This window comes from Felis catus, chromosome X (genome assembly GCF_018350175.1).
Source record: "Felis catus isolate Fca126 chromosome X, F.catus_Fca126_mat1.0, whole genome shotgun sequence".
Lineage (NCBI taxonomy): Eukaryota > Metazoa > Chordata > Mammalia > Carnivora > Felidae > Felis > Felis catus.
This window is the reverse complement of record NC_058386.1, coordinates 80848232-81080487: the sequence shown is the minus strand read 5'-3', so window position 1 is coordinate 81080487 and position 232256 is coordinate 80848232. Positions and strand designations below refer to the sequence as shown.

The 232256-nt window shown below is 39.5% G+C and overlaps 4 protein-coding genes across 13 annotated transcripts; 1 reads left to right on the top strand and 3 right to left on the bottom strand.

The window, feature by feature from the left end:
* The first annotated feature begins 24214 nt into the window (after positions 1–24214).
* On the top strand, positions 24215–42858 carry TAF7L (TATA-box binding protein associated factor 7 like). 4 transcript variants are annotated; one of them, XR_006593124.1, is made up of 14 exons: positions 24215–24498; positions 28179–28246; positions 29054–29132; positions 30635–30768; positions 31458–31584; positions 31819–31874; positions 34941–34982; positions 35780–35927; positions 36272–36385; positions 36810–37037; positions 37234–37346; positions 38511–38570; positions 41391–41483; positions 42002–42858. XR_006593124.1 is itself a non-coding variant. In XM_023249144.2 (13 exons), exons 1-13 carry the CDS (start codon positions 24243–24245, stop codon positions 42044–42046), a joined length of 1470 nt encoding a protein of 489 aa, XP_023104912.1. In that variant the 5' UTR covers positions 24215–24242; the 3' UTR covers positions 42047–42858. The 4 variants fall into 4 exon arrangements, 3 of the variants coding, with proteins under 3 accessions (XP_023104912.1, XP_044906918.1, XP_019679633.1); XM_023249144.2 differs by lacking the exon at positions 41391–41483; XM_019824074.3 differs by lacking the exons at positions 24215–24498; positions 41391–41483 and adding an exon at positions 25087–25233.
* A 3263-nt stretch (positions 42859–46121) lies between these two features.
* On the bottom strand, positions 46122–146313 carry DRP2 (dystrophin related protein 2). 6 transcript variants are annotated; one of them, XM_019824066.3, is made up of 23 exons: positions 146209–146313; positions 76534–76710; positions 72226–72389; positions 70222–70378; positions 68674–68794; positions 66820–67088; positions 66287–66433; positions 65767–65845; positions 64039–64099; positions 63670–63731; positions 62569–62643; positions 61433–61634; positions 61117–61202; positions 59311–59468; positions 58821–58987; positions 57062–57173; positions 55624–55760; positions 55250–55315; positions 54933–54998; positions 53966–54109; positions 52085–52322; positions 50556–50676; positions 46122–50240 (listed from the first exon to the last, which is right to left on the bottom strand). In XM_019824066.3, exons 2-23 carry the CDS (start codon positions 76648–76650, stop codon positions 50116–50118), a joined length of 2874 nt encoding a protein of 957 aa, XP_019679625.1. In that variant the 5' UTR covers positions 76651–76710; positions 146209–146313; the 3' UTR covers positions 46122–50115. The 6 variants fall into 6 exon arrangements, with proteins under 6 accessions (XP_019679625.1, XP_006943926.1, XP_019679626.1 ...); XM_006943864.5 differs by lacking the exon at positions 146209–146313 and adding an exon at positions 87631–88010; XM_019824067.3 differs by lacking the exons at positions 55250–55315; positions 146209–146313 and adding an exon at positions 87631–88010.
* On the bottom strand, positions 130410–209875 carry CENPI (centromere protein I). 2 transcript variants are annotated; one of them, XM_045050563.1, is made up of 21 exons: positions 209688–209875; positions 207947–208179; positions 206927–207064; positions 202790–202908; positions 202395–202502; positions 186115–186163; positions 180953–180999; positions 175981–176070; positions 175304–175432; positions 174904–175071; positions 174631–174751; positions 166586–166677; positions 164971–165088; positions 164819–164883; positions 159836–159930; positions 149436–149571; positions 148453–148577; positions 146559–146607; positions 146209–146427; positions 132154–132195; positions 130410–131451 (listed from the first exon to the last, which is right to left on the bottom strand). In XM_045050563.1, exons 2-21 carry the CDS (start codon positions 208164–208166, stop codon positions 131317–131319), a joined length of 2265 nt encoding a protein of 754 aa, XP_044906498.1. In that variant the 5' UTR covers positions 208167–208179; positions 209688–209875; the 3' UTR covers positions 130410–131316. The 2 variants fall into 2 exon arrangements, with proteins under 2 accessions (XP_044906498.1, XP_019679629.1); XM_019824070.2 differs by lacking the exon at positions 209688–209875 and adding an exon at positions 209518–209571.
* A 2362-nt stretch (positions 209876–212237) lies between these two features.
* TMEM35A (transmembrane protein 35A) lies at positions 212238–224238 on the bottom strand. Its single transcript, XM_004000705.6, has 2 exons — positions 223458–224238; positions 212238–213350 (listed from the first exon to the last, which is right to left on the bottom strand). Exons 1-2 carry the CDS (start codon positions 223575–223577, stop codon positions 212943–212945), a joined length of 528 nt encoding a protein of 175 aa, XP_004000754.1. The 5' UTR covers positions 223578–224238; the 3' UTR covers positions 212238–212942.
* Positions 224239–232256: the final 8018 nt, after the last annotated feature.

The following is a 232256-nucleotide window of genomic DNA, read 5'->3' as shown; positions in this document are numbered from 1 at the left end:
CTCTAGGGTTTTACTAAGCATACTGTGAAAACTGGACCAAGACTATCCCTAAGGCCCCTGTCCATGAACCCATGAATGAACATTAGGGATGACACATGCAAGGAAATCAAGCAAGAACTTCATATTTATTTATGGTAACAAATCTCTATTAGGAGTTTAGATTTAAAAATATAACAAGTCAATAAACCCCATGTAGAATAACATTTACATGGAAAGCAATCGGGGCTTTTTTTAAACCAATTTTCATTCGTATGAGTACCTTAAAAAATCTTGGCCTCTTTTGAATCCAGAAGATGAGACAGGAGTGCATCTTTTGAGACTCTTCATACTCCCATCCTGTCTCATCTTCTGGATTCAAAAGAGGCTGATGCAGAAGAGTCTGGTAACGTGCATTTTTATTCCATGTAAGAGAAATGGTATTGTTTAGATTTTTTATGAAGTATTTTTTTTACATTTATTTATTTTTGATAGAGCACAAGTGAGGGAGGGGCAGAGAGAGGAGACACAGAATCTGAAGCAGGCTCCAGTCTCCGAGCTGTCAGCACAGAGCCCCATGCGGGGCTCGAACTCACAAACTGTGAGATCATGACCTGAGCTGAAGTCGGAAACTTAACCGACTGAGCCACCCAGGCGCCCTTTGGGTATTGTTTAGATTAATTGATCCCCAGTCAATGGGCAGCAGATACCACAAGGGACCTCTCAAAAGGCATGGAAGAAAAAAGCCCAAGAACTAGGGTGAGAAACCACAGGTGGTACCACCAAAGTTGCTGAGAGACTTTGCTGCCATTCCTTGAAAAGAATGGCAGAGAGGTGATGACAGCAGTAGGGAAAAGCAAATACTATACGAAAAGGACTGCATAGGTACTGGCAATAGCCAAAGCCTTGGTCAGATAGTTCATTTGAATGCCACACCCATCACAGACAAGTCAAGAGTATCCAGTTGAGGGCTGGTTATGTGATTGGTTTCCTGAAAACAGCTGCTTCAAGGCAATGCCCAAACTTGATACCCGACACAGAAAGTGAGCCAACAGAAGATCATATCTGAATATACATAAGGAGGCCATCATGAGGTCCCACTATGAAGACAAGCAAGTGGAACTGATCACTACACACAAATCCTGCGATAAAAGAAAATAATTACTACTTTTAGTACTTATATAAGAAATGCTAAATCAATTTGATGATTAAATCATTACATCCATTAACATTTTAATAAGAGGAACATTTCAGCCATTAACCATTAATGTATGAACTAATAAAATTTGTGTTGTGTATCTAAGGCTATATCTTAAAAAATCACTCAAAAAGGCAAAGCCTATACAATATGATTAGGGTACTTTCTGCTACACAGAAATACATAAAAGGGATGGTTAGGATATAGCAAGCCAGGATTCAAATGTACTGATCAGGAACTCTAGATGAACAAAAGGGTCAACAGAATTTTGAGCTGTATCTATAATATAATAATAGCTATACTTTGCTGAGGAAATATATACTATTTGCCACATGTTGTACTAAGTATTTTACATGGGTCATCTAAAAATTACAACTCAGAGGAACTATTATTACATCGATTTACAGATGGAGGAGCTGAGGCCCAGAGAAGTGATCTTATTCAAGGTTACACAGCTAATAAATTACAGGGATTGTTTTTGAATCCAAGCAGTTTGACCCCAGAACTAATGGTCTGAACTACTACACTAAACTACCTCCTAATGCATTTAAAGATAGGAAGATATGTTTCTTTAAAAGGCAAGGCCAGAGGCGCCTGGGTGGCGCAGTCGGTTAAGCGTCTGACTTCAGCCAGGTCACGATCTCGCGGTCTGGGAGTTTGAGCCCCGCGTCGGGCTCTGTGCTGATGATGGCTCAGAGCCTGGAGCCTGTTTCCGATTCTGTGTCTCCCTCTCTCTCTGTCCCTCCCCCGTTCATGCTCTGTCTCTCTCTGTCCCAAAAATAAATAAACGTTGAAAAAAAAAATTAAAAAAAATAAAATAAAATAAAAGGCAAGGCCAGAGTGGAACATTTCATTCTGGAGATACCATGGTATAATAGAAAGAGAATAGGTTTCAGAGTTAGGCAGAACGAGTTCAAATCCTGACTTTGCCAACACCTGTGTAACCTTAGGGAAGTCATTTAACCTTTGATCTTCAGTTCCTTTTTAAAAAATTTTTTAAAGTTTATTTATTTATTTTGAGAGAGGGAGAGAGAGAATCCCAAGCAGGCTCCGCACCATCAGCTCAGACCCCGATGCAGAGCTTGAACTCACAACTGCAAGACCATGACCTGAGCTGAAACCAAAAATCGGATGATTAACCGACTGAGCCACCCAGGCTCCCCTGATTTTCAGTTTCTTTATAAAACTGAGATGGTAATGCCCACCTTAAAGGGTTGAAAGATGAGATCACATGTAAAGTACTTGGTACACTATAGATGCTTTAGCAGTAGCAATTGATTACCATTATTCAGAACTGAGCATCTTTGATAACCCTGGCAGAGTCATTATATGGGAGAACAAGAGAAAAGCAAAAAGTCACTTAATGAAGCTGACTCATTGATGAAGTGGCAGGGCTAATGGAGCATATAATATTAAGAATCTTGAGTTTTATCTTGCAATCAATGGGAAGTTATCGAAGGATTTTAAACAGTGGAGTAATATAATGATATTTGCACTTTTTTAAGTGACCAAAGTATTACATGCATGTTTTAAAACTTTCAAACAATATAGAATTGTTTAAAATAAATGAAAGTTCTCCCCTTACCCTCATGTATGTATTTAGAAAGATCACTTTAGCAGCTAGATGGTAGTTGGATTAAGACAAAGAGAACAGTAGTAAGAGTATTTTCACTAATTGAGGCAACAGACTGTGAGGGATTGGATTAAAATAATTTCAGAAATTTCAGGAATTTCAGAAATTTCTAACTGATTCACATTCCCTTTGTTACTGATATAGTGATTAATAAGATCCCTCTCAGTCTATTCCTGAGTGAGCTTTCATCAAGCTTCCCTACTTCACACAAAACTCAGGAGCTGTAAAATAAAAGGTTGTTAATTTTGTCTATATAAAAAATTCTGAACAGCAAAAACTTCATTAAGCAAAGTTAAAAGAAAAATAACAAACAGGGAGTGAATCTTTGAACCTTTTCTACAAAGGACTAATTTCCTTATATAAAGGACCCCTACAAATCAATCATAAAAGACCATTCAATAGAAAAATGGACAAAGGATATAAAAAGACAATTCAAAGAAATGGAAACACAGATGGCTCTTGAATATGTGAAAAGATGTTTATATTTAAGAGAAATTTTAAAAACCTACACTGAGCTATAACATCTCTCACCTGTTAGACTGGCAAAACAAAATTCTGGTAACATACTGTTGTGTGGGTGGTGAAAGGAAACGGTTACCCTTACACTACTAGTGGGGGTGTAAATTGGTATCATCTCCATGGAGAACAGTTTAACAATATCTACCAAGTTATATATGTACACACCTATTCCAGAAATCTGACTTCTAGGAATTCATCCTATGGATATACACACATGTTCCAGCTGACAAATAAGATTATTCACTGCAGCATTGTAACAGAAAGGGACTGGAAACAACCCAAGTGTCTCTCAATAAGATATTGATTAAAAAATGTTCCTACAATGAGATACTTAACTATGTAGCTATGAGGCTACATACATACATACAAAAATGTATGAGGGATCTCTATCTATACCAATATTGAGCTCCAATACATAGTTAAATTAAAACAGCAAGATTGAAGACACAATATGCTACCACTTGTGTAAAAGGGGGGGAGATTAAAACATATGTGCACATTTGCTTGAATAAGCATAAAATATCTCTTGAAGGATATTGTTAACGTTGGTTGCATCCGGGAAGAGGAACCATGTCGTTGGGGAGTAAGGATGGGAGGAAGCTTTACCATACATCTTTTCTGTATGCCTTTTGAATTTTGAATCATGTGAATGTATTACATATTCAAAAAATAAATATTATTTTAAAAATAAAATTTCTCCCCACTTCAGAACTCTGAGCTCTGTACTAAAAAGTGGAGAGGTGTGATGGAAACCACTTCCAGGAATAAAAGCTCTATATTTGAATTGCAACACTTTCAAGTAGTTTTAGTTTTGTCGTTGTTGTTGTTTGTTTAAGAAGGCTCAACTCCCAACCTGGAGCTTAAACTCACGACCCTGAGATCAATAGTTGCATGCTCTACCAGCTGAGTCAACCAGGTGCCCCTCTTCCTTCCTATTCTTTTCATTTTTTTAAGATTTTATTTTTAAATAGGCGGATGTTCAACGTCGCTCCTCATCAGGGAAATACAAATCAAAACCACACTGAGATACCACCCGACGCCAGTCAGAGTGGCTAAAAAGAACAAATCAGGAGACTATAGATGCTGGCGAGGATGTGGAAAAACGGGAACCCTCTTGCACTGTTGGTGGGAATGCAAATTGGTGCAGCCACTCTGGAAAACAGTGTGGAGGTTCCTCAAACAATTAACAATAGATCTACCCTATGAGTCAGCAATAGCACTGCTAGGAATTTACCCAAGGGATACAGGAGTACTGATGCATAGGGGCACTTGTACCCCAATGTTTATAGCAGCACTCTCAACAATAGCCAAATTATGGAAAGAGCCTAAATGTCCATCAACTCATGAATGGATCAAGAAATTGTGGTTTATATACACAATGGATTACTACGTGGCAATGAGAAAGAATGAAATATGGTCTTTTGTAGAAACGTGGATGGAACTGGAGAGTGTTATGCTAAGTGAAATAAGTCATAGAGAGAAAGACAGATACCATATGTTTTCACTCTTATGTGGATCCTGAGAAACTTAATAGAAGACCATGGGGTTGGGGAAGAAAAAAAAAGAGGTTAGAGAGGGAGGGAGCCAAATCATAAGAGACTCTTAAAAACTGAGAACAAACTGAGGGTTGATGGGGGGTGGGAGGGAGGGGAGGGTGGGTGATGGGTATTGAGGAGGGCACCTGTTGGGATGAGCACTGGGTGTTGTATGGAAACCAATTTGACAATAAATTTCATATTTAAAAAAAAATAAAAATAAATAATCTCTACACCCAACGTGGGGCTCAAACTCACAACCCTGAGATCAAGAGTTGCAGGCTCCACTGACTGACCCAGCCAGGCGCCCCCTGAACTGCAATTCTTTCAGATGTCCACTAGTCTCAGATTATTTATATACCTAAGGACCTCAAGCAAATGTGGGATAAGGGTGAGATGAATAAAGCACTCACCTTGTGTGCAGAATTTAAGGGGATACCAGAAAAACCTCAATAATCTAGATAATTTAGTATTTGCCAATTGAAATTAATGCAAAAATCCATGATGAACAGAATATCAAAATTTTAAATAAGGACAGGATCAACAAAAGTGCCATACTGAGCCATACAGGAGCTTGAGGCAAAAGGAAAAATATGGACCCCATATACATGTTTTTATGTATTCTTGAATGGTTAATGTTTTCCAGAACATTAAAGCAGTTACAAAATTGAAAAGTAGATACATTAAAACTCACAGCATTAAGTTTAAATATTTTATTTATGCCAAGACCATAATTTATTAAAGTTTTATTTTCCTGGCTTTAATGGCAGCAAACTCATGAATACATTTTCATCAAAACCAATAATATTTTCATTACATGTTTAATTAGGCCGAAAAGAATATGTAGAATTTGTGGGGGTAGGGGGAGAAGAGAAGTGCTAGTAATCTGGTGCAACTGAAATGCATGGTAGACATTGGAGAATCTCTGGTGATAAGAATCACAAGGTAGGCCTGGAATATTTCATTATGCCATGCTCAGGAGCTTGGATTTTATTTTGAAGGCACTGAGGAACATATAAAGTCTTTCATTTTATTTTATTTTTTAATTTTTTAAACGTTTATTTATTTTTGAGACAGACAGAAACAGAGCATGAACAGGGGAGGGTCAGAGAGAGAGGGAAACCCAGAATCTGAAGCAGGCTCCAGGCTCTGAGCTGTCAGCACAGAGCCTGACGTGGGGCTCGAACTCACAGACCAAGAGATCGTGACCTGAGCTGAAGTCCGACGCCCGACCGACTGAGCCACCCAGGCGCCCCACATATGAAGTATTTTAAAGCACAGGTTTTAGGAAAATTAGAATTATACCAGTGCGACTGAAGGACAAGACTAGAAGTAGAGACCTGATAGATTTTTAAGCTAGAAAGGTAATTCCAAGGTAAATAGGCTGGGTTTTGATGGCTGAGAGAAGAGGAAAAAATGAGGATGGCCAACCATTCAAGATTCACCCATTTACAACCTGTTCGGTATCCATATTATTTATATTACACATTCCTGAAATGTGTGAAAGGAGATACATTACTTTCTCCTTTCTAAAAAGTATGCCAAACAGCTTTTATTTTTCTAATGTAGCTCACCAAAAAGCTTGAGAATCATGCATATGATCGATTTTCTCATATTAATAGTGACCCATCCATATCCACATCTCACATATGTGAGATATATCCTCCTCACCTTCACTATAGTCCTTTGCAAGAAACTGACAAGAAATCTGGTATTCTGCCAAATGTACCAAGACTTGGATAGAAAAAATAAAAGTGGCAGCAGACCTCAGGTAACTGGTAGGTTGACAGTTTTGTTTTCTTTTTAGGCAAGAAAAATATTTTTAGTGAAGTAGGGCAGGAAAAATCCATTTACATTCTTCTATGAAAGGATGGCCTTCTCAATAAAGAATTAACATCAAAGCCAATGCTGCCTGCCATTCTAAGATTATTATAAATATAATCTTTCATGTCCATTTACAGTAATGTGGTGAAAATAGCCTGAAAGTCTTCCCTCACTCTAAAACACTTCAAAATATGGAATAAATTATAGTAGCCTTTTAAATGTATAGCTGAGTTTCCAAGTAAGTAAAAGAAATCACTAGGGGTCCAAACATAAAGTGGAAAGCCATAAACCAGAGCTATCCCTTGAACTACCTGGCAGAAGCAACATAAAACAGCTCTACAGGGACAAATCTTCCACAAGATTGTCACAGGTAAAGCCATGCTGAATATGATTTATAATAAAAAAATTACATAACACATGAAGCAATACCACACCATAAGCCAATGCCTGAGCACATAACAGCAGGATTAGACCCCAAATCTTCAGATAAATTTTCAGTGTCATAACCATTTAACACTATAACTCTGTATAAAATGACTACAGACATAATTGAAAACATGAGAAAGTGACACTATTTTTTTAAAAGACAATTTTTTTTTCATCAGTAGAAAGGATGTCATTTTAATCTGCCTGCTGTTAAATCAACATTTGTTGATTTCTGCTTTTTTCACTATCCTTTTATCCCCAGCAGAAGATGAACATGTGGTGAGAGAACCAGAGCAGTGTGTCCGAGTTCCTTCTCCTGGGGCTCCCCATCTGGCTAGAGTCACAAGGTATGTTGTTTGCCCCTATCCTGGGCATGTACCTGACCATGGTGCTGGGGAACCTACTCATCATCAGGCTGAACTCTGGCCTCCACACCCCTATGTACTTCTTCCTCAGCCACTTGGCCCTCATTGACAAAGAAAAAAAAGAAAAAAAAATAATTCTACTAGGTATTTATCCAAAGGATACAAAATTGCTGATTCGAGGGGCACCTGGGTGGCTCAGCTGGTTAAGTGTCCAACTCTTGACTTTGGTTCAGGTAATGGTCACATGGTTTGTAAGTTCAAGCCCCACATTGGGCTCCACGCTGATAGTGCAGAGCTTGCTTGGGATTCTCTCTCTCTCTCTCTCTCTCTCTCTCTCTCTCTCTCTCCTACCCCACTTGTGCTTTGTCTCTCAAAATAAATACACTTAAAAATAAACTTTAAGAAATGTTGATTCAAAGGGGCACATGCACCCCAAGGTTTATAGCAGCACTATCAACAATAGCCAAATTATGGAAAGAGCCCAAATATCCATTGACTGTTGAATGGATAAAGAAGATGTGGTATACATACATATATATACTAGAATACTACCCAGCGATCAAAAATAATGAAATCTTGCCATTTGCAACAATGTGGATGGAACTAGTGTGTATTATGGTAAGTGAAATAAATCAGTCAGAGAAAGACAAATATCATATGATTCCCTATGTGGAATTTAAGAAACACAACAGATGAACAAAAGGGAAGGGGAGGAAAACTAAGAAAAACAGAGAGGGAGGAAAAACATAAGAGACTTTTAAATACAGAGAACAAGGTGAGGGTTGCTGGAGGGGAAGTGGGTGGGGGATGGACTAAATCGGTGATGGGCATTAAGGAGGGCACTTGTTGGGATGAGCACTGGGTATGTAAGTGATGGATCACTAAATTATGAAACCAATACTACACTGTATGTTAACTAACTTGAATCTAAATACATAAATATGGGACACCTGGGTGGCTCAGTCAGTTAAACATCTGACTTCAGCTCATGTCATGATCTCATGGCTTGTGGATTCAAGCCTTGCGTCAGGCTCTGTGCTGACAGCTTGGAGCCTGGAGCCTGCTTTGAATTCTGTGTCTCCCTCTCTCTCTCCATGCCCCTACCCAGCTCACCCTCTGTCTCTCTCTCAAAATAAACATAATGAAAAATTTTTAATACATAAATGAAAAATTATTCTAGAAATGAAAAAATAATTTTAAAACTAAAAACCCAATGGAGAGATTAAACCACAGATGGAGCACTGCTAAAGACAAAAAGTGGTACACTGGAATAGAGATATACAGAAAACAGTACAGAGAGATAAAGAAATAAAAATATGAAAAAGAGGTGAAGAGACAAATGTGAAAAGAAGTAATATTCAAAGAAGTAATGACTGAGGGTGTTCCAGAACAGATGAGTTAAAGATGTGAATTCTCAGATTCAGGAAGTCTAAATCCTGAGCAAGATAAATACTATCAAATTCACATTTAGTCCATTTTAGCAAATCTTCAGAACATCACAATAAATTATCATAATGATAATACTTACCACTTTTTATGTGCCAGGATTGTTCTAAACACTTTACTCAAAATATAATCATTTTAATATATTGACATATTTTCTTCCAGCCTTTTATCCATGCATATTTATGTATATATATGCATATATATCAAAGAAAAAATAGAATAATACTACAATCTTGTATTCTACTTTTTTTACTCAATATTTTTTCCATAAGCATTTTCCCATGTCATGAAGCAGCTGCTGCAAGAACATAAATAACAGCTAACATTTCAGTGTTTTCGTTATGAACTTGGGTTTTGAAGTCAAAATTCTGTGTTTGAATTCCAGCTCACCAATTACTAGCTATATGAACTTGGGTAAGTAACTCATCCTCTCCCTGATCCCACTTTCTCTTCTCTAAAAACATACATCCTAGAGTTATTCTGAGTTACTGTTTACTAAGCTATCTGCCAAGGCTGGGCTAAACACATGAATAAAGTCACTGACTCTTCACAAAACCCGCATGGGTTGAAAACTCTTATTGCCCCTATTTTACAGGTAAGTGGGCTTATAAAGACTATGAAGTGATTTGCCCAAAAATACTCAGCCAGTGAGGGTACTTCAATTTGAATCCACATCTGTCTTCAAAACCTATGCTCTTGATTGTTATGGTACACTCTTCTTTGATACATTTGACTGGCTTCATAGTAGGTACAGATCATAAAGCTCACCACAATATTCCCCAAATGTTGCACATTTAGATCTTTTCCACTTATTTCCTATTACAAATAACCCAGTGAAGAATATACTTGCCCACAAAACATTGTGTGCAAGTCAGATAAACCCTTTAAGTTAGTTACTCTGAAGTGGACTTACTAAGTCAAAAAGTATTAATATCTTAAAGCTCTTAATATGTGTAATATATATATATATGTATACATATATCTATATCTATATATAAATATATATAGATATATAATCACAAATGAGAGAGGAGAAATAACAACCAACACTACAGAAACACAAACAATTATAAGGAAATGTTATGAAAAACTACATGCCAATAAATTGGACAGCCTGGAAGAAATGGATACATTTCTAGAAATATATAAACTACCAAAATTGAGACAAGAAGAACTAGAAAACTTGAACAGACTCACAACTAGCAAATAAATAGAATCAGTAATCAAAAAAACTCACAGCAAACAAAAGTCCAGGGCCAAGTGGCTGCACAGGTGAATTCTACCAAACATTTAAAGAGGAGTTAAGGGCGCCTGAGTGGCTCAGTCGGTTGAGCGTCTGAATTTGGCTCAGGTCATAATCTCACAGCTCATGAGTTCAAGCCCTGCGTCGGGCTCTGTGCTGACAGCTCAGAGCCTGGAGCCTGCTTCAGATTCTGTGTCTCCCTTTCTCTCTCCCCCTCCCCTGCTCATGCTCTGTCTCTCTCTGTCTCAAAAACAAATAAAAACATTAAAAAAAAGAGAGAGAAGTTAATACCTATTTTTCTCAAGCTATTCCAAAAAATAGAAAAGGAAGGAAAACTTCCAAATTCATTCTATGAGGCCAGCATTACCCTGATTCCAAAACCAGAAAAGGTCTCCACTAAAAAAAGGCCAATATCCCTGATGAACATGGATGCAAAAATTCTCAGTAAAATATTAGCAAACTGAGTCCAACAATACATTAAAAAATGATTCACTATGATCAAGAGGGATTTATTCTCAGATTGCAAGCGTGCTTCAATATTCACAAATCAATGAATGTGATATATCACATTAATAAAAGAAAAAATAAAAACCATAGATCCTTTCAATAGATGCAGAAAAAGCATCTGAGGGGCACCTGGGTGGCTCAGTCGGTTAAATGTCTGACTTTGGCTCAGGTCATGATCTCACAGTTCGTGGGTTCAGGCCCTGTGTTGGGCTCTATGATGACAGCTCAGAGCCTGAAGATGCTTCTGATTCTGTGTCTCCCTCTCTCTCTGTCCCTCCCTGGTTGTGTGCTCTCTCTCTCTCTCTCAAAAATAAATAAACATTAAAAAATTTAAAAAAAAGGAAAAGAAAAAGCATTTGACATACTATAACATCCATTCATGATAACCATCAACAAAGTAGGTTTAGAGGGAACATACCTCAGCATAATAAAGGCCACATGTGAAAAACCCACAGCTAATATCATCCTCAATGTTTGGAAAAAAAGAGAGCTTTTCACCTAAGGTCAGAAAAAAGACAAGGATGTCCACTCTCACTACATTTATTCAACATAGTACTGGAAATCCTAGTCACAGCAATCAGACAACAAAAAAGGAAAAAATAGCATCCAAATTGGCAAGAAGTAATACTTTCACACTATTTGCAGATTACATGATACCATATACAGAAAATCTTAAAGACTTCACCAAAAAACTGCTAGAATTGATAAATGAATACAGTAAAGTCACAGGATATAAAAGCAATGTACAGAAATCAGTTGAATTTCTATACACCAATAATGAAGCAGAAGAAAGAGAAATTAAGGAATCAATCCTACTTAATAATTGCCCCCAAAACAACAAAATACCTAGACATAAACTTAACCAAAGAGGTGAAAGTCCTATACTCTGAAAACTGTAACACACTGATGAAAGAATTTGAATATGACATGAAGAAATGGAACGACATTTCATGTTTATGGATCAGAAAACAAATATTTTTAAAATGTCTATACTACCCAAAGCAATCTATACATTTAATGCAATCCCTATCAAAGTACCACCAGCATTTTTCACAGAGCTAGAATAAACAATCCTAAAATTTGTATGGAACCACAAAAGACCCTGAATAGCCAAAGCAACCTTGAACAAGAAAAGCAAAGCTGGACTTCAAGTTATATTACAAAGCTGTAATGATGAAAACAGTGTGGTACTGGCACAAAAAGAGACAAATAGATCAATGGAAAAGAAGAGAACACCCCCAAACGAACCCACAACTATAAGGCCAACTAATCTTCAACAAAGCAGGAAAGAATATCCAATGGGAAAAAGTCAGTCTCTCCAACAAATGGTGTTGGGAAAACTGGACAGCAATATGCAAAAGGATGAGACTGGACCACTTTCTTATACCATGCACAAAAATAAATTCAAAATGGTTTAAGACCTAAATGTGGGACCTGAAACCATAAAAATCCTGGAGGAGATCACAGGCAGTGATGTCTTTGACATCTGCCATAGCAACTTCTTTCTAGATATGTCTCTTGAGCCAAGGGAAACAAAAGCAAAAATAAACTATTAGGATACCATCACAATAGAAAGCTTCTGCACAGTGAAGGAAACAATCAAGGAAACTAAATGGTAATCTACGGAATGGGAGAAGACATTTGCAAATGACATATCTGATAAAGGGCTAGTATCCAAAATATATAAAGAACAAATAATCCAATTAAAATGATCAGAAGACACGAATAGATATTTCTCCAAAGAAGACCTATAGATGGCCAACAGACACATAAAAAGATTCTCAACATCACTTATCATCAGGGAAGTACAAATCAAAACTATGAGATATTATTGTATGATCAATGAGATATCATACACTGCATGGTAACTAACTGGAATTTAAATAAAAACTTTTAGAAATCTTTTAGTAAATTTCAAAAATATAATACAGTATTACCAACTATAGTCTCCATTCTGGATATTAGATTTCCAGAACATATTCTTCCTATATTAATGAACTTTTGTACATTTTGAGCATCTCTCCATTTCCCCCGTGCCCTCTCCCTGAACTCTGGAAGCCACCATTCTACTCTCTGTTTTTATGAGTGACTTTTTCAGATTCCACATGTAAGTGAAATCATGCAGTATTTCTATTTCTTTTTTTGTTTATGAGTTCTTTTGTCCTGCTATCATAAGTGTAATTTTTTTCTTATTTCCATTTTTTAGGCATGTATAGCTATGGTACAGAAAAATTTATCTTGAATCCAAATTCTCTGATTAATTCTAGACTTTTTGTTACTAAAGTCTTGGGTTTGCTATGTATATAAGCATACATTAGCCAAAGAAAGGTCATTTAATCTCTTCTTTCACAGTATATACACAGATTTTTCTTATCTTACTTCATTCTCTATAACAGTACTGTCTAGTGGAATTTTCTGTGAAGGTGGAAATGTTCTATAGCTGTACTGTCTAATGTAGCAACTAGGCACATGTGGCTATAGAGCACTTTAAATACGCCTAGTGAGAAAGAAGAACTACATTTTAAATTTTATTTAATTTTAATTAATTTAAATGTGGTTAGTTATATATGACTAGTAGGTATCATATTGAACAGATTGAACAACACATGTATAGAATATCTAAAATAATATTGAATAATAATAATAATAATAATAGGCATATCTGTACAGTTTCTGCTTTTACACAAAATGGTTTGAGTCTTTTGCTACTACTTAGGATACTCTTTGTTGTTGGTCTTTGGTAAATAGACTAGTATTATTTAGGGTTTTTTTCTATTCCTATTTTACTTAAGAGTTTTTCTTAGGAATTTCTGTTGAATTTTAAGAAATTCCTTTTCACTATTAATGTGATCATAGAACTTTCTCTTTTAATTTGGTGATATAATGGATTATGATGATAGATTTTCTTATAACTAACCACCCTCATTACTGGAATAAACCATGTTTGGTCACAGTGTAACTTGTTACTAAGTAATTTTAAAATAAAAATTCTAAGTGATTTTTAACTAGAAATAATGTTTTCATTTCATCAATCAGTACCTAGATCTTTCAGTTTCTCCACCATCTGTGATAAGGGAGAATTTTGCTCCCCCTGTTAGGCATAGATCAATATTACATTAGAGCTCGGAACACTTAGGATGCAGCCCATCTTTCTATGCATATTCAGTTACTCATTCAAAAAGTGGAAGAGTAGGTGGCTCAGTAGGTTAAAGCATTCAACTTCAGCTCAGGTCATGATCTCATGGCTCGAGAGTTCTATCCCATATCAGGCTCTTTGCTGACAGCTCAGAGCCTGGAGCCTGCTTTGGATTCTGTGTCTCTGTCTCTCTCTTCCCCTCCCCTATTCACACACTGTCTCTCTCAAAAATAAACAATAAAAAATTAATTTTTAAAAAAAAATTGGAAGATAAAATTGATTAGGGGAAAACAGATAAAGGTAAATAAACCAAAGTTAGGCTAGGCAATTCTTGGAAAAATTCTTGGTAAAAACGACAAAGATCATTACAATTTCCTGATACCACATAGATTTTTTTCTAGTGTTTGGATAGGAATAAAAATGGCTGATAGTAATAAAAATGGTCCTAGGAACAAAGTAAGAAGCAGCAAATGGTATTTAGACAGATAAATTAACTTTAGAAAAGTTACTGTAGAAGTAATGATTTAAGCAATGTTAAAATTGGAAGGTTTTATATAAGGGCAAATATTCACTGAAATATATAGTATCTTCTAAACACTAAAATTTAAAATTTATTATAAATAAAGAGATGAGGATAATAAAAGACCATCTTTGGCAGAAGTAAAATACTATCAGTTAGAATTAATTTGGGAATATAGAAATTAAAAATAAGAATGAGAAAGATAGAATAAAAATTATGATGATGCTAACAGAAGTCTCAGATAAAGCATATTTTTTAAAAAATGTTTACTTATTTTGAGAGATGGGGGTGTAGAGTAAGAGGAGAGACAGAGAATCCCAAGCAGGCTCCACTCTGTCAGCACAGAGCCTGATGCGGGGCTCAAACACACAAACCATGAGACCATGACCTGAGCCAAAATCAAGAGTCAGATGCTGAACTGACTCAGCCATTCAGGCACCCTTCAGATAAAGCATCTTAATTCTTCTTACCTGACTAATATATTCAGTCCATCCAGCGGGCACAGGCTACAAAATTGGTAGCTTTTCCAATTCCCACTGCAAAGGTTACACAAAGTTCATGACTAAGTGAGGGAACATGAACATAAACAAAATATGGTATATACTTTTACATACACTAGACTTCTTAAAGTCAAGTCCAGCCCTTGTAAAGAATCAACAGCTCTTACATATAATATACACTTGTGCTATGTAAACTCTGAGCATCTACCAAATCCCAGTTAGTGCTATGTTTTTTTCCCAATTAAATAAATCCCACAGCAGCTATCAAATAGGACAGTTCTTACTGATGCCCTAGTAGTTATCACTATTGCAGTGAGCCAAGATTGATAGTTTATTTTTTAGGCTGATAGTTTCTAATGTGTTATGACCCACCAATCAAAGTATCAGCAAATGTGTGCAAATGACTGGTAAATAAGAAGAAAACATATCACGTTGTCCAGAGAAATTAGTAGTAGATAAGCATTTAATTTCTACTTCATTATGATTAAGAAAGCACTACTTCTACCAGAAGAGAAGAACAAAAAGGCAGGATTTTATTGAAAGGTTCATAGGCAGTTCCAATTTCTAGAGTCTGACATCAACTTTATCCTTATCTCTTTCTGCTATTTGTTCCAAGGATATCCCCTAATTTGGAGAATTTTTCTGGGAAATTTGTTTACCCATAGTGCAGGCCTTGAACAGTAAGACTCAACCATAATTCTAGGCCAAGTCAATGAGAGCTGAAGTTAAGTTGCTTTTGACTTAGCTACACAGAAACAGATCTGAATGTAGGGCAGAGAGAGATATATATACTCGAGATAATTTTTTATTTTGGAAAAGTAAGTAATGCTTATATGACTATTTCTGTGTGGGTATGCAGGTGATTATGGGAGGAAATGAGATTTTAATGAAAATATATGAGAAAAGGAGAAATCCTAAATCTGTCAGCTTCTTCTAAATTTTTTAATGTTTAATTTTTTTATTTTGAGGGGGAGAGAAAGAGAACATGAGTGGGGGAGGGGCAGAGAGAGAGGGAAACACAGAATCTGAAGCAGGCTCCAGGCACTGAGCTATCAGCACAGAGCCTGACATGGGGCTCAAACTCATGGACTGTGAGACCATGACCTGAGCCAAAGTTGGACACTTAACTGACTGACCCACCTAGGTGTCCCTTTATTGGCTTATTCTAAATCTGACTGTGATCTCTGAAAAAAAAAACTTGTTTTTTATATGAGCATGGGGTTAAATAGAATTCCAGTAGGTTATAAACTGAAGAGTGGTTACTGAATATTAGTTCAACCTACAAGAACCATTCCTTCAAGTATGTATGACTACCATGACCTAAGGGAAGGCAGAAAAATTATTAATTGTCAATTCTAGAACACTAATATAATAAAGTAATAATGCAACTGTTTATCTTTTTCTTTGGGTGAAAAAAACAATTAAAAAATCTAACTGTTCTTTATGAGCTTTAGTAAGGAGCTTGGACTTTTTTCCTATGACATTCATGAAACTTCTTTTATTCTATTTATGAAACAGGATATTTACCTGTTTTTGAAAAAGCTTGATTTTTTTCTGATTATAAAATTACCCTGCATGTTAACTGAAAAATAAGATAAAATACAGACAAGTAAAAAGAAGAAAATGTGTTAATGGAAAGAAAAGCAAGAGGGAGAGAAGAAAAACTAGCCTTTTTAATTTTTTAAATTAGTTTTTTTAAGTTTATTTATCTATTTTTAGTAATCTCTACACCCAATGTGGGGCTCAAACTCATGACCACAAGTTCACGAGTTGCATGTTCTCCCAACTGAGCCAGCCAGATGCCCCTAAATAATCTTAAAAAAATTTTTAATGTTTATTTATTTTTGAGAGAGAGAGACCGAGAGTGCAAGTGGGGAAGAGGAAAACAGAGAGGGAGAGACAGAATCTTTAATAATAATAATAATCTTTTAATAATCTTTTTTTTAAATGCTCTTTTTTACAAAAATTAGATTGCTCTAATAGAAGTGTTGTTGGTCATTTTAATATGTCCTATCTTCTTTAAGATAAATCTTACTCCAATGAAAATGCTGGAGCTGAGAGCCAACACTAGGCCAATGTAGAAGTCAGAATGGTCAGACACTGTCTCCTTCCAGCAATGATTCTCTGGTGGGATAAAATACCGGGATGGGCAATTTGTCCAGATACAAAAAATTTCTGTGTTTGAGTGACATCAGCAAAAATTATGGAGTAGGAAACTGCAAAAGTTCTTCCTTTCATAAAAGCAGGAAATAAATTGTCACTGTCAAAATCAACTTTATAAAAACTCTGGAAGATAATAAACAGTTTATAGCAACTATTCTTGCCAAGTGACATTACCAAAAGTTGCAGACTAAGGAACTCCTGGGTTCTATCTCTCCATGAAAACAACTAACTAGATGGTAAAAACTGTCACCTTTTGCAGAACTCTGGAATGTAGTACAAAAAAACACAAATCTTACAACAAGTAGGGGAAAGTTTAATGAAAAAGAAGTGGCTATGTTGCAGTAAAAGAGTGCAGTAGTGTTTCTGATGACCTGCCTACCAACTTCTCACTCCCCAGGTCAGCGGCAGCCATGAAGACAACATCCTGCACTCCTGGCACAGGTTGATACCACCAGAGGGAGCAATATGGACCTTATTCTCAAAGATTGTGGTTGTGTGTTTCAACCTGACTAGTGACTCCCTCAAGGACTGGCATAAGGACCTGCCTTTATTTCACCTGACTCTGAGCATTCCCAGGGCTTCTGGGTAGCTTTTGCCAAAAGCATTTAAAGGCAAAATATTGTCTGGAGCAGCCTGGGAAAGGGATAATAATCAGGACAACCAATAGATAGCCTGAAAATCCTGGGAAAGAAGAGGCTATGAAAGAAAATATGTGAGAGAATAAGAGCTTTTAACAGCTCTCATGTATACTGGGAAATTTAGAAAGCCACATGCATGCCCAGAGCTGCACATATGCTCAGAAAAGACCTGAGAAGACCTAAGCTTTCACTTCTAGCTGACCTTCAGGATTTGTGCAAGCAAGAATTGAAGGCTAAAGCAGAGTTATAGATGGGTTTGGCTAATCTTTGAAGGGGTCCCCCAACACAAAGTCAGTCTGCAAAAATTGGGAGAGTACTTTTTTTCTTTCTCTTTTTTCTCTTCTGGTTTTCTTTCCCTGGCTCCAGGCATTTGAGGACATCTGTCAAAATACTAGTTGACCACTAAGCTAATGGGATACAAATGTCACTGGCCATATTACAGAATAGACACTTTACAAAAATAGTTTAGAAAAGTCATTAAACAAATAAACAACAACCTACACTAGGAAGCAAAAAACAAACCCTGGGGTGTGGAGAGAATAATATTTCAAGGGTTGCCATATTATAATATTCAGAACAACCAGTTTTCAACAAAAATTACAAGGCATGCAAAAAAAGTAGAAAGTATGGCCCATACGGCCCATGGGGCACCTGGGTGACTCAGTCGGTTGAGTGTCTGATTTTGGCTCAGGTCATGATCTAGCAGTTCATGAGTTCAAGCCCCACATCGGGATCACTACTGTCAGAGCAGAGCCCACTTCGGATCCTCTGTTCTGCTCTCTCTGCCCTCCCCTGCTCACGCTCTCTCTCAAAAATAAATAAAACATTAAAAATAAATAAATAAGATAGTATGGTCATTCACAGGTAAAAAGAAATTAATGGAAACTTCCTGAAGAACTTCCTGAAGAGACATTGGATTTACTAGGAAAGACTTTAAATCAACTGTCTTAAATATGTCCAAAGAGCTAAAGGAAGCCAAGAGCAAAGAACTATAGGAAACCAGTAGAACAATATCATACCAAATAGAGAATATCAATAGAGATAGAATTTATAAAAAGGAACCAAAAAAGAAATTCTGGAGTTGAAAAGTACAATAACTGAAATAAAAAATTTCCCTTGAGGAGAGAGTTTTGAGGAAGATTTGGGCAAGCAGAAGAAAGAGTCAATGAAATTGGAGATAGATCAATCCAGATTATCTGAGGAGCAGGAAGAAAAAAGAATGAAGAAAAATTAATAGAGACTCAGAAACTGGTGGGACACTATCAATCATATTAACATATACATAATGGGATTTCCAGAGGGAGAGATGAGAGAGAAAGAGGGAATAAAGAATATTTGAAGAAATAATGGCTGGGGTGCCTGGGTGGCCCAGTCGGTTAAGCATTTAACTTCGGCTCACGGTTCATGAGTTCAAGCCCTGCATCAGGCTCTGCGCTGTCAGAGCAGCTTCAGATCCTCTGTCTTCTTCTTTCTCTGCCCCTCCCCTGTGTGCACATGTGCGCACTCTCTCTCAAAAATAAATATTTTTTAAAAAAGAAAAAAAAGATAATGGCCAATAACTTCCCATATTTGATGAAATACATGAATCCACACACCAAGAAGTTGACAAACTCCAAGCAGGATAAACTAAAGAGACCCTCACTGAGATCTATTATAGTCAAATGGTCAAAAGCAAAAGAGAGAATTTCGAAGGCATAAAGGAAGAAGTGACTCATAATGTACATGAAAGCCTCAGTATGATTAATAGCCTATTTGTCTTCAGAAGTCATGGAGGCCAGAAAGCAATGGGCTCACATATTCAAAGTGATGAAAGAAAAAATCTTGTCAAGCAAGAATTCTGTATCTGTCAAACTACCCTTCAAAAATTAAGTAGAAATTAAGACATTGCCAGATAAAAAACTGGTTTGTTACTAGTAGACCTACAAGAAATGCTACAGAGTCCTTCAGGCTGCAATGAAGGGACACCAGACAGTAACGCAAAGGCATAGGATGAAATAAGAACAATGCAAAGGGATATACAGGGGCAAATTTAAAAGCCAGAATTATCATATTTTTGGGTTGTAACTCCTCTTTTCATCTTCTACAATATTTAAAAAAGAAACACATAATAATTATTATAAATCTATGTTATTGAACACACAATGTATAAAGGTGTAATATGTAACATTAATAACATTAAAGGGGAGAACAGAGTTATAAATAAAGTAGCATTTTTTACACAGTTAAAGTCAAGTTGGTATCAATTAAAATGAGATTTTTTATAATTTTAGGATGTTATATGTAACATCCATACTAACATGTTACCTGTGGTAACCACTGAGAAAATATCTATAGAATATAAGCAAAAAGAAATGAGAAGGGAACCAAAACCTGTCACCACAAAAATCAACTAAACACAAAGGGAAATCAGGGACAACGAAACTGTAAGACATGTAGAAAATAAATAGCAAAATGTCAGAGGCCTTCCTTAATAGAAATTATTTTAAATGCAAATGGTTGAATTCTTCAATCAAAAAGGCAGAAAGATTGGCAGAATAAATAACTATTGGGCCAAAGAAGAAATCATAAGGAAAGTTAGAAAATTACTTGAGAACAATGAAAGTGAAAACACAACATAAGAAAACTTCTAGGATGGAGCAGAAGCAGTGCTAACAGGGAAAGTTGTAGCTATAAACACTTACATTTAAAAATAAGAGAATGGGGCACCTGGGTGTCTCAGTCAGTTAAGCATCTGACTTTGCTTAGGTCATGATCTCACAGTTCGTGAGTTCAAGCCCCACGTCAGGCTCCAGGCTGACAGCTTGGAGCCTGGAGCCTGCTCTGGTGTTTGTGTCTCCCCTTCTCTCTGCCCCTTGCCCGCTCACTCTCTCTCAAAAATAAATAAACGTTAAAAAATTAAAAAAAAAGAGGCATCTTAAATCAACAACCTTACTTTTTGCTATAAGAAACAAGAAAAATAAAACAAACTAAACCTAAAGCCAACAGAAGGAAGGAAATAATAGAGATTAGAGCAGAAATCAATAAAATAGAGAATAAAAATAGAGAAAATCAATAAAACCAAGAGTAGATTCTTTGAAAATATCAACGAAATTGAGAAACCTTTAGCTAGACTAAAACAAAAAGAGAGAAGACTTAAATTAATAACACCAGAAAAGAGATCAGGGACATCACTGTCAATTTTACAGAAATAAAAAGGATTATAAGAGAATACTATTAACAATTGTACATCAGCAATTTGGACAACCTAGATGAAATGGGAAAATTCCTAGAAACACACAAATACTGAAAATGAATTATAAAGAAATAGAAAATCTCAACAGATCTATTACCAATAAGGAGATTAAGTCAGCATCAAAAACTTCCCAACAAAGAAAAACTTAGTGAGATGGCTTTACTGATTAATGCTATCAAACATTAAACATATTACTGCCTACATTTCTCAAACTATTCTAAAACATATGAGCAGAAAATACTTCCCAACTCACAGTATGAGCAAAGTGAATGAAGCCAGATACAAAAGGATGAATGCTATATGATTCTACTTATATGATGTACCTAGAATAGGCAAATTCATAGAAACAGAAAATGGAATAGAAGTTACCAGGAGCTAGGAGGAACAGAAAATGGGGAATTACTGTACATCTAATTGTGTAGGGGAAGTCTATGTAAACAAAGACACAGTTAGAGTGAAGGGACCTGGGCTTAAATTATGTATTGGCTTTGCCATTTACTACATGTGTGACATGGGTCAAGTTAATTAACTTTTTCAAATCTCAGTTTACTTATCTGGAAAAAACCCAGGATCACAGTCACACCAAACTCACAGAGCAATTGTGAGGGTTAAATAATACATACAAAGCACTTAACAAAGAGCTTAGCATCTAAATAAGTGCTCAATGAATGTTAGCTATAATTAACCTTAGGATGGTTTCTGGCACATAACTCCATACATTTCTGTTGAAGGAATACATGCAACTGCATATTTGCTATAATAATGAAATTGATCGGAGCCACAGTTAGGGGAGGGGATGGGGTCCAGAAGAACTTTTTGGAAAGACAGCAACATGGCAGAACAGAGCCCAGAAATATAGTCTGTATGTATTTGACAATATGATAGTATGCATATGACAGGTTATCTGTACATCAGTGCTACTTGTTGGATCACCCTTTTCCCAGGAAGAGAAACCACAATTTTCATGTCCTTTTCCTTCTTGCACATTTCATCCGATTCTTCCTTAAGAAGGGGCTGGAAATCTGGCAATAAAGGAAAAAATTACATATATGTATGCTTGTATCTTAGGGGTAATTTTTGCCTCCTTCCACAAAACTCTTACCATATTTTCAACATGTAATAAATATTTAAAATCAAGTCTGGCACATGAGATTCTCAAGTAACATTTGTTGGAAGATCAAATTTATACCTGAACAGTTACTATATTCCCTTACTCTACCTACAGGGATGCTCGCTGTGACACTTCTGTCAGAGTACTATTTTTATTTATTATTTATATCTCACTCTTTTAATATTTTTAAAGTAATTTCTACACTCAAATGTGGGGCTCAAACAACCCCCAAGATCAAGAGGTGTATTATCTACTGACTGAGCCAGTCAGGTGCCCTTCTGATTCTCTTTTTAAGAAAAAGAGGGGTGCCTTGGCTGGCTGAGTCTGTAGGACGTGTGACTCTTGATCCCCAGGTTGTGAGTTCAAGCCCCATGTTAGGTGTAGAGATTAGTTTAAAAAAGAAATAAATAAAAAATAAAGAATGTTTTTAAGCAGGTTTCAGTGTTACAAGATAAAAATAGGGAATTGGGAGAGAATATCGTTATTTAATATAACAGAAAGAACAGCATATGCCAATAAAGTTCACAGTTGGTAGCAGGAAAGAACATCCAATGGAAAAAAGACAGCCTCTTTAACAAATGGTGCTGGGAGAACTGGGCAGCAACATGCAGAAGGTTGAAACTAGACCACTTTCTCACACCATTCACAAAAATAAACTCAAAATGGATAAAGGACCTAAATGTGAGACAGGAAACCATCAAAACCTTAGAGGAGAAAGCAGGAAAAGACCTCTCTGACCTCAGCCGTAGCAATCTCTTACTCGACACATCCCCAAAGGCAAGGGAATTAAAAGCAAAAGTGAATTACTGGGACCTTATGAAGATAAAAAGCTTCTGCACAGCAAAGGAAACAACCACCAAAACTAAAAGGCAACCAACGGAATGGGAAAAGATATTTGCAAATGACATATCGGACAAAGGGCTAGTATCCAAAATCTATAAAGAGCTCACCAAACTCCACACCCGAAAAACAAATAACCCAGTGAAGAAATGGGCAGAAAACATGAATAGACACTTCTCTAAAGAAGACATCCGGATGGCCAACAGGCACATGAAAAGATGTTCAGCATCGCTCCTTATCAGGGAAATACAAATCAAAACCACACTCAGGTATCACCTCACGCCAGTCAGAGTGGCCAAAATGAACAAATCAGGAGACTATAGATGCTGGAGAGGATGTGGAGAAACGGGAACCCTCTTGCACCGTTGGTGGGAATGCAAATTGGTGCAGCCGCTCTGGAAAGCAGTGTGGAGGTTCCTCAGAAAATTAAAAATAGACCTACCCTATGACCCAGCAATAGCACTGCTAGGAATTTATCCAAGGGATACAGGAGTACTGATGCATACGGCCACTTGTACCCCAATGTTCATAGCAGCACTCTCAACAATAGCCAAATTATGGAAAGAGCCTAAATGTCCATCAACTGATGAATGGATAAAGAAATTGTGGTTTATATACACAATGGAATATTACGTGGCAATGAGAAAAAATGAAATATGGCCTTTTGTAGCAACGTGGATGGAACTGGAGAGTGTGATGCTAAGTGAAATAAGCCATACAGAGAAAGACAGATACCATATGGTTTCACTCTTATGTGGATCCTGAGAAACTTAACAGGAACCCATGGGGGAGGGGAAGAAAAATAAATAAATAAATAAATAAATAAAGTTCACAGTTGGTAGATTTGGGTTGCAAAATAGGTTCTGAGCTTCCTAGCAGCCATCACAAGGAAAGTTAATTAAATAATTCACATGGTCTGTATGATTCAAAAAATAATTACTCAGCTATTTCAGTTACTGAAAATGGAAGTTTTCCTTTGAGTTATTAAAGAATTATTTTTTAATATAAATGCCTTTAAGAACATACTACACTACATGAAAAAATGAGTTTCATTGGTCAATTTTGTATTTCAACCCTTAATGTAAAGATCAGCAGATGGATTCCAAAAGGGATCAAAACAGTTTTGTCTAGGTCTGAAACTCCGATAATTCAGCTTCACGGATATGATTTTTTTAAAAAAAATCTTGTATCCAGAAGAAATTATTGTACAATAGTCTTCCAAACATATTTGTCTCTTACAATTCGGTTTAGATCCATATTAGGAAGTAGAGATTTCACAGCTACCATCTCTAACCGGGACCCGTAATGTCTCTAATATTATCCCTATGTCTTTAAGGAGGATACCTTTGACATCATTTTATGAAAGTTCTGGAACCTCCAAGGTCACATGACTGAACGGGAAGCCATTTTACAATCTCCACGGGTCGACCATGGAGTACAGTGAGGAGGAGCCTCCCAATTCTTTGGAAAGTGATTCAACACCAACAGCTTCCACATCAGAAGTAACGGGCTCACAAGATCCCCAAATTCCTGAAGACAGCGGAGCTGAATACTTTGGCGACCTGGGGGCCGAAACTGCCACCAATGAAGGCACCCAAACTTCTGCCGATGGCACCCAAGCCGATGTCGATGGCGGCACCGACATTGCTGCCAAAACTCCTGAGGAAAACTTACTGGAAGGGACAGGTAAGTGGGGTTAAATTTTTTTTTTCCCTCACAAGTTAAGAGAATTCTTTGGGGGAAGTGAACTACTAGAAGTCTCTTTGGACTGAGACTCCCTTCAGGAGAAATAATCGGTGTTACATGTGTCCCTGTCCAAAAGATGTACTCTAGTGACTCTCTTGAGGAACAGGGAAAGGCTAATTATGTAAGAGTAGTTTGGGCGCGGATTGTAGTTATTTAATGGTTTTGCGTGGCGGCCTCTTTGTCACCAGGCGAGGTCGCCTCGCTAAGGGACAAATCTAGCCAACTTAACGGATTCGAAGAGCAACTGAATGTGCCACCCTTTTTACAAATATCACTGCGCACCAGTAACACTCCCGCGGCCTCCCTGAAGGTCGCCCCCCTGTAAAAGGAATTGGTTTTGAAACTATGCTCGGCAAGGTTCCCCCACCCCCACCCCCACACTGCGCTGCGCTCAGCGCCTTTCAAACCTTCCAGCTCCGCACGCGGTAAACTGGCCGCTGCTTCGAGGCCAAACGCCGGTCGGGTCGGGGGCCAGGTCGCGGAGGCGTGGCTAGGCGGGGAGGGGCGGCGCGCGCGGCTCCTACCTGTCGCCACGCCGTCGGCCCGCAGCCCGCCTCCACGCCCGCCGCCCGGGAGCCCACTCACGCCCCCTCCGGAACCCGTCCCCCACCCCCACTCCGGGGAACAGTGTCTGCGCAGCCTTTCCGGTCCTGGCGTAAATCAACGGAGGAGCGGGTGAGTCAGGAGGTCAGAGGGCTCCCGGGCGGGTCAGCGCCCAGCTCCCGCGCACCGGACTTCCTTATCCAGCCCGCCTGGACGGCGAGGCGCGAAGGCTTGGGGCCCCTTGGTCCCACGGGAGGTTTTCCAGGGAAATTGGATCAAAGCCTAGGAGCTGGACTCTTCCTTGGAAGCTTAGCGCTCCTGGGATAAGGATGAAGTGGTCATTGCCTCATATTGCAGCCAGTGGCTATGAACTTGAGAAAATACCAATTTAGGCTTGTGCTGACTTGTGCTGCCTGGAGCATGCTGTTAGGCACCCTCCAGCTAGCTATAATTCTAATTCCAATCCTGATTCCGCTGAAACAAGATGGAGCTGGGGGTGGAGAGTGGTCCTGTTTAGTTTAATTACTTATTAAAGAGTGCTTGTCTGAAAAAAAAAATGGATGCCTTTTAAAAAAAATAAATACAATACAACCGGTTCATTGGGTAGATGAAAGTAACAAATTTTAAAAATAACTAAGACTCATTTCAACTGGGGTTGTCCACCTTCTCTGAAATAGTTTCAATTCTTACATTCTTTCCTTTATATTGAGAGGAGTTGCCAGTAAGGCATTGAAATGAACAAAATACCCTAGTCTTAGTTCTGAAAAATCTAAAAGTTATTTCTGATCTGATAAAATCTTGCTTAGCAGCTAGTTCTTCAAATAATCTGCATTTCTGCTCCCAACCTTGTGTTTGCAACTGTCCGTTCTGTTAGGCAATGTGCCCAGCCCCAAGGTTTTTATTTAATTTACTTTATTTTAATTAAATTTTTGCTATGTTCACATTTAGATTTTGTATCTGTGTGTGTATGTGTGTGTGTATCTGTGTGTGTGTGTGTGTGTGTGTGTGTGTATCTGTATGAAGCAGGAAGAAAATAAATGACTATCACAAATAATCAATCTCTCTCCTCTCATCCTGGGTGTCTCCTTTTCTGCTGCTGACCTCTCTTGCTTTCTATGCCTTTCTGGTGGTTTCTGAAGTCATACTAAAGGACTGGTGAATGATTTCACCATAATAGGGTCTCAGACTCACTTTTATGTGTTTTTAAAAAGGGTTGCAATTCTTTTAAGTGAGATTCAAATGGTTTACAGAGTATTAGGGAGCTGTGGTTAACTGGAGATTTTAATCTAATTAAAAATACAAGATTTTATAACTTGGTATGTAGCATAATGTCCTTAGAACATAGGAAGATCTTGTCTATTTTCATATATGTATATTGCTTTCTTTCTACCTTTTGAGAAAAAAAATTTCCTCAGAAGTGTGAGCCCTAAAACGCAACGTGCAAGCCACTACAGATATTTCCCAAATAGCTGGAAAATAAGATTAAAAATAAAAATCAACTTGGATGGGATTATTCACTTTACAGAAGGTTTTTTTTTTAATTTTTTAAATTAAAAAAAATTTTAACGTTTTATTTATTTTTGAGACAGGGAGAGACAGAGCATGAACAGGGGAGGGTCAGAGAGAGGGAGACACAGAATCCAAAACAGGCTCCAGGCTCTGAGCTGTCAGCACAGAGCCTGACGCGGGGCTCGAACTCACGGACCGCGAGATCAGGACCTGAGCCAAAGTTGGCTGCTTAACCGACTGAGCCACCCAGGCGCCTCCAGGTTTTTTTTTTAAATAAAGGGATCCATCTTAGAATTCCTTTAAATAACTTCTTAGGGGTATTTCAAGTAAGTGGTAGTTGTGCGGATTAAATAAAATAATAGACCTAATGCACTCTATGAAGTGCCTGCCATATAGAATGTACACAGTGAATGTTAATAATGAATAAATTAAATTGGATTTTATGATCTATCGTATCACCCCTTCAAGAAAGTGCCCATTCCATGAACCTAAGTGTACTCATATAGATAGCCTCGCCGTAAGAACTGGACTCCTAACTTTTAAACAAAATAGTTCAGAATTGTTGATGCTGACTTTAGAGTCATAGAACCTGCCTGCTCTCTCATGGGCTTAATTCATACCAATCCATTAAGGTGAATGAAATATTAAAAATTAAGCTCTTTTTTCCTTCAAATCATTATAGAACACTTGTGCCAGTGGTTTTGGTTGATTCTGGACTTTGGCACTCTTCCCTGCAGAGGCATGTAGTTTGCTTCGGTAGCCATCATAGCGCTGATGAATTGTAGTCCTTTTCCTTAGAGTCTAGCAATATCATTAAGAAGACTAGGGGTGCCTGGGTGGCTCAGTCTGTTAAACGTCCAACTTCAGCTCGGGTCATGATCTCATGGCCTGTGAGTTTGAGCCCTACATCGGGCTCTGTGCTGATAGCTTGGAACCTGGAGCTTGCTTCGGATTCTGTGTCTCCCTCTCTCTCTGCCCCTCACCTGCTCATGCTCTGTCTCTCTCTGTCTCTCAAAAATAAATAAATGTTTGGGGCGCCTGGGTGGCGCAGTCGGTTAAGTGTCCGACTTCAGCCAGGTCACGATCTCGCGGTCCCTGAGTTCGAGCCCCGCGTCGGACTCTGGGCTGATGGCTCAGAGCCTGGAGCCTGTTTCTGATTCTGTGTCTCCCTCTCTCTCTGCCCCTCCCCCATTCATGCTCTGTCTCTCTCTGTCCCAAAAATAAATAAACGCTGAAAAAAAATGTAAAAAATAAATAAATGTTAAAAAATTAAAAAAAAAAAAAGACTACATCATGTTCCATAACAACTTTACTTCTTTTGTTATCATGTAATTTGGGCTATCCTTGGAAAGTCTACATATATTGGAAGGGAGATCAAGTGACTTTTAGAAATAATCAAGTTATGTCAAGTAAGGTACTTCAGAGCTGTACACACATCGTTTCAGTGAGGGTTGTGGGCAAGATCTTGTGTAATGTAACTAGTACTACCAGAAGTGGTTAGCAGAGGGGCAAGATGAGTTTTTGGTCACTTGCTATTTTGTGTTTGCTTTCATGAACTCAAAAACAAGAGATGAGTAAAAGCCAGGATGAACCTCCTCAGGAACTTGAGAACCAGTTTATATTGCGTCTCCCACTGGTAAGAAACCCTTGTATCTCAGACCACATATCTTCAGTGCATATGTATTAGCTCTGCTTGGATTCTGTAGCATTTCTATTTAAGGTAGGCTATAAAAATTAAGAACATTTGTTTCCCAGGAATCACGTTTTATTAAACAGTCCTATTCTAGTGTGTACTCTTTTAGCAGAATTCTTTCATCCTGTACATGCCAACTATCATGTGGGTTGATTTCCTAGCAAAGGGCTGTGACAGTGAGGGATCCAGTGACTTACCGGAGGTGCTAACAGCCTGTTCACTGAACAGCCATGATAAGACTCCTTTTAAATCCTTTCTGTCACCTCAAAAGGGGCAGTGAAAGGGACCATCACTATTTCCTCAAATTCATCACCATGCAAGGCTGTTGAAGCTCATCTGAACATTGTGTTAGGGTCTCTTCCCCCATTGATACCTGCATTCAAGTAGTATTTAGTCTAAGAATGTTGTATTAAGGACGGCCTTCAGAAAGATATTTCCCCAATTAGGGCTAATTGTATACCCAGTAAACTGCAGCTAAGCCTTTACTTAGCAACTACAACTGAAGGGCAGCAGTAAGAGGCAGGAATGTAGGGCTTGAAGAAGGCATTAACTGTAGCTACTAAAAACCAACAATGAGATTAGAGTCAGCCTCATCCTAACTTGACTTAGCACACCATATGTCATGGTACATGACACTGTTCCTAACATTTGGGAGATTTAAGGTTTTATTTAAGGGAGGACTGTAACACATCTATTAGCAGCCAAGTAGACAATTCATCCTTCTGATTTTTCAATCTACCTCCTTTTTAGGAACATGCATTTACTGTCAGGAAGATGGTACATTCTGGAAGTGTTGCCATGAAGGATAAACTAAAAATTGACTTATCTTGTAAGTAGTAAATACCCGTCTACCATACATTGAACAGTTAATTTATTAAGGGATTGCTATGTGCCAGACACTATACTATATACTAAGGATGAGACAAAGAGCAGAATATGGTCTCTGCCTTGAAGACCCTAAGAGAGGCTTAAGTCACTCTCATATCTTCTTTTTGAGGAAAGGAAGTAGAAATTATGTAATTTGAGGTAATTATTGTACTGTGTATAAGGAAGAATTGGCGGGAGGTCAACGGTGAGATTTGTATACTTCTGTTTGTCTCTTACATACAAACTTTGTGATTTCTGACTGTCCGGGGTAATGATAAATGAATGTCCTGTACTTTTTTTTTTATAAGAGTGACATATATTTCTCTCTTTTGAATAATATTTATTAGGATTTTTTAAATACAGAGAAGTATATAAAGAAGAAAATTTAAAATGGCTTATAATCCCATCACTCAGGTAGCCCTTATTGACATTTTAAAAAAGGTAATACAAGTTCATGGTTAGAAAATTTAAATATAACCAGAAGAAGACAGGAAATAATAAAGATTAGAGCAGAAATTAATGCTATCGAAACCAAAACAAACAAACAAACAAACAAACAAACAAACCCAGAACAGATATATGAAACCAGAAGCTGGTTCTTTGAAAGAATCAACAAAATTGATAAACCACTAACCAGTTTGATCAAAAAGGAAAAACAAAATTTAAATATAAAAGTTCAAAAAGAGGAGTGAAACTCTCCTTGCAGTGCCCCAACATTAATGCCAAAGATAACTAATAATAATTGTTTCTCCTTGTTTCCTTACAGACAGAATTTTTATTCATGATACCAACATTTAAATCCCCTACATCTTTCAAGTTAATTGAAAGAATTAAAGCACCATGTCCATCATATTTCTGCATTTTTATTTTTTCACTTAATATTAGAAGATTGTACTTGAATCCTCTTGTGTTAAGGGACGAGCAAAAGCTAGAGACACCTGGGCAGGATTCAGAGTTGTCAGCATATGAATATATATATTCCTACAGTGTATGGATATTGTGTAGAATCTTATCTTGGTGAAGCTAACTAGAGATTATAACTTCAGATATACTAGCACCTTTCTGGGATCACCCCTTCCTTCACTTGACCCTTTGAAAATACCCATGTACAGTGACATAATTGAGTGCTTCTAATGGGGTCAAAATGAATGGGGTTGAAAGAATGGAGTTTGCCTTTCAGGATGAGAATGAAACATTCGCCACTTCATCCACATTTAGTTCACAATGATTACAAAGAGACTTAGCTACTTTTGATCCAGTAAACTGAGAAAAAAGAGCTCCATATACCCTGCCTTCTTTTCACTGGGAAGTTACCAATTACATACACAATTCTAGCATTATGAGAAATAGTAGGTTTTGCTGAAAGACTGGCCTGTCCCACTTAAGTCTTCGTCACTTAAACCCCAGAATGCTTAAGAGTACATTGGGAAGATGTTGGATTTAATTTTTCCTGCCTCTCTTCAGCTGATGGACGTCATGCAGTTGTTGATGTAGAAGATGTCTCACTAACTGCTAAGCTGGTTGATTTGCCTTGCATTATCGGAAGCCTGAAAACTCTTGATAAAAAAACTTTTTATAAGACAGCAGATATTTCTCAGGTATGGATGAGTTTTCTTAATCTACTAGTTCTTACATCCTTTGAGGAATCCCTTTCTCCCTACTTTTCTCTTTCTTTCAGTAGTCCTTTCCACTTGGTGAATGGCTGCTTATCATTTCTAATTCGCAGCTCAATTGCACAGGAAAACAGTGTCATGTTCTGGTTTGGTATTTGATCCATAACTTTTGACTTTTATCCAGATAGCTTTTATATAAAAAAAGGTTCAGGTTTGCCATTTATGATGATTGTCATCTGAAAAAAAAAATGAGGATCTGGGATCTTCTTCTGAACTTTCTGCTAAAGCAAGATGCTGTTAATTCTGGAGATTTATATTTGTTTTTTTCATCATCTCAACTGTTGATTTCTTGTTTGCCTTCTAAATCAAAATACTAAGATATATTTGTTATTAACATATTCCCTCTGAAGTGGTAAGTACTTGAGCTAAAAACAAACAAATAAAAACAAAATCTAGAATCCATATACAGTGTTGCAGAGACCGACAGAGAAAGAGAGACAGAATTAATATGCATGTATATGTAATACTTGGCTTTCTGGAAATGCCAAGTACTATTCTCCTTACTGCTTACTATGCTCCAGGATTTCTGGTAGTAAAAATGATCATGATTCATGATCCATCCATAATCCAGGATTCGTGACCATAGTCAACTTCTTCATCTTTGTTAAATGTAGATGCTTGTGTGCACTGCTGATGATGATCTCCACTCTTCTCCAGAAGAATCAGTTACCTCTACTGACCTTAACGCAGTCATGAAAAATGAAAAAGAGAGAGAGCAAAAATATGTCTGGAAGCATGGCAGTAAGTCACCAGCCCCTTGCTCACTTTGGCTGACTACATTTAATCTACTGAATCCTAATTACTTGTGAGCCAGGGACCTGTTACCACACTTAGGTGTTTGGTTCATTAGACATCCAGACACTCTTAAAGGAACAGGTCATGTCGTTAGCCAGTGGCTTTCTCTTTGTCAAATTCAGATAGATATGTGACTACCAACAGTCATATATACATTTCACCATGTTGAATTTATTTTAGTTACTCCACCACTTAAGAATGTCAGAAAGAAAAGGTTCCGCAAAACAACAAAAAAGGTTAGTTGCATGCTATTTCTGTGTCTACTGGGTGGATTGGAAGAGGAGTTAGTTGGGGATTAATTTGTTCACTCATTTATATGTTCAGTAAACATTGATTATGAGCTAAATGCCAGGCACTGTGCGGTAGCAGTTGGGAGTATATAGTGAACAGAAACAGACCTGATCATTTAGGGATCTGGATGTGTCATGATTTTGAACCTTCTGCTAATGCTTTGCTTTCAATTGCAAAATCTAGTTTTAAAGTTTATTTATTTATTTTGAGAGAGACAGAGACGGTATGAATCGGGTAGGGACAGAGAGAAAGGGAGAGAGAGAGAATCCCAACCAGGCTCCACATTGCCAGCACAGAGCCCAGTGTGGGGCTCGAATCCACGAAACCATGAGATCATTACCTGAGCCGAAACCAAGAGTTGGAGGCTTCCACCCAGGTGCCCTGCAAAATCTAGTTTTAAAGTGAACCCATCTAGAACCTGAGACTTGGAAATTGTGGTTCTATTCCTAGCCTTACCTCCAATTTGTAGAATCTTGGGCAAGCTACAGGAATATTGTAGCTTGTCTGCTTTTTTTAATTAACTTTTTAAAAAAATGTTTTCGTATTTTGAGAGAGAGAGAGAGGGAGCACATGTGTGTATGCTGGGGAGGGGTTGGGCAGAGAGAGAGAGAGAGAGAGAGAGAGAGAGAGAGAATCCCAAGCAGGCTCCACACTGTCAGCACAGAGCCCTACTCGGGACCCAATTTCACAAACCCCATGAGATCGTGACCTGAGCTGATACCAAGAATCAGATGCTTAACCAACTGAGCCACCCAGGCGCCCCTATAATTAACTTTTTATTTTGAAATAATTGTAGGTTCACATGCAGTTGTAAGAAATAAAAGAGAGATGCTATGTACCCTTTATCCAGTTTTCCCCATTGTAATTTTTTGCAAAACTATAGTACAATATCACAAACAGGAAATTGACATTATCACAATTCGCCAATCTTACTCAAATTTCTCCAGTTTTACTTATACTTGTGTGTGTGTATGTGTGCATGTAGTTCTATGCAGTTTTTTCCCATGTGTATGTTCATGTATCCATCTACACAGTCAAAATACTGTGCAGTTTTGTTACCACAAGGATCCCTCATCTTGACCTTTTATGGTCACATTTACCTCCCTCCTACCCCACCCCTCGGTCTCTAACCCCTGGCCAACACTAATATGTTCTCCATCTCTGTAGTGTTGTCAGTTTGAGAATGTCATATAAATGGACTCATACAATGTGTAACATTTAATGCTGGCTTTTTCCCCCCACTAACCATAATTCCCTTAAGATCCATGCAAGTTGTTGCATGTATCAGTACTTCATTCCTGTGATTGCTGAGTAGTATTCCAGGGTATGCACATACCCCAGCTTGTTTAACTGTTCACCCACTGAAGGACGTCTGGGTTGTTTTCAGTTTTTTACCATTATAAATAAAGCTACATGCAGGTTTTTGTGTCAACATAAGTATTCATTTCTTTGGGATAAATGTGCAGGGGTGCTATTTCTGGGTCATATGGTACTTGAATGTTCAATTTTATGAGAAACTACCGTTCTGTTTGCAAAGTGGCTATAACATGATATCTTCCCAGTAGACTGTACCTGTGATCCACTTACTCTAAGTCCCCACCAGAATTAGGTGTTTGTCACTCTTTTTTATTTTAGCCATCTGATAGATGTGTAGTAACCTTGTTGTGGTATTAATTTGCATTTCCCTGATAGCTAATGATGTTGAACATCTCATGTGTTTTTTTTTTTATTTTGCCATCCATATATCCACTTCAGTGAAGTGTCTGTTCATGCCCTTTGCCTGTTTCCTAAGTGGATTTATTTATTGTTCAGTTTTAAGAGTTCTTTTAATATTCCAAATATTAGTCTTTTGTCAGATATGTAGAAATTTGCAAATATTTTCTCCTAGTCTGTAGCTTGTCTTTTCCTCTTCTCCACAGGATCTTTCAAAGAGCAAAGGTTTTTTGTTTGATTAAGTCCAACTTACAGATTTTTCCTTTTTTTAATTTTTAGGAGAGAGAGATAGAAAGTTAGTGGGGGAGGGGCAGAGAGCGAGGGAGACAGAGAATCCCAAGCTCTGCACCGTCAGCGCAGAGCCCAATGTAGGACTCAAACCCACGAACCATGAGGTCATGACCTCAGCTGAAATCAAGAGCCAGTCACTTAACTGGCTGACCCACCCAGCTACCCCTACCATATCTTCTCTATCCATTCATTCATCGATTAACACTTGGGCTCCTTCCATATTTGGCCACCTAGGTGCCCCTATAGATACTTCCTTTTAAGGATCTTTCCTTTGTGTCAAGTTTAAGAACTCTTTGCCTAGCCCAGATCCTGAAGATTTTCTCTTATTTTTTTCTAAAAGTTTTACATTTTACATATAGACCTGAAATCCATTTTTGAGCTAATTTTTGTAAAAAATGTGGTGTTTAGTTCAAGGGTTTTTTTTTTTTTTTTGCCTTTGCATATCCAGTTGCCCCAGCACCATTTATTAAAAAGACTCTCCTTCCTCCATTGTATTGTTTTTTGCACCTTGTCAAAATCAGCTGGGCATTTTTGTGTGTGTCTGTTTCAGGGTTCCCTATTCTGTTCCATTAATCTGTGTGTTGATCCTTCTACTGATATCACAGTGTAGCTATATAATAAATGTTGAAATGAGGAAGACTGTTCTCATTTTATTTTTGTCAAGATTTTTTTAGTCATTCTAGAGCCTGTACCTTTCCATATAATTTTTTTTTGTAAGTTTGAAGTTTAGAACAAATTTTCTATGTCTATAAAAACCTTGTTGGAATTTTGGTAGGAATTGCATTGAACCTATATATCAATTTGGGGATAATTGACAGCTTTACTATGTTGAATCTTTCACTCCATGAACACAGTTGCCTTGGCTTTTATACTGTCAGTCAACAGTACTTATTGAGTGCCTACTAAATGTAAAACTAAATTAAGAATAATTTTAGAATTCTTTAAGCTTTAGTGAAGTAGAACAGTTGTAATAATAACTTCATTGTTTATTGTGTTTTATTTCATAGCTCACTGATTTCAAACAGATTGAAGAAATCAGCTTTCCTGAGGTAGAGCTATCATTATATAACTTTATTGTTTACCCTTAGTGTGTTTTATTTCATAGCTCATTACTTTAAGGCAAATCAAAGAAATCAAAAAGGTTACTTTTTGGCCTTCCTTCTCCTCTCTAACTGCCACTGCCATACAGGTACACTAAATTGGTTCACTTAAAAATGGATTCATTGTTTAATGCCTGATAACTCCTAGAGGAAAAGATATAATTTGGCCAGTGACTTTGAATTCTAATCTGCTTTTTTCTCTGATACTTATTTTAAGAGACATTTTTTGAAAGCCAGTATTCACTTTTACCAGCAGTTGTTTGCAATTGCTTATTCCCCCTCAAAGTTCTAATTTCTATTTGTAGCATGACGAATTGGTTGCTGTGGAGATAATTGTCTAAAATTGGATTTAAGGGAGAACATGTAGCTAAGACCCAGTTTTTATAGGAAAATCTTTAATAATAAAGATGTGGAAAAGTGAACTTTGGGAATTTGGATCTTTAAGCCAAATTACTTTTAAATAACAAGTAAGGAATTGTAGTTGTTTGCCAGTATGGGTCAGGGCCAATAATTAATAACTGAGACCTAAGGGTTGTGCTTCTGAGAGAAGTCTTTAACACGGAGTTGCAGATCGAAAAGATTAAATGTCTCAAGTTAATTTGTTTGAATGGGAAAAAAAAATAAGCTTACCATACAGAAACCTAGAGCCTGGTCAAAGATTTCTTCATAAATAGCATTACTTAAAGTAGAAATTGATTTGGATGGATATTAAAGAGACCTAATTATTTGAATTCATTTGTATGTAGGAGCAGGGCATTCCTGCAAAACACAGGGTGTTAAATGACATTACTGATATCCCCCCTTCCCCTGCTTTGGTTCAATACATTGAATCTCCTGATGTGGAAAAGGAAGTGAAAAGACTACTGTGTTCAGATGCTGAAGCTCTCAGTGCTCGTATCCTTTTATACTAAATATTTTCCTTGTAGCCTGTTCCGCCCCATATGTACTTGCTGACAAGCCCTCACTTCTGGTATTTGTGTACTAATTTTGGTGTGTAGAACTTCAGATTTTTGTTACAGAAATGTTACTTCCTAGCTAGGAATAGTAAATTCACACAATAGAAATGTATTTACTTGTGTAATCCAATAGGAGGTACTTCTTCATACTAGGAATCCAGATACAGATGGCCTGAAGTTGGACCAAATTAAATAGCACTTTCACTCAGAGAACCTGTTCCCTTTCAATTGTGTCTTCTCCTTTCTTTCTGCTTGTTCCTTGACCACCACCCCTCCTTTCAGGATGGGAAGTCATTGCTGAAGATGAAACCAAAGAAATAGAAAGTCAAGGCTCTATCCCAGGCTTTGCAATGTCCCCAGGAATAAGTGGCTATAAGCAGGGTCATTTCTCATCAGGTATGTTAATAAAGACAAAACAAGAGCTTCAGAGAAGGCAAGTGTTGACTGTGCAAAAGACCATTCTCCAGAGACTCACGGGCCAATCACAGAAAAAGGATGCCTTGGCCTTTCTTTCCTCTTCCTTCAGTGCTTCAGGGGTTTTAGACTGGTGTTCTAATCTCCCATCAGTCCCTGGTATCCTAAATTCCTATGGGCCCTTAAATACTCTAAATGTCTTGATCACTGAATACATGAATGAATGTTAGTGTTTTGCATTTCCTGCCATTGCCTTAGGAAGGGAAGGATCTTCCTGTGAGAAAATTATTTATAAAATTCATTGGTTGACCAGTGAATTTGAGGGAAGGAAGATAACTGCAGCTTGAGTGAGAGTCATTTGAAAAGATTCAGATAGATTCACCTTCCTCTTGCTTGAAACCAATAGAATATGGTATGTTTCGGGAGATGTTCAGTGATTCTAGTAGCAACAGTGATGATGAGGATGAGGAAGAGGATGAGGATGATGAAGAGGATGAAGAAGATGATGAAGAAGATGACTACGATGAGGATGAAGTTGAGAAAGATTATTATGAAGAGGATCTGGAAAGGGAGCTACAGGCCAAGTTCTTTGCATCTGGCCAGTATGAGGCAAAGGAAGGAGCCAGTTCAGCAGGTAAGTTATGGAGGAAAAACCAAAGAGGTGGGACAGAGTGGGTGGCATCGCTGAAGATTGACTTTAAACATGTGTTAGATGCAAGGCTAAGTTTGAGAAGTTACGGTTGAGATGTGGAGTGGAGTTTTGGTTGACTTTGATTTTGGTCCACTAGTTTGGGCCATGTTTACTTAAAATTTCTGTCTGTCTCTGTTAGTCATGGATATTCAGAAGCAGATTCATTACATGGAGAAAAAGCTCCAAGAGATTCAATGCAAAGCACAAAGACAGAGGGATCTCTTAAAGAAAGTGGAAAACCTGACACTCAAGGTAAATTCTTGTTGGCTGGGATAAAGATACCTTGATATCCTGCTTTCAAAATCCCATCTTTGTGTTTCTAACTTATATCATCCCTGTGCAGCATTCTTACTCATTTTTTGACCTAAAACAACCTCTTAGAAACCCCTAAGAAGATATAGCCCTATTTCCTTTTATCTGAGTAATTTTGATCATCTCATACAAGAATTTTTGAGAAGAGACAAGGAGACTTGAGATAATGATTACCAATACTGAGCATCTGTTATGTGAAAGGCACAAAAAGAGCTAAGTATTTTACATGTATCATCTCATTTCATCCTCATTTCATCCTTCCTGAAATACAGGTACTGTCGCTAATCTTATAGATAAGGAATTGAAATTCAAAGAGGTTAAGTAACTAGTGGTAAGACATAGATTGAATCATGTCTTGATTCAATCAAATAGTTGTTTGTACCAAAATGTATTCATTGAAGTGAAAGAAAATTAACGAAGTTCATTTTTAAATGTTATGATGCATGCCTGAACAAGAATAAATATCTTGCTTGATTTTTATTAACATATATTTCAACAAAAGGAAAGTGTATGTTTAGGCCATGTTTGCATCCTTTTTTATAGTGAGGGAAATTCTGAAGCATCTGGAAAATTCCTTGCCAGATTTTATTTTCTGGAGAGCCATAGTCATCAAAATGTAGTAACTCAACACAGAACTGTACCTATTTAGAATATTGTCCTTTACATTAACCAAGTGAGATAATAGATGTGGACATACTTTGAAAGATACAGTTGTATTGATGTTGCATGGAGGACTAGTTAGGAATAATAATATTCTGCCCTAGTGCAGGGAAATGAATGAGTCAGCACCAAATTCCAAGTCAGCTTTTTTAATAGTTCACCACAGTCAAAGGATTTGTGCTAAACTAGAAAAAGGTAACATGAAGGCATTCCAACCATTTATTTTAAGGCAAGAAAAAAATATCGTGTGTAGGTTTATAAAATCAAATCAGATGGCTCTGTACTTAGGGGATGCAGTTTTTATACTCTGAATCCTTTAAAAAGAGTGCTCTTTTGTTATGACTGACAGTTTGCTTATCAAATTATTTGCCAAACTCTTTGTCTCACTTGGTTCTCTTTTCCTTTGAGACTCAGCATTCATCATTTATACAATTTGTTTTCCAGAGTCATTTACAGTCTGTGCTGGAGCAGCTTAAGTTACAGGAAAAAGAAAAAAATGAGCAGGTGAGAAGTGTTTTCAAATCAACCAGAAAACATTTGATACAAAGAATCCCCAACCCCACCCCCAAAGTCATTTCTAGCTGTCCTTTCACAGGATCAGTAGTGACCAAATCTTCTAAATGAGGATAGCAGGTTGGAACAAGGTTTTTGTGAAAATTCACTCATTCAGCAGATACTGAATGCCTATTAAGTGAAAAGTACAAGATGTACATACCGTGGTGAATAAGACAGAGTACTTGTCCTCATGGAGATGTCTAGATGGAAGATTGACAGTGAACAAATTAACATACAAATGGAGAAGTGCAAATGGCAAAAAAAAAAGTGCTTTGAAGGAGGAAAAAACATCAGTGGTGCTATTTGACTAAAAGGAGTCCTGAATTAAATGGAATTAAATTAAAACGATGGGCCTTTCTGAGGAGGTGATACTTAAGCTTAGACCTAAAGAGTCAATCTGAGCGAAGAGGGAATGGAGAGCCTCTTGGGTGGAGCATATGACAGGTCCCCCATGGGGGAAAGAACCTGGCCTTTTTGAGGACCTCTGGGCTATATAAAGCAAGGAAGAGCATGACTTAACATAAGGTTGTAGAAGTAGGCAGAGGCCATAGTGTATGGTCCCTTGCAGGCCATGATAAGGAGGATGGGTTTTAGTCTTAAGTGCAGTGGGAAACCCTTGAAGAGTTTTAAGCTGGAGAGAGTCACATTTAATTTAAACTTTTTAAAGACCACTCTGATTCTTATCTGGAGAATGGATTATAGGGGGGGCAAGACTAGAATCAGGGAGGCCAGTTAGGAGGCTGTGTGGTAGTCTAATAAGAGAAAATGACAACCTGAACTAAGGTGGTGGCAGTGGCTATGGAAAGAATATATATATATTAACTGCAATAAAAATGTTTTTATAACCACTTTGTTGAGATATAATTCACGTACCATACATTTAAATTGTATGGTTTTAGTATTTTCACAGAATTGCACCACCATCACCACAATCAGTTTTAGAACATTTTCATCACCCAAAAAGAAACCTGTATTCAATACCAGTCATTCCCCATTTCTTCTGAATTTCTACCACTTGCCGGACCAAGGCAACCACTAATGTACCTTCTCATCTACTTTGCCTATTCTGCTTATTTTATCTAAAAGGACATATATAATGTGTGGTCTTTTGTATCTGGCTTCTTTCACTTAGTATAATGTTTTCAGAGTTAATCCATGTTGTGGCATGTATCAGTAGTTTATTCCATTTTGTGGGTGAATAATATTCTAATATTCCATGTGTGTAAGCATACACACACACCACGTTTTGTTTATCCATTCATCCATTGATGGACATTTGGATTGTTCCCACCTTTTAGCCATCATGAATAATGCTGCTACAAACACTCATATATGAGAGAATATATTTTAAAGGTAGAATGGATGGGGGTTGGGCCAGTTACTGGGTGTTGAAGGAAGTGTTAAGGATGCATGCCAGATTTCTGACTTGAACAGCTGTATTATTTCAAGCCACAAGAGAGTGAGAAGACTGAAAAGAAGGTACTGTAGGATAAGTGAGGGTCAGGTAGCTGTACAGAAGATGTATGCTGGCTTCAGTCCTATAAAATTGAGGGTAATAATCGTAAAGGAATTGGGGGCCATATGATGATGAGCTTAGCATGGGGGCTCTTGAGATAGAGACACCAACCCCCATCCCTGTTACACATACAAGCAAAGCCAGGGGAATTCTATATATTCTCTTCCACTCAGCAAATCACTTAACCAAGTACTGCTCATAAACAACCATGTGAACAATTAACACCAAATTGCTTTAGCACACACCAAACATCTTTGTTTTCATCCATGTAAATAGTATTGGGGAGTGCTATTTTCAACATGGAAATGTAGCTGTGAACTTTATTCACTCACATTCCTTTACGTTATTAGTTCATTTATAGCCTACTTGAAGCTAGGTTCTGTAGTAGGGAGCTACAAAATGCTTACAACCCAGTCTCTGCCTCCAGGTGGGAAGAGATCCATGAGAGGGACAGGAATTTAAAGGAATGAAGTCTCACTTTTGTCCATAGAGACTAGGGATGACTTCATAGAGAAATGATGTTTGGCTGGAGCCTCAAAAGGTAGAGTGGGGTTTTAATAAGGAGATAGGGAAAAGAGGGCATTCTGTATAGAAAGTAGCATGCATAGTGGCTCAGAGATGGTGATGACAGCCTAGAGTTGAGATTTTTTGTTTAGGGCATAATGAGCCACCAAAACTTTTTCACCTGGGGAGTGACTCAGGAAGATGTCTCTGCCAGCAGTATGTAGGAGAAATTGTTGAGTGGAGAGATACTAGAGGAAGATGCAAGTGATGGAATCAGAGCTTAACAATTGATTGGATTCATGGGCTCAAAAGGAGAACAAAGAGGAGTCCAAAGCCTGAGTAACTGGAAAATGGTGTGCCACTAACAGAAGACAACAGGAAGGGAATTGTTGGGGGCACAGATGGAGAAGATGATGAGATAACTTGGAAGCACGTTGAGTTAGAAGCACTTTAGAAAATGGGAGATTGGAGAGTGGCTCATGCAGAGAAATGATCATTGAAGCTGTGGGGATAGATGAGTTAGCCAGGTTGACTGTTTAGCAAGAAGTCCAAACCTGGGGAAAAACCTTCCTTTAGGGGGTGGTGAGAAAGAGAGCCCACAAAAGGGAAAGAACTGGAGCAGTCAGTGGTTGTAATCATGTCAGCACCAGAGTGTAGCCTCTAAATTACTGTAGAAGCAATTCTCATAATTTGGTAGGTGATGTGCAGCATAGGATCACTTTCTAATAATCCATTCCTTTCTTTCACAGAATGAAAATCTACACTGGTATGGAGTGACCTAAATTGAATAATACTCAAAACCAATCTCTGTCCCAAAGACAGTATACCTCTCAATGTTTTTGGTAACTTTGCCATTCCAAGTAAAATAAATAAAGAGAGAGATAGATAAATAGCTAAATAGGTAAATAAATAAATATTGGTCAGGTCTTTGGTTCAGTTTCCAAGTGTATCATAACATGGTAAGAAGCAGCAGCTAAGACTTGGTTTAAGATGCAGTGTGTTCAGTGGGACAAAAGCCTATCCCAATTGCTTTATTTTCTCACTCTTCAAATGTGGCTACAGTGATCCCTCTGTACACTCTTCACAGAAATGCAAAGTCTTATCAGAAGCATATTTAATTTTGAAGCATATTCAATTTGAAGGCTTCTTTTTAGAAGTTTGGCACAGTAAAAGCGTCATGCAGTGTTGTGCATGCATTCTTGACTGTGGCACTGTTCTTTGGAACATTGCAAGACTCAGATAACCATATAAAATACAAATTACAGTGGTTCTTTTTGGTTCATACAAGTAAATCCTAGATCAAGTAACAGAACCTAAGATTTCAGAGCAATTTTTCATATTTTTCTGCCTCTCCCTACAGCTCATTTTCCTCCGGGAACAATTGAAATCTATTTTGGAGAAGTAAGAGAGCCTTCAGCCTGGCACATGAACCTTGGATTTACTATCCAGATTGAAGACTGGATGAAATTGTACGTGTTTCTGTCCCTTTCATTGCCGTATGCGAAGTCATTTGTTATTTGTTGATCTGAAACTTTTTATGCTAGTCACATTTGAAGTTTATAGCTGTGTAGAAAGGGACAGAATATAAAAAAGTAGTAGCTACCTAAAATCCCAACTCAATATAGAACTTCCCTTCTCTTTATCAACTTGATAATTGCTTACATTGCCTCTGCTCTGTTGGTGCCATCAAATGATTCAGCCATGCTTCCCAAAGACAGTCTAGCCTGAAGGCCATACAGCTAGCTGGTTTGTGTATGTTTTCAGTTCCCTTCTTCTATTAATTTTAAATATTTCCTAAAACATGGAACAAATCATTTCTACCAAAGGCTAGGACCTCTCACAGTGAATTAAGTGCCTATCTCCCAGCAGTTAACACCAGCTTGTGTCCTGTCTTTGTTAAGGTAATAGGGGCTGCTTTCCTGCTCAGGGATGATTTCTTGCTGCTGCTATCTTTGTTCTGTTGTGTTTTTAGGGATTGTGTCTGGTTATTATTTGACAGCTAAGAGAATAGTTAGGACAGAGATGAAATTCTGAGTTGTTATCCTTATTCTGAGCCTCTTTATCCTAACCCCCATCAGAAAAGGTTAGGAAAAATCAGATGCCTGTGATGCCTGTGAAGACTCCCTTAAAAACCCTGAGTGGGTTTGTTTTTTCAGCTGTATTGTTAAAGTTTTCTGGCCTGTGTTCTTTAAGCAATAAATAAATTCTTCATTTTAATTGGATTGCTGTCACTTTATTAAACCGTTCCCATAATGAATACACTCATATCCAAAAGGAAACTGGAGAGACAAGCAATAAACTCTACCATTAGGAAATGACAGAAGATGCTGTCAATACTGGGGCATCCTTCTAAAGAGCTCTTGGGATAACTCCTAATGAACTAAGCAAATCATCTCACATTAACCATATAGCACTGGGAATTTGAGAAATCATCTAGAGAAGTGATCAAAATGGCAGTATTTGCATTGATTTATGTTGTAGTGGAAAGAACACAAGGTTGGAATCCTGGCTTTTCCATTCACCTTGAGCAAGTCCCTACACCCCTTGGAGCCTCTGTTATTTTTTCATCTAGAAATCAAGGATGATAATGCTTATGACCAAGAGGTATCTGAGGGTTTTCTGGAAGTAGTCCAGCTAGACCCAGGTCTGGTCCCAATTGATGGAGTCAGTGCTGCTCTAGGAAATGAACTCCACAAGTTTTCTGTGCCTCTTATAGTGCTCCCATTTCAAGTTCAAGTTAATAAGCCAGGGGCAGTGAAGTTCAGGTCAGTATGTATGGGCAGGCCCTGTGGAGGAGGATGGAAGATGGAAGGGATGCTGGGGGCAAATGCAGGGAAGAAGCGGGACTAAGGAAGATATGTTAAGGGCAAACAAAATGAAGTTAATATTAGGAAAAAAGCTAGAAGACAGCTTGAAAACCAAGATGATATATAAAAAAAGATTTTTTTCGGAAATTCAGGCTTTAAAAGATGAGAAGAAAGGGAAGTGGGAGAAAGGGACTGTTAGAGGCAGAAGGTGTGGGGGAAGAGGCAAGGTTTGAAAAGAAGATAGCCCTTTACAGATGAAGGAAGGCAGAGGGGGCCACCTGGGTGGCTCAGTCGGTTAAGCACCCAACTCTTGGTTTTGGCTCAGGTTGTGATCTCACGGTTCGTGAGTTCAAGTCCTACATCAGGCTCTTTGCTGATGGCACAGAGCCTGCTTGGGATTCTCTCTCACTCTCTCTTTGCCCCTCCCCTGCTCGTGCTTTCTCTCTCTCTCAAAATAAAATAAAAAAAAGGAAGGCAGGGGGCTGGAGCAGAAACAGATAACAAAGCATCCTGGGGACATGGCTGGAGAGACTGAGGCTAGTGAGGATGGCATATATGCCACAGGTGGCATCTAGAGGTGATAGAGGTAGAAGAGCCCTAGTTCAGCCTCTATCCAATACTACAGCCCAAGAGCAGCCAGAACTCTGCTGAGAGACAGGATGGAAGGGAAGACAACAGGAAGGGGCAAGGGTGAGTCCATGTGTCTGCAGTGGCCTTGCATTCCCTCTGCTGCCACATCTCATTGTAACCCAGGGTAACTGCTTCCCCACTGCCCTCCAGTCACCCAAGGCTTACTGCCACCCTGACTCCCCACCTCACCCTAACAAACACACACACACACACACACACAGTGATACCTCATGAAGTTTTCTTTTTCTACAGCCCAGTGATTTTAAATTTTATATATTACAGACCTGTGCTGTCCAATATGGTATCAACTAGCCACATGTGGGTTTTGAGCACTTGACATTTGGCTAGCTCGAGCTGAGATGTGCAGTAAGTGTAAAATACACACTGGGTTTCTGTAGGGTAACTGGTGCCCTGCTGACCTTGTACTATTAGCGTAGGCCATGTAGGCAGGCTCAACTGCAGGCTGACCCAGGCCTTGGCAGAATGCCCTGTGATCCTCCAGAAACATGGGAAGATAGTCTCATGAGAAGTCACTACAAGACCATTTCTCACCTCCCTGTCTCGAGGGAGGCTTCTGGGAGGCAGTTCCTCATCTGCCTCCCTCATTTAGGTTAAGCATAGGACTTTCTGCCTGCCGTACCACCCCCAAAGTGTACAGCTGGAGGCCATAAAAATAGGATGTCCCACTATCCATGTTGCATGTCCTTGGGCCCCTTTTGTTTCAGTGGCAACCTGTGGAACAAGGGATGCGAGGAGGTGATACCATTGCTGATCTTGCTTTGGCTTCTATGAGTAGTAAATTGTCTGGATCTGTGTGGGTCTCTTGTTTCTTTCCAGCTGAATCTGTCAGCCTGTTTGACAATTTCTAAGACTTAGTTTAAAAAAAGGAATATAAAATATCTCATTGTATACTGATTTCATGTTGAAATGATGTTTTGGATATACTGGGTTAAATGTTAAAGTTAATATCACTTGTTTATTTTTATTTGATATATTTTTTAAGTTTATGTTTTGAGAGAGAGTGGGGGAGGGGCAGAAAGGGGGAGGACAGGATCGGAAGCAGGTTCCATGCTGACAGCAGAGAGCCCGATGTGGGGCTCGAACTCATGAACCACAAGATCATGACCTGAGAAGTCAGATGCTAAACTGACTGGGCCACCCATGTGCTCCTCACCTGTTTATTTTTCATTTTTATGTATTTAAAAAAAATTTTAATGTTTATTTTTGAGAGAGAGAGAGAGAGAGAGAGAGAGAATGCAAGTGGGGGAGGGGCAGAGAGAGAGGGAGACACAGTATCCGAAGCAGGCTCCAGGCTCTGAGCTGTCAAGCCCATTGTGGGGCTTGAACCCATGAGCAGCGAGATCATGACCTGAGCCAAAGTGAGATGCCCAACCGACTGAGCCATCCAAGCTCCCCATTCACCTGTTTATTTTTTAAATATGGCTGCTAGAAAATTGTGTATGTGGCTCTCATTATATAATGAGACAGTGTCTATATATAATAGACACTGTCTATTGGACAGTGGTGTTATAGATTGGTGAGAAAAGAAAAATTGGTGTTGGGGAAGAGGGACTCCCAGGGTCTTATTTTGCTAGAAAAATGGCATTAAAAAAAAACTGCCATAGTTTCTTTGCCCCAGTTACAGGGACGTTTTCACACTACAAAAAATTATATGCCGATAATAAAATATAGACCTTTAAATTGAGTAAATGTATCTTTATGGAAAGTCACTGCATTGTCCTGATTTTTCTCACATTGCTTCAGGCTGGTGAAAACTCCCTCAGATTGATGAGGATGGTTACTTAAGAACCATTGGTATAGAAAGCTCGTCCCATGAGGGGATAACTGGCTAATTTGTATAGGATCTTGAGAGGTAACCAATCCAGGTAACAGTAGTGGATGGAGCTAGTGCAGGTGGGTTGGTTTTTGTTTTGTCCAGCAGGTGTTGAACTCATCTGGTAGCCCATGTTTTGCAGTATCCCTGTGGCTTCTTGGCCCACCCTCTCTTCCCACACCCAAGAGTCAGAGTATAACCAGAAGAACCAAAGTAAACAAATACAAATTTATTCTTTTCAAAGCAGAATTCAAGGGAAAGGGGAAAAGCACCACAGTGAGTGGCAAAGTTAACCAATTTGTTCCCAGCCCCACCCACTTTGTCCCATTTCTAGACCTGTGTGCCACACTGGCCACCTCCTCCCTGCCCTGAATCCCTTCCCCAACTTCCATTCCTGAGACCAGTTGTTGCAGCCAGCAAACAGCATAGCAAGCTCCACTCTGGGACCCAATACTGCCCTGGAGACAGCAAGGACATTCAGCAGCCACCCACCCCCCCATGCCCGCAAATGCAGCCGCTGTGGAATGAGATGGAGGCTGGGAGCTGATTCCTGGCCTTGAGCCTTTCCCTCTCCCACAGCCGTTGGTGTTAAAAGAGTAAGAAAGAGCTGAAGTATTCCTTTGTTCCCAGGGCCAGATTTTGGCAGGGAGGCCCAGAGATTGAGCTGCCCAGCTGAGCAGCTCAGTCTCCACAGCCCGGGGGTAGCCCCCCCCCCCCCCCCAGTTTCTCTCCCAGGACTGTTCGCCTTAAGATAGCTTACTTTCTTTGCTAGCTGTCACCTATGCAAGCGGAACTTTAATGAGATTCTTGGCCTGAAACGGTCTCAGAGGCCTCAAGTTGGCCATTGAGAATGTGTGTTCCAGGAATGTTCTAGCATGAAGCTGGACATGGAGCCCAGATTCCAAACACACACCTCAGGCAGCATGGGTATTCCTCAAAATTAACCTGGAGGGAAAACGTCTATCTCCCAGCATTGGCCTCTGCCTGACGTCAGAGTTTCTCATTACTGTGGCCTGCCAGCCCAGTTCCTGGAGTATGAGAAACTCAAACAGGTTTCTTTACAGAGAAATATTTTTAAAGTTTGGGCCTTGATAGAAATGGGCACTTGAGAGCCTTGATTTCAGCCTTGCCATTCTGGAGGGGAGGGCATGTATCCTCCTGGGTAGGGCCCTCTTTAGGGAACCATCCAACAAACAGCTTGATGTTCTGCAGCCAGTCAGCCTTTTTTAACAAGTTCCCAGTCAACATGACCCTGCTCTGCTCTCAATTTGAGCAGAGGAACCTTCATAACAGCTTTTTGGCCTCTGCCAAATCCTGTCGAGAATAAATCGCCTATCAGTCCTAACTGTTCCCTGATACTACTTGACAACAACCCCAGCAAACACTCATGTTCCTTCTCACAAGTCAGAGGCTTTCCTTAGGCTGCCTACCCAGAAAACTCCCCCTTTACCATTCCTCCAGTACAGGGCCATAAATTATGCAGCATCACACAAAAAAGATACCTCTAGGAGACATGATACATGATAGATGCTTAACAACATACAACACATCTCAGTAAATCTCACCCTAATTTGGATTCACCGTGCCCAAGGATCCATTTACCTCACTGAGGGCAAACTGCCCACACATGCTGCAGTGACTGTCACTGGACCCTTGAGTGATACACTCACCTCAGGCATTAAGGTACACACAGGACCACACACACAGTGTCAGTGACCCCATTAGTGAGAATTCAACCTGCTGCGTCGGTCCACCTACAGCACAAATCCTACATAGCAAGATCTACATCTTCTCTACTATGCCTAGCCCACCACGGTTGCCACAGGCCCTTGGCAGCCCAAGATCTCTTGGGTGAGGTGGGGGTTATGGGAAGGATTTTCTAAGACTTTCCCGGTCAAAGATTGTTTCATAACATCTGCCCTCTTTAGCCTTAGGCAGGATATGCCTCAAAGACCCTGTGCTCCCTGACCTATAGCAAATGTCTTCTCCCCCATTCCTGCCTACAAACTATGCCCCTACAAATACAGCCTCCTTCCCATGGACAGATGCCCATGCCCTGTGTTTTTTGCCCACCCACAACCTGTTCACCATACATCCAGATACCCAGGCCTCCCATTCAGAGACTTCATGGGCACTAAGGCAGATGCGGTTAGCCCTGGACCTGTGGCTTAGTGCTCCCTGGAAATTCTAGAAGGAGGTAATCCTAGGCTTCTGGATCAAAGCTGCTGCCCTCCTTCCCCTGCAGCAGATAAATCTAACCTCCCAGAAGCTCTACCCACTGGCCTACTGCTTTATTATAACAGAGCACCCCAACTATCTCACACCCTCCTGACCTTGGTGGCAACTGCTGCTTTCTTTGAGTCCCTGAGCCAGACTTATGACCTGGAAGGGGCTGGAGGGTATTCTCTGTGTCAAAGCCTGGCAAAGGTCAATAAAGGCCCATCTGTTCCTTCTTGTTTGCATGCGATGAGTAGGACTCACATTTCCTCTATTTTGGCACCTGAACCATTGTTTAGGGGAGCCCAGGAAAATTCATCCAAGGCCCAGGTGTCAAGGGAACGAAATTTTGAATGAGTGAAGAGAACAGTGACTCTTCCCGCTAGATTCCACTGTGGCCACAGGCTTCTGTTGGCTTTGGTCTTAAGGATAGCTTACCCCAGACATGAATGGAGAGACATCCTAGGAGGGGCAGCCAGGATGCATCTATCAGTCCAACCAGAGGCTGGGGCTAACAAAGAGCAAGGCAGAACATTAATACTTTGAGAGGTATTAGAATTTAATGTGTGAGCAAGGCCAGGGGAGTACTGATGTACAGTAGGTATGCAGGATAGATATATATGTATATAAACTTAGGCAAATTAAGTCAATTGCGGGGCTCTAGGTTATAAAGCTTCTTTTGATAGAAACTGCCTAAGTGGGCTTTGACTGTTCAAATTTTCCAAGCCCATTACCCCCCTCCCCCCAACCCCGCTATCTACTTCGAACAGTTTCTGGATAAAAGGATTATGGTATATGTAGCCTAGGAAGAGTTAGTTTCCTTTGAGGATTGGATTCACCTTCCAGAGTTAGAAAGAACAGTTTTATGCAAAGGAAGGCCTTGCTGTTGTCTGGGTGGAACGTGGCCAGCTTCCTGATGTGTGGCCAGTAGCTCCTAGGAAGAGGCCACTATTTAAGGTTGCCACTCGCATCTGCCTTATGATTAGCTAGGGACAGTGAGCCACTTCATCTGATTTAGCCTAAAAGAAAGAAGGGTCACAGCCTGCAAGAGTGTTGGGCAGTCACACTCCTCCAGGCTGGTGAGTGGCTTCCCTTTCCTCACCCAAGTAGAGCAAGACTTGCTTGCTGAGCAAGCTGCTGCCTCTACCCCAGGGCTCTGAGGGCAGACCCAGAAGAGCCAAGGGTGGCTTCAGCTGGTTCCTAGAGCAACTCAGCTGGTGTCTCAGGATGCTGAAGCCTTCAGGAAAGAGGATGATTGGGGAAAAAACCAAAGCCCTAAGTATTTCTTTAATGCTTCCAAATGTAAAGTGTAAGTAGGAATCAGAACGAATTGCTCCCCCTCATTGAGGAAAGCCTGCCAGGGCCTGAGGCAGAAGGAACTGCAGATATTCTAGGGGGAAACAACATCTAGGTAGCATCAGGATGACTAGAGATATGCCATCAAACTATAGTATGCCACATGCTGCCCAGACATTTTCATGGGCACTTTTTTGGGGGTAGGGGGAAGTCTCAGAGATACTCTTTTGCCTCCCTGAGCTGGGCCAGAGCGTAGGACTAACTCCTGTGGGTTCATAATGCTGGAACCCTGGAGTCATTGGGTTTCCTTATCTCCATAATTCCATGGAGAAGGGAAAGGGGCTGATGGGCACTGCTTAGCTCTGTAAGGCAGGTTCTCTGTCCCCATCTGAATGGCTTCCAAGTGTCATCTGCCTGGATCGCAACAGAGACATACTTAAGGGACTAATCTCAAACTTGTGGATTAAAGGGCACATTTCTATAATTGGAGGAATCATGCGTCTTCCTCCCCCAGTCCTCACACATCCACTTCACATACTAGTGGATCCCTGCTGCTGCCCAGAGCCCAAATAACTCTGGCTGAGGAATGTGGGCCTGGTAGGGACTGGAAATGTTGGGTGAAGGCTGAAGGAAGACTTTGACCAGAAAGAACCAGATGACTGTGGATTATAGGATGGGGAACTGGCTCCATCAAGAGGCCAGTAGGGTGTTGGCAGTCACATCAGAGCTTCGCACACTGGGGAAGGCATGGCGGAGCTTCTCCATGATGTCTTCTAAGCACAGGCTGACATCTTGGCTCTTTGACCCCACATCATCTATGTTGGAAAAGAAAGATTTGGGAAGAGAACTAGAGATTCCTTGATGAGGACAAGGGGCTGAGGTGGGATGCGGCCAGCTGAAGGACAAACCTACAGCATTTGTGTTGTTCCAGCACAATGCCTAGTACATAGAAGGTGCTCAATATACATGTGTAGAATAAGCAAACAAATGAATCCATCAATAAGCCCATCATCCCCGAAGCTAAGCTCAAAGCCATGAGGAGAAACCAGTCCCAGCCCTAGCAGAGCCTTGGGAAGATCTGGGCCAGGATGAAGCCATAGAAGGGGCTGGGAAGAGCCGGAGGAACTTACCTGCTGCCTCAGTATCTGGAGTAGTATGTCCCTTCTCCTGGGGGTGACTGCCTTCTGACTGCTGTGGAGAGGAAGCTAGGGACGAGCCTGCAGAGCCATTGCCATCTGGTTCGGTGGGTGGCTAGCAAGAGGTAAGGCATGACTTAAATGGCTTTGTTTTCCTGACCTTACTTTAACAGACTCCTGAGCTTAGAAGGGAGACGTCATGCCCATCTCTTTGCCCTTGGACTTGAAGAATTTTTGGTAGTGCCCCAAACAGTGGCTCTTCCTTTTAAGAAACTTCTTAGAATATTTAGTTACCAGTTACCTTCTTTCTTTGACAACATGTGTCAAAGGTTCCCAGTTTGTATAAGGATGGCATTGCACCTAAAGGTCTCTTGCTGTCATCTTGGCTATAACTAAGCTATTTAAAATCCAGTTCTCTCTGAAAATATAGAGTTGTACACCCAATCCTCTGTTTGTGATATAATATCATACGTTAAGACCTCCAGGAATTCATCTAGAGGCTATCCCTTGGAGGATCTGGGGAAGAAGCATGGGGTGGTATTGGTACATAGAGTGACAATACAGTTTACCCTTGAACAATGTAGGGGTTACAGGCACCAACCCCCCCCCCCCCGTGTGCAGTTAAAAATCCATATATAACTTTGGATTCTCTCCAAAACCTAACTCCTAATAGCCTACTGCTAACCAGAAGACTTACTGATAACATAGTGAACTGTTATATATATGTATTATATATTATATTCTCACAATAAAGTCAGCTAAAGAAAATAAAAATGTTATTAAAGTCATAAGAAAAAAAAGAAAGTCATAAGGAAGGGAGCATACACTTACTGTACTGTAAAAAAAATCCACGTATAAGTGGACCCACATAGCTCAAACCTGTGTTGTTTAAAGGTCAGCTGTGATAAGTAACATTTACAAAGTATTTACTATTTCTGGCATCGTGCTAAATTCTTTAAATTCACTGTCTCATTACATGCTCACAATTCCATGAAGTTGATATATTATTATCCCTGTTTTACAGATGAGGGAACTGGGGATAAGTGAGGGTAAGTCACTCTTAACACCTGACAGGCAATGATTGGCAGAGTCACATTCAAACCCTGGGCTGTCTGACTCCATAGCTTCACTATATCACATATACTACTTCTCAAAGAGGAAAGGGACAAACATTAACAAAGAGCTCCCTTCCCAGAAAAACTTTTTCTTGGCCGTTCAAACCTGCTTCTTTCTAGAAAACATCATAGTAGCAAAATCAAGGTTTCAGATGATTCTTTGAACTTTGTTCTTTCAATACCAGATTCAAATGTGTCATTGGAGAAGTGAGCACCCAGAATTGGCCAAGCAATGAGACATACCAGCCCCTTCCTTCCTCCACCTTTCCTAACTGTCAGCCCAGTTCTCTTTAGAAAGTCATCCAACAGCCACTGCCAAGGAGCTCTTTCTTTCCACCCCTTTGCTGTGCTCTCCACCTCTCCTCCCCTCGGGGGCTGCTCTGGTCCTTTCCCAGGCTTCAGCCTCACCTGCAGGAGCAGATCCCTTAAGCGCTGCAGCTGAGACTCTAGTTGCTTGTTGTGGTCCTCAAGGATCTGCATGCGTGTCTCCAGGCGGCTCTTGTGCTGCCGAAGGATCCGGGCCTCAGCCAGAAGCTCCTCATTGTGGTGGTCCTGTGCTACCTCGGCAGAGCCCTCAGCCAGGGTGGGGGCCTCGGCAGCCTCCTCATGCTGCCACTTCAGGCGCCTCAGCTCTCCCTGGAGAATCCTGCCAAGGATAGAGGAGTTAAGACCTATGGCCCTAACAAAGTACTGACTGTCCAGGTCCCAGATGTCTGCTCATACCTCAGTGTGAGCAACCCCTTTGCTCTCTCACCCCCACCCCCACCATAGCTGTGTTCTTGGTTGAACAGCCATATCCATTTCTTCTCCAGCACATATGTCATTTACTCTGCCATCCTTGGACTTGGAGCAGAGGGAGCTGACATTTCATATAACAAATGTCTTAGGGCTTTGATGTGCTGTTTCAGGGATTAATTCTGACCTTAAAATCAGACAGAAACACAGTCTGCAAATAAATGAGGCATTAGGGCCACTGACTCACCTACTCCATTTGTAGATTTTTAGATTCCAGTGGAAGATGTAAACAAAAGACCACCCATCTTGCCTCTTCTCTCCACTACCCGCCTTTTTGGCCCACTTTGAACACCCTTGTTGAGTCATCAAGAAACAGGTTCCAAAGAGATGGTCTAATTTAGGGGACATTACTTTTGCAACAGAACCATTCCCTCACCAATGTTTTCCAGGGCCAGGCCACTGCTGATCTAATACAGTGCTTCTCAAACTATCTGTAACAAAATCCTGGGGCGGGGATGGGGGGTGGTTTTCAAATCACTGTGAACCAATGAGTGGTCCAAATGCGTATGGCTAGTACATAGCTCATGCCACGCATGACACGCCACATAAGTTCAACAACACTCAAATGGGTCTATACCTTATTCAATGAAAAGTCCACTAATTATGTGCTTGGATGACATGGCAGTGTCAAATTTCTATACAAGTTTCTAAAAGCTTATTCTCTACTTATCTTGTCTTGAACCAATAATGAAGATTTGGCAGACCAGTCCTGTTCTGAGGACTTGCCACTCCAAGTAGTCTGTGAGCCAGCAGCATGGGCATTCGCCCCTCCCTGGGAACTGGTTAAAAATGTAGAACTCTGGCCCCACCCCAGACCTGTGAATTAAAATCTGCGTTTTACCCAATTCCCCAAGTGACTTGTATGCACACTAATGTTTGAGAAACACTGTTCTGAGGAATTCTTTGGGTTATACTGAATTCCCCCAAAGTGGCTTGGACCCTCCTCAGACCCCTACTGCCACCCGTACTTTATGGACATCAGTGTCATCCTTGTAATCTTCACCTTCCCTCTGCCAGTCTTCAAACACTACATGCAGTGCCACTCTCCTCTTGTTTTATTACTTTCAGTAAGTGATAAGTACCTCTTTCCATTTCTAACACTGAAGATTCCTTGAGGGCAGAGACATGAATACTGTCTTCTGTAATTCTCTGTGTTTGCATTCTCTCTGCTTGCATCTACTGGGTACTTGAAAATATTTGGGTTGAGTTCAAAGGATTCAATTAATTATTATAATAGCTAGCGTTTACTGAACCTTATGATAATCCAGGTACTGGCTAACACATTTATTTGCCTGATTTCCTTTGAAATTCTACAAGTGACCCTAGGAGGTAGATACTATTATCATCATCCCTATTTTATAGATGAAGAAATGGAGGATCACAATATAAGTAACTCGTTTAAGGCCACATAGCTAGGATGTGGAAGCATCAAGACTCAAATTCAAGCTGTTTGACTCTCAAACCCACACAGATCTGTGCCATCACCATACCCACCGGTTCTCATCCTCTAAGTGTGCCAGGATCTTCTCTAGCTCCCCCTTGCTTTCTGTGGCCATGCTGCATGGAGCCTGCTGTCCAAAGGCTGTCTCCCGGTCTGTAATGGGGCTGGAGTGCCGCAGCAGGTACTGGTCCTCATCTCTGCATGGGTGTGGGGAGAGGAAAAGGAGGTGGCCAGGCATTGAACCAAGAAACATCACAGGGCATGAGTTCTCAGCTTCCAGCTCAGGCCTCAGGATACATATGCTGGAAGATTCACTTCTAAGTCACATAGAAAGGGAAAGGCTATATATTCAGGTTTAAGAGGGATGAAAAAATAAGATGGCAGAGGTCATGGTTGAGGGTATAAGAGAGAGGGTTTTCAGGATGCTGGGGATTCTGGGTTCTACCTAAAGCTCCCTGGGAAACAATGAGCAAATCATTTCCCATTCTGTGCTGTTCCCTGACCGTATCCTCCTTTGCTTCCTCACCCACCCAGGGGCTCACTGCCTAAGTCCCAATCAGGGCCAGCAGCTTCTAAACCTCCTGAACATGCCAGGAATCTCCCTAGGAATAAAGGGCCCCTTCTCTGACCTATAGCACCAGGAATCTCTCAAGTCACACTTCAGTTAAGTCCCTGATGTCTCCCCAGGATGTGGCACTAGATGGGGCTTTGGCATCTTGAGCATAGGATAATGATTCATTTCTGCAACTTTAAATGAGGGCATATTCTTCTTCCTTCAAAACTAGGCATAGAAAGATGGGAGCTTACAAGAGGAAGGGACCTGGGCAGATGGCAAATCCATCAATAGAGAGCTTCTATTACCAAATACTGTGCCCAGAAAGCAGCTTTCCTTCCTTGGGGCTTCTAGGACCCTAGCCACCATACTCCCCCCACCATCTTGAGGATATATCCTTCCCAAATTGTGGCAGGGGGATCCCAAAGAAAATTATTCCTGGAAAATAAGCAGCTGTGAAAACTTACATGCTGTCATCCGGGGACAGGCTGTCATTAAAGAAGGAACAATTTTGACTTTCCATCTCAGCAAGCCTGGGAAGAAAGAGCAGGAACAGAAGGGAAAGCAGGATGTGGGGCCTGTTTTCATCTCAAGACTCTAATCCCACAGTGGGATCATTAGCTTTGATGGCTGCCCCAACTGCCCTTAAGTGTTGGGCATCATTGGCTGCCACATACCCCACTATGCACATCCCTCTGGTCTTGACTCCATTCTCTTTGCCCTGACTGAAAACCCCATCCCCCTTAGACTCTTGAAAATCTCCCTCCTCCAAACCCAGTGGTACCTGCTGGCAAAATGCTCAATGCGGGAGTGTGTGTCAGCGTGTGGCAACATCGGGGAAGAAGCCAGCCTAGAAGAAAGCAGCAGACTCAGGCAGCCAAAGAATGGGTAGCTGAGCAGTCTGTTACCTTACAACAACCCTCCCCACCCCCTACCACCAAATTAGGGAGATGGGAAAGAGTTGATGGGAACAGGATACAGAGACTGGATTCTAATCTATTTCTCAGGCCAGATTCCTGTCAGGCACAAGCTGAACTTCCTTGTTACTAGTCAGGTTTGCCTTGGAACATTCCTCTAGCCCATGTGGGACTCAGCCCCTACACAGCACATCCCCAGCTCAGCAAGGCCTGCAGCCTGTGCCCACCCACTGGTACTCACGTCTCACTGTAGTCAGCCTCCAGCACTGATTGCACAGGCAGATAACCTCGCTGAGGGTGTTTGCTGAAATAATGCTTTGAGCGGAATTTGTTCTTTAAAGTTGTGGCAAAGTCCCTCATGTTCTCACTGGATGTGGTCTAGGGGGAGACAGGGCAGAGGGACTCACCCTAATGGCTTCGAAGGTGCTCCCCTAGAGCAGGGAACATGACTGGTAATCTAATCTTAGCCCCACTCCCAGAAAAATGTCGAGAAGGGTACAATGCGAAACTGTGAACACTGGTTGCCTCTGGGAAGTTGGACTGGAGAAGTGGGAGCAAGGCTGAGGAGAGAGGGGGACTTTTATATTTTATACACCTCTATATTATTGGACTCTTTTACAGTAAGTATATATTTGTTAATGCAGGAGGTACAGCATTCTCAGTCTCTCATCTCCAGCCAGTTTTCCATGCATGATTTTTATAATGTTTATTTTCTCTTTTTTTGAGGGTATTTTTATTTTTTTAATGTTTATTTATTTTTGAAAGAGCATAAGCGGAGAAGGGGCAGAGAGAGACAGAGACACAGAATTCAAAGCAGGCTCCAGGCTCTGAGCTGTCAGCACAGAGCCTGACTTAGGGTGCAAACCTATAATGTTTATTTTCAAGTGATAATAAAATAAAAATAAAGGGCAAGCTCCCCGCTTCCACTGAGTCACACATGTTTCTGTGCCAACAGAATATGGAGAAAAGATGGTGATTTACAGGGATGGATTCTGGGGAAACAGGTTGAAAACTGGGGTGGTAGGGTGGGAGAAAGCAGTGGGGGGAGATGGCAATATACTTAGGACTTCAGGAGTATCCATGGGGCAGAAAGGGATAAAGGAGTTTGGGGAGTAGAGTTAGCTCAGGGAGCTAAGCACGGAGCTGTGCGTCCTGAATACAGCACAGGAGAAATTCTATGAGTGGAGTTCAGGAATGCTGACCCACCTGGACTCAGGTGGCAATGAAGGGCACAGTTTCCAATGAAAACCAAGTGGAATCTGGGGACCCAGGTAAAGAACATACCCTTTCTAACCTCCAAGAGACTGAGTAATTTGAGCACAAACCTTGGTATTGACTAGAAGGTATGGAAGAAATGACAAAGTAGCAGGTAAAGACTAGGTGACAGAGCAATTCAGGAAATTACGTAGGAAAAATTAAAGTAAGCAATGGAAGTCTAGTTGCTGGGAACTTCCTTTCTCTCTATTTTTTCCTGAAACTTTTCCCTGAAGGAAAATAGTGAACGCCTTTTTTTTTTTTTTTTTTTTGAGAAAGAGAGAGACAGAGACAGAGACAGAGAAACAGAGAGAGTGCAACTGGGTGAGGGGCAGAATATAGTTAGTCCATGCTTGGCAAAGTGGATCAAGGGCCTAGAACTTGAGAACTGCTTCCCCCTCCTGCCCGGCCCGGAGGCTCCATACCGGGGTGTAATACTCCATGATGGGGTAGTGCAGCTTGTTGCCTTTGCTGGCCCTGCCTGTCAAGAAGCAGGTCTGGCAGATGTCCACGTTAAATTCTTTCAGACTCCGGTACCTTGGGGAGATGAGAGGTGATAGGACAGAGGATCCAATGTACCATAGTGACCTCCCCATTTCCCTAACATCCAAATATATACACACACATTAGAAGGGGGCGGGACATGGAGTCATAATGCACTCAACCTCCTATACATAACAGTGGCTTCATCCTCACTAGATAACTAGCCTTAGTCTAAAGACCACAAACCTCCATGAAATTACATGCTCAGACTCCTAGGATGTGTGGGGAATAGCATTGCCTCACCATCCTTTTTAAAAGGGTTCAAGTGGGAAGGGGTAAAGAGCTCATGATGTCAAATAGCTTTCTTTTTTTTTAATATAATTTATTGTCAAATTGGTTTCCATACAACACTCAGTGCTCATCCCAACAAGTGCCCTCCTCTATGCCCATTTCCCCTCTCCCCCACCCCCTATCAACCCTCAAACAGCTTTCTAAACAAAAATAGCCCCAAAGGGTTCAGTCTAACAGGTATCACTGCCTACGTTGGAGAACTTACACTTCCAATACAAAGGCCATTTATTCTACCAGCCCTGGGCAAGTCGGCTAAGTTATTTCCAAAACTTGTTTATAAAAATAACTCTATTATTACTAAATATTGACTAGCCCATAAGATCCAGGTCCAAAACCTGGCTGAACTCCCCAGACCAGACCTAGTAGTGCACAATGGTGAAATGCTTGGACTTAGAGAAGTCAAGAGGATCCAACGTCTATTCCTGGATCTATACTAACCAATGGTGAAACTGGGCAAGTCACATTCCACGTCTGTGCCTCATTTGCTTATAGAAAGCAGGGCAGTTGTAAAAAGAGTGCCTTAAGGCTTTAAAAAGTTTTAAAATTGAGCATTTTATGATGAAAGCCTGGAGAATGTAACCAGGGAAACTTCAAATGTATTGCAATAAGGCCTTCTTTCTTAAGCTTGGTGGTGGATGTTAAAAATTTCAGGGATTTTCCAAGCCAGTTGTTAAATACAACCATTATAAAAAATTACTAAACTCACAATTAAGTAAATGATATTAAAAACAAAGGTAACACATACCCAGAACCCATCACCTCCTAATTATTTTCCTATTATCTATGCACTTGATGTTGTTTAAATCTATCATCTCTGCTATAAATAGTGTACAACCATGCATCTCTTCTCAACCTCTTGTGGGTACCTGGACATCAGCCACAGTGGGAGTATTTACATCATGGAAATTAGCAAATACTACACATTAGGTTTTGTTTTTTGTTTGTTTGCTTTGCTTTCTGGGGAGTCAGTTGTGAACCATTTGCCAGCATATCATTTGGTACACAGGTGATCTTATATGTCTACTTAATATTCCCTGGGAGACAATGAACAAACTACTTCCCTTTCTGTGCTGTTTCGCCATCCCACCCCCTACTTTTCTATACATTTTTTTGTCAGTCTGGAATACTTCATAATATAAACTAAAAGAAAAGAAAATATTTCATCATTTCTGATTTTCTAAAAAGTTAAACATTCAGTAGTAGAAAGGATTGCAACAACATATAACAGCATACCATAGATTAGCTGTAATTATATAATTATGGAATATGTACATTGTTTCATAATATATGATTTTATATGTAACATGGCCTATTTAACATTATCATTCTAGCAGGTATTGCTTTCCTTACCTGAAGCCCTTGATGGGGCACTGCCTACAGATAGAGCACTTGGTCTGATGCTTCACTTGCTCAGCAATGGTGACCCGATGCAGGACAGCCAACCACACCATGGATTGGGGCTCCAAGTTGACCCACTCAAGGAACTGTGAAGCTTCAATGACTGGCTTCCCAGTGCTCTAGAGAAACAAGAAGCCCAATGGAAATGAGTGGGGCCCAAAGTGTTCCTAGAATGGTACCCCTCACAGGGACAGGAGAACCAGCAAGGCCTGGGGTGGCCTATGGCCTATTCTACAGAGGTGTCCACCTACTGCCTTGTCCTAGTTGAGCTGGCACTCTCCCCAGTAGGACTCTGGACTTAAAATCCCAGAGAACCCTCTATTTTGTTGTTCTGAAGAAACTCCTTTACATCTGAGTAGTTCAGATTGAAAGCCTCACTCGTAGTTCTCCCTCCCTTCCTCCCACCTTCCCTCTCATCATCCCTACCCAGTCCCATACTCACAAAACGGAAGCAACTACGGACACTGGGCTCCACGTTGCTGCCCCCAAAGGCTGCCACTTCCCCCAGCTGACGGGGCACCTGAATAGCCTCATGAAGCAGGACACCGAGGTGGCGCTGGTCACACTGGCTGCCTGAATTGGCTACTTGGCTGAAGAGGTCTGCTGGCCCCACCATAAGTCATGGCCAACCCCGATGCAGGAATGCCAGAGAATGGTGTGAGGAAAAGGAGAAGAAAAGGAAGACAAGGAAAGAGTACATAGACTTAGCTAATGACTTTTGAAACTGGAATACCTAAAGATCTATCCCTGATCTTCTAGAAGCCCATGATTTATAAAAAGAGCAATCTCTGTGTTCAGAGAGAAAAAGCAAGACAGACACAAAGAGAGAGAGAGCATCAGAGAGAGAGAGAGAGAGAGAGAGAGAGATGAAGACAGAGAGCGGGCTGCATGTCAGACCAGTGCCAGACACAGATATGGCACTGCTGGGAAAACAGATTCTCAAGAAGCAAGATGAAGGGGTGTGGAGTTTAGGTGTGCCTGATCATGAGTCCCCTCCTGTTCACATAGCTCATGTCATTTGACACTACAGTAAACTCTCAACTCTCCACACAAATGGAAACAAACACTGACATGGATCATCCACAAATAGGAGATGATCACCTAATTGACTATGGTCTAATAGAACATAGTCTAATGTGTGCAATAGACTATGGTACTTATATTCGAACATGGGCTATATCTGCCCTGTGAGAACTACCCCCATGCTACCGCAATCTTAGCAAAGCTCCTTCAACGGTTCTTGTCTGTCTCATACATCACCAATGGCTTAGAAAATACTCAGAAGTGGAAGGCATATGGCCTGGATTTTAGTTCTGGGTCCATTACTGGCTAGCTTGTAAGACCTTGGATAAGTAATGAACCTCTCTATGCTGCAGTTTCCTCACTTGAAAATTGAGAAGAAATAATTAGTATCCATTCCTTCTCAAAGGAATATTGGGAGAAATAAATAATTTCTCATGCTTTGCTATGTCTCCTTCCCTTTAAAGTTTTCCCAGGCCACTGTCATCCATCTTCTGTGATCTGATATAGCACATATCCTTTGCCATTCAGATTATTCTAATTAACACTTTCAAAAATGCTTTCTGTGTACTTCTATCTCTTCCTCTGGACTGTCAACAACCTAAGGCAGGGACCATGTCTGATTGGACCTTGTACTCACCACATTTAGCACAACGGTCAACACACATTAAGCACTTGACAACTAACACTGCTGCTGCAGAAAAGTACAAAAAGCCATACAGAAGATGGAGGATGGAGGGGAAAGCAAAGGTAGTATAAACCAGAGAGGTTAAAAACTACAGAAATGCATACTATTCACCTACCAGATACTGGGGATTTTTGTGCCCTGCCCATGTAATCACATGGGATGTCTTTAGTAGAATGTGTGACATGGCTTGAGATTCAGACTAGGGGAGGGCTGAGCCTGATAGGCCACAGGAAAATAGCACTAGGAAGTCAGGCCCTTGGATACCCCAGGAAGCCAACTCAGAGCTTAGTCAACTAATTATATTAGGTCAGAAGAAGTCAAAATCCTTGGAGTAACACTGGAAATAATAACAGGTCTTAGACCCATCTTAGCCTTTGACTGTTGTGGGTTTTTGTATTAGCCTGGACCACCGTTAGAATGTAGCCTGAGTAGTGCTCTGCTGAGTCATAAGACCTACCTTCTGCTTATTTTCACCCTTCCTCCTCCTATCATGCCTCTCCCTCCACCCAACTCCACTTCAGACTTTGGAGTTGTACTCACATTGCAATTTTTCCTTTACTTCAGTGCCACACAGGCATGCAATGCCGGTCTTAAAGGACAACGCCCGCATCTTTCCACTGCGACCACTAGGTTTAAGAGAAGAGACTGAGAACATGAATATATGTAAAGGGTTAACATCTTGGCATTAATTTCTCTGACAGACTTTATCCCAGCAGGGCTCTGTGCCAACCATGCCCCAAGTTGAGCTAAGTCCAAGTCCACTGTGGGAGTGACCCCTTCTCACAATGCCCACTTCAGATATCCCATTGGATTTCATCCTGGAGGCTTCTGGGGGGGGGGGGGTACAGGCCCTTACCTATCAAAAACATTGAGGAGCCAGTTGAGGCTCATGTCCACACAGAGTGGCACATTGACCAGGATGCCTCTTTCCTCCTCCAGCCGTTCATATAAGGCCGTCAGGCAGTGAATGACCTCTACCACATCCATCACTTGCTCACTGGCCTGCAGATCATGCTCATTGAAGATCTCCAGGGCTGTGGTTAAAGTTACCAGGTCCACTGGGAAGGAAAAGAGAGGGAGAGTAGCCAAAAGTAGAACTCCTAGGACTACATGAGAAGATAACACCACTGGCATCACCAAATTTGACTGAATCTCCAGACCATCCATTTATAAGTATGATACAAGATTGCCCTTCACCAAGATCCTCATCCTGAAGAGGGGGATGGCAGTGAAAGGCCCTGGAAATTAACCCCAAACATGTATATACCCATATGTTCTTTGGCATCAGTTTCAAGAAGATGGTAGGATGTGAATAAATTCACCTCCTTTGTTGTATTAACTCCCAAGGAGTCAAATCTCATTTTACGTTTCTCTGTCTTTACACACATTTCAACAGCAAACAGGTTTGTTCATGAACCTTGTTCTGAGACCCTAGATACCAGTTATGAAGGCTCAGGTATGTCTGGGTAAATGTGACATGCCTCAAGAGGACTTTCTATTATCTGGAATGATGGAACCAGCCTAGTCAGACATGCCTGGGCCAGGAAGACTGAATGGATAGTCTTCCTAAGAAAGGCCAGAAAGCACATTTTATCTATAGCCACATTGTCCCCTAACCACTGGCACTTGCTTCAATAGTTCTGCTACATTCAATAACCAACTCCAAGATGGCAAAAGAACACAAGCCCCTGATGGCTCCAAACCTTGGGCTGGACTACTTCCTGCCACAAAACAGTTGCTTGATTATCCATGTAGGGCAGGGAAGGGACAAGGAGGAGGATAGTTATGGGTTAATTTAGAAACAAGTCTGGGGCTTGGAAACAATGGAAAGCCCCTGGAAAGAGCAGGTGCCCACAACCAGCATACTCCAGCTTTTGGAGACAAGCCAATCAACAACCCTGGCCAAGGTGGAATCAAAGTGGAAAACAGCTAGCAGATGAGGAAGAGTGGGAGTAGGGTGAAGGCTGCGGGGAAGTGAGATGGGAAACTTACAACGCAGCGCCTTCTGGACTCTGCGTAGCTTCATGGCAGTGCGGTAAGCTGAGAACTTAATGTTGTTCAGATCAGCTACAAAGAATGGAAAGAGGCACACTCAGATCAGGGAAATGCAAATTAAAACCACAAGATACCATATTACACCCACTTGATTGGCAAAAAAAAAAAAAAAAAAAAAAAAGAAACAGAAAGTGTTAGAAAAGATGTGGATAAATAAGGACCTGCTGGTGGAAGTATAAATTGATACAACCACCTCAGAAAACAACTTGTCAGTACCTAGTAAAATTGAACATTCACATATCCCACAACACATCTGGCTACATATCCTAGAGCAGTGATTTTCAAGCATTTATTGACCAAGATGCACAGTAAGACATTCATTTGATATCACCGTCCAATATGTGCACCCTATGTGTGCATGTATAAATAACTGAATCACAATATTTCAGGAGATAATACCTTACTAGATTTTTGATAAGGTAAAAACATAAAAAAATTAATATTGAATATGATTCTTGCAAAGGATCTGTTGCACTTTCAAATTTCCTAGTCTGTTCACAACACACTGAAATGATGTTATACCTTTAGACGAAAAACGTGCACATATGCACCAGAAGACATGTACAAGAGGTTAGCAGCACTGTCCTTACTAGTTCCAAACTATAGACAATCCAAAAGTCCATCAACAGTAGACTGGATGAAGAAGCTGTTGTATATAAAATGGAACACTCTACAGCAAAGAAAGTGAATGAGCTATATTCACATGCATCAGCATGGATAAAATTTGCAACCTTAATGGTGAATCTCTTAGTAGCCAAAACTAAGGCACACGGAAGTCATATTCATCATTGCCTGGACAGTGTCTTTCAAAGCAGGTCTGTAAGAATAATTCCCTAATGTGATGGTAAATGGTCTAGGAGGAATGTAGAGCCTCCAGTTGAGGGAGGTGCAGAGGGGAAAGGAAGAAAGGCCACTGGGTAAATGACAAGGTGCTCCCTTCTACCCCCATCTGTTTGTTGAATGGAATTCCCTTCTGTTCTTACAGGAAAAAGGCAGCTATATAGATCTCCATCCTATACAGGAACTCTGAATTCTTACCCAGGGTTTGGTATAACTCAGTCATCTTGGGATGGTCCCAGCAAGTGGTCTGAGCCTGGTGGCTACAAACAAAAGCATCAATAATACCGGGGTCCACACCACCCCCCACCCTCCCCACACACATATGCGCTTCACTCAGTGATAGTTTGGATGCAAGGAACTTCAGGATCCGAGGGTGGACCATTAATATCCCAAAGCACCCTTCCCCAGGCAGAATCTTGAGCTCTTGAGATGAGTAGGAGGAAAAACTGGACTGGATGGAGGAATCCCAACAGATAAGGAGTAACAGTGACAGGGAGAAAAAAAGGATAGGCAAGGGAGGAGGGTGGGCAGGTGAATGACCCACTTCTAATTCAGATGGTCACTCACTTGATGTAGTAGGGAACTTTATTGGGTGAAATTGCTCTTTCCCAGGGAACCTGCACAGAGGCTGGTAAAGAAGAGAAAGAGAAAGAAGTTGGCCACTAATACTTTTTAGGCTCCTGTTGACTCCCCTGCTCTATCCTCCCAAATAGGTGGTTAAGTCCAAAACAGGGATGTCTGACTTGCATTACCAGCTCTTAATAGCCCCTGAAGGTGGGGCAAGACTAATAAACGTACTTCTCTCACCGATATTAGGGCAAGGGAAGAAGAAATTGTCACCGATACCCTCATGTGTCAATGATGTGGCAAGGGCATGAAGAGGAATATCTGGCCTCAGCCACCTTGATGATCTCTTCCCTGGTCAGCCTGCCATTTCTATCCATTCAGCTGCAGTGCTGCTAGAGATATGAAGTGGACTACTTTCCTCATGGGACTCAAAAACTTTCCCCCAGAAGGGCAAGCTTCTCAGTCCTATGGGACAATGGGGAATGGTATTGCCCATTTCTCTCTGGTGAGGAATTCTGGAAAAGGATGCCCTTCTCTGCTCCATGTCTTTATCTTCCAGATGTTTGAGAGGCTAAGTCACCTGGCAAACCTCCTCACTTCAGTTTCCCTGGATACAAGAGCCCTCTATAGGTATAGCTGCATGCCAGTGATTATTTAATAGCAATAGTTCTAACTGCCATTAACATTTATTGAGTTCCTACTATGAGCCAGATACTTTGCCAAATGCTTTGTGTACATATCTAATTTTCACATCTGTATATCCTCACCATCCCCACTGCTACCACCCTGACCTGGGTCACCATAATCCCTTACCTGGATTATTACAATGTCGCCCTTCTGCTCAAACCCCTCCAAAGGTTCTCAATTCCATTCAGAGTAAAATCCCAAGTTCCTACCATAGCCTACAAGGCCTTCGGTGCTCTGGCTTCCTGCTACCCTTTTTGATCTCCCGCTTTCTCCTCTCCATATTACTTCTACACCTGCCTCCTTCCTGTTCCTCAGGCATGCCCCTGCCTTGAGGTCCTTGAAGTTGCTGTTCCCTGTGCCTGGTGTGCTCTTCCCTCAATTATCCCCATGGCTCATTCCCTTGTCTCCTTGAGGTTTCTGTTCCGAGAGCTCTCAGTGAAGCCTTTCCTGACTACCTTATTCAAAATTGCAATGCCTCCCTCATTAAGTCCAGCACTGCCTTTTCATGCCTTCCCTGCTTTATTTTTTTTTCCCACAGCACTTGTCACCAATTTACCTTATATAGATTTTACTTATTTGTTTATGTTCTGGCTTCCCTTACTAGTGTAGAAGCTCTATAAGTCTAAAGACTTGTCTGTTTTGTTCTCACTGATGTAGCTCCAGTGCCTGGAACACTACCTGGCCCACATTAGGTCCTCAATAAATATTGTTGAAAATTTCAAGTTATTTAATATTCCCATAACCCTATGGGTTAGGTAATATTTTCTCTTCTTTTTTCATATGGGAAAATTGATGTTCAGAAAGGTTAAGCTATTTTCTTCAGGCTTGCACAGCTATTAAGTCAAGGAGCAGTGGCTCAGATCCAGGTCTCTCTGATTTGAGACCCTGTCCTTTCTTCCACTATACTGCACTGCTTTATCCTTACTGCTTCTTGGATTCCAAGATATATTGGGCTCCTACCAGACCCCCAAGGGACATGAGTAGACTCTCTTGTAAAGTATCTGTGGTTCTGCTAAGTGAAGTCTAGTTTGTCTCACGTACAGGAGAGGAAATGCTGTGACCCAGGCCCAAAGTCCCGGTGGGCATCCTGGAGCTGCTTAAGCCTCTCACCAACTGACACCTATGGAAAGAGGCAGAGTGAATTCATTCCAGATATTTAGTGTGAGATTTCCAGGCACCTCCAGAAATCTTTGTGAAGTCCTTCACAGGCTAACTCGTCTCTGGCTCTAGATCCTTCCATGATCACCTAACTCCTAGTGCTTCCACATCACTCCCAAGGGTCAGAGAAGAGCATTCTTAATTACAGGCCACAGTCACTTATTATCTGACCCTAAATGTCCACATTTACACAGCCCCCTCTCAAATCTTCATTTCAATTATGTCCTGCAGCTTAGAGGTTGAGAAGACTGTTCCCTGGCCCCAAATGCTCTACTATTCTTTCCCCATGGAGGTCCCATCCCACTTTAATGCCCCTTCACTTTCTTTTGGCCAGAAGAAGATTCTCCCAAGCCTAGTTATATCAAAGCTCTTTCCATTGGCTCACTCCAGGCTTCTCTTCTACCTGTAGCTGTTTCCACCGAACATTGATCTGCTCCAGGGCGCGGGAATTCTCCATTGACAAGTGTACATCAGAAATGGCAAGTTGATGGGCCAGATCATTCACCAATTTCACTCCATCTTTCATAGGGGAGAATTCTTCTTTGAATAGCTATAGAACCAGGACCCAAGTCCCACAGCAAAGAGAAAGTAGGTAAGAGGAAACATTAGTCATTCATCTCAACTCCTCCTTCTTCACCCAGACTTTTGTTTCAATAGCACGATCCAGGTGCTTGCTATTAGGCCATTTGGATGAAGGTGAGGGGGGCCACTGTCCTTATCCTCTTCATTTTTTACTCTCAGAAAACACCAGGGAAAGAGAAGACAGTAAAAGGACAGAGGAGACTCCAGCTAAACCAGCCCCAAAATCCAGCACATAAACTGGAAAAGGCTCAGTTACAACCTGGGACAACAATGAAGCTTCAGTAGCAGGGACATGGTCTGGGAGGAGTGTCAGGTTTCAGGGTGGACTTTAGCCAGGTTAGGGGGCCTGTATACCTTAAGAGCCTGGATGTGCTCAGGGAGTGAATCAATGAAGAGATCCCCAATGGGCTCCCAAGTGGCTCGGACTCCCTCAGCCTGGGTCAGAGTATTGCTTAATTCCTCCATTGCCCCTTGGATCTCCAACAGCTGCTCCAGAGTGTGCTCAATGTGGCGGTGCTGGTCGACACAGCGGGCTGTCAGCTTCTCCCATAGTTCACTGGCCACCGTTGCCTGCTTCCACACAAAGCGGCTAAGGTTCTGGATCCGCTGTCTGGGAGAAGTATCTGTAAGAGCAAGCAGGAAGCCAGGTCAGGCCAACCTGGCAGGGGCAGCCATGGAAAAGACAGAGGCAAAGATATACCTCTGTAAAATGTTCATGTGCCCCTATGTGTATATTTAGTTCTATGCGATTTATCACACATGTAGGTTCATGGATCCAACACCACAGTCAAGAGACCATGTTGCTACTTTCCACCTGCTAAGACGATTTCTTCATATTCTTAAAAAAATGGGCAAGGTAAACAGTGAGTAAAATATTTTATTTTTTTAATTTTTTAAAAATGTTTTTATTTATTTTTGAGACAGAGACAGAGCATGAGCCGGGGAGGGGAAGAGAGAGAGGTAGACACAGAATCTGAAGCGGGCTCCAGGCTCTGAGCTGTCAGCACAGAGCCCGACGCAGGGCTCAAACTCACGGAGTGTGAGATCATGACCTGAGCTGAAGTTGGACGCTCAACCGACTGAGCCATCCAGGCACCCCAGTGAGTAAAATATTTTAAGAGGCACGGTGAGGTAAATCATCCAGAGTCCTATGCACATGACCCTGGAATGCCATTTTGCATTAGTGTCTGCTGCCCACTTCCATCCAAAGAAAGGAAGTATTTTATGCCTAGGAGAGGTTAGCAGAACTTTCCCAGCTTTTCTATCTAGGCTCCTAAATTGTAGGTTTCTTCATCCTCCCCTGGAACTCCCTTCAGAAGTAGATTCAGACCCCCAAAACTCCAGGTTAATTGGAACTATCCTGCTCTCTTTTGAACTTGTCCTATCTGAGGCCCATTGGATAGTAAATTGACTAATAGCCTCCTACTGAGGGGCTGGAAGTAAACGGAGAGAGTCAACAGCTTTAACAAAGAGTTCAGTTAACAACGGATCCTTCCAGGCTATTCATAGCCGGTCTTGAAAGGTTGAGAACTCCTTCTGAAGAGGGCTTGCTGGGCTACCCCAAGAATCCCACCCTGCTCCCTTATTTGAACCTAGACCTAGAGTGGCCTACTCTACTGAGGAAAGGGGCCAGAAGTCACCACAATAAAGACCCACAATAAATTTTCTCCTGAAATGTCATCACCTTTTAGATTTAAAAAAGATTTTTTATTGTCTCATTGATTAGAACATCACTGCATGTCTCTCTATGTCGGAATAAAGGAGTACACTTTTTATTTTATTTTATTTTATTTTATTTTATTTTATTTTATTTTATTTTATTTTTCTTTAAAGGAGTACGTTTTTAAAGGACATACTACTACTTTTATTCAGAGTCAGCTCAATGCATTTGAGTCTTTTGTTTTTTCTTTTTTATGTCTCATTAGAACGCCACACATGATGCTCCACATAGTCACATACAGCTTTGGGCCACCCATTGGTCTTCCCTGCTCCATGTTCTGTTCTCTTTGTTTTTTCTTTTTTCTTTTTCTTTCTTTTTTTCTTTTGTTCTCTTTGCTTTTTCTTGCAGTATGAACCTTGCTCCTTCCCAACTTTGGACTCTTAAGAGAAAATTATTCTCCTAGATAATAGCTGAGAAACTGAGTTTGGGGAAGGAAGGAAGGTGTTTAGCAGTTCAAGAAGAAGGTAAAAGAGAGGAAGACTACCCACCTTTGCTCTCAGAATGAGGCTCCTCTAATTCCTCAAATGGGTGCTGGGACAGGAAGGCCTGAGCTGACTCCAGAACAGAGTAGATATAAGGGCCCCGAGACTTGACATCTTCCATAAAGGCCTATGAAGTTTAGCAACATGGTCAACAGGGAAGTAAAGTCTTTCAACTGCTTCAAATTCTATTCTGCAATTGACAACCTTTCTTCTCCTTAGTGCAACTTGATCCTTTAGCATTATCATGCATCTTTGGGCTACCCAGACATAAAGAGCTGCAGTCCTCTCTATAAGCAGAAGAGTGACTCTGACATAGGGAGATCTATTTAGTATGAAATGGGTCTGTATATGCCACAAGGTAGAGAGAAATGTAAGGATTTGGTGTTGAAAATCTTGGTTCTCTGGAAGACCCAGAAATTCCCCAGTAAGGGGCTTTAGAGAAATCAAAACCAGACAGGCAGGATTTATATCATAATTTTAATTAAAATTTTTGTCAAAATATAGAGAAGCGTACACAAATCAAAAGTGTACAGCTCGGTGAATTTCCATAAAGTAATTCCATGTCTGTAACCAGCACTGAGATCAAGAAACAGAACTCCACCAGCATCCCAGCAGGTATACTCAAGGGCCCCTTCTGGTCACTATATCACCCCTTCCCCTTAGGTAACCAGTATCCTGACTTGTAATACCACTGATTAGTCTTGCCCATTTTTGAACACTTTGCATAAATGGTATTATGCAGTATGTACTCTTTTTTTACCTGGCTTTTTTTCACTAAACATACTGTTTTTAAGAGTAATCCATGCTGTGGCATTCAGTTATAGTTTATTTTTTTGCTGTACTGTATTCCATTCTGTTTCCACTTTTTAAATTGGTATATAATTGACACAGAAGATTGTGTAAGTTTAAGATATACAACATATTGATTTGGTACATTTATATCGCAATGTGATTGCCATTGTAGTCTTAGCTAACACCTCTACCATGTCACATAATTATTTCTCCTACTGCATTCTGTATTCATTTTTAAGAAATATCTGTTGTTAATTTCTGATTATAAGAGGTAATATATGTCACAGAAATCTTAGAAACTTCAGAAAAGCATGAAGAAGAAAAATTAAAAAGAACTTTAATTTCATCACCTAGAGTTGACCATTGGGGGCTTTGTGATATAGTTCATTCTTATGTTTTCGTATGTGTGTATACATGTACACACGTCTATATTTGTTTTTGTACAACTGAGATCCACCTGTATATAGTTTTTGTATCCTATGTTTTTTTTCACTTAACATTATATTATGTTCATTTTTCCATGTCCCCACTGAAAATCAGGGCAGGATTTTAAGAGAGGTCAGTATTTGATGAAAGGGCCAGGGAGAAAAGGTTTGACTTACTCTGGTAGCGGGCTATCCAAAACCCAGTAAAACTGTATCCAGCCTCCTGTTACTTCAGATGTCTAAGCAGAGGTTAGGTGCTCATCTGTCAGAACACTGCAGAAAAACTCCCTTCCCAGCTGAGAGGTGACACGCCACAGCCTCCATAGTTCAAACCTACCGCATGTGTCTCCTTCTCCTGTTGCACCAGAGCCACATCCCCTTGCAGGGGCAGCTGAGCTGACAATTCCTCATCTTTCTGGCTGAGCCAGTCAATAATCTCTTGGAGAGGGAGCTGAAGCTTCCCACTGTGGTCTGAGAAGGCCTCTAGGCGAGCACTGCACACAATGCAAAAGACTAGTGATTTTCAACCTTCTTTTTAAGTGGCAAAACACTTTTTCCCCAAACACTTACGTAGAACTTTAATATATATAAAACAGATTAAAGAGGAGCTGCTCTGGTTGAAGTAGGAGGAGGCCCAGAGCCCTCCATCTTACCCATCCACAGATGTTCCCAATGTACCTTTGCATGGAGTACAGTACTAAAACCAATGGGTAGGTCCATGAGTGGGGAGGTGTGATAGTGTGGATATCAGCTAATTCAGTTGCTTGCCCAGCATCAAGCTGGGAAGGGGAGGAAACTGAACAAGGGCATTAGGGGTGACAGCTGTCTGGTTACCCTCTTGCCCTTGAGGAACTCAAACCATGCCAAACTACTCATCAACAGAGGCTTCTCAGAGCCTGACCTCTGAGTAGGAAGAGGATACAGTAAGTGAAAGGGCAAATGAGGTGACTGAACATGGGTGCTCCCTTGTGTGAGGACACATACAAATATACGTAGCCCAAGGGTCCCAAAGGATGACAGCACCAGAGGCTAGAGATTTGACATATGGAAGGAGAAAGATGCATACACTATAATCATCTCTGTAAGCCATCCCCCACAAATGAACCATGAACTGAGGACCAAGTGGTAGGAAGCTAGAGGCCAGCCTAGGTACAGCTATCAAGCCCATTCCCCCTAGCTGACAATAATAACTATTCATTACTTCCCTACTACCTGGACCAAACCCTGACCTAAGTCACTACTTCCACTAATTCTCAGAGCAGTGACCTTATGAGGTAGGTACTACTATTGCCTAAGAAGGTTAAGTAATTTGCCCAAGGTCACACAGTTAAATCACTGGTAGAGCTATGATTTGAACTCAGGTTCATTTGACCCCAGAGCCTGCATTCTTTCAACTTCTCTACACTGTCTCATTCCAGCCAAAGCCTACCAAAAGCCAGGGGTTTGGGTTTTGGTAATAGGGAGTGGAGAGGAAAAGTGTGGGGGTACGTTATACAGAAGGGTAGGGAGAAGAGGGACAACTGATATAGGAATTGCCTTCATGCTCGTACAGATTTGCCTTCAGTTTGGGGAGGAATAAGTGGGCTGATAACCAATGGATGGGAGTAGAAGGCATAAAAGGATGGGAAAGAGAGCAGATAATATCTACTGAGATGGAGGAAGGACAGTTATGAGAAGAAGAGGAGGAAGGAGCACACATATCCTTCATTTATACATGAGTGCTTTTAAGTTCAGAAAGCATTTTCATATCTTATAAGAATCCTTACAACACTGTGAAGTAGTTAGGAAAGTTCATTCACTCATTTTTGTTTTTGTTTTAAAAAAAAAAGAGAGTAAAATTCAGATAACTTAAACCACGTATCCAAGGTGACACAACTACTTTAAAATGAAGCTCAGGGGGGCCTTGGGTGGCTAAGTCGGTTAAGCATGGGACTCTTGATATGGGCTCAGGTCATAATCTCAAGCTTCATGAGATCGAGCCTCTTGTGAAGCTCTGTGCTGACAGCGTGTAGCCTGCTTGAGATTCTCTCTCTCTCTCTCTCTCTCTCTCTCTCTCTCTCAAAATAAATAAATAAATAAATAAATAAATATTAAAAAAAAAAAAACAACTTAGGCTCAAATCAAAGCCTCTTGACTTCTGACCCAGGGTCCTTTCCAGGGTCTCTTCCCAGGGTCCAGAGAAGGAAGTGGAGAAGTAGATGATGAAGCTGATGAGATGATGAGAAGTGGATGATAAGGCTGACACAGGCTGAGAGGAGAATGACAAGTTGAAGCACCAAAGGAGCCCAACACAGCCCCAGCCATTTGCCTAAGGCTCCTGTTTCTAGGGGCCAGGCCTTACCGGAGGTTGTGAGACTTTTTTTTAATTTCATTCCAACACAGATTCATGGCTCGTGGTTCGAGGGGTCCAGCGGCACCAACAGACCCGTTGAATAGGTTTGGGCTTAGGCAGGAAAGTCCAGCACCATCCTGAGGAGGCGCAGGGGCAGTAGCAGCAACTCTAACCTGGACAGAAACATAGACATTCTGCAATCCCCAGAGTATGCCACACCCTGGTCTGCACCAAGCCAAGGATGGGACAAATGTGAACAAGGAGAGAGAAGCGCATGTCCCAGGGTATGTTTGGGGGTGGATTATTACTGTAAATTCTGCCAAGACTATTGCCCAGATGGGATTCTGGAAGTATTTTCCTTAGATAAGAGCAGCTCAGAATTGCCCAAACACTGGCAAACACAGCATTCAAGGTAAGCTGTAGGCTCAACCTCAGTGTCCCACACTGAAAAAGAAAAGAAAGCTGAGGGGCTGCCTCAAAAGATTCAGGGAGAGAGAGTAGACCAGCCAGGGAAAGATATCAGTAATAGATGTCCTACTTCTCAAATGAATCCAGGCCTTGGTGCCCCCTCTCCCTCTTCCCCACATGCATTTTCCACCAGTCGGAAAGCCTGGAAATAGTCCTAAAGAGTACTGTTCATCTTCCATGTGTTGAGAGAGAACTAAAGCCATATTTTTGACCCTGATCTCCAAAGGACGCTGACCAGAGTCAGCAGCCAAGAGGACCAGTCATAGATCCTACCAAAGGCTTCCCTTGAGCCCTAAAGCTCAGAGCCCATCACTTCTTCACCCTGCAGGGAATTACAAGGTTTGGGGGAATGAGGGTTGTGCTAAATAAGTTAGCCACCTCTAGCATACTGCCAGGACTGCCCAGCCAAAGGCAGAAGGGAATTGAGGGAAGGGGAGTATGGACGAGGAAATCTCAGCCCGTGCTGCTCAATCCCAGACTTGGGAAACCCACCTGTCTGCCCACATGTATACCAGCTTGCCTTTTGTAGAAAGAACATAGTTCTGTTGGTGGATGACACTCTTCTAGTCTCCCTTTCCCCCCAAACCATACTTCCTTCCCACACAAGACTCTTCCAACAATTTAAGAAAACAATCATCCCATTAAAACCACAGCTCACAGCCACACACTGAAAGGAAGTGAGGGAGCAACCAGGCTCAAGGGCAAAGTTCTGAAGTCAGTCACCCTATGTTCCCATGAGCTGACCCTACCTGTGCTGCCTGGGAACTCCACTGCAGCATTAGGCAGCTCCATGATTATCCTTCAGCTTGCTTCCAGAATCAGTGTCTGATGAGCCACAGGCAGAATCCTGACAGGCTCTAAGCAGGCTCCCTCAGGGAAGGCTGGCAGAGCTGAACCAGGTCAGGAGGTGGGAGCTGTCACCCTGTTTGTTTACTGACCCCCCAGGAATCCAGAGGGGGCGGCTATGTCAGGGCTCAGCTGGTGAATCAGAGCTTTGTCCCTGGGGAATTCCAGCTCACTCCCATCTGAGCCCACCACACCGGGGCCAGGAAAGCCCTCCCAGGCTGGCAAGGATTGCGGGAGTGGAACTGGACATTCCATGGTGTTGAGGAAGGGTATGCAGAGGATAGTTTCTCTTGATTTATTTTCATTTTCTATGGAAGACACAAAGGACTCACTGCGTCCAGGCCCACCCCTCCCCTGAGGTGGAGTAAAGGATCAGACCACTTTGGTGACAAACCTCTGGTAAGCTATTTTCCCCAAGGCCTGGCAGAAGGATGGGCTTGGAAATAAGCCTTGTCTTTAACTAAGTAAGTGTCCTCAGAAGCAGTGAGGAATGTGTGTGGCACACCTGGGGACAGAGCCACAGGATGGCAGGATCAGGAAGTTGAACAGCAGAAGATTCATCTGAGCCCACTATGAAAACAAGGGGGTGCTCTACCTTACCTTTGAGAGGCAGAGAGGAGTGAAGGGAGAGTCATTATCCACCTCCTCAGACCTCTCACTGCACTCTACGGTTAGGGGGAAATAGATTTTTCTATGGGCATCCCCTTGAACCTCTGCAGGGGAGGGAGAAGGCAAAATGGAACTCAGAAGCTCTGTACAGGGATCCAGTGCCAGGGAGGCTCCTGTGCCGTACTTGTGCTGTCCTGGGCCACTGGTCTGTGGGGTAGGGTCCCTTCTGGAAGTGGTCACTCTTCTCTCTTTCCAGCAGACTTGCCTGGGGGAAAGGTTAACATTCCCAAGCTAGGCCCCCACTCTTCAGCACTGAGGGAAAACACTTCATTTTTACCAAAAAGTGTTCTGTTCCTATCCTCATTAATCTCCCACAGAGTCTTCTGGGCTTTCCACAGTTCCACATTGTTTCCATGCTGAGGCCCACCTACAGGAATAGTTGGAGCAGCTGCCTGACCCTTTCTGGGGGTCTGGGGTGGAGCCATTCTGGGTGGATGGGGGATGGCAGGGGATGGCAGGCCAAGAGCAGGCTCTAGTTCTGAGTCACAGCTTTGCTTATGCTGGGATAATTGGGCTCAAGCCAGTTTCACAGAATCCCCTAGATTGAGAGTTAGAAATGGCTCCTTGTAACTCAGCTACAACCAAGTTGTCCTGGTTCTGAGGGAAGTGCCCATGATGAACTTGGCTCCACCCATATTAGGTTTCATTCTCTTCAGACTTCTTCTTAGTTTCCTAAATCCTCACTTGGCCCCCTTACTATACTCCCTCACCCTGTTCTCCCCTCCGAGTCCCCCCTTATACTCACAAGTACCCCTAGCACAGCCAGGTACACAATAGGCAAATAATGAATAACAACATTTTTTGCTACCAATGGCCTTCTACTTCTGGCTTTTGTAGCCAAGATGTTTGTTTCTCACTCCACTCCCCAGAGGGCTCTCTCCTTATCTCTTGAAACTTTAAGACAAAGTCAGGGCCATAGGAAAGGGAGAGAAGAAAGTGGACAGTGGCAGAGGAGAGGGGTGGCTCTCACCATTCTCAATCACAAAATGAAGCCCTAGGTCCCTCTGTCTAGGTGGTGAAATTTGGAGGGGGTGGACAAATGTGCAGGGCAAGCCTTTTGGAAGGGTCCAGACTTCTCAATCCCTTGACCCTATGGCAGTCCCAGTCTGGGAAAGGGGTAGGTACACTGGGGAACTCTAAGTTGGCACTTGCCTGAGAATATGTTAGAGGCAGCAATTTCTCTCTGGTTAGATGTGGGAAGACAGCTCAGGAAGACCTGGATGTTATGCCTCTCTGGACTTTTCCTCATTATTCTCTTCAAAATGGACTCCCCAGCACCCACATTTTCCATCCCTGCTGCCGTTCTCCCTCCTTCCTTCCTCCCTTCCTCCCTGTATATTTAGCTGCTGTCTGCACCCCCAGCAGTGACTCAGCACCACAGCCCATCTGTGAGATACTAGGAGACATAGTACTTTTTCACACCCTTATGGCCTCTGGACCTCAAAGCATTGTAGGACAAGCCAAAATATGTTTATGCTTCCCCCTTGTCCAGTCAACTTTCCCATGGACCTCCCTCATTGTCAGTGAAGGGGGCTATCCTCTTGGGATTACTACCTCTCATACATCCTCTGCCCATCTACCAACATATATAGGCAGGAACACACAGTACCACCATTCCACTCCTAGGGGAGGAGAGAGAAAGGAGAGACAGCTATGAAGCTACAGGGATTCTGCCAGGAGCTGTAAGACTAAAGGCTTGAGAGGAAGAGCCCATGGAAGGAGAGAGAATATTCTTCAGGTGCAGAACATGAAGTATGACATAAAGAAGTTAAAGCAAAGGAAGATCATGCCTTGTCCTAGGTGATACCCTGAAGGGTTACACTCTTCTGGGACTTCCCTTGGGAGGTTAACATGAAACTAGTCTCCCTCAGCCATTCTTGGCACTTTCACTTACCCAGACCAACACATTTCTTTGCACCATGCCCCCTATAAAAGGCTTCAAGGGAGCTCCTCAGTGACTCACTTGATTGAGCATCTGACTCTTGATTTTGGCTCAGGTCATGATCTCACACTTTGTGGGTTCAAGCTTCACATTGAGCTCAGCACTGACACTGAGGAGTCTGCTTGGGATTCTCTCTCATTACTCTCTCTCTGCCCCTCCCCTGCCCCCACGTGGTGTCTCTCTCTCTTTCTCAAAATAAATAAACTTTATTTTTAAAAAAGCTTCATGACTGATAAGGGATGAGTCAGAAGGAGGTCCCATGCCCTCCAAACAGATTCATGTATATAGAGAGTGTCCCATAGCCTTAGGAAGCATGGACACCCACAAGAACACACACAGATCCTGTGTCTACCCTTTCTCCACAGGACTTTCTTTTGCTATCAGCCTCTTACCTGAGGCTGGAGGCAGGTGCTACGGAGGCTGCTGCTGTTATGGAACTGGTCAGCTGCCCGCCATTCATGACATCGAGGAAGGGTGTAAGGGCATCCCTGCATGACCATAGGTTGCATCAGAACCAAGGCTCATGGGGGGAGAGAATGGGCAGTGCACCAACTGTTGACCATAAGCACCTGGAAAAGTAACAAGGACAGATTTAGAGTCAAGACTTAGAAAAGGCTTATGAACCCAACACTTACCCAAGGGTACCTTGACCAGTTATGTAAATAAGTATTAAAGCTTACCGGTCTACCCAATAGTTTTTCCCAGGCCACCATGTACCATAAGAAGCTTTATTTAATTATTGACCAAAGAAGTATTTATTGTTCATCTATTATGCTTTATGCTAGAGACACTAAGATGATTAGCTATCTGAGATCTCAGAGCCTGGGGAAGAGGGTCGGGGAGGTTGCAGAGTGGGAGGAGGCAGTCATATAAGCTCATAAAATGCTTATGTGGCAAGTGTTATAATCGAGATTTGACCAGAAGGCTTGGTGAGCACAGACTTGGGGACAAATAACTCTAAGAATGTGCAAAGATTTCAGAGAAATTGCATTTGAGATGACTCTCAAAGGACAAGTAGATGTTTGTGTATGCAGAGAAGGGGAGTAAGAGAGAAGGGTCTCCCCAGTGGAGGAATGTACCTCTGTAAAGGTGGATATCACAAAAAAGCATAGAATGTTCAGAGAACAGTAAGTTCCATTTGGCTAAAGTTTAGGAGGCTCAGAGATGAAAAAGACATGGTGCCTATCCCTGAGGAGTTCACACACAGAAAGAACAGACCTAGAAAAAAATCAAGTCATAAAGTGTTACTTGCATTAATGGTGAAGTATTTATAGGATGGAGTGAAGGGATAGGTAAGGTGAGTTCTACCTGGTCAGGTCAGGAAAAGTCTCCCTAGAGGAAATACACGTGAGTTGAGCCATGAGAGAGAAATCAGATCGTCATTAGGCAGGAGAGATAAAAAAAATAATAATAATAATTCCAAAAAGCACAAAATGAAATGTATGGTGTGACCAGAGTACAAGGTAGGTGCCTTGTGGGGAGCAGTAGACGAGTCTGAAAAATGAGGCTGTGGCCAGATTGGGTCATGCCTTGAATGACAAGCAGAGAATTCTAGGCTTTATCTTGTAGATAATAGGGAGGAACAGAAGATTTTAAGCAGGGGAGTGACTGGACCAGATTTGCATTTTAGAAAGAGCCCTCTGGCTGCCTTTTGGAGTGATTCTCCTAGGGGAAGAATCCATTAAAGAGCTGTTATAATAGGCAAGCAGTTGCAGGGAAGATGGAGTAGAGAGCATGGATTAAGAGATACACTGAAGAGGTAAAATACATTGGGTTCGGTGATCAATTGGATGTAAAGGGTGAAGGAAGTGAAGGAGTGAAAAGTTTCTAATTTGGGAGCTAGGTAGATAACGTTACCAACAGCAAGAGAGGGAAGACTGGAGGAGGAGCAAATTTGGTAGGGTGGGGGATGAAGGCAGTGCTCCATAATAAGCTATGCTTGGGCAGTGTTCCATAATAAGCCATGCTTCAGACATATTCAGCTTTAGATGTCAGGAGCTAAGCTGAGAACAGGAAGATATGAGTGAAAAAGTTAGATGTACACAAGGAATGTACACAAGTGTGATGAGAATGGGTAACAAAGACAATGCTTGGAACTGCTAAAAGTCCTATCTTTTAGTGTTGGGCAAAGACATGAAAACCCTGATCAAAAGGGCAGGACATAAGCATCTTTGATTCCTGAGGTTGATGATTAAATAGCCACCATTTTTAGTCTCTATTTCAGTGGTTCCCAACATTTTATGTTTAAGGGCCCCTTCTTAAGAAAGATTAAAAAAAGAATCTCACTTCACCCACTCATACCTACAATAGTAGCTATACTTTTAGCACTCACAGAGTAAGAAAAAGCACTTATACATTTAAATATCTGTGGACTCTTGCATTGAGTGCCCTTCCCTCCTCCTCAGGGGCCCATGGTCCAAGATTGGGGACTGTTACAGATCACAAAGATGCAAGAATTTAAGGTCAAAAGGACACTTAATTGTAGTCAAAGTCTCTAGAGATTACACAGCTATATAGCTCCTCATCCCCAAAGAGATTCTCCAAAGAATGGTTGAAAATATGGCTCCCCTCTCATCTGACACCGACAGAAAACAGATAAAACAACAGATAAAAAATAATTACTATAGATGTGTCACAAGCATGAAGGCTACAAAATGCTTGCTTTCAGACCTCTTTTTATATCAACATTTTTATTTTTGCTGATTACACAAATAATGCATATTCTTTACAGAAAAACTGGAAAATACAAAAAACATCATAAGGATGAAAATTAAAATAACCTATAACACTACCACCCAGAAATAACTAATAGGTATGAAGCCTCATAGTAGTTTTTCTATGAAAAAATATATCCATACATATCCAATTGCCATCATATGATATATATCATTTTGAATTGTGCTTTTTTCATTTATCATTTATATCATGATCATTTAAAAATTTTTTATGTTTATTTATTCTTTTTTTAATGTTTATTTATTTTTGAGACACAGAGAGACAGAACATGAACAGGGGAGGGTCAGAGAGAGAGGGAGACACAGAATCTGTAGCAGGCTCCAGGCTCTGAGCTGTCAGCACATAGCCCAACAGGGGGCTCGAACTCACAGACCATGAGATCATGACCTGAGCCAAAGTCGGAAACTCAACTGACTGAGCCACCCAGGCGCTCCAATGTTTATTTATTCTTGAGAGAGAGAGAGAGACAGACAGAGTGTAAGCGGGGGAGGGGCAGAGAGAGAGGGAGACACAGAATCGGAAGCAGGCTCCAGGCTCTAAGCTCTCAGCACAGAGCCCGATGCGGGTCTTGAACCCATGAATGGTGAGTTCATGACCTGAGCCGAAGTTGGATGCTTAACAGACTGAGCCACCCAGATGCCCTTATATCATGATCATTTTAGAATGTCACTATTCCTCTAAAACATGATTTCTAATGACTGCAAAGGTGATAGAGCACTATGGTTGAGGCCATGGGCTTTGGCATCATACAGACCTAAATTCAGATCCACACTATTCAACTTAATAGCAGTGTGGCCTGGGATGAGTTAACCTCTCTCTGAGCTTCGGTATTCCCAACTGCAAGCTGGAGATGACAATGACATTGCCGTCGTAGTTATTCTAATTATTAAAATTAATAATGTATTTAAATAACTTAGTAGAGTCCCTGGCAATAGTACACTGCTCAATAAATGTTAGCTGTAATCATTGTATCTTATTCAATTGAATGGATATACCATAATTTTAATAATTAGACATAAGTCACACTGCAATGAACAGCCTTGTGCTTATTTGTGATTCTTTCCTTAGGATATTTTCCTAGAAGGAAAACTTCCTGGACCAAAGGGTATGAACCAATTTCAGGTTTGTGATGCATACTTCTAAATTGCCCTAGAAAAAAATAGATCACTTTATACTAATACCAGCAATGGATGAGAGTGCCAGTTTCCCAGCATACTTGCCAACAGTGAGTATTCTTATTTTTAAAACATCTTTGCCAATTTTTTAAGAGAAGATGGCATCTTAAGGAGTACTCCATATTTCATTAATTACTAAAGATGCTTAACTTTTTTCCTATACTTTTAGTGGCCAGTTCTATTTCTTCTTTCATGAACTATCTTTGTCTCTTTTGAGGTTCACCTCTCTGCAGATTAACTTCCTTCCTTCTTATTCCTCTTCTGACCTGATATCAGGTTGATGCTTCACAAAACAAAAATAAAACAAACACAGGAGTCAGAGAATTCAGATAGTCTAATCCCAGTATAGGCAGAGAAGGAATAAACTCCTTCTAGTCCTACCTTGACTATCCTCTGCTGTTTCCAGACTTTGCCACTTGTGACCTCAAGTCATTTCACCTCTCTAGATCTTGGTTTGCTAACCTGTAAAACGTTAATGTTTAAGAGTTGTCAAACATTGGGGTGCCTGGGTGGCTCAGTCAGTTGAGCATCTGACTCTTGGTTTCAGCTCAGGTCATAATCTCATGGTTTTTGGATTTGAGTACTGCATCATCAGGCTTTGCACTGGTGGTATGGAGCCTGCTTGGGATTCTCTCTGCCCTCTCCCCTGCTTGTGCTCTCCGTCTCTCTCTCTCTCTCTCTCTCTCTCAAAATAAATAAATTTTTAAAAATAAAAAAAGTTGTCACACATCAAAATGCTAGCATTCCCTTAAAAAAAAAAAAGAAAATGCTAGCACCCCCTGTACTTGTATAACATGCTTTTGTAGCCTTCTATTGTCTTTCTTGATCCTTAATGCAACCTGGTAAGGATGGCCCAGGAAGGATTATGATCCTATCTGAGAGATTAAGATGCTGAGACACAAGTGAACCAGGGCACCTGACTCCTGACCAGTGCTCTTTGTTCTGCACAAAGATTCTTATTTCTGCCTATTTGTCTTCATGATGTCCCACATTACCACCTGTACTTACTGATTCTCTTCCTATTTTTCTTTTTAATTTGCAGAGGCTGTGAGGAATTGGAGAGGAATCTTAGTCCCCAGATGGTCAAGTGTAGGAAATAAGACACATTTTTTAAAAGTATAACTTAAGGGAAAAAATGATTCATACCTTATGTGGGACACAGAAATCATGTCTTGAGAGGTCACAGAGGAAGAAGTGTTCGCCTTAAGTTGGAGGGATTTAGGATGTATTTATGGAAGAGATGGTTTTGAGCTAAGGTGATTTGTACACATGGAGTAGTGTGAAGGATGCTTTGGGGGTGGAACTGACTCTTCTGTGCTCTCCCCTAGGGATCCTGCTAGATACCAAATTGTGGCTTTTTGCTACTAGGAATGCCCTTCTTGGTTTTCAAAACCACACATACACCCTTTCAGGAAGATTAAGATGGGAGAAATTATTTCTCTTGGGCAGAGATAAAAGCTTTAAAAACATATGGGAAATACAAGGATTCCAACACGAAAGTAAAATTATTGGCTCATGGAAGATAAGATCCATGCCTGATATTTATTTATATCCCACATATTTTTTAAGGCAGTGCCGGGTACAGAGCATTCACTCAGTGAATGTTTCCTGACTTGATTTATGGAATTAAACTCCAATTAGGTAAGCATACAGTTTCTCAACTTTGTAGGTAAAAATCCCAGGAGGCATGAAGAAAAATGCTTTGGATACACATATTTATTTGTATTTTGTGTAAAATGATGTATACAGAATGCTAGCATTTGAAGCAAGCCTTGAAATAGCCAAAAAAAAAAAAAATGCAAACAACCTAAATGTCCATTACTAGGGGACTAGTTAAATAAATAATGGCATATCCATATAATGGAATTCTATACAGCTGTTAAAAACATAATTAAGAACTCTTTATGTGCCAAAATGGAATAATCTCTTGGGACATAATTTTAAGTAAAAAGAAAAGTAGAAAAAAATAAGGTAATTAGTTTACATTTGTGTAAAACCAAAAGAAAAATATGTGCTTATGTATGCAAAAAATTATATGCAATAAAAGTATACAAAAGAATCTGTTAATATTGATTACTTTTGGAGAAGGGAGACAGATGGCTACTAGACAGGGGTGGGAGAATTCCCTCCGTTCCTGTGGGATTTTCTCTCAGTTTTAAAAACATACCTGCAGAAAATACATAAAGCATATGTATAAAATATATAGAATTATTATAAAGTAAATTCCCATATATTCACTGCTTGGGTTGAAAAATAGAATAATTACCCACACCCACAAAAGCCCACCAACAAGAGATGTAGTTTTTACTGAATATCCTTTTGTACCATGTCAATATATTAGCTATTTAACAGCTACTTCCTCCCTCCCTTCCCCACTCCTCACCAAAATGTCATGGACTTCTTCAACTGTTTTATGTAATCATTAGTGTCACAGTTTTTTCATAGCCCAAATAAATAATAACAGTTAAAACTTATTGTATTCCATGTTTTACATAATTAATCAGTCTACATACACCAAGTTCTTTAATCTTCACAATAACCCTATTAAGTGGTTTCTATTGTTTCCATTGTGCAGCTAAGAACACAGAGGAACAGAGGCAGTAAGTAAGTGCTTCAGAGTGATATTGTGAATATGCGGTGAGAAGCTGGGATTTGTATCCAGGCAGGTGTGTCCAAGAATACAAATTTGTCACTGTTACACTATTCTGCCTCTGTATTCTAGAACACGGGCCCTGAGGCATTGTAGTCACTAACCTTAGCAAGCAGAGATTTTTTTGGCTATGGGCCACCAGATGGGAGCCCAAGAACTGACTCACTCATGCCTTACTCAGGCAAAGATACAAGCAGCTTAGAGAAGGCAGTGAGTCTGAGGTCTGGGGTACCACCCAGCTGGCAAACCCTACGGAATATTTACATGACTTTCCTAGGACATCTGAGAAGTAAAATTCTGGTCAACTGTCCTAGCTTCTGAGCTTCTCCAGTGCCTTAGAACTCAGTAAATTTTTTTTAATGAATCAATAAGTTCTTTCTGCCTATAAAACTAGAGAAGTCGAGGAACCTATCCTAGAGAAATACTTGCAGAAATGGATGAGGGTAGCTGCTGCAGCATTGTTTGCAATAGCAAAACTCTGTAATCGACTCAAATGTCTATTAACAGGGGACTGGTTAAGTGGACTGTGTCAGAGAGGTGGCACAGCATGACAGGTAATGGTGTGGGCTCTGAGCCAGGACATTCAGGTTTGCATCCTGGCTCCACTATTTATCAGCACAGATTTGGATAAGCTCCCTGACCTTATTGTGCTTCAATTCCTGCACCTGTAGAATAGGGATAACAAAGAGGCCTACCTTGTAGCCTTGTTACAAGGAGTTAATTCATAGTTTCTGATACCTAGCAAGTACTCAAATCTTACCTATTATTGGAGCCACTCACAAAATGAAATATTATACAGCTGTTAAAAATAAATAGGTGGATCTATATACAATGATTTGAACAGACATTGAAGATATATATTTTAGATAAAAGAAAATAAGTTAGGAATAATATGTCTAATAGAACAACAATTATGCAAAAAGCTTTTGTAAAAAATCTACATGTGTATATGCATAGAAAGAAAGCCTGCAAGGATACACAAAACTGTTCAGTAACACTACTCTGGAGAGTTGTGTGAGGGAGAGTCTCCCTTTGATTTATATACTTTGTGTATGTATATATATGTACACACACAACTATGTATGTATATATATATATATATATATAAACATACATGTACATAAATGTATGTATTTTATAACAAGCATTTATTATTCTTGGAAGAAAAATAAATAGGGAAGACTTCTAAATCATGAGAGGCTTGGAAAAAAACAGAGCAGGGGGAAGAAGACCCCCTTCCCATGGGCTATAGATTCCTCTGTCCAACCCAAACTAACATGAAATGATGGGCCCCCCTCTCTCACAGCACTGACTTTCTACCTGACAGCATGGCACTAAGAGAGAAGACACACATTTCATTGGTACTGAACCTTGTTATCTGTTCCTAAAATAATTATTGCAATGTAGCCAAAAACTGAGGTTTTGCTTCAGATGCTCTCACTTAATGAATAAATCATGGAGCCTCAGATTGTCAAACTGGAAGGAATCTTAGAGATTATCTAGACCAACCCCCTCATTTACACACAGAAACAAGGACATGTGTTCCTGAGAAGTTAGCTGTCAAGAAATTTCGAGAAATGGAGTTTATTTTCCAGTGAAAAGAATCAGAGATGCATCCCCATGGGGAGCATTTTATTCCAAGGCCAATTAATGCAATACATCTGAAACCTTGATACACTGCTGGTGGGAGTATAAGTTAGTAAACCATTTTGCAGAGCAATTTGACGATATCTCCCAAAGGTGAAGATTCTCACACCCTGTGATGGAATGATTCTCTTCTAGATATATACACAATAGCAATAGTCACATAAGAATATCTACAAATGAATGATCATAATAGCCCTGTGAGCCAAAACCTGGAAATAGCCTAAATGTCCATAAACAGCAGAATGGATAAATAAATCAAGGCATATTTATTAAATGGCATGTTATACGATAGTGAAAAAAATAAGTGACCTAGAGTCACATGTCACAACATGGATGATTTGTAACTATAACACTGAATTTTTAAAAATTGGACAAGAATACGTACCATTGATATAAAATTTTAAAACATGAAAAGAAGTGGTGTGTGCTGTTTAAAGACACATACATATGTAGCAAAAGTATAAATAAATGCATAAGAATCATAAACACCAAATCTAGGAGAGTGGTTACTCTGGAGGGAGCTTTAATCATAGAAGGATAGACAAAGGGTTTCAACTCTACTGGTGATGCTTTTTCTTAAGCTGGGTGATGCGTATTCTGATTTTCATTATATTATTTTTTATATCTTTTTGAGTGTATAAAGATTTTCACAATACATTGTTTGAAACAACGCAACAAATCTCATGCTGAAAAACATTCACTTTTCAGATATAACAAAATACTAAAAAAATGTATAAGATACAAATGCTGTACTCCAAATGACAGGATTATTCCTTAAAGCTGTTTGATTTTCCTGGGACTAGTGTCACAGGAGGGAACCTGCTAGAAAAGGAGCAATGGACTGATAATCAGGAGATAAGGGTCCCACTCTTTCAGATACTTATCAGCTATGGAAAGGGGAACAATTTGATTAACCTCTCAATTTTTTTCACATTTAAAAATGCTGTGTTAGACTAGATTATCTTACACATTTTTTCCATGTGACAATTTCTTCCAGCTTTTTGTTTGTTTGTTTGTTTGTTTGTTTGTTTTGAGAGCAGTTCCCAAAACTGTGTCTGTAGGATGCTAAAGTGTTTTCCATGTAGAAAACTGTTCCCTGGTCAAATCAGTTTGGGATATACCAGGTTAAACAAAATTAAAGAGATTTATTTATGGCACTATATCTCAGAGCTTTGAATATGCGTCCATACATTGTGACTCTAAGCAGAGAACTCTGTTATGAAGCATTTTCAACAAATTATAACAAGCATTTATTTTTCTTGGAAGAAAAATAAATAGGGAAGACTTCTAAATCATGAGAGGCTTGGAAAAAAACAGAGCAGGGGGAAGAAGACCCCCCACAGAATGCACCCCCCCCCCCACTACTACCACCACCGCTCCTTACTTTAAAACACAATCTATTAACATTCTCTCAGAACAGTGTTCTATGAGACATCAGTTTGGTAAATGCTGTCCTAGAAGGATTTGTCTCACTTGCTATCTCTGTTGCCAGTGTGTGTTCAGAATCCTTTATAAGGGAGGAATGTGGTTTGATGGTATAGCTTTCCATACAGTGGGTTTCTTTTGGGTGAGTGTCCCTGGCAAGTTTAGAAGGATATCTTCTTGGGCTTCATTAGTGAGAGCCTAATCCTATCTGGCACTCTGGCAGATTTAACATCAGAAACTTCTGGGTATCTATATTGAGAAGTGCTGCATCACTGACACACTCTGTACATCTGGCTCTTGGGCCTTTGTTAAGTTTTCTGCTTCTGGCCATGCTCTCCTCCTTTGGGTGATTTTGGAACTGAAGGATGCTCTGGGCCGGAGCTGAGAGATACTTGGCAAGAGCAGAATGCCTGGGGGAACAACTGTCATAGGAAGAGGGACCTTTTCCATATGTCTTCTTCCCCCAGCAAGAGTTTGCAGGAAGCAGGACTGCAGGGCAGAGGCTAACTCACCCAGCAAAAGAGGGGCTTGGTCTTCTCTCAGGGACAGGATACTTATCAATTTCACCTGCAGTATTTCCATTTCCTGGAGGGTTTCCTTGAGGCTCCAAAGTTCTCTGGAACCATCCCCCCACCCAAATCCCACAGAACAAATCTTCTGAGATTTGTGGTTCCCACAGGGCCTTTTAAAAGGTGTTTTACCTGAGGGCCTTTAATCTAGAAACAAGGATGCCTTTGGAAAAGCCAGGAACTAAGGTGAACTAGAAATAGAGGTGTTTTTTTTAAGGCTTTAGTTCTTTTGAACAATCACAAAGAAAACATAAGACGAAAGTATGTTCTTTTCCATTCAGCATGCACCATGCTCTCAGTGGAAACAGGCAGCTACCACTGCCATCCCTCCTCTATTCCACTCCACCCAAGCCCAGCCCAGCTACCTGCTTGGACCCAACACCCATGAGGCCTAGCTCCACCTGCCTACCAAAGGCAGGACAAACTTTAACTACCCACACAGTCTCAAGCCCACTTACCAGGCTTGGACACTGGACCTCGTGCCAGGAAAGGTGAGGAGACCAGAAGGAACAAGGTGTTTGACTCCAAGAGATGTAAACCCCATTTCAAAGCACACCAAGCTACGCTCTCAGAAGTGGAGAGGTGCCCTCCTGATTGCAGGAGTTAGAAAGGCAACCAAGGGAAGAAGCAAAGGGCAAAATCCAACAGGGAAGATAAATTTAACCACGAAGTAAGGGCAGATATCAGGACGTGCCTTCAGCACTAGGCTCCTAAATCAGAGCCCAGTTTACTCCAGGGAAGCACTCCTGTGTCCTGTCTGCTGACCAGACATTCATTTACTCAGGGAACCCGCTCTGAGGTCCCACATTTCCTCTCTCCTCCCTTTTCAATCAATGCTCTCCACACCCCTTCCCTTCCCTCCCACCAGGAAATCTACCCTTGGACAAAAGGCATGTCATTGAGAACAAACATAAATGAACAAACAAAGAAACAAACAAATAAATAATACCCTTCTCCCTCTCTAAGAAGCAAACCGTGGACCTTCCTCTTATTCATTACTTGCACACATTGGCTTGTGTTTCTGTGCCAGGGCACCTTTTCTCTCCCCTCTGAATCCAAGCAGTAGCTACTTCATTGTGGGCATTTTTAAAAGCAAGTTTTCCCCCAAAGGCACACGCAGGAAGCAGGCAGGCACGCACACACACACATACACACAAACACACACACACTCACACACACACTTACACACACGCACACAGAGTCCTCTGGAGCTTCCCTTCCCTCAATCATTTCCTCTCAGCCAGCCTGAAAAGGGCGAGGCTGGGGAATCATTTCTCTGTGGCCTACCTTCTGATTCCTTCGGGTCTGAGGAGCAGGCTGCAACTGGGAGCTGGGAGGCTGGCGCTGGGCTGCCTCTGTGAATCAGCAAAGAAGTCCCTGAGACAGGGATGCCGACAGCTGCTGTATGCACACTCTCCCTCTGTCTCTCCCACCTTCCTGCCCTCTTCTCTTTCTCCTCCTCCTCCTCCCCTCTCAGAGCCGCTCTGTGTTGCTATGCAATCACATCAGGACTAACAGCATCATTCCGACCTCCGGCAAAGATACCCTTGACTGGGCAGAATGCAGAAAGAGCAAGGACAGTTTTGTAAAACTACCAGAGCCTTAGCGGCTCTCGGAGATTTCAATTCATTAGAAGCAGAAGAGGAAAGCGGAAGAGGCTGAGGCAGAGGGGGAGAGGGGGAGAGGCTTCCACTGGGGAGGAGGAGACAAAAGAGGCCTGGAGATCAATACAAGCTGCTGAGTTAGGAGCCTGGGCCCCAACTTCCACAGATCTAGCCCAGATCCAAAGCCAACTTCAGAGCCAGCAGCTGGCAGGGTCCCTCAGTAGCCAGTCCAGGATTCAACTTCTGTGTTGGAGGTTGAAACACTCTGCTCTAGAATCGTCACTGGTACTCAAGGCTCAGTCTTAGGCTAGGGCAACCTTCCAGTCACCCATAAGTTCTATGCTTACCCCTGATAGATCTACATGTAGAAAAAAACCTCCACAATAAGGGAAACAAAAGGGACCTTGAATGATTTGAGAAAATATATTTCCTCCATGCCTCTCCTCAGCAAATACCCCAGTTGCTCTCCCTCCTTCTGTCCATACCAGCCCTTACTCCTTTATTACCTCTGTTAAGGAGAAGACAGTATAAGTTCCAAACACCCTGAGAGAACTCAGAAAAGCCACTAAATGGATAGAGGGGATTATATCCCTTTACAGAGTGCCCAGCACACAGTAGGTTACTTAATAAATATTTGTTGAATGAGTAAATTGAATGGATGGATGGATGGATTGAATAGCAGCCAGAAAGTCACCATGTCCATCCTCCTACACAAATATACTCATACTTAAAGCTCTAGCAGCTCCAGGAGAGGGCAAAGGATAAGAGAAGCATTCTTCTTTCCTCCTTCCACTTCTGAGAACAGGGTGTATATGAGAGAAACAGTGGTTTGGGGAAGGGGGGGTTGTTGCATAACTTCAAGAATTTGCATCTGGGGCACATGGGTGGCTCAGTTGGTTAACCATCCGACTTCGGCTCAGGTCATGATCTCGCAGTTGACGAGTTCAAGCCCCGTGTCAGGCTTTGTGCTGACAGCTCAGAGCCTGGAGCTTGCTTCAGATTCCGTGTCTCCATCTCTCTGCGCCACTCCCCAGCTTACACTATCTTTCTGGTCTCTCAAAAATGAATGAACATTAAAACAATTTTTTTAATATATGAAAATTATTGTCAAATTGGTTTCCATACAACACCCAGTGCTCATTCCAAAAGATGCCCTCTTCAATACCCATCACCCACCCCCCATCAACCCTCAGTTTGTTCTCAGTTTTTTAAGAGTGTCTTATACTTAAAAATTTTTTTTAAAAAGAATTTGCATCTAAAAATTTTATAAGCTCTGATGGCACTGGAATTTAGAACAGAACATATTTCCTGGCCCAAAGGACCTGGGTCTAGTGCTTACAAACTGTCTATAGGGACTGAGCATAATAATAATTATTATCATTATTATTATTGAAAACCCTCAGCTAAGAAATAGTGTGTATGTGTTTTTCTTTTGAGATAAATTTTTTAAAAACTTAGGCTGCTGGTTTCAGTAAAAGTTTAGCGTCAAGGCGTAATCTCCTCTTTAAAACAAGCGAAGAGGGGCACCTGAGTGGCTCAGTTGGTTAAGCATCTGACTTTGGCTCACATCATGATCTCAGCCCCGCATTGGGCTGTCTGCTGTCAGCACAGAGCCCGCTTCAGATCCTCTGACTCCCTCTATCTCTGTCCCTCCCCCACTAGCACGCACTCTCTCAAAAATAAATAAACATTAAAAAAAATAAAACAAACAAACAAAATGGGAACAAACTGCCCCCTCCCCCAAGCTAGGCTTTTAGAGCTATGTTGAGTGACCCCTCCTGTTTGGCCAAAGCAGCAGCAGCCAAGCCTCTGTGCAGGCCCAGAAAAGGTCTTTGATTTCTGAAGGTGCTTTTGGAAGAACATCCAGCATCTCCATCGACACACCCTCAACAGAGCATTTCATTTCTTAGCTACCCAGCCTAGCCCAGGCCGGACCCTGAGTCCCAGCCCCAGTCTTAGCCCTGGCAGCTTGCAGGGTTTCTCAATACCATGCCGCCCCAGGAGTCCTTTACAACTGACTTGGAAGGACTTGGAGGGGAGAGTTGGCTAGAAGAAAGACCAGAGGGAACACTCTGAGAAATTGTTTGGGCTAGCACAGATGCAGAACAATGGCAAGAGACATACACCAAACACATGGCAACCTGACTCACTATTCACCCCGGCACCAGCTCACCAGTAGGCCAAACAAAACCAGAGTCTTAGGTCTGGAAGGAGGAAGGAGAGTGAGCTAGATGGGGCACCCACTTTGACTATAGTTGGACTTATCCAGATCACAAGGAACACTTGGAATAATCCTTTTTCTACCTCTAGAGAAAGCATTCAGGCTGCAGATACAAAAGTACAGTACCAGCCTCCATGAAAATAAACCCACAGAGTTTGTTTTGAGGGACATAACAAAAGGTTTCCCCAAATCTCTTTCCCACTGACCCCATCATGATGGAAAAACCACCCCTCCTTATTTCTCTGTTTAAGGCACCAAGGACTCCTGTGAAAATGGGAATGTTACCTACCAGACAAAAAAAACCCCACAAAACATTAGGTCATTATCAGCTAGCAATACCTAAGTTTAATTATTAGATTATACTAATAACAATTATAATGGTTAACATTATTGAGCATATATTTGAAGTGCTTTGCACACGTTATTTCATTTTATCCTCACAACACACTTAAAATAGCTTCTCTTGGAGCGCCTGGGTGGCTCAGTTGGTTGAGCATCTGACTTCGGCTCAGACCAAGATCTCGCAGTCCATGAGTTCAAGCCCCACGTTGGGCTCTGTGCTGACAGCTCAGAGCCTGGAGCCTGCTTCAGATTCTGTGTCTCCTTCTGTCTCTGCCCCTCCCCCTGCTTGCACTATGTCTCTCTGTCTCTCTCTCTCAAACATAAATAGCCATCAAAAAATTAAAAAAAAATAGCCTCTCTTATTGCCCCCATTTTACAGATAAAGCAGTGTAACAGGGAGGTTAAATGACTTGTCCAAGGTCACACAGCTAATGTGCTATGGAGCTAAGGCTTATCCTAGACCTCTGTGGGCAATGTCCACATGGTGAACCACTGCTATTCTGCCTCCATTCATCTAGCAGTGGCCTGAGGAGATGTCAGGCCTACGTAGGTCACTGAGACAAATGTGACTAGGGCAGAAGAATTTCCTCAGATAATTTTTCCATCCTTTGTACTTTTTCTCAAGCTATTTACTCTACTCAAATTGCCTCCCTTCCTTTAGAGGTTAGAGACACAGGGACCTTAGAGGTCAGACTTTTCTCTCTGAAGAGTCCCAAGTGAGCAGATCCCACCAAAAAAAAAAAAAAAAAAAAAAAAGGTTAAGGCCATGAATGGAGTATGAAAAGGAAAAGAGAAATGACCTTGAGATGAGGTAGAGTTCTCCAGTTTGCTATGGTCCCCACATAGCCTGCTGTACTTCTCTACTTTACTGTATTTGGTCTACTGGCTTAGCTCCTATGGGCTTTTCACCATGTGCCATCTCACAGGACACTGAAGGCACATTCTTTACTGTTGTTGGTCTTTTGAGGTATTTGGAGAAAAGTTGTTTGGTTTTTTTCCTGGAGGGTATTGGGATAGACAGAGTCTCTAGTTGTATTGCAGGAGAGGTAACATCTTTCCTTACTAACTAGATAGATAAGCCCACTCTGACATTTAAGCCCCAGTGAGACTCTTTCTCACCCAGGGAACATCTGGACAAACCAGAGCAAGCACATAAGCTAGCTTTAACTATTTCTCTGAGGAGGGCAAAGAAAAATCTAAGTAGTTTGGGCTACAAGCTTTGACTGCAGCTCTATCCTGATAACTTGTAGAAGGATGCTTGAGACCCATCCTGTATCATTGAACAGGAATTTGCTAGGTGAACACGGATAAGTAAAGCATTTCCAGGTAGGTAGAGAGAAAGCATGTGCAAAGGCACAAAGCTTAGAGAATTCAGCTTGCTGAGGGACTGCAAGTACTAGTTAAGATAGGGATACGGGTAGGAAATGGGAGGTGGCAGGAGATGGCTATAGAAGCACACAAGAAGGTGTGCTAAGGATCATTTAAGAGTTTTTTAAAGGCAGGCAGCATGGTCAGATTTATGCTTTAGAAATATTATTCTAACGCCTTTCATCTAAAGAACAATTACTGAGCTCCTACTACATGCTAGGCCTGTGGTAGATCCCAGGGGCACAGAGAAGACTCAGAGACTCAGAAACTGCCTTGAAGTTGCTCATAGCCCAATGGGTTAGACAATTAAACACGAATGCAATAGAATGATAAGTGCAATGTAGGGTGACTTGGAGGGGAGAAAGGCCAGAAGCTTGGATGCCGGGTAGGAGGCAGTTGTAGGTACTTATCAGCTGGGGGTCTGAAGCAGAGGAGTTGGTAGTGAGGGTGAACAGCACCCTCCCCCAGTGATTCCTCCTCATATTATCCTTTCCTTTTATCATTTCTTCCCAGCCTTACTACTTGCTAAGTTGCTAAAGGAGAAATAAACAGTGAATAGCTTTTTTGTCCCTCGGGGGTGGGAGAGGTAGTATAGGGTCATTCCCATTGCCATTGGGTCCCTGACCATGTTTACCAAAACTACTTCAAATTGTTTCTACTCTTCTCAAATGCCCAACCCAAGCCCAACTACTTCAGCAAATAATCTCCATTCTTGCTTTACTGAGAAGGTGGGAGTTATCCCTGCAAAATTATTTTCTACCTCAGAATTTCTTCCAGTTTTCTTTCCCATCTATTATCCCCAGAGAAAGAAAACTCCTTTTTCTCCCCCTTCTTAAGGTCAATAGCTTTGCTCATCATCTCACAACATTCTCTTCCTATCTCCTCTAGAACTTTTTCCATAAATTTTCTTTCTCTTGCTTCCATCTTCAACCTTTTTCTTGCCTCTAACACTTTCTCTGCTGTCTAAAAACATGTGAGGAACAGGAATTTTGCTGACTTCTGTGAGCTGAGAAGTGGGAAGAATGTTTCCCTACTAGAGAAAGTCCCCTTCACACCCACCCCCCTGCCAAAACCCACCACACACACACACAACCACGTCAAGACTGTTTTTACAGACAAGTTGGAGAAAGTTTAGAGGAAAGTAAAAGTATCAGAGCAAGGAATTCCCAGGTTTTAGGTCAGGCTAGGAAGTAAAAAGCAGCACTAATAAAATGCAGAGGACAAGAATAACCCTCTGTCAGTTATTTACAGAGTGGTTTTTGCCACTTTATTTGTCTAGCAGAAGTCGCTTCCAATGAATTGGGGTTTCATGCAACAAAACCAAAAGGGTTAAGTACAGAGATAGACAAAGGTGAAATGCCTCAGGAGAAGTTGGGATGTGAGAATGAGTCAGACAGTAGGAGGAGGGGAGTGTGTATGACATAGACAAGGAAGCAGGAAATTAGGAGATAAGTTGGAGAAACATGTTAGGAATATAGGGCCACACTGCTGAAAAAGCTGAATTTTGTCATTGGAGTTGATAAGCAATAAGGCAAAGCTATGATAGACCAAGAATTGAAGTCTCAGTGTTGTCCCAGTCAATGTTCTGAACATCCTCTGCAGCTTTTGTCAAACATCTCAAATGCAGAACTCATCTTACACACTTGGTTACCTTCCACCCTCTTTTACTGTTCTTAAAGCTTCTGCTAAACCAGAGCCAGCAGCTGGGATGTTATATAACCAAATATTACGTTCTGTTTGTTTTCAAATTCATTCCATTTAGGCCAAAACCACTTCAGTTACACTTAAAGTGGAAAAAACACCAAATTAGGAGTTAGAAGACAAAGGTTCTAATCCCAAGTTTGCTATTACATTGCTGTTAACCTTTTGAGACATGTTGTTGTTTTTTTTCTTCTTATGGAGAGGATAATACCTGCCTTGTTCAGTTGATTAGATTGTGAATCAAACAGGATAATGAATGTGAACATATATTGAATATACTGTATTTATAAAGTGCTATTCAAATGTAAGAGATTATTATTTTTATTGCTTCAAGGTCCTAGTGGCTTACCTATCTGCAGAAGACATAAAGACCCAGAGTAGATTATAGCAAAGGAAGCAGTGCCAGGAATGTAATTAGCTCCTGTTTCCATGATAGATCGGGTATTTTTCAAGTTTGCTTGTTTTTTTGTTTATTTAGAGAATGCACAGGGGAGGGAGGGAGGGAGAGAGAGAGAGAGAGAGAGAGAGAGAGAGAGAGAATCCCAAGCAGGTTCCGTACTGTGCAGAGCCCAATACAGGGCTCAAACTCACAAACTGTTGAGATCATGACCTGAGCTGAAATGGAGAGTTGGATGCTTAACTGACTGAGCTACCTAGGTGCCCCATAATAGGTCAGATATTATAGCACTTTAAGTAGACATACCAACAAGGCAGTCAGACTCTTATTAACCATCTTTATGTTATCAATCTTCCCATCCTCCTAGCCAACCCAGAATACTAGACACATGCACACATACTAACAATCTTTACATATGGGATTGCAGGATAGGATATACAATGCAATGAGAACTACTGGATCTCTAGGCTAAAGAGAACAGCTAATGATTTCTACTTTGATTGTGTTTAGGTTGCTGGGGCAAGGTGGGCATTTCTTGCTTGTAGCTTGTATTGAGAGGAGAAGGGTATTAATATTTTCTGAGCTCATACCCTGTGCCAAACACAGTGTAAGGCACTTGCCATCTGTTACCTCCTGTAACTTTCACAACAATTTGTGAAGTAAGGATTATTGTTCCCAACTTTGCAAATAAGGAAACTACAGCTCAGAGATATTAAGTAGCTTGTTCAAATTTATTAAGCTAATAAGAAATGAAAGCTGGGATTCTACCCCAAATCCGTCTGACTCCAATGTTAATGCTCTTCCAACTTCTCTCCTCCCAGACAGTGCCTCAATATTAAAAGTAGGGCACATCCTAGAAATCACCACTCCTTGGTGCATTCAAAAGCACATAGTGGCATAATATCTGGCAAGTACCTTGGTCACCAACAGGTAGAGGCCTCTTTCAGGGATACTTTTAAATCCTGAACTTGTTTTGAAACCTAAAACGAGCCTGAGCCTAAAAGACAAGCGCCATCAGTCTTTTACATCTGGTAGTGATCTCCATACAGTTACGCTAAAGAAAGGCAAGATACTTGCCTAGCAGATGCAAAATTATAATTTCAAGGTGAGAATCTGTCAGTGATAAAAGGATGCCTCACACAGTGTTGTTCGGCCAATAACCAATCAAACTCAGAGTTACCACACTAGCCCCTCCTTCGGTTCAACTTTAAAATCAATGTTATAGGAGTGGATAGAGTCAGTAGGTACCAACTTGGTATGGTTTAAGTAGGATTAAAATGCCATTACTAATCAAAATGACTTCCTCCACCGGCCCTGCCATGAGACCTACAGTTTCCTATTAATCACTTCTCTCAGGTTAAGGCACTGTCAAAATATAAGTGCTATCTTCAGTCATTATACATTATACTCATTAGTTTATCACTTTCATTCTAATCACCAGACAGGTATGAGACACAAGGCAAATGACTATGAAGGGGAAGGCAAAGGGAAAGATTCAGTGTGACGTGTGATGGGCAGCTAGAATCCAGCAGGGGCAGATTAAGATACTTAGAAGCACCAAAGAGATAATGTTATAAACCCCACACACCCATATATAATTCAAGATATAAATAATACTAACCTGTAAAATAAGCATAAGATGGCTCAACAAAAATCTGATCTTTCCCATAATTACTACTATAATTCTTTCTTATTGCCATATAATTCACTCCTTAAAAGTGTACAACTTTAGTGACTTTTAATATATTCGGAGTTGTGCAAACATCACCACAATCAACTTTAGAACATTTTTATCACTTACCCCCGCAAAACCCTTATCAGTCACTCCCACCCCCACTTCCACTCCCAGCCCTAGACAACCACTAATCTACTTTCTGTCTCTATAGATTTTCCTATTCTGTATATTTTATATGAGTGGAATCATAGAGTATGTGGTCTTTTGTGTCTGGTTTCTTTTACTTAGCATGTTATCAAGGTTCTTCCATGTTGTAGCGTGGATCAGTACTTCATTCCATTCTGTGGCTGAATGATATTCCACTGCATGGATATGCTACAATTTACTTATCCATTCATCAGTTGGTAGACATGTGGGTTGTTTCCTCTTTTTGGTAATTATGACTATTGCTGCTATGAACATTTGTGTACAAGTTTTACATGGACATATGTTCTTGATTCTTATAAGTATACACCTAGGAATGGAATTGCTGGGTAATGTGGTAAACTCTATGTATAACTTTTTGAGAAACTGCCAAACTGCTTATCAAAGTGGCTGTACCATTTTATATTCCTACCACACCAATACTTGCTGTCTTTTTTATTATAGCCATCCTAGAGGCGTGAAGTTGTATCTCATTGTGTCAATCCTTGTTTGAAATGTCAAATATCCAATTCTTTCTTTAAAATATTTATTTATTTATTTATTTATTTATTTATTTATTTATTTATTTATTTATGAGAGAGGGAGAATCTTAAGCAGGCTCCATGCCCAGTGTCCCAATGCAGGGCTCAGTCTCACAACCATGAGATCACAATGTGAGCCAAAATCAAGAGTCAGACGCTTACCCAACTGAGCCACCCAGGAACCCCTAAAAAAATCTTTAATTCCTCTATTTAGCTGATTTACTAAGCATATGCTTGATCTGCCAATTATTAGGCCATCCAGGACTGAGATCAGGTTGAATTGATTTAGATCCTGGAGTTGGAGGGCACATAAGGGAGGGTCTGTTATTTAAAATATTTCCAACATCAAACCAAGACACAAAGATGACTAAGCCATACTCCTTCTTGAATAGAGGGAGGCAGACATCTTCTCAAACAACTGTGAAAAGAAGTAGAATGAGAGAAGTGCTCTAAGGCAATGGAAGAAGAGGGGGGTGTTAGGACAATCCAGATGCAGTCCTCCCAAAGTATAGTGCTAAGCATCCCCAAATGTCACCAAAGTGGCCCAGCTCTCCATTCCTATGCAGCCACAGCATGAAGTCAGTCTTCTTGGAAACAGCTATTAGAGCAGGGAACAAGGCTCTTAGAGATATACTGCACTGAGCCTGAGAGGTATGTTTGTCACTTTCTCATTTCAATCACTATTCATACTTAACTACCCACTGGCTGACTCTTTCAGACTTGGCCTCATTACTTTCAGTCTTACGTCAATTTGTAGGACTGTACTGAAGAATGGCTATAAAGTGCTGTGTAATTCTGAAGTGCATTATGAATAATAATCTCCCATTGCCACCACCATCTTACCAACAATAAGCAAATCCTACTCCAGCAGTTCCTCATTGGCCTCTTTTCAATCTACTATTTTACCTGAATTGTTCCCATTACACCTCTTTGCAGTATACCCCAACTTCTGGAGATAATGCTTACAAGCAGCTATGCCTTCAGAGAGCTTTTGCAGTCTTACAAGCACTTTGATTCAGGATTTTGCTTTGGAAATAGAAAGCAAGCCAGAGAGATTGCTCCTATTTCATAATGGAGGTGCTGAGGCACAAAAAGATGAAATGACCCACTATTTTTTTTTTTAAATCATGTTTTCGGACTGATGTTCCAGTTGTTCTCCCTGTCTTACCATCACCTCTACCCATAAGAAAACTTCAGCTTATTAAGGTTGTGAGTTTGGGGTACCTATTCCCCAAGTCCTAAGATTTCCTCCTGAGAGTAGCTAACAGTTAGCAGGCTGCCCAAGCAGAGCTAACTTATATTCAACAGACCAGAGAAGGTAATTTCACTTTTGAACTGCTCTCTACTTTTCTGAAGTGGGACTCAATTGTGCTTGAAAAATTTCAAGCACAACCTAATTGCTCTTAGCCATCTGTCTAAACCCTGCTCACAGCAATGGGCCAGGGAGTTGTAAAAACACGTGATTCTGCCTGAGGGAGGCCTTGGGGAAGCCCTTCAGAAAATAGAGACCTCTAATCTCTTATTCCTTTATTCAAATGTTTATTGAGCACTCACAAATTTTAAAACTTCAGAGTAGTAATAGCATAGGGGTTACTAGCACAGGTTCTGAAGGTCAGCTGCCTGGGGTCAAATCCTGGCTCTAATGACTGCTTATTGACTTTAGAGTCCCTCTTGGTAAAACAAAAATAATAAAATTACTCATGACTTAGGGTAGATACGAGGATGAAATGAGAGCTACATGTGAAGTGCTTAGCACATTGGCTGGTGCACTGAAAATATTCAATAAATGTTAGCTATTGTTGCTATTTGTGTAGAATCATAACAAACCTGTCAAGGATCAATGGATAGGAGTAAAATTTTACAGCTCTTCAGCCAGTTTCATGGGCCCATTGCTGGAACTGCTCTGGGGAAGAATCATGCCCCGAGAAGAGTGGTTGTAAAGGTACCATGGTTGGAGGAGGTAAGTAGAAATGATACTTAGATGCCAGAGAACTGCTTGCTGCACCACTGAAGTTTCAGAAGATTATCAACACTGAAGAGGATATTATTGGGGTGCCTGGGTGGCTCAGTCGGCTGAGTGTCTGACTTTGGCTCAGGCCATGATCCCACAGTTCGTGAGTTCAAGCCTCGCGTTGGGCTCTGTACTGACAGCTCAGAGCCTGGAGCCTGCCTCAGACTCTGTGCCTCCCTCTCTCTCTGCCCCTCCCCTGCCTGTACTCTGTCTCTCTCTCAAAAAATAAATGTTAAAAGAATTTTAAAAAGAGGAAACTATTGCATGCCAATACATCGTATTCTAAGGTAAATGATTCCTCTAATGTAGCCAGGCCTCGACCAGTCCTGTTTTCCATCACATGACAAGGAGCACAATGCAGACGTAGGGCAGTGATTCTTAGGTGCAAATCCCAGAACCTGACAAATCATTCCAACTTCTCCCAGTAGCATTTTACCTGGGATTAGTCCTGCAAGTTGGGGTACTCTAACTGACCCCAGGAAAAGGCAAAATTGTGGCCAAGAGAAGATCTAATCGATGAGCCAAATGAAGAGAGGACTTATTTAGGACTACCTTGAGCAGGTAGAGGGTCTTTTGCTGGGGCATGGTTTGAAAAGAACTAGGGAGGGTGGAGAGTGGAGGTGATAACTGTTTTGACCAGGCTAATGGCTGTCAGGCAGGAATCTTTAACCCCATTCCTGGCTTTCATGTTTATCAATCATCTACTCTGTGCACAGTAGTGTTAAGTTTCACGAGAGGCACAAACGTAGCAATAAATGAGCTTCCTGCTTCCAACCTGTGATTAAACTGAAGTGGAAAAAATATTCTGTATTTTCTACCTATAGCTTAATTCCAGATTGGGGAGTACAATGATAACAGCTGCACTAACTGCTTTTATTTCACATGCAGCACTTAGAGTTAGGGCTTCTTGAACTCAATTCACAGAGTGACATTAAACCGTGCATAGGCACTTCTGTTTGTTTATAGGATTGTAGCCAGAACTGTACAAAATTCTACATTTATGTTCTCTCACTGGATGGGCATTCTATAGTTTTTAAACAACAACCAACCCAGTGAAGTATCTCGAGTCCTCCCAGTAAGGGCTGGAGGGCCCAAGGACATACGCACAGTGGATTAACATCATCAGGCATTCCTGTGCTAGATGTGCTGTTTTCCCTTAAGTCCTTTTGCTGGTCGAAGGTCCTGTTTTTGTTTTCCACTCCTGATGGGCTGAACCTCAGAAACAGTGGGCTAGTGAACAACCATTTGTGAACAATCTAATTGTGAGGGAATCAGGGCAATGGCAGACTGAGCATAATGAACCCTAAGCACCAACCAGCTACCAACCCACGCACTGATACACTCTCCAGATTCCTGTGCCCAAGTTCCTCGTACCTCCCACTTAGGGTAAGAAGGCTAACACTGAGGGGAGGTACCAGGCGAGGCAAGTACTTTTCTATGATTATTTTTCTCTTCTACAAGACATTCTCAAAAAGTTCTCCTTTGCTAGTCTAGGGTGGGTTAGGTGTAGTTCTGCTGAAAGCAAAGAGACCCTTTCTTCCAGCTACGTGAATCTCTGGTTCTGTTTCCTGACTCGCACATAGATGAGCCAGGTTTAGCACCCATGCTCTCTATCTAGTCTTTTCTTCTGTTCAAAGCCACCAAGGCCAAACTATCCAAAAGGTTTCTGCTTATTAAAGGTCGCTGCTACTGGTAGTACTACTATTTCTGTTTATCACTCTTTCTCCTCTTAGAGAGAAGCTCAGCCTGATAGCACAGACTGAGAAATTATTTTTTTAAAATAAAAATATATGTATATATTTTTCAGGAATAGAATTTAGTGATTCATCACTTACATATAACACCCAGTGCTCATCCCAACGAGTATTCTCCTTAGTGCCCATCACCCATTTAGCCCATCCCCCCACCCAAAACCCCTCTAGTAACCCTCAGTTTGTTCTCTGTATTTTAGAGTCTCTTATGGTTTGTCTCCCTTCCTGTTTTTATATTATTTTTGCTTCTCTTATGTTCATCTGTTTTGTATCTTAAATTCCACATATGAAGAAACTCATATGATATTTGTCTTTCTCTGACTAATTTCCTTTAGCATAATACACTCTAGTTCCATCCACGTTGTTGCAAATGGCAAGATTTCATTCTTTTTGATCACCTAGTAATATTTCATTGGATATATATACCACATCTTGTTTTTCCATTTGTCAGTCAATGGACATTGGGCTCTTCCCATACTTTGGCTACTGTTGATAGTGCGGCTATAAATATTGGGGTGCAAGTGCTCCTTCAAATCAGAATTTTTGTATCCTTTGGATAAATACCTAGTAGTACAATTGCTGTGTCATAGGGTAGTTCTATTTTTAGCTTTTTCAGTCATACTGTTTTCCAGAGTGGCTGCAGCAGTTGGCATTCCCTTTAAGACTGAGAAATTAATTCTGACCTCAAGGAGTCACTGTGGGACTTCTAAGAGGGGCTGATATTTAAACTGATCACCAGACAGAGAAGGGCATTCCAGGCTAAGGGAGCAGCATGAACAAGGGTACAGAGGCATGTAAGTGCGTGGCATGTTCAAGAAAACAAATAGCTGAGTTGGGGTGACAATGGAGGGTATTAGAGCAAGGAGAGTGATGTCCAAGAGACTGGATCAAGGTAGGGTGGGGGCAGATTGTAAAGAGCATTAAATGCCATGTTAAGGGGGAGGTAGACTTACTCCTCTAGGCAATGGGGTGTTCTAAGCAGATGAAACACAATCCAATTCACATTTATAAAATGAGCTCTGGTGGCAGAATGGAGGCTTAACAGGCAAAGGCAAGGAGGCCATTTAGGAGGCTCTACCATAGGGCTAGATAAGAAATAAGAGCCATATCTAGAATAGTAATAGTGGGAACTGAAAAGTGGCAGATTTGAACAACACTAAGAAGTACTGGTATGCACGGGGCCCCCCAGGTGGCTCAGTCGGTTGAGCGTCTGACTTCAGCTCAGGTCATGATCTCACAGTTCGTGGGTTCGAGCCCGCCTCAGGCTCTGTGCTGACAGCTCAGAGCTTGGAGCCTGCTTCGGGTTCTGTGTCTCCCTCTCTCTCTCTGCCCCTCTACTGCTCATGCTCTGTCTCTCTCTGTCTCAAAAATAAATATAAGCATTAAAAAAAAGGCTTAAAAAAAGAAGCAGTGGTATGCTGGTAAACAACCGGCTCAGCAGAGAAGGAAAAACCCTTAATTTATAGTGTTTGCTGATTTCCACAGTGTAAATACTTCCCCGTAGCTGATTTCGAGCTATCAACTGGATGTCACTGGATGTGGAATTGAGAAGATCTCAATCAGCTCTTTCGAGCCAGCCAGTGTGCCACTATGAAGTGACCAATTAGATGTGGGGGGAGGGTAGCAACGTGGATGGAACTGGAGAGTGTGATGCTAAGTGAAATAAGCCATACAGAGAAAGACAGATACCATATGTTTTCACTCTTATGTGGATCCTGAGAAACTTAACAGAAACCCATGGGGGAGGGGAAGGGGAAAAAAAAGAGGTTAGAGTGGGAGACAGCCAAAGCATAAGAGACTCTTAAAAACTGAGAACAAACTGAGGGTTGATGGGGGGTGGGAGGGAGGGGTGGGTGGGTGATGGGTATTGAGGAGGGCACCTTTTGGGATGAGCACTGGGTGTTGTATGGAAACCAGTTTGACAATAAATTTCAAAAAAAAAAAGATGTGGGGGGAGGGGAGGGAGAGAAATATCAAAGATTATGGATGTGTCTAATTTGAATGACTCCTTAGGCGTCAAATTAATGGAGAGAGGGAACTCAGAAGGAAAAACAGATTTTGTTTGTTTGCTTGTCTGGGATGGGGGAAGATAAGAGGTAAGAGGCATACCAGGAGGGAATTAATGACTTTGGTTTTCAACAATGTTGAGTTGGAACTGTTAGCCATGAAATCCAATTTTCAGTGAGGCTCTGCCTGGTAACAATAACTCATACTAATGGAATACTAACACTATACTAAGAACATTATGTATTTTTATGTTCTTTCCCCTTCATAATAACCATATGGGTCTGGCAAAATAGCTGGAATATAGTAGTTGTTCAACAAATACCTATTAAGTGAATGAATGAATTAGGCACTCTTATTTTCTTTGGTTTATAAATAAGGGAAATGAAACACAGATTCATTAAGTAACTTGTACAATAGCACACAGCTGGACTCAAGCCTGGATTCCATCATTTTTTTAATGTTTATTATTTTTGAGAGAGAGAGACAGCGAGCAAGCAGGGAAGGGATACAGAAAGAGGGAGACAGAGAATCCAAACCAGGCTCCAGGCTCTGAGCTATCAGCACAGAGCCCCATGTGGTACTTGAACTCATGAACCGTGGGATCATGACCTGAGCCAAAGTTGGATGCTTAACTGACTGAGTCACCCAGGAGCCCCTAGGCCTGTGTGATTCCAAAACCACTTTGTGATACTATCTGTGTGCTGTGGAGACAAACCATGGCATGGAAGTTTTCTTTTTTATCTTTCTAACTCTAGCCCATCACAATGTCTATACATGGTGTTATGGACTGAATGTTTGTGTCTTCCTAAAATTCATATGTAGGAGCCATATCCCCCAGTGTGACTGTATTTAGAAACAGGGCTTTTGTGGAGATAGTTAAGGTTAGATGAGGTCATAAGTGTAGGTCCCTGATCCAAGGAATTAGAATTGTCCTCATAAGAAGAGTAAGAAAGACCAGAGCACTCTCTTTCTCACTCTCCAATCCCTGCCTTCATGTATATCTGCTGAGGGAGGGCTTTTGAGGACAGAGCAAGAATGTGGCTGTGAACCAGGAAGAGAACTCTCATCAGAAGCTGAATCAGCCAGCACCTTGATTTTGGATTTTCCAGCCTTCAGAACTGTGAGAAAATAAATGTCTGTTGTTTAAGCCACCAAGTCTGTGGTATTTTGTTATGGTAGCCTGAGTTGACTAATACACAAGTACAGGACCATAAATATTTGTTGAATGAATGAGAACTGATCTTAACATTTATATTGGAAATACTATTTTTCAGAGATAGGACCTAGTAGGACATAAGGAAATTAGGAGTTAAAGAAAGCCCCCACATGATCTCTTTGATGGTGGATTTTTCTTTGATGAAAGCTTTGCTCTGTAGGATTATTAAGGGGTTTCTTGCCAGAATTTACAGCATTATCCATAGCCAAGCCTCAGAAATATCTTCTCCTAAGGATCTTTGTACTCTATTTCCTCAATTCTTAATTTTCTTATGTCACTAGTACAATGGGAGAATTACAAAAGTATTTATTACTTTAACAAAAATGGATTGAGTATCTTCTGTGCCATACAATATGTCCATTATAGTATTCATTTTTTACCACAAACCTTGGCGGTATTTCATGTTACCCCATTTATCCAGTGAGAAAATTGAGGTTGGTAGAAGGTAAGTAATGTGCTCAACGTTCTTATAAGTGAAATCACACATTTAAACTCCTGTTTGGCTTTTCAAAAAAATATCCTCTCCCTTTCTTTACCCTTACTAAACAGTAGGGTGCGACCTCTGCTCAATAATCTTTTCTCTACCTCTTGGCTTCTGGTTATTTCCACTTGGGGGCACAGTGCTAACTATTAATGCATTCTCTTATTTCATTCTCACAACAACCCTAGGTATCTAGCCCAGTATCTAGCTCATAGTAAGTATTCAACAAATATTTTCTGGAAGGATTACTATGTAATAATAATAGGAAGCAACATTTATTGATTTTCCTATGGGTTAGCATCCATTCTAAATATTTTACATGCATTCACTTATTTAATTTCCACAACAGAATGAGTTAGTGACTATTCTTTTTCCGCCTTTTAAATATGCCTACTGATAACTTTTTGGGTGTTTCACGGGCATCTCAAATTCAACATGCTTAAAATTGAGTACCTCTTCCCATAGCTCCTTTCCATACAGCCACCCTTCCCTCCCATCTTTCTCCTTCCCTGAGTAGACATCTCTCTGCCTAACATTCTATCAGCCCTGCTTCTAGAAAAAGCATGTATCAAGGCGCCTGAGTGGCTCAGTCAGCTAAGCATCTGACTCTTGATTTCAGCTCAGGTCATGATCTCATGCTCACGGGATTGAGCCCCATGTGGGAGATTCTCCCTCTCCCTCTCCCTCTGCCCCTACGGCCCCACCCCCCCTTAAAAAAGAGAAAAGCATATATCATTCTTTGATATTTATACGTATCAATGAATGATGGAAATTGGCCCTCCACCATTTCAGTGGTTCTTGAGGAATTATGAATACATTACCTCCACTTTCCACCATAGCAGTGGACATGTGATCCAAGCAAGGTTGGATTCTCTTAGAAAAGTGAATCTCTTTTTGGAACAGCTTGCAAAGGATAGGTATTATCTCTGCTTGAAATGTCTGATAGAATTCCCCAGGGAAGCCATCTGGTCCTGGACTCTTATTTGTTGGGAGATTTTTGATAACTGATTCAATTTCTTCGCTGGTTATGGGTTTGTTCAAGTTTTCTATTTCTTTCTTTTTGAGTTTTGTAAGTGTGTGGGTGCTTAGGAATTTGTCCATTTCTTCCAGGTTGTCCAGTTTGTTGGCATATAATTTTTCATAGTATTCCTTGATAATTGCTTGTATTTCTGAGGGGTTGGTTGTCATAATTCCATTTTCATTCATGATTTTATCTATTTGGGTCATCTCCCTTTTCTTTTTGAGAAGCCTGGCTAGAGGTTTATCAATTTTGTTTATTTTTTCAAAAAACCAACTCTTGGTTTCATTGATCTGTTCCAAAATATAGAAAGGGAAGGAAAACTTCCAGACTCATTCTATGAAGCCAGCATTCCTTTGATTCCCAAACCAGACAGAGACCCTGAAAAAAAAGAGAACTACAGGCCAATATCCCTGATGAATATGGATGAAAAAATTCTCAATAAGATACTAGCAAATCGAATTCAACAGCATATAAAAAGAATTATTCACCATGATCAAGTGGGATTCATTCCTGGACTGCAGGGCTGGTTCAACATTCGCAAAGCAATCAATGTGATACATCACATTAATAAAAGAAAAGATAAGAACCATATGATCCAGTCAATCGATGCAGAAAAAGCATTTGACAAAATTCAGCATCCTTTCTCAATAAAAACCTTCGAGAAAGTCAGGATAGAAGGAACATACTTAAACATCATCAAAGCCATTTATGAAAAGCCCACAGATAATATCATCCTCAATGGGGAAAAACTGAGAGCTTTCCCCCTGAGATCAGGAACAAGACAGGGATGTCCACTCTCACCACTGTTTTTTAACACAGTGTTAGAAGTGCTAGCATCAGCAATCAGGCAACAAAAGGCAATCAAAGGCATCCAAATTGGCAAAGATGAAGTCAAGCTTTCACTTTTTGCAGATGATACGATATTATACATGGAAAACCCAATAGACTCCACCAAAAGTCTGCTAGAACAGACACATGAATTCAGCAAAGTCACAGGATACAAAATCAATGTACAGAAATCAGTTGCATTCTTATACACTAATAATGAAGCAAAAGAAAGACAAATAAAGAAACTGATCCCATTCACAATTGCACCAAGAAGCCTAAAATACCTAGGAATAAACCTAACCAAAGATATAAAAGATCTGTATGCTGAAAACTACAGAAAGCCTATGAAGGAAATTGAAGAAGATATAAAGAAATGGAAAAACATTCCATGCTCATGGATTGGAAGAATAAATATTGTTAAAATGACAATACTACCCAAAGCTATCTACACATTCAATGCAATCCCAACCAAAATTGTACCAGCATTCTTCTCAAAGCTAGAACAAACAATCCTAAAATTTGTATGGAACCACAAAAGACCCTGAATAGCCAAAGTAATTTTGAAGAAGAAGACCAAAGCGGGAGGCATCACAATCCCAGACTTTAGCCTCTACTACAAAACTGTAATCATCAAGACAGCATGGTATTGGCATAAAAACAGACATATAGACCAATGGAATAGAATACAGACTCCAGAATTGGACCCACAAAAGTATGACCAACTAATCTTTGACAAAGCCAGAAAAAATATCCAATGGAAAAAAGACAGTCTCTTTAACAAATGGTACTGGGAGAACTGGACAGCAACATGCAGAAGAATAAAAGTAGACCACTTTCTTGCACCACTCACAAAAATAAACTCAAAACGGATAAAGGACCTGGATGTGAGACAGGAAACCATCAATACCCTAGAGGAGAAAGCAGGAAAAAACCTCTCTGACCTCAGCTGCAGCAATTTCTTACTTGACACATCTCCAAAGGCAAGGGAATTAAAAGCAAAAATGAACTACTGGGACCTCATGAAGATAAAAAGCTTCTGCACAGCAAAGGAAACAATCAACAAAACTAAAAGGCAACCAATGGAATGGGAAAAGATATTTGCAAATGACATGTCAGACAAAGGGCTAGCATCCAAAATCTATAAGGAGCTCACCAAACTCCACACCTGAAAACCAAATAATCCAGTGAAGAAATGGGCAGAAAACGTGAATAGACATTTCTCTAAAGAAGACATCCAGATTGCTAACAGGCACATGAAAAGATGTTCAACGTCACTCCTCATCAGGGAAATACAAATCAAAACCACACTGAGATACCACCTTACGTCAGTCAGAGTGGCTAAAATGAACAAATCAGGAGACTATAGATGCTGGCAAGGATGTGGAGAAATGGGAACCCTCTTGCACTGTTGGTGGGAATGCAAACTGGTGCAGCCACTCTGGAAAACAGTGTGGAAGTTCCTCAAACAATTAAAAATAGATCTACCCTATGACCTAGCAATGGCACTGCTAGGAATTTACCCAAGGGATACAGGAGTGCTGATGGATAGGGGCACTTGTACCCCAATGTTTATAGCAGCACTTTCAACAATGGCCATATTGTGGAAAGAGCCTAAGTGTCCCTCAACTGTTGAATGGATAAAGAAATTGTGGTTTATATACACAATGGAATACTACTTGGCAATGAGAAAGAATGAAATATGGCCTTTTGTAGTAACCTGGATGAAACTGGAGAGTGTTATGCTAAGTGAAATAAGTCATACAGAGAAAGACAGGTACCATATGTTTTCACTCTTATGTGGATCCTGAGAAACTTAACAGAAGACCATGGGGGAGGGGAAGGAAAAAAAAGAGGTTAGAAAAGAATTTTTTAAAGATGAATGTTGATGAAGAACTTTGGAAATATGGCCTTTTGTAGCAACGTGGACGGAACTGGAGAGTGTTATGCTAAGTGAAGTAAGTCATACAGAGAAAGACAGGTACCATATGTTTTCACTCTTATGTGGATCCTGAGAAACTTAACAGAAGACCATGGGGGAGGGGAAGGAAAAAAAAAGTTAGAGAGGGCGGGAGCCAAATCATAAGAGAGTCTTAAAAACTGAGAATAAACTGAGGGTTGATGGGGGTAGGAGGGAGGGAAAAGTGGGTGATGCGCATTGAGGAGGGCACCTGTTGGGATGAGCATTGGGTGTTGTATGGAAACCAATTTGACAATAAATTTCATAAAAAAAGAAAAGTGTATCTCAAGTGTATATGGAGATGAAAGTTGGCTAGGGTTTGGTAATCTAATATTAGCACTCTAAAGAGACATTCCATAATTTCCTGTTGCAGAGAAACTCATAGTTGCTTCTTTTTATTCTGTACTTTCTAAGGTCTGATCCAGCTCTTCCTTCAGTTGTGACCTACCCTTCCAATGAATTCCATTTTTTGTTTAAGTGAGTTAGAGACTTTTCTTTTTTAATTTAATTTTTTTGCTGCTTGCCACCAAAGGATTCTGTTTAAATCAAACTCAGTGAATGGTTCCATTTTATTTACCCAGTAGTTTAGGTTAGAAATCTGAGAATACTAGGCTGATAATGTATTCATCAGTCTCAAAGTCTGATATTAATTTTATATCTTATATCTTTTTAATCTTTCTATTTTTATTGCTACTGCCTTGATTCAGGCCTTTGTCTTGCCTTAAATGCAGCAAAAGTCTTCTTCTGGTTTATTCCCCTTCTGATATTTTCATGCTATAGTGAATGCTTTCTAAAGACCCAAATCTGATCATGTTACTCCACTATTTAATGCCTTTTGTGCTTCCCCATCCCGTTGAAAATGAGTTTTAATTCCTTATCTTAATGCAAAGGGCAACTTATGACTAAGCCCCTGCCTACAATTCTCCCTCTAGAATAAAAGAAAACAAAACCACTATTTTTGTGTTAACATTCAACTACCCCTCTACCACATAGTACAAACCAATAGGCAGGAGATATTTTCAAAATATTTCCTCAAAAGCCCTTAACTCCTGGAGGAGAGTTTTTTTCATCTTTGTAATCACAGTGCCTATTCATAGACACATGATACTTAATTCTCTTCACTCTTTCTTATGCTGGATATTCTCCAATAATTCCTCACTGGAATTATTTCATTCTATTTCTTTGTTGCTTTGACCCTTCTGTACAAGCCAAAATGTATACATTATTTTCTTTCCTTCCTGTGGTGGTCCCCGAACGAGTCCATGCCTCCCTATATTCATGCCCTATGTGACCCATCCCATATCCGTTGAATCTTGACTGGTCTTGTGACTTTTTTTTTGACCAATAGATAGAACTGACTGTGTGAATGCTGAGGCAAGGTTAGAAGAAGCTTTACGGCTTTTACCTGAGCAACTTGGACCACTCCCTCTCAGAGCCCAGCCATTATGCTAAGCTCAGGCTGCATTGAAATGGCACATGCAGTTGCTCCAGTTGACAGCCCGAACTGAGTTCCTAGCCTACAGCTAGCATCGGCCACCAGTGATGTGAATGAGCTACCCTGAATATCCAGCCAATCAAGTCCTTTGATGAATCCAACCCCAGCCAAGAATTGCCCAGCTGAGCCTAGTCAGCTCACAAGACTGTGTGAGACAAAAAATAGTTTTAACTTTGTGGTGGGTTATACACCAAGAGATAATTAGAACTCAGGCTCACTCGAAGTGGGGCTCGATCTCACCCCATGTGGGACTCAAACTCATGAATCATGAGATCATGATGTGAGCCAAAGTTAAATGCTTAATCAACTGAACCACCCAGGTGCCCTGATTGGATTTTTTTAAAAATTAGGAGTAGTACTGATTATGGAACTTCTGACATTCATCCTAAGTAATGGCTAGGTACTTTTTTCTTTCATCTCTAAATGTCTGTTCTTGAACTCTTCTATCGGTAGCTATAGAATCCACAGACATCTTTATCCCTACACTTGGTCTCCAGGAGTAAATCCCTCTTCTCTTTGCAATAGAAAGATACTTAACAAAAGTAGACCACTGACATCTCATTCCCACATTAGAAAAGATCTAATGCTTCCCTATTTTTTCTTAGTGGCTAGTCACTGAATTGTCAATTGTGTCTTTGTGTTTTTTTTTCTGGCAATATATATCAATGGCAACAATTAATAAGAACCAAGTTAACTATTTTCTCAATCTCACAACTTCTCCCTGCAAATCCTCAGCATCTTAACTAAAGATTCTCACTTCAAAGGAGAATTGCTAGATAAAGAATCCAGAGTCCATCCACTACTATCACTTTAGGCAAAATGTTTCCTTAGGTACTTATTGATGATAAATTGGGTGAAGAAGTGACAATAATAATGGTTAGCATTCATCAAGTGATCATTATATACTTAGCACTGTTCTAAGTGCTTTACATATATTAATTCATGTAATTCTTGTCACAACCCTGAAAGGAAGGTGGTATTATTATTCCTATTTTATAGATAAGGAAACTGAGACACGGATAGATTATTTAGGCCACATACCTAGAGTATGGCAAAGTCTAGATTTGAACCTCGGCAATCTAGCTTCAGAGTCCACTTTTTAACCACTATGCTATTAGGTCAAGATTTTGTTCAAAGCTTTCAGACACTCAAGCTTTAAAGAATGAATAGTGAAAGCAGAATCACCCAGTACCTAGTTTTCTTCTATTTTCTTTGTGTTAGAAAAGGATTATTCATTGGTCTGGAAAGGGTAGAACAATTACTAGTATGAATGTTATATCCAAAAATGAGTAAGCAACCCTAAAGACAACATCTAAATTCTAGGGACCTGTGCCAGTAATTTACCCTCTGCTCCTCAACTTTACTCCTACCATTCTGTATTTGCTCTCTACAGTTCCCAGGCTTTCTTGCCAACTTAGGTCTTAGGGTCTGCCAATAGGAGGCATTAGCAGGAGATCAGAAGGCAGGAGGAAGAGAGATGCTTCCTGCTTTTGGCTCTGATGGGTGATAGCTGCTGGCAGGAGCTGCAGTGCCAGCAATACCAGAGTTTCTAGCCTTGGTTAAGGTGATACTACTTTGGTAGATATATACTTGATTGTAATAATGTCTCTAACAGTGCAATAGTAGGAACAAGCTTATGAACTTCACTCCAGAAATATCAGTTTCTGATCTCTGTATCATCTCTTCCTCCTTTTTCCTCCGTGTCTCCCTTTTGCTCTACCATTCTTTTCAAAATCTTTGTAATTAATTCATTTTATTAAATTTCCTGTTTGAAACACTAGAAATAATTTTGCTTTATCTGGCTAGACCCTAAGACCTCAAAGAACTTACAGATGATACTATTGGATCCCTATCAAAGATCTTTGAGAAAGTGACAATTACAGGAATGGCATCAGAAAACTGAAAGCAGTGAAATATTGTACTAAAAAAACCCCTTTTGTATTGTGAAGAATAACACATACAGAAAAGTGAGCATACATAAATATATAGCTTAATGGTTTACCAAGAATCAGCCATAAACCAGCACTCAGGTCATGAAACAGAACATTATCAACACCCCAGAATCCCCCTGCCAATCATTAGATTGTCTTTCTTCCACAAAAGCAATCATTAACCTGACTTTTATGACAATCATGTCCTCGTCTTTCTTTATAGCTTTATTGTCTAAGCATCAGTTAATCTTCAGGTAATGCCTGAACATTAATAATCTGTTTTTTTAACTATTATATACATGTAATCAGGGGCACCTGGATGGATCAGTCGGTTGAGCATCTGACTCTTGATTTCAGCTCAGGTCATGATCCCAGGGTGGTGGGATCAAGCCCACATTGGGCTCCACACTGAGTGTGGAACCTGCTTAAGATTCTTTCTTTCCCTCTCCCTTTGCTCTCCCCTGCCTGTGCTCTCTCTTTGTAAAATTTAAAAAAATAAAAATAAATGAACTATTATATACATGTAATTAAACAATATGTATACTTCTGTGCTGGCTTCTTTCACTCAACATCACATTTGTTAAATTAATCCATTCTGATGCAAGTAACTGTAATTAATACATTTTATTGCTCTATAACATTCTATTTTATGAACAAACATGGCTACCAAACAAGGTTTGATCTGAGGCCATATCAATAAAGTAGGAACCATTTGGTAAAATATCAATGAACTAGATGGCATGCTGTGAAGGATGTCCAAGACAGTAAAGGTCTAGCTGTATATACTGGTTTGGAAAAAGAGAAGGCTTAGGGCATAGAAGGAAAGGAGCCACAGCTGTCTTAAAATTTTTAAAGAGCTACCATGTATAAGAGGAATTGAACTTATTTTATGCAATTTCAGAGGGCATAATTAGGACCAATAGGTAGATGGTGTAAAGATTTCAGCCATCTTATCACTATATTCTTGCCCTTGTCTTCCATAAAGTTCTTGGAGATAAATAGGGATAAATTAAATGATCTTTATGGTTAGTTGCCTGAGCCCAGGGTTTTTAAATGCAATTAAATAGTTCTAGAAATAATCTTTATCTCAGCATTTTCTGCAAACTTTCTGTTGACAGAGACTTTTCAGCTGGAACAAGCAGAGGCAAATAAATATTAAAGATAAGCCAAAAACTGTATTATATACTGACCATATGAATCATGAGAACTAAATGATGTGAAGACTTCTGATTTGGAAAATTGCCATTTCAGTACTAATCTTTTTTTTTTTTTCAGTTTTACACTAATCTTAAAAATCAATTCCTATACTAGGTAATGCTGGGAACTTTCTAACAAAAAGGTTATCTCAAATATGAAAAGTTAGAGGAAAGCCAGCAGAAATTTCTGGGAGCTTCTGTGTGAGCATGTTTGTCTAACACTACTTGCTTTACAGAGTTACAAAGTTCAAACAAGATTAGGCATATATAAATACTTTATAAACTCTAAAGTGTATTAAACTAGAAGATGGGATTTAAAAGAAAACAAGGTTCTAAAGAACTCTCAGAAGGATCAGCCTAAAGTTCCAAACCAGGGCTTAGTCTGAATAAGTTTTTCAGAAATGAGGCTCCTAAAAATTTCCTGATGAGATTCTTAAACACAATTAAACACATAATAAGAATTAACCTCTAGAGAAGGAGTTAATTTGTGAATAATGAATAAACACAAAAGGATATACCATTAAACTTTAGACCCTCAGGTCAAAATTTTGCTAAGAAAAAGCCTCTTCTAATCTAACATCTCCTTAAATACAATATCAGAGGTTTTTCTTTTATAAGCTGGCCAAGGTACTAACAGGGTTGTTTAAGTGGCTGTTGCAGAGATAACTAATAATGAAAGTGGTTTTTGCTAAACTTTATTCCCCAAATCTAAGCATATTAAAGAAAGATATGGAATCTGATATTATTAGTAAATGCTGGAGGAAAATCTCAGAGCTGTCAAATTCTATCTTAAGATAAAAAAAAATGTTTATTGGGGTGCCTGGGTGGCTCAGTTGGTTGAGCGTCCGACTTCGGCTCAGGTCATGATCTCACGGTTTGCGGGTTCAAGCCCTGCATCAGGCTCTGTGCTGACAGCTCAGAGCCTGGAGCCTGCTTCGGATTCTGTGTCTCCCTCTCTCTGTGCCCCTAACCCACTCGCATTCTGTCTCTGTCTCTCCCCAAAATAAATAAAAAACATTAAAAAAAATTTTTTTAATGTTTATTTATTTATCCTTGGCGGGCCGGGTGGAAGGAGAGAGAGAGAGAGAGAGAGAGAGAGAACAAGCGGGGTAGGGGGAGAGAAGGAGACACAGAATGTGAAGCAGGCTCCAGGCTCCAAGCTGTCAGCTCAGAGCCCGACCCAGGGCTCAAACCCACAAACTGTGATATCATGATCTGAGCTGAAGTCAGACATTTAACCAACTGAGCCACCCAGGCGCTCCTATATCTTAAGATTTTTGATGGATGGGAATGCAAATGGGTGTAGCCACTTTGGAAAACAGTATGGAGGTTCCTCAAAAAATTAAAAATAGAACAACCTTACAACCCAGCAATTGTACCACTAGGTATTTATCCAAGGGATACAGGTATACTGTTTTGAAGAGGCACATGCACCCCAATGTTTATAGCGGCACTATTAACAATAGCCAAAGTATGGAAAGAGCCCAAATGTCCATTGGTGGATGAATGGATAAAGAAGATGTGGTGTGTGTACACACACACACACACGCACACACACACATACATACATACATACAATGGCAATCAAAAAGAATGAAATCTTGCCATTTGCAACTGCATGGATGGAACTAGAGGGTATTATGCTAAACAAAATTAGTCAGAGAAAGACAAATATTATATGCTTTCACTCATATGAGGATTTTAAGATACAAAACAGATGAACATAAGGGAAGAGAAGCAAAAATAATATAAAGACAGGGAGGGGGACAAAACTTAAGAGACTCTTAAATATAGAGAACAGAGGGTTGCTGGAGGGGTAGTGGGAGTGGGGATAGGCTAAATGGGTAAGGGGCATTAAGGAATTGACTCCTGAAATCATTGTTGCACTATATGCTAACTAACTTGGATGTAAATTTAAAAATAAATAATTAAATGATTATCAGCAAAATAAAATAATAATTAAAAAATAAAAAATAATAAAAATACTTAGGAATATTTTAACATAGGAAGTTTAAGATTTGCACATTGAAAACCATAAAATATGGGGCGCCTGGATGGCTCAGACGGTTAAGTGTCCAACTTTGGCTCAGGTCATTATCTCACGGTTCATGGGTTCAAGCTCCATGTCAGGTTCTGTGCTGACAGCTCAGAGCCTGGAGCCTGCTTCAGATTCTGTGTCTCCCTCACTCCCCTCCTCCCTCACTTGTGCCCCCCCAAAAAAATAAATAAACATTAAAAAAAAAGATTTTTGATGAAGACTTTGTCATTTGTAATGAGTACAATGATTTCAGTTATACCTCTCTCAATTTACTATTAGCCATAGTATGATGTCTCATTGTGATGGGGAAAAGCCAAGTAGATGTGGTTGGGTGTTTTGATTTTTGTTTTGTTTTCTTGAAATCAGAAAAAAAAATGATTAAGACAAAATAGAAATAAAAAAATGTTATTTGAAAGTTACAGAAGACAGAAAATGACAAAATATTGTTGAAAAAACATTTTAAAACCTAAATAAATGGATTGATATACTATGTACATGGGTCAGAAAACTCATTATTTTAATATGTTAATTTTACCAAAATTGATATATAGATTTAATACAATAGCGGTAGAAATGTCAACAAGGTTTATTGTGAAAATCAACAAGATGATGCTAAAATGTATATGGAAATGCAAAGGTTCTGGAAAAGTCAAAGCAATCTTAAATAAAAACAAACCAGGAGGGCTTACACTATCAGACATCAAGACTTGTACTATAATGCTAATAATACTATAATACTATAATTAATAATTAAGACAGTGTGGTACTCACGGGAAGACAGTCACATACACAAACAGGAGGAGTGAAGAGTGACATCAATAAGATGGCCACATAAGATGTCCTTTGCTCATATTCCCCTCTCAACATCAGTTCAGAATACATCCACAGACAAAAGTGCCTTGGTGGGAATATGGGTTCCAAGTAAGAGACTGAAATCCTGATACAGTCTATGAATACAGACAGCTGGTTTGAAAAGACAGGCCCACACCCAGGCTGTTGACTCATCTACTATGGCCCCACCTATAGAACTGATACAGTTGTGTACCCCTAAAGATTTGGATACAGCCCCATTTAGGTTTGGTTCTAACACCAGTACCATACATCAAGGGACTCAAAAGGAGTCTTACTGTATCCATAATAGGCATACTGATTTTGGTCCAGACTGGACCTTGATGTGGCTTGTGAAATGGATCCAGCCCCTGTTAGTCACAGTCTGAGAACCCCTAGAGAGCACTGATTTAGATAATTACCTATGGATAAGAGAGCCTTTGTGAAAGTCAAGGAGTCCAGTAGAGAAGTTCCAGCATACCATTTAAGCAAAAAAAAAAAAAAAAAAAAAAAAAAAAATCCAAGATTGGACACAGTAGAGAGAGTAAGATAAACAATAGAACTTTACCTGCATTATTCCTCCCTGAAGGCAGTATAGGTTAGGGCAAGAAGAGCACCCTTCAGCTCATGATTTCTCCCACAAGGGAAAACGAGAACATGTAAGTGAGCACTGAGCTTACCCACCTGTGCAGGACACTGCCAAAGAGGCCCACATCTCTTTCCCTCCGCCCAGAGTACCAAGTCATGAGTTGTAAAACTTGGGGTTTGGTGAGTAGCTGGGAGAATAGGAGCTGGAGTTAAGAACATATCAAAGGGACATGAATCCTAATAACTGTGTCAGGAGTCTGTTCCCAAACTGCTAAGGACTACTCACCTGCAGATCATCCCAACTGGCACATAGACACCCTCAAAGCTCCATGCACTCCATGCACATTTCTCCCTAACCCCTTAGTTGGTTCCCTGTGCAAATTCCCAGTGACAGTGAGATCAAGCTTTTTCAGACAGCTAGTGAACACGTGCAGAAAGCCAGCCTGAATCACAGAAAGAATTCAACAAAATCAGGAAAATAATATACAAACAAAATGTAAAGTTTAATAAAGAGATAGAAATCATACAAAAGAACCAAATAAAAATTCAGGAATTGAAAACTACAATGAATGAAATGAAAACTGCAATAGAGAGTGTTAACATTAGACTAGATCAAATCTGTGATGTAGAAGAAGGGACCTTTGAAATTATCCAGTCACATGAGAAAAAAGAAAAAAATGAAAACATCCAACTTGAAATATGGGATATCATCAAAAGAAACAATCTATGAATTATTGCAATGAGTCCCAGGAGACAAGAGGGAGAAGGGAGCATAAACTTTATTTAAGGAAACAAATGGCTGAGAACTTCCCAAATCTGGGTAGACATTTGGCTATCCAAGTTCACGAAGTACATAGGCCTTCAAACAAATTCAACTCAAAGAGATCTTCTCTAAGACACCTTATAATAAAACTGTAAAAAATCAAAGACAAAGAATCTTAAAAGCTGCAACAGAAAAGAATCTTGTCACTTATAAGGAAACACCCATAATGCATTCAGTGGATTTCTAGTAGAACCCTTATAGGCCAGGAGAAAGTGGCATGATTTATTTAAATTGCTGGAGAAAAAAACCCTGCCAACTAAGAATGCTTTATCTGGCAAAGTTATCCTGTTGAAATGAAGCATATATAAGGATTTTCCAAGACAAACAAAAGCTGATGGAGTTCATCACCACTAGACCTGCATTATAAGAAACGCTGAAAGGAGATTTTCAAGTTGAAATTAAAAGATACTAATAGGTAACGTGAAAACATATGAAAATATAAAACACACTGACTGGTATAGGTAAGCATATGTCATATTCAGAATATTCTAATACTATAATATGATGCTGTGTAACCACTTTAGCAAAAAGGTTAAAGGACAAAAGTATTAAAAATAACTATACCTATAGTAATTTGTTAATATACAATTTAAAAAGGGGTAAATTGTGACATCAAAAACAAAAATAAGGGAAGGAGTTAAAGGTGAGAGTTTTTTTGCAAAAACACTAACTCAAAAAGATATCTGCACCCCCATAGTGGCATTATTTACAATAGCCAAGATATTGAACAAGACTTAGGAGACAACTTAAGTGTTCATCAATGGATGAATGGATAAAGAAGTTGTGAAATATATATGGATGGACCTTGAAGGCATTATGGTAAGTAAAATAAGTCAAACAGAGATGGGTGAAAATAGGTGAAGGGGATTAAGATGTCCAAACTTCCAGTTATAAAATAAGCCACAGAGATACAAAGTACAGCACAGTCATTTAGTCAATAATATTGTAATAATGTTATATGGTGACAGATGGTAACTATACTTATCATGGTGAGCACTAAGTAATGTATATAATTGTTAAATCACTATGTTGTACACCTGAAACTAATATAACATTATATGTCAACTATATTTCAATAACAAAAAAGAGAATATATAACAATCCTATATATGCACCCAACATTGGAGAACCTAAATATATTAAGAAAATACTAACAGATCTGAAGGGAAAAATAGACAACAATACAATTATAGTAGGAGACTTCGATACCTCACTTTCAACAATGGATAGATCATCCAGACAGAAAAACAATTTGAAAACTTTGAATTTGAACTAAAGACCAAATGGACCTAAAAGACATATACAGAAAATTCTATCCAACAACAGAAGAATATACATTCTTCTTAAGTGCAAATGGAACATTCTCCAGCATAGATTACATTATAGTTCCCCAAACAAGCCAGCAAATTTAAGAAGACTGAAATCATACGAAGAATGTATTCCAACTACAACGATATGAAACCAGAAGCCAATTATAGAAGAAAAATTCACAAATATGTAGAAATTAAATGACACATTCCTGAACAACCAATGGATCAGAGAAAAAATCAAAGGGGAAATTAAAAAAATCTCACAACAAGTGAAAATAGAAATACAACATATCAAAACTATGGGATGCAGTGGAAGCAGTTCTTGGGGGTAAATAATAAATGCCTCCATTAAGGAAAAGAAATGAAAATAAAGGACCTACCTTTACACCTTGAAGAACTCAAAAAGAAAGAACAAACTAAGCCCACAGTTTGCAGAAGGATGTAAACAACAGAGATATATGAAGTAGAGACCAGAAACATAATAGGAAAGAGCAACAAAACTAAGAATTGGTTTTTTGAAAAGGTAAATAAAACTGGCAAGCCTTTAGCTACACTAACCAAGAAGAGAGAAGACACAAATAAAATCATAAATGAAAGAGGAAACATTACAACTGATACCACAAAATATATAGCATCATAGAAGAATACTATGAACAATTATATTCCAACAAATTGGATAACTTAGAAGAAAGGGATAAATTCTTAGGAACATACAACCTACCAAGAATGAATCTTGAAGAAATAGAAAATCCTGAACACACCAACAATGAGTAAGGAAATTAAATTGGTAATCAAAAGCCTCCCAACAGACAAAAGTCCAAGAGGAGATGGCTTCACTGGTAAATTCTAAAGAATTTAAAGTATCTAATGATTAAATTAATTTAAAGAGTTCATGCCAATCTTTCACAAACTCTTCCAAAATATAGAACACTTCTTAACTCATTCTATGAGGTCAGTATTACCCCAATATCAAAACCAGACAAAGATATCACAAGAAAATACAAACCAATATCACTCATGAATACAGATGTTGTAAATACTCAATAAAATACTATCAAGTCAAATCCAACCACATATAAAAAGTATTGCATTCCATGACCAAGTGGGATTTGACACAGGAATGTAATGTTGAGTAAACATATAAATAACAACCAATGTAATTCATGGTATTAATAAAATAAAGTACAGAAACAAAACCATATGATCATCTCAACAAAAGCAGAGAAACCAATACCTTTTTATATAATAAAAGAACTCAGCAAATGAGGAATAGAAGGGAATTTCCTTATAAAGAACATCTACTAAATGTCCATAGCTAACATCATACTTAATTCCAAAAGAATGAAAGCTCTCTCCCTGAGTACAAGGAACAAGAAAAGGATGTCTACTCTCTCCATTTCCATTCACCATTCTACTGGAGGTTCTACTAGCCAAGATAATTAGTCAAGAAAATGAAATAAAACACATCAGATGGGAAATGAAGTAGTAAAAAAAATCTCTATTTGCAGATAGCATGATCTTGTGTATAGATAATCAAAATAAATCATCTAAAAAACTATCTGAGCTATTAAATTCAGCAAGGTTGCAAGATACATGATCAAAATACTAAAATCGGTTGTATTTCAAAACTGCTACAACTGAACAGAAAAAAAAAACAACCCTGATTTTTAAAAAAGGGCAAAGAAACTGAATTGACATTTCTTTGAAGACACAGAAATGGCCAAAAGGCATATGAAAAGGTGCTCAAATCACTAATCATTAGGGAAATGCAAATCAAAATCATAATGAGATATCACCTCATACCTATTATGATAGCTATTATCAAAACAAGCAAACAAACAAACAAAAACCCAAAGATAACAAATGTTGTCAACACTATGGACAAAAAAGAACTCTTACAAAGTATTGGTGAGAATGTAAATTGTGTACTACTATAAATAACAGTATGGTGGTTCTTCAAAAACTTAAAAATACAATTACTATGTGATCCAGCAATCCCACTTCTGGGTATATATCCAAAGGAATTGAAATCAAGTTCTTGAAGACATACCTGCACTTCCATGTTCACTGCAGCATTATGCACTATAGCCAAGACATGGAAACAACCTAAATATCTATTGATGGATGAATTGATAAAGAAAATATGTTATATACATACAATGGAACATTATTCAGCCTAAAAAAAAAAACAAGAAAATTCTACCATTTGTGACAACATAGGTGAATATAGAGGACATTATTCTAAATGAAATAAGCCAGCCACGGGACAAACACTACATACCATATATATGAAGAATCCAAAACAGTCAAATTCATAGAAGCAGAGAGTAGAATGGTATTGCCATAGGCTGGAGGGAGGGGGAATGGGAAGGTAATATTCAAAATGTACAAAGTTTCAGTAAAAAAATAAAATACAGATAAAATCAGTTGTATTTTTATATACTGATAATGAACAATAAAAAATGAAATTAAGAAAACAATTCCATTTACAATATCACCAAAAAGAATAAAATACTTAATAAATTGAACAAAGAAGCATAAGACTTGTACACTAAAAACTACAAAACATTGTTGAAATTAAGTAAAGCAGACTTCAATATATGGAAAGATATCTGGTGTTTATGAACTGAAAGATTTAAAATTGTTAAGAGGACACTACTCCCCAAATTAATCCACAGTTTCAATGCATTATCACAATTCCAATTGTCTTTCTTTGCAGACATTAACTAGTTAATCCAAACTTCATATGGAAATGCAAGGGACCCAGAATAGCCAAAACAACACTGAAAAAAGAGAACAAAGGGGATTATCCATACCTCTCAATTTGAAAGCTTACCACAAAACTACACTAATCAAGACAGTGTGGTACTGACATAAGAACAGACGTATAGATCGTTGGAACAAAATTGAAAGTATAAACCCATACTTCTATAGCCAATTCATTTTTGACAAGGATGCAAAGACAATTGAATGGGGGAAATAATAGCCTTTTTACTAAATGCTATTGGGATAAATGTGTATCTTCATGCAAAATAATGAATTTGAACCTCTAACTCACACCATATAAAATAACTCAAAATTGATGAAAGGTCTAAGACTGTAAAACTCTTATAGAAAAAAATATTGATGTAAGGGTAGATGGGGAGGTGGGGGAGAGTGGAAAGCAGGTGATGGGCAGGGAGGAGGGCACTTGTTGGGATGAGCACTGGGTGTTGTATGGAAACCAATTTGACAATAAATTATATTTAAAAAAATATTGATGTAAATCTTCATGACCTTGGTTTGGGCAACAATTTCTTAGACATGACATCAAAAGACAAGCAATCATGGGCGTGTGGGTAGCTCAGTCAGTTAAGTGTCCATCTCTTGATTTCGGCTCAGGTCATGATCTCGTAGTCATGAGATCAAGCCCCGCATTGGGCTTGGTGCTGGGCATGAAGCCAACTTAAATTTCTCTCTCCCTCTCCCTCTCCCCCTGCCCCTCCCCCATCTCTCTCCCTCAAAAAAAAAAAAATACAAGTAACCAACGAAAAAAATAGATTGGACTTCATCAAAGTTGAAAAATTGTGTGTACCAAGGGCACTATCAAGAAAGTGTAAAGGCAACGAAACATTTGCAAATCATATATTTGATAAGCATCTTGTATTCAGAATATATAAAGAAGTCTTCCAACTCTACAACAAAAAAGACCAACAACCCAATTTTTAAACATGGGCAAAGGACTCAAATAGGCATTTCTCCAAAAGATACAAAATGGCCAACAAGACACAAAAAGAAGCTCAACATCATTAGTCATTAGGTGAATATCAAAAACCACAATGAGATACCACTTCACACCCACTAGCATGGATGTAATTTTTTAACACTGAAAAATAATAGGGATGCCTGGGTGGCTCTAGTCAGTTAAGTGTCTGACTCTTGGTTTTGGCTCAGGTCATGATCTTGTGGTTCATGGGTTCGAGCCCTGTGTCAGGCTCTGCACTGGCAGCATGGAGCCTGCTTGGGATTCTCTCTCTCTCTCTCTCTCTCTCTCTCTCTCTCTCTCTCTCTCTCTCAAAATAAATAAATAAATAAAACTAAACAAAAATGAAAAACATTAGTGATTATGTGGAAAAAATGAAACCCTCATACATTACTGATGGGAATGTAAAATGGTGAAGACTCTTTGGGAAACAGTTTTGCAGTTCTTCAATAAGTTAAATGTAGAATTACCATATGACTCTGTAATTCTATTCCTAGTTATATACCCCAAAGAACTGAAACACAGGTGTTCAAATAAAAATTTGAATGTTCATAGCAGCACTATTCACAACAGCCAAAGGTGAAAACAACCTAAATGTCCATCAACTCATAAATGGATAACAAAAGATGGTATATCCATACAATAGAATATTATTCAGCCATAAAAAGTAATGAAGTACTGATACATATTGCATAATGTTGAAACCATTAAGCTAAGTGAAAGAAACCAGACCCAAAAGGCCACGTATTGTATGATTACATGAAATATCCAGCATATGCAAATCCATAGAAAGAGACACAGATTGGTGATTGCCTGGGGCTGGGAGAAGAGGGGAAATTGAGGAGCAACTGCTTAACAAGTACATTTGGAAGGGGTGATGAAAAAGTTCAGGAACTAGATATTGGTGATGGTTGTATAACATTGCAAATGTATTTGTTGCCACTGAATTGTACACTTCAAAATGGATAATCCTAGATTTTGTAGTAATAACATGGAATTCTAAACATGATTAAGATTTTTTATACAGAGTATATTAGAAACTGGGTTAACTTTTTGAAATAAGCCTAATTTTTACAAAAAGATGCTCAACATCACTCGTCATAAGGGAAATACAAATCAAAACCATGATAAGATACCACCTCACACCTGTCAGAATGGCTAAAATTAACAACACAAGAAAAAACAGATGTTGGTGAATATGTGGAAAAACGGGAAACTCTCTTACACTGTTGGTGGGAATGCACACTGGTGCAGCCACTCTGGAAAAAATTAAAAATAGAACTACCCTACAACCCAGCAATTGCACTACTAGGTATTTGTCCAAAGGATACAAAAATACAGATTCAAAGTGGTACATGCACCGTGATGTTTATAGCAGCACTATCAACAATAGCCAAACTATGGAGAGAACCCAAATGTCTACCAACTGATGAATGGATAAAGAAGTGGTATATATATACACACACACACACACACACACACACACACACACACACACACATACACACATATACACAAAGGAATATTACTCAGCCATAAAGAAGAATGAAATCTTGCCATTTGCAACAATATGGATGGAACTAGAGTGTATTCTGCTAAGCAAAATAAGTCAGAGAAAGACAAATACCATATTATTTCACTCATATGTGAAATTTAAGAATCACCTGAAATCAAATATATACAATTATCCATCTAAAAACGTGAGATATAGCTCCCCAATTTTATGTAAAATACCATTCACTGGGACACCTGGGACTTCCTGGTTCATAGAGAGTCATCTTATAACTTTACTTGATGAAAGAGGTAAGGGAGTCCTCCAGGGCTTCTTTTTACAAGGGCACTTAACTCATTCATAATGGTTCTACCCTCATAACCTAATCACCTCCTAAAAGTCCCACCTCCAAATATCACATTAGGTTTCAACATATGAATTTGAAAGAGGGGGGCACAAACTTTCAGTGTATAGTACACCCCATTATCTGCCTCCCTTTCCCCATCAGCCCTATAGTCAACCACATTATTTTCTGTCTTTATAAACATTTGCCTATTTTGGACATTTTCATGTAAACAGAACCATACAATATGTGCTCTTTTGTGAGTGTCATGTTTCACTTCACATAAGTTTTTGAGTTTTTTTCCATAGTATAATATATATCACTTCTTCGATCCTTTTTTTGTTTTGTTTTGTTTTGCTTTGTTTTTGGCCAAACACTATTCCATTATATGGAGATAGTGGGTTTTATTTATTCACTCATCAGTTGGACATTTGGGTTGATTCTTTTGGCTATTATAAATAATGCTGTTATGAACATTTGTGCACAAATTTTTATGGGGACATGTTTTCATTTCTTTTGGGTTATATACTCAGGAGTGGAATTACTCATACAGTATCTCTGTTAAAAATTTTGAGGAACTGCCAAATTGTATTTCAGAGTGGCTATACTATTTATAGTTTAGTCAGCAATGTATGAGTCTTTTAATTTTTCCACATACTCACTTGTTCTTTTATTATAGCCATCCTAATGGTTATAAAGTGGTACCTCATTGTGGTTTTGATTGAATTTACCTAATGACTTTTAATGTTCTTATTATCCATTCACAGACTTTTCTGGGGAGAAATATCTATCTGGATCTCTTGCCCATTTTTTAATTGAGTTGTCTTTTTACTATTGACTTACAAGAGTATACTCTAGATACAAGACACTTCTCAGATACATGATTTGCAAATTTTTTCTTCCATTCTGTGCATTTTCTGTTCACTTTCTTGGTGGTCTCATTTGAAGCACAAAGTTTCTAATTTTGATGAAGTTCATGAATTTTTTCTTTTACTGTTTGTGCTTTTGTTATCTCAAGGTCATTAAGATTTACAGTTTTTATCTAGTTTTACAGTTTTAGATGTTACATTTAGGTTTTTGATCCATTTGAGTTAATTTTTGTATATGATGTGATATAGGGGTCCAACCAGATGGTTTTGCATGGGGATATCCAATTGTCCCAGCACCACTTTCTGAAAAGACTATTCTTTCCCCATTGACTGTCTTGTCATACTTGTTGGAAATCAAACTGACCTTACTTGAATGAGTTTATTTCTGGACTCTCAATTCTATCCCATTCTTCTATGTGTATCCTTATGCTAGTATAATACTGTCTTGATTAGTGTAGCCTTGTAGCAAACTCTGAAATAGAGAAGTGTGAGGACTCCAACTTTGCTCTTTTTCAGGGTTATTTTGGTCATTCATGGCCTATTTCCATTTGAATTTTAGAATCACCTTGTCCGTTTCTGCAAAAATGCCAGCCAGGGTTTTAATCGGGCTTGCATTGAAACTAGATCAGTTTGGGGAGTATTGCCATCTTAACAATATTCAGTCTTCTGATCTATAAACATGGAATATCCTTGCATTTATTAGATGTATTCTTACTTTAAACAGTTTTGATAAGGTGTATAGCACTGATGTTAAACCAATCTTACATGACTGGCATATATCCCAGTTGGGGAGTATAATCCCTTGTATATTGCTGGACTTGATTTGCTAGTATTTCCCTGAGCTTGAATGTATAGACTGTTTTCATCAAATTTGGTGTATTATCAGCCATTATTAAAATATTTTTCTATCCCTTTGTCTCCTCCTCTGCTATACCCATTATGAGTGTCTTTGTGTGCTTAATGATGTACCACATTTCTCTAAGTTTCTGTTCATTTTTCTTCATTCAAGTCCATGATTTCCATTTGGAGTGCGTGTGTATGCATTCTATCCCTTACAGATATTTTCCTTTGGATGTCATTATCATCATATATTCCTTTTAATTATTTTAAACATGGTTGAAGTTCCTTTTTTTTTAAGTAGGCTCTATGCCCAATGTGGGGCTTGAACTCATGACCCTTAGATCGAGTCGCACTTTCTACTGGGCCAGCCAGGTGTCTCAAACATGGTTGAAGTTTTTTAGACATATTTATAATAGCTGCTTTGAAGTCCTTGTCCACCAAGTCCAGCATCTGATGCTTTCAAAGGAAATTTCTATTTTTCCTGTGGATGGGTCACATGTTCCTATCTCTTTGCCCCTTATAACAGTTTAGATAATATATTGTAGCAGCTCTGGATACTGATTGTCCCTGTTCTGAGGCTTATTGCTGCTGTTTAGTAACTTGGCTAGACTAATTCTGTGAAGTCTGTTTCTCCACAGTATGCAGCCTTTACTTTTCCTGTTTGGATTTTTTCTTGCCTTTATCTCTAAACTTGGCATCCTAAGGGTCATCCCTGGGTCATTACAGTTTAGCAGTCAGTTACTGATTGACCAGAATTGTGTTTAAGTTCCTGAGCCAGTAAGGTTTTCATTTTTTGCTGTGTGATCTGTGTGGCTTGGAGACTGCTTTCACATTACAGGAAGTTTACAAGTTTGTTCCACTGAGGACTAATAGCAAAGCAGTTTCCTCTCCAGTTGCTGCTGAGAGAGTGTGGCCTTAGGTATCAGCACATTATTCTATATCAGGCCTCCTTTGCTCTCTCTTTCTGATCTCCCTGTTAAACTTCAGATCTGCTTCCACTGGTATTACACCATGCTTTTGCTCTCTGGTAACTGTTACCTGATTTTTATTTTGAACAATTCCTTGGAGGCATATATTGCTCCACTATCCAAATAAAGTCAGACCCCTCAGACAGGGCCAGGATGTTGCCAATCTTTGAGGTTTTCTCTTACCTCTCCATGGCAGAACCTCTGTATTATAGACCAGTATCTGGGACTGATGGGAGTTGCCATTTGGTTTCTAAGTGCTAGAACACCTCTTCTGAAACAAATTTGGGAGAGGGAATGGGTGTAGCCTCTACCACAAATGTTATAGCCTCCCTACTACTATTACTGAATCCTATATGTTTTGAATAAATTGTTCTCAATTTGTTGTAAATCCTTTTATTATTCTCCAGAGACTTTGAATGATTGTCTTTGCTAATTGTGACCAATTAGACAGATACTCCTCTGGGAAGATATCACAGTTCGTGGGTTTGGGCCCTGCATCGGGCTCTGCTGACAGCTCAGAGCGTGGAACCTGCTTTGGATTCTGTGTCTCCCTCTCTCTCTGCCCTTCCCCTGTTCATGTTCTGTCTCTCTCTCAGAAATAAATAAACATTAAAAAAAATTTTAAATGTAGTCTTGTTCAATATCATGTGATATTAACTGTGTTATTGTATCCAGGGCTGGAATACTCACAAATGACCAGGATATTAAACTCTTGAATAAATGCTTATTCATAGTTTCAGCACTTTTTCCAGAAAGGGTCAAGCAACCTGTGTTCACCCAGAATGTAGAGTATAACAAAATGCATATTACTTCAATATGCTACTACCTTCTGTGAGTCTTCAATTGCATTCTGTAAGTTATACTTTGATTACATACACTTCAAAGGTAAGAAAAACTTTGTATCTTTTTCCCCCTTTATGGCTTTCAATGAAATTTCACAGGTTTTCCATCATTTTATATGCCAAATCTTTGAAAGACATAAATTAGAGTCTAAATCTTGCCAAAGAGGGAATCAAGATGCAAAGTACTTAAGTGACTTCCAAGGTCATACAATTCATTAATCATAAACGTAAAACTAGAAGCAATGAAAGGATTCCTCAATATCCAGCCTTCACCTCTGTGCACCAAATCTAGTTAGATAAGCTAAGATTCCTCCTAGAAAGATAAAAAAAAAAATTGCTCTTCTGCTACATAACTAAAAGTAGACTATAGGGCACCTGGGTGGCTCAGTTAAGCATCCAACTTCGGCTCAGGTCAGGATCTCACAGTTCCTGGGTTCGAGCCCCACAGCAGGCTCTGTGCTTACAGCTCAGAGCCTGGAGCCTGTTTCAGATTCTGTGTCTCCCTCTCTCTCTGCCCCTCCCCTGCTTGTGCTCTCTCTCTCTCAAAAATAAATAAATAAACATTAAAATAAATAAATAAATGTTAACTTTAATTCACATGTACTTATTATGCTTCTGGGGAAGACATCCTTTTCTGGTATTATAAATATAAAGCATTGATGATTCAGATCAAAAATATATTCTGTTAAACATTGTTGGCCATTGTTGCTATAACATTATTTCTCACAATTCTGGAGGCTGAAAGTCCAAGATCAGGGTGCTATAACATGGACAGGTCTGGTCCTCTTTCTAGCTTGTACATGGCTACCTTCTTGCTGTATCTTCACAAGGGGGAGAGAAAAATCGGTATCTCCCTTGTTTCTTTTTTTTTTGAGAGAGAGAGAAAGCACGCGAGTCAGGGGGAGAGAGAGAGAGAGGGAGAGAGAGAGGAGAGAGAGAGAGAGAGAGAGAGAGAGAGAGAGAGAGAGAGAGAGAGAGAGAGAATCTTAAGCAGGTTCTACACTTACTGCAGAGCCTGACATAGGGCTTGATCCCATGGCCGTAGGAACATTACCTGAGCCAAAATGGAGAGTCAGACGCTCAACCAACAGAGCCACCCAGGTCCCCTTCTTGTCTCTTCTTATAAAAGTACTAATCTCATTGATGAGGACTCCACTCTCATGACCTAATTACCTCCCAAAGGGTCCACCTCCAAATACGATCATGCTAGAGGTAAGGGCTTCAATGTCTGAATTTGGGGGAAAAAACATTCAGTCCATAGCATCCATCTTTATCAAAAATAGAATTCTTATGTGACAAAAATATAGGCTTTCTATAATAAAAAATTAAGTAAAAAGTTACATCAATTGAAAAGAGATGGTAAAAGTATAATATCAATTTTAGAGAATATTTTTTCTTATTTCTAGTAAACCATTGTGTGACATAAAATGTATCTGATTTAGAGAGAATGTCTGCTATGTTAACAGAAATTATGTGAGATATCATAGACTTATCTAAACTTTTCTTTCCAGGTCATCCTCAAGACCAAGAGGAAGAAGTTATGATAAAAAGAAAAATAAAATGTTAGAAATCTAACAGAAATTTAGTATTGAACATTATTAAGTCAATATTTATAACATCAACAATGTTACATAAATACTAGGTAAAGAAAATTATTGTTATTTTTGTACAATTGGGATAATAAACCAAATCTTCTATTTTTCTCTTCTAGACAACTTTTGCACTAAAGCAAAATATTCTTATTTAAATCTTATTTTTGTCATGAACATTCTTCAAAAAAGAGTTTTTAAATAACTAGATTTGGCTTATTTGCACATCCATTTATATAATCTTAAGTGGGTTAAAAAATTGATCAAGAGAATAATATGGACTAAAAAGATCCCCAGGGAATCCTTACTGAACAAAAAGACAAACATAAAGGAAAATAGTTTTTTTCCTGGGTCAAAAACTTAGGTTTAGAAATTTCTTCCATGACTGGAAGACTGTTAGGGGTTAAATTTTAGGAAAAATAATCAAATCCCTTCTCACAATTGAAAGTTCCACATGACCTTAAGGACAAAAATATCATGTCCTGAGTAACAATATGGAAAGTTATTTAGAACACAAACTTAAAAACAAAGAGAACTCTCTAAATGAGAAAGGGTATCTATTGGGGATGCTATCACATTTACTTCAAAGTGGCTAAAATTTTTTTATCTGGGTATATAGGCAATATTCCACACCAATAAATACTCCTTCTTGTTTGACACACTTTTTTCACTTGGCTTCCAGTCTCCTGACTTTTCTTTAGCCACCAGTGGGTCTTTCTGTCATTTGCTGGTTCCTCCTTTTCTCTTCTACTTTTTAATGTTGGCATATACCATAGGGCTCAGTCCTATGCTGTCTTTATCTGCTCTTTTCTAGCTGCACTAAATGATCTTATATGATGTCATGTCTATTCACTAATGACACCAAAATTAAGTCTGCCAGTCCCAACTTGTACCCTGAATTCTAGACTTGGGATATCCAACTGCCTACTCCATCTTCAACCTAACATGGCCAAAACAGAACTTCTGATTGAACACTCCTCCAAATCTGTTCCTCCTCCAGTATGCCACATCTCTGCAACCCAGAATTCACCCAGTTGCTCAGTCAAAAACCTAAGGGTCACCCTTTTCTTCTCTCTTTCCCTCTCATATCCAAGCTAACAGCAGATCCTATCTTCTCTACCTTTAAAGTAGAGCCTAAATCCAATACCTAACCATCTCCCCATCATCTACCATACTAGTCTAAGACTCTTTCCTGGAACTCTAATAACTTAACCGGTCTCTCTGCTTTAACCCTTAATTCTCTTCAGTCTAACTAACCTTCAAACAACAGCTCCCATACAGGTAAGCCAAAGTATATCACTCTGCTCTCAATCCTTCTAATGACTTCTTATTGTATACCACATTATTAGGGCCTTTATGAACTACTCGATGGTTTCTTTCCTATGTCAATCCTTACTATTCTTCTCCTTTAATTACTATGTTGTAACCTGACTGGTCTCTCTGCTAGCTCTCAAAAGTATGCCAACTAAGTTAACATTTTTAAGCCCTTCACAACTTGCCTTTGACTCTGCCCAGAATGCTCTTCCCCCAAATATTCACATGGCCCATATACTTATTTCATTAGGGCTTCAGCATAAGTCACCTCCTCCAATAGGCCTTAGTCCCTAACCACCTTATCTAAAGTAGCAACCCTCTAAATATTCTCTCCCTATTCCTTGTTTCTTCTTTATAGCACCTCATGTTATATTTCTGCTTACATTTTTATTGTCTGCCTTCTCCAAAAGGACGTAGTAAATTTCACAAAAGCAGTACTTTGTATTGGTCACAGCTATACAACCAGCACACAAAAGAATATCTGCCACATAGTAAACTAGATAAATATGTACTGAACCCCAAAAATGAATGAATGGGATTCGAGTCAGAGCACTACCCAATAATATAGTTTTATTTTGCTTTAGAGGAAAAACAAAAGCCACAAGAATGTGCCCTTAAAACCAAAAGTAAACTCAGCTTAATTTCTCTCAAATGACATGAATTTTATTAAAAGGAGAAGAGTTACTCAGTAGCAGTGAATTTTAATTTTCAGCAAAATATTCTAGCTATGATAAAAATTTTTAAAAGCTTCAGAATGATCCCCCCAAATAAAGTCTCGGTTTATTTAAATGAGCCTGAACATGTAAAAATGGGACATGTAACATATACATATATACACATACACAAAATAGTACAGTTTTATGAAATCAAAGTGGAATAAATGGGAACATTTTAGATTATCCCACAATCCTCTCCCCTTCCTTCTCTCATCAAATTGCTACCAGTGAAGGCCCAGGAAGCTACCAATTAGCTAGAGCTGGCTTTAAGCATTAGAAATGTATCCTGTTAACTTGATGCTGACATTGTTGTTCACAATAAGGAAAATGGCAATATCCCCAGAGGTTTCAGAAGCGGCAGGGCATTTTGCACGAGTATGTCTGTGGCTTAACTGCCACCATATGTTATCTGCTCTCTTCCACTGATGCAACTTAGAGTCCACAAGAATGCGAAAAATTCCACCACCTAATAGATGAATGTCTTTATTTATAATCTGGTGGAAGGCTGAGCCTGATGATGAAGTCAGTTTTCACTAGTGGGCTAAAGAATCTAGATCTTGAAAAATAAATTTAGCCACACTGAGGCTCTCCTGAGCCATGCACAGAAGGCCAGTCCAAGTGCTCCGAGGATGGCAGTCTGTTGGTGAACAGATTATGGCAACTCAAGTTGAGCCACTTGGCCTCTCTAGCAACAAGGAAAAGAATTTAGTCCGGTATGGTCAGTTTGTTTCAGTCAAAACTCATTTAATGTTGATGATGTGGTTTATGCTCTCTGGTCAGGGGGGTAGAAGAACGATGAATACTACTCCTTATGAAAAGTTTCAAGCCTTGTAACCCCTCTGAAAATAAATAGTCCAAATACCAGTTCCATTTCTTTCCCTGCAGGCACAAAAAGGGGAAAATTACTTATCAAATATTTACTAGGCTTATTCTCTACCTCCTGATCTTTGCCTAGGAAAAGTTCCCAATGTCCTGAATGCACATACCAAGAGTTAGCTCAGAGGAGCCAGGTTTATAACTGGAACTCAGGCACTAAGTAATATTCAAACCAGAAAGTACCCATAATTTAAGGGCTAAACATTCCTTTTATTATACTGGCAAAAAAATTTTTAGCTGTTCAACTGAACAAGTACTATGAAATGGAAATGGGTCATCATTCGCACATTCTAGAAATTTAACATTTAAAATAGCTAACATGGGAGCAGACATTATGTTACTGCCTACATTAAATATGTACACAACAGAGTTTCTGTAACAATGAGACAGCTATGTTAGGTTATGTTGAATCAACCTCATTACAGTCACACTTTGAATACATGCAACTGTATTATAAAGTGAGAAAATGCACAGATACAACAGCAAGAGTCAAACTATGAATAGCTGTATCTTAGAGAAGACTGTATAGGGTATGTGACAATAAATGCACATCAAAGTCACTGGAATGAATTCAGAAGGCAAACACTTCACTTTGACTTTGCGGAGGCAGCTGGATTAAGGTTGGGAGAAAAGTGAAGGTATAAATTTTTTGATGAAATGAAACTGTAGTAAATCCCTGAACATGATGAATATAAATTTATTTACCCGAACAGAGCTCATGTTTACTGTCCTTTCTTCTGGCCATTCCTTAAAAAACAAAAGAAAAAAAGAAGTGGGGAGATATGAGGATGGAAATATTTGGTTAGTAAAAATTACTAGAAAATTAAGATAGCTCTTCATTGTCTGATTCATTTACTACATTTTATTCCTGCTATCGCTTTTGGATTCCTTTTGAATAAACACTCACAATAGCCTTCGATATTGCTCCCTAGAGCACACACAGAAGGAAAATAAGATCACAGTGAAGAAAGTATACATCATTTTGCTAATTTATGGCCTCAAATATGTACTCAGTCACTGGGGTGAAGATGAAAGATGTTAGAGAAGGCTTCTTCTGAGGTACAGGACACCCGAACAGAGTCCTGAAGGATGAGAAGGAAGTCTGGTGAGGCAGTCTCTGTACACAGTAGATTCTATAAAAACTGTGATTCTTTATGAAAACTCAGATCTAGGTGATCTCATTTATTTCCTATCTTTAACTATCACCCACTATACTTCAATGAAAAGTCATTAATTCTAAAACAAACATTTTTATATATTACTAAGAAAAAACTATGCCTATTAAACTATATATAACACAACGTCTTCTAACACTTAAAATTAAAAAAAAATTTATTTTATAATGATTGAGTTTTAGATGTAGGCAGATTTTGATCATATATCCTTTTTATAAACATGAAATGATAAATATAAACAAAAGTAAGTAGGGAAAGTATTCAGAGTCCTACTCTTCTGAATTACTTTTCTACTCAAGAGCTGTAGATAACTATGTTTTTTTCCCCACACAATATCATCTTCTGTGCCAGAGTGTTGGCAATGGAACATTTCTTATAAGAACTAAAAGATACTGGTACTGGGATCCCAATTACATAAACCTAACCTACTTTTGGCACCTGCTTCTAAGAAAGTCCATAACATGTATGGTTTACTTCTTCCCTCCCCTCTTCCTCCAGGACATTTGGTTTTGGGGGCTTAAAAGAGTGTTCCAATATTTCCTGAAAGTTTTTTCCCCAAGCTTCTGACAACCATCCCACAAGGTCTGATTTTGGCAACCCCCCGGGGCACACTCAAAAACAGTAAATGATGGGGCACCTGGGTGGCTCAGTAGGTTGAGTATCTGACTTCGGCTCAGGTCATGAACTCGCGGTTTGTGGGTTCGAGTCCCATGTCAGACTGTGCTGACAGCTCAGAGCCTGGAGCTTACTTCGATTCTGTCTCCCTCTCTCTCTCTCTGCTCCTCCACCCTCGCACTGTCTCTCTCTCTCTCAAAAATAAATAAACATTTAAAAAAATATAAAAAAAAAAACAGCAAATGACAACTATATCTTGATTGCTGCCTGGCTGACACTGATCACAAGACTCATCCTGATCTCTAAGAAGTTCAAAAGTGAAAAAAATGTGTTTTTACCGATTAAATATACTCTAAACTCCATGCTGATGAATTCCATATTTATATCTCTAGTTCCAACTTCTCTCTTGTGCTGCAAGTCCAGCTACAAACTGCCTACTTACACTTCTCTTAGATATCTAACAGGTATCTCAAACCTAAGTAGGTCAAAACAGAACTTGAGTCTCAACTTGCCCTCCCCCAAAACCAAAATAACTTCTCCTATTCTTTCATCAGTATTCCTGTTATTAATAAGTGGAACCAACATCAACCCAGTTGCTCAAGTAAAAAAACTCAAAAGTCCTTTTCTTTTCCTCATTCCCACTTCCAATAAAATCATCAAGTCCTGCCTGTTCTACCTCTGCAATATATCTCAAACCAGTCCACTTCTATCCATCTCCACTACCACCACATATATACAAATCTCTATTGCTATCTCCTGTATAGACTCCACCAACAGCCTCCTAATTGGTGCCCCTGCAGCCACTTGGGCCTCCTCTTATAACTCTGTCCTCCACCAAAAAGCCAAAGTGATGTCTATTAAACATAAACTCAGACCATACTACAACCCTGCTTTAAAATTTTTTAATTGTTTCCCATGACACTCCTAACAGACTCATAAGAGAGATAGCCCCTGAATCTCTGCCACCTTATTTCATTCCATTTTCCCTCTTATTTAAGCTCTAAGCCAAACTGGCCTTCCTTTTTCCCTTGAACCTCTTGAGCCATTGTGCCATTCCCACTGCATAGAATGCTCTTCTTCCAGCTATTCTTAGGCTGGCTTATTCTCATCTTTTAGAAGAAATCTCAGACCAAATACCACCTTCTCAAAAAGCCTTCCTTAAACACCCATTCCTCACAACTCCCCAGTCACTTTCTCTCACCCCACCCTGTTTATGTTCTTCATAGCATTTCTCAAAATTTATAATTATCATGTTTATTTACTCATTACTTGTTTATTGTTTGTTCTCATTAGAATATAAACTCCATTTGGGCAGAGATATTGGTATTTGTCTCCATAGGCACTATACTCCCAGTGTGAGAAGCACAGTAAACACAAAATAAATATTTGTTGAATGAATAAAGAAACAACGATTGATTCAAAGGTAATTATGATAATAAAATGTAGAGCTTCAGAACTGCCTGAAATGAAGGCTCTACAAATGTTGAAAATATTTTGACTCATTAAGTGAACAGAGCTCTTTGACACTGAGAACTGATTGGTCAAATTATATTTACTAAATTATCTCTAAAAAGCTGACTAATTTGAAACATTAACAATGTTAAAATTCAGTAAAATCAAAATGTCAGAATCAAATCATACTACCATGGTATCAGAGGTTATTTTTACCATCTCAAAGGTAAGATACTTAGATAATGAACAGTTAGTTGGTGACAAGGGCTCAAAAAGGCGCTCTTTTTAAAACAAAAATTGACATTAGAGCCTAGTACTTTCAGAACCATATAGAAACATCATCAGTTTAAAAACTGGCAGTTTCAGGGGCGCCTGGGTGGCTCAGTCGGTTGAGCGTCCGACTTCAGCTCAGGTCATGATCTCGCAGTCTGTGAGTTCCAGCCCCGCGTCAGGCTCTGTGCTGACAGCTCAGAGCCTGGAGCCTGCTTCAGATTCTGTGTCTTCCTCTCTCTCTGCCCCTCCCCCACTCATGCTCTGTCTCTCTTTGTCTCAGAAATAAATAAACATTAAAAAAAATTTTTTTAAAAACTGGCAGTTTCACATTTTGCCAAATGTGCTCTATGCCACTAGAATTTAAATCTTCTAGTCAGAACCAACCTTCCTTAATAAACATTTTAAAAACTGTTTTCTGCTTTAAAAGAATGTATCAATTCCTGATCTTTCAAAATGAGTTTGCTCACCTATGTTCTAGTTGATAATATTTACTACTTTAGAGACTGAATTTTATAACACACACGGTCTAGAAGAAAAAATTATTTGACTTATGAAAATCATTTCTACTTTATCTATGGTTTATTACATGCTTTGCCAAATAAGAACTGGGTGCAACATTATTGACTGGGTATGGAGAAACCAACAACCATTCATGGTTAGCAGTAATGTAAATCTGTATGAATTCTACTGAAAGGAATTTAACAACACCCAACAAAATTAAAAAGACATAACCTTTGAGAACAATTCCACTTGAGAGCAATTTTATCCAGACACACTTGTATATGTATGAAATGATGTATATGGTTTAAGAATATTCATTAGAGGGACACCTGGGTGGCTTAGTCAGTTAAGCATCTGACTCTTGGTTTCAGCTCAGGTCATGATCTCACAGTTCGTGGGTTCAAGCCCCGCATAAGGCCCTGTGTTGACAGTGTGGAGCCTGCTTGGGATTCTCTCTCTCTCCCTCTCTCTCTGCCCCTCCCACAGTCAATCTTTGTCTCTCTCAAAAATAAATTTTAAAAATTAAAAAAAGAATATTCATTAGAGTATAATTTCAAAACAGAACTAGAAACAACTTAAATGCTCAACTTACAACTTACATGCTTAACTTTAATATAGATTCATATGATGGAATACTATGGAGACAACAAAAAGAATGAGGCAGCCCTTTGCATACAAAAATGAAACAAAGCCAAGATATTGAGTCAAAAATTCAAGAGGCAGTAGATATCGTATATAATGTTGTAAAAGATCATTTACACAGAAATATACAATATATCTCTAGAAGGATATTCAAGAAATTGAATGTGGGTGCTTTATGATAAAAAGTGTCCATATGGAGTTTCACTCCCAGGAGAAGATCATGAGTTCTATGGACACACTCCCCAGAAAATGAGAAAATTTGGCAAAGACCATTTTTAAAAACCCAGCACTTACAGTATCTGGAAATTGTCCTAAGGATATATTAATGTACAAATATAACAATATTTATTCAAGAAAATCTACTAAAATTCTGTAAGAACAGCAAGTGTCTGGGGCATGTGACCTGATCTTTCCTATGTGAGTGTGGCTGAAAGGTCAGGGCTGTAAATACCTACATTAAGAATGAAGGAGGGGCACCTGGGTGGCTCAGTCAATTAAGTGTCTGACTTCAGCTTAGGCCATGATCTCTCGCAGTTTGTGGGATCCAGCCCCACACTGGGCTCTGCACTGGCTGTGTGGAACCTGCTTGGGATTCTCTCCCTCTCTCTCTCTCTGCTCCTCCTCCACTTGCACTCTCTCTCTCTCAAAATAAATAAACTTAAAAAAAGAATGAAGGAAGATTTCAATTCAATAATCTAAACTACTGCCTTAAAAAACTAGAAACAGGAAGGCAAACTAAACTCAAAGCAAAAACAAATTACAGATGACCCTTGAATACAGGGGGTTAGGAGTGCCAACCCTGGCACAGTCAAAAACTCTGTGTATAACTTTGACTCCCCAAAAACTTAACTACTAATAGTATACTGTTGACCTGAAGTCTTACCAATAACATGTCAATTAACACATATTTTATACACATTATATATTGTATTCTTACAATAGAGTAAGCTAGAGAAAAAATGTTATTAAGAAAACCATCAGGAAAATACATTTACAGTACTGTACTGTTATTGAAAAAAAAAGGGGGTGCCTGGGTGGCTCAGCTGAACCAAACTCTTGGTTTCAGCTCAGGTCATGATCTCACAGTCGTGGGTTGGAGTGGGCTCTGTGTTCACAGAGCAGAACCTGCTTTGGATCTTCTGTCTCCCTCTCTCTGCCTCTCCCCCACTCAGGTTCTCTCTCTCAAGAATAAATAAATGTTAAATTTTTTTAATTAAAAAAAGAAAAAAAGAGAAAGAAAAAAATTCTGCATTTAAGTGGACCCATAGGAGTCTCAGACTTCCTAATTCCAAAACTTACTCCAAAGTTACAGTAATTAAAACAGTATGGTACTGGCATGAAGACAGACCTATATACCAGTGGAACAGAACAGAGAGCTGAGAAATAAACCCTCATGTAGAATATGGTCAAATTATCTTTGAAAAAGGTTTCAAAATCATTTAAAGGGGAAAGAACAGTCTCTCCAACAAATAGTGCTGGGAAAACCAGATATACACAAGCAGAAGAATAGAGGTGACCACTTACTCTATACCATATACAATAATTAATTCAAAATGAATTATAAACCTACACATAAGACTTAAAACTATAAAATCCCTAGAAGAAGACATAGGAGGAAAGCTTTATGACAATGGATTATGCAATGATGTCTTGGATATGACACTGAAAGTACAGGCAACAAAAGCAAAAACAGAAAAAAAGGCAAATGGGGCTACCTTAAACTTGAAAACTTCTATATATTAACAGGCACAATTAAAAGAATGAAAAGGCAACCTATAGAATGGGGAGATATTTTGTAAATCATTTATCTGATAAGGGGTAAATATCCAGATTTTTAATTTTTATTACCTTTTTTAAAAGTTTATTTATTTTGAGAAAGACAGCATGTGATATGAGTGGGGGCAGGGGCAGAGAGAGAGAGAGAGTGAGAATCCCAAGCAAGCTCCATGCTGTCAGTGCAGAGCCTGACACAGAGCTCAATATCACAGGCCATGAGATCATGACCTGAGCTGAGATCAAGAGCCAGATGTTTAACCAATTGAGCCACTCAGGCACCCCCAGACTTTTTATATAAAGAACTCATACAACTCAACAACAAAAAAATAAATAACTTGATTTGAAAAAATGGGCAAGGGACTTGAATAGACATTCCTCCAAAGAAGATATACAGATGACCAATGAACACAGGATAAGATGCTCTAGATACTAATCATTAGGGAAATGAGAATCAAAACCACAATGAGGTACCACTTCACATTCATAGGATGGCTATTAAAGAAAAAAGGGAAAATAAGAAGTGTTGGTGAGGACATGGAGAAATTGGAACCCATGTGCCCTGCTGGTATGAATATAAAATTAATATGGAAACACCTACGGAAAACACAGCGTTTCTTCAAAAAAATATAAATAGAATTACCATATGATCCAGCAATTCCACTTCTGGCTATATACCCAAAAGAACTGAAAGCAAGGACTTGAACATACAATTTTATAGCCATGTTCATAGCAGCATTATTTTCAAGAGCCAAAAGTGGAAAGTAATCCAAATATCCATCAAAGAGCAAACAGACATGGGTGGATCTAGAGCATATTATGCTAAATTAAATAAGTCAGACTGAGAAAAACAAATACCATATTTCACTCATATTGAATCTAAAAAACTAAACAAATGAACAAACAAACAAACAAAAAGCAGAATTAGACCTATAAATACAGAGAACTGATGGCTGCCAGAAGGAAGGGGGAGTATGAGGGATAAGCAAAATGAGTGGTGGGGAGTGGGATATACAGGCTTCCAGTTATCAAATGAATTAAGTCATGGAAATAAAAGGTACAGCATTATATGGTGACACATGGTAGCAACACTTGTGATGAGCATAGCATAATGTATAGAAAGACTGAATCACTATGTTGTACAACTGAAACTAATGTAACATTTTGTAAACTGTAACCTGCTTCAGATTCTGTCTCTCTCTCTCTCTCTCTGCACCTCTCATGCTCATGCCCTGTCTCTCAATAATAAATAAATGTTAAAAAAATTTTAAAGGAAAGGAAGTCTTTTCAACAAATGGTGTTAGGAAAACTGAAGCGCCACATGCCTAAAAATAGAGTTAGATACCTATATCACATCCTATGCAAAAATTAACACAATTTTTTAATCTCAAAAAAAAATCACAATTTTTAATCTAAAAAATCTAAATATAAGAGCTAAAATTATAAAACTCATACACAAAACATGGGAATAAATTCATGATCTTGGGTTAGGCAGTGATTTTTGAGCTATGACATCAAAAGCACAAACAATACACTAACAACCAATTATCCAAAAAGGAAATTAAGAAAATCCTATTTATAATAGTTTTCAAAAGAATGAAATATTTAGGAATAAACTTAACCAAAGGATATGAAAGACTTATACACTGAGAAACTATAAAACACCAATATAAGAAATGAAAATATATGTAAAAATGTTTGAAAGACATCCTGTGTTCACGGATTCTGAGAATATTGGTAAAATATACATACTAGCCAAAGTAACATACAGATTCAAAGATTCAGGGGCGCCTGGGTGGCGCAGTCGGTTGAGCGTCTGACTTCAGCCAGGTCACGATCTCGCGGTCCGTGAGTTCGAGCCCCGCGTCCGGCTCTGGGCTGATGGCTCAGAGCCTGGAGCCTGTTTCCGATTCTGTGTCTCCCTCTCTCTCTGCCCCTCCCCCATTCATGCTCTGTCTCTCTCTGTCCCAAAAATAAATAAACGTTGAAAAAAAAATTAAAAAAAAAAAAAAAGATTCAATGCAATCCCTACCAAAATCCTAATGGCATTCTTTACAGAAAGAAAAAAAAAAAAAACTATGAAATTCATAGAGAACTATAAAAGACCCTGAATAGTCAAAAGAATTTTCAGCAAGAATAACAAAGCTAGAGAAATCATACTTCCTGATTTCAAAATATATAGCAAAGCTTCAGTAATCAAAACAATATGGTACTTGTATAAAAACAGACACAAACAAATGGAACAGAACAGAGCTCAGAAATTACAAGGGTGCCAAGAATACACACTTGGGAAAGGAGAGTCTCTCCAATAAATGGTGCTGGGAAAACTGGGTATCCATATGCAAAAGAATGAAATTGGACCCCTACCTTACACCACTTACAAAAACAAACTCAAAATGGATGAAAGACCTAAATGTAAGACAGGACGACATCAAAATCCTAGAGGAAAAAACTGGCAAAAACCTCTTTGACCTTGGCTGCAGCAACTTCTTACTCAACACGTCTCCGGCAGTGAGGAAAACCAAAGCAAAAACAAACTACTGGGACTTCATCAAAATAAAAACCTTCTGCACAGCGAAGGAAACAATCAGCAAAACTAAACGGCAAGTGACAGAATGGGAGAAGATATTTACAAATGACCTATCAGATAAAGGGTTAGTATCCAAAATTTATAAAGAATTTACTCAACTCAACACCCAAAAAACAAATAAGCCAGTGAAGAAATGGGCAAAAAACATGAATAGACACTTCTCCAAAGACATCCAGATGACCAACCGACACATGAAAAAATGCTCAACATCACTCATCATCAGGGAAATACAAATCAAAACCACAATGAGATACCACCTCACACCTGTCAGAATGGCTAACATTAACAACTCAGGCAACAACAGATGTTGGCGAGGATGTAGAGAAAGAGGATCTTTTGCACTGCTGGTGGGAATGCAAACTGGTGCGGCCACTCTGGAAAACAGTATAGAAATTCCTCAAAAAATTGAAAATAGAACTAGCCTACAACCCAGCAATTGCACCACTAGGTATTTATCCAAGGGATACGTAAGCTGTTTCAAAGGGGCACATGCACCCCAATGTTTATAGCAGCACTATCAACAATAGCCAAAGTATGGAAAGAGCCCAAATGTCCATCAATGGATGAATGGATAAAGAAGATGTGGTATATATACAGATAAAGAAGATGTGGTATATATATACAATGGAGTATTACCTGGCAATCAAAAAGAATGAAATCTCGCCATTTGCACCTACATGGATGGAACTAGAGGGTATTATGCTAAGCAAAATTAGCCAGTCACAGAAAGACAAATATCATATGACTTCACTCATATGAGGACTTTAAGATACAAAACAGATGAGCATAAGGGAAGGGAAGCAAAAATAATATAAAAACAGGGAGGGGGACAAAACACGAGACTCTTAAATATAGAGAACAGAGGGTTGCTGGAGGGGTTGTGCGGGAGGGATTGGCTAAATGGGAAAGGGAGGGGCTTAAGGAATCTACTCCTGAAATCATTGCGGCACCATGTGTTAACTAACTTGGGTATAAATTTAAAAAAACAAATAAATTATAGAAAGAAAAATTAAAAATTAAAAAATCTATAAAAATTTTTTAATTAAAAAAAGGAAGAAATCCTGCCATTTATGACAACATGGATAAACCTGAAGGAAATTATGCTAGGTGAAATAAGCTAAACACAGAAGGACAAATATTACATGGTACCACTTATATGGTGAATCTAAAATAATCAAACTTGGGACACCCGGGGGGCTCAGTTGGTTGAGCATCCAACTTTGGATCAGGTCATGATCTCTCTGCTGCCAGTGTGGAGCCCGCTTCAGATGCTCGGTTTCCCTTTCTCTCTCTGCACCTCCCCCACTCGTGCTAACTCTCTCTCAAAAATAAACATATAAATAAATAAACAAACATACTCCTAGAAATTGAGAGCAGAATGGTGGTTGCCAGGTGCTGGGGAGACAAGGACATACAAAGTCATTTTTCAAAAGCACAAATGATAAAGGAAAAAAATTCATAAATTAAAAGTTCAACAAAATTAAAAACTTTTGTCCTTCAAAAGATAGCAACAATGAAAAGACAACTCACAGAATAGAAAACTTTTATAAATCATTTCTCTGATAAGTAATCTAGAATATAGAAATGATTCTCAATGAGTCAATAACAATAAAACAAATACATTAAAAATAAAGTAATTTATTTTTTATTTTTCTAAATGTTCATTTATCTTTGAGAGAGAGAGACAGAGCACAAGTGGGGGAGGGGCAGAGAAAGAGGGAAACCCAGAATCTGAAGCACGCTCCAGGCTCTGAGCTGTCAGCACAGTGACCTTTGCAGGGCTTGAACCCACAGACCGGGAGATCATGACCTAAGCCGAAGTCACACGTTTAACTGAGCCACCCAGGCACCCCCAGAATAAACTAATTTAAAGTAAAAGTAAACCAAAAAATGGTCTGACTCTTGATTTTGGCTTAGGTCATGATCTCATGGTTCTTGAGTTCGAGCCCTGCATCTCGCTCTCTGCTGTCAGCACAGATCCCGCTGCACATCATCTGTCCCCCTCTCTCTCTGCCCTTCACTTGCTCATTCTCTCTTTCTCTCAAAATAAATAAACTTTAAAAAATGGGCAAAATGGGCAAATTTTCCAAAGAAAATATATAATGGGCAATGGGCAATAAGCACATAAAAAGGTGCTGAACATAAAGAGCTATCAGGGAAATAAAAACTGAAACCACAATATGGTACTGTATCACACCCTCTAGGATGGCTAGAATAAAAAAAAGAATAACAAGTCTTGGGGAAGATATGGGGAAAACAGAACCCTCACACACTGTTGGTACAAATGCAAAACGGTACAGCTACTTTCAAAAACAGTCTGGAAGTTCCTCCAATAATTAAACATGGATTATACCATATAATCCAGCGTTCCCACCTCTAATTATATCCCCAAGAGAAATGAAAACATGTTCACACAAAACCTTGTATACAAATCCTTATAGAAACATCATTCACAATAGCTAAAAAGTGGAAATAACCCAAAAGTCCATCAACTAATGGATAAGCAAAATGAAATATATCTGCCCCAAAAATATATTATCTGGCAATAAAAACAAATGAAATACTGATACATGCTATGCCATAGATAAACCTTGAAAACATTATGCTAAGTAAAAGAAACCAGTCACAAAATAACATATATTTTATGAGTTTATTTTTATGAAATTCCAGAATAAGTGAATCTACATAGATATAAAAATAGATTAGTATTTGCCTAGGATGGGGGCAGGGAATGGGGAGACAGAAGTGACAGCTAAGGGGTGTAGATTTTCTTTCCAGGATAATAAAAATATTATAAAATATATTGTCATGAAGGCAAAGCTCTGTGAATAATCTAAAAGCCATTGAACTGCATACTTTAAATGTGTGGATTATACTGTATTTGAATTATATCTTAATAAAGCTGTTTTAAAAAGACTAATTTTTTTAAAGTGCCCTATCTTTTAGAGGTATATAATGAAGTATTTACAGCAAAATTGTATAACATTTGGTATTTGCTTCAAAGTAACTGGGTGGGGTGAGAGGGTTAAAACCGGTTGGGAGTAGAGACTGAACTGGGTGATGGGTATGTGGGGATTTATTTTACTATTCTCTCTACTTGTGTATGTTTGAAATATACAACATGAAAAAAGTTTTGTAAAAAAAAGTAACAAAGACCTAATATTATGGTAAGGAATGCCAAAATCTATGGAAAGGTAAGCCAGTATCTAGAACGTGAGAAGCCAGATGGGTAAACCTCATTCTCAAAGTCGCTCTTGGCTTTTCTTCCACAGCTTCAAAGGGCAAAGGTAACAAAAGTCAAAGCACAGGTTCTGCCAAAGTAGGAAGTCTTATAACCCAACCCCCAATTTAAACTAGAGACCCAAAAGGCTATACCTTCAAGGTAAGAGTTTATCAGAAGTAAATTCGCCTTCTCAAAGGCTGGTCTATCCACCTATGATCAACGGAACCTTAGGCATAGTACTTGGATTAGGGTAGTCCCAGACAAAGAGCACTCCTAGGTATCTATGGAAGTAAATGAAAGTTCTCTCTACAGGAAGATCTCACTCTAATCTGATTCCTTCTACAGATAATATTCCAGGTATCCAGCACATGGCCAAAGATAACCAGACACACAAAGAAATTAAGCAATATGAGGAAGAAGCAGCAGAAAAAGGAGGCAAGCAGTACACACAAACACTTCTGATACTGGAATTATCAGACAGATTATAAAACAATGTTTACTAAGTTAAAGAAAGGAAACACTGGATGGTTAAAACAAGAAGCAATAAAAATGGCTACCTAAAGACAAAGAAGAGAGAAGAAGAAGGAGACGAGGATGGAAGAGACATTTCTACAGTTTAGGTTTGGAACTAGGTAAATGTTTTACATATTCTATGTTAAAAGTAACCTCTAAAGCATGAAAAGAAACTGAAACAAATATACCTAAATGTATATAAAATACAGTACATGCTCTGTACAGTTTTAGTAGGATTTAGTCCAGAAGCAAAAAGAACTAAAATTATTTCAAATTTCATCCAGTAGTCTCATTATTAATAGTAATATAAATACTATGAATTTGAAACAAGTTTATATATATATATATATATATATATATATAAATCAGACAAATTATTATGAAGATGAGAAAAACAGAAAGAGAAGAACGAATATCAGAAAATCACTAAACTATACACCTCTGAAATCCCTCTATGTACTTAAAAATATAATTTTAATTCAAATACTGAAATCATTCAATATGTTTCTGAAGGCCTACATACTAATTTTTTTCACCATCTGGTCCTTGACTACACTTCAAAACCTCATATCCTATAATGCTACAGTCTAAACTAGTGGTTCTCAACCCTGGTTGTATATCACAACAATTATATTAAAAAAGCAGATTCTGGATGTCACCACATTGTTATTAGATCAGAATCTCAGGGTGGGAGCATCAAGGATGTATACTTTAGAAAAGCACCCTGGGTACTTCTTCTCAGTTAAGGGAGAATCCCTGCTCAAGCCCTACAATTCTACTTAAGTTCCCCAAACGTGGTAAGCTCTAAAAGAGGGGTCAGCAAACCACGGCCCAGGTCTCACATCCAACCCAATGCCTGTTTCTGTAAATAAATTTTCATTAGAACACAACTCAGCCCATTTGTTTACCTACTGTCTATTGCTACTTTCATGCTACAATGACAAGGCTGAGTAGTCTTGATTGAGACAACATGGCCTGCAAAGCCTAAAATATTTACAATCTGGGCCTCTAATGGAAAAAGTCTACTGACCCCTTATCTATCTTTGCATTTTTCTTCAAATACTTCTCCATCTTGGCAAGATCATGCTCATCACTCAAAGCTCTGACTGGCACCACTTCTGTAAAGCCTGAACTGGGTTAGTACCCCTGTATATTTTTTTCAATGTCCTCTGTACTTTCCCTGTATTACTCATCATTCTTTATTCTAAGATGTCTATTTAATGACCACCACCCTATCTAGACTGCAAACACTGAGGACAACACCCAGATGTGTCTTGTTTACCACATTGCCTGATTCATTACATGCATATATTAAGCATTTATTCAATAAATATCTCCCCCCTCCTGTACATTTCTTTTCCATCTTATTAGATTTCTCAGTGTTCCAATCTGTTAAGGGAATTCTGAATTTAAATTCTATCAGTGTATCTGTAATCCCATCATATTGTGTCATTTACACATTTGATATGCACACCATTTGAATTCAAGTCACTGATAGTGGTGAAAATGACAAGGCTGATAAAGTCCTAAGAAGACTGGACCCCCTCCCTGCCAGCACAGTGACAGCCATCAAATCAGCAGTCTTTAGTGTAGCCTACATTTTCCATCTTGTCTAGAAGGATTTTATGAGAGTTTCCACTTCTTCACAGCCATTTCTTACCTGGTACCATCTCTACCCAAGTAGAACTGAACTAACAATCACTCCCCCATCTTTCTCACAACGGTACCTTTTTCTCATTTCACCTCACTATATTGTAATAATGTTTACAAGTCTGTCTTTGCCACAAGCCCAAGCCTGGAGGATAATCCTCCTTGGGAGGATAGAAACTTACTTAAATTAACTTTGAACCTCCAGAACCTAGCACAATGTCCAAAAATCGAGCTGACACCAAAAAAGGAATGAATGAACACGTCTTACAATTCAGACACAATTTATTGCATTTCCTATTTCTGCCATTATAGCACTCCTATATAAAATCTAAAAATCCTTTAAACGTCCTTACCTGGAGCAGAAAGGAAACTGTATAACTCAATAGAGCTGGGTGATGAACTAAATTTAAACTGCTTTTATACTCTGCTACTCCAGCTTTTTCTATGACTTCATGGTCAATATACAATCCTTTCTGGAAAGGTTTGGATGTCCACAGGCAACCAACCATCACTGTCAAATAGTGATTAAATTCTTTATAGGTCTTGGTGCTGAAATTGAACTCTGATTTTGTCTGTTGAGAAAGAAAAGAAATATTCTCATTATAATCTTTTCTTCCTTTCCTTCTTATTCCCAATAGATCATATACATCCAAACTCAATTTTTCAACAATGGTGATTTAATACAGAGCTTTGTCATCTATACCTTTTGTACCAGCTCATTTTTCTTTGCAGCAGTCAAATTTTTACGATACCTAAAATGGAGAACAGAATGAAATTTTGAACATTGAATGCTTTTGAAATGTGTAAACATAAAGGTGTACATTAAAATTTTTTTAATGTTTATTTATTTTTGAGAGAGAGACAGAGCGTGAATGGGGAAGAAGCAGAGAGAGAGGGAGACACAGAATCCAAAGCAGGCTCCAGGCTCTGAGCTGTCAGCATGGAGCCTGACGTGGGGTTCAAACCCATGAACCATGAGGTCATGACTTGAGCCAAAGTCAGCCGCTTAACCAACTGATCCACCCAGGCACCCCAAAAGTGTCCATTTTAAATGTAAATATATGCAGATGTGACATACACAAATAACCAGCTGCCTAGTTAAGGTTTTTATTCTGTGCTACACTCCTCTTAAAGATAAAAGTTAATAGAGGCTCAAATATTGAGTTGTACATTTAAGAGATGCACTTAACTATATGTAAATTTTAGCTGCCTGAATAAAAAAGAAAAACCAATGAAGGAAATACTTTTAATGTTTCACTATAAAAAATTAATAGAGGCTCAAGAGCAGTCACTAATATAAAACATGTTCTCTTAATGTAGAAAAAAGGTACAGTAGAAAGGATAAACGGGAAACTTATAAATTTATTTTTTTCTTGCCTGGGAACAATTACTAATTAGTTTATAAACATTCTAACCTTGGTATAATCCTTAAAGTTATGCCAAAGGGGTCTACGACAATTGTGAACTAAAAGAGTAATTTCAGGGGCACCTGGGTGGCTCAGTCGGTTAAGCGTCCGACTATTGATTTCAGCTCAGGTCATGACCTCACAGTTCGTGGGATCAAGCCCCACATCAGGCTCTGCACTGAAGGGCCAGAGCCTGCTTGGGATTCTCTACCTCTCTCTCCACCCCTCCCTTGCTCACATGCGTGCTCTCTCTCAAAATAAATAAACATTTAAAAAATAAAAAGAGTAATTTCAGTCTGTAAGTGAAAGAATTAGAGGGGATCAGAAACTCCTCTTACAGTTTCATAAAATTGGCAATAGCTCCCCTCATCTACCAGAAAATGTTCACTTCTTTTAAAGTTTATTTATTTATTTTGAAAGAGATAGAAAGCAGGGTAGGGGCAGAGAGAGAGGGAAGAGAGAGAATCCCAAGCAGGCTCCACACTGTCAGCACAGAGCCTGATGTGGGGCTTCAACTCACAAACAGTGAGATCATGACCTTAGCCAAAATCAAGAGCTGGACGCTTAACCAACTGAGCCACCCAAGTGCCCTAAAAATGTTCTTTTTACCAGAGATACTACATAGAACTAAACTAGTTGTCAGCAACTAACTAATTTTTCTTTAGGACACAGCAATGAGAATGGACAATGCTGAGGGCACCAGTACCACTGCACAAAAGATTTGTTAACTAAGAATGTTTTTTTTTTAAATTTTTAAAATTTGAGTGTGGCTGACACACAATGTTACATTAGTTTCAAATGTACCACACAGTGATTTGACAAGTATACACATTATGCTATGTCTACCACTGTAGCTGTCACCATACAATGCTATTACAATATCACTGACTATATTATTCATGCTGTGCCTTTTATTACCATTAACTATGAATTTTTTAAAACCATATCCCCCATGGTGACATTTCAAAAACACAGTTAAAATAGTCCCATATCAGAAGGTCATTACCAAAAGAAAGACATGTTTCCTATTTCAATAGGTTCTGGCAGGAAATAAAAATAGTTTTATTGTCTTTAATATTTTATTGTATACAATATATTACAGGGTATAAATTATAATTTATTGTATAGTTGAAAAACAAAGATAGAAGTATGATGTGTTAATTTATATAAAACAGTAAAAATGTTTTGTACCTGTCCATGATATAACACAGCTGGTTCAGGATACTGGAATCTAGGCTGAGGAGAGCAGGATAGAAGATCCCCGGAGGAAACAATACCACTAGTGGAAGGTTATAATTTACATATATGTCACATACCTTTTGGGAAGAATGATAACATCAGTATACAAATTATTTCCCAGAACCCCTCAATCAAGTTCACCCAAAGATTTATCAATAGAGAATAAGCAATAATAGAACATCAGATTTGGGTCTGCCTGATTCATAAATTGAATAGGTAATCACAGCCTGCTTAAAAATGTACCTGACTAAACATCAAACTTGCCATAGAGGATTATTTCTACAATGTCATTACTAAAATATTCCATTTTTTCCTGGGGAGAGGGCTTTAAGTTGGGAAGAGAGGAGAAGGGAGTCCTTAAGGGAGTATTAATCCCATTAATAGTGATTTATCATATTAGTTAGCTATCAACATGGAAAATGAGCATGCTTCTAAAATATATAGCACAAGACAATTAGTGCAGGGAGGAAGCCAAGAAAACTGAGATTAGTAGGTACTTCCAGGATAATAGTTTTGTCCACATCAAATACTACAAAATATAAGACCATAATCATAGATGTTTTGAAAGGTAGAAGTGGATATATGAAGAAACAACAGGGTATTTTTTGGGTTTTGCCAGGAGTTTGGAATGTACAATGAATGAGTAAAAAGTGATGCTATAGACAGACTTCTGCCAAGGGTCAGCATTCTTCAGGGGAATGTCTATTAAAGCAGTACCTGAACTTTTCACCAAAACCATTTGTTTCTCCATTTTATGAAAATCAGTTATTCAGGTGAGAATCTAATCATGAACTTCAAAATAAGAAGCTTATTTTAACTGTGTTAAACATAGTCACAGTCCAACTTAATAGTTGTACATAAAATTTAAATAATAGACCAGTAAAGCAGACAGCCAACACAAAAAATCAAAATAGACAATATGGGATGTGTACTACCTTCTCATAGAAATCCAAAATAAAGTGCAGTAAGAAAGTATTGTTGCTTTCCAAGCGCATTGCAGTAGTGGACAGCCACCCTATGTAGTCAATCAGTTCAGACACAGTGTTCATGGATCCACCTAAAGTGGTATCCCTGCAATAAGAAACCATGACACTCAGACCCACATTAGCAAAAGTCTTCACAATTTCCAAGCTAAAGTTAAATAATATACAGCAAAAAGTTTTTTAAGGATTTCAGAAAATGATCTGTGCTCCAATGTATAATTGAGGTTTTTTTTAAACCACAGTGATTAACCATAAAACTACACAGTGCTCCAGGGAACCATTAAGATAAATTCACAGAACATGCCCAGCAACTACTCTACTAGTAAACATCAGAGAAAAAAGATTAAGCTCCAGACAGACTTTAGATGTCCAGGAACCACAGAATTCAGCAAATTAGTTTCTAAGTATACAAAGCAAGACTCAGTTTTACCTGAATTCCTGAGTTGAAATGCTATTAAAACTAATTTCACTTTAACTGGAATTCAATTCAATCCTAAAACTGAATTAGTATAATTTTTGGCATCTTTCTTCCAGTAATAACCAAATGTGGTTATATTATATCCTTCCCAAATCAATAAACTGTGTGTCTTTATTTTTTTTAAGATTTTATTTTTAAGTAATCTCTACACCGAACATGGGGCTTGAAGTCACAACTCCGAGACCAAGAGTTGCATGCTCTACTGACTTAGCCAGCCGGGTGCCCCAAACTGTGTCTCTTTAAATCACACTTAAACACTGACTCCTGATTTCACTTCTCTCTCTCTCTCTCTCTCTCTCTCTCTCTCCCCCACCCACCGCCCCTACCTCTCTCTCTCACACTTTTTTTTTAAATATTAACTTAAATTTTTTTTTTAATGTTTGGTTAGCTTTGAGAGAGAGAAAGAGAGATAAAGACACAGCCTGAGCAGGGAGGAGCAGAGAGAGAGAGGGAGACACAGAATCCAAAGCAGGCTCCAGGCTCTGAGCCATCAACACAGAGCCCAATGTGGGGCTCGAACCCAAAAACAATGACATCATGACCTGAGCTGAAGGCAAAAGCTTAACTGACTGTGGCACCCCCTCCCCCGGACCTTGTGCATGCATTCACTCTCTCTCTTCAAAAAAAAAAAAAAATCACAAAAATAAATCTCAAGAAAAAAGGGAATAACAAGTTCAATTCATCTATCCACTCACCCTGTTCTTCAATCCACTGTTGAGTGGACTAGGAAAAGACTTACAAATGTGATTTCATACCTTTACCCTCTGATCTAGGTGGCCAACAATGGTTATGCACAAGAAATAAAGAACGGCAGATAGTCTTAGAGCCTAAGAAATGATTATGACTCTACCACCATCCACTGATGGATCAGTGTCAGAGTGAACAGGGAAAGATCCGGAGACCATTCACAAAGGTGGGCATCCATATTGTCAACTGGCTATTTGCAAACTATATTTTAACTATGATTTTTGGCAGCACCTGGCAAATGTTTCTGAAATAATTTGAGCAATGATGATTGCTCACAACAGCACACTTTGAAGTGCTTCTCCACAGGACACAGAGGCACTTAAAAAAAAATTTTTTTAACGTTTATTTATTTTTGAGACAGAGAGAGACAGAGCATGAACAGGGGAGGGGCAGAGAAAGAGGGAGACACAGAATTGGAAGAAGGCTCCAGGTTCTGAGCCATCAGCCCAGAGCCGGACGCGGGGCTTGAACTCACGGACCGTGAGATAGTGACCTGAGCCGAAGTCGGCCGCCCAACCAACTGAGCCACCCAGGCGCCCCGAGGCACTTTAGATGAAACAATATTCTGTTCAGGACTGCATCCTACTCCCCACACACAGCAACATGTTTACCATCCTTGGCTACCACTCACTAAATAATGGTAGCACCCTCTTCCCATTCACAGTGCCAACCAAAAATGCCCAATGGAGAACCACTGCTGAGAATGGCTTCCTACCCTTCCCTCCTTATGATCTACAACTACAATTTACTCCCTCTTTGACAGTCATGTGGCATATGGTCATATGAGAGGGACATGGCATTATATCCATATTGCCAAACAGAAGGAGTTACTGAGAGCATAAGAGCTATATTATACAATGCCAAGTGGTATTATGACACTTAAGTTATCTACACTTATGTCCATTTGTTTAAGACTTTTAGAAAACTCCTTTTTAACTGCCCTGATGAAATTCATGACACTAGTTTAAAAAGGATCCTAGGGGCCCACGGAAGAGGGTACGAAGGGCGGAGAGGCAGTGCATGCTACACGAACTGCAGGAGGGAGCCAGGGTGGTGGAGGGGCAGCCCGCCCGGCAAGGTGGAATCCCCGAGTCTGGCTTGCAAAAGCGGAGGGACCAGACTGTGTGAGTTCTGACAGCCAGCGGGACTTAACATCTGGAACTGATAAGTCAACAGCTCTGCTCTCAGAGAGCGGGGAGGGTGAGAGGATGCCAGGAGGGAGAGGTGTTGAGCCCTGGAAGACAGAGCTCAGCTCGGTGGGGAACAAAGGTGCTGGACAGCGCCATCTCCCTCTCCCATCCCCCAGCCAAAATCCCAAAGGGAACCAGTTCACAGCACCAAAATTGCTTGCACCACGCAAACACCCAATGCTGTGCTCCTCTGGATCCATCCCTCCAACGGGTCTGCCTGCCTCCCTCCCAGTGCTGCAGGGCACCTCCTGCAGGGGACCACCAGCGGCAAAGCCAGCTAAGCCTGCCCCTCCCACCCCTGTGCACCCTGCGATCCACCACGGCTAATACGCCAGATCCCATCAGAGCAGCACCACAAGCCTGGCAGTGTGCAAGTAGCCCAGACAGGGGCCACACCACTCCACAGTGAGTCCTGCCCCTGGGAGAGGGGAAGATAAGGTACATAGCAGTCTGACTGTGGCCCCATTGGTGGGTTGGGGACAGACACTGGGTCTGACTGCAGCCCCACCCACCAACACAAGTTACTCCAAATAGCACAAGGGAAGTGCCCTGCAGTTCCGTGCCACCCCAGGACTATCCAGAATGACAAAACGGAAGAATTCGCTTCAAAAGAAACTCTAGGAAATAGCGACAGCTAACAAATTGATCAAAAACAATTTAAGCAATATAATGCAACAAGAATTTAGAATACTAGTCATAAAATTAATCACTGGGCTTGAAAAAAGTATAGAGGACAGCAGAGAATCTATTGCTACAGAGATCAAGGGACTAAGAAATTAGTCATGAGGAGCTAAAAAATGCTATAAATGAGGTGCAAAATAAAATGGAGGTGACCACACTTGGATTTACGAGGCAGAGGAGAGAATAGGTGAATTAGAAGATAAAATTATGGACAAAGAGGAAGCTGAGAAAAAGAGAGAGAAAAAAATCCAGGAGTATGAGGAAAGAATTAGAGAACTAAGTGATGCAATCAAACGGAACAATATCCGTATCATAGGAATTCCAGAAGAGGAAGAGATAGAGAAAAGGGCTGAAGGTGTACTTGAACAAATCATAGCTGAGAACTTCCCTGATCTGGGGAAGGAAAAAAGCATTGAAATCCAAGAGGAAAAGAGAACTCCCTTCAGACGTAACTTGAATAGATCTTCTGCACCACATAGTGAAACTGGCAAAATACAAGGATGAAAATTCTGAAAGCAGCTAGGGATAAACACGCTCTAACATATAAAGGGAGACCTATAAGACTAGTGATGGATCTATCTACTGAAACTTGGCAGGCCAGAAAGGAATAACAGGAAATCTTCAATGTGATGAAAAGAAAAAATATGCAGCCGAGAATCCTTTATTCAACAACTCTGTCATTTAGAATAGAAGGAGAGACAAAGGTCTTCCCAAACAAACAAAAACTGAAGGAATTCATCACCACTAAACCAGCCCTACAAGAGATCCTAAGGGGGACCCTGTGAGACAAAGTACCAGAAACATCACTACAAGCATGAAACCTACAGACATCACAATGACTCTAAACCCATATCTTTCTGTAATAACACTGAATGTAAATGGACTAAATGCTCCAACAAAAAGACGTGGGGTATCAGAATGGATAAAAAAAACAAGGCCCATCTATTTGCTGTACTGCAAGAGACTCATTTTAGACCTGAGGACACCTTCAGATTGAAAGTGAGGGGATGGAGAACTATCTATCATGCTTTTGGAAGTCAAAAGAAAGCTGTAATAGCCATACTTATATCAGACAAACTAGACTTTAAATTAAAGGCTGTAACAAGAGATGAAAAAGGGCATTATATAATAATTACAGGGTCTATCCATCAGGAAGAGCTAACAAGTATAAATGTCTATGTGCCAAATACAGGAGCCCCAAAATATATAAAACAATTACTCACAAACATAAGCAACCTTATTGATAAGAATGTGGTAATTGAAGGGGACTTTAACACTCCACTTACAACAATGGATAGATCATCTAGACACAAGATCAATAAAGAAACAAGAGCCCTGAATGATACATTGGATCAGATGTACCTGACACATATATTTAGAACTCTGCATCCCAAAGCAACAGAATATACTTTCTTCTCGAGTGCACATGGAACATTCTCCAAGATAGATCACCTACTGGGGCACAAAACAGCCCTTCATAAGTATAAAAAAATTGAGATCATACCATGCATACCTTCAGACCACAATGCCATGAAGCTTGAAATCAACCACAGGAAAAAGTCTGGAAAACCTCCAAAAGCATGGAGGTTAAAGAACACCCTACTGAAGAATGAATGGGTCAACCAGGTAATTAGACAAGAAATTAAAAAATATATGGAAACAAATGAAAATGAAAAGACAACAATCCAAATGCTTTGGGATGCAGCGAAGGCAGTCCTGAGAGGAAAATACATTGCAATCCAGGCCTATCTCGAGAAACAAGAAAAATCCTAAATACAAAATCTAACAGCACACCTAAAGGAACTGGAAGCAGCACAGCGAAGACATCCCAAACACAGCAGAAGAAGAGAAATAATAAAGATCAGAGCAGAAATAAACAATATAGAACCTAAAAAAACTGTAGAGCAGATCAATGAAACCAAGAGTTGGTTTTTTGAAAAAATAAACAAAATTGATAAACCTCTAGCCAGGCTTCTCAAAAAGAAAAGGGAGATGACCCAAATAGATAAAATCATGAATGAAAATGGAATTATTACAACCAATCCCTCAGAAATACAAGCAATTATCAGGGAATACTATGAAAATTACATGCCAACAAACTGGACAACCTGGAAAAAATGGACAAATGCCTAAGCACCCACACACTTCCAAAACTCAAACAGGAAAAAATAGAAAACTTGAACAGACCCATAACCAGTGAAGAAATTGAATCAGTTATCAAAAATCTCCCAAAAAATAAGAGTCCAGGACCAGATGGCTTCCCAGGGGAGTTTTACCAGACGTTTAAAGCAGAGATAATACCTATCCTTCTCAAGCTATTCCAAGAAATAGAAAGGGAAGGAAAACTTCCAGACTCATTCTATCAAGCCAGCATTACTTTGATTCCCAAGCCAGACAGAGAGCCAGCAAAAAAAGAGAACTACAGGCCAATATCCCTGATGAATATGGATGCAAAAATTCTCAACAAGGTACTAGCAAATCGAATTCAACAGCATATAAAAAGAATTATTCATCATGATCAAGTGGGATTCATTCCTGGGCTGCAGGGCTGGTTCAACATTTACAAATCAATCAATGTGATACATCACATTAATAAAAGAAAAGATAAGAACCATATGATCCTGTCAATCGATGCAGAAAAAGCATTTGACAAAGTTCAGCATCCTTTCTTAATAAAACCTTCGAGAAAGTTGGGGTAGGAGGAACATACTTAAACATCATAAAAGCCATGTATGAAAAGGCCACAACTAATATCATCCTCAATGGGGAAAAACTGAGAGCTTTTTCCCTGAGATCAGGAACAAGACAGGGATGTCCACTATCACTGCTGTTGTTTAACATAGTGTGGGAAGTGCTAGCATCAGCAATCAGACAACAAAAGTAAATCAAAGGCATCAAAATTGGCAAAGATAAAGTTAAGCTTTCACTTTTTGCAGATGACATGATATCATACATGGAAAACCTGATAGACTCCACCAAAAGTCTGCTAGAACTGATACATGAATTCAGCAAAGTCACAGGATACAAAATCAATGTACAGAAATCAGTTGCATTCTTATACACTAATAATGAAACAACAGAAAGACAAATAAAGAAACTGATCCCATTCACAACTGCACCAAGAAGCATAAAATACCTAGGAATAAACCTAACCAAGGATGCAAAAGATCTGTATGCTGAAAACTATAGAAAGCTTATGAAGGAAATTGAAGAAGATATAAAGAAATGGAAAAACATTCCGTGCTCATGGATTGGAAGAATATTGTTAAAATGTCAATACCACCCAAAGCAATCTACACATCAATGCAATCCCAATCAAACTTGCACCAGCATTCTTCTTGAAGCTAGAACAAGCAATCCTGAAATTTGTGTGGAACCACAAAAGACCCCGAATAGCCAAAGCAATTTTGAAGAAGACCAAAGCAGGAGGCATCACAATCCCAGACTTTAGCCTCTACTACAAAGCTGTCATCATCAAGACAGCATGGTATTGGCACAAAAGCAGACACATAGACCAATGGAATAGAATAGAAACCCCAGAATTAGACCCACAAAAGGATGGCCAACTAATCTTTGACAAAGCAGCAAAGAATATCCAGTGGAAAAAAAGACAGTCTCTTTAACAAATGGTGCTGGGAGAACTGGACAGCAACATGCAGAAGGAGGAAACTAGACCAATTTCTTGCACCATTCACAAAAATAAACTCAAAATGGATAAAGGACCTGAATGTGAGACAGGAAACCATCAATACCCTAGAGGAGAAAGCAGGAAAAGACCTCTCTGACCTCAGCTGCAGCAATTTCTTACTTGATACATCTCCAAAGGCAAGGGAATTAAAAGCAAAAATGAACTATTGGGACCTCATGAAGATAAAAAGCTTCTGCACAGCAAAGGAAATAAGCAACAAAACTAAAAGGCAACCGACAGAATGGGAAAAGGTATTTGCAAATGACATATCAGACAAAGGGCTAGTATCCAAAATCTATAAAGAGCTCACCAAACTCCACACCCAAAAAACAAATAATCCAGTGAAGAAATGGGCAGAAAACATGAGTAGACACTTCTCTAAAGAAGACATCCAGATGGCCAACAGGCACATGAAAGGATGCTCAATGTTGCTCCTCATCAGGGAAATACAAATCAAAAGCACACTCAGATACCACCTCACGTCAGTCAGAGTGGCTAAAATGAACAGATCAGAAGACTATAAATGCTGGCGAGGATGTGGAGAAACGGGAACCCTCTTGCACTGTTGGTGGGAATGAAAACTGGTGCAGCCACTTTGGAAAACAGTGTGGTGGTTCCTCAAACGATTAAAAATAGATCTACCCTATGACCCAGCAATAGCACTGCCAGGGATTTACCCAAGGGATACAGGAGTGCTGATGCATAGGGGCACTTGTACCCCAATGCTTATAGCAGCACTTTCAATAATGGCCAAATTATGGAAAGAGCCTAAGTGTCCATCAACTGATGAATGGATAAAGAAATTGTGGTTTACATACACAATGGAATACTACTTGGCAATGAGAAAGAATGAAAGATGGCCTTTTGTAGCAACGTGGATGGAATTGGAGAGTTTAGGCTAAGTGAAATAAGTCATACAGAGAAAGACAGGTACCATATGTTTTCACTCTTATGTGGATCCTGAGAAACTCAACAGAAAACCATGGGGGAGGGGAAGGAAAAAAAAAAAAAGGTTAGAGAGGGAGGGAGCCAAACCATAAGAGACTCTTAAAAACTGAGAACAAACTAAGGGTTGATGGGTGGTGGGAGGGAAGGGAGGGTGGGTGATGGGCATTGAGGAGGGCACCTGTTGGGATGAGCACTGGGTGTTGTATGGAAACCAATTTGACAATAAATTTCATATTTAAAAATAAATAGATAAATAAAAGAATCACCTTTTAACAACAACAAAAGAAAGGATCCTAGGGGAGTGCCTGGGTGGCTTGGTCAGTTGAGCATCAGACTCCTGGTTTTGTCTCAGGTCCATGATCTCATTGTCTTTGGGATGAAGCCCCACATTGGACTCTGCCTTCCCACTCTCTCTGTCCCTCCCCCGCACTCACGAACTCACTCTCTCTCAAAATATAAATAAATAAACATCTTTAAAAAAACAAAAAGAGGTTCTTTGTTTGGAATTTAGTATTTTTGAAAGAAAATATAGAAATGGAAGGCTCCTCTATCGGGTTACCTGAAGATTTACACTGCAAATTGGCGAAAGATTATAAATGCAAACACAGTGTCTTTAATAGAACTGAGATGTTTGAAGAGGTTAAACATTTAATTTCCTTATGATCGTGGTTCTCAAACTTTAGCTAGCATCAAAATTATCAAGGTTTTTGTTAAAACATAGATTACTAGGCCCTACATCCAGAGCATATTTCAGTTGTTCTAGGATAGATTCTGAGACTTTGCATCTCTAAAAAGTTTCCAGCGATGCTGATGCTACTGGTCCCCAGACATCACTTTGAGGAGCACAGCCTTACAAGAAACTTTCACTACCCATAATATTCTATTTCTTTCTAAAAGTTACCAGACATATGTGATATATGGACACACTACAACAATGAATATGAATAACTGAAAACAATTTCCAGGCAACTCCCAAGCTTTTATTCACCATGTTCCTCTCAAAGGAGGAGATCACTATAGGTATAAGAACACATAGGAAAATAGGAGCTAATCTAACCAAGCTAACCACTAACCACGTGCAACTGAAGCTAAGAGATCCCTATACTTAAATAAACTGTGACTGATAATGTAAGGAATTTGAATGCTAATTAGATATTTGAAGATATTAACTAATTTTATAAGTCAAAGAAAGACAAATACCATATGATGTCACTTAGATGTGGAAAAACAAAACAAACAAACAAAGAAACAAAAAACAAACAAACAGAAAAAGCCTCATAGAGAACTGATGACTGCCAGAAGAGATGGAGGTCAGGGGGATGGGCAAAACAGGTGAAGGGGATTAATAGGTACAAACTTTCTATTATAAAATAAGTCATGGGGATGAAAAGATAGCAAAGGGAATATAGTCAATAATATAGCAATAACTTTGTAGGGTGACAGATGGTAACTACACTTATCTTTTAAGTTTATTTATTTATTTTGGGAGAGAAAGACAGCATAAGCAGGGGAGGGGCAGAGAGAGAGGGAAAGACAGAGAATCCCAAGCAGGCTTCGCACCGTCAGCACAGAACCTGATTCAGAAGCTCAAACTCACAAACCATGAGATCATGACCTGAGCCGAAATCAAGAGTTGGATGCTTAACCAACTGAGCTCCCCAGGCGCCCCATAACTACACTTATTGTAGTGAGTACTGTATAATATATAGAATTGTCAAATCACTATGTTATACACCTGAAACTAATATAATGTTGTGTGTCAATTATACTTCAATTAAAATTTTTTAAATGATGATAAAATAAAGCTATTAATTTTTTGGTGTTATACTGCTATCATTTTTCAACAGTTGAAATGATGTGTGGGTTTTGCTTTTTCCTTAAAAAAAAAAAAACCTAGAACAAAAGAAAATGAGGAGTGTTATAAATTAGAAAAAAAAAATTAATCATGACCTGATAACTGTTAAAGCTGGATGATGCATACATAAGGATAACACTGTACTATTTTCTGCCCTTTTGAATATGTTTGCAATTTTCTATAAGAGTGCTTTTAAAATTAATGTTAAAAAATAATGTGGCTGATAATATAGGAGAAGCCAAAGATTTTATGTAGAAAGAGTAAAAAAGGGCACATTTAACAATAATCAACATAATGGAAAGCTGGGGTTCTTTTTTTTATTTCAAAGTGAAAAGAAATTAATGTACGTAACCAAAATACATCAGAGAAACCAAAACCAAAACTGTACAGAAAAATTACAGATTTTCCTAACCATCATCAGAACTGACTTTACATGTAAGTAAGAACATATTTTATAAAGTGAGCTAAACTGAATGGAAGCCAAAGATGCAAGTTTTAACATCAGCTCTCCAATGTTTTGCTATAGTAACTCTTGTAAGTCACTTAGAGGATTAGGGGTTGCTTTCTGATTTATACAATTGAACTTGAAGAATTTAGCCTCCCTCACAGGATTACAGGGAAGAAAAGCGAAAAGAAACAAAAACATTTTTGTTAAGAAAGCTATGACTATGTATTTACAATAAGGTCTCGTGCCATACTATTAAACTCTATCTGCAAACATTTTAATGCAGATCATCTCTTGTGGAGTGTTGTAAGAGAACTCACAGAGGACTGTCCATCACAGGTTTCATGTGGATGTCCGTAGAAAGCCACAACAGCCAATTCTGCAATAGTTCTTTCAAACTCTGGAGAACACTACACTGAGGAATCAAAACAAAAAAAAAATCATTCATAAAACCATTCAGACACACTACAGTGTTGAGAACAAATTAAAACCAGAGGCTTGGCGGTGGAGATGACTGCATCTAATTCAGAACCTAATAGCTGCTGCTCCAGCCTGATCAGTCTCCAAGAGACAGATGAATGCCAAGTACAAGTTTATATTGCCATTTTCTCTACAAGACTGCCCCCAGCTTATCAGCCCAGGAACAGACTCTTGTTTCTCTAAATTACATTCATTTATAACATATATTACATCTTCAAATAAAGTATCACCCACCCCTTGCTGTCTCCCCTTAGATATCCTTTAAAGTTGCTATAGAAATGAGTTTCCCATCCATTTCACCTTGTGTCACAACTACAATTTACTCCCTTTTTGACAATCATAAACTTTATCTTACCTTCTGTAACTGTGGAAAACAAACAATTCTAGTCATTCTCAGGCTTTGCCTTGATTTCTCAGGGTCTCATTTACATACAAATACAGTCTTTAAATTTTTTTTTTTCAACGTTTATTTATTTTTGGGACAGAGAGACACAGAGCATGAACGGGGGAGGGGCAGAGAGAGAGGGAGACACAGAATCAGAAACAGGCTCCAGGCTCTGAGCCATCAGCCCAGAGCCTGACGCGGGGCTCGAACTCACGGACCGCGAGATCGTGACCTGGCTGAAGTCGGACGCTTAACCGACTGCGCCACCCAGGCGCCCCATACATACAAATACAGTCTTGACAGAAGTGTGCCCAGAGCATTAATGAGGATAAATCATAGTATCTATAAATTTGAAAGCTATCCATATCATCCCCAAACCTAATACAGGAAACCTTTATTACATATCCTTAACAACAGGGGGAGAGCATTCGCACATATCCTTAACAAATAATGGCCTAGATACTATTTGAATATCTCCAGAGATAGGATGCTCACTTCACAGAACAGTTCAATTAATACTTTTTAAAGAAACTGACACCTTGCATTCAGGTTATAAATATGTTCAAGTTTAAAGTGACCTTGGAATCACCTAATTTCAATTTTGGTGTCAACCAAGGATTTAAACATCTGAGAAGGTAGTAAATATTACCATGTCATATTCAGAAAACTAAATCCTTTCATTCCCCACTCACTTATTCTAATCCACGCAGTCCCCACATTAAAGTCATGAGATTTTTATGTTTATGAGAGGAACATGGGTTAAAAAAAAAAAAAGGTTGAGAAGCACAGCTCTACCCTATATACGAACCTTCTCTACATAAATATCCCCAGTAGATACACCCACTAAGCCTATGCTTGACCCATTCTAACACCAGGAAATATACTACCTCTTAAAGTCCTTTATTCCATTTTGAGTTTCCTCTACCTATAATGAGATACTGCCGTGAGGTGCCTGGGTGGCTCAGTAGGTTAAGCAACCAACTCTGGATTTCGGCTGAGGTCATGATCCCAGGGTCATAGGATCGAGTCCCACATTGTGCTCCGTGCCGAGTATGGAGATCTCGCTTAAGATTCTCTCTCTCCCTCTGTCCCCCACCCCACTCTGGCATGCACACACATTCTCTCTAAAAGAAAAAAGTTTATTAAAAAAAGATACTGCCCTATATCTAATACTGCCTTCTGAAGTCACATAGAGATCTGCTCTTTCCATGGGACAATCTATCAATTATTTGAAAAGAACCACAAAATATTCATCTTTTTTCCTCCAGGCACAATATTCCTGGTTCCTTTACTATCCCAAGCTAGAAATCTCAAAGTCATCTTGTGTCCTTCATGCTTCATTTCATCACCAAATCCTATCATTTTTTCTTTTCAAAATGCCCAACTTTTCCATTCCTTCCAATCCCCCTGTAACTACCTAGCCCAGGCCTTCACATCTCTAAGATTACTTTATCCTCCTAGTCAGTCTTCTTTTTCTAGTCTCATCTCCCAAACCCCCATTCTTTCTCTATGGCTACCAGACCTTTGTTACTTAAGTACTCTACCCATTATATCCATCTTCCTCAAAGAACCGCGTATGGCAAAGGAATAGCAGTACATAACAAGGTCTTAAAAATGTTCAAACTCTTTCCTTTTACCCAGTAACTTCACTCCTGGAAATTGATACCAAGAGAAGAAATCTGTATTATGAAGATGAGCAATATAGTTATCTATACCTACAAAGAAACAAATTAGAGATAATAACAGAAAAAGGATTAAATACATTTTTGTGAACTATGACTAGGTATTGACTATATTTGACTAATTCCGGATTGATTTTTTTGAGAGAGAGAGAGAGAGGGAGAGAGCACGTGCAAGTTGGGGAGGAGGAGAGGGAGAGAAGACATCTCAAGCAGGCTCCATGCCCAGTGTGGAGCTTGATCCCACGACCATGAGATCATGACCTGAGCTGAAATCAAGAGTTGAACACTTAACTGACTGAGCCATCCAGGCTCCCCTGTATTCTGATTTTTAAATTTATGTCCACTGTTTTTGTAATTATATAGGAGATATAAATCAATGTGGACAAAAATTAGAAAATTAACATGTCAAAATGAAAAAAGCATAGTTACAGTGGATTTGTGGGATTTTCTCAACCAAAATTCTTCAAGAAAAAAGTTGTTTACTGATAGGCACAACTAGCTAAGCACAAACAAAAGCACTGAAGATGTGAAACTATTAGAGTTTTAAACATTATTTATTATGTTAAGCTGGGTAATCAAGCTATACAATAGCTAAGGTGATAATAAGTCATTAAAAGCCTCATAAACTCTACTTTGTTTTCTCTTTTGCCTTTTAAAAGCCTCAAAAACTGGAGCACGTGGGTGGCTCAGTCAGTTAAGTGTCCAACTTCCGCTCAGGTCATGATCTCACAGTTCGTGAGTTTGAGCCCTGCATTGGGCTCTGTGCTATCAGCACAGCTATCAGCCTGGAGCCTGCTTCAGATTCTGTGTCTCCCTCTATCTCTGCCCCTCCATCCCTCTCTCTTTCTTTCTCTCTCAAAAATAAATAAACATTAAATAAATAAAATAAAAGCCTCATAAACTAACTGAATTTTTAGCTAATTCTACCACAGGTCACATTGCTGTTATCCTTAGCCACTTTCCCAGAATGAAAACCCTTTGATCACTTATCCTTTCTTGTACCCTATACTTCTCTGTGCTTCTTTCCCTCTTTCATTGATCTCAACCTTTCCAAATCTTTCAATTACAGTTTCCACAACTTCTATTCCATGATAATCTAAACCTATACCTTCATATTCTTCGAAGTATGCTTTCCGTCTTCTTATTCTAGTCATATCCTGGCTCTCCCTCCCCACTCGAGGACACTTTTCTCTGAATACATTTCCATATCTCCCTTCAACACCTGGAGGTAAGCAATGCCCTAGCTTCCTTGCTAACATGAGAAAAGAATGTAAGCCCATTCTTTGAGAAGGTAAATATAAAATCAGAAATGAATCTCCCTTTAAAAGGAAAGAAATCTGGTTCTGCCCCCATGATTCCACTGAAACTCCTCACAAAGGTAGCACCAAACTTCTGTATTATCAATTCCAAAAGAAACTTTCTTTGGTCCTTATCTTTCTGGATCTTCCTGGGATATATGGCAACATTCTTCCTTCACTACTTCTTGATATCCTGTATTCCTTTTGTTTCCTTGGCACTACTGTTCTTCTGGCTCTTTTCATAGCTCTTGAGAAGGTTCCTTCATAGACTCTCCTTTTCAGGTAAGTGTTGAGTATTCCCCTGAGTTCTGTCCTTGGCCCACCATCTGTTTCCTTTCCTCTAACCCTTTCTCTCCCCAGCCTCCCACTCTCAAATATAAATATATGTATGTGTGTATAAATGCATATATACTTACTAAGTTGGACCATATGAAATTAACACTGATCAAATACTTCTGACCTACAAAATGGCAATTTTGTATGGTTCAACCTAATATTTATAGATAAATAACTCCCTAGAATTATGGAATAAGAGAAGAGATAAAGAATGACCCAATTACAAGATAGGAAGAAAATCACAAAAAGCTGCAAAATGAAGTTCCTGAAGATGTATTGGCTGGGGAGAAGTGGTAGGTATTGTCATGTGAATGATGACATTGGTCAGGTAGTAAGTACAAATAATATAAATTAACCTCAAATCCAAGTTAATGTGACAGGTAGTTAATAAAGTACCATTTGATTATGACAAATACTAAGCAGGACAATACATTTTTACTGTAAATGTGGCCAACAGTAAGTGACTTAAGGTGAAAACAATGTTGCAAAAGAAATACTCTTTATATTGTCACTCTTCTGAAATAGGAATAACCATTGTATACAAAAGTGGCTCTCAGACTCAGTTGGGTAGAATTCTTGGAACTCAGTGGTCTTTTTGGAGAACACACCAAAATAGTAACACATTTTAATTTTATATAAGGTTGGAACAATTTTATTAGCAGAAAATAAGAATGTTATAAATATACAGTATGAATGTCACAGGGGATTTTGTTTTGGCCATTACTGTATTCCCAGTGTCAAGAAGAGCATCTAGCACATGGTGGGTGTTCAATAAATATTTGTAAAATGAGTAAGGGTATCTATAAAAATATCAACCACAACAATCAAACTAAGTATGGTTAAGTATTTCCCAGTTTGTTTTTATTAATACTAATTTGCCACCTGTTCATTTACTTTGTCACCTGCTACAAGTGGAAGCAGTTCAGGAAAACTGTATGCAACAAAACCTTTACAAAAGAAAATTCTATGCATTAACTTTGACTTGAGTGATGTAGCATCTCAAATCCAGATCCAAGGGAATCCTGGTAGAAAACCACTGCTTTAATGTGGGTTTAGAATCATGTACCACTGACCATAAAACCATACTTCCTATTTAATCTAAGCAATACAGTATTTTCTTACCTTGAAATAAATGGTTGATATAAAGAATAGCTGTGCTAGATGGTCAAAAAGAAGTGGTTTCACCTCTAGGAATTGAAGAAAAAAGATTATTCAAGATTCCTTTAATTAATATTACAATGAATTAAAGGACTCCAAATTTTCATGATACATACCAGAGAAGCTACTAAAAGGAATCCAGCTCACAAGCTGAAGGAACTGTGATCGACAACAGAGGCCATCCCAGAGAGGAAGGCTCTTATACAGGAATGTTTCACAGGAATAGAACCCCTCCTACAACACAAGTCCATAGTAATAACTCATATAAACCTCTTCAGTCCATAATTACTCTCTAAACAACCAGTTTATTCTGTGCTATAGTTCTTTTAGACCAAATTTTTTTGTCATCAATATAATAAAAGCCTTGGGTTAAGTGCCAGAGTTCCTCATAAAAAGGACCAGATGATTAATATTTGGATACATTACCATCTTCACCAACATAGTTTTCAAATACCATAAAACATCAACTAGAAAGAAGGTAAAAAGACAAGTTATGTAATGTTTTTAAAGATAAATGAAATTGTACTACTCTGGAGTATATGCAGTCACTTGCACAGTCAATAAGATGTACACAATGTTATAACAGGGCTGTAATTTCTTTAGAGGCCATAGACCAAATTCAAACTCTGGGCAGCTCCATCAGGAGGAATACTGAATGTGTATGTTGCTTATATTCCCACCAAAGAGAGGATCCAGTGCTTTCCTTTTTTTTTCTTGTGTTGCCCTGAGCCTTAAATAATGGCATGCACCAGGACTCCATCTTAGACCTCCTTCTCATGACATGAGTTCTCTAGACAATATCATCTATAACATAGCTAAAACCACCACCTATATAATGAGGAGTCCTGTAGTTTAAATCTCATTCCTCAGCACTAGACTCATTATCTAACTGCCTACTGGGTATGACCTTTTAGATATACAACAGGCATCTTTTAAGTCAAAATTCTTTCCTTCCAAGCCTGCCTGTTCCTTCTACATTTCCCTTTCTCACTGAATGCCATCATCATCCTCCCAAGCAGGAAACCTAAAAGTCAACCTAAATTCATCCCTTTACCCTCACCACCATAAAAATCACATCCAACTTCCAATTCAATGGCCTCACACCAAATCCTTAAGATTTATTCAACACATTTATTGGGCATCTTTTTTGTACCACATACCAAGATGAGCAATTGTACGGGAAGAAAATTTAGACATAGTTCCCCCTGACCAGGAGCTTATGTGTGAAAACAGAGATGCTGCAAGAGACAGGATACAAGTAAACACAGTGAACTAAGAGCACATAAAACAAACATCTAAACCAGACTAGGGCAATGAGTATAGGCTTCTTGATGGTGCTGAGTGGCAGCTTAAAGTACAGCTAGGTTACTTACGTAGGCCAAATAATTAATTGGCTAGTAGATTAAAAAATATTTATTGATTATGAGAACACAGTAACCCTATGAGATCTTACCAATGAATTCAATTGAATGCATTCAGTTATATCTTCAGTTTATTCTCTTAAATTACAGCCCTTTCTCTCTTATTCGCATGATTTAACAAATTCTTTCTTCAAATCCAACAGTACAGAGATAAACATCAATTCAATTCAACTCTATTTATAACGAGTTTTGAAATGAGTAAATACGGTTTACAAATGATGCCGAGCACTAAAGAAAAGGTATTCAATGGATATCTAAATAAATTTTAGAAAGAAGTGGTGGCATGAATATGAAGCAAGTAGAATCTTACTTGTAAGAAGTACTCTGCCCTGATGATAGTGTCCAGTAAGTTGGCAAATTCTTTTCCATGTTCATAATTATTCACCTTATACCAAATACACTCTGGAGCAGAAATATTAAACATAAGCAACTGGTTGCATGACAATAAAAACTATACAAAACATAATTACCATTACTCTAAAATGACAAATGATAAATATAAACAAGTAATCAGTCTTATACATCCTTATACATCCTAGCCAACCTGCACTGCAGACTGTAACAGTTATGAGGAGTGAGATCGATGTTCCTCAAGAACTTCATGACATAGGGAAATCTTACAGTGAAAAAATAAACTAGTAAAATTAACATACAATAAATGTGATTAGCTTAAGTCACATAGTAGTCCAAGAGAGTATAAATGTGTGAATTAAAAGTTTGAGTATAACCCAAATTTCAACTAGGGTGAGATGGGGATAATCTCAGAGTGGTAGGACTTTAGTAAGTGGTAATCTAATAAAATATCACATCTTATCTAAAGAAAAACTGAGCAGGAGAAGGAGAGTTAGCCTGGAACTAACTGAAACCAATTTTGAACACTAGAAAAAAGTCAGGAGTTGCTTACCCAGGAAAGAAATGATCTGGCCAACAGAAATACGATCTCTAAAGAAACTGATCCACTTGGAAAAATTAAATTCTCAGGTCTTACTAGGGCCTGGATGAAAAACTCCCTTACTGCTCTTTCCTTCAATTCTGTAATTAAGAACTCTTCCGATGACTAATTTGGCTCCCATCTACACTGACAGCAGAGATGAGATATTGTTGGCAGAAATATGTAACATGAACATGTTACCAAAAATAATTCTTTTTTTAATTTTTTTAATTTACATCCAAGTTATTTAGCATATACTGCATTAATGGTTTCAGGAGTAGATTCCTTAATGCCCCTTACCCATTAAGCCTATCGCCCCTCCCACAACCCCTCCAGCAACCCTGTTTACTCTCCATATTTAAGAGTCTCTTCTGTTTTGTCCCCCTCCCTGTTTTTATATTATTTTTGCTTCCCTTATGCTCATCTGTTTTATATCTTAAAGTCCTCATATGAGTGAAGTCATATGATATTTGTCTTTCTATGATGGGCTAATTTTGCTCAGCATAATACCCTCTAGTTCCATGGAGTTGCAAATGGCATGATTTCATTCGTTTTGATTGACGAGCAATACCCCATCATATATATATATATATATATATATATATATATATATATATATGTGTGTGACACACACACACACACACACATATATATACACATATATATATATACACATATATATGTGTGTGTGTGTATATACATATATATATATATATATATATATATATGCGCCACATCTTCTTTATCCATTCATCCATCGATGGGCATTTGGGCTCTTTCCATACTTTGGCTATTGTTGATAGTGCTGTTATAAACACTGGGGTGCATGTGCCCCTTTGAAACAGCATACCTGTATCCCTTGGATAAATACCTAGTAGTGCAATTGCTGGGTCACAGGGTAGTTCTACTTTTAATTTTTTGAGGAACTGCCATACTGTTTTCCAGAGTGGCTGCACCAGTTTGCATTCCCACAAAGCAGTGGAAAAGAGACCCTCTTTCCCTACATCCTCGCCAACATCTATTGTTGCCTGAGTTGTTAATGTTAGCCATTCTGACAGGTGTGAGGTGGTATCTCATTGTGGTTTTGATTTGTATTTCTCTGATGACGAGTGACGTTGAGCATTTTTTCATGTGTCGGTTGGCCATCTGGATGTCCTCTTTGGAGAAGTGTCTATTCATGTCTTTTTCCCATTTCTTCACTGGCTTATTTGTTTTTGGGGTGTTGAGTTGGTAAGTTCTTTATAGATTTTGGATACTAACCTTTTTTCTGATATGTCATTTGCAAATATCTTCTCCCATTCTGTCAGTTGCCTTTCAGATTTGCTGATTGTTTCTTTCAATGTGCAGATTTATTTTCATGAGGTCCCAATAATTCATTTTTGCTTTTGTTTCCCTTGCCTCCAGAGACGTGTTGAGAAGTTGCTGCAGCTGAGGTCAAAGGAGTTTTTGCATGTTTTCTCTTCTAGGATTTTCATGATTTCCTGTCCTACATTTTAGGTCTTTCATCCATTTTGAGGTTTTTCTTGTGTATTGTGTAAGAAAGTGGTCCAGGTTCATTTTTTTGCATGTGATTGTCCAGTTTTCCCTGCACCACTTGTTGAAGATACTGTCTTTATTTCATTGGATAATCTTTCCTGGGTTGTCAAAAATTAGTTGGCCATACGTTTTGGGTCCATTTCTGGGTTCCCTATTCTCTTCCATTGATCAGAGTGTCTGTTCTTGTGCCAGTGACATAGTGTCTTGATGATGACAGCATTGTAATACACCTTGAAGTCTGAGACTGTGATGCCTCCTGCATTGGTTTTCTTCTTCTAGATTACTTTGCCTATTTGGGGTCTTTTCTGATGCCATACAAATTTTAGGATTGTTTGTTCTGGCTCTGTGTAGAATGCCTGTGTTATTTTGATAGGGATTGCATTGAATACATAGATTGCTTTAGGTAGTATTGCCATTTTAACAATATTTGTTCTTCCTTCCCAGGAGCATAGAATATTTTTCCATTTTGTTGTGTCTTCTTCCACTTCTTTCATAAGCTTTCTATAGTTTTTGGTCTATAGATTTTTTTACCTCTTTGGTTAGATTTATTCCTAGGTACTTTATGGGTTTTGGTGCAATTGTAAATGGGATCAATTCCTTGATTTCTCTTTCTGTTGCTTCATTGTTGGTGTATAGGAATGCAACTGATTTCTGTGCATCGGTTTTATATCCTGCAACTTTGCTGAATTCATGGATCAGTTCTAGCCATTCTTTTGGTGGAATCTTTTGGGGAATTCATGGATCAGTTCTAGCCATTTTTTTTTTGGTGGAATCTTTTGGGTTTTCCATATACACCATCATGTCATCTGCGAAGAGCTAAAGTCTGAACTCCTCCTGGCTGATTTGGATGCCTCTTATTTCTTTGTGTTGTCTGAATGCGGAGGCTAAGACTTCCAATACTATGATGAATAACACTGGCAAGAGTGGACATCCCTGTCTTGTTCCTTAGGGGAAAGCTCTCAGTTTTTCCCCATTGGGGATATTAGCAGTGGGGGTTTTATATATGGCTTTTATGATCTCAAGGTATGATCTTTCTATCCCTACTTTCTTGAGGGTTTTTATCAAGAAAGGATGCTGTATTTTGGCAAATGCTTTCTCTGCATCTATTGAGAGGATCTTGTCCTTTCTTTTATTGATGTGATGTATCTCATTGATTGTTTTGTGGATATTGAACCAGCCCTGAATCCAGGTATAAATCCCACTTGGTCATGGTGAATAATTTTTTTAATGTATCATTGGATCCGGTTGGCTAGTATCTTGTTGAGGATTTTTGTGTCCATGTTCATCAAGGAAATTGGTCTATAGTTCTCCTTTTTAGTGGGGTCTTTGTCTGGTTTTGGAATCAAGGTAATGCTGGCTGCATACAAAGAGTTTGGAAGTTTGCCTTCCATTTCTATTTTTTGGAACAGCTTCAAGAGAATAGGTGTTAACTCTTCCTTAAATGTTCGCTGGAATTCCCATGGAAAGCCATCTGGCCCTGGACTCTTGTTCTTTGGGAGATTTTTGATTATTAATTCAATTTCATTACTGGTTATGGGTCTGTTAAAATTTTCTATTTCTTCCTGTTTGTTTTGATAGTGTATATGTTTCAAGGAATTGGTCAATTTCTTCCAGATTGCCCATTTTATTGGCGTATAATTGTTCATAATATTCCCTTATTATTGTATTTCTGCTGTGTTGGTTGTGATCTCCTATGTCATTCTTGATTTTATTTATTCGGTCCTTTCCTTTTATTTTTTGATCAAACTGGCTAGGGGTTTATCAATTTTGTTAATTCTTTCAAAGAACCAGTTTCTGGTTTCATTAATCTGTTCTACTGGGGTTTTTTTGGTTTTGATAGCATTGATTTCTGCTGTAATCTTTATTATTTCCTGTCTTCTGCTGGTTTTGGGTTTTATTTGCTGTTCTTTTTCCAGCTGTTTAAAGTGTAAGGTAAGGTTGTGTATCTGAGATCTTTCTTCCTTCTTTAGGCAGGCCTGGAGTGCTATATATATACTTCCCTCTTATGACCACCTTTGCTGTAGCCCAGATATTTTGGGTTGTGGTGTTATCACATTGGCTTCCATGAACTTTTTAGTTTTCTCTTTTACTTCTTAGTTAGCCCATTCATTCTTTAGTAGGATGTTCTTTAGTCTTCCAGTATTTGTTACCTTTCCACATTTTTTCTTGAGGTTGATTTCGAGTTTCACAGTGTTGTAGTCTGAAAATATGCACGGTATGATCTCGATCATTTTGTACTTGTTGAGGGCTGATTTGTGTCCCAGTATGTGATCTATTCTGGAGAACGTTCCATGTGCACTGGAGAAGAATGTGTATTCCAATGCTCTAGGATGAAATGTTATGAATATATCTGTTAAGTCCATGTGGTCCAGTGTGTGATTCAAAGCCATTGTTTCCTTCTTGATTTTCTGTTGAGATGATCTGTCCATTGTTGTAAGTGGGGTGTTGAAGTCCCCTACTATTATGGTATTGTTATCAATGAGTTTCTTTATGTTTGTGATTAACTGATTTATATATTTGGGTGCTCCCACATTTGGAGCATAATTGCTTACAATTGTTAGAACTTCTTGGTGGATAGACTCCTTAATTATGATATAATGCCCTTCTTCATCTCTTGTGACAGTCTTTATTTTAAAGTCCAGATTGTCTGATATAAGTATGGCTACTCCAGCTTTCCTTTGTCAACCACTAGCATGATAGATGGTTCTCCATTCCCTTACTTTCAATCTGAAAGTGTCATTAGGTCTAAAGTGGGTCTTGTAAACACTACATAGATGGATCTTATTTTCTTATCCATTCTGTTACCCTATGTCTTTTGATTGGAGCATTTAGTCCACTGACGTTTAGAGTGAGTACTAAAAGATATGCATTTATTGCCATTATGTTGCCTCTAGAGTTGGAGTTTCTGATGATGTTCTCTTGCCCTCTCTAGTCTTTGTTGCTTTTGGTCTTTTTTTTTTTTTTTTTTTTTTTTGTCTTTCCCCCCCTCAGAGAGTCCCCTTAAAATTTCTTGCAGGGCTGGTTTAGTGGTCACTAACTCTTCATTTTTGTTTGTCTGGGAAACTTTTTATCTCTCCCTCTGTTTTGAATGACAGCCTTGCTGGATAAAGAATTGTTGGCTGCATATTTTTCTGATTCAGCACATTGAATATATCCTGCCACTCCTTTCTGGCCTGCCATGTTTCGGTGGATAGGTCTCCTGCAAACCTGATCTGTCTTCCCTTGTAGGTTAAGGACTTTTTTCCCTTGCTACTTTCATGATTCTTTCCTTGCCTGAGTATTTTGTGAATTTGACTATGATATGCCTTGTTGATGGTCGGTTTTTGTTGAATCTAATGGGGGTTCTCTCTGCTTCCTGTATTTTGATGTCTGTGTCTTTCCCCAGGTTAGGAAACTTTTCTGCTATGATTTGCTCACATAACTCTTCTACCTGTATTTCTCTCTCTTCCTCTTCTGGGACCCCTATTATTCTGATGTTGTTCCTTTTTAATGAGTCACTGATTTCTCTCTTAAATCATGCTCTCTTTCCTTAGTTTCCCTCTTTTTTCCTGATTCAGTGGTCTCCATAAGTTTGTCCTCTATATTGCTGATTTGCTGCTCTGTCTCATCCCTCCTTGCCACTGTGGCATCCATTCGAGATTGCAGCTCAGTTATAGCATTTTTTATTTCATCCTGAGTAGCTTTTATCTCTGCAGAAAGGGATTCTAATCTGTTTTCAATCCCAGCTAGTATTATTATTGTGATTCTGAATTGTGGTTCAGACATCTTGCTTTTATCTGTGTTAAGTCCCTGGCTGTCATTTCTCCCTGTTGTTTCTTTTGGGGCGATTTCATTCGTTTCGTCATTTTGAAGGAAGAAAAGTAATTAATAAAGTTAAAAAAATTAGAATTAAAAAATTAAAAACAACATAAAAAAAATCAAATAAAGGATGCTAGATCCTAGGTGTGTTATGGTATTGTTTGTGATAGGAGCTTGACAGATTAGAGAAAAAAGGGAAAGATAAGAAGAAAAAAGGAAAATGTTTGAAAATTTGAAAAAAAATGAATGCAATGAAATAGAATAAAATGAAATGGTGGAAGTAAAAAAACAGAATTTGAAATATTTACAAAAAAGTAAAAAATAGAAAAAAATTTAAAGAAAAATATTTTAATAGAAATGGGAAATAAAAATATATTTTTTCTCTTTTTGTATTCAAGAATAAGAAAAGAAAAACATTGAATAGATGGACCATCAAACAGACAGAAGTATGATTGAAATTACATCGGTTTCCCCTAGAAGGCAACTATGAAGCACTTTATAGTCCATATACTAAGCAGGCAGAGAGACTTGTGTTGTTCCTGAAGAGAGAGATTGGTCCAGTTGGGTGGGGTTTAGTGTAACCGCTCCATTCTCCACTAGATGGTGCTGCTTAGATTACTGGGGTGGATTGCTGTGGCACCTGCAGGTGTGTATGCACATGTGTGGAAAGGGTGAAAATGTTGTCACCTAGCTACCCAGTCTCTAGTATCAGAATTCTGTGCTCTCCCCCACCAGCAATTGTGTACCCCTCCTTTGTCTCCAGCTTCCATCTACTCCCTGCTTTTACACTGTCCGTGACCTAGCCATCAGGTTGCCAGGCGGCACCTCCCTCCTGAGTTTTATCTCAGATGTGGCTGTGTTTTCCAACCCCTCACTTCTGAGGGACTACAGCTTTGACCCGCTCAGACTGTCTGGGAGAAGGTCTCACTGAGCAATGGCCAGGTACCCGCCCGCCCCCAGTAACGTTCGCGGGACCATGCTGCAACTGACGCCCAGAGACTGCAGCTAGGTGCCAACCTGCCCCAGAAAAACTTCATGCGATTGTATAGAAGCAGCGTTTCAGGGACTGTGGTAAATCACAACACACATCTGGCACCAGGCTGCCCCCTTAATGTCTTTGTTCCAGCACCAGTGAATATGGTTGTTCTCCAGGGTCCACTGGGACCCTTGCCTTTGGGGTGGCCACACAGCCTCTACCAAATGTCCTCCCAACAGGGGAACTGTGTCTCCCCATTTGGTCCTCTGCTCCTGGGGATTCGCCTGTCCCACCAGAGAATCGCTGGTTATTGAGCTGCAGATTTTCAGACTCTGCACTCCCCCAGTTTATAAAGTGTTAATGGAATTTAAACCCTCTTCTTTCTCCTTTCTCCCTTTTTTGTTCAGTCCCTGTGGCTTTTTCCACATTTCCACTTCCTCCTCAGCTGCTTTTGTGGGGCTTGTGTTCTCCTGTACTCTCCCCCAGCTCTGTACTCTCTCTGCAAGCAAAAACAGCTCCTTTCCCTCCACGGCTTCGAGCTCTCCCAGTTCACCTCTCCACACTGTGTACCTGTGGAGTTCTGTGGTTCAGGTTGTGCAGATTATTGTTTTAAACCTCAAATCAGTTTTCTAGGTGTGCAGGATGGTTTAGTGTTGATATGGTTGTATTTCATGGATAGAGACATAAAAAAAACTTCCATGCTGTTCTGCCATCTTAAGAATTATTTCTAGTATGAACTAGTAAGTTGCTATCCTGACATGTATTAGTCTTCTCGAGTGTGGTTAGCATTAATCTGATTATTTTGTGGGCTGAACAGCAAGTCTCTGGACATACAAAGATGAAGAGGTTTTGGGATTGTGATGGTCATCAAAATGGAGCCACCCAGTGAGTTTGGGTGGCCATCTAGCAATGTTTCCTTAACAACATACCTCCTTTATTACTGTATCTTAAAATTAGTATAAAGGAAGCATACCAGCTCTGAATATATGATTATTAGAGAGATAGTTACAACATATGAAGGCTCCTCCTATTTAGAATTTGTCACCCTTATAAAAGATATAAGCTATTTGGTTCCCTCCTCATGCAATCAATGAGTTTAAATATCAATTTTTACCTTCCTGTAATGTTTGACTCAACCAGTGATAGAGTCTCAGTAAGATGGACTCGTCTTTCACAATGTTAATATAGTGAAGCAGCAGAGAGTTGTTCAACACTGCACCCATCTGAGAAGGCAGCTGCAAAGACAGAACAATCAAGTGTAAGTATATGAAAAGGAGTAAAAGGAACATAGCAACAAGGAAATCATCAGATAGGAAATACACAATAAAAATAAAGGCTGTGAAGATTGAATGGAAAATATAGATAAGCACATGGTCCAGTCACATACCTCTAAGCAATGGATGTTCTTTAAGAGTTGAGGGAAGCTTTTAAGCTGTTCTAGTGGAAATGATCTATTACTACGGAGATAATCAGAAAGAGCCATCCCTTTTTTCCCACATTCTTTACTGCAGCTACTAGAATTCAGCATGGGTATAACTGAGTAAGAATTCCATTTCTAAAGAAGAAAGACAGTAAAACAATCTATCAATGGACTAGACAGACTACAAACTAAATGTAAAAGCAGTTGTTAAGTTGTTCAGTTAATGAAGTCTAAATGTGGTTCACACAGAATTCTAGGTAATTAAAATGTATTTAAATTTCTATAATCTCTTGAATCATCTGAATGGTTACTGTTTGGCTTTAAGAAAAGAAACCTGCACAAATCATTTGGAGTTTTAGACACTTACTCTTTTTACAGGATGGACATTAGCTGGACCTAACATTAATTTTACAGGTTCAGGAGGGGGTCCCTGAATCCTTTGCCTCACAGCAAGTAGAGCTGTCTCCCACAGATTCTCTGAATTCCTAAAATAAATCTACAAGAAAATTGGATTAAAGTACATAAATAGGTACCCATAACATGAAGCAATATAAAATACAAAATTCTTAATTGAAAATGTATTAATTATGATACATTTCTCTGCCATGCAAATGGTTTTTTTCTGATCAAGAATCTATTTTATACATTAAATAGAATTAAAACAAAATGCCAATCCCTTAGAAAACTTCCTAGAAACAATGCCATAATACTAGATTTTAAAACGGTATGCTGTAGGGGGTGCCTGGGTGGCTCAGTCAGTTAAGTGTCTGTCTTCAGCTCAGGTCATGATCTCACAGCTCATTGGTTCAAGCCCCACATCGGGTTCTGTGCTGACAGCTCAAAGCCTGGAGCCTGCTTAGGATTCTGTGTCTCCCTCTCTCTCTGCCCCTCCCCTGCTTTCACTCTGTTTCTCTCTCTCAAAAATAAATAAACATTAAGAAAAAAATAAAACAGTATGCTGTAAACATTTCATTTCAAATCTGTAAATTAACTTAATAAAAATATTTCGATCTCAATATGACTTATCACTCTTTAATCCCTCACCTTTTTCCTTGCAGGCAAAGATACAGAAATCAAAGTAGGAGCAAAGAACTTATACAGCGATAACAAAGCCTGGAGGTGAGGCTGCATTCCCTGAAATGAAATAAGAGTTCTCAATTTTCAATTCTTTGGCATAAGAAAGAAAAGTAACAATAAAATAAATAGATTAAACATATATTCCAACCCTAATTTTACTATGTGATATGGCTATTGGAAGATGCTATAAAAAAAATCAAAGAATAAATAATCAGACATTTTAAGTCAACTATCATAAAACTACCCTCATGAGCCTGTGGACTTCTTTTATGACCTTTTCTTTTTTACTTTTTCCTTAATATTTTATCTTGTCTTCTATGCCCATGCCTTAGGTCTACAGTCATACTTACTAGCATGGCTTACTTTCACTGGTAGCATACTCAGGACTCAAAGTTGACTCATTCTTAATTTAGACAGAAAGGTGGGAAGACAAAAAGGGAAGCTAAGAAAACAGGGCAAGGAAATATTAATATGTTATCATAATTCCTGGAAAATTAACTAGGAAATCCAACAACAGGTACGCAGTAGTCAAGCAGCTTGATACGACTAAAACAAGTCTTAACAAAAATATTAATTTTAGAATGACAGAAGTCATTACTGCTGGACACCTGGCTATCCAGGTAGACATATCTGGCTATCCAGAGAAAGCATACTACTAAAATGAATTCCAAGAAGGGGCACCTGAGTGGCTCAGTCAGCTAAGCATCTGACTTTGGTTCAGGTCATGATCTCACATTTCGTGAGTTCAAGCCCCGCATCAGGCTCTGTGCTGACAGCTCAGAGCCTAGAGCCTGCTTCAAATCCTATATCTCCCTCTATCTCTCTACCCCTCCCCTGCTCATGTTCTGCCTCTGTCTCTCTCAAAAAAATATTAAAAAAAATTTTTAATGAATTCCAAGGAAATAACCAAATTGTTTTGTTATATTACAATTTTGTTGAATCAAATATTGTACAAAATAAGACAGGCAGAAATTGGGGCTTAGAAATACAGTGTTCCTATTTTTGTAACAGCTTCTTGAAATTAAATTTGTTATAACAAAACCAAAATAATCCAATTTATCTACACCAAAATATCTTCTGATCTCTGTACTAATTGTCAATTAGTATCAGAGTTTGCTTTGAGTTGGAATGCTTTTTGATAGAGAAAATATTTAGTAGAGGAGAGACCTTTAGAACATACTGTCTAGTTAACTAAACATATCTTTGTTGTTAAAAAGTTAACACTCTTTTCTTTTTTAAAAAAGAATTCCAGTTAAATATGACATATTGAAAATAGATGTTTAACTCTGGGTCCTCCCAAAGCCCCACTAAAAAGTAAAGGAATGAAAAAGGCATAAAGCACAAGTTCAAAGAAAACAAGAGAGGATACAACAGCAAATGAGACATCCCAACAAGATTTTGGAACCTAGAATAAAAATGGACAAATAGTAACCAACTTGGCAAAACAGAGAAAACAAAATCTAAGGTAGTAACGTAAAAAGGCTCAAAAGCAGCAGATTCATGTTTTAGAACTCTCAAAAGGACTCAGGAATTGAGGGACGAGATACCTCTGAAAAGTGGGGGCAGCAGAAGTGCAAGAAAGGCAGCAAACAGGAGGATTGGTTGAAAATCTAAGTAAGAAGCAATTAGAACCCCAAATTCCTTCACCACACTAACAAACATCAAGATTTTACTCTCTTAAGATGAAACTAGAATTAGATAACAGGCACAGCTGAGGGAGGGTACCAGGACCCTTCCTCACCCCTTTCCACTGCCTGCAACCCAGAGTGCTAGGAACCAAGCTGATAACCTGTGATGGTTAACTGTATGTGTCAACTTGGCTGGTCCCAGAGTGCCCAGATACTTAGTCAAACGTTATTTTGGGTGTTTCTGTGAGGGTGTTTTAGATTTTAAATTGGTAGGCTTTGAGTAGATTGTCCTCCATAAAGTGGGTGGACCTCATTCAATCAGTTGAAGGCCTATAAAGAACAAAAAGACCAGCCTCCCTCAAGCAAGAGAGAATTCTTAGCAGCCTGCCTTCAGACTTCACCTGTAACACCGGCTCTTTCTGGTTCTACAGGAGACTGTCTTTGGACTAAAACTGAGACATCAGCTCTCCAGGGTCTCCAGCCTGCTGGCCCACCCTGCAGATTATTGGCTTCCTAGCTTCATAATCATGCAAGCCAATTCCTTATAATAAATATCTTTCTACATATCTATACACACATCCTATTGATTCTGCTTATGGAGAAGACTGACTAATATATGCCCTAGGCAGGAAACAAGAGGATTCCTCTCTGGGAAAAGTGACACAGCAATCTGTGGGGCTCCCCAGTGAAACATCAAGATCCAGCAATGAACAAGACCTGCTCACATGCAAAAGTTTCCAATCACCATTTTAGTTCTTTATTATTAAATATGTACAAACAACGTTTTCCAGGCATTTGAGAAAAGCCTCTACTGTGAAGCACCAAATTAACTAAAGAAAGGAGCTCTGAGGAAACAAGAGACCAAGCTGGAAACAGGAAAAGAATCACAGCCAAAGTCACATAGGCTCACGCCTAGCAGAGGGTACAATCCTAGAAACCATCCTCACCAACTCCCCACCCCTGTTCCAAAAACTGTTCTCAACAGGGCCTGGTGTATATATGATAACAACATGCCTGCACCACTTCCCACCAGTCATGCCTGCCACCACAAAGACAGTTGCTGTATTTTGTTTCTTTCACAGATCAGGAGTTATAGGGTATGAATGGGTATAGAGAGGTTACATACCTTTGCAGGTGTCAGAAATCCATATATCCAATATATTTTCTCAAACACACAGATTATGCCTGTTACTGCTATACACGTTGTGCTACATGTAAGCACAGCCACGATTTCTTGGTTTGATACTGTTGGACTTGACCAAAATCACCAAAATTCAGCTAATCAAAACAATTCTAAATGCCTCTTTATATGGCTGCCTAGGCGGCTCAGTTGGTTGAGCATCTGACTCTTGATATTGGTTTAGGTCATGATCTCGTGGTGGTGAGAATGAGCCTTGCCTCAGGTTCTCTGAGCATGGAGCCTTGAAATTCACTCTCCCTTTCTTTGGATTCTCTCTCCCTTTCTCTCCCCGTCTCCTACTTACAAGCATGCACGTTCTCACTCTCCTTCTCTCTCTGTCTCTCTCAAAATAAGTATTTAAAAAAATAAAAAATAAACGAATCTTTATAAATGGGCATGGATAATGGAATAATAATGTACTATATAAAATGTTATTAATGAAGCCATATATTTAATGTCTGGGTTTAAAATTTTTACACAATCAGGGGCACCTGGGTGGCTCAGTCGGTTAAGCATCCAGCTTCAGCTCAGGTCACAATCTCATGGTCCATGAGTTCAAGCCACATGTTGGGCTCTGTGCTGACAGCTCAGAACCTGGAGCCTGCTTCAGATTCTGTGTCTCCCTCTCTGTCTCTCTGCCCTTCCCCTACTTACATTCTGTCTCTCTCTCTCAAAAATAAACATTAGAAAAAATTAAAAAAAATTTTACACAATCATGTACTAAACCATTTTTTAAACTTGAACATAACACTATTGTTTCAATTAATACATCAGCAAGATCTTTTTTAAGTTTATTTATCTTGAGAGAAAGAGAGGGAGTGCGAGGGGGGAGGGACAGAGAGAGAGAGGGAGAGAAAGAATCCCAAGCTGGCTCCATACTGTCAGTGCACAGCCCGACTTGAGGCTCAATTCCACAAGCTGTGAGATCATGACCTGAGCTGAAATCAACGGTTGGATGTTTAAATGACTGAGTCACCCAGGCACCCCCCAAATCAGCAATATCTTACTTATGCTAAGAATTTTCTTATTCCATTGAAATGCTTTGCTTTTAACATGAAGAAACTTTATAACTTTTTCACAATTTATATTACTGTAAAATAAAATTCAACTTGGACAAAAACATGATCATTAATATATTCAGAGAGCTAAGAGAAGACACTGGACTGACACAATGAAAACAGGAAGCTATTAAACAAGAACAATCAAGGGTGCTTGGGTGGCTTAGTCAGTTAAACATCTGACTTCAGTTCAGGTCATGATCTCACGGTTTGTGAGTTTGAGCCCCGCATCAGGCTCTGTGCTAACAGCTCCAAGCCTGGAGCTTGTTTGGAGTCTGTGTCTCCCACTTTCTCTCTCTCTCTCTGCCCCTATCCCGCTCATGCTCTGTCTCTTTCTCTCTCAAAAATAAATAAACGTTAAAAAAACAAATGTAAAAACAAGAACAATCATTGAATTGTACTAATGGGAAACCTCACACTGGAGAAGCATGTATGTGCACATTTGTTTGTATTTTTCATTAAACTTGCATGCCTTTTGGTAGGTCATGCAGGCTTCAGCAGTTAAGACAGGCACTACAACTTCCTACTGTTTTATACCCAAAACTTCACAGACTTGTTACCAGGCAGGTATAGTGAAAATAACAATGCAAGAAAGCTGTAAGGATAAGAGATAATGGTTGGGGAATATACTAAAGTCTATGTGTCAAGAAAGGAATGCTTTCCTAGATCACATCCACAAAAACATAAATAAATAAACTAATACTTTACTTTAATAAAGTAGTCATTTTTGACTACTCTCCAACACTTATTTTCCAGCCATAACAACACAGTTTCCTAAACAGTCTTGCTGCTTAACATCTATATATGTATTTTCTTATGTTGTTCCCACCGCCAGGAGTGCCCTTCTCTTCCTTCTTGGCCTGGTTAAATCCTATTAATCTCTTAAAATTTCTCTTAAGAATTACCACTCCTCCTTGACCCTCATCTATTTCTGATTTTTTTTATTTTGTTTTCAAAGCTCAGCAGATAATAAGCTCCCTGAAGATCATGATTCACTCAATTTATATCCCCAAAGCTCAACTCAGTACCTAGCACAGATACACTGGCCAATTTTAGGTCTTTTTGGTACTCACCATTTTGGCCTGAAGACCAAGCAGTTTTCTCACACGAAATGGTTTGACTAGAAAAGATAAAGAAAAGTACAATGCATGAGGTTCATAATAAAAGCAAACCACGTGGCTCATAAAACATCTTCGTACAACACATCAAAAATATAAACACTCTGTTCAATTAAACCATTAAGCAGACACTCTTAGATAAAAGCACAAAAAATAATTCCCACAAAATCTTGTCATTGAACTAATGCTACCAGTTAACTTTATAAAGGCCAATAGAAATGTTAATTCCAGATACTCTGTCGAACAGATACTCTGTCGAACAGAGAGGACGATGGTGGCGTAGAAGGACGCTGTGATAACCTCCTGCTGATTGCTTAGATTCCACCAACATCCGCTTAAATAACCCAGAACACCGCTGCAAGACTAGCAGAACGAACTCTCCAGAGCCAAGCATAGACAAGAGGCCCACAGAAGAGGATAGGAAGGGTGAAGAGGCAGTGCGTGCTACAAGGACTGGCGGGAGGAAGCCGGGGCAGTGGAGGGGCAGCCCACCCGGCAAGGCAGAGCCACCGAAGTCTGGCTTCCAAAGCAGAGGGGGCAGATTTCATGAGTTCTGACAGCCAGCGGGACTTAACATCTAGAATGTTAAAAGTCAACAGCTCTGCTCTCGGAGGATGGGAGGGCGAGAGGACACCAGGAGGGAGAGTGTTGAGCCCTGGAAGGACAGAGCTCAGCAGGGGAACAAAGGTACTGGCAAGAGTCATTTCCCTCTTCCATCCCCCAACAGAAATTCCAAAGGGAACCAGTTCTCATCACTGAACTTGCTTGCACCACGCAAACACCCAATGCTTTGCTTCTGTGGATCCATCCCTCCCACAGGCCTGTTTCCCCACCCCCCACCCCCGGTGCTGCAGGGACCCTCCCAAGGGGACCACAGACAGCAAAGCTAGCTAAGCCTGCCCCTCCCACCCGAGCACCTTGCAGATCCACCCCATCTAATACGCCCTTGGCCAGATCCCACCGAAGCAGCACCACAAGCCTGTCAGTGTGCAAGCAGCCCAGACAGGAGCCACACCACTCCACAGTGAGTCTTGCCCCTGGGAGAGGGGAACATAAGGTACACACCAGTCTGACTGTGGCCCCAGTGGTGGGCTGGGGACAGACATCAGGTCTGACTGTGGCCCCACCCACCAACACAAGTTAGTCTGGACAGCACAAGGGAAGTGCCCTGCAGTTTGGACATACTGCAGGGACTAACCTAAATGATAAAACGGAAGAATTCTCCTCAAAAGAAACTCCAGGAAGTAGTGACAGCTAACGAATTGATCAAAAACTATTTAAGCAATATAACGGAACAAGAATTTAGAATAGTCATAAAATTAATCACTGGGCTTGAATAAAGCATAGAGGATCTTGCTACAGAGATCAAGGGGCTAAAAAATAGTCATGAGGAACTAAAAATGCTATAAATGAGGTGCAAAATAAAATGGAGGTGACCACAGCACGGATTGAAGAGGCAGAGGAGAGAATAGGTGAATTAGAAGATAAAATTATGGACAAAGAGGAAGCTGAGAAAAAGAGAGAGAAAAAAATCCAGGAGTATGAGGGGATAATTAGAGAACTAAGTGATGCAATCAACCAGAAAAATATCTGTATCATAGGAATTCCAGAAGAGGAAGAGATAGAGAAAGGGGCTGAAGGTGTACTTGAACAAATCATAGCTGAGAACTTCCCTCATCTGGGGAAGGAAAAACGTATTGAAATCCAAGAGGCACAGAGAACTCCCTTCAGACTTAACGTGAATCGATCTTCTGCATGACATATCATAGTGAAACTGGCAAAATACAAGGATAAAGAGCAAATTCTGAAAGCAGCTAGGGACAAACAGGCCCTAACTTACAAAGGGAGACCCATAAGACTAGTGGCAGACCTATCTACTGAAACTTGGCAGGCCAGAAAGGAATGGCAGAAAATCTTCAATGTGATGAACAGAAAAAATATGCAGCCAAGAATCCTTTGTCCAACAAGTCTGTCATTAAGAATAGAGAGATAACGGTTTTCCTAAAGGAAATAGAAGCAGAACAGCAAAGACACCCCAAACCCAGCAGAAGACAAATAATAAAGATCAGAACAGAAATAAACAATACAGAATCTAAAAAAACTATAGAGCAGATCAATGAAACCAAGAGTTGGTTTTTTGAAAAAATAATCAAAATTGATAAACCTCTAGCCAGGCTTCTCAAAAAGAAAAGGAAGATGACCCAAATAGATAAAATCATGAATGAAAATGGAATTATTACAACCAATCCCTCAGAAAGACAAGCAATAATCAGGGAATACTATGAAAAATTGTATGCCAACAAACTGGACAACCTGGAAGAAATGGACACATTCCTAAGCACCCACACACTTCCAAAATTCAAACAGGAAAAAATAGAAAACTTGAACAAACCCATAACCAGCGAAGAAATTGAATCAGTTATCAAAAATCTCCCAAGAAATAAGAGTCCAGGACTAGGTGGCTTCCCAGAGGAATTCTACCAGACATTTAAAGCAGAGATAATACTTATCCTTCTCAAGCTGTTGCAAAAGATAGAAAGGGACGGAAAACTTCCAGACTCATTCTATGAAGCCAGCATTCCTTTGATTCCCAAACCAGACAGAGACCCAGTAAAAAAAGAGAACTACAGGCCAATATCCCTGATGAATATGGATGCAAAAATTCTCAATAAGGTACTAGCAAATCGAATTCAACAGCATATAAAAAGAATTATTCACCATGATCAAGTGGGATTTATTCGTGGGCTGCAGGGCTGATTCAATATTCGCAAATCAATCAACGTGATACATCACATTAATAAAAGAAAAGAGAAGAACCATATGATCCTGTCAATCGATGCAGAAAAGGCCTCTGACAAAATTCAGCACCCTTTCTTAATAAAAACCCTTGAGAAAGTCGGGATAGAAGAAACATATTTAAGATCATCAAAGCCATTTATGAAAAGCCCACAGCTAATATCGTCCTCAATGGGGAAAAACTGAAAAATTTCCCCTGAGATCAGGAACAAGACAGGGATGTCCACTCCCACTGCTATTGTTTAACATACTGTTGCAATCAGGCAACAAAAGAAAATCAAAGGCATCAAAATTGGCAAAGATGAAGTCAAGCTTTCACTTTTTGCAGATGACATGATATTATACATTGAAAACCCGATAGACTCCACCAAAAGTCTGCTAGAACTGACACATGAATTCAGAAAAGTCACAGGATACAAAATCAATGTACAGAAATCAGTTGCATTCTTATACACTAATAATGAAACAACAGAAAGACAAATAAAGAAACTGATCCCATTCACAACTGCACCAAGAAGCATAAAATACCTAGGAATAAACCTAACCAAAGATGCAAAGGATCTGTATGCTGAAAACCATAGAAAGATTATGAAGGAAATTGAAGAAGATATAAAGAAATGGAAAAACATTCCGTGCTCATGGATTGGAAGAATAAATATTGTTAAAATGTCAATACCACCCAAAGCAATCTACACATCAATGCAATCCCAATCAAACTTGCACCAGCATTCTTCTTGAAGTTAGAACAAGCAACCCTAAAATTTGTGTGGAACCACAAAAGACCCCGAATAGCCAAAGTAATTTTGAAGAAGACCAAAGTGGGAGGCATCACAATCCCAGACTTTAGCCTCTACTACAAAGCGGCAATCATCAAGACAGCATGGTATTGGCACAAAAACAGACACATAGACCAATGGAATAGAATAGAAACCCCAGAACTAGACCCACAAACGTATGGCCAACTCATCTTTGACAAAGCAGCAAAGAATATCCAATGGAAAAAAGACAGTCTCTTTAACAAATGGTGCTGGGAGAACTGGACAGCAACAGGCAGAAGGAGGAAACTAGACCAGTTTCTTGCACCACTCATAAAAATAAACTCAAAATGGATAAAGGACCTGAATGTGAGACAGGAAACCATCAAAACCCTAGAGGAGAAAGCAGGAAAAAACCTCTCTGACCTCAGCAGCAGCAATTTCTTGACACATCCCCAAAGGCAAGGGAATTAAAAGCAAAAATGAACTATTGGGACCTCATGAAGATAAAAAGCTTCTGCACTGCAAAGGAAATAAGCAACAAAACTAAAAGGCAACCAACGGAATGAGAAAAGACATTTGCAAATGACATATTGGACAAAGGGCTAGTATCCAAAATCTATAAAGAGCCCACCAAACTCCACACCCAAGAAACAAATAATCCACTGAAGAAATGGGCAGAAAACATGAATAGACACTTCTCTAAAGACATCCAGATGACCAACAAGCACATGAAAAGATGCTCAACGTCGCTCTTCATCAGGGAAATACAAATCAAAAGCACACTCAGATACCACCTCACGCCAGTCAGAGTGGCTAAAATGAACAAATCAGGAGACTATAGATGCTGGCGAAGATGTGGAAAAACGGGAACCCTCTTGCACTGTTGGTGGGAATGAAAACTGGTGCAGCTACTCTGGAAAACAATGTGGAGATTCCTCAAAAAATTAAAAATATATCTACCCTATGACCCAGCAATAGCACTGCTAGGAATTTACCCAAGGGATACAGGAGTGCTGTTGAATAGGGACACTTGTACCCCAATGTTATGGTAGCACTTTCAACAATAGCCAAATTATGGAAAGAGCCTAAATGTCCATCAACCAAGGAATGGATAAAGAAGTTGTGGTTTATATATACGATGGAATACTACTTGACCATGAGAAAGAATGAAATCTGGCCTTTTGTGGCAACGTGGATGGAACTGGAGAGTGTTATGCTAAGTGAAATAAGTCATACAGAGAAAGACAGATACCATATGTTTTCACTCTTATGTGGATCCTGAAAAACTTAACAGAAGACCATGGGGGAGGGGAAAGGGAAAAAAAGTTAGAGAGGGAGGGAGGCAAACCATAAGAGACTCTTAAAAACTGAGAATAAACTGAGGGTTGATGGGGAGTGGGAGGGAGGGGAGGGTGGGTGATGGGCATTGAGGAGGGCACCTGTTGGGAGGAGCACTGGGTGTTGTATGTAAAGAAATTTGACCATAAATTTCATATTAAAAAAAAAAAAAGAAATGTTAATTCCACAGAATAAATGTAGTAAAACTGGAATAAAAATACTCACCATTCTCTTTTCTGGTAAGTAAATACAGCAAATGGCACACATAAGGGCACTGTTATAATATAAAATTTTAAAAAGAAATGACAATATATCTTGAACAGAGTGGCAACGCATCTTCCTCAAATGTCAATTTTATCCTGATTAAGTAAAAAGGCTGCAGAATTTTGCTGAACAATAGCTCTTAAAGCTTCCCTTTTTCATACTACATAGTAGTGGTAAAAACCAATAGCTTTAATTGGTATCTCATTACACTATTTTTAAGTTTCTTTTGGAATATAGAAACACTGCAGACAATTTAAAAAGAGAAAAAGATCTTCTAGGGGCACCTGGGTGGCTCAGTCAGTTAAGCATCCAACTTCAGCTCAGGTCATGAGCTCATGGCTTGTGCGCCTGAGCCCAGCATCAGTCTCTGTGCTGACAGCTCAGAGCCTGGAGCCTGCTTCAGATTCTGTCTTCCACTCCCTCTGCCCCTCCCATGCTCATGCTCTGTCTCTCTCTCTTGCTCTCTCTCAAAAATAAATATTAAAAAATTAAAAAAAAGATCCTTCTACCTAACAAAAATTCATGCATTCCTTCCAGTGGTCCGTATTTAAGATACAAACTTAAACTTTTATCTTGTTTCCCACTTAAAAGCATTTTCCCATGTTGCTTTGTCTTCAAAATAATCATTTTCAATGATCTTAATATGGCAATGAGTGCATACTCCATAATTTAATTAACCATTTAGCTCTCAGTTTGGCAAAGAGCACACATTCAATAGATTTGTTACTTAAGTTACTGAATGACTGGTTCCTTTATAACATTTCATTTTGAGTGTCCATTTATTGAGGTTTTATTCTAGATTAGGGGTCAGCAAACTGCAGTTCATATGGTTTTGTAAATAAAGTTTTAGCAAAACATAGCTACACACATTTCATTTATGAACTCTCTATAGCTGCTTTCCTGCTACAACAGCAGAGCTGAGTAGTTGTGACAGAGGTCTATGGCCCACAGAGTCTAAAATATTTACTATCCTGGCTCTTTACAGGAAAAGTTTGCCACTACCTGTTCTAGAAGAAAACATAGGAGAATATCTATTTTTTTTAACCTTTCTTTTTGAAGGAGAGACAGAGCATGAGCAGGGGAGGGGCAGAGAGAGAGGGAGACACAGAATCTGAAGCAGGCTGCAGGCTCTGAGCCATCAGCACAGACCCCAATGTGGAGCTCAAACCCACAAACTGTGAGATCATGACCTGGGCTGAAGTCAGATGCTTAACTAACTGAGCCATCCAGGTGCCCCTAGGAGAAAATCTTTAGGACCAGAGGGCGGCGTTTTTGTTTTTTTTTCTTTCAGAAAAGAAAATGATAGCCACAAAATAAAACATGAAAGAAAAAGCCTCCATAAATTGGAGATCATTCAATTTAGAACATCTGTTTATTGGGCAAGTAAATAATCTATCACAGGGACGAGTAAACAATAACCTATGGGTCAAATCCAGCCCATCACTGGTCATTATAAATAAAGTTTTATTGGAACATTGCCACAGTCGTTTATGTATTGTCTATAGCTGCTTTCACACTACATCAGCAGAATGAGCAGTTGTGACAGAGACAGTATGGCCCTTAAACCTAAATATTTACTAGTCGGCACTTTAAGAAAAAATTTGCCAACACTTGCTGTAGAAAAAAAGTAGGGGCACCTGGATGGCTTAGTTAGTTAGGTATCTGACTCTTGATTTCGGCTCAGGTTATGATCCCACAATTCATGGGATGGAGCCCCACATGGGGCTCGATGCTGATAGCGCAGAGCCTGCTTAGGACTTTCTCTCCCTCTCTCTGCCCCTCCCCTGCGTGTGCACATGCTCTCTCTCAAAAATAAACATTTTTTTAAAAAGTAAGTGATGTAATGGAATTAGAGTAGGCAACAAAAGCAAAGACTTTCTTTAAACAAATTTGTATTTTGGTAATCATGAATCTAAACTTTAAAATCTGAAGTACAACATTCCATATTGCCTGTCCTCTACTTAGAAATGGGTTCACATTCTGCACATACTTGTAACAAGCATGAATTTAGATACAGGGTTTTTTCTTAAGGAAAGGACATACATTATGACCAAGTCTGATATAATCTACACAAAATACAGTAACATCGAGTAAAAAACTCACTACCTCATATCCCTAGGATATAAACCATTAGCAACACTATTTGTCATGCTGGGTATGAATGAGTGTCACACAATCACTTGCTCTGGGCTCCAACATTATAGGAACTCTGACGTTCTTTTTCAATCACATCTAAAAAGGAAAAACTCATATACATCTAGGACTTTACAATTGTCTTTCTGGCAAATGGTAAGCACTGCCTCTGAGTCACTAAAGAGTCAGGCTCCCACCAAATTATATGAAAATAACTTTCTGAAGTAATGCTTTTAAAAGTTAGGTTCCTTATTTCTTGATGTGGGTGATATTTACACAAATGTGTTCAGTTTATGAAAATTAATTGAGCTGATCAATTATGATACAGTCAATTTTCTCTACAATGTATACTTCAATAAATATTTTTAAGAGACAGAAAAAGGGTAAAGAAAAAGAAAAAAAGTAGGTCCCCCTCCCTCTTGCCAAGCTGATCAAGAAACTCATCAGCATCATGAAAACCATTCAAGTACAGGTATATGATCTGACAAACATTTATGAGTATCTTGTGTTCATTCATTCATTCATGAAACAAAAATTTATTGAGCAATGACTAAAATAGACAAAAAGGCCGGCTCTTATGAAGTTTATATTCTATGTGCCATGAACAGTGTTACTAAATACTTGGGTTATAAAATTCTCAGTCTCTGCCTGGAAGAACTCAGTCTATTAAGCTATTACAAGAAAGGGGAAAGCATGCTTTAGTATTTCCCACTCTTAACAAAGTATGCTTAAACATAGAATTCATTTGTTTTGTATTTTGATTAGTTTAAGAACAAAAACCATATGAAGTTAAGAGAGATGTCAAAGGTAAAGGAGAGTCGATCACATACTACTTACCATTCATCCACTCCTGTGTACCACAGGACAAACAAAGGGATGAACATTAGTTACTCTTGTTATTCAAGGTACTTCTCTTTCATTCTTGCATAGAAAAAGACTTCCTTTGACACTTAGTCCACCCAACTTCAGTACCTCCAACTTACCTATACTCTATCTGCTCACTACTAACCTCTTAGTGACTTCCAAAAGTTCGCTGAGGACTTACACGTCTGACTCAGTCTTCTACTATAACCCTAATCCCAACTGCATGTCAGAAGATTTTAATGTCTCTATCAACAAATCACCTTGTCCTTACAGCTTATTGACTTCTGAATTCCAATGACCTGATCACCATTTATAGAACTACTGTATATTAGATACCCTGATTGACCCTGCCTGCTTTCTTGCCAACTCAGAAATGTTGTTTTACATTGTATCCAGCTGTTTAAGTACATTTCTGAGCTGGCATGAAAGCAAAGAACTGCAGCTCCCAAAAACAAAGTGAAAGAGAGAACACTGAATATTGAACAAGTTCTCACCCCAAGATTTCTGCCAAACCTTAAAAATCGTGAACTTACAGCTTTAATAGCTACAAAGGGAAGTAGGAGACGGGTAGGCAGGTGATAAAGCTTAGGACCCACCCAATGTGTGGAATATACAAGGGATCTATTAGAAAACTAGAAACCATCCAATGTGTGGAATATACAAAGGATCTATTAGAAAACTAGAAACCTCAGGGCACCTGGGTGGCTCAATCGGTTGAGCGTCTGACTTCAGCTTTGGTCATGATCTTGCTGTTCATGAGTTTGAGCCCCACATCGGGCTGTCTGCTGTCAGCATGGAGCCCACTTCAGATCCTCTGTCTCCCTCTCTCCCTGCCCCTTCCCTGCTCATTCATTCTCTCTCAAAAATAAACATTATAAAAAATTTTAAAAAGAAAGAAAACTATGAACCTCAAGAACCACACCCTAAGCACCCAGGTATGAAATAAAAACAAACCCCACTGTGCTGAAGAGGACGGCAAGTAAACTTGCCTGTCCTGGCCTTGGGGATGGGTGAAAGGAAAATAAAGCCATTCCAAAGAATATGTGACCACAAGCCAGTCATATATAGGTCTACAGTTTGAATTTACACTAGTGATATGACCCAGAAAACCTCAAGTGAATAATTTTAAGTGGTTCCAGCTTGTATTTCCCAGAAAAAAACATATCTGATAAGGGACTTGTACCTAAAATATACAAAGAACACTTACAACCCAGTAATAAAAAGATACCCAATTTAAAAATGGGCAAAGGATCTGAATAGACATTTCTCTAAAAAAGATATATACATAGCCAATAAGCACATGAAAAGATGTTCAACATCACTAATCATTAGAGAAACACAAATCAAAACCACAACTAAATACCACTTTACATCCAGTAGGATGGCTGAAGTCAAAAAGTCAGACAAATTAAGTTGGTGAGGACATGATGAAATTGGTACCCTCATACACTGCTAGTAAATGGTCCAAACAGCTTGGTGATTCCTCAAAATTCTAAACATAGAATTAACATACAACACAGCAATTCCACTGCTAGGTATATATCCAACAGAATTGAAAGCAAGGACTTGAACAGTTACTTGTATGCCAATGGTGACTGCAGCATTATTCATGGTAGCCAAAAGAGAAACAACCCAAGAGTCCATCAACTTGTGAACAAACAAAATGTGGTATATACACACAATGGAAAATTATTCAGTCATAAATGTGAATGAAAATCTGATACATGCTATAACCTGGATGAAACTTGAAGACATTATGCTAAGTGAAAGAAGCCAGACACAAAATGACAAAAATTGTATGATTCTACTTATATAAGGTGTATAGAATAAGCAAATTCATAGAGACAGAAAGTAGATTAGAGGTTACCAGGTGCTGGGGGAAGGAGGAATGGAGAGTTAGTGTGTAACGAGTAGAGTTTCTGTTAGGGCAATGAAAACATTTTGGAAATAGATAGTAGTGATGCAATTAATGCCAATGAACTATACACTAAAAATAGGGGCGCCTGGGTGGCGCAGTCGGTTAAGCGTCCGACTTCAGCCAGGTCACGTTCTCGCGGTCCGTGGGTTCGAGCCCCGCGTCGGGCTCTGGGCTGATGGCTCAGAGCCTGGAGCCTGTTTCCGATTCTGTGTCTCCCTCTCTCTCTGCCCCTCCCCCGTTCATGCTCTGTCTCTCTCTGTCCCAAAAATAAATAATAAAAACGTTGAAAAAAAAAATTTTAAAAAAAAATAGTTAAAGTGGTAAATTTTATGTTATGGAAAAAATATAACAGGTTAAAAAAATGAAGTATTGATATATGATACAACATGGATGAACCTTGAAAACATTATGTTAAGTAAAAGATGCCAGTCATAAAAGACTACATATGATTCCATTTATATGAAATGTCCAGAATAGGCAAGTCTCTGAAGACAGAAAATAGATTAGAAATAGGCAAATCTACTCAGCGATGAAAAAGAATGAAATCTTGCCATTTGCAACAACATGGATGGAGTTAGAGAGTATTATTGTTAAGTGAAATAAGTCAGAGAAAGGTATCATGATTTCACTCATGTGTAGAATTTGAGAAACACAACAGATAACAGAGGGGAAGGGAAGGAAAAATAAGATAAAAACAGAGAGGGATACAAACCATAAGAGACTCTTAAATACAGAGAACAAACTGAGGGTTGCTGGAGACATTGGGGTGGGGGGTATGGGCTAAATGGGTGATGGGCATTAAGGAGGGCACTTGTTGGGATGAGCACTGGGTGTTACAAGTAAGTGATGAGTCACTGGGCTCTACTCCTGAAGCCAAGATTACACTGTATGTTAACTAACTTGGAATTAAATTAAAAAAACAGGCAAATATTTAAAGTCAGAAAATAAATTAGGAGTTGTTTAGGAACCCCTAAATAGAAAGATGGGGGAATGACAGATAAAGGGTATGGGGTTTTGGGGGTAATGAAAATGTCCTAAAATTGACTATTCTCATGGTTGCAAATATCTGTGAACATACTAAAAACCAGTGAATTGTATACCTTGAGGAGGTAGACTGTATGATATGTGAATTATATCTCAATAAAGCTGTTCTTAAAAAGTACCCAGAGAGAAAAGAAGAAATGACAGATTACAATTAAACAGACTCAACAACAAGAGAAAGAAAGAGCCAGTGGAATAATATTTTCAATGTCCTGAGAGAATTTAACTGTCACCCTAGAACAGGGCACTCTAAGACATTTTCAGACAACAACAGTTTACTATCAAAAGATTCTCACTGAAAGAATATTCTAAAGGAAATTGATCTCAGATTGAAGGTCTGAGATGCAAAAACAAATGGTAAGCAAAGATATTGGTAAATAAGTGGGAAAATCTAAACAAACATCAACTGTGAAGATAATAATGATGTCAACTTCATGTGCATGTGGAGAAGGGTGGAGAAGAATGAGATAGAACTAAAACAAGACAATAGCATATAATCTGGAAAGGCTTTGATCAGAGGTAAAGCGTTCTTAGGACCTTGCCTCATTTAAGATGAGGGTAAAGATACTGGTTACCTTTAGATTCTATGAAAAATCATATTAGAAATTAAAACTGAGAAAAATTGAAATGTTTATCAATTCATTAAAAAAATAATATGCCCATTACATGCTAACATAAATAACATATTCTATGAAAAATAACTATATTTTCCAGAAGAAAAACAGTAGGAAGAGTGACATTGTTGTACATTTTTACAATAAATATGCATGTTAAAATAGATACAATAACATCTAAAAGAACACACACAGAATGTATAACTAACTTCCAAACAAGAATAGGGGGAAAACCACAATCAATTGAAAATAACAGAGAAGGGGGGGGGGGGGGGAAGGCAGAAAAAAGCCAATCATTTAGAAAGTTTCAAATAAGATCTTTGAATTTATTCCTAGTATATCAATAATCACTACACAGGTAAATAATTGTCTAGATTAAAGACAAAAATCATCAAACAGGATTTAAAAATAAAATCTAGTTACATACTATTCAAAAGAGGCATCTAAGACATGAGGACAAAAAAGAAAAAAGATTAAGTAAAACCCCAAAAGATGGAAATATACCAAGCAACTACCATCTAAAATAAAGCCAGAGTAGCAATGTCAGTCTCCTACAAAACAGACTAAAACAAAAAGCATTTCCAATAACAAAGAGTTACTCCATGTTTATTTATTTCGGGGGGTGGGCAGAGAAAGAGGGAGGGAGAGAATCCCAAGCAGGCTCTGCACTCAGAGCAGAGCATAATGGGCTCAATCTCATGACAGTGATAACACGATGTGAGCCATATCAAGAGTCGGACACTTAAGCAACTGAGCCACCCAGGCACCCCAAAGAGTTACTCCATGATAACAGGTTTGACTCATCAGAATGATAAGAAAGCTATAATTGGGCAAACACCTAATAACGGATTCAAAATAAATAAAGCAAAAACTGACAGAACTTTAAAGAAAAACTGACAAATCTTCCATCACAGTGGGAGATTTTCAACATACTTTACTCCATAATCGATAGACGGGCAGCAACAAGTAATCCATAAGGAAAGAGAAAATGTCAATTCCAATAACCTTATTCCCTCACTCTACTTCAACAACTCTCTCACCATGGTCACTCTGAATCTTGTCATCACACTGAACCATCGACTCCTGAACCTTAAACTCCAATGCAACAATTTCCTATTATTCCAGCTTTTAACCCCACTACAGGTCTTATCAATCACCAAAGCATTCCAACCCCTGCTGTGTATGTTCCCAGTCTGCCCTCTTCTGTCTTCACCTACTTCCCCTTTCTATCTAGACTCCCTGGTCCATCAGTTCAATCATGCTCTTGTATTCTTATCTGACCTATCCTTTGCATATTAGTAACATCACATATCCCTGCTCTCTAACCCCATCTGGGCCTTCAAAACTTCTGTCTCTAATCATCTCCCATTCCCATTTCCATCAGAAGCTATTTCAAAATGTATACTGTCTCCTCAAACATAGCATTTTATCTTCCCCTCCTCACTGTTAGAAAACTTTGCCTCCTACTTGAGTGAAAACTTGAAAAAAAATTACCACTGGGCAGGAACTCCTTCAACTGTGTCCCTTACTAACCCACTCATGTATTAGCATCAACACCCATCCTTTTTCCTTATTGTCAGGAGAGGTATCTTGCTTCCTACAGAAAACAAATTCCTATAATTTGAACTCTGATCCCTAGTCTTATTTTGATGCCTTTCCTCTATACCACCACAGAACCCTGTGGATACTCTCATAGGATTTATCACCTTGTACTTATCTTTTCCCCTACTACCTTTAAAGATCTTCCAGGCTAAGTCTCTTACTAGGTAGCTTACCTCAGCAAAGTTATTTAGCTTTTCCATGCCTCAGTTGTCTCTTCTCTAAAAAGGGAATGATACAATTTTGCCATAAATCCTGGCTCTAGTCATGTGACCCTGGGTAATTATTTGACTTCTTTCTGCCTCAAGACTTCTCATCTCTAAAATAGAAAAACAAAGGGGCGCCTGGGTGGTTCAGTTGGTTAAAGGTCCAATTTTGGCTCAGGTCATGATCTCACGGTTTGTGGGTTCAAGCCTGCGTCAGGCTCTGTGCTGACAGCTCACAGCCTGGGGCCTACTTTGGATTCTGTGTCTCCCTCTCTCTCTGCCCTGCCCCTGCTCACACTCTGTCTCTCTCTCATTCTCTCTCAAAAAATAAAATAAAATGGGGGCACCCGGGTGGCTCAGTCTGTTAAGCGTCCAACTTCAGGCTCAGGTCATGATCTCGTGGTTCGTGAGTTCCAGCCCTACGTCGGGCTCTATGGTGACAGCTCAGAGCCTGGAGCCTACTTCAGAATCTGTGTCTCCCTCTCTCTCTGCCCCTCCCCCACTCGTGCTCTGTCTCTCTCTCAAAAATAAATAAACATTAAAAAATTAATGGCACAAAAACAGACACTCAGATCAATGGAACAGAATAAATAAGCCAGAAATAGACCCACAAACATATGGCCAACTAATCTTTGACAAAGTAGGAAAGAATATCAATGGAATAAAGACACTCTCTTCAGCAAATGGTGCTGGGAAAACTGAACAGTGACATGCAGAAAAATGAACCTGGACCACTTTCTTACACCATACACAAAAATAAACTCAAAATGGATGAAAGACCTAAATGTAAGATAAGGAAGCCATCAAAATCCTTGAGGAGAAAGCAGGCAAAAACCTCTTTGACGTTGGCTGCAGCAACTTCTTACTCAACACATCTCCAGAGGCAAGGGAAACAAAAGCAAAAATGAACTATTGGGACCTCATCAAGATAAAAAGCTTCTGCACAGGGAAGGAAACAATTAGCAAAACTAAACGGCAACCAACAGAATAGGAGAAGATACATGCAAACAAGATATCAGATAAAGGGTTAGCATTCAAAATCTATAAAGAACTTATCAAATTCAACACCCAAAAACAAATAATTCAGGGAAGAAATGGGCAAAAGACATGAATAGACACTTCTCCAAAGAAGACATCCAGATGGTCAACTGACACATGAAAAAAATGCTCAGCATCACTCATTATCAGGGAAATACAAATCAAAACCACAATGAGATACCACCTTACACCTGTCAGAATGGCTAACATTAACAATTCAGGCAACAGATGTGACGAGGATGTGGAGAAAGAAGAACACTTTTGCACTGCTGGTGGGAATGCAAACTGGTGCAGCCACTCTGGAAAACAGTATGGCAGTTTCTCAAAAATTAAAAATAGAACAACCCTACGACCCAGCAATTACACTACTAGGTATTTATCCAAGGGATACAGGTATGCTGTTTTGAAGGGGCACATGCACCTCTATATTTATAGCGGCACTATCCATAGCCATTGATGGATGAATGGATAAAGAAGATGTGATATGTATGTATACATACACAATGGAGTATTACTCAGCAATCAAAAAGAATGAAATTTTGCTACTTCCAACTATGTGGATGGAACTAGAGGGCATCATGCTAAGCGAAATCAGTCAAAGAAAGACAAAAATCATGACTTCACTCATATGAGGCCTTTAAGATACAAAACAGATGAACATAGGGGAAGGGAAGCAAAAATAATATAAAAACAGGGAGGGGGTGAGGCACCTGGGTGGCTCAGTCGGTTGAGCATTCACTTTGGCTCAGTCATGATCTCACAGTTTGTGAGTTCGAGGCCTGCGTCGGGCTCTATGCTGTCAGCTCAGAGCCTGGAGCCTGCTTCAGATTCTGTGATTCCCTCTCTCTCTTCTCCTCCCCCACTCACGCTGTCCCTCTCTCTCTCTCAAAAAATGAATAAACATTAAAAAAATAAAAAAAAAAACAGGGAGGGGGACAAAACATAAGAGACTCTTAAATATGGAGAACAGAGGGTTACTGGAGGGGTTGTGGGAAGGGGGATGGGCTAAATGGGTAAGGAGTATTAAGGAACCGACTCCTGAAATCATTGTCGCACTATATGCTAACTTGGATGTAAATTAAAAAAATAAATTAAATTTAAAAAATTAAAGCATTAAAAATTTTTAAAGAAAATAATAAAATAAGGATAAAAGCCTATATCTTTTAAGGTTGTCAAGAGACTTAAATGGGTTAAAACCACATTTTATCTGGTGTATATTTTATACTTACACACATTTTAGTTTGGCCCAGCTAACTTTCTAGTGTCCACTAGTCACATGAGGTTAATGGCTACCATATTGGACAGCACAAGTACAGAAAATAGTAGGTGCTCAATAAACATTTTTTATTTTTTATTTTTTTTAATTTTTTTCAACGTTTTTTATTTATTTTTGGGACAGAGAGAGACAGAGCATGAACGGGGGAGGGGCAGAGAGAGAGGGAGACACAGAATCGGAAACAGGCTCCAGGCTCTGAGCCATCAGCCCAGAGCCCGACGCGGGGCTCGAACCCACGGACCGCGAGAACGTGACCTGGCTGAAGTCGGACGCTTAACCGACTGCGCCACCCAGGCGCCCCTCAATAAACATTTTTTAAAAGTAAGCTCTGTGTCTAACATGGGGCTTGAACTCATGACCCAAGATCAAGTCACATGTTTCACTGACTGAGCCAGCCAGATGCCCCTCAATATTTTTTTAAAGGAATATTGATGTAAAAAAATATTGAATTTTAAAGGAATATTTCAGAACCCCAGGACTAGAAAAAATACTTTACATAATCCAATATTTTTTTTTACATTTTAAATCTCTGAAAATAGGACTAATCTTATAATTGATGCCATATGACAGTTTTAATGACAGCACTTTTTAGTAGTGGTTCATAAGATAATGATGTCTCTTACAATTGATGGCATCTTAGAGTTGATAAAATAACTGTATATAAAGCACCGAATGCCTAGCATATAAGCCTCACATATATTATTATGTCTTACTGTTATTTGTATTTTCAATTCTAAATTCAATGTCTGGCATAGTATGCAGTTAATAAATGTTCATTAAGTGAATTTCTACAGGATGCCTTGTGCTCTCAAACTTTGTACATCTAAATCCAAATATATTATATGCCTTCCAAAACTACCTCCTTCCCTTTCATGTTCAAAGGTACCATCATTCTGAGCCATGCTGAGAAATGGCTCAGATCTTGATCTCCTGATCCTTTTCTTAATCCAGTTTAGGTACCAGATCCTGTCAATTCTTCCTTTATAATTTCCACCAAAACCTGTCCTTTCACTTTTTCATCCCCACTGCTACCTCCTTAGTTTAGGACAGTGGTTCTCAAACCTTTTGGTCTCAACACTCTTTACGTTCTTAAAACTTAGAGGATCCCAAAGAGCTTTTGTTTATCTGGTTTATATCTATAGATACCCACCATATTAGAAATTAAAACTGACAAATTTAAAAATGGTTATTAATCCATTAAAAAATAATAAACCCATTACATGCTAACATAAATGACTTATTTTATGAAAAACTACTAATTCTCCAAAAAAAAAATGACTAGAGTGACATTAATGTTTCAGACTTAATAGAATACAGCTGGATTCTCTGCTTCAGCACTAAACCTGGTTTGTTTTCACTGAAGTAAATGAAGAAAATCCAGCCTCACAGACATGTAGTTGAAAAAGAAAGGAATATTTTAATAGCCTTTTCATAAAATGGTGTATATTAGTCTTGATAAGTGGTAGTCTCTTAAGGGTTAGCTGCAATGTGGAATCTGAAACCTTATCAATGAACTCTTTGTACTGTTCTTTTTTTTTTATTGTAAAAATGCATGTTTATTGTTTATTGATTTTTTTTCCTTTATGTAACCATTTTATTTTTTTTATATATGAAATTTATTGACAAATTGGTTTCCATACAACACCCAGTGCTCATCCCAAAAGGTGCCCTCTTCTATACCCATCACCCACCCTCTCCTCCCTCCCACCCCCCATCAACCCTCAGTTTGTTCTCAGTTTTTAACAGTCTCTTATGCTTTGGCTCTCTTCCACTCTAACTTCTTTTTTTTTTTTCCTTCCCCTCCCCCATGGGTTCCTGTTAAGTTTCTCAGGATCCACATAAGAGTGAAACCATATGGTATCTGTCTTTCTCTGTATGGCTTATTTCACTTAGCATCACACTCTCCAGTTCCATCCACGTTGCTACAAGAGGCCATATTTCATTTTTTCTCATTGCCACGTAATATTCCACTGTGTATATAAACCACAATTTCTTTATCCATTCATCAGTTGATGGACATTTAGGCTCTTTCCATAATTTGGCTCAGAAAATTAAAAATAGACCTACCCTATGACCCAGCAATAGCACTGCTAGGGATTTATCCAAGGGATACAGGAGTACTGATGCATAGGGCCACTTGTACCCCAATGTTCATAGCAGCACTCTTTGTACTGTTCTATTAAAATTCATTGGTGTATAAAATTAAAGTCTATTGAAAAAACATTAAAGAAATAAAGTCTTTTGAAAAAGTATTATGTAAATAAATAAAATTCATTGATATATCTTGCATTTTGAATGGATCTTTTACCCATGTATAATTTTATAACATCATACTTAGTCATCTGGAAAAGACTGGTTTATTGAGTTATACCAAGCTTCCAAATATTGACACATTTCATTACAATTCACATTTATTATTATTGTTACCAATCTCATCAGAAAAGTTTAAGTATTGGGAAGCTGTCAAGTTCACAGTGGTAGATACAAATTTTCCCAACTCATAATTTTCATTTGAAAGCTCCAATCAGTGGGAACAAATACTTCAAGTTGTTTCCTTTGAAATGACAGGCTGGCTTTTCATTTTTGAGAAAACATCTGCCAAATACCCACATCTGAATAACCATAGTTTAAACGTCAGTCATTCAAGTAAAAATGGTATTCCATGAAGAAAGCAGCTAGTTTAGCTCACAACTCAATCACATAAGTGCTATTCCTCAGGACAACAATTATACTTTAGTACACAGACGGGATTTATTTGTACTTCCTATTTCATAACACAAAATATTAAAAACATGTCTCAAAGGTTGAAATTTAGTAAAATTAATGCATTATTTTTTACTGCTTCATTTGAGACATTAAGAGAAACTAGCATTTTTGTTTTTTACTACAGTGAAGAACAAAATGACCATTAATACAGTTTGGCCCCACTGCCCTGATTCTGGCTAAGGCACCAGTGAGAGAGTGAGAGAGAAAGAGAGACAGAGCACAAACTGGGGAGGGGCAGAAAGAGAGGGAGACACAGAATCGAAGCAGGTTCCAGGCTCCAAGCTGTAAGCACAGAGCCCAACGCGGGGCTTGAACTCACAAACCATGAGATCATGACCTGAGCTGAACTCAGACGCTTAACCAACTGAGCCACCCAGTTGCCCCTCAGGCACCAGTTATATTCACCATTACTTTATAGCACCATCAGTGCAAATGCCAACACAATGAAAATAGCAGATAATATCTTGACATTGCTATGAAAATAATTTTGACTTCTCAGAACTCCTGAATCAGGGAGACTCAAGGTGCCCACAAATCATATTTAAGAATTTCTAGTCTAGGACTTCATCACTTTATACCTGGATTATCATATTAGTCTCCTAACTATTCTTCCCAACACTAGCCTCTCTCCTTATTCATATTGTTTGGCATACTAAACACAACTTCCAACAATTCTGCTTTCACCATGTTCTTCCCAAAAATTATCACTGATTTCCCCACTGGATAGAGGATAAAGTTCAAATTCTTTAGCATCACCTTAAGACCTCTACAATCTTTCCTCATCCAACTTTTTCAGGCCTACCTTCCCCCACTGCCTGACACAACTGTAGTTAAGTCAGACTGATCTATTGAAGTTCTCTGGGAACAAAATTTACACAACTAACAACTTTGCTTGAAATGTTCCTGTCATATGAAATAATATTTCCTTTTATCAAATCTCACATCCTATTCAACCTTCAAGGACTAGCTTGACGCCCACATACTTTATTTATGATGTTTTTTCTAATCACTCTGGTTTACAGTGCTCTCTTCCTTCCTGGAAAAGTCACAGCAATTATTATCCCCACATTGTCATATACTATCTTTGATAATTTAACTCTTAAGGTATTATTTAACTTTATGTACTTTCCTTAATCCCCCAACTGGATTTTAAATCCCTGGAATACAGAAACTCTCTGCTAAACTTTTAATCTTCTACAGTGCCTAGTACAATGCAACAAATACAGTGAAAACATCAATTTTTAAAAGTAAAATCAATGAATGAATTTCCTTTCCAAAGCCAAGAGGAATTTGGTTAAATGAATGATTCACATGGTCTACGAACTACTGATGGCCCTTGAAAGTCTTCCAGGTGGACAGCAGATTGATTTCTTAGAGTTACTAATGTTTTCAAGGGGAATAATTATGCTATTTCATCAAAATCAGTCCACTAGCATCTCATCAAAAGCAATCCTCTCCTCATTAATTCTGATGAGGTTTTTGCAGTGGTAATACAAGAAAATGTAGAATAAGTGACCCACAGGACTCTGTTAAAGTGGTTTTAAAGGGAAAAGATTACAATCACTGCCCTAAATTAGCAGACAGTCCAATGTGGAGTCGATTCTATCTGTAACATTTTATTTCCTTAAAGGAAAATATAAAGCAAATATGGTAAAAACTTTGTTAATATGAAAGACAGGTGCAAGAGTGTTATGCTTTATACTTTTCTATATGTTTAACATTTTATTTTTAATTTGTTTAATGTTTATTTTTAATTTTTTTGATGTTTATTTTTGAGAGAGATAGCACAAGCAGGGGAGGGGCAAAGAGGGAGACATAGAATCCTAAGCAGGCTCCAGGCTCTGAGCTGTCAGCCCAGAGCCCGACGCAGGGCTCTAACTCACATGTTGTGAGATCATGACCTGAGCCGAGGGGACACTCAACCAACTGAGACACCCAGGAGCCCCTTTTTTTAAAATGTTTATTACTTATTTTTTGAGAGAGAAAGAGAGAGAGAGAGAAAGAGACAGAGACAGAGCATGAGCTGGGGAGGGGCAGAGAGAGAGGGAGACACAGAATCCAAAGTAGGCTCTGGCTCTGAGCTGTCAGCACAGAGTCCAACATGGGGCTCAAACTCACAAACCATGAGATCATGACCTGAGCCAAAGTCAGAGGCTTAACCAACTGAGCGACCCAGGTGCTGCTGACTATTTTAAAATAAGGAAAAACAGGGGCAACTAAGTGCCTCGTCGGTTAAGCCTCCAACTTCAGCTCAGGTCATGATCTCACGGTTCATGAGTTCAAGCCCCGCATCAAGCTCTCTGCTGGCTATCTGCTGTTGGCATAGACCCAGCTTTGGATCCTCTGTCCCTCTATCTCTCTGCCCTTCCCTGCTCGCGTTCTCTCTCTCTTTCTCTCTCTCTCTCTCTCTCAATAAACAAACAAACAAACAAACTTAAAAAACTTAAAAAAAAATATTTAAAATAAGGAAAAACAGGGCACTGGGGTGGCTCAGCCGGTTGAGCATCCAACTCTCAGTTTTGGCTCAGGTCATGATCTCATGGGTTCATGAGTTTGAGCCCTGTTTCTGACAGCGCAGAGCCTGCTTGGGATTTCTCTCTCTCTTCTCTTCCCCAGCTCATGCGCATGCGTGCTCTGCCTCACTCTCTCAATAAATAAATTAACATTTAAAAATAAATAAAAATAAGGAAAAACTCATTGTGTGGCACTTTGACGCACACATCATGTGTCAATATACAAGAGCGTACCATTTGATTGATGCATAATGTTGTCCAATTTTTACTTACCAGTGCATCATCTTCCAATGAGGCAAAAAAGAAGCCATAGAGTAAGTTAATTTGCTCCTTGTGATCAATGAAGTCAAACATAGCAACCAGCCAACGATAAAAAAGTACCTATCAAGAGACAAAATGCTTATCTTTAGAGAAATGTAACTGGCACAGGAGAGAGCTTAATTGCCCACTCAGGGCTATTTTAGAAGCCTCTAGCACAAAGTAGGATAATAGATTTTATATCTCAGTAAAAAATTTCTGCTTGAGCAGAGTCCCTGCATCAAGTTATATTGTTCCAAAACCACAGGCTTTCCACAAAAAGCCACTGCCATTACTCCATAAGTGGCTCTTCCTTGCCAGCCCTTAAGTGGTTCTGAAGGACTTATCATCAAAGTGTTTAAAAAGATTACCTTGGTGCTACCAGAACACTTGCCAACACAAAGCCAGGAGACCGCCTTAACCACAGAATCTTCTGATATTAGAGTTGTTGGAATCATGCACTTCAATATCCGAGTGTTTACAACATTTCCTGGAAAGCAGACAAAACTGCAAATTAAACTACATTTTAGAATCTTGTTTATTACTTTACTATTATTCACTTAGTCCAAAAAAATCTCACTGTACACTGAAGGCAATAAACAAGTGAGTAATATTTGATAGATCTCTTATCATCATTTTAAAACATAGTTTCAAAAAAAATGTACCTTTAACTTCTAATATAAACTATAAAGCAAATTCTTTGACTCTATATTTCTATTTAAAAAGGGAGGATGAGTACAGGGTTTCTCTCTGGGGTGATGAAAATGTGTGGGAATTAGAGAGTGGTGATGATTGTACAACTGTGTGAATATGCTAAAAAAAATCCTGAACTGCATACTTGAAGAGTGAATTCTATGGAATGTGAATTATACTTCAAAAAAGCCTTACAAATTTCAAAGATTATTTTTTATTTAGTTATTATTTTTTAATGGCACAATAGATTCTTATTTAAAGCTACAGACATCTTGCATGAGCTGCTTCATTTAAGAATAAATATATTTGTATTCTCCATCCCTCCCAAAAAGTGGGGAGGACAGCAGAATGAAACAGCTATTCTTGGAATTAGCTGGCAGTAATATCATTCTATACTGGTCCAATCTTTCCATCATACTCTCTGGCTTCCATGGTATTCTCCCATCTGGTAATAGAAGTGATGCTGCAAATAGCTTTGTATACACCCTATATCAATTTCTGCTTATGAAGGTTTAAAGAATTAAATGCATATCTCATCAATTTTTTTGGTACGTAAACATTGTTTCATTTGCATTATAATGTGGTAATCACACCAGTCACTGAAAAAACAACTATTCTCAACTTCTCATGCAAATAGAATTTTCAAAAGCATCTTGGATCCATGTCTTTAACCACTGTTTCACATGCATTACAGTGTGCTGATCACATCCATTCACTATAATAACACAGTTCTCACTTCTGCAATTAGCATTCTTAGAAATTATCTTATACAGTTTGTTTTAGATGTATTCTAGGATGATGATCACATCCATTTATGGAAATAACACTGATCTTAACTTGGCCCGTAGGTAACATCCTCAGAAATATCTTACACACATCTTTTTTTTTCCCTGAGGGTGAAGACCTCTATTTATTTTTTAAATAAAAATTACATATATTTAAGATGTATAGCATGATGATATCATACGCATATACATAGTGAAATGATTACTACAGCCAAGATAATTTACAATTATCTCCTCACATTGTTAACATTTGTGTGTGTGTGGTGAGAGCACCTGAAATCTACTCTCTGACCAAATTTCTCGTATTCAATACAATATTATTAACTATTGGGGCACCTGGGTGGCTCAGTCAGTTGAGCATCTGACTTTGGCTCAGGTCCTGATCTCACTGTTTGCGAGTTCAAGCCCTACATCGGGCTCTGTGATGACAGCTCAGAGCCTAGAACCTGCTTCAGATTCTGTGTGTGTCTCTCTCTCAGTCTCTCCCCCACTCACACTCTGTCTCTCTCTCTCTCTCTCAAAAATAAATAAACATTAAAAACAATATTAACTATAATCATCATGCTATACATTAGTCTCTAAATTTATTCATTCTACATATACCTCAATTTCTACTCCATCATTCTGTAGAGAAGTAAGGAAGCAGTGATGGCAGGTGATGAATCACAAGAATAAAAATCTCTCTATTCCACTATGGTTCCTTGTTTTCATTTCTCTTTTCTCCCTTACTCCCATCCCCAACTCTTCTAAAGTTTAAAACAGTCTGACCACTAACACTTCACACATGTACCAAATTCAAAGGGTGAATTCAATAGACTTAATACTTACTTCCCAGCAACTTTTTAATTTCTAAAGTGTCTGAAGTCCTTTTTTCAAAACTTTATTAACTTTGAGAGAGAGAGAGAGAGAGAGAGAGAGAGAGAGAGAGAGAGAGAGAGAGAAAGAGAGACAGCGAGCAAACAGGGGAGAGGCAGAGAGGGAGAGACAGAATCCCAAGGAGGCTCTACACTATCAGCACAGAGCCCAACACAGGCTCAATCTCATGAACCATGAGGTCATGACCTGAGCCAAAATCCAGAGTCAGAAGCTTAACTGACTGCACCCCAAAGTCCTTTTGTACTTAACTATGAAATCTGTAGCACACCTGCCCCTGAATATGCATTTCAACTTAGCAAAAGAGCTATATGTAAAGATATAGTAGTGATGGAGGGTATCACAGAAATAACGAAAAGGAGAAAAACAATTAAGGAGGCCACATATGACATCTCCAATTCCAGCTTAACAGAAAAATGAAGTTAGAATAGAAAGAAAGATTATTTTTAAAATTGCCATATACTAGTTTCCAAGGCTGAGGCATGCATTTGCCACAAGACCTGACAAACATCATGGAAACCTTCTAACCATTGCTTTCTAAGATATCAAAAAAAGAGAAATTCCAAAATAGAAAATACTTGTATATTCCATACATGTTTTAAGGGGAGAAGAAATAGAATTGACAATAGACACTGATTAGTTAAACATGGATTCCTGGAGGGGCGTCTGGGTGGCCCAATCGGGTAAGTGTCCAACTTTGGCTCAAGTCACGATCTCCTGGTTCATAAGTTCGAGCCCTGCGTCCGACTCTGTGCTGACAACTCAGAGTCTGGAGCCTACTTCAGATTCTGTGTCTCCCTCTCTCTCTGCCCCTCCCCCACTTGTGCTCACTCTGTCTCTCAAAAATAAATAAAACATTTAAAAAATTAAACATGGATTCCTGGAAAGATATTAGAACCAAAAAATTTAGGGGCACCTGGGTGGTCAGTCGATGAAACATCCAACTTCAGCTCGGGTCATGATCTCGCAGTTCATGAGTTCGAGCCCCAAGTTGGGCTCTGTTCTGACAGCTCAGAGCCTGGAGCCTACTTTGAGTTCTGTGTCTCCCTCTCTCTCTGCCCCTCCCCCACTCTCATTCTGTCTCTCTCTGTGTCTCAAAAATAAATAAAACGTTAAAAAATAAAAGAACCAAAAAATCTGAAACCGCTTAAAAGAAGAGCCAATTTTATCAGGTCAAATTTAACTTTGTGGGAAAACACAGAGAATTAATCAAGTAAAGGTAGAGAACTAAAATACCTGGGAGTCATATTTTGGTTTCAGCTAGTAATGTGTTGTTGCTTTAAAACATACACCCCTGAAAACATGATGCTAGGGTATACACAAAGGAACCCAATATGCAAGGGCCAGGAAATAACATATAAAGCAACCAGTTTTGACAGATGTCTTAACAGTTCAAAAAAAAAAGTAGAAAGCCCAATAGCAGTGTGGTACAGTATAAACACTAGAAGGGGAGTTAGAAGATCGAAGTTCCCCAGTTCTAACTCTGACATTAAGCAAGTCTCTTTAACCACTCTGAGTCTCAGTTTCCTCACCTTTAAAATGAGGATGTTCAAGGCCTTAAATACCTTCCGAGTCTGAATTTGGATGAGAGTAGGTTAAAAGGTTCTTGTCAAGTAAAAAAGAATACGGGTCAGGTGTTATTTCTTTCTAAGAGCCTCTCCCCCTCCATTCAAAATGCACTTAGAAGAGGAAAGAAATAATTTCCACAAAAACAAAAGCATATTGTCTGTTAGATCATAGACACTATAAAGGAACCAGTATCAACAGGGACTTGTCATAAGCAAGTAAACCTAAAAGCAATGAAACAGATCAAGTGATCTCTTAAGCTGCCTTCTAGCAGCATTATTTAAAGTATTATCTATGCTTCTTAAGAGAAATACTAAAAATGACTCCCATATATTTGGAGATAAGAGTCTATACATTCTATTTGTAAAGTCATGTGATAACTAACCATTCTCAACATATGCACACTGAAACTTTTGGTTCATAAGGTAGCTTGAACACAAGAAAGGTCCATTTTATAATCTTACCAGATTGGCTTTATGAAGAGAATAGTACAAATAAGGAACTACAGCTGATACCAATAAACAATCTAATTCAAAGTCTGGAAGGCAAAACTAACTGCAAACTGATGACAAATGTATCCCCTTGACATACCAAATTTGCCACTAAGTGCCACATTTAGTAGAATGTCAATTCCTTCTGGAGCTAACCCACTCTTCCAAGCCACATTTTCCACAGTTTTCAAGTGTTTTTCCAAGGTTTTATCTCTACTCCGTGAAGTTTCAACAGGACCTGGAAAAAGGAACAATATTAAATAGTGGGACCTTTAAAATTCTTTCAGTCTTCAACCTCAACAGTTGCAACTTGGGATACTATAAAGAAATAGCTTTATGTTAAAAATGTCTTCCCCAAAATGTTTCAAAGCCTTTAAAATTCTACAATATTTAACAGCAATGGAGCAATAGCACCTTCAGTGAGGAAAACTGAATCATGCTCTGGCATCTCTGATCTAAAGTAACTAAAAGCACTGAACTTAGACTATAAGCTGATCCAATACTAGAGCAGTAGTTCCCAAACTCTGCTGCAAATTGGAATCACCTAAGGAGACTTTTAAAAATCCTGATGCCCAGACTGCATTCCACACCAATAAAATCAAAATGTCTAAGACTGGATGCCAGGCATCAATGTTTTTTTAAAGATTCTCAGATAATCCCAATGTGCAGCAGTTTGGAAACCACACTGCCAAGAGTTTGTTTTGTTGTTGTATCCCTAGTACCCAACATACTGACATTAGTAACTGCTCAATAAATGCCTATTAAATTAAAAAAAAAGCATGAATGAACAAAAATATGCTTTCCTTTAAAAACCCATAAGGGAGCACCTGGGTGGCTCAGTGGGTTGAGCATCCCACTCTTGGTTTTGGCTCAGGTCGTGATCTCCCAGTTCATGAGTTTCAGCCTCACAATGGGCTCTGTGCTGATGGTGCTGGGCCTGCTTGGGACTCACTCTCTCTCCCCGCCTCTCTCTCTGCCCCTCCCCTGCTCATGCTTTCTCTCTCTCTCTCAAAATAAATAAAGTTAAAAAAATATTTAAAAAATTAAAATCCACAAGTAAAAGGTGTAGGATATTTTTTTACAGAAATAGAACTTTCATAAGAAAAATTATCTGTCTTACCTTTCTCAAAGTATCTCACTGCTCTTTTCAGAGCATCTTCTGCTTCATCATCAGCATGTCCATAATCTTTCACTGGATCGTTTTGTCCATGTTTTAAGCTGCACTTTGAGTCATTTAGGTCCTCTTCTTTCAAGGCCAAGAGATTAGTCTTATAACTATCACTATCTTGTGAAGTCCTCTTTTGTGCCTTAGAGTCCTTAACTCTCTTTTGAGGTGACATTATTGCACATGTTCTATACAGAAACAAGTGTGAAGTTACCATTAAACAGGCAAAGCATCCCTTTGTACTCCACAAAGACAGGAACCATATCTGCCTGGTATTCCCAAACATTCAGTACACAATAACTATCACACAAGCAGCATACACACAAAATACCTGACAACAATCCTGGCAACAAAGTCTATAGGTTAACTTGCACAGAAAGCCCTTGACCGAAATAGGAATAGGGAGAAACAACTCTCCAAGGTAACATTTACAAGTTGAACTTGACTTATTGTGGAAAAAAAGAGTACAAGCAACATAGCAAGCTCTCTTAAAATGGCTCTATCACACAATAAGTCCAAAACTATTCCATCTCATACATTCAATCTCACTTTCTCCACTCACTCCTATATTTCTCCACCCTCCTTGATTTTGCTTTTAATCTTTTATGCTCGCCACTTTGTGAGTGCTAAATTAAAACTGCACAGTTCAAAAGTCAAACTGGTGACCAAACTAAGGATTCTCACAACAGAATTATTCCCCGTGAACTCATTTATTCCATAAATAATTGTTGATCAACTACATGCAAAGCACAGTTCTAGTTACCAGGGATAAGATACCAAAACAGTCAAGGTCTCTACCCTAATGAAACTTATGGGGGTAGCGTGGGGAGGAGTGTGAAAGAGGGGAGTGATACCATCTGATTTGTTGTAAGACCGTTTCAGCTGCAGTGTGGAGAAAAGAATGTTAGGGGATCAAGGAGTGAAAACAGACCAATTTTTAAAAGTCTTGCAGAAGTCCAGAAGACATACATAACTGTAGTCTGAACTAGGCCTAAAAAAGCGGTGGAAGAGGTAGAAAATGACTGATATGTTTTGGAGATGGACTGGGCAAGGCTGTGATAAAAGAACTGGATGTAGGGAAAGAAAGGCTAAGAGAGGAACCCAGAATGCCTTTTAAGTTTTGGCCTCAAATAGGAAAAACTAAGGAAATGGTCGGAAAGACAGTTACTCAATCCCACCTCCCTACAACATGAGGCCGGAGCAGGAGAGCAATACGTATATCTAAGCTAATGGGAAATTCTAGGTTCTGAGTAGTTTCCTAGGGTACTAGAAAAGAAGCGAGGGATAGCAGCTTCTGAACCCATCCAGTTGAACCGTCCTATCATCGCTTCCCATGAACCCGGCCCTTCACAGCCTGCCCCAGCAAAGAGCGAACTTGGCCATGGCGACTCACCCACTAGACAGATACCTGGGCTGGGGAAAAATCCGACCCCAGCCACACCTTGTAGGAGAGTCCTGCTCAGAAATCAGGAGATTCCCTCCGCTCTGAGGGCCCCCATTTCGCGCAGCCTTTAGAAGTACCTCACCTGTTCGAGCCCCGTGTCGGGCTCTGTGCTGACAGCTCAGAGCCTGGAGCCTGCTTCCAATTCGATGCCTCCCACTCTCTCTCTGCCTCTCCCCTACTCACGTTCTGTCTCTCCTTAAAAAAAAAAAAAAAAAAAAAGGAAAAGAAAAAGAAAAAGAAAAAGTACCTCACCTAACACGCTCCTTCTTCAAAGCCTCCAGAATTCAAACACCGCCTCCTAGATTCAAATAAATGGGACCCGCCCCGCGCATGCGCTTCTGCGGAGACCCAGTCCGCGGCCAGGCCGAGAGGCGCGCTTTGCTGAAGCCTGATTGGTTGCGTTTCAACTCAAGGACGCGAGGCCGTGAGCGGGCTGACGCAGACCCAATTCCGGAGAGCCGCTCCCCCCCCTCCCGCCCCGGGCAGGGGGGGCGTGTGGGCCGTTGCTGCCAGAGCTAGCTGATTGGCCGTTGCTGCCAGAGCTAGGTGATGGCTAGCGCTCCCACTGTCTTAATAATGTTTGCCTTTGTTATTTTGCTTGAAACCCGACAATTAGTGTCTCGATTCCTGAATTTAACAAGAGCAATTCAGTTATAGTGATCATTTTGCCCAGATTGACCCCAATGTCGGGACTTTGTAGAAAAACATGAAACTGCAAACTTAGCAATAAAGGCTGCTTCTCCCTTGCTGTACAAGAGACTTAGGTTATGAAGCTGTCGCTTTTCCCAGGTGAAGCAAGGGGGTGGGAAGAAAGGACAGCTGGATCTGCCCTCTTTATACCGAGGTTGGGCAGCCATATCTTCCAGGGTTTGCTAGAAACCTGTGTCCTAAAGTAGGTGTGGCACCTTGCACGTAACCCGCCAGGCAACACGTAAAGATTTCTAACTTTGGGGAATCAGTGAGTTTTAAAGAAACTGGCTAAAACAGCAACATGGGCTTAGTCTGAGACCTGAGTTTGGTCCCTAGTTTAATCTCTTAACTAGAGTAGGAATTAGAGAGGAAAGGTAAACTGAGTGGCTCTTACTGATTTTTTTTTTTTTGAGGCCAAAGCATACCCATAAACTGTAGGCAAAACTGTAAGAGAAAACTGAAATCTTAGGAAGAAATGACGAATCAAAGATTAAGTTGATATATTTTGGAAAGATGACACAGAAATTACTATTGACTGCATCTCATGATTTTCGGAGTACTTTCATGAACTGTTGTTTAATCATGCGTAAGAACTGAATGTTTGATATTTGCTATGACAGCTGCTCCTATCTAGTAAAACTGAAAATTTCTCAAGAGTCATTTTTCATACTTTTAATGATTTCATAGACCCAAATGTGAATTGGAAGGGATTTTAAACCTTCAATCCCCTTCCCTTTTGTAGATGGTGAAACTGGGGCTCTGAGTGGTGAAATAACTTTACTAATATGACAGGTCTGTGGCATTGGAATTTGTGCCACTTTGTGGACACACACAGTGAGAGAACACTGGTTCACCTTTATTTAATATACCTGCAATTTTCTCTGAAATCACTCTTCCACCTTCCCTTGGCATCATCTAGTGAAACAGAACTCCAAAAACCTGAAAATTGTATTGATCCTAATTCTATGGCTTTCTGTTTTATATGCTGACATCACAAAATTGTGGGGAAACTTAAAATGAGATTGGAAAGTTGGTAACCTCGTTAGTATATTAAGTGATTATACTTCTTCTCTTTCTTCTCCCTTATCCAGAATCAGAAATAAAAGAGCCTGAATCGCTTGATATGACCCTTTCTTCCCAGATTTTCATTATTTGTCCAGGCAGTTTCCTCCAAATTTCAAAAATTTTTTATTTTGAAAGAATGAGAGAAATAAGACAGAGGTATCAATTAACAAGAACAATGACACTGAAGAAAATACAATAATTTGTACTCCCCACACACACAACACCCCCACCCCTCTCCCCATCCCTGGCACAATAATATTAAAACCATCAAAGTACATCTAACAAGGAGAAACAGCAGTATGGAATGAAGAAAGCAATGTTTCATACTGCTCAATCCAACTAACCCATATCAAATGTCCTTCCCCCAGATAAATTCCACCCACCAGAATTGATAAAGAGGTGTAGAGGAGACAACCATGGGAGTAACTTGGATCTCTGCTTACACTTGCAAAGTTCAGTGAAGATTCAATAGGAGTAGTGAGTCTGGCAGGGAAACACTGGTTACAGCTCCTCTGTCAAGTTTCAGATGATCTAAGAGAACAGCTAGAGTTTGAGATTCACAGAATTCTAACAGGACTAATCCCTGCTCCCTCAACTGCAACAGTGGAGCAGCTGCCAAATCCTGGTTAGCTGCTGAGAATAGTAGGAAGTGAGACAGCTTTTGTCTTAAGAAAATCCAAAAAAGAGGTCTGGTGACAAGTTACTGTGTCAGTTTCAAACTGTGAGTAAAGGAGCTTAGTAGGTTGGATTGGGGCAAAGGAAAGGTGAAACTTCCAATTTTATAACTTGAAGAATTAGACTATGGGGCGCCTGGGTGGCGCAGTCGGTTAAGCGTCCGACTTCAGCCAGGTCACGATCTCGCGGTCCGTGAGTTCGAGCCCCGCGTCAGGCTCTGGGCTGATGGCTCGGAGCCTGGAGCCTGTTTCCGATTCTGTGTCTCCCTCTCTCTCTCTGCCCCTCCCCCGTTCATGCTCTGTCTCTCTCTGTCCCAAAAATAAATAAAAAACGTTGAAAAAAAATTAAAAAAAAAAAGAATTAGATTATGTATGGACTGCATATATCCCTTCTTTTAATTAAACTGAATATAGAGTATTTAAAATTTCAACAACTGTTACAGTGGAGGCTAGTCAGTATAACTCAGTGTCTCATTGAAGGAACTTTTTCCTAAAGTGATAAATTGGTTCTCAGCTTAATCTATTGAGAGAAATTCCCTCATGCCACAGAAACATATCACTTGATTTATACCAGAAGTAAGTAGGATTCTCTTTATAGGAGGTTTATTTTATTCTGCCCTTACTAGAATCAGTCTATAAAGGGAAGGATACCTGTGCAGGATTAGTTTAAGATCAGAGCCTTCTCCTCGCACCTGCATGCACGCGCGCGCGCGCACACACACACACACACACACACACACACACACACACAGTGAATACATTTTCCCACATATAGTCTTACAGTCACATGCTTGCTGGAGTCCATCTCACAAATACACTTCAATAGTTAGCCATATACATGTGCATGCAGCAAGATGTGAGAATTTCCCCGGAGTGATTAAAGATGGTGCACTATGTCTATGTGGGGAGGTCATTTTAGGGTATAGGTGTACACAAGCCAATAGGGCCATTAACTTGCAGATTATATTTTTTCCTTTCCCTCAAGATAAATAAATCAAATGAAAAACACACACTGACATCTTCCTGGGTGTGATGGAGGCAACTGCCTGGAAGGTCCACTTTTTGAACTTTTGCTTTCCTATGATAACTTCATTTTGCCCTGAGGGGCCTTCTCATATAAGGAGGACTGCTCCTCTGCATTCCCGGAATTCCCTGCTTGCCCTGGTGGTGGTGAGGGCTTCTTCTCAGAAGACCGGTCTTCTGGCTTGCGAGCAATCAACAGGCGGCAGGTGAGCAGGATTCCAAACACCAGAGCATGGGCGTAGCGTTTGAGAGGATCACCAACTAGCTGATGGAAGAAGAGCACAGCCAACACGAGCAAGAGTAGGAAGAAGTTGGCCACATCTTTGGGACGCCCAGGCACAAGGGTCATGACAATGCCACAGGCCACCTCAAGAGCACCAATGCTTTTGCGGAGGAGAATGGAATTGATCCCCATTTTCTTCAGCAGAGGGAGGGCTCGGACATAGCTCTTGTAAGCACGTTTCTAGAGTGAAATACCATAAGGAATGCCACATTAACCATGATTTTAACATTAGAATGAAGAAAACACAAGCAAAGTCCTACTTCCCCACCATTCCCTTTCTATGTCCCCACTAGGTCCCAATTTTTTTTTACTGTGGCCCCTAAGTAAAATCTTGTAATTAAGATGAGAAAAAAGCAAGCAATCTTCTGAGGACGCTGTGATCTGAACCTTAGTAACAGCACAAAAGAGAATTTGGCTTTATTGTTAGAAATTATTTTCTGATTATAAATCATAAACAACACTAAAAGCATTTAAAAAAAACTTAGGGGTGCCCAGGTGGCTCAGCCAATTAAGCATCCAACTCTTGATTCCAGCTCAGTTCACGATCTCTTGGTTCTTGAGAACAAGCCCCTCATCGGGCTCTGTGCTGACAGCATGGAGCCTGCTTGGGATTCTCTCCCTTTCCCTCTGCCCCTCCTGATTGTGCTCTCTAAATAAATAAATAAATAAATAAATAAATAAACATTTAAAAAATAAATAAAAGAAATTTTATTGGGCCCATAAAATCTGGTATGGATTAGCCATATCTACATTTTCTAGCGCTTGCCTCATCCAAACCCAGTTGAATATGAATACCAACCAAAATGAAACAAGGCAAGGCACATTATGGTAAAGCTTCACTAATTTAGACTTCCCTAATTTGGAATCTGATAAGTCAGACAAAAACTGAGCTAGAGTTTATATCTGTGTAATCTGTAAAAATTAAAAAGTGAGTGCTATGTGAATAGAAAAATACAAATGTATGCAAATACTAGACCCTTATATATCTTTAAAATATAGTAAGATAAAAATCATTCTCATGGCCATTGAGATAAATCCTTAGGCCTTTACAAGACACTACTTTGATTAGCCTGGTGCAAGTTCATTAATTTTAATTCAACAAATATTTATTAAACACCTACCATGGATTATGCAATGGAGATAAGGAGGTAAATAAGACAGGGTCAAGAAGCTCTTGGTCTAGTGGCAGGAAATAGATACATAAAACACCAGTAAAGAGCAGTGTGGTTAACAGCACATGATAGAAGCCTGTACAAGGTCTAATTATAGCCCAAAGTGAGACATCATAGAACAGAGAAGGGAGTCACTGGATACATTACAAAGCAGTAAGATTATATTGACCTTAGAGTAATAGATAATCATATTTTTCACTGTATTCAGATTGGCCTGATCCTCATTTTTTAGTAAATCAATGAGATTTCATCAAATGTCTTACTAGGTGGGCCCACTGCTTTGTTTTTAGTAAGTATCCATTAATTCATTCAATATTTATTAGTGCCTCCTTGTGCTAAGCACTGTACTAGGTACTTTGGATACAGATGTCAATCATTCAAAGGCCCTGCCTTCCTGAAGCTTGAGTTTATATGATGAAAAGTAATGTAAATACAGAAGTGCAATAAAGTGTAATGGGTGCTGAATAAAATCATATAGTGGATAGAGTAGAGGCAAGCCAGAGTGGTGAAGTCTCTCTAGATGGAAACTGAGAAAAGCTAGAGTGGAATATTAAAGGAAGAGCAGGTGTTTGCAATATCAACAAGGGAAGCTCATTGGGGCACAGGAAAATGGACGAGCAAAGGCCCTGAAGCACAAAACTGACGTGTGTGTTTCAAACACTGCCCCAGTTCAGCATAGGTTGGAGGAGGGAGAGGTCAGAGTAAGACATGAGACAGGGGAGATAGATATGAATAATGGATCATGAAAACTATATATATCCTTTTATATATGTCTATATATGTGTCACCGTGAGATCATGGAGAACTATATATGTTGTGTTGGAGAGGTGGACTTTATCCTATAAGCCAGGAGGAGTAACATAATTTGCTTTTGAGAAAGGTCCCTTTGGAAGTAATGTGGAGGATGGATTGGGAGAGGTATGCCTGGAAGCAAGGAAACCAAATAAGAGTAGGGTAATGACAGTAAGGAGAGAGGGAAGGGACGGTCAAGGATACTTTCAATGCAAAATCAACAGAATTTGGTGTCATATTGGATGTGGACACTGAGGGAGAGGGATACGTCAAGAAAGATTCTCTGTTCTCTGGATTGGGTACCTGCATAGAAGAGTGTTACCATTCTCCAAGTTTGGGGATGCATCTGGAAGAACAAGTTGGGGGTGGGGCAAGGGGTAGGAAGGAATAAGGGACTCAATTTGGGGGTTTTTTTAGTTGAAGTATCTCTAAGACATCTAAGTGGGGATGTCTGGTAGGCAGCTCAGTATGAGAGATCTGGGATAAAGATACAGAATGGATAGTCATCAGTATCCCAGGTAGAATGTATTCAGTAGGGAAAATTGTGTGACAGATGTTTAAGAAATGGAAAAAGGAAGAGAATCCACAAAGTAGACAGAAGAGAGTGTAGTCAGAAAAGTATGGGGAAAGCCAAAAGACAAGGTCATGGGGGCCAAGGTTTTCAAGAAGAGAATAATCAAAAGTTCCATATGCAAGGCAAGGATTATAAGAATCAGGAAGAAAGCCAACTTGACCTCTTAGAAGCATCTGGCCACTTAGAATATGTTCACACAATCTAGGTTTGGAACAAATGTTAAGTCATTTCTCTCACTTCTGGATAAGTGAATACACCTTATTTCATGGATTAATTATCATGAGTGGCACAAGATAATCCTCTATGAGGACTGTTAAAAGACCAATGGTTCAGTGGAAAATACCCCATGGGTTTTGATTCAAACAGACTTGCCTTTAAATCCCATCTCTGTCGCTTTCTACTTGGGTGTCCATAGGCAAATTATTTTACCTCTCTGAGCCTCATTTTCCTGGCCAGGGTTAAGATTAAAGTGAAATGAGCAAGGCTATTTGCCTGGAATGCAAAATTTAAGAGGGCACCAAAAACACTTCTTGATTAAGGTAGATAATATCTGTAAAGAACAAAATATCAAAACTTTAAGTAAAGGCAAGATCCAAGTCAGCACTTGCACAGCTCTGCCTCACTTACCTCTTCCTAATCCTGGCCCTGTCAGATCCTGTGTTTAACATTTCACCTCACCCTGTCCCTGAGCACATAAAGAAACACAGCAAGTTAGACATTCTTCCTCCCTCATCCCATTTTCGGTTAATCAGGGATTTTGACAGAAATTAGGGGAGAGGTTCGCCAGTAAGCAGTGGAAAACCCTGGGCTGAAGTGAGCCAGACCCAAATGGAGCAGAGCATAGATGAGGGTTAGGGCACCTGGTGGTGGGGAAAAGTATGCCTGTTTCCTCTTGCTGTTAAACTAGATGCCACCTGCCAACTCTTTCCACTCTGCACTCTGGTGACAATAGCAGGGCAACATTAAGGAAAGAAATCTAAACCCAAGAGGCTTCCTTAACACTTTTAAGTAAGGACCATTTCTAATTAACAACACAAAGCTTCCCAAAAGGCAGTTCCTAATCCTAAATGTAAGCTTCTGACAAGATGAATGCAGGAGATAAGAAGAATTTCTTACAGTCAAGTTCAGAGCCACGACTTTCAGATGCTGGCTGAGTGGCTTCTGGAAATGGTCCTGTTTTGGCTAAGGCTAACCACCCATCATTCAATAATAGATTCTTAACTATACCAGAGTGGAATCTGTAGCATTCGGTCAAATTCCAGGTCTTTAAATAAAGTTCCTAAGACTTCAGCGACCTTTATTTTCTTTTTTCTTTTTAATATTTATTTATTTCTGAGAGATGGAGACAGAGCACAAGTGGGGGAGGGGCAGGGAGAGAGGGAGCCACAGAATCTGAAGCAGGCTCCAGGCTCTGAGCTGTCAGCACAGAGCCCGACACGGGGCTGGAACTCAGGAACCATGAGATCATGACCTGAGCCGCAGTCACCCAGGCACCCATAGTGACCTTTTTTTTTCTTTACATTTGCTGTAACTCCTTATTACTTTTTCAGTTGTTTATCTAACTTATTAAACAACAGCTGTGGCTCTTTTATGAGGCTATTGCCTCTTTATTTCCCTTCTTTCCTACAGAGGAAACTGCATGACCATAAGCCATTTCATCAAATCTTTAGTTCAAAGTTGAGTAGGTACAGATAGCACCTATTCTCCAGGACTCTAGACAGGGAATGTTTAATTTGTTAGAGATGGGACTCAGCTTGGGTGGGGTCTTGAAATTATAGGAAGCCCTTTATTCTTTCTCCTGTGGAGTAGGATGGAGACATCAAAAGAATCCTACTATTGTTAGCCCCATCAATGTTTGGTCTGGGCCACTTCAGTTCTAACAATAGAAGGGTCCCATGTCTTGAGTCTATTATAGTAACTAGATCTCTAAAGACTTTAATTGTTCTAATAGTAAGAATAAAAAGAGTTGACCTAGTCACTCTCCCAAAAGGCTCTCACAGATCACTTTGTTAGATCTGTTTCCTTTCCATTGCAACGACCTAGACCCTGTAACCATAGTTTCCTTATAGGGCAAGGAAGAAAGAAAAGAGGAGTGTTTAGTCAAGTGTTTCAAATCCCTTCAATGGGAAGCATACAGCAATATCCTTGGGCTGAGATTCTTAAGCTAAATTTCAATTTTAGTTTTGCCCCTAAGTTGCTTGGAGAAAATTATTAAGTATTTTATTATCTGGGTTTCCCCTTTTATAAATTAAATGTGCAGTTTGGAGATTTAATAAAAAATCACAGCATCATGGCATCAACCAAGGGCCACAAACACACATTTCATAATGAACCACACAATGAGAAGACCATGTGTTTGTAAGCCACAGTGATTATTTTAATGGTAATAACAATGAATCAAACAGGTCTATTTTTATTGTATGAGAAAATATGATTCAGACATGAGTCAAAAACATATGGAGCCTTTCTTTAGTCATACTTTTTTTTCTTTTTGTCATTTACTATTCACAACACACCAGGGTCCATGATCTCATGTTAATGATATTAAATTTGAACAGCTCAAAACTGCCTAATTACGAAGCACCAGAATGGTTCAGTCAGTTAAGTGTCTGACTCTTGATTTCAGATCGGGTCATGATCTCACAATTTGTGAGATCGAGCCCCACGTCAGGCTCTGCACTGACAATGCAGAGCCTGCTTGGGATTCTCTCTCTCCCTTCCTCTCTGTCCCTCCCCTGCTCTCTCTCTCTCTCACTCTCAAAATAAATAAATAAACATTTTTTAAAAACTGTCTAATTACATTCATCTTCAAGTGCAATTAATAACTGGTCCAAGTCAGCTAACAGGACAAAATGCGAACAGAGGCCAAGTGGTTTGGTCCACTTCAGTATATTTATGCCAGTTAGGTAAAAGAAAAAAAAATGGCTAATTTACTGTGTACCTCCATTTATATAAAGTTCAAAAACAGGTAAAACTAACTTACATTTTTAGAATTCAGGAAAATAATTACTCTTGGGGAGGTAGTAGCTGGAAGGAGCCCCAAGGGGGGTTTCTGGGGAGCTGGTAACGGTCTGTTTGTTGATATGGGTGCTGGTTGCACAGGAGTATTCTGAAAATTCCTTGAGCAGTTCATTTATGTTAGGTACACGTTTCAGAATGCTATTCTTCACTAAAATTTACAGAGAAAAAAACTATATGAAAGCCAAAGAGGGCACTGACAAAAATATATTTTGGCTAAAATTCTCAGCCTGGTTGCTATCTTAGACAGTAAAGGCTGTCTTAGACCATAACCACTGCAGAATATACTGACTCAAGTATGATTTTCCTGCATCTCTGTAGGGAAAAAGTGCCATATGTGAATTATTATTTCCTAAGGGCAATAAAAAGCCATCACGTGTTTAATTGTCAAATATCCATGTGAATGATAAACACATTTTAAGCAATTCTCTTCCCCACTGTTATATAGTACATACCTAAAGAGAAAGCTGGGAAACCTGGTCCTGCTAACCAAACTGCATTTTAGGGCAGAAGAATCTGACTTCAACTGTTAAAGAAAGGTAGCTCTGAAACAAGCACAGCTGTTGGCCATTGAGGGGCCACAAGTTCCTTGGCATAAACTCCAATGTAGTTTAGCGTGGGATGGCTAGTTGTATGAACTAAGTAAAGTCACTTCACATCTCAGGGTCAGTTTCCTCTCTGACAGAATAAAGGTACTGTACCACCTCAGAGAGCAGTCTAGGCATCAGTGAATTACTGTCTTATTACCCAGCTGGAAAGCAGTTAATGGCGGTGATTGGAAGCATAAAAAATTACCTAAGGGCATTAAATAAACTGCCCAAACATGAGGGCATTTGACAATAAGATAAGCAAATCAATCAAATCAACAAACCTTCCCTATGAGGGGATGTAAAGAAGCAGAGACTTGCCTTGTTTTCCTTAGGGCCACAATCCCTTGGCTTCATTGTGACAGGAATTTGGCATTTTCTTACCATTCTACATGGGGCCCCTTTTGACTACAGAATGGAACCACTGCTACAAAGAGCTGAATACCAAATTTAGAGCAAGTCAACCATTTGTTTGTTCCCCATCACTGCACAGGAAGCTGCTTAGCAACATTTGTAAGCGTTGTCTCCTAATTTCAAGTGAATTAATGAAGGTATTTAGTCAAGGGAGTGATCAGTCATATTGAATTCACGTGGGCTTTAGAGTACTCTATAATGATACTTGCTAAATTTGGAGGAGGTATGGGGTGACACACACCAAATGGGCAATTCAGAGAGACATCTAGAAGTTCTGCATGGAATCCACTGTGCATTACCCAGCAGCAAGTGTGGAGTTTTCAATATTAGCTAATTGCATAAATGTCTGTTCACCAGGGCACATGAAAATAGCATCTTGCTCTTCTAAATGCCTGATTTCAATCCCTTAAACTGACCATTCAAATTAGTCAGGAAGCCACTGCATAATGTAGAATCCATGATCATCATTACTTCACCCGGAGCATTTCTTAAACACTCACTATATGTAAACACTATACCAGATGCTTCCATATATAATCTCGATTAATATTTGCAACAACTTTCTGAGGTAAAGTTGAGGAAATGAGGAAACTGAGACACCAAGAATGTCAGGACTCAAGCCCAAATGCTGCATCCATTAACTTTTCCTGGCTTCTGCAGTATACAGGAAAGAAGTTCATAGTCATGTGTCCATTTGGTTCTTAGCAACGATTCTCCATGGAGGGGACAACACGTAGGCATAACACTAATGGTCTTAGAACAGGGGAAAAAATAGTGGCAGAAAAGAAAAAAACCAAAATTCTAAATTTGAAAAATTGGTTTCAAAGTAAAAGTATGGATTGGTGCAATTGTACTGTTACAAAAAAGAAGCAAGAATGTGCCAGGTATTTTCAAGAATCAGTTGTAAGTTCTGACATCCAAAAAGGCAGTTGTGATCATTAATGACTCCTCTACTGAGAGTACTGAGTCATGGACTTGGTTTCTAATCTCCGCTCCCACAACAGTTTACCCTATGATATTGGATCAGTTTAATCCATCAGTAAAATAAGAATAACTAATTAAATGAATTTACCTCACTGATATGTTTTAAAGAACAAATAATCTTTAAACTACCACACTTTGAGATCTTGTAAGAAAAGCCACTGCAGGCAATGCATGACTATCAATGCAGAGGAATCACTCCTACATGGAAAACAGAAAATTCCAAATAATCATCACAGCTGATCTAGAGTTGGGGTCCTGAGGGGCCATATGCCCTACTAAGAGCAAGAAATGGCTCCTGTACTACATAATCAAGATCCAACCAGAGAAATCTGAAGGGTGGTGACCAGCCAAGAGAATGCTCCAATAATTCATTCATTTGCTCATCCATTCAACAAATATAAACTGAGCCCCTTCTTTGTACTAGAATTGAATTTTTCCCGTTTCCTATGGATTCAAGAATAAAGCTAGGCCAGCCCAGGACTGGTGCAGTGGGCCCTGTGCCCATCTCCAGCCTGGGGCCCAATGTTCAATGCAGGAGGGGACCTTGGAAAAGACAATCTGAAAATCCTCCTCAAGCTTCACATTACTGTGATGTCTACCTCCCAGCTAGATACAGTTCTTCCATTCCCTCCAGATGCCCCTAAACACATAATCACAGAATTGTGTATACACACACACACACACACAACACACACAATGTTTCTGTCCTGCTGTATTAGCTTATACCTATTTAAACATGTTCCTTTATATGATATGAAAATTTGATATTGGTTTCTTCTGACTTTCATTAGACTGCAATAAACAGCTTGACCCCCTAGGAAGAAACCTAGTATAAACCCATTGGTGGCTGGTCCTCCTCAGGAACTCCTGCCAAGCTGGCAGGAAGCTTCCTGGGTGACTCCATCTTAGTTGGATTGCCTGCAGAGCCTAACATTGTACTTAGGGTGCAGCTTGGGGGAGGGGGCTCTAAAACAGCTGAGGAGGGCCTGGGGGACAGGGAGTATACTGAAGAAGCGTACTATGTCCTGAGGAAAGGGAAAGCTCAAAAATACCTAAGGTGCACACACAAACATAGAAATATCTGTACATACTAAAAGTAAAGAAAAGCAAGAGCATATTCACGTATTTATAATCTAACACCAAACTACTACCACCAAGACAAAAATATAGTGGCATGTCCCTCCCACCCTGTCCCTCTGCCTTTGGTGGCTTCTGCTACCCCACCTCCCTGCCCCTCCCCATTGCAGGCTGCCTTGGATACTCATTTTGACCTGATTTCAATTCCATCTGGTCAAGCGTGATGGGAGGAGGGGAGGGCAGAAGAAGAAATATATTAGGATTTGCCACTGGGGCTAGACCTAGACCCTTGAGTCCCAGCCACCCTCCCCCACCTCAGGGTGATCGTGGGATGAGAGAGACATGGAAAGCACCAGCTCAAACCCTGACACAGAAGCCAGAGCTGCCTGCAAACATTTTCTGAGCATCTACAATTTGCCAGTCTCCATCCATTTGCAGCTCCCATTGAGGAGCCCTCGAAGGCTCCGCAGTGGGCTCCAGGAGAGCTATTTATTCCTGTCAACGTGTGGGGCTATTCCTCCTTGCCTCAGTCCTAATGGGGAGTCCCTCTTGCCTCTTTTCTCTCTCCCTTCCTGTTCCTCCCCTAAACTCCTTTCCTTCTTGACCTTGAGAGCTCAGTAATGGGTTCCCTCCCATTACTGGCAGTCTGGCAAAGGCAGTGAGAAACAGGTTCTCTTCAGCTGGGGCAGGTAAATGAAGAGGCAAAGTGACGGGGAGAGGCGAGAGACAGAAAGTGCTGGAAACATCCCCTGCCATCCCCTAGCACTCTATAGCATAGGAACAAGTCCTCTTCATGTCCAACTAGGGAGAGCAGCCCAGCCCCCAGGTTGCAGAGGAAATGTTTTGACCAGTCACCTTTGGTTATTCCAACTCTGCAGAAGGGAAAACCTGCAGAGGACCTGGCCCTGAGCATCCACAGGGCAAGATGGGGATTATGGATTATTTCGCAGGAGCGAAGAGGCAGACTTTGCAGATTTTGCAGATCAGCCCACAAACACAACACAACACAACACAACACAACACAACACAACACAACATCCAGGTCTCCCTTGAGTGAAAGGGAGGAAGCAGGTGCTCAGTGACCTCTATTTGGGCCAAGACTGCTTTGTTTCAAGCATACAGACACAACACACCCAGGGGGCTAGGGGATCAGTTCTCCTCCTAGAATGAGGAATACCTTTCCTGCCCCTAAAAAAATCACCAGTTTTAGTAGCCCTTTCTCCTCCAGCTGTTTCCCTCCTTCCCCTTTGTTCTTCCCGAAGATGAATAAACTCTCCAGCTTGCTAAACTCCTAGCTCCAGGGGAAGGAATCAGACTTGCAGACTGGTTGCCCACACTTTGGGTGTGCTAGAAGAGGGAAGGGTTCCTGCCAAAGACAGGTGCTACGCAGGTCTCAGCCTTCTGGTTTATTTGGAGGTGGAGGTGTACTTGCTGGGCAACCCCTCCCCCAACTGGTATTCAGTAGCTCCAAAACAGTTGCTCCTGGCATAGCCCACATCGCTCTTGCCCAGATGCTCCTTCAGAGCTGCAAAGTTGTTGGGGAGAAGGGATGGTTCGGGGTGGGGGTAGGGGTGAAGGGGGTGGGACCACGGACGGGGAAGAAAAGAAGGGGAGAGGTACTCGCAATCCCTCGGGGGTGCGTCCCTCATCACCCATTTGTTTCACTTACCATCTCACTGTAGGCATCCTTGCTGAGCCTGGGGGTCAACTTGATAGTTCCCATGAAAACAAAGAAGAGTCCCAGGGCCACTGAGAGGGCCACGACAGTTACGGTTCTGGGGGACGCCATGGGGTTACCAAGGCAGGTCCCAACCAATCCTTCGGCTTTGCGCACTCTGTCTAAGGCGCAGACAGTTAGCACAGGGAGAGCTAGAAGGAAGGAAAGCTAGAGGGATGCTGCGGAGGCAGCAGGCAGCTAGAATGACAAAGGAAGAGGAGGGAGCTCGGGAGAAAAATTGAGACATTGAGATTCAACCTCTCTCACTACAACAATCGCTGGGTCCTAATGCCCTACGCTTACTCCTCACTGGCCAAAAGCACAGTCTAGAAGTTAAATGGAGCCCTCCACGGAGGTGGAAACTTAAAATGGGGAAGTCGTAAAATTGGGAAAAGGTAGGTTATGGTTCGAGTTTAGTCCCTGGGCTGTCTCCGGAATGAGGAATCAGGGAAGACCTCCTTTCCACCACTTCCCACCAGGAGCACTTTTCATTTCTATAGTCCTCTAGTTAATTCACTCCACTCTCGTTTTTCAACCTCCCTCCTTCTCTCCCCTTTTCCTTTCCTTCAGTCGAAAACATTACTCCTCAGTTTGCTGGTTTCTGCAGTGGGTAACATTCAAGGATAAAACTGCAAAGTTTCCAGCTCCATTGCTGCTGAAGAACGCTTTATCTTTCTCTTCCTCAAAAACTTTTAATGGCTCCCATTGCCCAGTGGTTAACTCCAGGGTTTTAAATTAGGCATTTGAGGCCCTCCACATTTTGACCCCTGCCTCTCTTTGGAGGTTTATCTCCCAATAGCTCCCATGCCACCCCTTATCTCCTATCTACTCATGGCCCCATAAACCTGAGCTTTCCCACCTCTCCCTATTCCATCACTCTTCATTAATATTCAACCTTTTCCTCAATGTCACCTCCTCTGGAAAGCCTTTCCTGATCCATTCCCAGCTGGATATCGTTTCTCCATCCTCTGATTTCCTGTAACAATAACCAATGTTTGTTGACTGTTTACTAAGTGCTAGACACTGCCCTTTACTTGTATTAACTCATTCAGTCTTTTTATTTATTTTATTTTATTTTATTTTTATTTATTTATTTAGAGAATTCCAAGCAGGCTCTGTTCTGTCAGTGCAGAGCCCGACACATTGCTCAATCCCACAAACCATGGGATCGTGCCACGAACTGTGAACTGTGGGATCATGACCTGAGTCGAGATCAAGAGTTGGAGGCTTCACCGACTGAGACACCCAGGTGCCCCAACTCATTCAGTCTTTACAGCAACACTGTAAGCTAGGTATGAGCTCCCCACCCCACACACACCCTTTTGATGAGGCAGTGTTCATTAATAGTCTAGAGTCAGGTCCAGAAGGTCCAGGGTTTAAATGCCACCTCTGCAACTAACTAACTAACTCTGTGAACTTGGATAAGTCTCCCAACTTCCCCAAGCCTTCCATTTCCATATTTATAAAATGTCTGTGAAAATTCTGCCTCAAAGGTTTGTTATGAGAATTCGATATAAGTAAATTGCCTAGCACAGTGTCTAACATATAATGATGTAGCTCCTTTTTTGCTTCTTTTGCTTTCCTAATCTACTCCACAGTTAGTTTAGGTTATAAGCATTTCAAAGGTAGGAACAACTTCTATATATTCCCCATAGTACCTAGAACAACACCTTTTGTGCACGAGATCCTAATAAATCTTCCTTGCAAAAAAAAAAAAAAAAAACTGATGAATTTAAATGCACATATCCCTGGGAATGGTAACACTTTAAGTTTAGCAATCATTTACATCTTATTGTGGAAGAATTTCAATCTTTCGTGATTATGATTTGACCTATAAATTAATGAGTGACTACAATGTGCACACAAGTGAATTAGGCACTATAGGAATATGCAGATAAATGAGGCATAGACCCTGTTCCCAAGGGGTTTGTTCTATAGTAGAGAGTAGGATTTGTTAGAGAGGAGCAAAATGAGCACGTTGGGAAGCCCATTCACATAGTTAAGCAACTTATCAAATATATATATATATGTATATATACCATTTTCCTTTCAAGTTACATGATAATGGGAATAATAATATTCATTATAAAATGTGTAAAATACTGAATAATAGAAATACTAATAATAAATATAAGGAAAAAATAACTTGTGATCCCAACGTGCAGAGATGAACATTGTTATTCTGATTGGTCAATATTCTAATTGACCTTTTTCCTAAATGCCTCTCTATGTACAAAATATATATAAATTAATTTTTCAAAATTTGATCCTATTAAAGAATCAGTTTTATACCCTGTTTTTTTCACTTGTTAGCATTTTTCCGTATCATTAAACTATCTTCAAAAACAGAATCTTTTCAAAATGATTGTATAATACTTCAACCTCATTTGAATGTATTATACTTCATTTAACTATTCACATGCTAGATATTATTGGTTTAATGGTGTTTGCTTCTGTAAATAAAGATGCGATGCACATCTTTGTATGTCAATCTTTGTCTAAATTCCTGTATTTTTCCTTAGGATAAATTTCTAGAAGTTGGATGGGTCAAAATTATGAACTTTTCATATATGTATATTCCTTTTTTTTAAGTTTTTTTCTTTTTTTGAGAGAGATTGAGAACATGAGCAGGGGAGGGGCAGAGAGAGAAAGGGAGAGAATCCCACGCAGGTTCTGTGCAGAGCCCCACAGGGGTGGCTCCATCTCACAAACCGTGAGATCATGACCCAAGCTGATCAAGAGTCAGATGCTCAACAGACTGAGCCACCCAGTCACCCCTATACATATTCATTTTTATATGTACATATTTAATAATAGCTAACATTTACTTATCATCTAGAGAATACCAGACACTATTCTAACTGATTTGCATGTATTGTGAGATTAGTACTATTAATTCCCTCCATTTTATGAATGAGAAAACAGAGCAAGGAGTGAAGCAGTGACCCAGGTCCATAGCAGGGCTGCCACCTATTGGGGTATTCAACTTAAACCTGTGTTGTTCCTCCATTTGCTGTTGCTGCTCCTTTAAATCATTTGAAGAGATGAATGCTTAAAAGACTCTTGATACATATTACTTATGTGCTTTCCAAAAAGCAAATTTACCTTCCCATCAGCAGTATAGAATATGTATGCATCACCACATCAGATCTGCATTGAGAATTTCAGTGTTTTTTATCTTCATCAATTTCATTCATAAAAATGTTTTGTGTATTATTAGTGTGTTAGGACATTTTTTCATATATTTGTTGGTCATATGTATATCTTCTGTTTATGTCCTTTTCCATTTTTATTTTGAGTATTGATGTTTTTTTATTGACTCTAAGAACTTTTCATATCATACTAACATCAATTATGTTTTAAATATTTTCCCTAGTTTGTGTTTGCCAATAAATCTGGTGGAGTCAAATCTAGCAATACTTTTACAACTTTTTCATTGCTTTTACACTTAGAAAATTCTTCCCAATCTAGCGGCCGCTGAGTGGTTCAGTTGGTTGTGCATCCAACTCCTGATTTTAACTCAGGTCACGATGCCAGGATCATGGGATTGAGCCTCATGTGGAGCCCTGCATCAAGAGCACTAAGTGTGGACTCTGCTTAGGATTCTCTCTCTCTCTCTCTCTCTCTCTCCCTCTCTCTGCCCCTCTGTCCCTCTTTCCTGCCACTAATTCGTGCTCTTTCTCTCTCAAATTAAAAAAAAAAATTCTTCCCAATCTCAAAATTTAACATTTGCTTATACTTTTTTTTAAATATTTAAGTTGATTTATTTATTTAGAGACAGACTGAGACAGAGTGAGTGAGAAAGCAGAGAGAGAGAGAAAGAAGAGAGAATCCCAAGCAGGCTGCACAGTTCGCACACAGCCCCATGTGGGGCTCAAACTCATGAAACCTGAGATCATGACCTGAGTCAAAACCTAGAGTTGGATGCTTAACTGACTGAGCCACCCAGGCACCCCCAACATTTGTTTATACTTTTTAAAGCTGTTTTAGGCTTTCATTTTTTTTCATTTACTATTGTTGATGAATTCTGTCTTCACTGGTTTGTGATGCTTCCTTTATTGTATATTGGGTTCTTGTCTTTTTATTAGGTCAGTCTCAAGGCTTGTGTTCCTTTGATTTGTTTGTTGATTCCTGTGACAATACTATGTTTTAAATATTATAACTTATGTGTACATTTTAATATAAGCCAAGTGTCCCATCATTATTATTCTTTTTTGAAAATTTCTTTGCTATTATCCTTATTCATTCTTTTAGGTGAATTTAGAATCACTTTATCAAGGTAAAATAACTTTGAATCTTGACTGGATTGAATTAAACATATAATTAATTTTTAAAGCTGTCATCTTACAAAATTTAGCTTTCCCATCCAGAAATATGGCATCAATTTCCATGTTTTCAAATCCCACTTTCTAAAAGATATACAAATATCCTTGTTTTCTTTGTGTAAAGCATATGCATTTCTTAAAAAATTATTTCCAGGGATTCTGTGCTATTTTTTGTTGTCATCACAAATGGATTTTTTTCTCCATTATATCTCCTAACTGGTTGTTGCTGGCTTACAGGAAAACTATTGATTGCTGTTCAGCCACTTCATTGAACTCTTTTCTGAACTCTCTCTTTTCTGAGTTAAATCTGAGTGTTTCAATTGATTCCCTTGGGTGTCTTCTGGCTAGACAAACGAATCAGCTACAAATAATGATGACTTTTGTTTCCTTTCCAATAGTTATACTTCATTTCTTTTTCACATCTTACTGTGTTAGCTACAGGCCAGCTAACATTTGCTTGGCCTTGGGCAAGAGTACAAATGGAGGCCCACTTACCACATGTTAAGAAACCATGAATTGGAACACAAATAGAAGGAAGAAAGACAATGCTTGTTGCTACTGGGACACAATCATTGTTATGGAAGAATCTATTGTTATTGAGAGAGGAAGGACTTGACAGTTGATTTATCTTTTCTCTTACTAAGCATTTCAGCTGCTCAAATTCTCCCTGAACACCAAAGCATTTGTCTGATAGCAGCAGCAGAAGTCACAAACCTTTGTGGCATTCAGATGCATTTGCCTTTTGTTTCAAGTACACGTGGCAAGCAATATGAAGTATTCCCCTGACATTTGAATGATGTTAATTATGAGACCAGGGGTTTAGGGTTGTGTGTTGTGCCAACACTGAGCACTGGATCCTGAATGTCACAAGTGCCCATGTCTTCGTTAATAAATGTATTTTTGTGTATTTGTAATATGAGGGATCCTCTAAACTATGCCCAGGTCTGATGATGGTGCTGGTTACTCAGAACACTTCTAAGCACTTTTAAAGACTAGTTTTGTCTTCAATCCTAGTTAGAATAGTTCCAGTTAATAGAGAGCTATCATTTACTGAGGGCTTGCCACATGTCAAATGCCATTATAAGTGCTCTACATACATTATCTTATTCATTCGTTACAACAACACCCCAAAATAGGAACTCTTGTTATTAAGCTTTGCTTGGCTAGGTAACTTTCTCAAAGTCACATGTTTGTATGCTGCTGAGCTGGGATTTGAAACCCAGGTATGTCTGAAAAAGGTTCATTTTATCAACTGCCACATTATGCAAACTTGTATTTAGTCATTTATCATAACATTAGCTATTGGTTTGAGATGGTTATTTGTCTTTAGTTGGCTCTGGAGGCAAAATAGAATACTGGATTTTAAATTTTTTTTAAGTTTATTTTGAGAGACAGAGACAGAGAAGGAGGGGGCAGGGTCTGAGAGAGGAGACACAGAATCCAAAGCAGGCTCCAGGCTCTGAGCTGTCAGCACAGATCCAGATGAGGGGCTCAACTCACGAACTGTGAGATCATGACCTGAGTCGAAGTCAGACGCTTAACCGACTGAGACACCCAGGTAGGTGCCCCATGAATATTGGATATTTAAACTTGAACTTGAAACTGAACTGAGATCCAATAGCTGGTTCTTAGAAAGAGGTGGCTCTCCTTATTGTCTCATAGGGGATGAGAAATTCTATTCTTTATTCATACCATTCCTTACATCCTACCATTTGCATATTTGTAGGTTTTCCTTCCAACTGCAGAGGTCTCTGGGTGGTGACTACACTGGGGTCACAAACTCACATGCCTACAGAGGGTGAAGACTTAATGTAAATGTGTAAATTCCATGAGACATTAGACAACAGATACTAAGTTTTTTTGTATTGTGACCCCTTCATGCTCTGGAAAATTCTGAGGTAACTGGTAATGAGACCACCAGTTATGTAAAATACAGATCATCTTGCATTCTTTTGGTGATATTCAAAATGTGACTTGAGAACCCCAAGTGGTCTGTTATTTCCTCGAGGTACTTTGTGGGTTTGTCTCTTAGAGACTCCATCTCGGGTTATGATCTCATGGTTCATGAGTTCAAGCCCCACATTGGGCTCTCTGCTGTCAGCACAGAGCCTGCTTCAGATCCTCTGTTCCCCCCCCCCCCGCACCTCCCCCGATCGCTCTCTTTCTCTCAAAAATAAACATTTTTTTAAAAAAGCTTTCCAAGTGATTCAAATGTGCAACCATACTAATGAATATTTCACTCTGCTTTGTTGCCTCAAAACTCAGTGACCTCAGCTGTATCTCGGGGAAACACAAGGCACATGGTGGAAAAAGAGTGAAAAGTGAAAAGAGAAACAAGGTTATGGTGGGGTGAGTGTCTCTGTCTACTGTAGGCAACATATGTTCTTTATAAGGTAGGTGTGAACAACAAATTCTGAGAACAGCTTACATGGTAATGACTCTTTCCTCAGCTTCACAAGTAGTGCTAATCGAGACTCTCTACAGCCTCAGACTGAATGTGTCAGTTATATCAAAATACCAACTGACAGGTAGCTGTACTTGGCAAATATTGCTCTTCAATTTTAACTCTTTGAGTTACTTCCAAAAGAGAATCAAGATCATACTCTATACATATCAGGGTTGGGTTTTTTTTTTTTTTTTGTAGCTGTTAGGACCAAGTTAGAAACTGAGCCTAACCCAGGATATGACTGTTTCCAGAAATAGTGTGTTCTGTGAGCACAGCCTATGCACTGTGTTGTCCCCCAGGGTGCAGTTTCTTGTTTCGTCTTACTGTAAAGGCAGAGGCAGGCAGTGACTGGAACCCGCAGTTCAGAACGTCCCCAAGGACCCTGAGCACTGAGCCATAAGGAGAGTGCAAGCTTTCTGCATGTCTTTACAGCTCTTCTTTCCGAGAGGGAAGGCAGTAGAGTACAGAGTGCAACAACAGCATCAACAACAGCAACAACAGCATCACTTGGGAACTTGTTAGAAATGCAAAATCTCATGAAAAATAAGATAAAAACAGGGAGGGAGGCAAACTATAAAAGACTCTTAAATACAGAGAACAGACTGAGGTTTGCTGGAGAGGGGTGGGGTGGGGAGATGGGCTAAATGGGTGATGGGCATTAAAAAGGGCACTCTTCAGGATGAGCACTGGGTGCCACATATAAGTGATGAATCTCTGGCTTCTACTCCTGAAGCTAATCCTACACTGTATGTGAACTAACTCGAATTAAAAAAAAATGCAAATTCTCTGGTCCTGCCCTATACCTACTGAATCAGAGACTCTAGAAAGGGGCCCCAGCAATCTGGTCTATCAAGTCCTCCAGGGAATGCTGATGCACACTAAAATTTGAGGACCATTGATTAAAAGTTAAAAGATTAGGAGTGGAGACACAGGCATCAGACAGCTGAATTCAAGTGCTGGTTCCACCACTTACTGTGTGACTTTGGGCAAGTTATTGACCTGTCACTAAATGTCAATTACCTCATCTGTAAAATACAGCTACCAATTTTCTTATCTGGAAAATAGGTACCTACATGGGATAATGCATATAGAGCACCAATCATGGGGATGGGGCAGAAAGTATTTCATTTATGTTTCTTCACAGAATCATGGAACATAAAAGCATGGAGGGGCATCTTAAAAACAATCTAGTCCTACCATTCCATTCAACTTAATAATGGCTCTTAAAAGAATTCCAGGTGCATAGCATCCTGAAAAGAAAGTAGAGATACATGTCATTATTATTAAGGGTTTGATGGTGTTGGTGAGTTAGAGAGGCTCAAAATTGTAGCCTCTAAGTTGTTGTAGAATTTGTGCCCTTGAACTGAATCCCAGGCATGAAGCTGAGGTGCATGTATTGATGGCATTCCAATGTGGAGCAGGACATGGGATGATTGTCCTCTGTTAATTCCTCTACATTAAGCTCTTAAGGAAGAGATTCCAGTATTGGAATGCTATTAATATTGAATTGCAAACTTCAACACTATAAAAAGCAAAGGGCTGGGACCTTATTAAGTGAGAAAATGAACATTAGCACTAGCCATGTAAATATGAGGTAGTAAATATCTGTGTTACCTTAGAAACCAGAACATATGGCACAAAAACAGACACATAGACCAATGGAATAGAGTAGAAACCCCAGAACTAGACCCACAAACGTATGGCCAACTCATCTTTGACAAAGCAGGAAAGAACATCCAATGGAAAAAAGACAGCCTCTTTAACAAATGGTGCTGGGAGAACTGGGCAGCAACATGCAGAAGGTTGAAACTAGACCACTTTCTCACACCATTCACAAAAATAAACTCAAAATGGATAAAGGACCTAAATGTGAGACAGGAAACCATCAAAACCTTAGAGGAGAAAGCAGGAAAAGACCTCTCTGACCTCAGCCGTAGCAATCTCTTACTCGACACATCCCCAAAGGCAAGGGAATTAAAA

Bases quoted from the DNA above. Each gene is read 5' to 3' on its own strand.
- TAF7L (XM_023249144.2), top strand. From the start codon at position 24,243: ATGGAGTACAGTGAGGAGGAGCCTCCCAATTCTTTGGAAAGTGATTCA. The intron at 30,769-31,457 runs GTATGGATGAGT...TGTTAAATGTAG, and splicing joins AGACAGCAGATATTTCTCAG to ATGCTTGTGTGCACTGCTGA. The intron at 35,928-36,271 runs GTATCCTTTTAT...CCCTCCTTTCAG, and splicing joins TGCTGAAGCTCTCAGTGCTC to GATGGGAAGTCATTGCTGAA.
- DRP2 (XM_019824066.3), bottom strand. From the start codon at position 76,650: ATGCAACCTATGGTCATGCAGGGATGCCCTTACACCCTTCCTCGATGT. The intron at 70,379-72,225 runs GTAAGGCCTGGC...CATTGTGTGCAG, and splicing joins AAAAAGTCTCACAACCTCCG to TGCTCGCCTAGAGGCCTTCT. The intron at 59,469-61,116 runs GTGAGTACAACT...TGGGGCCAGCAG, and splicing joins AGTAAAGGAAAAATTGCAAT to ACCTCTTCAGCCAAGTAGCC.
- CENPI (XM_045050563.1), bottom strand. From the start codon at position 208,166: ATGTCACCTCAAAAGAGAGTTAAGGACTCTAAGGCACAAAAGAGGACT. The intron at 175,433-175,980 runs GTGAGGGATTAA...ATTTTCTTGTAG, and splicing joins CTTTGCCTGCAAGGAAAAAG to ATTTATTTTAGGAATTCAGA. The intron at 148,578-149,435 runs GTAGTACACATC...TCTTCCCAAAAG, and splicing joins TTTTGGATTTCTATGAGAAG to GTATGTGACATATATGTAAA.
- TMEM35A (XM_004000705.6), bottom strand. From the start codon at position 223,577: ATGGCGTCCCCCAGAACCGTAACTGTCGTGGCCCTCTCAGTGGCCCTG. The intron at 213,351-223,457 runs GTAAGTGAAACA...ATTTCACTCTAG, and splicing joins AGGATGCCTACAGTGAGATG to AAACGTGCTTACAAGAGCTA.